This window comes from Staurois parvus, unplaced genomic scaffold (assembly GCF_062004578.1).
Source record: "Staurois parvus isolate SC_StPar_1 unplaced genomic scaffold, SC_StPar_1.0 ptg000217l, whole genome shotgun sequence".
Taxonomy (NCBI): domain Eukaryota; kingdom Metazoa; phylum Chordata; class Amphibia; order Anura; family Ranidae; genus Staurois; species Staurois parvus.
This window is the reverse complement of record NW_028318013.1, coordinates 9,932,211-10,220,568: the sequence shown is the minus strand read 5'-3', so window position 1 is coordinate 10,220,568 and position 288,358 is coordinate 9,932,211.

Sequence of the window (288,358 nt, the reverse complement as noted above, 5' to 3'; positions counted from 1 at the left end):
GTACCTTTTCAAGCTCTTCTTGTGGAGTTCCTAATGCTGTTTATAGAGTGGATGTGTTTTCACTCCCTGTTAACATTTCAATGAAGGCAGATATTTTTTTGCTTATTATGAAACATACAGTGCCACGCTTCTTAGCTCACTTAATAAAACCAAACAATGTGAATATAAATCAATACAAAATAATGAATATAAATAATAAAATCAAAAAGTCTTAAATAGTGATTTCTTCAACTTGAATGTTTTTGGTGGAGAATTAAATGACATGAAGAGATGAAATATGAAACACAAACACCAGCTGTGCCCTCACCTGGAGTTTTTGACCACACACCATCATGCATGCTGAAAAAATATAAAATACAATAGTGCTTTATCATTTTAAAAACTCTTATTTTAGTAAAACATAAAAAGTGGCCACTCACATAATAAAATCATTGCTAACCATTTATCTCCTCTCTTACCTGACTTAATTCACAAAGACCAGGTTGGCTTTGTTCCTGGAAGAAAAGAGAAGTGAAGGAAAACACCAATAAGACCCTGCACCTTATCTCTTATGCTCAAAGCCACAACATGTTTACTCGCATGTGATGCTAAAAAAGCATTCTACAGGTCAGATGGCCTTTTCTTCACCTCTCATTGGTCCAATTGGGCATAGGCCCTAAAATGCTCACCCATATAATGTCACTTTACTCCTTGCCCTCGGCTGCAGTTTTAGCAAATGGGACCCGATCTGATTTTCTATATCTGGTTTTCTATAGCCAATGGTACCAGACAGGGTTGCCACCTTTCTCCCCTTTTATTTGAAATAGTTATAGAAAATTTGGCTCACGCAATTCACAATAACGATTCTATAAAAGATCTCCACACACACTCCTCTCACTGTAAATTGTCATATGCTGACGATCTTCTACTTTGTGACTCAACCCCATACTAGCATTCCTTCTCTCTGGCATGAACTCCATAGATTCGGATCAATTAGCAACTTTGAATTGAATATTGCCAAAATAGAAGCTTTGAATATCTCCTTACCCCAGTCTGTCCTTTCTACTCTTAAAAGCAAATTTTCTTTCAATTGGCAAACCAAGTCTATTACATACCTAGGTACAGAGATTCCTGTGTTCACCCAGGATTTATATTCCCTTAATTACAGCCCTTTACTTACTAAAATTAGAAGATCCTTAGAATCTTGGCATCATTTAAGAACTTTCTGGCTTTGGACAAATAAGTGTGTTAAAAATGGACATATTACCGAAGTTATATCTATTCCAAACAATACCAATTGCACTTCAAGTAACTTTTTCCTGGACCCTGCACTCCCTTGCCATACAATTTATCTGGCAGCATCTTCCAAACTTTTATGCTATCATAACACAGGTCTGCAAAGAAAATTTTTTCATGAGCTGTTTTGGTTATTCCACATAATCTTTAATCTCCAAAGACATGCTGGTAGGTTAATTGGATCCTGTCTAAATTGGCCCTAATATGTGTATGTATGAATGTGAGTTAGGGACCTTAGATTGTACACCCCTTGAGGGTTAGGGACTGATGTGAACGTTCAATATATAGTATATATGTGTAAAGCGCTGCGTAAATTGACAGCGCTATATAAGTACCTGAAATAAATAAATAAATCTTTGTTTTTTGGTGCGCTCAATCCGAAAAGAACCTCCATTCTGTCATAGGACATCACGTTTCCTGACAATTTAGGTAATTATGTTAAATAAGGCAATACCTCAAAATAAATGGAAATAGACTTATAAAATTAAAGTTTTATTACACTTTTTTCATGAAAATCCTTTTTTTGAACTGAAATGAGCTTACCTACACACACTAAACTCGATTCTTCTTCCCTGTGAGGCTCCTCTTGGTGCATTTACGCTTGTGAGTAGCATCTGGAATGTCTCTCTGAAGCATCCAACAGTAGTCTGCCATCATTGTAATGCTCCATTTTCCCTGGTATCTCCTTTCCATCTCTTTAATGTCTTGGTGGAATCGTTCACCTTGTTCCTCACTCACAGCTCCCAAATTTTCAGGAAAGTAGTCAAGGTGGGACTGGAGGAAATGTACTTTCAAACTCATCAGGCAATCTAAAGCTTGAAATGCTGTCAGCATTCGTCCAATGATCTTTTTGTAGTGAGGATCTTTGTTATTGCCTAAAAATTTCTGTACGACTTTAAATGCAATCCACCCTTCTTTTTGAGGATCTGTCATGGTATTGACAAACTCTTGATCAACTATAAGCCTTCTAATGTCTGGTCCGACGAACACACCTTCCTTCAATTTTGCCTCCGACAGTCCTGGAAACTTGGTGACCAAATATTTGAAGCATTCTCCATCTCTTGGAAGTTATTTTACGAATTGCTTCATCAATCCCAATTTTATGTGGAGAGGTGGTAAAAGAACTTTATGGGAAGGTACCAAAGTTTCTCGGAGGACATTTTTTTCACCAACTGTTAGCACCCTCAGCTGCCAACTCTTCTTGGTCCAGTGATTTTGTCAGTCTTGACTATCCCATAGACACAGAAAAGAAGGATATTTGGTATCCCACCCACTGGATTCTTCAGGGAAGATTAACCCCTTCTACCATTAGAAGCACAGACTCAGGGCTGAGGCTTACACATACAGCATGCTGCTGAGTATCCCAGTAGTCAGACATGTCACTCAGAGCAGCACTTGTATTCACCCCCTTTGCAAGAGGGGAGGGGCAGAGATTGTTTACCTGCAAATAACAACAAAGGGCCAGAAGAGAACTAGGGAAATGAGGAAATAGAATTTTTCCCTAAAATTTGCTTAGCTTATGTATATATTGCTGACCATCAGATTTACAGTGCTATATTTTTTTTACATAACTCGGACAACCTCTTTAAGGTTTTTTTGGCATTTTTTTATCTTAAATGCACTTATGTGAATTAATTAATAGTAATTTGGACTTTAAATTCGTTTAAATAATATAAAAAAAACCCCAAAAATTAAACAAATTTGATAAATTTGAAGACAATTTTGCATTTTGTGGTAAATCATGACATCTAGGAGTTTTTTCAATATTGTATTTGTTTTCAGCACACCAAAATACATGGAAATTAGATGAAAATAATCAAACTGCTTTTTAGTCGCAGACCTGTGTAATCTGATGGAGGAGTGGGCCTTCCAGAATTTGAGATATATCACTCATCAGCTTTACTCTCCCGAATCTTAGAGTGGTTCCCACACCCTCTAATAAAACCCTCATCAAACAAGACATGTCCCCAGTTGATCTATGGATGTTATTATGGGGCTATAGCACCACATATCACAGCATGTCTTTACTTTCATCTTTTGATGTTAGCCTCACTTTCACTTTGGTACCGTCATTGAGACTCATACTCCCTATCAACTGACCCAAGTCCACTCACTCCTATATTTGACAATTTGGCCTTGCCAGAGAGCAGAGGAGTCTTGACCTATGGCTCTTATGATTAACTATCTTGGCCCACGGCACATTCTTTTTTACACCCTACACTAGGATCCTTTCGCTTACCTAATAACAGAGTCTCTGGATTATTAGACTGGTTGACGACTCTATGCATAGCTATGTATTGTAAAACTCTATATGATTCAAAAATACACAGGCCTTAGACAGACTTTGAAAATATCTGCCTTCATACCGAGCCACTTCGTCACAGCTATATAAAATAATTCTAAACCACACTTACCAGGTTTTACCCACTTACGCTCGACTCTAGTTGAGGGATCTGGAGGTTAAGATTTCCCCTGAAGACTGGCAAATGGCTTTCCTATTTACCCACAAATTCTCAGTTTCTGCCTATGCTCAAGAGAAAAACGTTAAATTGATCTCTAGGTGGTATTGGGGTCTGGTATCCATTCACAGAATCTTCCCCATCTCTACCTAAATTTGCTGGTGCTGTCACTGTGAGAGACGAACATATCTTTATATTTGGTGGGACTGTGATAGAATCTGCCCATTTTGGACTCAGGTATTTCAGGTTTATAACGAGATGTATGATGAGTTTCTTCCCTTTTCTCCTAACATAGCTCTACTGTCTATTCTACCGGGCTCTATCAAAGTTCAAAATTCCTGCCTGCTGAGATTTCTTCTGTCAGCTATGAGGCAGCTTATCTCCAAATTTTATAAGTCACGACCACCACGCCACTAACTTTATAGGTGGATGACATAAATGGTATCATGCTGATGGAGGAAATGCAGGATAGGGAAATAGACAATTGGAAAAAACATAATAATTTATGGTTTATATGGTTACACTATTTTTCCTCTGAAAAGCTCCACAATCGACATTCCCACTCATAAGACCTGAGCTGAATGTCATATATTTATAAGTTACTCCCTAGTCCACCCCATTCTCACCTTTTCATTTTGACCTAATCCGCAGCCCCTTTCATTTAGGAGGCTTTTTTTGTTGTTCGTCTGTATTATTACCCCTTACCCTTCCACCTAGGAGTCCTCATGTCCACCACTGTCCCTCTTACCTCACCCCCACGTCTTTTTTTTTTTTTTTCTTCTTTCTCCTCTTTTCCCAACTTTCCTTTCCTTCAAGTATCTTATTTTTATTTCACGGTTGTATTCTCTGCCCCCACCCGTGGTGCAGAGAATGTACTTGTCTTGTCTAAGCCTGGGTTCACACTGGTTTCTGTGGGATTTCCTCACCGCATTATAATTGCACCCCATTCACACAAACCATTGCGGGTGTGTTTTTTAAGTTAACACCCTGACAGAAACAATTGAGTACTGTCCGTGATATTTTTTTTATTTGCACTAACATACAATTTTGAGGACAAGCTTTCGGGGTATGTCCCCTTCTTCAAAGTCCAAGCAGTACTATTACAAATCACAAAGTTTAAGCAGAATGTTAGAAGGTATGACAAAAAAAAAAAAGGCTACAAACACACACCAAGGCACAGACTGCAGGTCTGGCCATCCCTTAAAAACACCACCTGCAATCAGCCCCAGGTGATGGCTAATTGCCGAAGTGAACCTCTGGTTGTTGAGAGCACCCGCTGGCCAGCCCTGGTACTGCAGCCCACAAGGCAGGTGAGTCCCACCACTATTGGCAAGTCCATTCCTGACAGTACCCCCCCCCCCCTCAAGGAGCGGCCTCAGGACGCTCCAAACAGTCCTAGCTGGGCAAAATGTTCCACCGCCCGGGTCCGGTGACTGGCGGGATATCAAAGACTGGCACATCGGGCTGGGCACCGGACGGAGGCACTTCGGGCTGGGCACCGGACGGAGGCACTTCGGGCTGGGCACCGGACGGAGGCACTTCGGGCTGGGCACCGGACGGAGGCACTTCGGGCTGGGCACCGGACGGAGGCACTTCGGGCTGGGCACCGGACGGAGGCACTTCGGGCTGGGCACCGGACGGAGGCACTTCGGGCTGGGCACCGGACGGAGGCACTTCGGGCTGGGCACCGGACGGAGGCACTTCGGGCTGGGCACCGGACGGAGGCACTTCGGGCTGGGCACCAGACGGAGGCACTTCGGGCTGGACACCGGACGGAGGCACTTCGGGCTGGACACCGGACGGAGGCACTTCGGGCTGGACACCGGACGGAGGCAATTCGGGCTGGGCACCGGACGGAGGCACATCAGGCTGGATGCCGGATCACCAGGCGGAGCAGCGGGCACCGGGCCACCAGGCGGAGCAGCGGGCACCGGGCCACCAGGCAGGGCAGCAGGCACCGGGCCACCAGGCGGAGCAGCAGGCACCGGGCCACCAGGCGGAGCAGCAGGCACCTGGCCACCAGGCGGAGCAGCAGGCACCGGGCCCCCAGGCGGAGTGGCAGGCACCTGGCCATCTGGCTCGACAGCGGGCATCGGGTCACCAGGTACAACAGCGGGTACCGGGTCATCAGACATTGGATCGTCTTGCTTGACCGCGGTCACCAGGTCATCTGGCTCACCAGGCATGACAGTGGGCACTGGATCATCAGGCATTGGATCGTCTGGCAAGACCGCGGGCACCGAGTCGTCTGGCAAGACTGCGGGCACCGAGTCATCTGGCAAGACCGCGGGCTCCGAGTCACCAGGCACAACAGCGGGCTCTGAGTCAACTGGCGGAACAGCGGGCATCGAGTCGTCTGGCAAGACTGCGGGCACCGAGTCGTCTGGCAAGACCGCGGGCACCGAGTCGTCTGGCAAGACCGCGGGCACCGAGTCGTCTGGCAAGACAGCGGGCACCGAGTCATCTGGCAAGACCGCGGGCTCCGAGTCATCTGGCAAGACAGCGGGCTCCGAGTCAACTGGCAAGACAGCGGGCACTGAGTCGCCTGGCAAGACAGCGGGCACCGAGTCGCCTGGCAAGACTGCGGGTACCGAGTCGTCTGGCAAGACTGTGGGCACCGAGTCATCTGGCAAGACTGCGGGCACCGAGTCGTCTGGCATAATAGGATCATCAGGCTGGATCAGTTCATCAGGCTGGGTAGAGACATCATGCTGGGTAAGGACATCAGGCTGGGTAGAGACATCAGGCTGGGTAGAGATATCAGGCTGAACCATGGAAGGTGGGTTCTCAGATGGCAGGCTGACCGGTTTGGATACTGGCAGGATGGTATTGGTTGGAAAGAATTTTCACCTTTTCCTGGTTTTAGTTACCGGAGCACTGTAAGTAAGCGCATGTTTATAAACGGATGGAGCAGCTGAAGACAGAGAAGAGCTGGAGGATGGAACAGAGGAGGGAGAAGTTGCTACAGAGGACTTCTTTACAGGGTTAAAGAAAGGATAGGTGCAGCGAGTGGGAGCAGAGGACTGATATGTGGTAGTTAGCAGAGTATACTGGGCCATCACTGGGGGTGCTGTCGGGGATGCAGGAAGAGTGCCTTGAGCAGAGGAATGACGTTGTAAGCTGACTGAGGCTGGGTGCAACAAGTCTGACCATGTCTGCAGTATGGGTTGAACAAAGTTCAGCTTACACAAAGCCTGTCTGGTCAAAGACTGCACTGCGTTTATACAATCCCTTAATACCCGTTGTGAACATGCAGCATAATGCTCCAAGAAGCAATCCACATCATCCTCTAATAACCATACCAGGGACTCTATCTGGTCTGCACTAAATGGTGGCAAAAAGTCATTCCTGCTTTCAGGGGTACCAGATGAAGCCAACTCTGCACAAACCTGAATCAAAGGTATCCTCTGTCATCAAAAACCAGCAGCGACAAATACACAACCTCATCAAGATCCATCCTTCCCAGCAACAAGACAAGATGGCTTCCCTGTGCAGCCACTTCTGGTCAGGATGGCCTTGGTGTAATGTCAGGGATGCGGGTGTGACCAGAAGTGTGTGGACTGACACAGGGAAACGCAAGCTTCAGATATGGTATAAATAAGACAATTTATTAAGACTAACAATACAAACATAAACGCAGTGCACCAAACCCCAAGCTAACACAAATACATACAACAAGGTGAAACAAACCCAAATCTAAACTGATATAGATACACAGGTACATACACATATAGAGCACAACGTAGTCAGGCAGGCCGGGTCGATAACTATCGGGCAGGTAGGTACAGGAGGAGCAGGCGGAGAGAATGGTCAGGGTCACAAGCCAGGGATCAAACAGGAGAAGTCAGCAGAGGTCAGGATCAGGCAGGGTCGGCAACAAGTCAGGCAGAAACAGGAACAGGAATACAGGTTACAAGATACAGGGGCCCATGGAAAAACACACACCAAGGCACAGACTGCAGGTCTGGCCATCCCTTAAACACACCACCTGCAATCAGCCCCAGGTGATGGCTAATTGCCGAAGTGAACCTCTGGTTGTTGAGAGCACCCGCTGGCCAGCCCTGGTACTGCAGCCCACAAGGCTGGTGAGTCCCACCACTATTGGCAAGTCCATTCCTGACAGTTGATGTTTGGGAAGGATGGGAAAAAGAGCAATGGGTGGGATTGCTTGCACAATTTCTGACAGGTGAACCCCAAAAGGCCTATTATGACCTGGAACCAGATGCTACCCAGGATTATGAGAAGCTGAAGACTGAGGTGCTTGTACACCTGGGCGTCACCATTGCAGTCAGGGCTCAAAAGGTGCATCAGTGATCATACAGTAAGCCACCCCACTCCCAGATGTTTGACTTAATACTTCTCACCAGGAAGTGGCTCCAGCCAGACATGTTGTCAGCCCCTTAGGTTGTGAAGCGTGTGGTCATGGACCAATATCTACAGGCGCTCCCAGGCACTTTGGAATTTGGTCAGCCATAGAGATCATAAGACTGAAAACCTGCTGGTGGACCTGGTGGAGAGATATACGGCCGCTGAGCTCCCCCTGCTGGGGAAACACCTGAACTAACTCCTGACCCTTTTGACATCAACGTTGAAGGAGAAACTGTTAGTGTGCCCAAGGAAGGGGTAGATCCTTTCCCTTCCTCTGCAATAGCTGGGGAGCAGGAGGAGCTGGATTCCAACCCAGAGGTTGAGGATACTGAACAAGAGATTATCTCTGGCTCTAATGAGAGTGGACAGAATGTGGTACCTGACCTAGAGGTCAGAAAAGAGGATTTTTGTACCGAACAACTGAAAGACCCCACACTTAATAGAGCCTGAGAAAACATTAAAATGATTGATGGGGAACAGTTGAAACTGATATAGCAGTGTTTTTTCCCTACATGGTTCTTAAATAGAGCTTGCTGTATCAAGTGGTAAAGCAAGGGAAGGAGGTGGTGGAGCAGCTAGTGGTCCCCAAACCCTTTTGCTGGATGGTACTAGATTTAGCCCATGGTCATATAATAGATGGACACCTGGGTATAGAGAAAAACAAAGGAGAGAATAACCCACAGATTCTTTTGGCCTGGTTTACATGCAGATGCCAAAGAATATTGTAAGTCATGCCCAGAGTGTCAGTATTCTGCACCTTCTCCCCATTTTTGTAGTCCACTGGTACATTTACCGATAATTGACGTGCCTTTTGAAAGAGTGGGCATGGATCTAATGAGACCAGTCGTAAAGTCTGCCCGGGGCCATCAGCACATACTGGTTATACTGGACTATGCCACACCGTATCTTGAAGCCATTCCCTTGCGTAATACCTCTGATGAGACTATTGCCAGAGAGTTTGTCCAGGTATTTGGTCATGTAGGTATTCAAAAAGAAGTATTAACCTCTCTGGCGGTCTAACGAATCAATATTTTTGAATGGCAAAGCGGTACATTGTTTTGCATGGAAATTTGTTGTTGTATATTGTATATTGTAGACATGTAATTCTTAGGAATAACTCACTTAAATCTGTCCAAACAAGAGTCTAGTAAACACCCAGGGTATGATAACGATCGAAACACAAAATCATAAATTATAATATAATAAATAATTATAAAAAATAATATAATTTAATTCAATAATGTAATCAAACCAAAAACACTGAAATTTGAAATAGAGCACAGAGTTTGCACATCACTGAGCTTAGTCGCAGAATCGTTTTAAGTGTTTGATGACGAATTTCCCCACAAATCACTATCGCTCAATTCTGAAAGTGACTCTAATTCCCTATTGCTGTTTTCTAGCTGGTCTAAAATTGCTTTTGACCTAAAGGGATGCTTTTTTGGATGCCATGGAAGTTCTCAAGTTTCCAGGAGGAAAGAATGGTAATAATGCAGGCAGGGCACTGGACAAAGCACTAGGAACAAAATGTAGGTGAAATGGTTTGATACAGTAATGTAATCTTAATAGATTACAATGTATTCTGTGTATGTCATATTTTTACTTTTTTGAATATACCACCGGTTCCGCCCCCCTGCGTACCGGCGCTCACATGGAAGGGAACACAGACGGATGCCAGCATCGGCCGGAGGACATGGATGGAAGACACAGTGGGAGGACATCGGGGGATCGCAAGACAAGGTAAGGACCGGGGGATCGCAGGACAAGCACTACAGTGTAATCCCGAGTGTGGCTTGTGGTTACCGCTTTTGGTACTGTAAATTGACCCCGAGCCACACTCAGGATTACTGCTAGGAAGGTTAATGGATCAGGGCACACCATTTATGTCCAGAGTCACAAAAGAATTGTGTAAGTTGTAATTTTCCATCTCCATACCTCGATCTACCACCCCCAAACCGATGGTCTTGTGGAGAGATTTAACAAGATGCTAGAGTATATTAAAACAGGTGGTGGACAAAGATGGGAGAAATTGGGATTTTTTTGTTACTGTACCACGTTTGCTATATGAGAAGTACCTCAGGCATCTACAGGGTACTCCCCTTTTGGACTACTGTATGGTAAACATCCCAGGGGGTTGCTAGATGTCGCAAAAGAAATGTGGGAGGGAGAGACCATACCCTATAGATGTGTCATCGAGCATATCTCACAGTTGAAGGATAGAATTGCAGCCATCATGCTGCTTGTACAGGAACATATGGAAGGAGCCCAGGAGGCCCAGAGAAGGGTTTATAATTGGGGTGCCAAGATCCGTACCTTCAACCCTGGAGATAGTTCCCAAAGTGGAGAGTAAATTCCTCACAAAGTGGCAAGGTTCCTTTTAAATTATGGAGAAAGTAGGTGAAGTAAACTATAACGTTTACCAGCCAGGGAAAAGGAAACCTATGAAAATATATCCTGTTAATCTCTTAAAACCTTGGAAGGACAGAGAGACTTTACTGCCAGTACCAAACCCCCAAAAGGACATAGTCCCCATGACACCTCAGGTACCTATAAACTGAAATCTTGTCAGTGTCCCAACAGAATGACATTAAGGAGTTTGTGAGAAAGAATGGAGATTTTTTTCTCTCAGCTACCCGGAATGACCACAGTAATACAGCATGACATAGTTACACAGTCGGGTATCCGTGTAAATCTAAAGCCCTATAGAATACCCAAGGCCAGGTGGAAAGCAGTGGCAAATGAAATAAAGAACATGTTAGAGTTGGGAGTGATCGAGTAATCTCACAGTGATTGGTCCAGTCGCACAGTGTAGGTCCCAAAGCCAGATGGAACCATCTGATTTTGTAAGGATTTCAGAAAATTGAACAGTGTGTCTAAGTTCGATGCTTACCCGATGCCTCGGGTGGATCAGCTCATTGACAGGTTGGGAACGGCCCGATACATAACTACCTTAGATCTGACTAAAGGCTATTGCACATACCCCTAATGGAATCTGCAAAAGAAAAGACAGCATTCTTTACCCCCGAGGGGTCCTTCCAATATAAGTGGATGCCGTTGGTTTGCATGGTGCTGCTGCCTCATTCCAAAGAATGATAGACAGAACGGTAAGATCACATCGCCAATATGCAGCTGCCTATTTGGACGATGTAGTCATTCACAGCCCAGATTGGGAGTCTCATTTGCCCGGGTGCAATCAGTAGTAAATTTGCTTAGGAAAGCAGGTCTTACCGCCAACCCCAAAAAGTGTGCCATAGGCTTGGAGGAGGCCAAATACCTTGGCTACATTATTGGTCGAGGACTGATTAGTCCTCAGATCAATAAAATTGAGGCAATTCAAAAGTGGCCCCAACCTATAAATAAAAAGCAAGGTCGGGCATTTCTTGTGATCACAGGCTACTATAGGCATTTTATACCCAATTTTGACACCCATTGCAGCCCCACTGACAGGTCTGACGAAAGGTAGAAGGTCAGTTATGATTGAGTGGAATCCTGAGGTGGAGACAGCATATTTCAAATGTTGAAACAAGCTCTCTGTGCACAACCTGTACTCAGGCCCCCAAATTTCACAAAAGACTTTGTGGTACCGGCAGATGTCTCTGATGTGAGACTCGGTTCTTTAGTGTCCCAAATCAGAGATGGGGAGGAGTACCCAGTGGTCTTCCTGAGCAGAAAGCTTATTAAACATGAGAAAAACTATGCAATTGTTGAGAAGGAATGTTTGGCTATCAAATGGGCCTTGGAGGCCCTGAAATATTACCTGTTGGGGAGACAATTCAAACTGGTTACTGATCATGCCCTTCTCAAGTGGATGTGCGATAACAAGGAGAAAAATAGTCGAGTGACAAGATGGTTTCTTGCGCTACAAGCATTTAAATTCACAGTGAAGCATAGAGCGGGGTAACTTCAGGATAATGTAGATGCCCTTTCTCGTGTCCATTGCTTGGTTGGAACAATTGCTCATCCGCAGTGGCTTGAGCAGAGGGGGAGATATGTGACATTTTGAAAGGCGAAGTGATTGATAGTCGCTATGGGGTTTATTTACTAAACCTGGTTGACTCAGAATCTTGGGCACCTGTGCATGGTAGCCAATCAGCTTCTAAACTTAGCATGTTCAGTTAAGCTTCAGCAATAAAACCTGGAAGCGGATTGGTTTTTATGCTGAAGCGGACAAGATTCTGAGTCAACCAGGTTTAGTAAATAAACCCCTATGTGTCACCCTGCATGCATTCATATCTGGAGTCCAGTCTGGGTTTTGCAGGCCACTTTGGAAGAGGTTGGTTCCGGACCGGATTTTGCGGTCCACTGATGACCACCAGCAGGTGGTATAAATAATGCGGGACTAGAGCAAGAGGGGGCTCTTGGCCTGGGACTCAGGAAGCCATACCTGAGGGAGCTGTGGATGAGAGTTTGCTTTGTTCAAGAAAGGAAAAGGTTTGTACACAGTTTTGGTTTTGTTGGTGATAGGGACAAGCACTTCACCTGTGAGATAGGAATCACTTCTTTTTAGTTACTGCCAGGATTTGTTTTCTGTTCTGTGTTGTTTATTACGTGTGCAATCTTTTAAATAAAACTGTCTACAAGTCAGAATTTTAAGAAAGACCTGCCGTCTGGACTATGTGGGCCCCAGCGGCCATCTTGGTATCTACAATCTGGTCAGTAGCTGTTTTTGTCTTATATTTCTCCTTGCTGGATACAATAAAATTCACAGAGCCATGAATAAGAAGGTTAGAGCGATGCCGGTCAGCTGAATGAGCAGAGAGCAGCAGCAGACCAGACTACATACCAGAGGGAATCCCGGTTAACCTTAAGAGGGGTATCTCTTACATGCGCATACTGTCTGCGCATCTGGTGAGTGTGCAGTCTTTTACCAATTTGGATACACTATCACCTTTTATCATATTACTGGGATCTTTGAGATCATTTATGCACCTAACCCACTGGGATATTGTGGTCGGTATACTCACACTCATCGTTGAATAGTCACGGCGCAGTGACACGGATATTATATGTGTGGACTATATGCTTTGCACTTCATTACTATATGCACTATTGTGTGTTATGTGTAGTCTCAGTGATTATTATTGAACACGCTGAGTCACATTACTGATTGGGGTATTAATTGAGCGCTTTACTATCAGAATTTTATTTATATATGTTTATATGCATTACTTCAGATATTCTTTCATATTTAGCGCTGCACCCATTGCTTATTTAGTTTTTGTCCTCTGTAATGACTTGAAAGTGAACTCAAGATCACTGTATCATCAGTATAAGGAACACCTATGTATTCATTAGCACTCGGTGGCCTGTAACAAACTCCAAAAATTAACTTTACAGTATGCACACCCATATGCAGTTCCACACATAATGCTACAGCTACAGCACCATTACCACTCTCCAACAAAGTCCTCTTTCACACTCACTTTGAGATCACTTCTCACATAGAGACAGAAACCACCACCTTTATGTTTTACCCTACCACTCCAAAAGAGAGCATAACCAGAAATATTAATTGCCCAGTCATGTGAAGAATGAGGCCAAGATTTAGCAATACCAATTAAATCATAGTTCTCTTTGCAGATTTCTGAGATTGGTGAACATACACTTTAATTCATTGCTGCATTTTGCAATTGTGTTTTCCATATTTTGTATAGTACAATAGTACTATAATTTCCAATTGTTGTTTGTAACATGGGAAACTTCTTATCACCTGCCATAGCCTCCCCCCATCTCCTCCCATTCCACTCACCATTAGGGTTTGACCCTTGACTGACTTCTCTGCCCTTCTATATTCTATTTCACCCTCTCCCCTCAGTTCAAGTTAACTCCTCCAGCCTTCCCATAAACCTCTTCCCCACAGCATACCCCATTCCATTTAAGTGCAAACCTTCTTTAGGATATAGGTTTACCCCAATGAAAAGTCAGCTCAGTGCTGCAGAATCCCAAATCCTTCCCTCTTAAACCAGGTTTTTAGCCAAGCATTCAGTTTTCTAATCTCTCCCGTTTTCTTGTTTTACACATGGCACAGGCAATATTCCAGAGAATATAAACTTGAAGGTCCTTCTCTTCAACTTGCAGCCTAGTTCTTTAAATAGATTTTTAAGGAGCCTTCATCTTCTATGTATTCTGTCATTGGTCGCAGCATGGACCAAGACAACTAGGTCATGCCCAGCCCCTCCCAGTAATGTATCAACCCGTTCCACCACATGCAGAACCCTGGCACCAGGGGCAATCCACCTTCAAGGATTACTAAGCTGCAAAATATTAAAATATAGTTTTTTGGATTTATATGTGCATTAAACCTTCATGAAGAGGGAAAAGGTTTGGTCCCCAAATTCACTGGTTTCCTTTGTACAATCTCCAACCTGATTAAGCATATATGGATTTATAAACTCAAGGTGTGGTGCTTACTAGTGCTTATTTATTATGTATCTTGTATACAGTATTTTGTATGCTGCATTTAGATTGGTGCCCCCTGGTGCCTTTCCCATATTCTACAGGTGAGACATCTACCAGACTTTGTGTGCATTACATGACAACATTCTGGTGCTGTGTTTGCATTATTTTTCGGTGTCAGCAACATGCTTACTGTCCCTGGGTGGCTACTCTTGTGCATGGGTGTAGCATGGTGCAGAGTCAGTAATTATGCAGAGTCCAGTTGCAAATAACGAGCCTGTGTTGAAGGAAAGACTCAAATTTACAAACAGCCCAGCAGGAGGAGCAGCATGCCAGGAAACACACAGCTGTGCAGCTAGGAGGTACAGCAGGTACTGATACACCTACAGTGTCTGTCTCAGAGGGTGGAATGTGACCTGGCCCATCCAGACCCAATGGGGAGGCTTCCAAAACAGGTGTCATATCCCTAGCTTGTCCATACATGTCTGAAACCTCTCCCTGATGCTATCCACTTTTGCTGTCAAACAGGTGCTCTTTTCCTACACTATTCACTTTGCAAATGGGTGCAAAAATATGGGGGCAGGTAATTTAAAAGGCCCTGTTGACCCAAGATGGCCGCCAAGGTTCACCTGGATGCAGCATAGCCAACCAGAACGTTGCCCCAAGGGCTCGGAAAACCATAGAGGAACAATGTTTCTCTGGATGTCTTCTCCAGCTGCAAAATATATATATTGTGGGGGTTGGCTCAAATGGGCATCACCTTCCTTGGTGAAAAAGGAAGTCCAAACAGTGGACTTTTCTTCAAATTCTGACTTGCAGGCAGTTTTTTTTAACAATTTCAGTACTGGTTCATGTCTTCTCACATATATGTAAAAAATCTAGATTTCTTTGGTAGAAAATTACTTAGAACCCCCAAACAATGTATATTTTTATATTCATACAGAATAAAATGGTAGGTGTTTCAATTTTTTATATCACAGGGTATTTGTGCAGCAATGTTTCACATACAATTTTTTTTTAAATACATTTTAATGTAGTTTATTGCACACAAACCCTATATAATACTGTAAAATATGAAAGATTATGTTACACCGAGTAAATAGATTAACATGTCATGCTTTAAAATTGCGTACATACCCATGGAACTGTGCCAAACTACAGTACCTAAAAATCTACATAGGCAATGCCTTAAACGCCTTTACAGGTTACCATTTCAGAGTTAAATAGATGGTCTGGATGCCACTAGAATCACTTCTGCTTAAAAGAGTATCACCATCTGTAAATTTTGGTATGAGGATGATGCCTGCAGGTGAAGGCATAATCCCGGTATAACCACTTCACGTTTAGGAAGTCCACCCTGGGGAAGTGGTTTAAACCGTTGCACACAAAGCAAACAAAATAGAAAAATAAATCCTTGCCATCCAAGGACTAACTAAACAGTACAGATTCTTCTCTCACAGGTGAAGGGCTTCTTCCAGTCCCCCCCCCCCCCCCAAAAGAAAAAAAAACAAGCATCATGCAAACCTTTTTGTTTCCACATGTAGGTCTATCTCAGGGTAGCTTCCTGAGTCAAAGGCTAGAGCAACCTCTTGCTCAAGTCCTTATATATTTACCCCACCTGCTTCTGGACACAAGTGGAAAGCAAAACCCAGTTCGGACCCCACACTGTCAAGGTGGCCTGGAATACCCAAAACAGATTTTATCTTAGTTACCCACATATGAAATCATGCAAGGTAACACATGGGGGTTTATTTACTAAAGATGCAGAGTGTAAAATCAAACTCATAGTCTGCATACAAACCAATCAGCTTGTTCAATTAAGCTTTGGCAATAAAACCTGGAAGCTGAAGTTGCTATGTAGAAGTGAGTCTGATTTTTCTCTCCCCAGCTTTAGTAAATAAACCCCATAGTGTCCCTAAATAACCTTTCGTTATATAACATATGCCCCCCACCTTTGCTCAAGCCACTGTGGCTGAGCAACTGCCCTGACAAGGTAATGGACATAAAAAAGGGCATCTTCGTTGTCCTGAAGTTTCCCCGCTCTATGCTCAACTGTAAATTTAAACACTCGTAGAGATAGGAACCACCTTGTCACTTGGTTGTTTTTCTCACATCCACTTGAGTGGAGTACGATCAGTGACTAGCTTGAATTGCAAACCCAATTTTTCATATACCCCTTTATATTAATTGTATATGATTATACAGTATATGGTCCTGACTTAATCTAAATTGGGACAGGTAATATACTTATATATCTCTTTTGGGTAGTATACATTTTTCATTTGGTTATTTTATAACCTCCTGTTTTGACCACAAGATGCTGTTGGTGCTGATCTTGTCTGTTGCTCGGCGAATCATTTCTGGTAAACCATCTTTGGAGGGAAATTCCTTCTGGGTGTAGATCATATACAGTATATAGTGTGTGCTGATGGTCAGATGGGAAGAACGTCACCAGCACTCCAGGGATCTCCAGGTTTGGGTCCAAAGTATTAATAAGCAATCACATAGTTAAAACAAGTGCAATGTTTCGGTGTTGTCCACACCACTAGAAGCTGGAGACACACCTCCATGTCTCCTAGTGTTAGAGCTTGGGATTGAACCCGGGCCTTCTGCAGTGAGAAGCAATGTTTCTTCTCACTGAGCTACCTGGGATGCTGGAATATATTCTGCCTAATCTATTGGATAATTCTGCCTTGTTTTGCTCTTGAATCTTGAACTCCTTGCTCCTCCCATGAAGTTCCTATAAAAGTCATGTCCATGCACTTCCTCCTTGCCAGATTATTGTGCCTTCCAACCAATATCCTGCTCATCTGTACTACTGCCGTCTATATCGTTTATGACCGACTTTTGGCTTGTAACTGACTTCGCTTTCATCTTATCCCTAAACTGTTTGATCTGCTCTTGGTTTCCAGCCTGCCCTTCCCCTGGTGGGGTGATCCTGAGACTGCGACCTGGTATTCACACACAGTCAAATCCATCTCCACCATTAGGAGCTCTGGGGAAGACCGGTGAATGCTTAGACCCCGCACCTCAGGTGAGCCTGCGTCATTCCCAGGGTGACCCGCTGGTGTACCAATCCTGCTGGTTTCAGGTAAGCCTTACAACTGCTGTAGCAACTGGTCTCTGAACCTGACCCAGACCATGACACCTAGCAACAAGAGGAAGCACTCCTGGCAGGTGCAGGAGGCCTGCCGGCTCTTGCTTATCATGCTTACCATCATTAGTTACTGATCTACATCCTAATGTTAAGAATACTAACACATATGTGACCACATAACAAAACTTACTATACTGCTACTTAATTTGACATGTGATATTTATTTCTGTTAACCCATTCAGTAAGGCACTCAATGATGGAACTGTTTACTTTTTTTACTGTATACAGTTGTGTCCAAAATTATTCAACCCCCAATGCTGTAAAGGGGTTTAGGGACTATAGTGTACATTTGGAATTGTATTCAGAATCAAATCCTACAAGGACGTTGTAACTACCCAAATGCAACTAAAATGACATCAATTGTTTATGTAATACAGTAGTAAATGGTTCTTATGTGGTTTCTTCATTGCCACAATTATTCAACCCCTTAAAGACTACCACTCTGAAGAACAGAGGTTCATACAGGTGCTTTCCATCAGGTATTGAAAACACCTGTGGATGTCACCGAGCAGCAATCAAGCATAATAAGCACCAATTAGGCAGCTTTAAAATGACTGTGATACTCAGCTCCTTCTAGACATTTACTGGTGTGGTTACAAACATGGTGAAGGCAAGAGAATGGTCCAGGAAGACAAGAGAAGAGGTGATTTCTCTTCACAGGAAGGGCAATGGCTATAAGAAGATTGCAAAGATGTTAAACATACCAAGAGACACCTTAGGAAGCATCATTCGCAAATTCAAGGCAAAGGGCACTGTTGAAACGCTACCTGGTCGTGGCAGAAAGAAGATGCTGACTTCGACTGCTGTGCGCTACCTGAAGCGTAGAGTGGAGAGAAGTCCCCGTGTGACTGCTGAGGAACTGAGAAAAGATTTGTCAGATGTGGGTACAGAAGTTTCAGCCCAGACAATAAGACGCACACTGCGTAATGAAGGCCTCCGTGCCAGAACTCCCAGGCGTACCCCCTTGCTGTCTCCAAAGAATAAGAAGAGTCGACTGCAGTATGCCAAAAGCCATGTGGACAAACCACAAAAGTTGTGGGATAGTGTTCTGTGGACTGATGAAACAAAATTAGAACTGTTTGGGCCCATGGATCAACGCTATGTTTGGAGGAGGAAGAACAAGGCCTATGATGAAAAGAACACCTTGCCTACTGTGAAGCATGGTGGAGGGTCAATCATGCTTTGGGGCTGTTTTGCTTCTGCAGGTACAGGGAAGCTTCAGCGTGTGCAAGGTACCATGAATTCTCTTCAGTACCAGGAGATATTGGATGGAAACGTGATGCAGTCCGTCACACACCTGAGGCTTGGGAGACGTTGGACCTTTCAACAGGACAATGATCCCAAGCATACCTCCAAGTCCACTAGAGCATGGTTGCAGAGGAAAGGCTGGAACATTTTGGAGTGGCCATCGCAGTCACCAGACTTAAATCCGATTGAGAACCTCTGGTGGGACTTAAAGAAAGCAGTTGCAGTGCGCAAGCCTAAGAATGTGACTGAACTGGAGGCCTTTGCCCATGAAGAATGGGCGAAGATACCCGTAGATCGCTGCAAGACACTTGTGTCAAGCTATGCTTCACGTTTAAAAGCTGTTATAACTGTAAAAGGATGCTGTACTAAGTACTAAGATTGAATGTCACTTGGGGGTTGAATAAAACTGATAATGCTGTGAGCACAGAAAAGACATTTGTGGTTATTTCATTATAACTGTTATGTTATATTTGTCTGACCTACAAGTGCCTCTTTAATGTAAATGTAAGCAAGATGACTGAATGATCAAAAGCAATGTCAAACTGGCCAAAACACTCAATTTCAGTGGGGGTTGAATAATTTTGGCCACAACTGTATCTATGGTGGGAATAGGATGTTTGGGGATGGGGCTTAGCTGTTCTACTGCACACTGATTGGTGGATGGTTCTTTAAATAGTTTGTTCTGTCACACATTGTTATGCCTGATGAAGGGGTCCTGTTGCACTTGCTGTGACTATGTGATTGCTTATTAAAACTTTGGACCCATAACTGGAGATCCCTGATGTGCTGGTGATGTTCTTTTCTGATGTCTTTTCTGTTCCAGCCGTTGGTCGTTTCAGCACCCACTTACTCATTGTCAGGGCAGGAGCTGAGGAACGGACAGGCAGGCCTAACAATGTAACGCACTGGCTGACGACAACCACCACCCACAGACCGAAGTCCCTCAGGGCGCGGAGTCTAAGTCCCAGGCTGCCCTTCACCAGGGCCCCTGATGGTGGGGATGGACTTGACGCAGCCAGGAACCAGGTCGCGGCCCCCGAGACACCTCAGTTGCGGTAATGGCCGCCGCCAATGGCGTGTAGCTGGTGGAAAAGACAAAAGAGTAGTCAGGCAGGCCGGGTCAACAACAACGGGACAAAACGGTACAGGACAGCAGACGAGAATAACAGGTCACGAGCCGGGTTCAGCAACAGAGGGTCAGATCAAAGGAGAACACAAAGAATAGTCGAGTCACAAGCCGAATCAGATTCCAGGAGAGTCACGAGAGTCAGAACAGAGTAATAGCAACACAAAGACACAAGACACAAGTGCAAAGAGCATGTGCGGACCACAGGCTTATATGTCATCAGACACACCCCTCTGGGGGATGGACCTCAGATGCCTGAAGGCATAAAGGATTCCCACCATGCTCAGCAGAAATCCAAGATGGACGCCAGCACATGGAGTAACATAACCTCAGGGAAAAGGTAGGACCTTGACAGTACCTCCTCCTCAAGGGCCCCTCCCCCTTCGCGGCTCAACAAAAGGTTTCTGAGGAAAGCGGGTATGAAAAGCGCGGAGGAGGGCAGGAGCATGGACATCCGTGGAAGGAACCCAGGAACGCTCCTCGGGACCATAACCGTGCCAATGAACCAGGAACTGTAATCGACCGCGCACCAATCGAGAGTCCAGGATCCGGCTCACCTCATACTCCTCATGACCGTCAACCCGGATGGGACGGGGCCGAGGCAGAGAGGTAGTGAAGCGATTGCAGATCAGAGGTTTCAACAGGGATACATGAAAGATATTGGAGATCCGCATCCCAGGCGGAAGGGCAAGGGCATAGGCCACTGGATTCACTTTGCAGAGAATGCGGAAAGGACCGACAAAACGGGGAGCTAGTTTGGGTGTGGGCACCCGAAGATTGAGGTTGCGAGTAGACAACCACACACGATTGCCGACCTGGTATGAAGGAGCAGGCAACCGTCTGCGATCAGCCTGGAACTTCTGGCGCTGAGCTGAGTCCCTCAAGGCTCCCTGGATCTGCCCCCATAGTCGAGTCACAAGCCGAGTCAGATTCCAGGAGAGTCACGAGAGTCAGAACAGAGTAATAGCAACACAAAGACACAAGTGCAAAGAGCATGTGCGGACCACAGGCTTATATGTCATCAGCCACACCCCTCTGGGGGATGGACCTCAGATACCTGAAGGCATAAAGGATTCCCACCATGCTCAGCAGAAATCCAAGATGGACGCCAGCACATGGAGTAACATAACCTCAGGGAAAAGGTAGGACCTTGACACTCATATATAACTAATTTTTTTTTAAAAAAGCAGAAACGTGTGCGTTGGGATTGTGTTATCTTGATTGTGATGATGGTCAGGCCATGTCCCTGATGATGTCAATCCTATGACGAAACAAGTTGGGTGGAGCCTGCTGTGGCGTCATCACACTGATCTGCCGTTGGTCGGAATTTGTTATGTATTGAGATTGCTGCAGCTCTGCAATGTTTTTTTATGTATTTTTTTTAATAAAGCTATATATTTTGGAACGTACTGCACTATTTATGTATTCTATATGCTGCTAATAATGGACAGTGAAGATACAGTGGAGCCATAGGTGTGGAATTTGGTGGAGGGGGAATTATGGTGTGGGGTTGGTTTCAGGGGTTGGGCTTGGCTCCTTAGTTCCAGTGAAGGGAACTCTTAAGGCGTCAGCATACCAAGACATTTTGGACAATTTCATGTTTGGATATGGCCTCTTTCTGTTCCAACATGACTGCTCACCAGTGCACAAAGTAAAGTCCATAAAGACATGGATGAGCAAGCTTGGGGTGGAGGAACTTGACTGACCTCAACCCAATGAAATACCTATGGGATGAATTATAGCAGAGATTGCGAGCCAGGCCTTCATGTCCAACATCAGTGCTTGATGTCACAAATGTGCTTCTGGAAGAATGGTCAAGCATTCCCATAGACACACTCCTAAAGCTTGTGGACAACCTTCCCAGAAGAGTTGAAGTTGTTATAGTTGCAAAGGGTGGGCAAACTCAATATTGAACCCTACAGACTAAGACTGGGATGCCATTAAAGTTAGGTCCATATATATTTGGACATAGGCACAATTTTACGTTTTTTCAGGTATTTACCAAAACATATTCAAACTATAGCTATATATAATGGATATGGGGTGAAAGTGTGTTGAGGGTATGTACATCCAAATTGGAGGAAGGGTTTAGGAATTACAGCTCTTAAGAGTAATCATCCCCCTTTTTCAAGGTACCAAAAGTAATTGGACAATTGAATCAAAAACTGTTCCATGGCCAGGTGTGGGCTACTCCTTCATCAATTAAGCAGGTAAAAGGTCTGGAGTTGATTCTAAGTGTGGTATTTGCATTTGGAATCTATTGCTGTGAACCTACATCATGCGTTCAAAGCAGCTGTCCATGCAAGTGAAACAGGCCATTGTAAGGCTTCAAAAACAAAACAAATATATCAAAGAGATAGCAGCCACATTAAGAGTGGCCAATCAACACTTTGTCACATTCTGAAGAAAAAAGAATGCACTAGGGAGCTCAGCAATATAAAAAGGCATAGACATCCACGGAAGACAACAGTGGGGGATGATCACAGGCTACCCTCTATGGTAAAGAAAAACCCATTCACAACATCCAGACAAGTGAAGGACATTCTCCAGGAGGTGGCCATATCTTTGTCAAAGTCTACAATCAAGAGAAGACTTTACGAGAGCAAATACAGAGGGTTCACCACAAGGTGCAAACCATTCATAAACCTGAAGAATAGAAAAGCCAGATTAGACTTTGCCAAAAAAACATGTTAAAAAGCCAGACCAGTTCTGGAAAAGCATTCTTTGGATGGATGAAACTAAAATTAATCTGTATCAGAATGACGGTAATAAAAAAGTGTGTACAAATCTTTGAACAGCTCCTGATCCAAAGCACACGTCGTCACCTGTAAAACATGGTGGACCTGTCATGTGTCCCAGAAGACGCCGGGCCATTCACAAAGGGCAGCGCTTCTCGTGTATGCGCAGTGGGCAGCCGGCTGTCACAGAAGTCTCTGGTCATCTCCTGTACTGCGTCCGCAGTCTCTGGTCATCTCCTGTACTGCGTCCGCAGTCTCTGGTCATCTCCTGTACTGCGTCCGCAGTCTCTGGTCATCTCCTGTACTGTGTCTGCAGTCCATTGGTTCAGAATATTTTTTGGCACAATCAGCAAGAAAACTAAAATAGCCCCCACATCTATGTAATGGTAAGCGGCAATAGTATAATAAATTTAGCAGTAGCTTAGCATTCGCTTCATTGATGCAGATGTTTACAGCTATAAAAGCAGTTACCTATTTATTTTATTTATTTATTTTTTTAAAGTATAATATAATTTTTTATTCTTTTACCATATCTAGTTCATTTTCCCTTTTTTGTGCTTTTTTTGTTAATAGCACAACTGAAAGTCCCAAAAACATTATTTTAATAAATCATCATACTGGTGAGTATGCCAAGTTTGGAGTTTAAGTTATACCCTTTATTTGAAAACTGAGGGTTATTAAAGATGCAAACTTTCAGAACCAGTTAGTTTTTTCTTTCCTCAGGCAATATACAACTCTGAAAATGTTCTGAAACTACATATTTATATGTATTTATATTTATATGTATTTTATACATTTTGTGTTTTATAGCAAATCATTGCAGGAATTCATTACAATTACTTGATTTTTGGGATGTTGGGATTACACCTAAATGGTCTTGTTTTTAGAATTAATTTACATTCGGGCAGTGCCTATTTCTGTAATGAAATCACGCATCCCAATAACCGGAAGTGGTCCATCTGAACGCTGAGACCAGCATTGTTGTACATAAGCTTTATGGATTTACACTATGTTCCTACTCCATTCTTTTTCATTTTTACCCTCATCAACTCTGCATGTGTTTCTGAACTTTTGAATTTATTTTATCCATTCAACATTTCTAAGAATGTCCATCCTGTCCTCTTATGAATGAAAGTTCTTCCATAAGGCAAATATATTCTACTCTCCTAAGTCAGTCTTTCATTAAAGGACACTCCAGCGAATTCTATTGCTTTGGAAGAAGCCCTTTTGCTGCTTTTAATAGATAGTAAATAAGTAATTTCTTATATTGCGTTATTGAGTATCCAGTACTGCGAAACAAATACACCCATGGATCTTTGGGAGGACCATCCCTGCTTATGTCCTGTATTGACTGTGCAACCCATTTCCAAACTTCCTGTATTTTCGAACACTCCCGCCAAATATGCATCATAGTTCACTGTGCATTATAATAGTGCTTTGGGGCCTATTGTGCACTGAACAATTTCTCAAAAGGGTGTAGCTTGTCCCCTGCCATAATCTATATACACTGCTCAAAAAAAATTAAAGGAACACATTTTAATCAGAGTATAGCATCAAGTCAATTAAACTCCTGGGATATTGATCTGGTCAGTTATGTAGCAGAGGGGATTGTTAATCAGTTTCAGCTGCTTTGGTGTTAATGAAATTTACAACAGGTGCACTAGATAGGCAACAATGAGACAACCCCCAATACAGGAATGGTTTTACAGGTGGAGGCCACTGACATTTTTTTTCCCTGCTCATCTTTTCTGACTGTTTTTCACTAGTTTTGCATTTGGCTAGGGTCAGTGTCATGACTGGTAGCATGAGATGATAACCTGGAACCTACAGAGGTTGCACAGACAGTCCAACTCCTCCAGGATGGCACATCAATATGTGCATTGCCAGACGGTTTTCTGTGTACACAGCTGGACAGGGTCGTAGAAGGTCCTCAACCCATGAGCAAGACCGGTATCTGCTCCTTTGTGCAAGGAGAAACAGGATGAGCACTGCCAGAGCCCTACAAAATGATTTCCATCAGGCCACTGTTGTGAATGTGTCTGACCAAACAATCAGAAACAGACTTTATGAGGGTGGCCTGTGGGCCCTGTGCTCACTGCCCAGCACCATAGAGCTCGATTGGCATTAGCCGTTGAACACCAGAATTGGCAGGTCCACCACTGGCGCCCTGTGCTTTTCACAGATGAGAGCAGGTTCACCCTGAGCACATGTGACAGACGTGAAAGGGTCTGGAGAAGTCATGGAGAATGCTATGCTGCTTGTAACATCATTCAGCATGATCTTTTTGGTGGTGGGTCAGTGATGATCTGGGGAGGTATATCCATAGAGGGACTCACAGACCTCTACAGGCTAGACAATGGCATCCTGACTGCCATTAGGTATCGGGATGAAATCCTTGGACCCATTATCAGATCCTACTCTGGTGCAGTGGGTCTTGGGTTCCTCCTGGTGCATGATAATGCCCGGCCTCATGAGTATGCAGGCAGTTCCTGGAGGATGAAGGAATTGATATCACTGAATGGCCCCCACGCTCACCAGAGCTACATCCAATAGAACACCTCTGGGATATCATGTTTCGGTCCATCCGATGCTGCCAGGTTGCATCTTAGACTGTCTAAGAGCTCAGTGATGCCCTGGTCCATATATGAGAGGAAATACCAAAGGACACCATCCATCATCTCATTAGGAGCATGCCCTGATGTTGTCAGGCATGCATACAAGTACCATTTTGAGTTGCTGCAATAAAATTTCAGCAAATTGGACTAACCTTTTTGTACTTTGATTTTTGGGGTGTCTTTGAATTCAGTTCTCTGTAGGTTGATAATTTTCACTTCCAACAAATGATGGGGCATCCTTACGTTCTTAACCCATTACCCAGTCCATATCAGTATAGATATCCAGCATGATATTTTTTCCCATTAACCACTTGCCTACCAGGCACTTATACCCCCTTAGTTACCAGGCCAATTTTCAGCTTTCAGCGCTGCCGCACTTTGATTGACAATTGCACGGTCATGCAACATTGTACCCATATGAAATGTTGATAATTTTTTTCTCACAAATAGAGCTTTCTTTTGGTGGTATTTAATCGCCGCTGGGCGCTTTACTTTTTGCGCTATAAATTAAAAAAGTGCAAAAAAAAAAAAAAATTTTTCTTTGTTTCTATTATAAAATTTTTCAAACGGGCATTTTTTCTCCTTCACTGATGTGCGTTGATGAGGCGGCACTGATGGGCACTGATAGGCAGCACTGATGGACACTGATAGGCAGCACTAAAGGGCACTGATAGGCAGTACTAGTGAGGTGGCACGGATAGGCGGCACTGATAGACAGCACTAATGAGGTGTCACAGATAGGCGGCACTAATATGCAGCACTGATAGGCGGCACTGATAGGTGACACTGATGATGGGTACTGATAGACGGCACTGACTGGCATCACTGCTGGGCACTGACTGGCGGCACTGACTGGCACAACCCCTGGGCACTGACTGGTGGCACTGACTGGCAGCACTGCTGGGCTGCACTGGTGGGTGGCACTGGTGGGCAGCACTGGTGGGTGGGCACAGGTGGGTGGCACTGGTGGGCACAGGTGGGTGGGCACAGGTGGGTGGCACTGCTGGGCACATGTAGGTGGCACTTCTGGGCACAGGTGTGTGACACTGCAGAGTGGCACAGGTGGGTGCACTGCTGGGCACAGGTGGGTGATCTGCTGGGCACAGGTGGGCGGAGCTAGTGGGCGCACTGCTGGGCACAGGTGGGCGGAACTTGCGGGTGGCACTGCTGGGCACTGATCATCAGTGCCCTGATGATCGGTGCCGATCCCCACTCTGACAACTGCCGGTTCTCGGCAGTACTTTCCTCACGATCTGACAGCGGGAGGAAAGTGCAGCCGAGAACCGGCACTTGCATTTCCCTCTGATCAGCGTGTCAATGGACACCGCTGATCACGTGGTAAAAGGCCGCTGTGATTGGCCTTTTACCACACATCCGTAGGACACAGCGATCACGGAGATCGCCGGGTGCGTGCCCCCTGGGCGCGTTCTGGTGGGACGTCATATGACGTCCACCCAGAACTGGCCGGCCGCAGTGCACACCTCCAAATACACACCTGTCTGGGCTGCACTGAAAGGGAGAGCAATGAACATGCAGCCTCCTACTCCTGAACCACATCAGGCAACATGCCTTTTAACAATGTAGGGGGACCTTACAAAGGGAGAGTGACAGTGATGTAGCTGCCCCCCCCCTTTCCCCCTTGCAAAAGCACATTGTGTAAATGTTGAGGGACAAGGGCCTCTTTCTCACATCCCAGGTCCCCAAGAAAATGTATGGGGGTTTTGGATGGACTTATAGGAATCTGGAAGCCCCCTTTAGAATAAGTGGGCCACCACATATCCATCCACCCAGATGAATTAGTAAAGTGAACATTAGTAGTCAATATTCCTTATTTTAAAAAATATCATAAGTAAATAAAGACACAGGCACAGTGAACAAAATCTTAAATAAAAATCCCATAAAATGTTAACAATGTAAATCCAGAATCAATCTTCTTCTTTTCCCAAGCATTGTGCAGCATAAGTTGATGTCACCAGTACTTTTTCAAGGTAATAACTAGTTTTCCTTAGACATTTGGTCCACACAAAATAATATTAATGTATGTCCTTTATGGCTGTTAAGAAATATATTTTGCTACGGACACAGCTGATCACGGAGATCGCCGGGTGCGCGCCCCCTGGGGAGCACAGGAGAGCGCGTTCTGGGGGGACGTCATATGACGTCCACTCAGAACTGGCCGGCCGCAGTGAAGCCGTCATTCGGCTATCTGCGGTCAGCAGGTAGTTAAGGCCTGAGTGTTCCTTTAATTTTTTTGAGCAGTGTATAAATTACTGCGCTCAAAACATGGGAAAATCAACATAAGTGGGGAAAAAAAGTCCAACATACGAGTATAAATAGTCTCCAAATGAAAATTGATTCTTACACAACTTCCTCTTGGATAGTGTAGTCAGCTTTATGAAGAGTGTATACCACATCATTGTGTAAAAATGAAAATGTGCAAAATAACCTCTTCCTGTCACTGCTACAGGGCATCACAGGTGCGCAAAAGCACGTCTCTATATGTGATTTTGCATTTCTGGGTAGGAGGCGAGCGTGCGCCCTACCAACGCCGCTGTTCGAGGCCTTGGCTATCAATCACCAGGTCCCGGCCAGTGATCACTTGCTGGCACCCAGTGACCAAGGAGGATTACCAATGGAGGGAGAGAACTGTAAGTAAACAATACAGTTGTCTCCCGTCAGCTTCTGCATACTGCTATGCGTGGCTTTGCAAAGCAGAGCCACGCATAGCAGTGTGCTTACAGTGAAGCACACATACAGCCCCCAGTAAAACCGCACACAGTTAACTCTTTGATCGATCCACATGTTAACCCCTTCCTGCCCAGTGCCATTACTACAGTGTCGGTGCTTTTTATCAGCACTGATCACTGTATTGGTGTCACTGGGGATGTCAGTGACACCAAGTCAGTTATCCCCAGTGTCAGAATTCCCGCCGCAGTCCTGCTATAAGTCTCTGATAGCTGCCATTATTAGTAAAAATAAAATAATCCCAGTATATATACCGCCATTTGTAAACACTATAACTTTCATGTAAACCAACTAATTTACCAGTATAGGGACTTTTTTGTAGCAGACATATAGCAGAATACATTTTGGCCTAAATTTATGACGAAATTTGATTTTATACATTTTTTTACTGGACATGTTTAATAGCAAAAAGTCAGAAATATTGTTTTTTTTTCTCAAAATTGTCGGCCTTTTTTTTTTTTTCTTTTATAGCACATAAAATTAAAAACACACAGGTGATCAAATACCAAGAAAGAAAGCTCTATTCCTGGGGAAAAAAGGACGTAAATTTTATTTGGGTACAGCAGTGCTTGATTGCGCAATTGTCAGTTAAAGTAACGCAGCGCCATAAACCAAAAAATGGCCTGGTCAGGAAGGGGGGTAAATCCTCTGGAGGGCAAGTGGAAAAACACACTTACCTGATTATTCTGACTTTGTTTTCAGGGAAGTAAAAACAAACTTGCATGAACAGAGAATTCCACTTGGTATATAATAACTTACCTCCTGTGTAGGTCTATTATCATTCCACATATTCAGACTCCACCAAAATTATAGAGAGAAAATCAGGGAAGTCACAAAGTGTGTACGCAATAGGCTGTTAATTAGAGTCCGAGAATAGAAGTGAGGTAATAATCCCAAATACTGTACGTTTAGAATAGGGGTTAGGGATTTTTTTCCCTTTTGGTGTGGGGGGAGGCAAAAATATTGTCTGGGTATGAGATGTAATGATTTATTTTTTTGTATGATGAAAAAAAAAATAAATAAATAAAAAGAATTCAGTTACATTTTCAGAACAAGCTTTTGGGGTATTCCCCCTTCTTTGGCGGTCCAAGCAGTACTGATACACAATTCAGGAAACCTTTGTCACGCATTAAAGGAAAAGTTCACCTTTCATAACATGTTACATGTTACACCCATATTCAGGTTTTAACATGTTATGAAAGGACTTGGCCCCACTACTCCCTGCTCCCTGCTCCCCCACTTTGACAGCTAGTGGAGGATCTTCTCCTCCCACTAGCTGTCAAAATTTTAAAGAAACGCAGTTGTGCAGGGCTCCGCCTACCTGGCCACATCACTATTTTACAGTATTGTGTGTATGAGAAAACTACAAGTTCTGATAGCCTTAATGGCTGTCAGCTTGTAGTCCTCAATGAACTACCATGGCGTTGTGAGTGCTGTGGTAGCTCATTGATCCTTTCTGTCAAAGTGTATCAGCTTGCTTGTACAGGATCTACAGGCAAGCAGATATACTGACAGGTCTGCAGGAGTCCTGCATGGCATCAGAAATCTGCTTAACAGGCCCCTGCAATAAAAAAATAATAAATGCATATCTTTTTACCTGCAAAAAAAATGTGCATTTATTATTTTTTTGTCAAAAGGTGAACTTACCCTTTAAACTTAGTGTAAACTGACTTTGCTAGTAACAGATATATAGACATAAACATTACCAGGTTTATAAGGCCTCTAATAGTTCATTTAATTATGTTCATGAGGTGAAAAAAAAATGTAAATCTTGTATATACAGACTTCACACAGATATAGGATTTTTTCTTTACTGATCATGTAACTCCTACTGGTGTACCATAGAACAATTTAGCTGTACATTTGACTCCCTATAGATTAAGTTTAAAATCTTCATTACATACATTGTCGTTCCCCTTCTATATACACAGTTGGAAAGCTAAAAGATTGTGGAGAATGCTGGTTAATGAGATTGAATTAATATACAAACATGTGGCGAGATTCAATGTCATTTTGAAAATGATGCCCCTTAGCAACACAAGTTAATATGCTTTGCATGCACATACTTAAGGAATGTGCATCCTAAAGTTTGCTTCCCATTACAGTGACTAGGCTTTTTACTAACCTACAAACTCTTACTACCTGCTAAGACTATAATACCCTGCATTTAAAATTTTTTTTTCTTCAGTAAATTAAACAAGTAAAGATGATAGCTTGTGCTTGAAAAATTAGTTGTAATGGTTTGCAATTTTTAGAGAAATAAAGATGACAGTAAAATGAGTACAAAATATACAGTATTTCTCAGATTTGTAATGTCCTCTACAGTCTTTGTCATGTAAGATTGCTTTATTATAATAAACTAATTTTTCAGCTCTTTTAGAGCTTCAGACTAAAATTTAGATTATACATATTAATACACTGGTAACCCTTCCGTGGCTCTCAAATTGCAGTAAAATGGTATTAAACCCAAGACCCAAAATGTAATATAATGCAGCTTACCAATCATCAGGATTTTTTTTTTTAAGGTTTAAAGAACCATTTTCCACAGATGCTAGTGAAGTCTTGTGGGCGTAACACAAAAGGTGTAGCTTAGGGCGAATAATTCATCACTCTAGGAAGTGTGATTTTGCAGAGAGCAAAATGAGCAGGGGATCTGCATTTATCCACGAAGAGAGACTGAATTACAATGGTTTAAAGTGTGCTTATTTCATACTGTACTGTGTGTGTATATGTATGTATATATATGTGTGTGTGTGTGTGTGTGTCTGTGTCTGTGTGTGTTTTTAATAATTTGTTTTTAATAAAAGTATAGCAGAAAACACTGACATTTCTTTACTAAAGCTGGTGCACAAGATTCTAAGTGAACCAGCTTTAGTAAATAAACCCCTATGACTAGTGGTGCCTGTGGTGGAAAAGAGAAGAATAGCGGAGGGCAGACATGACTAGGTGAAGAGGGGAAGGAAAGACAGGAATGAGTTTTAGAGAAAGGGGATGGTCGGCTTTTTGGGAAATGGTGGGGGGATCGGACGATCCAGTGCTGGAATTGCAGATGAAGATGAAACGTTGTGGCCCCCGTTTGTGCTTGAAGATGTCAGACCTGGACGGTTTGATGGCCTAGCTGCGGGAGGCAGCTGCTTCTAGGGGCACTGCTTGCCTGTAGGGTCAGGTCTCTGTGCTGCTGGGGGACCAGGGCTCGGGACTGGTAGAGGGGGGGAGGCAGTTCCCACGTGCTCGGAGGTCACGGCCTCTGGAGCATTATAGTCCGGAGCCCACCCCTGGAGTTTGTCACCAACATGGGAGTCCCATCAGGAACCCTTCGGGCCCATCAGCAGGGCACTCTCCTGCCTCTGCTGGTGGTATGTCTGGGAGGAATCCCCATCTATGGTGGAGCTCGGCAGATGGGGGACCTCATGGCATTAGTCCCTCCCCCAGCCCGCTCATCAGACTGCTCGTGATGGCTCAGACTCTTCCCTGACGAGGTGCCTGTCAGGGAGGAAGTCTGGCGTGGGAGATGATCAGCTGCGGCTGCTGGGCTGTCGCCTCCCGTGGTCGGCAGCCCCTCTGGTGCAGCGGGATCTTCGGTTGGGCTGTATGTGAAGAAGAGCAGCGCTGGCAGGAGAACGGCTGGATGCTCTACTAATCAACAGTCCGGAACTATGGTGGGCGGGTCTGGTGCTGAGAGGCAGAGTCGTGCACAGCACAGACCCATAGGATCCAGGGCTCCTGGGTCTGGGAGGCCTCCTGTGCTGCAAGGAGCTATGGACCAATCCATGGGCGACCTGTCAGAATCCGAGGTGGCAGCTGTGATCGGCCGCTCGGCGGCGGTGGATTCCAGATCTGCGGCTGATGTACCTCTCCTGGGCAGCCTGGTGAGTTTGCTGTTCCATGTTAGTTGTTATCTTTGTCTTCTACTTTGCGGGATCTGTTGGGGGGTGGGGCTTTTTAGTTTCTGCGGCGTCCGTTCCGGATGTGGGTATGGCCTCTGCCTCCCAGGGGGCGGACATTGCTACCACCGCATTAGGCACAGATGTTGGCTTGCATATTTTTCTTTCTGGCTTGCGGGACATGCTGAGGTGGTTTGAGTGGGACAGTGGGGACCATTCTGGCCCTGTTTCCTCATGGATCACTCCTAGTGGCGGGGATGCGGTTGGGGAGCCAGGATGTGGCCTCTCTGTGCCTAGAGGGTTGAGGGGGGTTTCTCCCTCGTGTGCTGGGTCGGGTTGGGTGTCTTCTCCTGTGGAGACTGGTGCTGCTGGGCCACCGGTGGGTTGCCAGTCCGCGATGTTAAGGGTTGGTGCTAGGCTTTTGGAGCCAGTCTGCCTGGCGGACTCTGCCAAGTGCGAGGTGTATTTTTGAGGGCCCGTTAGGTGCGTAATTGCAGCTGGATGTCTGTGAGAAGATTTGGAAAGGTGAGTATATAGAGATATTCACACTCCTGCCTCTAGAGAAATTCGACTTGGATGGGTCCAGGCTTGAGGATGGTGGGCGGGAGGACGCGGAGAAGCAGCATTTTCGGTTCGTCCCACGCACCTTATTGAACTGGTTGCAGGCGTTTGCGATTATGATAAGAAGGTTCAGCTGCACTCCGGAGGATAAATGAATATAGTGTGTATTTATTAATCTATAGGACACACAATGGTTATGATTAACCATTTCAATACCGGGCGATTTTATACCTTCCTGCCCAGGCCATTTTTCACGTTTCAGCGCTCTCACACTTTGAATGACAATTGCGCGGTCATACAATATTGTACCCAAACTAAAATTTTATCATTTTCTTCACACAACTAGAGCTTTCTTTTGGTGGTATTTAATCACCGCTAGGGTTTTATTTTTTGCTAAATTAACAAAAAAAGACTGAAAATTTTGAAAAAAAACACGTTTTTCTTTGTTTCTGTTATAAAAGTTTGTAAATAAATAAGTGTTCTTCATAAATTTAGGCCAAGATGTATTCTGCTACATGTCTTTGGTGAAAATAACCCAAATTAGGATGTATTATTTAGTTTGTAGGAAAGTTATAGAGTTCACAAACTATGGTATAGATTTGAAAATTGATCAATCCTGAAGTACTGACAGCCAATCTAATTTCTTGAGGTCCAAGAATGTCAGAACAGTACAGATATCCCCCAAATTACCCCTTTTTGAAAAGTAGACAGTCCAACATATTTCATGAGAGTCATGGCGCGTTTTTTGAAGTTGTATTTCTTTTGTCATAATTTTTCGGAAAATTAAAAAAATTATTTTCACTATTTTTTTTTTTTTTTACATACTGTCACCAGTGCAGTACAGAATCATCCTATAACTGGCATGGCGGTGAACAGGGACACTGACTGGTGACAGTATGAAAAAAAATATATATATTTTTTTTTATTTTTAATTTTTTATTACATTTTGTTTTATTTTTTTTAAGATTTTTTTTTCATATTTTACTATGACCAAAGTAGTACAATGTTACCATGATGTAACATCGTACTACTTTGGGGAAGTGATCCGTATTTTTTTTTTTACACAATTTGTTGATAGCAAAGAATTACTTTGCTATAAGCAAGCATTTACCAGAATTAAATCGATTCATTCAGGGGTTTTTTTTTTTTTTTTTGTGCTTAGCTGTGATTTGGCCACAGCTAATCACATGACATGTGCATGTGACCTGCTGTGACCATTCAATACAATGGATGGCATGAATGAAGCCATCCATTGTATACAACTGTCATGTGACCTACTGTGATTGGTCACAGCAGGTCACATGGTACCGGCAATGGGGGCCGGTACTCAGATCTGTCATCGGCCGTGTCTGAGGTCCACGGCCGGTGACAGATCGCGCCGCTGCTGAGGTGCACACCAAATGGCGTGCACCTATGAAGGTGAAGCATTTTTGCCGCCGCCAAACGGCTATAGGCCAGGCGGCTAATGGTTAAGCACGAGATCATGTGAAACGCGTTAACAGGTCCTGTATTCATGTCCTGGTGTATTGTGTGTCCTATTGATTAATAAATACACTCTATATTCATCTATCCTCCAGTGTGTGCGGCTGACCCTTCTACTTATTGCATCGTGTGTGGTGGCGAACCAGAGCCTGCACCTGTTGTGGATTGATCTGGATTGTTTGCCTGAGCGGTATACCTTTTTGTTCTTTCTTTGCGATTATGGCCAGTGTCATCGGTGAGAAGACTCCTTAGCATTGATCAGCGCTCTTAAGTTATCTTGACGCTATTAGTGAAGGGTATAGGGTTTACGGGGGCACTGCTTGGCTCCGTTATGATGAACAGTTCCGGCAGTGCAGGGCCGTGCGGCCATGCTTGCGGTCGGACCACAAGGACATTGGCCTTTGGATGAGGCTTATGACTCCAGCACGGGCTCCTAGTCCGTTTTTTCAGGGGGGTGGGGTGGTAGTTCATTTGCTCCATGGCAAAACGCAGAGGTTTTTGTTGGCAGTTCAATGAGGGTTCCTGTAAGTTCGGTGGGGCCTGCCTGTTTAAACAAAAATTTTCCAGTTGCGGCGGCTCCCATTTCTTGTCTCGTTGCTTCAAACACAGCAGGGGCAGTGCCGGAGAGCCTGCGGGTAAGAGTGATTACGCCGGTGAGGGTGGAAAGGATGCGGCTTTTCCTAAATAGATATCCCAATCAGGAGGCTGCTGCGCTGCTGGAGGTTGGTTTTTCTGAGGGTTTTCGCATCCCTTGTACATTGGCTTCAAGTGCGCCGTTGGCGTGGAATTTGTGGTCGGCATTGCAGCATCCTGGGGTAGTTTTGCATAAGTTGCGTAAGGAAGTGGCGTTGGGCCGCATGGGTGGTCCATTTCTGAATGCGCCTCTGCTGGGGCTGGTTGTCTCTCCCTTGGGGGTGGTGCCCAAAAAGGAGCCCAATGCGTTTTGGCTGATTCATCATCTTTCCTTCCCGAAAGGGGGATCTGCTAATAATGCCTTCGCTCCCGAGTCGTGTTCTGTGTCGTATACTTCTTTCAATGCAGCTGTTTTTTGAGTGCATTGTTATGGGCGGGGTGCTCTCATGGCAAATCTGACATTGAATCGGCTTTCCGGTTCCTGCTGGTTCATCTGGACAGTTTTTGCTTTGCTGGATTGTCGGTGGCAGACAGGTTTTATGTGGACTGGTGCCTACCCATGGGGTGTTCCATCTCTTGTGTGTTGTTTGAGATGTTCAACTCCTTTGTGGAGTGGATGGTGTGGAATGTTTTTGGAGCAAATTCCGTCATTCATTACTTGGATGATTTTCTGTGTGTGGGACCGCCCGCTTCAAACATTTGTGCCGTTATTATGGCCACTCTGCAACTCATTGCTGAGTGTTTCGGGATTATGCTGGCTATGGAGAAGACAAAGGGCCCAGCCTCAGTGATCACTTTCCTGGACATTGTGTTGAATTCTGGAGCTATGGAGTGTCATTTGCCTGAGGACAAGCTGTTGACACTCCAGGTTGAAATGAGTGGGGTCAGGGGGCGTGGCCGGCTACTGTAGGAGATGGCCGCATAGTGCAGGAGCTCCGGGATCCACCTGCACACATCGCGGATCAGTGACGAGGGACAGAGCTGAATGTCCCTTCCCTGCCTGGCACCTGCCTACCTAGTGTGGGATCCAAACGGCACTAAAGGGGAAACGCAGGATCAAAGAGGGACCCCGCAAATTAACGAAGTTCTTCACTCTGGCGAGCGGCCCCTCCTCCTCCCAAGATGGCACCAGTCCCAGCACCTCTCCCTCACTACAGCCATATATGGCAGAGGAGAGTCATCGCTCACGTCCACAGACTCCTAGCCCTGTACCATCTGCAGGAACTACACCTGCCAGCAGCCCTCAAAAGATGAAACAGCGCTGCTCCCCTGGATCCACAGCTGGCATAGACTGCCAATACCTTCCTTTCTCCCTGACCATGTCTCCAGGGACGTCATCGCTAGAATCCACTTTTACCATGCGAAGGAGTCATTGATGGCTTTTGCGAGAACGCACAATCCTTTACCGGCGCCGTATAATGGGATATCTCGGTTTGCTGACCTCTCCCAGTATACCATTCTTGCCTGTAAAAAATTAATCTCTTTTACAAAGTTACTCCGTAATAACAATATAAAATCCCAATGGGGCTTTCCCACTAAATTGCTGATAACAAAGGATAACCGTTTACTGACTGTCAACTCAGAAGAAGAAGGATTTCAGCTTGCAAAGAAATGGGGGATTGTACCAGCAGAAGGAGATCTGTTGACCGCTAAATCATCCCCTAGAAAAATTTCCTCTGACTGGGACAGAGTGGCGGATTGAGCCACTGATCGGCGGTTTTGCGTTTTGATAGGGCCAAGGGAGGGTTCCTCCTCTAGTCCAGCACCGCATTCAGTTGGCGGGCGTGCTTGCTAGCGGTTCCCGGAATTTACCCCCAACTTGTTGAAGTGATTTGGTTCACCAGTTCTTGCTTAATGTGTGTTATTTATATTGTTTGTTAGAAAAATCAGAAATAATAGAAAGAGGAAATTGGAAAACAAAGTATCGGCAACTGATTTATCTCAGGAATTCTCATGGGTCACTGAAATGTCTCTGCTGTTGGAGCTGTCTGTGCATCTGCTCCAGGGAGAGTTGGTAATTGTGAGTGGTTTTGTACATGCTAACATTGATGTGCTGCTAATATTTTTTGGGCCACTAGATGGCGACCATGTTTTATCTATTTTGTATGCTTTAACCACTAGCCTACAGGGCACTTATACCCCCTTCCTGCCCAGGCCAATTTCCAGCTTTCAGCGCTGTCACACTTTGAATGACAATTGCGCGGTCATGCAACACTGTACCCATATGAAATTTTTATCATTTTTTTGAAACAGAGCTTTCTTTTGGTGGTATTTAATCACCTCCTGGGATTTTTATTTTTTCTTAAACCAAAAACCACTGAAAATTTTGAAGAAAAAAAAAAAAACATTTTTCTTAGTTTTTGTTATACAATTTTGTAAATAAGTGATTTTTCTCCTTCACTGATGTGCGCTAATGAGGCTGCAGTGATGGGCACTGATAGGCTGCACTGATGAGGCACTGGTAGGTTGCACTGATGGGCATTGACAGGCATCACTGATGGGCACTGAAAGGCAGCACTGATACATGGCACTGATAGGTGGCACTGACTGGCACTGATAGGCGGCACTGACTGGCACTGATAGGTGGCACTGATTGGCAGCAATGATAGGTGGCACTGATTGGCATTGATAGGTGGCACTGATTGGCATTGATAGGTGGCACTGACTGGCACTGATGGGTGACATTGAAAGGCAGCTCAGATGGGCACTGATAGGTGGCATTGATGAGCACTTGTATGCACTGATATGTGGCATTGATGTGGCACTGGCACGTGGCACTGATGAGCACTGACAGGTGGCACTTCTGGGGCCACACTGACCATCAGTGCCCTGATGATCAGTGTACATGTCCCCTCCACGGAAAGCCGATTACCGGCTCTCCTCTCCTCTCGAGCTGTCAGCGTGACAGCTCGAGAGGAGAGAACTGCTGATAACCGGCATTTCCGTGTTTACATGTGATCAGCTGTGATTGTACACAGCTGATAACATGACTGAGCCGACTTCTTTGGCTCTTTCCGTGATCCGCTGTGTCCGAGGGACACAGCGCACCGGGGATCACCGCGCTGCGCGCTCCCTGAGCCACGCATGCGCAGTGAGAATGGTAGGACGTCATATGACGTCCTATCAGAACGAGAGAACCACCTTGTGCCCATCATTGTACTAATAGGGGTGGAAGGTGGTTAAAATGGTACTGAATGTTGTATCATTACTCATGGCCTTAAAAACCCGTTTAAACGTGGTGTGATGTGGAAGGAGGCAAAGAATCTAAATGGGGATATTATTTGTGTGCAAGAAACTCATTTCTCGGCACTTAAGGCCCCCCGCTGTTCTCATAAATTGTTTCCCCATGTGTTTACAGCTAATGCCCCTCAAAAAATGTGGGGTCCAAATTGCTATAAAACAGTCCGTAGCGTTCTCTCTTCTTTCCCTGGAGAGAGATAGGAAGGGTAGGTTCTTAATAATGGTGTGCGAACTTAATAACATTCTTTACACGATTGTGAACCTTTATGCCCCTAACACTAACCAAATTTCGTTTTTTAATTCATTAAGGAAAAAAGTTTCAAAAATTCAGAAAGGTTATTTACTTTATTGTGGCGATTTCAATGCTATTATCCATAGATCTTTGGATGTTTCGGGGCAGTCGCGGGGAGTGCGGTGTTCGATGGCATCGACCCTTCAGGAGTCCAATCTCTATGATCCTTGGAATTGTTTCCATGATTCAGAGAAAGACTTTATGTACTAATCGTCCCCGCATAAATCCTATTCAAGAATCGATTATTTCCTGACCGATTTACAACTTCAACCTATAACCAAAGCAACCATACTTCCTATGATGTGGTCAGACCATGCGCCAATATCCCTAGGTATAAAAGAGAATTTAAAGTTTTCACCGATATTCCTGTGGCGCACTGATTCTTCTATGTTCCTCAATTCTAGTAGCCACTCTCATATCTCCAAATCATTGCAGGAGTACTTCACTATGAATGCATCCTCAGAAATGGACGTATTTAACGTGTGGTGTGCACATAAGGTCGTTTGCCGAGGTGTGCTACTCCAGTTAGCTTGCAGGGAGAAGAAGCAGAGACAAGGTGCTATGTCTGAAGTTTTATCTAAGATTGCTAGTTGGGAATCCCAACATAAACAGAGTCTGTCTGCTACGGTGCTGCAAGAATTGCAGACTCATAGATTAGCCCTTAGGGAGCTTCTATTACTACAACATGCAAAATACCTTTTGAAGGGCCAAAGCTAATTACTACACCCAGGGTAATAAGGCTGGTAGGTTGTTGGCCTCTTTCATCAACACTAAACAGGCGAAAGCCAAAATCCCTTCTATGATAGACCCCATATCGCTGAAAAAAGTCTTCCATCCTAACAAAATGCAGAGGCAATTTGGGCCTACTATGCTCAATTGTATAATCTCAAAGATGATCCCAACACACATCAACCTACCCCTGCTCTTACTGAGAGCTTTTTTGAGGGTCTCTCTTTACCTAGACTTGATCAGTCTAGGTTGGAGATTCTGAACCAACCTATATCCGATAATGAGGTGAGAGCCGCTATTAAAACTTTGCCAAAGGGGAAATCACCTGGGGCGGACGGGTTCACTGCAGAATATTATAAGGAATTTCAAGATATCTTATTGCCCCTTCCTAAAAGTGTTCCTGGCGGCAGCCAGTACGGCGGCTTCTCCCCCTGTGATGTTTAAAGCAATTATACATACTTTACCCAAACCAGGCAAATCCCTGTTTCAGGCACTTTTAAGGGAGTTGGTAGCAAATTGGAAAAACAGAGCTCTCCTGGTTGGGTAGATTAGAGGCCTTTAAGATGTTGATCCTGCCTAAACGCTTATACTTTTTCAGAACGATTCCGATCATCATTCCCCATTCATACCTCAGTAAATAAGATATTGCATTGAAAAAATATATTTGGAATAGGAGGAAACCTAGAATTCCGTTCTCCGCTCTCATTAAACACAAATCTAAGGGGGGTGTAAGTCTCCCTGTAATATCAACCTATTACTATGCGGCATTATTGGATCAACTCCAACATTGGTTTCTTCCCTCGGATAAGTTATGGGTACAAATAGAGAGGAGTACAGTCCCGACTCAGGACCTCCAGGCATTATTATTTGCAAAAGTTATCTCTCCAAAGTTAATACGTACCTATCTTCCTTCGATCTCGGCAACCTTGGGTGCCTGGCTAATGGGTCTATCTAAATCTACTCTCGCTATCCCTAAAATAAGGCGAGACATACCACTGGCAACTTATGACCATATCATCCCCAATCTTAATACGAAGCCTATGAGAGATGCGGGTTTTTATACTATTTCGGATATCACTACTCTGCACTCCAGGGGAAGCCTTTATCCATACCTTCAGATCCAGGCTTATCTTGGTGCCACTCCCAATGCATGGGTGGAGGTGGACTCAAAGATCTGGCATGCTCTGACGAATCCGTTGGGACTGAAGAAGGGTATATCGTGGTTCTACAGATTTTTACAACATGATCCAGATCACTCCGTGTTAGCATGTGTGGAAAAATGGGAGAGGGATCTGAATAGATCTTTTACTCCAGAGGATTGGCAAGAGGCTTGGTCCTGAAATATAAGTCATTCAAAATGCACTAATTGTTGGGACAGCTCCCTAAAAATCCTACACTGCAGTTATCTTAGCCCATTTAAACTTTCAAAAATTTATCCTGATGCATCACCTTCATGTTGGAGGTATTGTGGTGGTATTGGCACTTTACTACATGTGCTGTGGGACTGTGGATGTATGCAGAATATCTGGAAAGATGTGTTTAGTTTGATTTCTCGAGTGTCCAGAGTATACACAAATCCCAATTCCCATTTTAATACTAGATGGCTACTCTGGAATGTTTTGTTCAGGCTCTCTGACCTTTATAACATTTGATTTTATACAATGTATATTGAACATACTGTATATGCACTCTGTTGTGTTTTTTTTCTTTATGGAGTTATAGCTTCCTTGCTACTCCATCTTTTCTCTTCTTTGTCCAAGTTCTTTTGGATTGTTTTCTCACTGTATTAACCGTACTTTTTGTTTTGTGTTTAATTTGTGTTTTTTTGGGCAACAAACCGTGCATTGTTATGTTTTTGGCATATTACCAGCATACTATTTTCTAACTTTTTGTATTAAGTTTGGAAATTTCATTGATGCAATTCATGGTTGATTATCTGTATATGTTGACTGCCGTGTCCAGTCGGCATAACTTTGACATGTTTGATAGTATTTCCACTAATGTCCCGGTTGTTTATTCTTTTGTTATTTTGGAAAAATTTTAATAAAAACGAATTGAAAGAAATTAGTGGGGTCATGGGTAAGTGCAAGATCCAGCTTAGAGCATTACAATATTTGTAGGGCAAGCTGAATTTTGCCTGTCGCATTATGCCGAAGGGTTGGGTGTTTTGCCGCTGGCAAAATATTGGTTGTCGGCAGCAATGTCAGGGGTCACCTCGCCTTCTCATTTAATTTGTCGGACTAGGGAGCATAGGGCGGACTTGCGTGTCTGGCAGTTTTTTAGATTCATTTAACGGCCGGTCCTTGTGGATGTCTGGCCCGGTGAGCAATTTTGATTTGAAATTGTTCTTTTCAAATCATTTTTTATTAGAGTTTTAGACACAAACATAAAAATAACAGTGCAGGTTCAGAATAGAGAATGAGTACATCTTTTTTCTTAGCACCATAACATACGTATATACGTGAAGTTGCAAGGAAGTAAAAAAAAAAAGAAACAGGAAAAGGTAGGACCTTGACAGATATCTGAAGATAATGCATTTTATTTCTTTTAATTGTGAACTATAACTGGTAGAAAAAACAGGAGGAGAAAAATTATTATGAGTCTGACTTCCCTTTTTATACTGTTTGCTATGTAGATGTTTTCTTAGGAGGTCCAGTATTGGAATTTTCGGTGCATTGATGCATTTTCTTTTGATCTCTGACTTGCTACATGCACATTCTAGGAACTTACATTCCATTTGAGCTGACTCTCTATCAAAGTCAGCCAAAATAGAGCAGTTGCATCTTGCTATAATAAACTGATCCTTGGGTGATAGCTTTAACCACATATGAAGGATGGCAACTTAATGCATGTAAAAGTGGATTTCTGGGGGTAGGATTCCTGTAAGCACATACAGTAGCTTCATGACTATGGGGCGATCCAGTCAGGGTTATATCTAGATAACTGATCTCATATTGTTGTTCCTCCCCTGTAAACTGCAAATTTAGGGGTTATCATTAAGATAACTTAAGAATACCACCAATGACAGATCGTTATTTACAACAAATATGAGGTCATTGATGTAACGGAAAAAACAATAATACCATCCCTATGTGGATTTTGTGCGCTGTAAATGTATTCTTCCTCCCACCAACCCATATATAAATCAGCATAAGTGCGTGAAAACCTTGCTCCCATAGATGCTCCACACTTTTGGATGTACCATTCACCATCAAATAGGAAGTAGTTCTGATGTAAAAGGAATAGAACTCCTTCAAAAACAAATCATTTTAATTCAGGGGAATAATCAGTATTCATATCCATATGATGTTTAACTGACCTAGTGTCTAGGCACTAGGACAAGGATTTGACATCACAGGTGAGCTATTCCCATTTGTCTGGTATCTTGTAACTGGGAGAGTATCCTTTCAACTAAAAGCTGGAGGAGAGTGTCTAACAGATTGCCTAATGGTTCACCCAAAGAGCCTATACTCACAACTATAGGTCTACCCCAAATAGGCGTGTCAGATTTGTGTATTTCTGGGAGATGGTAAAATATTGGTGCCACTGGGTGGGCTGAATCAATTGTTTAGCTTCAGTTGGATCAAGTATACCCACAGAGGACGCTTTTTGCCAAATGTGTTTCAACTTTTTTTAAATACCTGAGAAGGATCTGCCTGTAAGCAGCCATAAGTATCAGTACCAGAGAGTTGGCACTGTGCCACATTTCTATAATCATGAGAATTTAATACAACTACTGCCCCTCACTTATCAGCTTCTTTTATCACAAGTGTGTGATTTTCCTTGAGTGACTTTAAAGCAATTTTTTCTCTTTTAGTTAGGTTGTTGAAGCATCCATGGTTTTAGCAAGATTGACAAGATCCTGCTCAACCAACTTCTGGAAGAGCTCAAGCTGTTTACCCCTTTGTTGTATAGGATAGAAGTCAGATTTAAAATTGGACTGAGCACGAAGGATCTTGTCCTCTATACAAAAACCTAAATACTCTGGGATGTCCATGGTACTCATATTGTGAAAGAGGCAAACATCTTTAAAATCATCAGAGTAATCCAAGCCATCACAAGCAGAGTCCACAGTCAAAGATGTTAAAGAAGCAGTTTTCAGGTAAGAGGTCAAAATAGCAGGTAGGTGCAAAGTTGAGACCACACGAAACAGCCTTATAATCTTCAGGGGATAGAGTATAATCAGATTCACCACATTAGTAGTGTTGTATGGCCATCTGTCACAGGAATAATGTTTCCTGCCTCTTCTTAATCTTTTTGTTTTCTCTAGTGATTTTTGTTGTTCCCCCTTCCACTGGGGGATTTTTACTTTTTTGAGTGTTGGGAATCATTATCCGAAAAAGAATCTTATAGTTTCCATTTCCGATCATGGGTACTGGTGGATGACGTTGCGATAGAAAGAGCTGAAGTCTCACCTTCTGTGTCAGAAAAACTTAATCTTTTAGGATTATTAGTTGATGTAGATGGCATCCTCAAAATTGAGTGTCTTAGTCCTTCATGGCCAGTTCTTCTGTTCTGTCTACTAAATGTCTTCCACCTATAAACCAATCCTTTTAGTCCAATTTATCTCTCAGGAATGTTTTCCTTTTTGTCTGATTGACCTCCTCTTCAAGAGTATCCATGGTTTTGGTAGAGAGTTCTTCTGGCTTGTTGAACTCAGAATTATGTCAATATTTATTCAAATATTGCTGGAGCTGATCTCTTTTTTTTAGAGAGTCCAGGCACGTCAGGAGCTTCCTCAAACCTTTTGGATGCTTCTAAAATACCTGTTCACTAAGACCTGAATCCCTCATCCTCCACTTCATGTAAGGAAAATGTCCACCTTTTAAAGGGTAACTCTACTTTTATGGGGGAAAAAGTAGCAAATAAAAAAAAATTTATATAATTTTAAACAATTGCAACACAAGTCACATTGTAATTAAATGTTATTAAAAATTATCTTTCCTTTTCAATCTGCCATGCTGTAATTTTCTGTAAAATGCAATATGGCTATCTGGAGGTGTTTTGTACACAGTTGGTGTACAAAATGCCCTCCAGAAATGTCATTTTCTGCTTGTGTGATTGGTTTACTGATTTTCTCAGAAGTCTGCACCAAAATATAAGTCAGATTTTGAGCATCCCCTGCAACAAAAATATCCTTTTTGGTATGATACTCCCAAAGGGAAAACATGTCTAAAGGGGTGCAGACCCTTCGGTTTTCCTTATTAGAGCTCTGCAGGTGCAGCAAATGTTTGATAATTATGAAATCACCCTCATACAGATTCACTCTGGACATGGATACAGACAAATGCTATTTTTTCAGAATAACAAAAGGTAGGAATCTGCAACAACATTTGTTAAAATCCTTGCAGTGTACATAGATTTCCCACAGGGGAATGTGGTTTCTCAGTAAAAGTGAAGTTACTCCAAGTGTTCTTCCAAAGAGGCCACATCCCACCATAGGTGGGTTTCCATAGAAGATCATTTCTCCAGCTTGTGAAACAAATTGTCATAAATAATTTGATAATCAATATGATTAGCTGCAAAAAAATTATTTATTTCTATGAGCTCTCTCTGCCTCCTATCGTGGATCACACATCCATTCTCAATTAGTCTTTCAGACACACCAAGGCCTCTTGTCTAGTCTTGAGACACATCACATGCTCAGGTCCCAGTATATAATATACTTGATCCTGTGTGGAAAATATCTTGAACTAAAGGTCACAAAAGTTCATTCCTATCCCAGGCTCAGAGTTGAGTTTCTTTTGAGTAGATGATCGCATCAAATGTCCATGTGATTCCCCGACAGGACGTATGGTGTTGTTTTGACCAGGTTAGGGCAGTAAACAGCTGCTGGGGTACTGGTATTGAATGTGCTAATGATCTCATGTATTCATCTAATCCTGTTTATTGCAAGCTGGCTGTTCTATTTTCATCTGCCTTAAATCAAAGCCCTTTATGATTTGCTATATCTTAGTCCATGTCCAAGTTGTATTTACATCAATTTTTATCCAGTATTACACTTCTTGAGACCATTTCTATATTTATTCTCATTGAGGGCTTTGTTTTGTGTTTTTGTGGGGGGTTAGTACTTTCCAGGGATGTGCATAATCTTTCGATACAATTATTAATTATCAACATTGCAGTTCTTGCTCCTTGAACTGTGGTCAGGTGGCTTAGAATGGTCAATAATGGGTGCTTTATTAGATATCAGCCCCCTCACTATAAAAGTCAGCATTCCTGGCAGCCTTTATTCAGCATAGAGAGTAGGTAGGGATAACAGAGTATTTGCAGGGATAGTTGCTGCTAATAAACAAATTATACAAGATTTATATAGTACCAAAACGTTTTGCAGTTTGTTACAAAGTAAAGAGAGACTATACAGTTACAATACAATTCAATACAAGAAGGTTCAGAGGGCCTTGCTGGTGGGAGCTTACACTCTAAAATGAGGGAAAAGTGATACAAAAAGGTAATATCTATGAGAGATGAGTTGGTGGAAAAAGTAAAATTACAGTTTATTAGGACTGCATGTAAAGCTGTTCAGCATGTACTATACTTACTCAACAGTGTTATACACAGTTCTAAACACAGTGCTGTATTGTGCTACTTTGTACATACAAAGAATTGAAGTGTGGTGGGCTACATACACACTTCTTTACTTTCTGACAATGGGCATGTTATATGGTTGGAACACATAGAGGAGGTTTTGGAGTGGCTAATAAGTCCTTCCCCATTCTCCTCCTAACAGTCACAGAGCAGCACATTTTCCCCAGCAGTTGCAAAGGCACTCTGTTCTCTTCATCCTCTTACGCTACAGGCAATCCTGTTGTTGCACCACAAACTGGCATGGAAGATAATCACTTGAATTATTTAAGCATTTCATAAGTAACTTAATGCAGAAGAACAAGCAAAAATTCTTATTATCAGATGTTACAGAACATGCATGGGACATCAGACAATAGAGAGAGAAGCAATTGCCATGATATTCCTGCAGCTTACTACCAAGGGGGCTTAAAGTGTTACTAAACCCACAACCATAAAATCAGTCTGTATATGCAATAAAGCATGCTTGTTATACACACTGTGGAACCTAAGGAGTTAATACTCTGCATTGTGTAAAAACACTGTTTGATCCTGACTTCTCTGATCCTCCCCTTCCTGCAGTGTCCCCATCTCCTGATAAGACATATCGTGTGGCGTCACTGCACATGCTTAGTTTGGTGTGTATTGCATGTGATCAGCAAAGGCCAATCAGCACTGTCCAGGCAGAGGTCAGGGGTTCTGCATCCTCCTAGAGCAAAATGAACACTCCTCTTACAAGCTTTAACCAGTGCATGGCTGGATGTTGATAGAAGTCACAAGACTGTTCTAACTGCTGATGAGAAAAGGTATTTTACAGTTTACATTTACTAAAATAATTGCACTTCCATTTTTTGTGTACTGTGGGAAACCACATATAGTGAATACAGGGTCCTGCGTTTAGTAACACTTTAAGCGATAAGAAGGGTGGGAATAATGAGGTGACAGATTATACATGGGTGCTAGAGATTGTAGAGAAAAACAAAGAGGCACAACATCAATATGTGAGGATTTCATCCAGAGGCAGGGAAAATTTTCACAGGAGTAAAGAGAGAAGCCATTGTATTCCACTAGATGGCAGGGCCCTAAGTGTGCATACCCCTGCTATCTCAAGGGCCTTTCCATTTAGCTAAACAGTCTGAACCTTTTTCACACAGCTGCAGCTTATGGCATCGTAGTGAATTGCAGCCTCTGCATGCAGCATATCAAGTGTAGTAAATATATCAATCATTTAAATACCACATGCATGAGGGAACATATGATTCTTCACCATGAAACTCAGTGGTAGAAGCACATCAGTAATACTGGTCATCAGCAAAAGGCCCACACTCCTCCTCATTCCCTTTTCCCTCAATTCCACAAGATACTCTATCTGTATCTGCTGCAACATCTGCAACCTCAAGTGATGGGAAAGGAAATCTGACAAGGGCTTACCATATGGCACATCAAACAGGGTCAGCATAGGGCCACACACCTATGCCCAGTATTTAAATGCCACCTTGGCAAAACTGCTGGTTTTACAGCTGCTTCTATTCCAGCTGGTGGAGTTGGCCACCTTCAAAGAGTTTATGGCCTGTGCTGCAATACAGTGGCAGGTGCCCGGCTGTCCTGTTTTCTCTACAAAGGCTATAACTGCTCTCCACCAGCAATATGGGTATAAATGTCTGGATTACACTGTCAAAGGAAGGATTCATATGACCACAAATTCATGGTCCAGCAAGCATGGATAGAGATGACACATCTTTACTGCCAATTGTAAAAATTTGCTGACAGCTTGGAGGGATGCAGGACAGGGCATAATGCTGGAGCTGGTGGTGCTGCACTGCATCATGCACCTTGGTTATGTTGACAGCACAATTACTTCTACCCCTACTCCTTCAGTCAGTGGCCTCATTGAGTGTCTCCTCAGAACCACCAGCCCCCCCCCCCCCCCCCCCAAGCAACCAAGTGTCTATACAATGGTCCAGGCAAATGCTGCCAAACTGTTTTGTAGGTGGTATGCCTGGTGGAGAGGATATATACTGGGGTGGTGCTTTGGCAGCTCTTCAGGGGCAGAATGAGTGGTGGCTGACCTCACACCATCTTGTACCAGGCAAGGTCAAATATGACAATCGCACCAACTTGCTGTCCATCATTCAGCAAGGAAAGTTCATACACATGCCTTGCCTGGCACATGTCCTAAACCTGGAAGTGCAGCTCTTAGTTAGGTACCCTGGCTTCCATGTTGCCTGCAATCGGTCAAAAGAGTGTGCATACAATGTAGGCAATCATACCCAATTAATGTTCTTCTGGCCAAAATTCAGTGACAAAATACGTTGTCTGCCATTTTCTGGTTATGCAGTACACCCATGTGCTGAAACTTAATGTTGGCAATGCTACACCTACATCAGCCGGCCATCAACAAGGATTTTTGTGAGTATGGAATGAGGGCAGGCTCTGGGCATTTGGAGTTCTTTTCATCAAGTTAGTGACTCATATTTCATATCATTTTGTCACCATATGAAGAGATGACCAGAATGGCAAACTGCAATGTGGTGGAGATTAGTGACATTATCCCTATGTGTTGGAACACACATTGAATGGCACAGCAGAAGAAAGTAAGGGATAACAGAATCCTTTTGCCTACTACCTCCATCCCTGTGAGGTAGAAACAGCTGGAGGCAGAGGAGGAGTAAGAAGTTGAGGAGGGTTAGGTTTCTGGTGGTGAGGAGGAAATGGGACAGGCTTCTTGGGGAATGTTACACCCTTCTCAAACCCTGGGAGTTATACATGAGTGGGATGAGAACATTGAGGACACTGTTGTCCTCAGCAACACTAGGGATGCGGGGTCCTCTGCTGAAGGTGATTTAATGGGTTGCAGGACCCCAGGATTTGCACCATGATGAAGTGGAACCATTGCTGGATGGTCTCTTTTGAATTCCCAATATGACAGGAAAATGATAGATCTCATGATATCATCACAGAAGGAGCAAAACGTGCCACTTAAGAGATTCTGTGTGTTCAGCATCTCTTCTCATACCCAACATGGCTCTGATCTGTAGATTGCTGAAGGGAGGAGCAACAGTTACCTCAGGGATGCATTAAAGACCTTTTTCCAAAACACATTGGACAGGCCTGGCTTTTTGCAGTAGTCACAGGCTTCCTGAACCACATGATCTCAGACTATTTGGGCTTCAGTGTGGATGCTGACATTCTTTAAACAGAGACCTATTGGGTTTCCAGGATGGACCACTGGCTAAAGCTTGTACACTACACAATGATGCTTTTGACTTGCCCTGTTCCCGTGTTCTGTCTGAGGGCATTCAGTGCAATATGACAGTATGACAGAGCCGAATCTGCCTTTTCCCTGACACAGTTGATGTGCTCACTTTCATAAAAATGATCCAATCCTGGACCAGCAATTAATACAAAACCCCTGAGGCTGATGCTACCAACTACATATATCCTTGTAATCTGCTAACCTCCCCCCAAAAAATTAACCCCCCCCATCACCATTGCCAGCTCCTTTTACCACTGCTGACTTGCCACCTTTACCACCTTCTATCACCTCTCTTACCCTGCACCCATTACTAGCTCCTGCCACCTCTGCTGGCTAGCCATCATTACTCTCTCTTGCCACAGATGCTGACCTAACACTATTACCAACCCTTGCGACCACTACTGATCTGTCACTATTACCAGCTTCTGCCACCATTGCTGACCTGCCACTAATAAAAGCTCCTGCCACTTCTTCTGGTCTGCCACCATTACAACTTCTGCCACCTTTGAGGACATGCCACAAAACTAGCTTTTGCACCCTCATCTGCTCCCCACTTCTACCAGTTCCTGTGGCCTCTCCTGCCCTATTACAGCAGTCTGGCACTGTAATGAAGTCACACAAAATGATTCCACAGCTAGGCCTCAACTGAAAAATGTCTCATATTTGCTGCAAGGTAAATCCTGTGCCTTTTTTGTTTGAAGCCTATTCCACTGCCCAACAATCATAAATATTTACAGCTTTTATCACTCTGATATAGGTATTTCCTCCTTTAAATTGTGGCCTAGTAAAAAGGCTTACATACCATGTAGTGAGTCTGTACAATATTTCTGGCTGAAATAACATACTCAAATATTAATTTTTTTGAAAAAACCTGCCTAGTCTTTCTCTCTAAAACTGGAGCCTACTAAAGATACTGGTATAGTGAGTATCAAAATTGTACAATATTGCTGGCTTTTATCACTGAAATCATTTATTCTAATTTTTATTTTTATTTCATGATGAAAACAGCCAGTTCTCTCTCTCATAATCACTGTTGGGCTGCCCCCCCACTCTCAATGTACTGTGGATGGGCGGCAACTACAGGACCAGCCAACACAGGGGGGAGCTGCACGCACGAGTGGGTGTAAAAACCCTAACCCCCCCAACATCTGCTGTGTCAACTGGATTTAAAAAACAATTTTAGTCATTTTCAGAAGTTTGTGGCAAAGAATAAAATGTTCCATGGACTCACCATCCCTCTCAGCAAATTCCTTGGAGTGTCTACTTTCCAAAAAAGGGTGATTGGGGTTTTTTTTTACTGCCCTGGCATTTTAGCACCTCAAGAAATGTGATAGGCAGTCAATAAGTAAAAGCTATGTAAATTCCAATAAATATATATATATATACTAGTTTGTAAATGCTATAACTTTTACACAAACCACTTAATATACATGCATTTGGATTTTTTTTTACCAAAGACATGTATCAGAATACATTTTGGCCTACATTTATGACTAACTTTGAGTTTACTATATATTTTCTATAACAAAGTAAAAAATATTGTTTTTCTTTCTTTAATTTTCAGTCTTTCATTTATATCACAAAAAAAAATCCATTGGTAATCAAATCAAATACCACCAAAAGTAAGCTCTATTTGTGTGAAAAAAGGACATATGTTTAATTTGGGTACAGCATTGCATGACGGTGCAATTACCAGTTGAAATAGTGCAGTGCAGAATAGATAAAAATGTCCTTGTCATTAAGGGGGGGTAAATCTTGTGGTTAATCTGCAGGCAATTAAAGCTGCTTACATAGCATGTATCATGTCTGTGCATTTCTGGCTATTGTCTCTGAAATTGTTGTCACTTTAATTTGTAATGGTCTCTATCACTCTTAAGCTGCATTCTAGTAAAGCTGCTTACATACTCTCGAACAATTGTACCATATGTGTGACTATTGTTTATAAAATAGTGCACTCTCATTTTTATTTCAGAATAAAATCTATCTCTAGATTGGGGGTTTGTGGTTTTGAAGTGTTTTTGTGCACTCTGTTTTGACATTTTATTAAACTTTTAAGACAATAGAAGGTGGTACTATAAAAAAAAACGAATATCACTATCTATACTATGAAATTGACCATTGAAAAGTTGGTACAAAGTTTAGGGCTTTTGTGAATTTTCCTATAGCTTTTTGGTCTGGTGTGGCTACTTCCACATTCTCAATTTAGGCCTATTAACATTGAATGAAAATATCAGGTGTCGCAGCCAAAACCACTAAAAAAGCATTTTCTTAAAGTTGAAATTAATCAGCTTAGGGTGCTGCTGTATTTAGGCCAAGCAATAATGTGAAAGTAAAAAACAATATGTGATGTCAAAATACAATATTGCCGATGTTCAAGAGAATTATAATATTCCATAAAACCACATACAATTTAAATGAATAACCCAAACATGAAATGGAATGGATTTGTGTTTTTCCTATGTTGCTCTCAAAACCAATTAATAAGAACTCTAGCCCCACTGCACAGTATTTTTTTAATTTTTTTTTTTTTTTTGCATTGGTACATGTCCACCATACCAGTGTCCAGCCTCTCATACCTTTTTGTTTGACAATTCCTTGATTATTATGATTAAAAATGGCCAAAACTGATTTTCAATATTTACCCTCCAAAAACTTGAATATGGTCTGAATTAAAGTTTATAGTTTTTGCATTTACAATGGGTTCAACAAATGGCCTGTAAACCTCACCTGGACAGATTCACTCATTCCTAAATATAGTGAAGTAGTACTCAAAAGAAAAATTTAAGTGGCAAGACATGGCGCAGCTGCTGGAGCGATGGGAAGTCGGCAGGTGAGGTGAGGATGGGGACATGCTGGGCTCAGTGTGTCAGTGCGGTGAGCCTTCCCAGTGTACCGGCTGCCACCCAGGAAAAGGAGGAAGAAGGAAATCCAACGTACAGTCCTGCGGTTGCTGGAGTGGTGGGAGGTCAGAAGGTGAGCTGACGATGGGGAGAAACTAAACACAGAGACCAGGCTGGAAATGTACGACGATCACTGTCATACTCTGTCTTGTTTGTGTTCCTATCAGCCGGAATTTAGAAGTTCCAGGAACCATTGGGATCAATCTGGGGGGGGGGGGGGGGGGGTAAAATCGGTGTATATGGTATGGGGGAAGCTTTAGGGAGAATCAGTGTATATGGCTACAGTCTGTTGGGGGGAAATCAGTGTATATGGCTACAGTCTGTTGGGGGGGAGTTAGTGTAGTGTATATGGGGGTAGTCTGTGTTGGGGGGAATCAATGTATATGGGGGTAGTCTGTGTTTGGGGGGATCAGTGTATATGTGGGCAGTCTGTTGAATGGGGGTGGGGGGGCAGTGTATATGGGGTCAGTCTGTGAGGAGGGATTAGTGTATGTGGGTCAGTCTGTGGGGGGAATCAGTGTATATGGGGGCAGTGTGTTGGGGGGTCAATCAGTGTACAGTTGTGTTCAAAATAATAGCAGTCAGACATCACTAACCTGATCAATCACTGTTTTTGGTAGAAATTATATTTCTACATGGCAAATAATTTACTAGCAGGTGTAGTAGAGTGATAGAAATCCAGCAGACCCAACAGTCATGACATGCATGCTGCGGATTATGTGTAATTGAATCACTAAAGGAAAGGGGCATGTTCAAAATAATAGCAGTGTGGAGTGCTATTAGTGAGGTCATTCATTCTTTGAAAAACAGGTGGGAATTATTGCCCTTATTTAAGGAAGGAAGGCAGCAAATGTTGTACATGCTGGTTACAGTGCATTTCTCTCTGAAATTCTGAGGAAAATGGGTTGTTCCAGACATTGTTCAGAAGAACAGCGTACGTTGATTAAAAGGTTGATTGGAGAGGGGAAAACATATAAAGAAGTGCAGAAAATGATAGGCTGCTCAGCTAAAATGATCGCAAATGCTTTAAAATGGCAACCAAAACCTGAAAGACGTGGAAGAAAAACTACCATTCGAATGGATAGAAAAATAGCCAAAATGGCAAGGACTCAGCCAACAATCAGCTCCAGGCAGATCAAAGAAGGTCTAAAGTTACCTGTGAGTACTGTTCCAATTAGAAGATGCCTATGTGAAGCCAAGCTATCTGCAAGAAGCCCCCACAAAGTCCCGCTGTTGAAAAAAAGACATGTGCTGAAGAGGTTACAATTTGCCAAAGAGCACATTGACTGGCCGAAAGAGAAATGGCGCAACATTTTGTGGACTGATGAAAGTAAGATTGTTCTTTTTGGGTCTAGTGGCTGGAGACAGTTTGTCAGACGACCCCCAAACACTAAATTCAAGCAACAGTACACTGTGAAGACAGTGAAGCATGGTTGCGCAACCATCATGATATGGGGATGTTTCTCATACCATGGTGTTGGGCCTATTTATCGCATACCAGGGATCATGGATCAGTTTGAATATATCTGAATACTTGAAGAGGACATGCTGCCTTATGCTGAAGAGGAAATGCCCTTGAAATGGGTGTTGCAACAAGACAACGACCCCAAACACACCAGTAAACGTGCAACATCTTGGTTCCAGACCAACAAGATTGATGTTATGGAGTGGCCAGCCCAATCCCCGGATCTTATTCCAATAGAAAACTTGTGGGGTGACATCAAAAATACAGTTTCTGAGGCAAAACCAAGAAATAGAGAAGAACTGTGGAATGTAGTCCAATCATTCTGGTCTAGAATACCTGCGCACAGGTGCCAGAAGTTGGTTGACTCCATGCAACACAGATGTACAGAAGTTCTCAGAAACAGTGGTTACACAACTAAATATTAATTAAGTGATTCAAAGGAAAGCAAAATCTTCAAACATTTTTCAGTTTATATAGTGAATGTTTGAGTTTGTAAAGAAGAATACAAACACTGCTATTTTTTTGAACAGTCTAATATTCACTTTTCTTCAATTTCTTTTTTTAGAGGAGCAACACAAATTTGATATTTTTCTTCATGTTTTGATTTGGAATAGAATGTGTAGTGTTCCCAATGCATTTGTGTGTATGGAAATAAAAGCTATTAGAAGGATTTTAAGCTTTATTCACTTTTTTCAACACACTGCTATTATTTTGAACACAACTGTAAGTGGGAGCCAAATGGCTGCACAATCCAAGTAACACCACAACCGCAGGGCATCATTTATTTATGTAACAAGATGGGTTTCCTAAAGCCACTGAAAACCACACCCAATTTTTGCTGCAGTGCGCTGTGCACAACCTACTTTCTTTTCCTCTGGCAGGAGGACCATGTTATGGTACACAACATAATTTCTTGGTATTTATGAACTGGGGACTGTGTTGTGAAGAGGGGGGACTCTGTTGTGAATAGGAAAAGGAAGGGACTCTGTTGCAATGGGTGGGACAAACTCTGTTGTGATGGAGGGTTATGTTGAACATGAAGAAAGAAAGTGGCGGCACTCTAATTTACAGACTAATAATAAACGTCTTTAATATTCATTCCATAAGGATAAAAAGACAGCAATACACGGCTCTGCGGACATCAGTAGATGCATTTCACACTCCTTTAGTGCTTATTCATTATTGAAAGCTCCATAAACACTCACTCCTTTTGCTCCTACATCAACAGATGAAATTAATCAGCCCAGACAACCCCTCCCCCACATGGAATGAAGAGGCGTACTCCGTGGTAACAAAAATGTAAACTAGTAGGAGTATCCAAAAGAGCAGTGTTCATTTTATTATCATTGTTATTATACAGGATTTATATAGCACCAACAGTTTGCTCAGTGCTTTACAAAAAAAATGTTCATTTGTTTGTGTTAAAATAATATAACTCAAAATTGACATTTAAACACATCAATGTATTCTAATTAAAACATCCAAAGAAAAAACACAAAACAAGAAACACAAAACAAGAACCAACCACCAAAATTAATAAAACTCATCCAAGAAGAAAGAAAGAATGAAAGAAAAATAATGAACAAAAAATGTTAAAGAAAAAAATATAGATAGATATATAATTATAGAGATATACTGTAAATATATAACTATAAATCTATGAATAAACAATTGATTTAATAACCCAATTATCTAAGACACTTTCTTTGTGTGTTCAAGGTATATACTGAAATCTTAAATACAAAATACTACACACTGAAAAAATATGTGGGCCAATAAATACAGTAATAATGTCTTCCCCTTCAGCACTCAATCAACTACCCTAAGGGACTACTACGTCCACACTAACCTATGAAGGGTAAACCATAAAAGTTTGATGTGGTCATAAACAAAACTCCTTCTGGAAAGAGACAAAAACCACATAAAGGGAAATAAGGAAAAGTAAAGGAAATCCATGTGAACAAACATGAAATGTATTAAAGTCTCCCTCCAGAAGATGCATGCTATGGTAAAGCACAGGTAGATTGCGCCAAAAAACAGAGATATACTGTGCATCAGTTGTATGAATATACAGAAGAGAGGACAAACTGGTTATTCATAATAATGGGATGCATCCCATTCAAAATTTAAACCAAATGGAATTCCAGCATGCAAATGAAAGAGATCCTGTATAACCCTCTTCTGCATAACAACCTAAATACATCTCCTCCACTGACGGGAGCTCCGACCGTCTTTGTTATCTGGACTGATACTTCACTGATATCTCTATATAATATATACCAATAACTATATACCTATTTCCTGCCAAAGCTTTTCTATAGAAACATGTAGTGACTCTTCCACAGGTGGCCCTCATAACATCTAAAAATGAGATCTCACTGCCATTGGATAAACCAATAAAGGTCAAATTACAGGTGTTAGGGGTTAAATACAACATAAAGGGTTCAACAGTGGTCATCTATATACCGAAGGAACATTTGGATGTGGGACCTATAGGGGTTATTGTCTCCATACATGTGTGGCTGCTCCCACCAACCCATGAAAAGTTTAGTGAGTGAGGGTGAAAACTTTGCCCCCATCATGGCCCCATATCTCTGAAGGTAGAACACCTTATCAAATCTGAAATAATTATGTGTCAGCAAGTACTCCAGAACCTACAGAAGAAAAAAGTGATGTGCAAAGGATAAATCAGTGTAGCACTCCAAATAGAGAGAGCCCATCTCATATGCCAGATTATGTGGTATACTGGAGTACAAACTGGCAACATCACAGGTAAGCCAAGCATAATCCTGATGCCACACCACATCCTTCATACTTGTCAATAAATGGCTGGTATCCTTTAACCACTTGCCTACCAGGCACTTATACCCCCTTCCTTACCAAGCCAATTTTCAGCTTTCAGCGCTGCCGCACTTTGATTGACAATTGCGCGGTCATGCAACATTGTACCCATACGAAATTTTGATCATTTTTTTCTCACAAATAGAGATTTCTTTTGGTGGTATTTAATCGTCACTGGGCGCTTTACTTTTTGCGCTATAAATTAAAAAAGTGCAAAAAATTTGAAAAAAAAAAAAAGTTTGTTTCTTTTATAAAAATTTTCAAACAGGTATTTTTTCTCCTTCACTGATTTGCGTTGATGAGGCGGCACTGATGGGCACTGATAGGCGGCACTGATGGGCACTGATAGGCAGCACTAAAGGGCACTGATAGGCAGTACTAATGAGGTGGCACGGATAGGCGGCACTGATAGACAGCACTAATTAGGGGTCACGGATAGGCGGCACTGATAGGTGACACTGATGATGGGTACTGATAGACGACACTGACTGGCATCACTTCTGGGCACTGACTGGCGGCACTGACTGGCACAACCCCTGGGCACTGACTGGTGGCACTGACTGGCAGCACTGCTGGGCAGCACTGGTGGGTGGCACTGGTGGGCGGCACTGGTGGGTGGGCACAGGTGGGTGGCACTGGTGGGCACAGGTGGGTGGCACTGGTGGGCACAGGTGGGTGGGCACAGGTGGGTGGCACTGCTGGGCACATGTAGGTGGCACTTCTGGGCACAGGTAGGTGGCACTGCAGAGTGGAACAGGTGGGTGCACTGCTGGGCACAGGTGGGGGCACTGCTGGGCACAGGTGGGGGCACTGCTGGGAACGGGTGGGCGGGGCTAGTGGGCGCACTGCTGGGCGGAACTTGCGGGTGTCACTGCTGGGCACCGATCATCAGGGCACTGATCATCAGTGCCCTGATGATCGGTGCCGATCCCCGCTCTGACAACTGCCGGTTCTCGGCAGTACTTTCCTCACGATCTGACAGCGTGAGGAAAGTGCAGCCGAGAACCGGCACTTGCCTTTCCCTGTGATCAGCGTGTCATTGGACACTGCTGATCACGTGGTAAAAGGCCGGTGGGATCGGCCTTTCACCACATCACGTGATCAGCTGTGTCCGTAGGACACAGCGATCACGGAGATCGCCGGGTGCGCGCCCCCTGGGGCGCGCAGGAGAGCGCGTTCTGGGAGGACGTCATATGACGTCCACTCAGAACTGGCCGGCCATGGTGAAGCCGTCATTCGGCTATGCGCGGTCGGCAAGAGGTTAAATAGCTCAGTAAGGAGCACACTCATTCAATAACCCAATCCCAGTCACAACTGAACTGCCATGTAATGGATCTAGACCTTTATGAGTTTTAGGAAGATGATGGAAAGTTGGTAAAACTGGGTGTTCCAGGACAAGAGTAGTTACATCCTTGGGACTAAAAATACCTAAATATGCACCCTTTTGTAAAAGGTTCTGCAGGATACCCTTGTAGGTTTTTGTGGGATCACTTTTTAGTATATTATAGGTATTCCTGATAGTTGTCTGATTGCCTTCTCCTTGTAGCTAGAGCATCCATGACAACCACCAGACCACCCTTATCAGAATTGCATATGATGATGGATTGGTCTTGTTGTAAATCTCTCATGGCCCTCCTCTCTTGTGCAGTTAAAATATCAATACTGATATGTGAATTGTGAGAAGTCAGCCAACTTGACCAAATACCTTTCCACACACTTCTGAAACTTATCCATGTCAGGGACATGGGACTGCATTAGATAAAAGTCAGAATGACTATTAATTTGGACCCTCTGAGGATCCTCACTTACAATCCCTCTCAACTAGGGTACATGAGTGCCCTCCTCTGCGAAATCGGTTAAATTCTGGGAGATTGAAAAGAGAAAGGAATCAAATCCTCTGGACTGTTATTATCCATAGGGGAACTAACAGACCCAACATCCCTGTCTTCAGCTTTCAAATAGTGCTTTCTAATAGTGATGTTATGGATACAATTATTGATGTCCAATAAAGTGCCAAACAAATGAATATGCTGTGACGGCCAGAAATTAAGACCTTTAGACAAAAGAAACATTTAACACATTGACTATTTCTTGCGTGTCTGAGGTCTGAGAGAATATGGATTGTTTAAACCCCCTTCACCTCTTTCTGCCTCCTCTCCTGTTTTTTTCCTCCACCCTTGTGGTTCTTTTTTTGCCCCCGTTTGATCCTTTTTTTTAAGGGCAAGAGTGCTTGCTCCCTGATTTGCCTCTAGGACCAGATGATGATTCTGGTGAGTAGTCTGAGTCAGACACCGCCAGTGTCTCATCTAAATACTCGGTTTCATTATCAGAGAAGCTGATTATCTTCTTTAGGTGGGTAAGCCGCACAGTCCCCATGGGTGTCTCTTTTTCCATGTATACACATTATTGGATTCATAGTCCAGCCTATCCCTCATCATTTTTTTTCTTACCCATTATAATGTCCTATTCCAAATTATTAATTTTTTCATTCAAATTATTACCCAGTCCCACAAAATCTGTTAGATTATTAAATGGTAAAATATTCTTTTGTAATAAATGGATCTCCTGTTGTAATTTCTCAATCTCCGTAGTTTTGGAGGCAATGATCAAACACATTAAATCAAACGAGCAGGCAAATAACATATCAGTCCATTTCTCCTTTAAATCTTCGTCAAATAAATCAAATGTGAGATATTTCTTAATCCTCGGTCCCCACAGAATCTGCTCTAGGGACAAATGCTCAATGAGTGTAGTCTTGTCCCAATATGCTTTAATCTCCTTCATAATATTACATTCCAGCTTCCTAAAAAGAAGCCTCAGGGAACCTGCATCATCCTCGTTGTTGGTACACAAAACATCCCGTGCATTAATTCTCAGTGGGTTGTCATCGACTGTATGAAAGGTATGGCTGTTTTGTTCCTGAGAGCTGAGAGCTGTCATTTTATAATAAATGTTCAATCAACAACTCGATCTTCAAAAGCAGCCCAATATACTAATATTGATATGAAGCTGGACCTATATTTATATAAAAAAAAGAGCCAAAAACAAAATGTTTGTTGCCAAAAAGTCAGCCCCTCCATTCCATGTGGGGAGGGGTAGTCTGGGTTGATTAATTTCACCTGTTAATGTAGGATCAAAAGGAATGAGTGTTCATGGAGCTTGTAGTAATGAATAAATATAAATATAAAGTGCAGCGCTCTCCCTAAACTGATTACAATGAATTAAATTAAAAAAATAAAGTGCACACTTAGCTAAAATGCTCTACATAAAATACACACTGCTGAACATATGTATAAGAATAGTGCATATACAAATATGCACATAAACAAAGATAGTGCAAACCATGTGCTTCAAAGTGAGAATAAAGTGCAATTGGAGATAAAATAAAGTGCAATAAAATCACTCCAATCATCTATTATACATAATAATATGTGGGGTCTGGGCAAGGAGGTGAGGAGCCATCACGGCCAAAGTTTGGATTCACACAGTGTGGACACGTGTGACACATGCATGAAGATTGCTAGTTTTTGATGCATTTGGACACTTTATTTATTTGAGATTTATTATTATGTATAATAGATGATTGGAGTGATTTTATTGCACTTTATTTTATCTCCAATTGCACTTTATTCTCACTTTGAAGCACATGGTTTGCACTATCTTTGTTTATGTGCATATTTGTATATGCACTATTCTTATACATATGTTCAGCAGTGTGTATTTTATGTAGAGCATTTTAGCTAAGTGTGCACTTTATTTTTTTAATTTAATTCATTGTAATCAGTTTAGGGAGAGCGCTGCACTTTATATTTATATTTATTCACTTATTTTGGTAAAGGAGTTTTGTGTCAGCTGCTTGGTTAATAGGGCCCCATTCTTAGCGCAGGAAGTTCTCGCACTATTGATTTTTAGATTGTAGTAATGAATAAGCACTAAAAGGAGTGTGAAATGCATCTACTGATGTTCCCAGAGCCCCGTATTGCTGTCTTTTTATCCTTATTGAATGAATATTAAAGATTTCTGTTGTTTGTAAATTGGAGTGCAGCCAATTTTTGCGGACCGGGCACACACAGACACATCCAGCAGCATGAGATCTCTGGCAGGTCCGCTTTGAGCGGTGTGTACCCTGTTTGCTGACCCTATTGTTCTGATGATAGGACTGGGTGGGTTTTCATAATGGGGATGGACTCTGTTGTGATGGCAGGGACTCCAGTGGGAAGGAGGGGATTGTGGTAGGATGGGGCAACTCTGATTTGAAGGAGATGATATAATGGGAGGACTGTGATGTAAGGGTTGCTGACTCTGAAATGATGGGTGGGATCTGATGTGAAGGGGGGACTCCCCTATGTGGTACCAAGGAGTGGGTGACATCATCATCCTATACAAATGTCAGTGTCCTTCAGCCCAATAAATACAGTTCAGAACTAGGGTGTCTTGAGATTTTGCATACTTTTAAAGCGTGCCATGAATAATAAAAAAAAAAAGGTTTAGGAAACCTGGCCTAATACATGTGCTTTTCTCCACATGGAGAGGTAGGGAACCATGAGAGGAATTAATAAAGTGATAGTGTACCAACATTATGCCCCCCTGACTTTAATTACACCCCCAGACTAGAAAAGCTAGATCAGGCCTTGCTCTGGTTAGAATGCAGGCAAAGTTATATAATTTAAGGTTAGGAAGAGCTGCACACCAGCTGATTTAGGGATGGTTAATAAAGAGTTGCTTAGCTTTGGATGTTTCCCTTGCCAGATAAATTGGTTAATCATGAACTGGGCACATTTTTTCTGGAAGCTGGCAGTCTAATGGGGAAGGCTTGCATTAGGCATAAATTGTTCATTTTAATTATTGCCAAACCATGAGAAGACTGGAAGGTCCCATGTTTTAAGATAATAAGCAATACAGTTTAAAAGAGGTATAAAGTTGGCCTTTAATAAATCAGATAGTTGGATTGAAAAACAATTTGCATAAGGTATAAAGAATAAAGTTAAGTGTATTTTTTTATTTAAAAACAAAACAAAAAAAACTTGGGTATGGAAGCATTTGAATCCTTACCCTCTTTTTTCTTTTATGTGACATATCTAGTGCTTTCAGCTATGCCCAGTTTTCTCACCTCATGCTCTGTCCCCAAATTGACATTCAAATCTCTCTCGATTTCTTTCATTTACCAAGTACTTGACCAACCTGACTCCCTGCATAGTTGCCAGATGACTTTTATGTTAGTCCCAATAAATTTGTATGTTTTTCTGTCTTGGTTACTATTTAAAAAAATTTGACATATCAATCTATTTTATTTGTAATAAACGCTGAATATAATTTTCTGTTTTTGATCTTTATATATAAACAAGACAAAATACTGTTTCAAGTCCTTAGTATTCTGTGCATAATTTTCATTACCTGTTCTAATTATGTATGTATGGATTCTGCACGATTGCACTACTCTGGTTTTGATGGGTGTAATTTTATTACTTGTTATTCACTCTGTATGGACACTGTATGATATCACTTCTCTTGCATCTTGGAACTGATATCAGGTATCTGTTCTTATTTGCTAAGTGTACTCCAATGTTTTTGTGTGTGTTTTCTCAACATTTATTTTACTGTGTACATATCCAAGTCACCTTTTTTCCTGTGTATCCATAGTGTGTGCCTTCCTTATCCTCCATACTCTTATCCCAGACTGACATCTCTGTGCTTTGCAGCATAATGAGATATACGGCTTGACTCAAGGTCACCTAAACTCACAGTTTTGCTTTTCTCAGGGGCTTTTATAGGATCTTAGCTTAGATAGTCAACTAGAAAAAAAAGACAAGAAAATGTATTAAATAAATTAAAAACCTACATATACAGACCCCTAATCCCACAGCAGATCCAGAGAAAAGCGAAAAAACCCATACAAAGCATGTTCAATTTGCTCCAACAGGGCACAAAATTTCATCCTGATCCCTTAAGGCAATCAGTTATTCCTTTAATAAAAAATCCATGGTGCTGTTATTTATAAATATATGATAGCCTGTTATATTTTGTGCATTTGGAAATATATGCAGGTTTTTTTTTTTCTGAGCTGGCTAGAGCTAGCTGCCAAGGACGTTTACTCTACGTTTTCATAATTCTTACTATGAAGAAAAGAAATAAAAATGGCAATCACTCCAATGAATTTATAACTAACGTTTAATGTAAGGTGCACATGGAATGGTTTTGCACAGAACAAACATGAAACAAACATTTCTCAGCACACTTAACGTCTAGTCAGTTAAATATGCACTGTTTAACAAGTAAAAACTAAGAATTTTGTTCCATACCTTCAGCAAATACTATACATGTGAAAGCAACACTTCCCTCTGTTAGTGTGGCCCTTAATCCAAGATGGAGTCTTTGAGAGCCTCCATCTTGGATCATATACTGTATAACAATGAATAAATTGAGGGCTGGACACTTTCACTCCCTTTCTGCCCATGCCAATATTCAGCTTTCAGTGCTGTCACACTTTTAATGACAATTGCGAGGTCATGCAACACTGTACCTGCATCTGTATGTACACTGATTGGCACTGTTGGGGCTGCACTGATAATCAGTGTCCCGATTATCAGTGTAAACAAGGTGCTGACAGTCTTGCCAGTTATCGGCTCTCCTTTCCTTACACAAACACAATGGGATTCATTTACTAAAGGCAAATAGGCTTGCACAGTAAGTGTAGTTGCTTTAGATCTGAGGGGAAGCTCTGAAATGAGGCAAAGCTTTGCTGATTTCTTTCATCCATTCATGTGCAAGCAAATATGCTTTTTTTTATTCTCCTTGTATATTCCCCTCAGATCTAGTGCAACTGCACTTTCAGAGCACTTGAGGTGCACTCGAGGTGCACAGCCTATTTGCCTTTAGTAAATCAACCCCAGTGTGTAAGCAAAGGACTGCTAATAACCGGAAAGTCTGTTTACATATTATCAGCTGTATTTGGATACAGCTGTTCGCATGGTAAATGGCTGCTGTGAGTGTGACTCTTTACCCCAAACTGTGATCAGCTGTGTTCAAAGGACACAGCGGTCACAGAGCATGTCCGATGCGTGCCTCGGGGGCATGCAAGGGGCGGGGTTCTGGGAGAACTTCCATAGATGTCCTCCAAGAACTGGACGATTGCTCTGTAGCCATCTTTCAGCTATAGCATGGTCAGCAAGTGGTTAAAGGGTGTAATCACTATTTTTTATGTCACATTATATTGGCATAACTGTTTATCTAACATGCAAGTTCTTTTTAGTACATACAAACACAATATAATACCTGAATTATTTGGTAAAATACAGTATAAAGGATGAGATTGAGTAAACAGCTACCAAACCTGTTCAGCCTTAAAATTGTGACCACCCATAAAATGATGAAAAACTGCATCCAAAATTGACCACAGGTATACACTTTAATAGTTGTTACAACTCAACAGTTTAGCATCAGTGAATAATGGCCCTAAAGCTGATGTCACTCTGTCATGCATGGTGCAACGTGTTACTCAATTTATGTTTTTATGTGTGTACATGGGGTTGGGGGGGCGGTAATTGGAGATTTTTTATTTTTAACCATTTTCTTTTTTTACTTAACTATAGTGCCATCACAGAGGGTCTATGATAGCATACTGCAGGTGACTCTTTAAGGGAAGATTGTGGGGTTTATTTACTAAAGCTGGATAGTGCTAAATCAGGCTCACTTATGCATAGAAACCAATCAGCTTTCAGGTTTTATTGCCAAAGCTTAATTGAACAAGATGAGGTTAGAAGCTGATTGGTTTTTATTTAGAAGTGAGCCAAATGTTGCACTCTCCAACTTTAGTAAATAACCCCCCACACGTCTATGAGGCCTCTTACACACTGGAGGAGAAAAAAAACTCCATGTTTTTACTGATTTGAACGCAGATGCATTGTTGTCTATTGAACAATGCACAAGTTGTACAAAGATCAGTAGAAAAGTGATGAGTACAGAGAAATAAAATAAATTTAAAAATGTACATTTGACTGCAGTAATTTTTGTGCATATGTGTGTATATGTGCCTGTATTGCAACACTGGCAACTTGAAGAGGATGAAGAATAATTTTACTCATGTACATATGTCTTAGGTCTTTACAGAACATTTTCTCAGGATTTGTCTGTCAACAAGATCCTAAGTATAAATATCAGTAAATTATTACATCCATGTGCAAGAGGCCCTGGACTCCTATTGTCATCTCTGCACTCCAATGCAGCTAATCAAGGATAGTGATGAGCAAACCAAACAAGATTCAATACAATGGACATTTGACTGCATTCAGTGTTTGTTAACATCAAACATAACGCAGAACTTCTTTGAAGTCTATAGGAGTAATATTTTATGTATTTCCTAGCCTTTTTCAACATTAAGGTTCGTTTCACACTGCCACGACTTGGGATCCAACTTGTGAAACCCTAAGTCTCATGACATGTGCAATCCCATGTTAGTCAATGAGAGCTGTCCTAATTAGCACTAGTGAAGTCACTCCAACTCTAGAAAAAGTTCCTGTACTACTTCAAAGCAACTTCCATTTGACTTGTGCCCATAGACTTTAAAGGAAATTTTCTGCAAGTCATATATATTGTTGAGATTTGGATCAGACACCTTTTTTTTTTTTTTTTTCTTACCAATTGGAAAATATAATTTTTTTTTCAACAAATTTAATTTATTGAATTTCTAACGAAATCCTAATTTTTTGAAAAAATGGAATTTGGGTCTGGTATGGATTTTAAGGGGAATCTTACGCCAAAATTTAAAAAAAAAAAACAGGGTGGGTCCATACCAGACCCTTATCTGAGCATGTAGCCTGACAGTGAGTGTCCCCCCTCCTGAGCTGTACCAGTCCACATGCCCTCAACATGGGGGGTGCTCCCAGATCCCGGCCCCCCTATGTGAGGAGTATGGGGTACATAGCATCCCTACTCATTCACCAGTCAAGTGTAAAAAATGATTAAAAACACAATAGTTTTTGACAAGTTTATTAAAAAAAAAAGTCCCCCCGAAGTGGATCCTACTTCAATCACAATGAGAGCTGACAACCCATGATGTCACAAAGGGCAGGTGTCACCTGGTGATGTCATGGTGTGGTCCCTCTCCTTAGCTATTTAAGAACTGTCAGACGGAGGAGGTCTCAGATGGTGAGAGCAAGTGTTAGGAGCGGAGCTCTTGTTTTTTTTCTTTTTTTTCGGGTCGGGGACATTTTTTTTAATAAAGGTCAAAAACTGTCTGTTGTGTTTTTTATTTACTTTTTACACTTTTTTGGTGAATGAGTAGGGGGTACTATTTACCCTCTACTTATTCACATGGGGGTGGGATCTGGGGGCCCCCTTGTTAAAGGTGGCTTCCAGATTCTGATAAGTAACCCCCTGCAGACCCCTACAACCACAGCCCAGGGTTGTGAGGAAGTGGCCCTTGTCCCCATCAACATGGGTACAAGGTGCTTTGGGGGGGTAGCCCCCCTACCCCAAAGCACTGTCCATTTTGAGGGCATGTGACCTGGTATGGTACAGAAGGGAGGGCACTTGCTTGCCCCCCATTCCTAACCTGCCAGGAAAGGGCTCGCATAAGGGTCTGGTATGAACTTTGGGGGGGAACCAAACTTTTTTTTTTTTTTTTTACATTTTGGCATGGGGTTCCTCTTAGAATCCATATCAGACCAGAAGGGTCCTTGGATAGGGAGGATCCCAGAGGTTTTTTTTTTTTTTTTTTTTAATTGCCAGCTTTCTTTTATTTACATTTAGCTGTGAGCGGGAAACCTGCTGACAGCTGATGAGTCATAGGTTGTTAAAGATGTGGTGGTCGGCTTCTCAGCCCGCTCCTTAGCAACCAGCTGTTCTTTACACAGAATTCGGACCAGTTGATACATTTTTGACTGATTTGAATTCTATTTGTTCTGAAAATAAGGATAGAAATTCAATAAATGAAACAATGTATTAAAAAAATTGTATTTTCTAATGGGTCAAAGAAAAAAAAATAGCAACGTCACTTGACAAAGTCATGTATGAAGTTGCCAGCAAATCGCCAGGAAGTCACCTGGCGAAGTCACACTATAAGTTGCATGACTTTCAGGTCACAGTAGTGTGAACTGAGCCTAGAAGTCCGAGGGATAAAACATATTAGGAGAGTATCTGGACAGAAAGCAGAAATATAATATCAGGGGCGGATTGACAACTCATGGGGCCCCCGGGCAATAGGGGATCATGGGGCCCCTGTGTTCTCGCCCACACCCAAAAAAGCCTATGAAAAAGCCAATGGAAGGTACCAGGGGCATCACATGGGGCCCCCTACTGACCTCGGGCCCTCGAGCAGTGCCCGAATGCTCGAATGGTCAGTCCGCCCCTGCCTAATATGTACACTCATGAGGAAAAAATGAAAAGAGAGGACATGATTAAATTTTAAAAACATTAAGCATGTGAAAGAAGTTTTGGAAGACAGTATTTTCAATATGAAGCTAATATCAAGAATGTAGGGGACATGGCTTAAATTAGCAGGAGGAAATTCAAAAGTAACCTTAAGCTGGCCATAGATGGATCATTTATTTTGATCAGCCAGCTGGCTGATCAAAAAAAAGATAGAAATGGATTCCCCCATCCACACATAAAATGTGGATGAAGGAATCCTTTCTGTTGCACTATTGCATTCGGACAACAGGACTCCTGTGCTATCAAAATACACTGATCAGAGGTGCAGCCAATCAGCTGCATACACTAAACAAATAAAACATTTCCAACATTCCCATTTTAGAGAAGCAGATCGTTAGATCGACTTCTCTCTAGTGGGAACAGCCATAGATGGATCAAAATTCAGCCAATCTCATCTGAAAGAGGATCCATTAGCAATGATTGTTTTACTGAAAGATTAGTTGAGGCTTTAAATAGACTTTCAGCAGTAGTAAGTCATGCAACAGTAATGGAATTTAAACATGCTTTTGTCCTCATGCACACTTGACGTTTCCCTCACAATGCCGATAACAGCAGCATTAAAATCACTAGTTTTTTCAGCATTTTCCAGCATTTTTGCATAGCATTTATCCATGTTTTTTCACATTTTTCCACGTTTTTGTAGCATTTTTCAGTTGAAATATCTCACTTTGCTATTTGCTGCCTCCCACTTTCCCAGAATGCATCATCGCCACCATTTTGAGAGAAAAAGAGCATACAGAGAAGCTGTAATAGCCTTTTTTAGATCCATATATGGATCTTGTTTTACAAAAGTTGATGAGCTTACACTACTGCTTATGTTAAGGATGGTGAGGAGACAGACAGTGGGAAGAGAGAAGTAGACAGACGACGATTCTGGACCCATCCATTGATATCCCGTCTAATATCTTCTCGATATTTTACAAACATGTATGCTGGGCTGCGCGATTATCCAGAGAAGTTTTATAATTTTACACGCACGTCCATCACATCTTTTGACGACTTTCTGGGGAGCATGAAACCCAGATTAACAAGAATGGACATCTGGATGAGAATGAGCATTTCACCAGAGGAACGTCTCCTCGTGACAATTCGGTATGTCATGTCCTCTTATTTTGTTTTTTTTGGCAATTAAATTTTATTTTACATATGATTGCTGTAGCACTTGTTTTGTTCCAGTAGCCAGGTTTTTATGGTATACATTTTTTATTATATTTTATTCTAGGTTTCTTGTGACTGGACAAACGTTTGTATTGTTGCACCATTATTTTCTGATGGGTGTCTCCACCGTGTCTACAATTGTATGAGAAACATATTTGGCACTGTGGGAGGAACTTCATGGAGCCATGATGCCTGCGCCAACTGCAGAGTTGTGGGAAAATATTGCGGATGAGTTCTGGCAGAAGACACAGTTCCCAAATTGCATCAGAGCCCTTGATGGGAAGCACGTGAGGGTAAAAAAGCCTCTGCATTCTGGCTCTCTGTATTTTAATTATAAAAATACTTTTCTGTAGTTCTCCTGGCATTGTCTCATGCAAATGTATGCTTTATGTGTGTGAATGTTGGTGCATATGGTAGCCAAGAAGATGTACGCATCTTCAGATAGTCTTTCTTGGGACGTCACCTGCATGCAGGATGCCCCGACATTCCTGGAAGTAGGCCTCTACCAAGCACACTGGAGCCAAGTCTGCCAATGGTAATTGTTGCGGATGAGGCTTTTGGATTAGCTGAGAATTTAATGCGGCCATACAGTGGTTTTGGACTCAGTCACAATCAGAGAATATTTAATTATCGTCTCAGCCATGCTAGGTATGTGGTAGAATGTTCCTTTGGCATCCTTACAGCAAAGTGGAGAGTACTTCTCTCATGTATGCAGATGGACGTTGAGAATGCCATTAAAGTGGTACTTGCATGCTGTGTTCTTCACAATTTTCTTAGGGAATGGAGGCAAGCACTGGAGATCCAACACCAGCAAATTCAAGTCAGCGTGTACAGTCATTGGACTTATGAGCAAGTGGATGGGTCATGACCTGATGGTGAAGTGTAATGGTAGGATCAGCATATTTAGATATTTCTTTGGCTTGCACTTTTGCAACAGACTTTCCGATGTACTGTTTCCATTAAATAAAAATGTTATAACTTATCTTTTGTGACATTTTTCTTTCTCTCTCTACATTTTTTTTTTAAATATCAAGGGGTGAATTGTGATAGCAAACTCTAAAGGAAAATTGTTAACTTTGTATCTGCAGGTGGCTCAGACATGCAGTTGCCCATGACAACTGCATACCTTAGCAAAACGCAGGTGGCCTCATGTTCACTTTGCGTCTACATATAGCTCAGTTATGCAGTTAGCCTCTGAAAAATGGCCACATGTTCACTTAGCATCTGCATGTGGCCCAGTTATGCATTTGGCCATGCAAACTGTATAACAGAGCTACACGCAAGTGTCCACATGTTCACTTAGCATCTCCATGTGACTCAGTTAGGCATTTGGCCATGCAAACTGCATACTGGAGCCACACGCAGGTGGCCACATGTTCACTTTGCCTCTACATATAGCTCAGTTATGCAGTTGGCCTTTGACACATCCCATAATTCCTCATGTGCTTGTACAGCACATATGAGCTCAGTCTGGGAGACGTCGGTAGCCATCCTTCTCTGTCCATGAACTGAAAACAAAATGGAGATGAACCCAGCCTCTACAAACAAAGGACACTGTGTCACTTCCTGTTTTGCACACAGTGCTGTAATCTGAGACAATAGGACTGCAAAGGACAATGGAAATGACTCAGCAGGAGGGCACTGTGTCACTTCCTGTTTTGCACATAGTGCTGTAATCTGAGACAATAGAAATGCAAATGGCAATGGGAAATGACTCTGCAGAAGCATGTAGTATGTCAACAAAGCCAAACAAAGAGAACAAAGCCGAAAGAGCTGCAAATAAACTTTGATATGATCTGGTTACATGTAGGACATGTAGAAGCAAGAGCATCTCAAACATAATCGGAAAAGCGGTAATAATTTTCCTTTTCCAAAAAATCCAATTTTTTTTTTTAAATTGTCACTTGCTGGGGGGTTTACTGGCTGTAGATAAAAACTTCAAATGTCAAAAACAGCAGCTGTAAAAACATCAAGTGTGCATGAGGACTTATCACTCAAAATTATAGCTTACAAATTAGCTCCCCACAGTTATGAGTAGGGGTGAGCCTCAATGTTTCCTTTTAATTTTAACCACTTGCCTACGAGGCACTTATACCCCCTTATTTACCAGGCCAATTTTCAGCTTTCAGCACTTCCGCACTTTGATTGACAATTGCGCGGTGATGCAACATTGTACCCATATGAAATTTTGATCATTTTTTCCTCACAAATAGAGCTTTCTTTTGGTGGTATTTAATCGCCACTGGGCGCTTTACTTTTTGCGCTATAAATAAAAAAGTTGCAAAAAATTTGAAAAAAAAAAAGTTTTTGTTTCTATTATAAAATTTTTCAAACAGGTAATTTTTCTCCTTCACTGATGTGCGTTGATGAGGCAGCACTGATGAGCACTGATAGGTGGCACTGATGGGCACTGATAGGCAGCACTAAAGGGCACTGATAGGCAGTACTAATGAGGTGGCACGGATAGGCGGCACTGATAGACAGCACTAATGAGGTGTCACGGATAGGCGGCACTAATATGCAGCACTGATAGGCGGCACTGATAGGTGACACTGATGATGGGTACTGATAGACGGCACTGACTGGCAGCACTGCTGGGCTGCACTGGTGGGTGGCACTGGTGGGCGGCACTGGTGGGTACAGGTGGGTGGGCACAGGTGGGTGTGCACAGGTGGGCACAGGTAGTTTGCACTTCTGGGCACAGGTGTGTGACACTGCAGAGTGGCACAGGTGGGTGCACTGCTGGGCACAGGTGGGTGATCTGCTGGGCACAGGTGGGTGATCTGCTGGGCACAGGTGGGTGGAGTTAGTGGGCGCACTGCTGGGCACAGGTGGGCGGAACTTGCGGGTGGCACTGCTGGGCACCGATCATCAGGGCACTGATCATCAGATGATCGGTGCCGATCCCCGCTCTGACAACTGCCGGTTCTCGGCAGTACTTTCCTCACGATCTGACAGCGTGAGGAAAGTGCAGCCGAGAACCGGCACTTGCATTTCCCTCTGATCAGCGTGTCATTGGACACCGCTGATCAGGTGGTAAAAGGCCGCTGTGATTGGCCTTTTACCACATCACGTGATCAGCTGTGTCCGTAGGACACAGCAATCACGGAGATCGCCGGGTGCGTGCCCCCTGGGGCGCGCAGGAGAGCGCGTTCTGGTGGGACGTCATATGACGTCCACCCAGAACTGGCCGGCCGCAGTGCACACCTCCAAATACACACCTGTCTGGGCTGCACTGAAAGGGAGAGCAATGAACATGCAGCCTCCTACTCCTGAACCACATCAGGCAACATGCCTTTTAACAATGTAGGGGGACCTTACAAAGGGAGAGTGACAGTGATGTAGCTGCCCCCCCCCCTTCCCCCTTGCAAAAGCACATTGTGTAAATGTTGAGGGACAAGGGCCTCTTTCTCACATCCCAGGTCCCCAAGAAAATGTATGGGGGTTTTGGATGGACTTATAGGAATCTGGAAGCCCCCTTTAGAATAAGTGGGCCACCACATATCCATCCACCCAGATGAATTAGTAAAGTGAACATTAGTAGTCAATATTCCTTATTTTAAAAAATATCATAAGTAAATAAAGACACAGGCACAGTGAACAAAATCTTAAATAAAAATCCCATAAAATGTTAACAATGTAAATCCAGAATCAATCTTCTTCTTTTCCCAAGCATTGTGCAGCATAAGTTGATGTCACCACTACTTTTTCAAGGTAATAACTAGTTTTCCTTAGACATTTGGTCCACACAAAATAATATTAATGTATGTCCTTTATGGCTGTTAAGAAATATATTTTGCTAGAAACATATGTTATCAGATTTCAGCTTTAAAATGTTGATGGGGAAGAATTTAGAGCTGAACTTGAATCTTAGGCTTTGACTTATTAAAACTGGAGAGTGCAAAATCTGGTGCATGGTAGCCTACAGCTTCTAACTTCAGCTTGTTCGATTAAGTTTTGACAAAAAAACCTGGAAGCTGATTGGTTTCTATGCAGAGCTGCACCAGATTTTGCACGCTCCCGTTTTAGTAAATCAACCACATTGTGTCATTTGTGTATTTCTTCCTAATCTTCCTAAACCATCACCAGCCGCAACCTCTGCAACCTGCACCCGGCCCCCCTCCACTCGGCTGCCGACTGCTTACACGACAGCATCCTTCCACTGTCATGTCCTGACCTAGCCACCACCGCGTACAACGACTCACTATCAGCTACCCTAGACTCTCTGGCACCCCTAACCACACGCAACATCAAACCCAGACCGCTCCAACCATGGCAGAACGACCATACTAAATGCCTCAAACGTCGCAGTCGTGCACTGGAGAGACTATGGCGCAAAACCAGGTCCCCTCATGCATTCTCCCTCTACAAATCTGCCTTCCTCACCTACACCTCCTCCCTCCACGCCGCCAAGCAGGCCTACTTCGTTGACCTGATCAACACCCTCTCCACCTGCCCTCGCCGACTCTTCTCCACCTTCAACTCCCTGCTCTCCCCCCCCTCCTCCACTCAGTACCTCACTTACCGCCCACGAGATTGCCACTCATCTCCACAACAAGATTGACGCAATCCGCAAGGACATAGTCAACTTGCAATCTACCTCCCCATCTAGCCTCCCCCCTTCCATCACCCCCTCATCTCTCCCCTCCTCTGACCTCGCAACGGCACTGCCCCCCACCACACCCAAGGCCCTGCCTACCGTAACCCCCCCATCACTGCACTCCTTCAGCCCTACTACCACTGAGGAAGTCACCAGAGTCTTCTCAGAAGCCCACCTCACTACCTGCCCCCTGGACCCTATCCCCTCTCAACTCCTCCGGTCACCCCCCTCTTCCCTCATCCGCTCCCTTACCCACATCTTCAATCTCTCCCTCTCTACTGGCGTCTTCCCCTTCCCCCTAAAACATGCGCACATCACCCCCATACTCAAAAAGCCCTCCCTGGACCCCACTGACCTCAACAACCTCAGACCAATTTCCCTGCTGCCACTCACTTCCAAGCTCCTTGAGCGCTTGGTGTACGATCGCCTAAGCGCCCACCTAACTGACAGCAACGATCCTTGACCCACTACAGTCCGGCTTCCGTCCCCTACACTCCACCAAAACTGCCCTCCTCAAAATCACCAACGATCTACTAACCGCCAAAGCCAAAGGCGACTACTCTGTCCTCCTTCTCCTAGACCTCTCCGCGGCCTTTGACACAGTCGACCACCCCCTCCTCCTTAATAAACTACTCTCCCTTGGCATCAGAGACACCGCTCTCTCCTGGTTCTCGTCCTATCTATCCCAACGCTCCCTCAGCGTTTCCTACAATGGTGCCACCTCCTCTTCCCTCCCCCTCTCTGTTGGGGTCCCCCAGGGCTCTGTCCTTGGACCCCTTCTCTTCTCCATCTACACCTCCTCCCTTGGCAAACTCATACACTCCCACGGCTTCAACTACCACCTCTACGCTGATGATACTCAAATCTACCTATCCACCCCTCACCTCACCCCCACATTCTCCGCCCGCATCACTCACCTCCTAAACGACATCTCTGACTGGATGTCGCTCCATTTCCTCAAGCTCAACCTCTCCAAAACCGAGCTTCTCGTCTTTCCCCCTTCCCGCGCCCCCCCCATCCTTTCCATCACTACCAACAACACCACCATCAATCCCGCCCAGCAAGCCAAGATCCTTGGCGTCATTCTGGACTCAAACCTTTCCTTTCAACCTCATGTCAAATCACTTACAAACACATGCAGGCTCCACCTCCGGAACATTGCCAAGATACGCTCCTTCCTTACCCCAGACACCACTAAACTAGTCGTACACTCCCTAATTATCTCACGCCTTGACTACTGCAACTCCCTCCTCACCGGCCTACCCCAGTGCAAACTCTCCCCGCTTCAGACCATCCTGAACTCAGCTGCCAGACTCATCCACCTCACCAGCCGCTCCACCTCTGCCACCCCCCTCTGCCTCTCCCTCCACTGGCTCCCCATTGCCCAACGCATTAAATTCAAACTGCTCACTCTGATCTATAAGGCCACTCACAACACTGCCCCTAACTACCTCACCGACCTGATTCCCAGGTACCACCCTACCCGTACCCTTCGCTCTTCACAGGACCTCCTTCTATCTTGCTCCCTGGTCTCCTCCTCCCACGCACGACTGCAAGACTTCTCCAGGTCCTCCCCCATCCTCTGGAACTCACTACCCCAATCCATTAGACTGTCACTGTCCCTCCTCACCTTCAGGCGCTCCCTGAAAACCCACCTCTTCAGGGAAGCCTACCCCACCCTCACCTAACAGCCGCTGCCCTTCCCTCCTCCTACCACTCCATCCCCCACAGCCATTTCCTCCTGTACCTCTACCCCCTCCCTCCTAGATTGTAAGCTCGAATGAGTAGGGCCCTCTTACCCCTTGTGTGCTGTTTGATGTTACTGTACTGTTTCATGTATTGTCCCCCCCTCTATTGTACAGTGCTGAGCAAACCCTTTGGCGCTATATAAACTCGATAAATAAATAATCTGTGCAGTACTATCTGGACGTCCATAGACTTTTGATGCACAGAAAATATATTTTGACCTTTTGTAGCTATTCAAGAATATATTAACATAAACGTTTTTGTTCTCAGAGTTCAGCTTTAAATTATTGAATGGGAAGGGTTCAGAGCTGAAAAGAACCACACCATGCACAGTAACTACTAGTCTGCTCCCCTGAACTCACAGAAGAATAATACTTTTAAAAAGGTCTCCTACTGCAGATCCAAAATGTTTAAACTTTATTTAGAGCTTATTACTAATGTTTATACAAAAGAACATCTGGGTAGCAGTGACCATAACATGATTTCATTTATTGTTAGCTGAAAGCAACAAGCACATACGGGAAAAGCTCAACTTTAAGAGAGCTAATTTTCCAAGGCTGAGAGCTGCTCTCCAAGACTTAGATTGGGAGGGAATATTGGCATCAATGAACACAACACATAAATGGGAGTTCTTCAAAAAGACTGTGTGTGAACACACTGCAAAATATATTCCCATGGGCAACAAGTTTAAAAAGCTAAAAATCAAACCTAAGTGGCTTACGGCCAAAGTTAAAAAAGCTATAAATAATAAGAAAAGAGCTTTTATTAAAACGTAAAAATGAAGGAATGCTATCATCATTTAAACATTACAAATAAGATAATAGAATATGAAAAAAGGAAATAAAGGCCGCAAAAATTTAAATGAATGACAGATTGCAAAAGATAGCAGGACAAAGCCCCCAAAAATTCTTCAGATATATTAATAGTAAAGGTCAGGTCTGAGCATGTAGGCCCTTTACAAAATAATCTAGAGTGGGTGACTGGGGACCAAATTTATTACATATAAAAAAGAGTGTAAAAACTGTGTTGAATGCGTGAAAATGAAATCAAATATGTTTAAATACACACATAAATGAATAGCTACCACAGTGCTGCTACTTAAAATATCAAGCAAAACACATAAATAAACACTCAAAAAAAGTGATCCAGTAGTGCATAAATATATAAGTGAACAAATAGTGAACATAAAAAGTGAAAACTGAGTGTGTAGTTCAAACAAAGTCTGAAAGTTACTTCTTATCCGCCGAGGGATTCTTCCAAATCTTCAAACTAAATCACCCTGTGAAGACAGAAAATGCTGTTCCCCCTATCGGGTATACACTCACCAGCAAATGTTGCCCCCCACTCTCATGGTTGGCTAAAGAGGCTCAATCAATATCTGATGGGTATCTGGGCTGATGGATCAATCAGTGCCAGTATCAATCATCTCCTCCAAACGTTATAATCGCCTATCCCCAAAAGTTTGACAGTGATTCGTGAATAATGAGAATCTAAAAATAGTGGCACTTAGAGTGACAGAGCAGCCTCCCCCTTTTTTCAATACTCCACACTCGGACCAAATGACCGTGCCTCTGCTGACGCATTTCGTCATATCCAACTTACTCATAGGGGTGGCTGTGCGGTGCGGCGCACCCTATTTATACTCTCCTCAATTGAAATGCCGGAACTGGTGATAAGTCAGCATTGATGACATCTCACAACTGGAGGCCCCACCCAGTGTCAAGGTCCTACCTTTCCTCAGGGTTTGTGCGGCTCCTTGTGCTGGCATCCATCTTGGCTGTCTGCTAAGCATTGTGGGATCCTTTATGCTCTCAGTCCTCTGCAGCTCCTCCCAGGAGGGTGCGGCTTATCACATTTAAGTCTGTCGGTTGCAGCCGTTCTTTGCATTCGTGTCCTGTATGTTGCATTGCAGCAAGCTCTTGTTCAGCTCTCGTTGCTCTCCTGGAAACCGACTCGGCTTTGACAAAGACTCCTCTTGCTCGGACCCTTGGCCCATTCTGACCATTCTCTGCTTTATTTCATTACCTGACCTCCCGTTGCTGAACCCGGCCCGTGACCTGAGAATTCTTGCCTGCCGTCTTGTACTGTCTGTTCCGCTGTTATCGACCCGGCCTGTCTGACCATGCTATACGTCTTTCCATCTGGCCCCTACCCGCTATACACCATTGGCGGCAGCCGTACCGCAGCTGGGGTTATTCGGGGGTCACGACCTGGTTTCAGGCTGTGTCAAGTCCATCCCCACCATCAGGGGCCCTGGTGAAGGGCAGCCTGGGGCTTAGACTCCGCGCCCTGAGGGACTCTGGTCTGGGGGTCACCAGAGGCTGTCGCCAGTCAGTTCATGACCTTACCATAAGGCCTGCCTGACCATTCCACCGCTCCAGCCCTGACACTACACGAATGCTATGAATCCTGACGGCGCAGGTACACCTTCGCTTCCCATGTTAGTCAGCAGACTTGATCAACAGGATCTCTTGTTGGACCAGTTCGCTCAGGCGTTGCAGACTCTGCTTGCACGCACAGCGCACCTTGCTCCTTGTGCTATTAGGCCGGTTGTCACTCCGGTGGTCGCTTCCGCTGCTGCTCCGGTTGTTGCGCCTACCTCCGCATCTGTTGCTGCACCCGCGGTGCCCAGAGGTATGACTGGTTCAGTCCCACTTCCACAGCGCTTTGGGGGTGAGCCGAGTCAGTGTCGTGGTTTCCAAGTGGGCATTTATTTTGAGTTAATTCCCCACGCTTTCCCTACTGAGAGGTCAAAGGTGGGCTTCCTAATCTCGCTGCTCTCAGGCAAGGCCTTGGCAAATCCCTTCCGGGAAACGCTCGCACCTGAGATCCTGCCGGGGGCAGATCTTGGGTTGAGTTTCCTCGTTCCCGGTGTTTCGCAAAGATAAACCACTAATCACTGTTGTCCTCTCTTGTGCAGAGGGCTCGGTGACGGCCCAGGCGCTGGTAGACTCTGGTGCTGGCTGGTTGTTCATGGACAGCTCGTTTGCTGCTCAGTACTCCATTCCCCTGAAGTCTCGAGTTACCCCATTGGTTCTTGAGGTGATACATGGCAGGCCCCTGCAACCGCCGCAGGTTACCCATGAGACCCTGCCAGTTGAAGTAGCTATTGGGGCTGTTCACAGGGAGTTGGCCTGTTTCCAGGTAATTTCTTCTCCGCACTACTCTGTGGTTTTGGGGTATCCCTGGCTTCAGAAGCACAATCCGACCTTTAATTGGTGAACGGCCGAGATTCTCTCGTGGTCTCCACAGTGTGGGGCCGGTTGCATCCATGGGCCGGTTAAGGTGTTGTGTGCCTCCTCGGACTCTGTGTTGCCTACTGACTATGGGGAGTACCTGGACGTGTTTGACAAGGTGCGCACCGATGCACTGCCTCCCCATCGTCCATACGATTGCGCCATAGCCTTGCAACCCGGTGCCACTCCTCCTCGTGGCAGGGTGTATCCTCTTTCGGTTGCGGAGAATCAGGCCATGGCGGAGTATGTTGCGGATGCGCTTTCCCAGGGGCACATTCGCAAGTCTACTTCCCAAGAGTTCATCAATGATGTCTTTCGTGACTTGTTGCAGCAGTGCCTGGTTGTTTACTTGGATGACATCCTGGTTTACTCTGTCTCCATGGAATCTCATATCCAGGATGTTAAGCGGGTGCTGCAACGGTTACGTGAGAACAAACTTTTCTGTAAGCTCGAGAAGTGTGAATTTCAGCGATCCCAGGTTGCCTTTTTGGGCTACATCATTTCGGCGGTGGGATTTTCCATGGACCCTCAGAAGATTTCGGCGGTTCTGCAGTGGCCTTGTCCCAATGGTCTTCGGCCCATTTAGCGCTTTTTGGGTTTCGCCAACTATTATCCGAAGTTTATCAGGAACTTCTCCACGTTGGCCAAGCCTCTCTCAGATCTGACCAAGAAGGGCAATAATCCCCATGAGTGGTCATCCGAGGCCATCTTAGCTTTCAAGGCTCTGAAATCCGCCTTTGCTTTGGCTCCGATACTGTCTCATCCCAATCCTGGGTTGCCCTTTGTCCTCGAGGTTGATGCATCGGAGACGGGAGTAGGCGCCCTTCTGTCTCAGCGTCAGTCGCCCAATGGATCCCTACTTCCCTGTGGGTTCTACTCCAGGAAGCTTTTCTCTGCAGAATGCAACTACCAGATTGGAGACAGGGAGTTGTTATCCATTATTCAGGCTCTCAAGGAAAGGAGGCACCTGCTCGAGGGTTCTGCGGTTCCAGTCCGCATTCTCACCAACCACAAGAACCTGACTTATCTCTCAGAGGCTAAGAGATTGACGCCCTGTCAGGCTAGATGGGCTTTTTTCTTGTTGCATTTTAACTATGTGGTCTCCTATTTGCCTGGCTCCAAGAATGTCAGGGCTGATGCATTGCCGCAGCAATGCTCTGAGCTGTCCAGGGAGGGATCTGAGCCGACCTCGGTCATACCTCCGGATCAGATCCTGGCTGCCAATCGTACCAGCCTGATTTCTCCCCTTGGGGAGCAGATTTTGGCGGCTCAAACTGATGCTCCTCCCGAGAGATCGGATGGTAGATGTTTCGTACCTGAGGGATTGCGTACCCACTTGCTGCGTACCTACCATAATTCCAAGACTGCGGGTCATCCGGGGAGGAACCAGTTGTCCTGGGACGTCTCTCGGTTATTCTGGTGGACATTTCTCCGTTCCGACAGCGCATGATATGTAGCGGCATGTTCTGTCTGTGCCCAGAACAAATCTCCTCGGCATGTTCCACTGGGCCTTCTGCAACCCATTCCCAATGGGTCCCTGGTCACACCTGGGCATGGATTTTATTGTAGACCTCCCTGTGTCTCGAGGCCATACGGTCATTCTCATGGTTATTGATCGTTTTTCCAAGATGTGCCATTGTGTTCTGATCAGGAAATTGCCGACTGCACAAGAACTGGCCACGGTTTTTGCCAGGGAGATCTTTTGCTTGCATGGGTTGCCTAAGGTGATTGTCTCGGACCGTGAGAGTCAGTTTGTGTCCAGGCTCTGGCACGCCTTCTGCTCCCAGTTGGGTATCAAGCTCTCCTTCTCTTCGGCCTACCACCTGCAGTCCAATGGAGCTGCGGAGCGTTCCAACCAGGCCCTGGAACAATTCCTTCGCTGCTATATCTCAGACCATCAGGACAATTGGGCCAATCTTCTGCCATGGGCGGAGTTTGCCAGAAACTCGGCTGTCAACTCATCCTCCGGGATGTCTCCCTTCATGGCCAACTATGGGTTCCAACCTGCGGTATTGCCTGAGTTGTTCTCACAACAGGACATTCCGGCTGTGGACAATTATCTTGCTGCCCTGTGTTCTTCGTGGGGGCAGATCCAGAGGTCCTTGAAGGACTCAGCACAGCGCCAGAAGTTCCAGGCTGATCGTAGACGGTTGCCTTCTCCTTCATACCAGGTCGGAGATCGGGTGTGGTTGTCTACTCACAACCTCAATCTTCGGGTGCCCGCACCCAAACTGGCCCCCCGTTTTGTTGGTCCTTTCCGCATCCTCCGCAGGGTAAACCCGGTTGCCTATGCCCTTGCTCTTCTGCCTGGGATGTGCATCTCTAAAGTCTTCCATGTATCCCTGTTGAAGCCTCTAGTCTGTAATCGCTTTACTGCCTCTCTGCCTCGGCCCCATCCTATCCGGGTTGATGGGCATGAGGAGTATGAGGTGAGCCGCATCCTGGACTCTCGATTGGTCCGCGGTCGGGTGTAGTTCCTGGTCCATTGGCGCGGTTATGGTCTCGAGGAGCATTTCTGGGTTCCTTCCGTGGATGTTCATGCTCCGGCCCACCTCCACGCTTTTCACGCCCGCTTTCCCCAAAAGCCTTATTTTGAGCAGCGGAGGGGGAAGGGCCCTTGAGGAGGAGGTACTGTAAAGGTCCTACCTTTCCTCAGGGTTTGTGCGGCTCCATATGCTGGCATCCATCTTGGGTGTCTGCTAAGCATTGTGGGATCCTATATGCTCTCAGACCTCTGCAGCTCCTCCCAGGAGGGTGCGGCTTATCACATTTAAGTCTGTCGGTTGCAGCCGTTCTTTGCATTCGTGTCCTGTATGTTGCATTGCAGCAAGCTCTTGTTCAGCTCTCGTTGCTCTCCTGGAAACCGACTTGGCTTTGACAAAGACTCCTCTTGCTCGGACCCTTGGCCCATTCTGACCATTCTCTGCTTTATTTCATTACCTGACCTCCCGTTGCTGAACCCGGCCCGTGACCTGAGAATTCTTGCCTACTGTCTTGTACTGTCTGTTCCACTGTTATCGACCCGGCCTGCCCGACCATGCTATACGTCTTTCCATCTGGCCCCTACCCGCTATACGCCATTGGCGGCAGCCGTACCGCAGCTGGGGTTACTCGGGGGTCGCAACCTGGTTTCAGGCTGTGTCAAGTCCATCCCCACCATCAGGGGCCCTGGTGGAGTGCTGCCTGGGGCTTAGACTCCTCGCACTGAGGGACTCCGGTCTGGGGGTCACCAGAGGCTGTCGCCAGTCGGTGCGTGACCTTACCATAAGGCCTGCCTGACCACTCCACCGCTCCAGCCCTGACACCCAGCAACTGGAGGAAAGCTAACTCCATGGGTGACTACTGAAAGGGCAAATGGTATAAGAGCACTTATAAAAGTACCTATAAATCATCAGACCAGAAGGAGAAATGCCTCATGAATTAAAACCATTGGCAACTTTGTTGAGCACGATAAACACATATAAACATTACATAACCAAATATCAACATCACAATGACAAAATAGGACATTCATTAAAATAATGAATTAATTATATATTATCACAGCTAGATAACATATAAAATGAGTATGCCATTAATATAAAATTAATATATAAAAAATGGTATACAAAATGAAACTAAGAATAGAATTAAAATAAAAATAAAATTAAAATGAACCGTACCCACATCTCTAGCCTCTCATATATAAAAATAAATATAAACCATACCCACATCTCTAGTATCTCATATATTGCTGATAATACAATTAATATCCAGTTCTACATTGAGACCTCCAGGAATTAGAGATTTAAGCAAATAAATCCATTTTGTTTCCCTTTGTGAGAGGTCCCTCACTTTATTGGATCCCCTCCATGTTGGAGGGATCTAATTAACTCCCCAAAAACTCAGCTTGGAAGGATCTTTGTTGTGGTGATGGGCAAAATGTTCAGACACACTATGGTAACTGTATCCTTTCCTAATATTTTTAATATGTTCAGCAATCCTTATTTTCAAAGGGTGTTTAGTTCGACCTATGTAGATTAATCTACAAGGGCATTTTAAAGCATATACCACATGAGTAGTATCACATGTGACATACTCCGGAATGGCAAATTCACGGCCCGTTGTATCAGAAACAAAAGAACAATGCTTGGTTAGGTTACTGGTAGTGGTACGGCAGGCTTTGCATTTCTTACAAGCTACAAAACATTTCCTATGGGGGAACATAGAAATTTTGCCAAACGTCAAGTAAACCCACCCCACATCAAGGAGGGGATTAGCAGTTTGGAAAATAGGAAAGGTATTATAGTGAGGCCAGCTGATAAGGGGGGAGGGGTTGTCATTATGGACAAGACCTTCTATACCCAACAATTAGACCTCATGTTGTCTGATGAGACCACATATTGTCAATTAAAAAAGGACCCAACCCATAAATATAAAGCGGAATTAAAGAATTTGGTTAATTTTGGATATCTTATACCTAGTACGTTTAGGAAACCAGTCATTTACACAATTCCTAAAATTCACAAAGATTTAGCACGTCCACCTGGCCGGCCTATAGTAAATGGCATAGGTTCAGTGACTGCTAGATTGGGGGATTTGGACAAATTCCTTCAGATTAGTGTCCTACACACTAGGGCCCATCAGAGGGATACCAAAAATGTGCTCCAATTATTAGGTGAAGTAAATTTGGATGAGAGGAAGGAAGTCTTTTTAGTAACAGCAAACGTAGCATCGCTGTACACAATAATTCATGATGATGCATAATTGGCCCTTAATTGGGCTTTAAGCAGAAGAGAGGACCTCCCACATGCCAAGAAAGTTTTTTTGGGGAACGCATTAGAATTTTGCCTTAAGTGAAATTATTTTTAGTATAACAACACGTTTTTCAGCCAAAAGAGTGGTGTTACGATGGAAGAAAAGTTTGCTCCGACTCTTGCCAACATCTTTATGGCTGAGTGGGAGGATAGATAAATTTTTCAGCATCAAAGATCAGAAGTAACATTCTACAGAAGGTTCATTGACAATTTTAATATTCATTTGGGAAGGGCCTGAAGTTGATTTACAATATATGGCCACACTGAATAATAATAACAACCATATCAAATTAGATTATCAGTGGAGACACTGTTCCATCAATTTTTTGAATGTCACTATAGAAAGGTTGAATAATTCACTCACTACTAAAGTGTTCTTCAAACCAACAGACAGAAACAGCTATCTGTCCATTAGGAGTGGACATCATCCATCATGGTTGAGGAACATTCCTCGTGGACAGTTCATGCGCATTAGGAGGAACTGTTCTTATATAAGTGATTATGTCTCCCAATCTAATGTCATCAAGAAGAGATTTTTTGCAAAAGGGGTATGCTCAGGACTTTCTTGATAAAACTATGCAGGATGTCCTGATGATACCCAGAGAGACCTTTTTACTGAACAATGATAAAGTGAAGGATGATAAACAGGGATGGACTGACCATTCAAGCACTCGGGCACTGCCCGAGGGCCAAGGGTCAGAAAGGGCCCCATGAAATTCCCCTGGTACCTTTTTTTAAAGGCTTTTTTGGGTGTGCTTTGAGTGTGGACAAGGACACAGGGGCCCCATGATCCCCTATTGCCCGGGGCCCCATGAGTTGTCAGTCCGCCCCTGATGATAAACATCAGTGGAACTTCATCTCTGATTATCATTTTCAGTATAAGAAAGTTGCGTTATACAGCGACACTGGCATGTCATACTTATGAACAAAACTTTGGGATCAGACATACCCAAGTCACCCAGATTTATTTATAGAAGGGCATGTAACTTTGGAGAAAGGGTTGTTAAAAAGATTTTTGATACACCTGGCAAAATTGGAAAGGTTTTGTAGCTTGTAAGAAATGCAAAGCCTGCCATACCGCTACCAGTAACCTAACAAAGCATTGTTCTTTTGTTTCTGATATGGTGGGGTGTGAATTTACCATTCCAGAGTATGTCACGTGATACTACTCATGTGGTATACGCTTTACAATGCCCTTGTAGATTAATCTACATGGGTCGAACTAAACGCCCTTTGAAAATAAGAATTGCTGAACATATTAAAAATATTAGGAAAGGATACAGTTACCATAGTGTGTCTGAACATTTTGCCCATCACCATGACAAAGATCCTTCCAAGTTGAGCTTTTGGGGAGTTGATTGGATCCCTCCAGCATGGAGGGGATCCAATAGAGTGAGGGACCTCTCACAAAGGGAAACAAAATGGATTTATTTGCTCAAATCCCTAATTCCTGGAGGTCTCAATGTAGAACTGGATATTAATTGTTGTGTCAGCAATATATGAGATGCTAGAGATGTGGGTATTGCTTATATTTGTTTTTATATATGAGAGGCTAGAGATGTGGGTATGGTTCACTTTAATTTTATTTTTATTTTAATTCTATTCTTCGTTTCATTTAGTATACCATTTTTTTATATCAGGGGATCATCTGGCAAACCTCAGCAAGACAGGTAATACACAGCGTCACTCTCCAGGCTCCAGGAACAGGCATCCATCCAGCAGGGGGAACCACTCATGAAAGTAAGTCAGAAGAAACAGGATTTCACCTTGGGGGGGCTCGTAACAAACGAGCCAGAGAAGAATCCTCTAATTGTGCAGTAATTTTATTCAAAGAATGGATAAATACATATAGTATTTAGATTGTATCCTAGATTGTAAGCTCCAAGGAGCAGGGCCCTCGAACCCCTCGCGTATCGAATCGTATTGTTACTGTACTGTCTCCCAATGTACAGCGCTGAGCAAACTGTTGGCACTATATAAATCCTGTATAATAATAATAATATAGTATGCATGCACTCACATCTGGCATAGACTGACAGAATCCAAAATGGCCGCTGGCCTTCCATGGGGCCTGAGCGGCGTGCCGTCACCAGCTGGGCTCCTTTCTAACACATTTCGTGCCCGAGCACATTATCAAAGGGAGCATGCCTCTGTGTAAAGGTGACTTAAATACCGTAACGCGCGCATGCGCTATTTTACATAATGACACCATACTGGTCCGCTCGCGCATGCTTTCCAGAAGCTTATTTACAAGCAGCCTAGGATACGATGGGACATACAGATAGAATTTCTAAAGAGGCATAAACTCGAAATCCAGTTATATGGTAAAGATAGCTATGGGAATAACGATCAATTAAACCAGGGGAGCAATTATTATCTCACCCACGGAGGTATGTTAGACTTTGAACTGGACCAAACATACCTTCATTAAGTTGTAGTCCCAGATTCTGCAGACATAAATTAATATGACAGGCTCCATTAATACAAGCCTATCTGTGGGACTACAATCACAGTAAATAGTTTATATAAGTCGCACCTATGCTGCTTGGAAAATATAATACAATAAATACATTAATTTTCAAATAAGATCAACCTAAAAACATAAATACATGTGATCAGGGGAGGACTGACCATTTGGAAACTCAGGCACTGCCCAAGGGCTCGGGGTCAGTAGGGGGCCCCATGAGATGCCCCTGGTACCTTTTTCATAGGCTTTTTTGAGTTTGGGCAAGGACACAGGGGCCCCATGATCCCCTATTGCCCGGGGGCCCCATGAGATGTCAGTCCGCCCCTGCATGTGATATATAGCAACATAAACAAAAAATCCCTATCATTTTATTAAAGTGGGATATAGACCAAATAAAATGTTAAAAAAATAAAAACAGATGTGAAGATTAAGAATCACGTTGATACTGTAAATATATAATATATAGTATATAATATCCATAAAAAATTTAAAAAAACTTTCCATGAATATAATTAGAGATGAGCGAATTTTTCAAAAATTCGATTCGGCTGATTCGCCGAATTTGCGGCAGAAATTTAACTTATTTAAAGGGTTTCTAGGCTTCAGAGAGCCTTTATATTAGTGCAGAACACTGTACCTTTAATTTAAATGCCCTTGGAGTCTGCTGGGGAAGAGAAATAATACTGTCAGTCAGTATGACATGCAGATGAGTGCCGTCGATCTTAGAATCACCGCACACTTCACTCATTTGGGGGGAAGAAGAAAGAAGAAAGAAGAAAGAAGAAAGAAGAAGAAAGAAGAAGAGCACACCTGCTGCGCCCATTATGAGGGGTTCCCACCATCCCTGTGCTGAGGTTCCAGGTCTGCACACCTGCTGCGCCCATTATGAGAAGTTCCCACCATCCCTGTGCTGAGGTCCCAGGTCTGCACACCTGCTGCGCCCATTACTAGGGGTTCCCACCATCCCTGTGCTGAGGTTCTGGGTATGCACATCTGCTGTGCCCATTATGAGGGGTTCCCACCATCCCTGTGCTGAATTCCTGGGTCTGTATGTACACCTGCTGTGTCCAATGTGAGGGATTCCCACCATTCCTGCACTGAGTACCTGAGTCTGTACACCTGTCACGGTGTAAGGTCAGGTTCAGAGACCAGTTGCTATAGCAGTAAAAGGCTTACCTGGAACCAGCAGGATAGGTACACCAGCGGATCCCCCTGGGAATGACGCAGGCTCACCTGAGGTGCGGGGTCTAAGTATTAACCGGTATTCACCAGAGCTCCTAATGGTGGAGATGGATTGGGCTGCGTGTTAATACCAGGTCGCAGATCTCAGGATCACCCCACCAGGGAATGAGCAGACTGGGAACCAATAGCGGATCAACAGGTTAGGGATCAGACGAAAGCAGAGTCGGTCACAAGCCAAGGGTCGGTCACAAATGGTAGCAGATCAATCGTGGTCAGGAACAAGCCAAAGGTCAGTAGCGGAGGTGTAGACAGCAGCAGGAGCAGTAGCAGGATATTGGCTGGAAAGGCACAATAATCTGGCAAGGAGAAAGTCCAAGGACATGGCTTATATAGGAAGTTCATGGGAGGAGCAAGGAGTTCAAGGTTCAAGAGCAAACAAGGCAGGATTATCCAATAGATGAGGCAAAGTGTTGTCCAGCATCCTAGGTAGCTCAGTGAGTAGAGTTACTGCCTGACACAGTAGAAGTCCCAGGTTCAAGTCCAGGCCCTGACAGTACTCCCCTCCTCCCAGGACGTCCTCTGGACGTCTTAGGACTAGGCTTGTGTGGAAACCTCTGGTGGAATTCTCTTGTTAGTCTAGGAGCATGAACATTCTCCTCAGGCTCCCAAGAATTTTCTTCTGGTCCATATCCTTCCCATTGAACCAGATACTGTAACTTATTCCTAAAGATCCTGGAATCAAGGATATTCTCCACCACAAATTCTTCTTCACCCTGTACCTCAACAGGTGGAGGAGGTGGAAAAATTCTTCCAGGGAAAGGATTTTCCTGAAACGGTTTGAGTAGTGATATATGAAAAACAGGGTGAATCCTCATACTATCCAGAAGCTGTAAGCGAAAGGTGACTGGGTTGATTTGGGCAGAAATCTGAAAAGGACCCACAAACTTTTGACCCAACTTAGCAGATGGCACCTGGACCTTCAAATTCTTTGTTGATAACCAAACTTTTTCACCCACATGAAACGTAGGAGGAGTTCTCCGGTGTCTGTCTGCAGACTTTTTGTAATACTCCTGAGCTTCCCTCAAAGTCTCAACCAATTTCTCTTGAATCTCCTGCAATGTAGTTAGTCTATTGGTAACAGCAGGGATTGGAGTTGTGATAGGGAGATCAGGAATAAAAACTGGATGGTAACCGGCGTTTAAGTAAAAAGGACTTTGAGAGGTGGAACTATGTTTAGAATTGTTGTATGCAAACTCTGCAGTGGGAAGACAGTCCACCCAGTCATCCTGAAGATAAGTGACAAAGCATCGAAGATACTGTTCCATTGTTTGATTAGTTCTCTCAGTCTGACCATTAGACTGGGGATGAAAAGCAGAGGACAGATTAATTGTAACACCTAAGGCTGAGCAAAAACTTCTCCAGAATTTCAAAGTAAACTGCACACCTCTGTCAGACACCACATCATCAGGGATTCCATGCAGTTTAAAGATTTCTCGAACCATCAGTTCAGCAGTCTGTTCAGCAGTGGGCACCCCCTTAACTGGAACAAAATGGGCCATTTTAGTGAGACGGTCAACCACTACCAAAATGGTGGTCATTCCTTTTGAGGGAGGTAAATCCACCACAAAATCCATAGAAATAGACCCCCATGGTCTTGATGGAACAGGGAGTGGCTGAAGCAACCCCAAAGGGGAGGCTCGGGGAATCTTATTGCGTGCACAGGTCAAGCATGAGGTCACATAGTTCTTCGGTCTTAGCGACTCCAAAATGCCCAGCAAGTTTGGAATCATGAACCAACTTGAGAGCTTCCACCCGAACAGATTCAGGTACATAAAGATGATGTCCTTGAATCCAAAAGCCATTCTTATAAGTCAGGTTAATGTCCGTAGGTGGATGATTGAGAAGTGGGTCATTCTCATACCCCTCTTTAAGAAGATTCAAGAATGCCTTAGGACTTGTGGCCCCTAGAAAGTTCTTTTGAGGCAGGATTGTGCATTCAGAAGTGTTCTCCTGGAGAGGCCCAGACGACATTCGTGATAAGGCATCAGCCTTTCCGTTTCTTGATCCAGGTCGATATGAGATAATAAAATTGAACCTGGAAAAGAACAGTGACCAACGTGCTTGTCTAGAAGACAATCTCTTGGCAGAACGGATGAATTCTAGATTTTTATGATCCGTGAAGACAGTCACAGGATGCTTAGCCCCTTCCAACAGATGCCTCCATTCGGAAAAGGCTTCCCTAATTGCCAGCAACTCCTTATTCCCAATGTCATAATTCCTTTCAGCAGATGACATCAAACGAGAAAAATAAGCACAGGGATGAAGCTGCATTTTTTCTCCTCGTCGCTGAGAAATGATAGCTCCCACGGCGGAGTCTGAGGCATCCACTTCCACAATAAAAGGTAGCTCAGGATCAGGATGTACCAATATTGGTGCAGATGTGAAGAGAGTCTTTAGCTTACTAAAAGCAGTTTGTGCCTCAGTTGACCATGCAAAGGGCACTCCTTTCTTTGTCAGCTGTGTAATTGGTGCTATTACCTTAGAGAAGTTTCTTATGAATTTCCTATAAAAGTTTGCAAATCCAATAAATCGTTGTATTTCCTTAACGTTTCCAGGGGCAGTCCAATCCACCACTGCCTTGATCTTTTCAGGATCCATGCTCACTCCTTCTGAAGAAACGATATATCCCAAGAACTGGATCTGGGCTCGTTCAAACTCACACTTCTCCAGTTTGATGTAAAGTCGGTTCATCCTTAACCTTTTGAATACAGTGCAGACATGCTTGCGATGCTCCACCAGGTTGTCCGAAAAGATGAGGATATCGTCCAGATAAGCAATAACAAACTGGTCCAACAAATCTCGAAACACATCATTTATGAAGTGCTGAAAAGTCGCGGGAGCATTACATAGGCCAAAAGGCATAACTAGGGACTCAAAGGCCCTGATTCACTAAGATGTGAGTGTAATAGCAGAGACTGACCATTCAGGCAGACTCCGGTCAATCAATCAGTGGTCTGACCAGCGTCTAGCAAGCTCATTAACGAGCGTCTACTGACTACTTTGCCATTAGTGAATGAGGTATCCTGTCTGGCACATTTTTAGGTGCAATACCGGATATATTCGCTAGATGGCGCACAAGCGCGGGCTTTATTAACATTGGCGTCTTTCTGATAGAAAATTCTAATACAGCTGTACTATTACATTCTGAAAATTCTCTTTTGCTATTTTTTTTTGGCTGTTTCTCCAAAATGATCAGGAAAGTATTGCATTTACTAATGAATGTCATACATTTTATTTTCAAATTTTTCACACTTATATCTCAAATAATTTATATACTTCTAATTTCCCAATATAGTTATATATCTTCATTCTCTTTAATCACATAACTATTCTATGTTAAAGACAAGTGCAGCGCTATAAATGCATGTGATCAATAATGAACGCATGTAAAAACCAAAAAGTGCAAAGAATTGCAATAATGATGTAAACTGGTAAATCGTGCTAAAATAAGTTCATAGAATCATTCCTGAATAATGGAATGTCCTTCGTGTGAGAGTACCAACTCAGAGAGTGCCTATGAATGGCACGTGTGGTCTCTCCGTGACGGACAGTAGTGCATGAACTCGTGAAAGGTAAACCACCCTTGGGACTGGTCTACACTCACCAGAAAAAAAGTATTAATGTGCATGGGTTATACACATCGCACATCTGGGGGTGCAGCGGTATGCTGGCAGCTATGGGTTAGTCATCCAGCTCCATCCATCCATCCATCAGGGTGGGTGCCCAAATGGTCCTGGGGAGGAATTAGCTCAGCCACAGGAGCCAGAAAGGTGCTCAATAGTGTAGTACACTGTCACAGGGGTGGATGACCTTTCACGAGTTCATGCACTACTGTTCGTGGTTATATTTATCTTGTGTAATACCATTTTACTAGTCTATATCATTTGACCAGCGCTCGCTTTATCATTTTTAAACAATGTAACTATTCTACATTATAGCTCAAACTGTGTTTCCCACAGTGGTTTAGTGGTTAGAGCTCAGAACTTACAGCACTTGGGTCATGGGTTCTAATCCCAGTCTTGGCAACATCCCAAAAAAATGGAGATCAATTTTCTGGGTTGTGGCAGGAATATTGATCAATCAATTATGATTTTGCCTAGTGACTAGAAAGTGGATGAATGTTACTTGCGTACTGTTCTTCTGCCAATTAGGTCATGTGCAAGTTTCATGCCGTGTATATTTCATTGCAACTTTTTTCTCTTTTAAATCTGTCTCCTTATACAACTTGACCCCCTCCTCCACCCCATCATCACCTGTCCCATATGCAAATCTATGGATCACCGCCCCACTCTTTAACTATCTATTTACTGATCAAGTGCATGTGTCTCATTTTCTATCAGCTACAGTTCAGATCTCACATTATTATACAATTGCTGATTGTATCTCACCACTAGTCTGATTGAATTCACAATTCCTGGTCAGTCCTGTTCCCTGACCTCTAATAACCTTTAGGGCCAGTTCACACTACATGTGTTTCAGTTGCTTTTTCAGCATCACAAACGCACAGAAAGAAGGTTATATGGTTGTCAATGTCATAGTTCACATCAGCGCTGCATTGTTTCTGCACAGAACTGTACTGGAACACATTGAAACGTCCTTGAATGTACTAAAACGCACATGTCCCTAACTACATTGAATACAAAGAAAATAGAAAAAAATAAGTGGAAGGGATACAAAAATGCAATGTAAACATGTCCAAAACGCATCCAAAATGTACTGGAACACACTAAACATGCATGCCAAAAGGGCATGAAAAAAACCCATCAGGAACACATCTAGACTGTTTCTATAGTGTGAACCAGCCCTTAGGACTTGTTCACACCATTGGTGGTGCAGAAACGCATGCAAGAACACACATTTTCCAGCACAGCAAAGAAATGCAATGCCCTATGTAGATGTGCGCAGGTACCATGATGAAAACGTTGTTGCACCTACACACGTCTATTAAAAACAGCCCCATTCACAGCCACAAATACGCATGGCACCACACTACTGTGCGGTTAGGTGCGACACACTTGGAAAATAACATAAAAATAAGCCAACATGGCTAAAACATATCTTGAAAATATGGGGACTCTGATATCCGGCAACAGTCCGTTCACGAACGAGAAGCAATTCTGCACCCTAAAACCAACATAGAGGAAAGGGATGGTCAAATTGCTGTGCTGCTTCCAAACCACCTCTGGCATGCCAGGGTCATTATGCAGGTCCTCGATGCCAGTTCTTGCCTGCGGCCACAAAATATCCACTGGCCACAAGTGAAGGTGAGTGGAGGACGTGAAGGTGGATTTCTACCAGCTTCAACCGCAAGCAGTACCACTCCTGAAAAATGAGAGCAAATAATCATTGACACGTCATCATGACAGTCAATTCTCAGTGCAGGCTATCTAGAGTGTCTTTCCTTTTTAACCATTTCAAGAGTTTAAGGAAACATTCTTGGAGCATCTACTGTGTTTGGAAAGGCCAAAGGTCCCCCCCTCCCCCAGGCACACTAATGCTTATGCAGGCCATAGACGGGGAGAAAAACAGCCGATTTTTCTTTTAAAAAATGAAAAATCGGTTGTTCAAGCGGCCGACGTTACCAGCAATGGTAAAAAAAAAAAAAAAAAAAAAAAAAAAAAAAAAACAAAAAAATCGGCCGATTTTCATCCCGTCTACAGCCGGCAAAAAGTGTCCCTGCAGAGAGCTCCGCTATTTCTTTGACAGTTCTTTGACATTTATAGCGGTTGCAACAATGTATTTGTATCCATTTCGGATACAGATGTTTTTATTCGGAAACAAATAGATACAATGTTGCAACCGCTGTAAATGTCAAGGAACTGTCAAAGAAATAGCGGAGCTCTCTGCAGGGACACTTTTTGCCATACTGGAATTCCTCTCATTTTTCATCCTTCTTCTTCCTCTTCTTCTTCCTCTTCTTCTTCATCATCATCATCATCCTCTTCTTCCTCTTCATCATCTTCTTCTTCTTCTTCATCATCATCCTCTTCTTCATCATCTTCATCATCATCATCCTCTTCTTCTTTTTCTTTTTGTCTTCCTCTTGCAGGTCACTGCCCATGTGCAGATTTTTTATCAGTAAAAAAATCGGCCGATTTGCCCATCATTGCCGCGAAAATCGGCCGATCGGCAAATTCGGCCGTTTTTTTCCAACTTTACCGAAAAAAAAAATCCGCCAAAATACCGAAAAACGGCCGAACAAATAGCCCACTAACGATCCGAAAATCGGCCGATTTTATTTTCGGCCGAAAAATCGGCCGATTTTCGACCCATCTATGGCCTGCATAAGATATGGTGTGGCCCTAGGGTCAATGTGTGTTTAGAATACTTCCAAAATGCACATACAAAAACACTCCATCCAAATGCATGTTGCATTTCTATAGCATGTTAAACAGAAGAAAAATGCACTTACATAATGTTAACATGCGCAAGTAAAAATAGACAAAATCCACATCCTTTTATTCTGGCTTCACATACATGCATTGTGGTCTAACACCGCACTCCTGGGCAAATCACATGCAATTTGTGTGCGTTGCAATTAGAGACAAACATTTTGCACACCTCAAATTGCACCGCATCCGGGCCAAAAATGTGCAGGACCCTTTTTCAGGGTATGCACATGGGTGTGAATAGGCATGCCATCCAATTTGGCAAATCGCAATACGCTTTGTGTACCAATATTGGTGTGTTGGTAACTTCACCTAGAAAGCCGCAGCAGGTGGCATGAAGGGGTTGCGGTTGTGATGCGGTGCAGCGCTTGCACAGAAAACACTGCAAATTTCACATGGCATCTGTGTGACACCAGAATGTGCCAATATGTGGCTTGACAAAGCACAGTGGTCAGTGCAGATTATTTTCAATCCATGTTTTTTTACACTTTTCATTCACTGGTTTAACTCAGGTGATCGTTAATCACAATTATCTCCGGAGATCACATGCAGCCCCTCAACCATCTACACATATCTCTGGAAATCTATACAGATCTCCTTGAAAAAATGTCTCCTCTCCTCTTCGGAAAACAATTGTCCTCCACCTCATAAACAGGGGGACAGAGAAGACTTCTCCTTGATAACTAAAATCAGTTGAATTATCTGTGCTTAATAAACATACACCAATACTGCAAATGCATTGTACTGTCCAAGGCATTGCACACGAACGCATTGCACACTAGAAATGTCAAATGCGTTAGTGTGTACAGTGCATGAGTGTAAAATGCTTTAGTGCACACTGCAGTGTACAACGCATTGCACACTGTAATACTCTGTACAAAGTAATACCGTGTACACCCACACATTGTAGACTGTAATGCACTGTACTCTGTCATGCAGGATGGAGCAACGCATTGCACACTGTGATACCGTGTACACCCACACATTGTAGACTGTAATGCACTGTACACTGTCATGCAGGCTGGAGCTACGCATTGCACACTGTGATACGCTGTCCACTGTCATGCAGAATCCAGCAACGCATTGCACACTGTAATACCATGTACACCAACACATTGTAGAATGTAATGCATTATACGCAGTATACATGTCCAGATATTCAAAGATTAGCCATGAAGGCCTAGCTGGTTACCTATTTGGCGACCGCAGATAGCCGAATAACGCTACACTGCATCCAGGCAGCTCTGGGGGGGTGTCATATGACATCCTGGCAGAACGCGCTCTCCGTGATTGCTGTGTCCTAAGGACACAGCTGATCACGTGATGTGGTAAAGACCAATCACAGCGGCTTTTTACCATGTGATCAGCCATGTCCAATGACACGCTGATCACCGGGAAATGCATTTGCCGGGTCTTGGCTGCACTTTCATCACGCTGTCAGAATGTGTGGAAAGTACTGCCGAGAACCAGCAGTTATCAAAGCAGGGGTCGGCCCCGATGATCAGTGCCCACCAGTGCCACCCAACAGTTCCGCCCACCTGTGGCCAGCAGTGCCGCCTCATCAACGCACATCAGTGTTGCTAAATTACCAGTTTACCAAATGTTATAATATAAACAGCCTTTTATTCATTATGAGCTATTTTGTGGTTTATCGAGCAAAAAGTAAAACTCACAGCAGCAAGTCAATACCACCCAAAGAAAGCTCTATTTGTCTGAAAAAACTGATACAAATTTAAGATGGGTACAATGTGGCATGACCGCACAATTGTCATTCAAAGGGTAACAGTGCAGAAAGATGAAAATTGGCCAGGACAGGAAGGGGGTAGGAGTACCCAGTAGGCAAGTGGTTAATATAATTGACCCATCAATACCCAGGAGCTAATGTACAGATAAGTAGCATGTGCACCAAGTGAGATTCTGCTAGGCCCCACCCACAAAATTACAATTACTTGTCCCTCACATGTTATAAACATATTTGCAATGGCCACAGTTACTTTACATATAAGGATCATCTCCTCAGTTGAGAACTGTGCTCTCGCCATGTCCAAATGCCAATAAAGTTATCAAAATTTTTAACCAACACAAAACCTCCAACCACTTCTCATCCACTTACACTCCCCACAACCACTTCCGGGTGCGTGCGCTCCAGATGACGGACTTCCAGGAGGATAGCTGCTCGTGCGCCATGGGGGACACCTGTTTGGCGTTTATTTGTGCACGATCGCGCATATCTATGCACGATCGCTCATTTCTATGCACGGCTATGATAGCTTTCGCGAATGTGTGTTTTAGTGATTTTTTTTCTTTTTAAACCTTGGCTAATATATCTTTGTTGCCAAAGGCCAAAAATCAACATACAGTGGGGACTATTTTATTACTGTAAATCAAATTGTAGAAAACCTGGAGCTGGCTGCACAGTGAATGTGACATATTCATTAGTACATAATATTGTGGTGCAAGCAGGTTTTTTATTTTTTTTGTTTGGTTTTGAAAAAGCCAGTTTGCACCCACTTGCATATTCACGCTCTTACAAGCTACATTTGAGCAGATTATATAAGTATACAAAAGTAACTATTAAGGTTGTTCATATATTGAACATAAAATAAACACAAAAACATCGGTGAAACATTTATTGATCAAATATATCTTCATTTATTTGGTCAGCAGGAACAAGTAGGTACAGTCAATATCTTGGTGAGTCACAAAAATAGGATTGATGTGGCAAAAAGAAAACACTCCTGCTCATAAGAGCTTACAATCTAAAGATACTTCTAATGAACTGTGTGTGCTCAGGTTATAGCAGGAAACAAAGGGGAAGATGAATCAAGTAACATTTTCGTGCACATAAGGTTTACTTACACAATCATTTAGTATAAAGATCCATTCACAAAAAAAGTCTACACATCAAAATATAAAGAAAACAAGACATATGTGAAAAACCCCTCCCACCTCTACAAATCCCCTACACATACATTTGTCAGCAGGTTTGTAAGAAAAATGCATTTGAGTCTAAATAAGCAAGCAAAATTAAAACAAGAGCAGATTTTAAACAAAACGATTGACATGTGTGAGGCTTTCAATGCAAAGAGAAAAAACACAATCATTGTGCAATAACACACAAACACACTTTACAAGGCCAAAAATATGCAAACATTTCCAGCCCACTTCCAAACACAGCCTGAGTGGTGTCTGGGGCAATTCAGCACAAAATCTCTTCCTCCCCCAAACCACTACAAGCAAGGACTTAGTCACAAACCACCCGGCCTAGTAACAGGCCAAATCACTCCCTACTGCACATCTTTATATAAGCTAGGTTGTATTTGGAGCGTGCCAAACAAGGCCCCACACCCAATGAAGCCACACCCACCACTGACCTTAGTTTGGTCAGTGAAAGTGTTTTCACCTGATGAATCCGCTTCCTACCTGCATTAACCCTTGGTATACAGGCCCCACAAATCAGAAAGATATATACAGTGAAATGTACGTGTGCAGCATACAACAGAACATTGAGCAGGGATGTGAAAGGGAACCCCAACTGGAACCTTTATTGCTACTATGGTCACAATTCCCTCCAGATTCTCGCATGAGTTAAGACAGTCACATGACCACATCTTGTATGCAATACTGAAAATGACAAATCGATTTGACTAGTATGGTGAATTTCCCATCAATTGGTAAAACACTCCAGAAATCAAACATCACCAAACATTACACTCTGGGCAAAGCTGATTTACAAATCATGCAACTTACAGTAAAGTTGACCATTTCAATGCAATTTTCAAGACATCTGACACAGATCTCTATGCAAATTGCCACTAAAGTAGTACATGTACTACTATAGAAATCAGTGTTTGAAACGCACCCATGTGGTCACTCTAATAGCAGACAATAGGGTGCGACTTTGCAGACGATTTACAGCTTGCATGTTGTGCAAATCACATGCCAAGTCCCACTCAATGAGCACGCTATTGGAGCGTTCATATTGTTGTGGTTCAAACTTGGTAGGAGCCGCAAGTAATAATAGAGTAATGAATACACTACTTTTCATGCAATTTGCTGAGAGATCGATGTCGAATGTCTTGCAAATTGCACTTGAAATCACCATGTACCCCGACTTTGAAATCATGCAACTTCTATGCAAGTCACATGATGTGACTGTGGTGTCAATAACACCACTTAGAAATCTGCTTTAATGTGACCGGGTAGCCCCCAGTAACATTGTTTGCGATTGCCATGCAATTGGCATGACAGGCGACTTGCAAATCGTAGACCAAGTCGCATCCTATTGGCCACTGTAGGCTCTGTTCACATCCAATTGGATTGTGAACTCGTGCAACTTCACTGTAAGTTGGACAATTGCCGCATCGGATTAGATGTGACAGTGGTGTTGGCCCCCAGTAACATTGGGTGCAATTTGCCATGCAAAGAGCAAGCTGCTGGCCATGCCAATCACATGACAAGTCACATCCAGGGTGTGCATTTTCAGGTGCGATTTGTGCATTGACATCGTACCTGATATTGGATATAATGAATGTGAGTGTATTAACATACACCATTTGTTGCAGCGAGAGTTCAAAGGTATTTGAGAATTGTGGCCATTTATTAGCAATTTAACATCTAGACTCAAATAGAAATCGCAATGCTACACACAATTGAAAACACAACTAGTTAGTAATTCTCTAGAAAACACATTAAAATTGGCAACTTAAAGAGTAATTTTCAATTGCATATAGTGTGAGCGAAGCAGGAAAATCAACAAAGGAAATAAATCTTTGAAGGCGTGCGGTACCTGCCTGCTGGGATAAGGGTCTGCTATGCATTTGGGGGGAAAATGCACGCCAGGATTTGTGACAAGTTTGATGTGTGGATTCACCAACCAAGTCTTTTCTCTCTCTTTATCACTCTTCTGAATGTCTCTCTTTATCACTCTTCAGTATGTATCTCTTGCTCACTCTTCTTTGTCTCACTGGCTCGCTCTTCTCTCTCGCTCACTCTTCTGAATGTCTCTCTTTATCACTCTTCATATGTATCTCTCGCTCACTCTTCTTCGTCTCACTCTTCTCTCTCTCTGTCAGCTCTTTGCTTGCCAAATCCTTCACAAAAGTGGGTGGAGTGTAAACCATCATTATCAAATCTATTAGTGATTCAGGCCCTTATCTTATCCCATTGTATGACATTCACATAAGGTGCAGCTTTGAAGGTGTTTCAACAGACAAGGCCTCATTCTAATTCACATTTTAGGGATCATTTAGACAGAAAGCAAAGATGTTGCCAGAATATGTATGTGAAGACAGCCACACACGGAGATCATGCTACTACCTCGCCGGGGTTGGGATTCAAACCGACAACCCTAGAGTTATGAGGCAGTAGTGCTAACCACTAATCCACGGAGCTACATTGCTAACCCAGCCTGTATTTCTGTGCTGTGAATCAATCCTAGGTCCCTGGGCATGGTCAGTATAACTAGCCAGATATCTCCAATGTGACACAAATGTTGTGCTATGTTGCCAATTCAGATGTATGTTGGTTCTATGTATCCCAATACAAAGGATTGCAATACTAATACAGGCGTACCTCGGTTTACCAACGCCTCAGGGAACGTCATATTTGGGGTACAAATGTCAAGCCATTTCAGTTAATTGGTCTGTTTACAAATGTTTGAATAATTTGGTATGGGCATGTGGCCTGGTATGGTTCAGGAGGGGGGGAGGCACTCGCTCGTCGTCGTCGTCCCCTTTCCTGACCTGCCGGGCTGCATGCTCGGATAAGTATGTGTTATGGATTTAGGGGGGTACCCCATGCTGTTTTTTATTTAATTTCAGCGTGGAGTTACCCCTTAACATCCATACGAGACCCGAAGGGCTTAGTATGGATGGGAGGGGGGACCCCACGCCAGTTATTTAAAGAACTGTTTATAAATCACTGCAATACTTTGACATTCAACTGTCAGTGGGGAAATCCGCCGACAGCTGAAACATGAGCGCTGCATTGGTTTTCATTACTAAAATGCTGCATGAGTTGATAACATAACTCATGCGGGATTGTAGGAGCGACAGCCATGAGTTAATGTTTCATCTGTCAGCGGGGTTCCCCACTGACAGCTGAATGTAAAATAATTCCCTTTATTGCATAAATAATAATAAAAAAAAAAAAAAAGCGTGGGGTCCCCCCTCCCATCTGTACCAAGCCCTTCGGATCTGGTATGGATATTAAGGGGGAACTCCACGCTGGAATTAAAAAAAAAACCAGCGTGGGTCCCCCTCAATATCCATACCAGACCCTTATCCGAGCATGCAGCCCGGCAGGTCAGGAAAGGGGGGGGGACGAGCGAGCGCCCCCCCCCTCCTGAACCATACCAGGCCACATGCCCTCAACATGGGGGGGTGCTTTGGGGCAGGGGGGCTCCCCCCCCCAAAGCACCTTGTCCCCATGTTGATGAGGACAAGGGCCTCTTCCCCACAACCCTGGCCGGTGGTTGTGGGGGTCTGCGGGCGGGGGGCTTATCAGAATCTGGAAGCCCCCTTTAACAAGGGGGCCCCCAGATCCCGGTCCCACGCTGGTTTTTTTTTTTAAATTTCAGCATGGAGTTCCCCCTTAATATCCATACCAGACCTGAAGGGCTTGGTATGGATGAGAGGGGGGACCCACGCTGTTTTTTTTTTTTTTTTTTTTATTGCGGACCTTTATTTTTACATTCAGCTTTCAAAAAAAATAATATCTAGACCTTCAAAATAAGTAAAATCATAACAGAAATAATTATAAAGGATAAGAAACAAAAATATAATCACTAAAACGAAGGAAATCTAATTAGATTACATGAAGATATGCTTAATGCTGTTTATTAAACACAGTAGTCGCGACCGAGTGTCGGCTGTCAGAGGAATCCACAATCAGATTCACTATTAGTCAGTGGCTAAAAAGCAAACGCCCATGGCAGAGGACTAAAAGGTGTTCTGCACATGCTCAGTTCTATCTGCCAAAGACACTGCACGGGCATCTAGATTTTTACTGTGTCGATTTCCTTGAAAAAAACGATTTTTAACACATTCTTAATTTTTTTGGAAATAGCAGATATTGTTTAAAGTGAAGTCCTGATATTTGGCAAAGCAAATTTCTAAGTGAACATGTCTCTACAGTGATTTTTCATGGTGTTAGACGTGCTTCTTAGCAAGTCTGCTTTTGTGAGTCTGATTCCGGGCGTGTGTCTTTTTGTGAATTAGATTGGGCGTCTGCTTATGGGCTCTGCTCAATAGTGAATTAGGTTGCAGGGTAAAAAATGGACGGACGCCCATGAAAATTGGGCTTAAGCCCATAAATATGCGCCCACGCCCAGTAGTGAATCAGGGCCAAAGTGTCCATATCTGGTTCTAAAGGCAGTCTTCCATTCGTCGCCTTGACGCATGCGTACCAGGTTATATGCCCCCCGTAAGTCAAGTTTTGTGAAGACTTTGGCAGAGCGGAGTCTTTCCAACATCTCTGCGATTAAAGGGAGTGGGTAACGGTTTTTATTCAAGCCCCTAAAATCAATGCATGGACGCAAGGTGGAGTCCTTTTTCTCAACAAAGAACAGGGCTGCTCCTGCAGGAGATGTTGAGGGTCTGATAAAGCCCTTCTCCAAATTCTCATCAAGCCACTCCCTTAGCACCTTTAACTCAGGTTCTGATAAATTGAAAATGCGGCTGAATGGTATTTCTGCTCCTGGAAGCAGTTCAATGGGACAATCATATGGACGATGAGGAGGTAGTTGATCCGCATTTTTCTTATCACAGACGTCTCGAAACTCATGGTATTGTGGAGGCAGATTGTCATATGACTGTGTAGTTACCATATCAGCCTGTGATTTCCTGATTGGTAGACAACTTGTAGCACATGGTTTCCTACAATGTTCCTCACAATGGGGGGATGTAAAATTTATGGTCCATGCTCCCCAGTTGATGAAGGGATTATGGGTAGTAAACCAAGGGATGCCCAGGATGACAGGAAATTTAGGTGATGTAATCAGCTGAAAGCTGATGGTCTCAAAATGGTCAGCCTGAAATTGGAGTACTAGAGGAACTGTTTCATGAGTAACTGGTCCTGATGATAAAAGGTGAACCATCAACTGTCTCCATATCAATTGGGGCAGATTTGTTTCTCCTGAGAATATTATTATTGTGGGCAAACTATGTCCATAAAGTTTCCCCCAGCCCCAGAGTCCAGCATAGCAGAACAAGGAATTTCATGGCCCTCAGTAAAAAGTTTGATAGGGACAACAAAATGAGACTGTTTAGGACCAACTTTATTTTCTTCATCGATCAATGGGGAGATAGACTGGGTAATTGAATTTATGCGTTCAGGCAGGATAACATCAGTCGCAGCAATTGTTCTTTTGACTTTATTAGGACAATTGACTGCGTAATGCCCAGAGTCCCCACAGTATAAACATAAATTCTCCAAACGTCTTCTCTCCTTCTCTTGAGTAGAAATTGCTCTTTTAACAGTATCTACTTGCATAGGTTCAGGTGTGTTATAATCTGAAGAAATGTTTAAATCCTTCTGACTGAACTGATTAGCAGAAAAACGCATGCCACCATTACTTCCCAATCTCTCCTTTCTTCTTTCTGTCAGTCTCTGGTCAATCCGAATGCATAATTGGATGAACTCCTCAAGATCGTTAGGAGTCTCTACTCTGGCGAGCTCATCCTTCACCTGTTCAGAGAGCCCCTGCCGGAACTGACTCTTTTGCGCTGCTGGGTTCCAGGTGGTGTCTGAGATCCAGCGTCGAAATTCAGTTGTATACTCCGCAACAGGGCGTCTACCCTGCCTCAAACTATGCAGCTTTGCTTCAGCGGTAGCGCAGCGGTTGGGATCATCAAAGACCTGGTTCATTGCAGTCACAAAAGTCGCAAAACTGTTTAACATTGCATTGTTTTGCTCTATATAGGGAGAGGCCCAAGCTAGGGCTTCCTCAGTCAGGAGGTTTATAACAAACAATACCTTCTGCCTCTCAGTATTAAATACAGCAGGTTGCATCTGGAAATAAATGCGGCATTGGTTAAGGAAACCTCTGTAGTGGCGGCGGTCTCCATTGAACTTGAGTGGCAGAGGCATGCGTGTATTAGCAACATCGCGGGAGCACATGTCCAGCAATCGTGTCTGCAGAGCATGGATCTCTTCCTGTTGCCCCTCTACTACACTTTGCAGTTCAGCAAATTTCTTTTGGTAGGTAACACCAAACTCTTGTAGCTCTGAAATTTGCTGCCTGACAGGAGCCATGGCATTTGCTATAGCGGCCTCCATGTGTGGGCCAGATTATTCTGTCACGGTGTAAGGTCAGGTTCAGAGACCAGTTGCTATAGCAGTAAAAGGCTTACCTGGAACCAGCAGGATAGGTACACCAGCGGATCCCCCTGGGAATGACGCAGGCTCACCTGAGGTGCGGGGTCTAAGTATTAACCGGTATTCACCAGAGCTCCTAATGGTGGAGATGGATTGGGCTGCGTGTTAATACCAGGTCGCAGATCTCAGGATCACCCCACCAGGGAATGAGCAGACTGGGAACCAATAGCGGATCAACAGGTTAGGGATCAGACGAAAGCAGAGTCGGTCACAAGCCAAGGGTCGGTCACAAATGGTAGCAGATCAATCGTGGTCAGGAACAAGCCAAAGGTCAGTAGCGGAGGTGTAGACAGCAGCAGGAACAGTAGCAGGATATTGGCTGGAAAGGCACAATAATCTGGCAAGGAGAAAGTCCAAGGACATGGCTTATATAGGAAGTTCATGGGAGGAGCAAGGAGTTCAAGGTTCAAGAGCAAACAAGGCACAAGGCAGGATTATCCAATAGATGAGGCAAAGTGTTGTCCAGCATCCTAGGTAGCTCAGTGAGTAGAGTTACTGCCTGACACAGTAGAAGTCCCAGGTTCAAGTCCAGGCCCTGACAACACCTGCCAAAAGAAAGTTTCAGGATTTTGAAGGAGCAAAATACAGTAATACTGGAACAAAAATGAGCTGCGTGGTGGAGTTGCCAGAGGAAGAATGAAAAGAAGAAGAAGAATGAAAAAAAGAAGAAGAAGAAGAATGAAAAGAAGAGGTATTCCAGTACAGCAAAAAGTGTATCTGCAGAGAGCTCCGCTTTTCTGACAGTTCTCTGACAGTTCCTTCACATTTACAGCGGTTGAAACATTGTATCTATTTATTTCCGAATAAAAACATCTGTATCCTAAATGGAAACAAATAGATACAATGTTTCAACCGCTGTAAATGAACTGTCAGAACTGTCAGAAATAGCGGAGCTCTCTGCAGTGACACTTTTGCCGGCTGATCAGGAAAAATTTGATTCGTGCACCCGAAGTTGGCTAAAATTCGGATTCGATGCGAATCGAATTTTTCCCGATATTCGAAACGAATTCCACTTCGCCTGGTTCGATTCGCTCATCTCTAAATATAATGTACACAAAGATAAAAATGCATTGAATAAAAACATAAAAGACTATACGGATATTTAACCACTTGCCATCCAGAGGATTTACCCCCCTTCCTTACCAGGCCTCTTTTTGCTACTCGGCGCTGCACTAATTCAACTGATAATTACGCGGTCATGCAATGCTGCACCCAAACGAAATTTACATCCTTTTTTTCACACAAATAGAGCTTTCTTTCAGTGGTATTTGATCACCTGTGCGCTTTTTATTTTTCACGCTATAAACAAAAAAAGACCAAAAATTTTGAAAAAAAACAATATTTTTTACTTTCAGCTATAAAAAATATATAGTAAACTCAAAGTTAGTTATAAAATTAGGTCAAAATGTATTCTGCTACTTGTTTTTGGTAAAATAATCCCAATAAGTGTATATTGATTTCTTTGTGTGAAAGCTATAGCGTCTACAAACTATGGTATAGATTCTGAAATTTACGCCTTTTTTTGCTATACAGCGCTGCACTAGTTTAACGGACAATTGCACGGTCTTGAGATTTATGTCTTTTTTTTCACACAAATAGAGCTTTCTTTTGGTGGTATTTGATCACCTGTGCACTTTTTATTTTTGGCGCTATAAACAAAAACATTTTTGAAGAAAAAAAATTTTTTTGAAAAAAAAACAATATTTTCTCATTTCGGTCACAAAAAATATCCAAAAAAAACTAAAATTTCATCGTAAATTTAGGCCAAAATGTATTCTGCTACATGTTTTTGGTTAAATAATCCCAATAAGTGTATATTGATTGCTTTGTGTGAAAATTATAGCGTCTACAAACTATGGTATAGATAATGGAATTTACACAGCATTTACTTTCTGACTGCCCATCACATTTCATGAGGTGCTAAAATGCCAGGATAGTACAAACACCCTCAAATGACCCCTTTTTGTAAAGTAGACACCCTAAGGTATCTGCTGAAAGGCATATTGTGTTCATGGAAGATTTATTTTTTTCCACAAGTTTCTGGAAAATGACAAAAACGTTTTTTTTTAACACAAAGTTGTCATTTAAATGATTTATTTCTCACACAAGCCATGGGTATATGTGGAATTACACCCCAAAATACATTCTGCTACTTCTACTGAGTATGGGGATACCACATGTGTGAGACTTTTTGGGAGCCTAGCCACATACAGGAGCCTGAAATCCAATGACCACTTTGAAAGCCTGAAGGTGCGTAACTTCCTCATTACACTTCCTCAATACCTATCACAGTTTCGAAGGCCCAAACATGCCAGGATAGCACCAAACCCCCCAAATGACCCCTTTCTGAAAAGTGGACACCCCAAGGAATTGAAAAAGAGGCATGGTGAGTTATTTTGCAGATCTCATTTTTTCTCACAAGGTTTTGAAATATAAAAATAGAATAGAAAAAATATGTTTTTGGTTTTTTTTTTCTACATTTTCCAAAAACTTGTGGCAACAAATGAGATCTGCAAAATTCTTACCATCCTTCTTATCAAATTCCTTGGGGTGTCTACTTTCCAAAAAGGGGTCATTTGGGGGGGTTAGGTGCTACCCTGGCATTTAAGGGCCTCCGAAACTGTGATAGGTAGTCAGGAAGTGTAATGAGGAAATAAAGCCCTTTAAAAGCCTGAAGATGCTTATTGGATTTTAGGGTCCTGTACTTGGCTAGACTGCAAAAACGTTTCTCACATGTGGTACCCCCATACTTGGGAGAAGTAGCAAAATGTATTTTGTGGAGTAATTCCACATATACCCATGGCATGTGTGAGCAGTAAATCATTTAAGTGACAATTTTGTGTAAAAAAAAAATTTTTTGTTTGTCATTTTCCAAAAATTTGTGGTAAAAAAATAAATTCTATTGATTCAACATGCCTCTCAGCAAATAGTTTGGGGTGTCTAATTTCCAAAAAGGGGTCATTTTGGGGGTGGGGGTGTTTTATGCCCAGCATTAGAAGTTTATGCCACACATCACTCACTCTTCTAACCACCTGAAGACCAAGCCTTTTCTGACACTTTTTGTTCACATGAAAAAAAATCAGTCTTTTTTGCTAGGGAATTAATTTAAACCCCAAACATATATTTTTTTAAAGCAAACACCATAGTGAATAAAATGGTGGGTACTACAATTTTTTATGGCACATAGTACTCACGCAGCAATTTTTCAAATGCAATTTTTTTTTTAAAATACGCTTTTTTAACTTTTAATGCACAGAAACACAATATAATGGCCAATTATTTGGTAAAATATAAAAGATGATGGTATGCCAAGTAAATAGATACCAAACATGACATGCTTTAAAATTGCGCATATCCCGTGCAATGGTGACAAACTGCATACATTTTTAATATCCATAGGCAATGTTTAAAAGCCTTTACAAGCTACCATTTTAGATTTACAGAGGCGGTCTAGTGTTAGAATTACTGCCCTTGATCTGTTCGTGGTGATACCTCACATGCATAATGCAACTGCTGTTTCCATACTGGCACAGGGTCAACACTCATGAACGCAGGTGCGTGCATGCGCGGGGGGTGAGGATACTTTTTTTTTTTATTAAGTTATTTTGATTATTTTTTATTATTTTTACACTGTCCTTCTAATATTTTTTTTTTGTTGATCACTTTTAATGCTATCACAGGGAATGCAAATATCCCCTATAACTTCAATGGACATTGTCATATATTCTTTTTTGAGAAATCTGGGGTCTATCAGACTCTAGATCTCTCCTCTGCCCTTACATTATCTAAAAAAACCAAAATCGGTGTGATCAAATGCTTTCCCAATTTACAAATGGTGCTGTTTATATCCTGCGAAACTGAAGTGATGAAATGCTCGTAGCTGCCTAATTCTTAGGCTATAGAGATGATTGGCACCATTCTGGTCTCCAATCAGCTCTATGGTCAACTGGCAGAAACACCGGCTGCATTCTCAGTTCCCCCTATTGCTCGGGACTGCTCGAGAAGGCCGTGGAAGGCAGCGGGGGAGGGGGGGTATTGTCTCCCGCTGCTTGTAAAAGCAATCCTGCAGTTAATTAGCCATTAGGATTGCTTTTACATGAAAGCTGATCGCCAGCTGAAAAAAATGATACCAGGATGATTCCTGCAGCTGTAGGCATTATCCTGGTATAACCACTCAAATTCCAGTGATGTACCAGTGCGTTGCTGGTCCTTGTTGGGTATATATGCTACGTTCTTTTGGGTTTTTTAATTATTCAGCCTGTGGACTGAATGAAGAAAAGAGAAGAAATCTCTGCCAAAAAAAAGTGTGTGGTATGCCCACCATTAAAATATGCCGCCCTGCATCCACACACTTCTAATGGTGGACACACATTAGGTCACACTTTGCCACAAGCGCCAGTTCCAAGACTGTACAAATGTCTAAATAGTGGCATGCTTGAATAAAAATTGTCCATGTATAAGTGGTACCCCATATGGAAAAAGGATGACACCAAGTCCCAAACTATCTTGCCACTGCTCCCCATGTAGTCTGGGCATCTGGGGGGCTCCACGTGACTATCTTTTCCCTCGTAAAACCGAAACGTATAAGTATAGCCTGTTGCCCTCTCACAGGTCTTCTTCATCTTGACCCCATATCTGGTACGCTTGCTGGGGAGAGATTGTTTGAATGCAAGGCAGCCAGAAAAATTAATTAGGGACTCATCAATGCAGATTTTTTGCTGGGGAGTATAGACATCTGCAAATGTTTGGTTAAGGTGATTTGCGAGGGGCTGAATTTGGTGTAGCCGGTCAAATTCAGGGTTACCCCGAGGATGACAGAGTGTATTGTCGTTGAAATGCATAAAACACATTATACTCTCATATCTATGCCTGGCCATGACAGCAGAGAACACGGGATATGATGAATCGGGTCTGCGGACCAATACAACTGGAATTAATTTCTTTTAGTAATGCCCATGTTGAGGGTTAGGCCCCCAAAAAATGTAAATTCGGAAACCATAATGGGTTTCCAGGCGACTGGTCTGGCAAGGTTTGAATTTTGGTTGGCGGCGATAAATTGTTGTGCATATAAATTGCTTTCATCCACAATCAACGCATACAGATATTCCGTGAAAAACCGCTCCAAAAATCAAGGGGAGTAGTTACATTTTCTATTTCCACCTGAATTCCGGGTTGGTGTCAGGAAAGAACTCACCGCTGGTGGTGCTGGGGCTCACCTGCTGTGTGGGCTGCAGTATCCGTTCTCACCAGCAGGTGCTTTTCAGCAGCCAGGATCTTACCTCCTGCGGTCAAGCCATCACCTGAGGCTGATTGCAGGAGGTGTATTTAAGCAGTACGAGGCCTGCAATCAGTGACTTGGTATTTTCCCATGAGCCCTTGTTATCCTGAACCTGTATCCTGTCTTCTACCTGCTTGACTCTCCTGCTCGATTCTGACCACGACTGAACTCTGCCTGCACCGACCCGGCTCTCCTTTTGGACTGTCCATTTGCCTGCCCCTCTGTGCCATATCTGCCCGATTGTTCCTGACCCGGCCTTCCTGACCACTCCACCTCTCCAGCCCTGACTACGCCTGTGTTCCTATACATATTGATATTAGTTGAAGGTTTGGTTTTTGTTTACTGTGCGTTTTTGTATATTTGTGCAGCTCTTAATAAATTATATTATTATTACATCAATCCTGAAGCCTGCTGTTCCCTGTGTCAGTCCACACATCTCTGGTCATACCCGGATCCTTGACAGTTGGGTAGTGAACGGGGGGGAAGTACAAATGCTGCAAAATTTGTGGACTGCCAATCGGGATTTGCAACACATCCGGAAGGATATTAGGGGCTCTACGAGTCTGTGTGCGAATTCTTAGTGGCTGCGAGACAATACTTGTGCTCGCCACCGCACCAGCTTGTACTGCACTTATAGGACTCGCCACGTCACCAAGTCATACTGCAGTGCTGGTATTATTATTATTATACAGGATTTATATAGCGCCAACAGTTTGCTCAGCGCTACAATATAGCGGGAGACAATACAGCAACAATACAGTTCAATACAAGAGGGTTAGGAGGGCCTGATCCTGTGAGCTTACAATCTAAGAGGCTGCATATGAGAGTCATCAAAATTTACCGGCAAGTGCTAACAGAGATCAGGCCTGATTCTGCGAACACTGCGGTTTTGTGTGTAATATATCAAGTGACAGAGACCTACTGACACTGCACTTGCTGGGGGAGAAGGGGGGGGGGGGGGAAGTGTAGGGGCTAAGCGCAGGTGCTGGCAGGTGTCAGGACTGATCCCATTAACGCTGCATTTTTGAGGACGCTATACTAATGTGAATGCTGGTATAGTGCTGATCTGATCAAAGATATTGATCTGTTCAGACACTATACTAGCAATGGAGATTTATTGTGTATGAGCATGTTGCTGGCAATCAAGGGGTTAAATGTGATGACTGGTGTACTGACAGGCAATCTGACGCTATCTGGGAGGGGTGTGAAAACCACGGGAGCACAAATCACATATATACAGGTGAAACTCGAAAAATTTGAATATCGTGCAAAAGTTCATTTATTTCAGTAATGCAACTTAAAAGGTGAATATATGAGATAGACTCATTACATGCAAAGCAAGATAGATCAAGCCGTGATTTGTCATAATTGTGATGATTATGGCTTACAGCTCATGAAAACCCCAAATCCACAATCTCAGAAAATTAGAATATTGTGAAAAGGTGCAATATTCTAGGCTCAAAGTTTCCCACTCTAATCAGCTAATTAAGCCATAACACCTGCAAAGGGTTCCTGAGCCTTTAAACGGTCTCTCAGTCTGGTTCAGTAGGAATCACAATCATGGGAAAAACTGCTGACCTGACAGTTGTGCAGAAAACCATTGACACCCTCCATAAGGAGGGAAAGCCTCAAAAGGTAATAGCAAAAGAAGTTGGATGTTCCCAAAGTGCTGTATCAAAGCACATTAATAGAAAGTTATGTGGAAGGGAAAAGTGTGAAAGAAAAAGGTGCACAAGCAGCAGGGATGACCGCAGCCTGGAGAGGATTGTCAGGAAAAGGCCATTCAAAAGTGTTGGGGATTTTTCACAAGGAGTGGACTGAGGCTGGACATGGGCTTCAAATGTCGTATTCCTCTTGACAAGCTGCTCCTGAACATCAAACAGTGTCAGAAGCGTCTTACCTGGGCTAAAGAAAAACAGACCTGGTCTGTTGCTCAGTTGTCCAAAGTCCTCTTTTCTGATGAGAGCAACTTTTGCATCTCATTTGGAAACCAAGGACCCAGAGTATGGAGGAAGAATGGAGAGGCACACACTGCAAGATGCTTGAAGTCCACTGTGAAGTTTCCAGTCTGTGTTGATTTCGGGAGCCATGTCATCTGCTGGTGTTGGTCTACTGTGCTTCATTAAGTCCAGGGTCAACGCAGCCGTCTACCAGGAGATTTTGGAGCACTCATGCTTCCTTCTGCAGACGAGCTTTATGGGGATGCTGACTTCATTTTCCAGCAGGACTTGGCACCTGCCCACACTGCCAAAAGCACCAAAACCTGGTTCAATGACCGTGGGATTACTGTGCTTGACTGGCCAGCAAACTCGCCTGACCTGAACCCCATAGAGAATATATGGGGCATTGCAAGAGAAAGATGAGAAACATGAGACCGAACAATGCAGAAGAGCTGAAGGCCGCTATTGAAGCATCCTGGTCTTCCATAACACCTCAGCAGTGCCACAGGCTGATAGCTTCCATGCCATGCCGCATTGAGGCAGTAATTGCTGCAAAAGGGGACCAAACGAAGTACTGAGTACATATGCATGCTTATACTTTTCAGAGGTCCGATATTGTTCTATGTACAATCCTTGTTTTATTGATTGCATGTAGTATTCTAATTTTCTGAGATTGTGGATTTGGGGTTTTCATGAGCTTTTCATCACAATTATGACAAATCACGGCTTGAACTATCTTGCTTTGCAGGTAATGAGACTATCTCCTATATTAGTTTCACCTTTTAAGTTGCATTACTGAAATAAATGAACTTTTGCACGATATTCAAATTTTTCGAGTTTCACCTGTGTGTATGTGTATATATATATATATATATATATATGTGTGTATGTATGTATGTATGTATGTGTGTGTGATTTTGCGCACCTGTAGCAGTATTTCTGCTATGGGGCGGTCAGCAAGCGGTTACAGAAGTGGTTTGTGTTACGTCGCTGCGGTACTTTAACTGACAATTGCGCGGTCATGCAACACTGCACCCAAATTACATTTACGCCCTTTTTTTCCCACAAATTGAGCTTTATTTCGGTGGTATTTGATTGCCTGTGTATTTTTTATTTTTTGCGCTATAAAGAAAAAGGCTGAAAATTTTGAGAAAAAAAACTATATTTTGGACTTTTTGCTATAAAACATACCCAGTAAAGAAATTTAAAAATCACATTTTGTCATAAATTTCGGCCAAAATGTATTCTGCGACATGTCTTTGCTAAAAAAAAATCCTAATACATGTAAATTAATTGGTTTACATGAAGGTTCTAGAGTTTACAAATGGCGGAAAAGATACTGGGATTTTTTTTTTATAATAATTGCGGCAATCAGCAACTTATGGCGATGATCAGCAATTTATGACAGTGATTAGCGACTTATGGCGGGACTGCGGCGGACATTTTGACACTGGGGGGAACTGACTTGGGGTTACTGACATCCCCAGTGACACCAATACAGTGACCAGTGGGAAAAAAAAGAACACTGACACTGTACTAATGGCACTGGGGAGGAAGGGGTTAACTTTTTTATTGAATGAAAGGGTTAACTGTGTAAGGGGAGTGTTTTACTAGTGGGCGGGTGGTGTGTACTTCACAAGATTACACTGTCCCGGAAAGCTAATCTCTGCTCTCTGGGGACAGTGTGTTAGGAGCTGACAGGGAGCAGAGGTGCAGTGTAAACACTGCAGCCGTGCTCTCTGTCAGTGAGTGCCGCTAATCGCCGGCGGGTAATGACGCGCCGGGATCCGATGATGGACACCCGCTGCCACGATCGGCGGCACAGGTAGGGCGGGCACAAGCCTCGCGCGCGCCCCCTACGTGTTTTGCTAGATGCCGTTTTTTTACATGCTGTAGCACATCGGTGCCGCCCTGCCTCAGTATATACCCTGCGCAGGGAGGCAAGTGGTTAATGATCTATAATGACATCAAGATCTCAACTGTGGAAGATAGAATCAAGACTGATAATGCCATATCCACAGCCTCAACCAAAGCTTCCAAAAATCAATAAAAGTGAATATTAATATTACTGTAAACCGTAAATAATGAGTAAAAACAACAATACTGGGATACCAATATATATATATATATATATATATTGTGGGAACTCGCTTTAAATGGTAGAGCTCTTCTTGTTAAAGCACACAGCAACCCGCTTCTTTAAGGGCTTTTTTGCCCACTTTTATTTAACAGAAAAAAGTTCCATAAGGAAAAATGCTTCCCACGCAGGGGTATCCAACATCAAGCAAACTAACAGTATTCAGCCTCCTGGCTTGTACACAGTTCAATGTCTGTCTCCTGCAGACTCTTCCCAGATTATGGCCACTAGCACACAGCTAGTCTGGCTTCCACCTGACTCCAAGGCAGAGACCTCCCGTCTGCCGGGGTGGAGCCCTCCTTACTCCTGTCTGCCGGGGTGGAGCCCTCCTGACTCTGTTTGCCACTGTGGAGCCCAGAACCATGGTTAGGCCTCTACAAAAAGGCCTGCACACCTGTGCAATCAGTTTGCTGGGGGTTCTCAAAACACGGACCCCGGATTGGAGATTTCATGCCTCCCAGATCTCTTTGAAATCTCCAGGCTCCAGATCCCAAAACAGACTTAAGGAATAAATGAGGAAACCGAAAAGCCAGTTTCCTCTGCAATACATCACCTTTCTGGAGCCCCTCAACCTGCCTGGTTGAGAATCCAGGGTTTTCAGCTTGATTTTGGCTGTGGCAGGACACTGCACTGCCACATATCCCCCCCCTTTGTTTTGACCCCGTAGGGGGCGGAACACACAAACCTAAAACCGTTGCTTTATACCTTCTGTGCGGGCTATCACCTGTAAAGGTCCAATCCTGGCTGACTTCATTTTCATCAAAGGGAGACACTACTCCCTGCCCCAAGAGGTGACTTCCCCTGTCTCCCCTTACTTGGGCTCTACAACATCCCCGTGCCTTTTTACGAGTGCGCTTCCAAAAGCACGGTATTTCTAATTTCCTTAAGACTATGCTAGTCCTTTTACCACTAGGGGGTTTACACATCTCAGTACCCTTTGTAACTTGGGGTTGAAGCCTAAGCTTTAAGTGCCTGGTACCTGTAATATTAAAACGTGCTCCCTGAAATTCCTCTAGACCATCCCTTTTTGCTTTATTTAATTTTGATGGGGTTATATTTTTAGACCCTTGAGTAATAGAGGTGGGCTCTTTTATTGTGGCATCAAACTCTTTTAACATCCCCTTGTTAAGCTTTGGGCCAGTTCCCTTAGACCTTTCATTCTTATAACTTGGGCGTTTACTGGACCTTTGGAAAACGTTTCCAGAGCGACCTTCCTGAACATGTAGGGGGCCTATTACTATACTCTTAACCTTTCTTGTGTCTGTTAAGCACTCATTACCTTTTTCAGGATGACAAGCTACCATGTCAACTTGACCACCAGGTCTACCATTCTTTTTGTTATCATACATAGTAATCAGACAATCCAAATTCATCAACACATTTCCCTTTTTATCATTAGCCAAAAGACTCTTGTCAGAACTCATTTCACTAGTAATTGGCAAGGCAGTGTCTGGAGAGGAATCACACACAGCAGAGTGGGTGTCTCCTATGGAAACTTCACTACCCACTGACTTTGCTCTCACAAAAGACTCTGCCAGCAACTGTCCTGACACCAAACCATCCTTACATAATTCTGCATTTGGGTAGACAACCCCAACCACATCATATACACATGTGTCTTCCGGTACTTCTGCCCAAACCTCTGTCCTGTCCAACAGTACTCTGGAGTGCCTCTCATACAGATTACTGCTATGAAGCAACCCAGCAATGCACTGAAAGACAATTTTCACCATTACCAACAAAGATGGTATCACAGAATTCCTATATTGACCATCTTTGTTTTGTATAGCCTGCAATACCCAGCTCCGATTAGCGGGACTCCACTGTACCAGCTCTCCCGAACATGGAAGAGACAGCATGGTATACACCGGCTGTACACTCCAGAAGGCTAACATTTCCTTCAGCAGGTCTGTTATAAAAAGACAGCCTGATTCCACACATAAGACCTTCCTGGAGACATGGAGACACTCATTTACTGATGCCTCAGAGGTGTGCTTCTTAAAGAGGCTTCCTTTCTTATGGAGGTACCCAATACAATAACCTGGGGCTCTCCCAGAGCGTAACCAGGTGTGGGATTCACCCAAATACTCTGAGGCTCAGTGTCAATGAGCTCTTCCACGGCTTCTCTATGGATATCAGTTTGGTATACCACACCATTAACTCTTTTATGGGCTGTGGGCAAAACTTCTGCTGAGCGTTTATCCTCAATGGTGCCTCTTACCAGCGGTGAGTTAATTTTGGCAGCGACAGGTGCGCCCTGGACTAATAGCTGCTCCACAGTCACTCTATTCAGCACAGCAGAAGTTGTGTCCACTTCATTGTTGGCAACAGAGGTATCTTTTATTAATGCCAACAAGCTTGTTGCCCATCTGTCCCAGTCCATCGTCCCTGTGATCTCATCAGAGGTACTACGCAGTACCACTCCAACCGCTGAAGGAGACACAGAGGGACAGAGTGGCTCTGTATCAGACCCATTACCTATATCTTCATTATCCATATCACAATGGGAGACTCCTTTTCTAGGCACAGCAGGTTGCAATTTCATACTCTCACCACCGTGACCTAGTGGCGTGTCATTCACTACAAAAATGTTTGCATTAGTGGATTGCATTAACCCATCATCATTATGAATACATTCATACCTTTTAGATTCACCATTGCCACACTGAAATAAATTCTCATCACTCAATTCAGATACAGTCTGGTCCACCAGAGCAACACCACAGTTATCCTGGGTTACCTTAACCACCATTGCTAGGGGAGATAACACATCCTGCTTAGTGGTCACCCCTACTACATTTAATTCAGCATTCTGTTTATATGACATTGGTGCAACCCCAATATCAGTACTCTTCACATTGACATTTTTAACCGTTGCCTCCCCACCAAAAGCATTATACAGAGGCAAGTCTTTCTCACAATCACCAGCAGTGGGTTTCCCAACTGGGAGTATCCCAAATTTATAGCAGAGAGTCTCAAAGTCAGTCTCAATCAGTGCATTAGTATCTCTCACATTTCTCTCAAAAGTACCAGTCTTACCCACCACTTCAACAGGCTTCACCTTCTTCACTTGAGTGCGTGGGATCTGGATCCTTTCTGTCATCACCTCTGCTTGGCTTTGGCCAGCCAGTTCATCCATGCAGCTATAGGATGATACTGTGGCAGGCACTTCTGACTCCTTGGCACCCCCTGGAGGCACAACAGGTACTTCTTCACTGTTGCTAGGGGTGGCTGCCAACATTTTTAAACATGAATCTGGGCTTGCAGATGAAGACTTTTGCCCAGTAGCACCCTCATCAGTGGTATTCCATAATCTGGGGCAGGTAAAGATACCATGCCCAAACTGACCACATTCCAGGCAGGGTATGGTTCCACCGATAACCTTCTTGGGATACGGAACCACATCTCCCTTGTAGCCCCTTCTCCTGGTTGGCAGGCTCTCTCCTGTTGCTATGGAAGATGGCACTCTCCCAGCTGAACTTTGTGGGTTCCTCCAGATGTGCTGAACTCTCATCTCTGCGTTGCCACAATCCTCTGCAGACGACACTTCTCTCACAGGGTCCGCAGACCTGAAGTCACATGTGTTGCTATGGGCAACCACATTCTTCTGAAACTTTTGGGCAGCCTGCTGCTCCTTCCTGGAACTCCAAGCAGGCTTACCATTTGCATACCCAGACCTTTGTCTGGTTCTGTCACCTTGTACTGGAAGCTGGGATAAAGGGCACTTGGAGACAGTGTGCCCCCATTCACTGCACCACAAACAGCGCTCTTGCGGCAGTATCTTGGCCGAACTTTCAACACTGCAACCTCTTTCAGGCTTAGTACTCTGCACACAGAAAACTGGTTTCCCTTCACCAGCGTTGCCAGGGACAACAGCATGCACTTCCCACTGTGGAAAACTCTGTGCAGCCATGTAGGGGGCTTGTTCTGGTGGTAACAACCCCTCCAGCCACAGGGCTCTGTCTCTTATTTCAGAAAATCTTGCTTCTTTTTTGAGTTTTGACCGCCCCATCTTTGCAGTCACTCCACAACACTTTTGCACAGTCCTGGTACACAATGGAGCACTGTCTCTTTAAGGCAAGTTCCTTTTCTCTTGCAGGATCACCTCACCTGCACACACAGATAGTGCAGAGTCATGCACCAAACACAGTTCAACACATGAACTTACTTCCTTGCTGGGATCTCTAGTTCTGCCCACTGCATCCTCCACCATATGTGGGAACTCGCTTTAAATGGTAGAGCTCTTCTTGTTAAAGCACACAGCAACCCGCTTCTTTAAGGGCTTTTTTGCCCACTTTTATTTAACTGAAAAAATTTCCATAAAGAAAAATGCTTCCCACGCAGGGGTATCCAACATCAAGCAAACTAACAGTATTCAGCCTCCTGGCTTGTACACAGTTCAATGTCTGTCTCCTGCAGACTCTTCCCAGATTATGGCCACTAGCACACAGCTAGTCTGGCTTCCACCTGACTCCAAGGCAGAGACCTCCCGTCTGCCGGGGTGGAGCCCTCCTTACTCCTGTCTGCCGGGGTGGAGCCCTCCTGACTCCTATCTGCCGGGGTGGAGCCCTCCTGACTCTGTTTGCCACTGTGGAGCCCAGAACCATGGTTAGGCCTCTACAAAAAGGCCTGCACACACCTGTGCAATCAGTGTGCTGGGGGTTCTCAAAACACGGACCCCGGATTGGAGATTTCATCCCTCCCAGATCTCTTTGAAATGTCCAGGCTCCAGATCCCAAAACAGACTTAAGGAATAAATGAGGAAACCGAAAAGCCAGTTTCCTCTGCAATACATCAACTTTCTGGAGCCCCTCAACCTGCCTGGTTGAGAATCCAGGGTTTTTAGCTTGATTTTGGCTGTGGCAGGACACCGCACTGCCACTATATATATATATATATATATATATATATATATATATATATATATATATATAAAAACAGAATTGCCATATGTTAAAAGAATGGAACATATGCGTGGCGAATATGTAAAATCCAAACAGTTAAAAACACTGTTGGGTGGTATAAAAAGCATGTGATAAAACCAAAGCTAAGTGGTGTCCATAAAACAATTGATATCAAGATCAATGTTTAAACCTTGAGGGAAAAGTGTTCACAACTCGAAAGTCCACTTAGTCTCTAATATGGACACAGCTCAGCGTTTAAACACTCCCCTCCAATGTTTTTTGATAATATCAGTACCCGTGAATTTGAGGCAATGGGGGTTTCTATTATGAGATTCTCGAAAGCGCATAGAAAGGGAATGCTCTTTATATCCTTTCTTGATATTGTACAAGTGCTCTCTAAGACTATCTCTATGTCTTCTTGTAGCCCTTCCCATATATTGTTTACCACAAGAGCATTCCAAAAGATATACGACATGTGTGCTATTGCACATGATAACTGACTGAATGTTGTATGTTTTCCTTGTTGAGTTAGAGCAGAAAGTTTTTAAGGGTTTCTTATAAGTGTCATTGTCAACACATAACATGCATCTATTGCATGGATAGAAACCTTTAAGGCCAGAGCCGAAGGATAGTTGTCTCGGAGGGTTTACCACATTAGGGGCTAAAATGTGTCTCAATTTAGGTGCTTTGTGGTAGGTAATCTCAGGGTGGTCCGGTAAGGCCCCACCAAGCACCGGATCATTTTTGAGAATGGTCCAGTTTTTTTTGATGATTCTTGCTACCTCCTTATATTGGACGGAAAAGTTTTTTATAAATGGACAAAATCTATCTGACTTGGACTTATCTTTTGGAGTAAAAAGGTCATCTCTATTCAAGCTACCCACTTCTTCAATTTCTTTTTCCAAAATGGCAGCGTTATAACCTTTTTCTAAGAATCTATTTTTATGTATATTCGCTTGAGAGATAAAGTCTTCTATTCTATCACAATTTCTACGTAAACACAGAAATTGGCCCTTCGGAATATTATTAAGCCACCTTGGATGATGGCAACTGTCCAGTGGGATGTAGCTATTTCTATTAGTAGTTTTAAAAAAGGTTTTAGTAAAAATCCCAGTACCATTATTAAAAAGAGTGAGATCTAAATAATTGATTTCGTTATAGTCATACTGATTAGTTACTTTAATGTTCAAATTATTAAAATTTAAGGTAGTAAAAAAATTAATAAGTGAAAACTCATCTCCCTGCCAGAGTAAAAATATATTGTCAATATAGCGAAGGTAAAAGAGGAGATCAGGCCAATCTCTGGAGTAGATGAGGTCCTCCTCCCATCTAGCCATAAAGAGATTTGCTAGGCTAGGAGCAAATTTTGCACCCATAGCTACGCCAGTGGTTTGCAGGTAATATTTATTGCAGAACCAAAAATAATTATTATTCATGGCGAAATTAACTAGCTCCAATATAAAGCTCCTCTGTGGTATAGATATGTCTACGGCCGTGTTAAGATAAAACTCAGCAGCTGCCATTCCATCTGCATGTTTTATATTACTGTATAAGGCAGCCACATCTGCCGTAACAAGGTACGTGGGAGTATGGAGTTTAATCTCTTTAATATCTGTCAAAACTTGTTTGGTGTCTATAAGGAACGCTGGGGTTTTACATACCGAGGGCTGGAGAAAATAATCAATGTACTCCCACACTCGGGAAAAAAAGGGAGCCTATACCGCTTACTATAGGTCTACCCGGGGGATTGATGGGGTCTTTATGGACTTTAGGTAGGCAATACAGGATTAGTAATTTAGGGGTGATCGGGCAGAGGAAGTCTTTTTCTTTCTTACTTATGATACTGTAAGGGACCGCCCGGTGGTACCACTAGCACTCCACTGATCGGTCGTCCCCAGCATACGGAGTCTAAGCCCCAGAGTACTTGTTCACCAGAGCCCCTGATGGTGGGGATGGACTTGGAGTACCCCGGGACCAGGTCGAGACTACTGAGGACACCCGTCAGTGGTAGGGGTATTCGCCAGGGGCTCCCACGGGAGAGAGCCAGGTATGAGGAGGTCTGGAGACCCCATTGAGAGGGATGGATGGATGGATGGCTGAGCAAGTGCAAGGTCAGACAGGCCGGGTCAGTAACTATGGGGACGGTGCGGTACAGAGCAGCGGGCAAAGAATAGTCGGGTCACACGCCAGGTCAGCAACAGCAGGTCAGATCCAATAGGGGGCATTCAGGAGAGAGGTCAGGCAAGCAAGGGTCAAAACAGGAGAAAGCAGCAAGGTCAGGGCACAATCCGGGTCAGTAACTTACTATAAACAGGTTCACAGGTTCACAGGATACAAGGAGACCAGAAGGCACTGAATGAAAGCTCAGGGCCATTTAAATATCCCGCCCTGCGCTGTCATTGGTGCCAGGCGCGTGCCCGCGGTCTCTACTGCGCATGCGCGAACTTGATTGCCGCGGTCGGCCAGGTCCCAGCGCCCCTGCACAGGGCGGTGCACGGCGCCTGCGCCGAGCCCAGCGCCGCGGCGATCCCCGACATTGCCCCCCCCCTACGGGCAACCTCCGGATGCCCACCCGATCTCTCCACCACGGGTGTTCGCGAAGAAACTCCCGGACTAGTCTGGGTGCGTGGACATTATGAGCTGGTTCCCAGGAATTGTCCTCTGGACCATAGCCCTTCCACTTAATTAGGAATTGGGTCTGGCCCCCCCTTCTTCGGCACTTAAGGATTGTTTCCACCTCAAATTCCTCTTGTCCTTCGACAGTTATGGCCTCCGGAGGTCTGGATTCTCGTTCTGGGAAGGCATCTGGGATCACTGGTTTCAGCAAGGACACGTGGAAGACCGGATGAATTTTGAATGTGTCAGGAAGGGTAAGCTCATATGCTACCTCGTTGACCATCCGCTTTACCCGAAAAGGCCCCACAAATTTAGGTCCCAATTTTTTCGAGGGACATAGCATCTTCAAATTGGTTGTGGCCAACCACACCTTCTGCCCAGGCCGCAAGGCCAGATCCCCTCTTCATTTCTTGTTAAACGCATTCTTATTGTCCTCTTGGGCCCGAGCGATGGCTTCCTGGAGTACTTTGTTGTTAGCGGAGAAGAAGGTTAATGCACCCTGCGTTGCCGGAACTGGGCATTCAGAGACCAAATCAGGGAGAAAGACAGGGTGAAACCCATAATTAGAAAAGAATGGGGACTGCCCCGTTGCAGAATGGCTTGCGTTGTTATAAGCGAACTCCGCCAAGGGTAAGAGTGGCAACCAATCATCCTGCAGGAAAGACGTGTAGCAACGCAAGTATTGCTCCAGGGTCTGGTTAGTCCTCTTGGTCTGACCGTTAGTCTGAGGATGGAACGCAGAGGAGAGGGACAACTTGATGTCCAGGGCCTTGTACAGAGCCCTCCAAAATTTAGATGTAAATTGGACCCCTCGATCAGAGACAATGTCCTCAGGTACTCCATGTAGTCTAACGATCTCCCGGATAAATATTCGCGCCGTCTCAGCTGCTGACTGAGTCTTCCTTAGTGGTACGAAGTGAGCCATCTTGGATAAGCGATCAACGACCACAAGAATTGCTGTGTGGTCTCGTGACGGTGGGAGCTCGACTATGAAGTCCATCGCGATCCTCTGCCAAGGCCGTTCGGGAATCGGCAAAGGCCGCAACAGCCCCCAAGCTTTGCTCCTCAATGGTTTGCTCTTCTGGCAGATGGTACAGGATCTCACATAGCGCTTGCAATCCTTAGCCATGTTTGGCCACCAAAAAGAGCGCCGGAGAAGCTCCAGAGTCTTGACTGGGCCAAAGTGTCCTGCCAGCGGGTGATCATGGCAATGTCCCAAAACCAGGGTCCGGACTTCCTCAGGTACCATGATTAAATCTTCCTTCCATAGGAGTCCCCCCTTGTTCTGGAGGGACACCTGGGGTTGACATGGCCGTAGATGCTTCCTTTAGCTTGGAGCGAAGGTCCATCTGGAGCGCCAAGAAGTTCCCCGAAGACAGGATAGTGTCGGGTACCAGTTCTTCTTCGGAGTCCTCATACATACGGGATAACGCATCGGGCTTCGTATTTTTAGATCCGGGCCTGTACGTAATATGAAAGTTAAACCTGGAGAAGAACAAGGCCCATCTCGCCTGTCGTGGGCGTAAACACTTGGCGGTCCTCAGATACTCCAGATTCTTATGATCTACCTCCAAGATGTAGGGCAGGGCCGCGTCCGGGTGGCCCAGAATGGGTGCCGAAGTGGATAGCTTTTTCAGAGCTTCGAAGGCTTCCTGAGCCTCCGGTGTCCATTTGAACCGGGTTCCAAGTTTGGTTAATTGAGTAATGGGGGAGACCAGACCCGAGAAGTTCTTGATGAACTTTCGATAAAAATTTGCGAACCCAATAAACCGTTAGACACCTTTTTTGTCCGTGGGTTCAGGCCAATCTAAAATTGCAGAGACCTTCTGGGGGTCCATCGCGACCCCCGCGGTGGAGATAATCAGACCTAGAAACGTAATACTGGATTGCTCGAACCAACATTTATCCGCCTTGGCATATAACCCATGCTGTCGCAACCCCCCCAACACCTTTGCCACATGCATCCTATGATCCTCCAGGAGGGCGAGAAAATCAGTATGTCATCAAGATAGACGATAACAAAGATATACAAAAAATCCCTGAAGATGTCGTTCACGAAATTTTGGAAGGTGGCTGGTGCATTGCACAGCCCAAATGGCATGACCAAGTATTCAAAATGGCCAAACCGGGTAAGGAATGCCGTTTTCCACTCGTCCCCCTCTCTTATGCGTACCAGGTTATAGGCCCCTCTTAAATCAAGTTTTGTGAATATAACCGCATGTCAGGGCAGGAGCCGGGGAACGGACAGGCAGGCCTAACAATGTAACGCAGTGGCTGACGACAACCACCACCCACAGACCGAAGTCCCTCAGGGCGCGGAGTCTAAGTCCCAGGCTGCCCTTCACCAGGGCCCCTGATGGTGGGGATGGACTTGACGCAGCCAGGAACCAGGTCGCGGCCCCCGAGACACCTCAGCTGCAGTAATGTCCGCCGCCAATGGCGTGTAGCTGGTGGAAGAAACAAAAGAGTAGTCAGACAAGCCGGGGTCAACAACAACAGGACAAAACAGTACAGGACAGCAGACGAGAATCACAGGTCACAAGCCGGGTTCAGCAACAGAGGGTCAGATCAAAGGAGAATACAAAGAATAGTCAAGTCACAAGCCGAATCAGAATACCAGGAGAGTCACGAGAGTCAGAACAAAGTAATAGTAACACCAAGACACAAGACACAAGTGCAAAGAGCATGTGCGAGCCACAGGCTTATATGTCATCAGCCACGCCCCTCTGGGGGGTGGACCTCGGAGACCTGAAGGCATAAAAAGGATTCCCATCATGCACAGCAGAATCCAAGATGGACGCCAGCACATGGAGTAACATAACCTCAGGGAAAAGGTAGGACCTTGACACCGCAGCCTTTAGGCTCTGAAACAATTCTGGTACCAATGGCAACGGGTAACGATTTTTGATCGTGACCCTGTTCAGCTCCTGGTAGTCAATACATGGTCTCAGGGTTTTGTCCTTTTTTTCCACAAAGAAGATTCCTGCTCCTGCTGGAGAAGTGGAGGGGCGGATGAATCCCTTCTGGAGGCTGTCCTCAATATATTCTTTTAGGGCCCCCAATTCAAGCTCAGATAGGGGGAAAACTCGCCCAAAAGGAATCTCAGAGCCCGGTAACAGGTCGATTGGACAGTCATACGGGTGGTGGGGGGGCAGAGTATCGGCTCCCCGTTTACTGAATACATCCAGGAACCCATGATAGGCTGCGGGAATAACCTGTTTCAAATCAGAGTCTCCTTCGGAGCATAGGAGAACCCGGGGCCCCGCGGGGCCCGAAGTGCGACAATGTTCCCGACAGTATGGGGAAGGGAACGAGATTGACCCGGTTTCCCAGTCTATTTGGGGGTTATGGGCCCGTGACCATGGGAGCCCCAAAATGACTGGAAAAAGAGATGACGCAATAGCATCCAGGCGGAGGAATTCCTGGTGTTGGTTGGCAATGATAGTGGCAATGGGGGGAGTTTCCTGATTAACTACCCCCGATTTTATCTGGGAACCATCGGCCAAAAATATGTTGAAGCCCTTCTTTCTGTGTTGGAGGAGAATACCCTGCTGGTGAGCAAAATCTAAATCCAGGAAACAGCTGCATGCCCCCGAATCAACTATGGCTGTCACCTCCACGGTCTTTTCTGGAAACTGAAAGGAGAGGGGCACCACTAAGTATTCAGAAGGATAGGTATTGCTAATAGACAAAGAAGAAGAATAGGTGCACTTACTCATTTTCTGAGGGCAGGATCGCACCATATGACCAGCTTCACCGCAGTAAAGGCAGAGGTTCTGGGCTCGTCTGCGCTGGCGTTCCTCCGGTGGTAATTTAGGCCGCGCCAGGCCTAGCTGCATAGGTTCTGGAACATCTCCTGGTGGTAGATTCTGGATGCTTGGTCGAGTTGGTTGGCTGGGGCCTTGGAATGGACCCCAGCTATTTCCGCGACCCTGGCCGGACCTCTCAGGCCTGCGTTCCCGCAGTCTTCAGTCAATTTTGATTGTCAGGGAAATAAGGTCTTCTAGAGATTCGGGAACCTCCACCCGGGCCAGCTCATCTTTCAAGGGATCAGATAGCCCCATACGGAACTGGTGCAGCAGAGCAAACTCGTTCCAGCGTGTGTGTCCCATCCACCGCCTGAAATCAGAGGCGTATTACTCTGCCGCCCGCCGGCCTTGTCGGAGCGTATATAAGGTCGCTTCGGCAGAGGCTGCCCGCTGTGGGTCATCATACAAGATGGCCATCGCTTCAAAAAAACTACTGACCGATCCCAGATGAGGATCATTGTTTCCCCTTAACCGGTGGGCCCAATCCTGGGGTTCACCCTGCAATAGTGAAATGACGAATCCCACTTTCACATTTTCGGTCAGAAAGGTACGGGGTTGTAGCTCAAAGAACAGGAGACAGGAATCACGGAATGACCGGAAGCGTGTGCGGTCCCCGTGGAAACGCTCCGGTAAGGGTACTCGGGGTTCCGCCATAGGGAGCGGGGCGGAAGCCCCTGAGGCTGGCTCCTGAGCTACCATGGCCGGGGGTGCAGAAACCGGGGCCTGTGGAGCAGGGTCAGATATAGAGCAAGTCTGGAAGCGATTCTCCAGCTGCATACATCTGTCCTGCAGGGCCGTCACGGCCTGCGTCAAATTAGCTAGGTGCCTGCAAATTTCCTCTAGCGGGGAGGGCCCTCCTCTAGGCTCAGTCATGACCTTCTGGTACTGTAAGGGACCGCCCGGCGGTACCACTAGCACTCCACTAGCACTTGGTCGTCCCCAGCGTACGGAGTCTAAGCCCCAGAGTACTTGTTCACCAGAGCCCCTGATGGAGGGGATGGACTTGGAGTACCCCGGGACCAGGTCGTGACTACTGAGGACACCCGTCAGTGGTAGGGGTATTTGCCAGGGGCTCCCACGGGAGAGAGCCAGGTATGAGGAGGTCTGGAGACCCCGTTGAGAGGTATGGATGGATGGCTGAGCAAGTGCAAGGTCAGACAGACCGGGTCGGTAACTATGGGGACGGTGCGGTACAGAGCAGCGGGCAAAGAATAGTCGGGTCACACGCCAGGTCAGCAAGAGCAGGTCAGATCCAATAGGGGGCATTCAGGAGAGAGGTCAGGCAAGCAAGGGTCAAAACAGGAGAAAGCAGCAAGGTCAGGGCACAATCCGGGTCAGTAACTTACTATAAACAGGTTCACAGGTTCACAGGATACAAGGAGACCAGAAGGCACTGAATGACAGCTCAGGGCCATTTAAATATCCCGCCCTGCGCTGTCATTGGTGCCAGACGCGCGCCCGCGGTCTCTACTGCGCATGCGCAAACTCGATTGCCGCGGTCGGCCAGGTCCCAGCACCCGCGTCCCTGCACAGGGCGGTGCACTGCGCCTGTGCCGAGCCCAGCGCCGCGGCGATTCCCGACAGATACCTTCATCAAACCCTCTCTTGATAATTCCCTTTAGGGTTTATTTATATGGGATGAGAGGATTCCTCTGTAGTACAACATAGGCGTCCTTGTTGTCTAAAACGTTATAGACTTGTGTAAGGTAGTCTTTTTTGTCAAGAACAACTACTCCACCCCCTTTGTCCGCAGGGCGGATAACCAAATCCTTTCTCTCTAATAAATCCTTCATCGCATTGTTAACCTGTTTTTGGTTATTCTAATTCTTGACTCTCATGTTATCCAAGTCTTTTAGCACCAGGTTTTTGAAAATATTTATATGGGAATGGGCAGGAGGGTTAAAAAGGGATGCGTTTTTAAGATTAGAGGCTTTTACACCACCATTAACATGATTCACAGCTTCACGTGTGGGAGGGTTACTTAAAAAATACCTTTTTAAGGGATAGTTTCCTAGTGAACTTATGAATGTCTATGTAGGTATTAAATTTGTTGAGTTTGGCCTTCGGAGAAAATTTAAGACCCTTATTTAAAAGATTAAGTTCATCATCTGTCAATGTTTTTTTTACTTAAATTAAAGATACCCTCCGTATTCAGGTCTTTCTTCTTTTGTCTGTTATTCCTTTTTCCTCCTTGCCTTCCTCTAGTTTTATGCTTCTTTTTCTCGCAGGTCTCCTCCCTAAAAAATTATTTTGTTGTTGGTCAGAACCAAAATGGTGGTTTGGTCTGAAATTATTATCATTATTATCCTGGTTTCTATAATTAAGGTTCAAATTCCTATTATTAAAGTTAGAGGATTTATTACATTGTGAGTAACCCCTATTTAGGAAAGAACCTGCGTTTTGTGAATATCTGGGATTGTTGTTTCTATTCCTCGAGGGGGGTGCGATTGTATGTTCTAGTATAGTGATTATTATGACTACTCTCAAATTGGTGTTCAGGGTATTGGTCGAACTCATCAGAGTTTCTCCATGTATCATTCCTGGATCTTGATCTAGGTCTAAAACCAGATCTAAAAGTGTTAGAGTTATTGAACCCATTATTCCGTCCTCTCTTCTGGTAGGGTCTCTGTTCGTACATGGGGTATGTTCTCATATCTCTTCTTCCTATATTAGAGCTGCCTTTATTACCAAAAGCTTCAAACCTGTTATAGGTTGGAACATTATATTCCGTTTTCGATGTATCAAAAAATCGGCTATTATGTTTCAACTGTTGCATACTCTTAGGTGTGTTAGGAGGTCTAAAAGTGCCTCTCCAAGGTAAGTTGCCTCTGACATTAAAGTTATAAGATGGTTGTAGTGAGCAAGTTTCATTATTAACCGTTACAGAAAAATCCTTTCTAGAGACTTGCCACTTAAAAATCTCTTTTTCTTTGTAATCATTGAAATATCTAGCACGTTTCTTCCTCTTTTTTAAATTTTTTGTTCGTTCTCTGTTTTTTCCAAAAGAAGCTTGAGCTTGTCAGGCTCAAGTTTATATTCTTCTTTCTCCATATGGGGGACTAGTTTTTCTCTAGTTTTATTAATTTCATTATAATAGATAAATCAGTTTTTTCTTTTCCTTCGAATAAAGAATTTCAATAAATCTAATCCCATATTATTAAAAAAGAAGTACCATGCAGCTTCACTGTTTGTCATCTGTCTGTGGGGGTATATCCCACCTTAAAGATCTTGGCACCATACCTTCTTTTATATACTTTTCTAAAAATATGTCCCAGAGGGTCCGGATCTCTGAGGTGGTATGGTTGGACAGATGCAGAAATAAACCATGAAGGTTATCTAGTTCTTCCTCGTATGTGAAAACGTCTTCTGATATAACAGATCTTTTCGATCTTAATTCGAAAACATCCATGTCAGAAATAGGCAATAATAAATATAATGACTTATAAATAAAAAATATATAAAACACCTATATAAGAAATTATAAAAATTTAGATAAATATCTCCTATATAAAATAGTTACACATAAAATAAATGTAGTAATATATAATAGAAATACCTGCAGCTCAGTAAATAGAGGTAAAATTGTAATAAAATATTTATTGGCCTATTTATATCTATTGGTCTATGAGAAGGATTTTGAGGTTTCACCTTCATGTTTGCTGCTCATTACTCTTACCTAGCGCTCGTTTGATACGTTTTACTATTTTAACAGACAGCATGGATTCATGAAAGACAGAAGTTGTCAAACAAACTGATCTCTTTTTATGAGTATGCAAGCAAAACCTTGGATAGAGGGGTGGCTGTGGACGTGGTATACTTAGATTTTGCGAAAGGGTTTGACACAATTCCCCACACACGGCTAATGTGTAAGGTAAAGTCTACAGGCTTGGAAAATTAAGTATGTAAATGGATAGAAAACTAGCTAAAAGATTGTATTCAGAGAGTAGTGGTTAATGATTCATACTCTGAATGTTGTAGGGTTGCTAGTGGTGTATCCCAATGTTCAGTGTTGGGAATCTTACTTTTTAATACTGTATATTTATAAAACAATATAGGGTCTGGGATTAAAATGACTGTTTCAGTCTTTGCAGAAGACACCAAGCTTTGCAGTGGAATAACGTCCTTACAGGATGTCTCCAACTTACAAGCCATCCTCAATGCACTGTTTATTTGGGCAACTATGTGGCAAATGAGATTTAATGTTGATAAATGTAAGGTTATGCACTTGGGGCTAAGAATATGCATGCATCATACATACTAGGAGGAGTACAACTGGGGGAATCTATGGTGGAGAAGGATCTGGGAGTTCTGGTAGATCATAAGCTTATTAATGGCAAGCAAAATCTTCTCTTGTTTTAAAAGAGGTATAGACTCCAGAGAGAGATATATCATTTTACTCCTCTACAAATCATTAGTAACACCTCAGCTGGAATATGCAGCTCAGTTTTGGGCACCAATTCACAAAAAGAACATTGGGGAACTGGAGAAAGTGCAGAGAAGGGCAACCACATTTATAAGAGGCATGGAAGAGTTCAGTTATGAGGAAAGATTAGAGGAACGGAATTTATTCTCTCTTGAGAAAAGGAGATTAAGGAGGGATATGATCAACATTTATAAATACATTAGTGGTTCATATAGTGAACTCGGTGTAGAGTTATTCACCCTGAGGTCATCACAAAGGATAAGGGGCACTCTTTACATCTGGAGGAAAAGAGATTTAATCTCTAAATACGGAAAGGTTTCTTCACAGTAAGAGCTGTGAAAATGTGGAATAGACTTCCTCAAGAGTTAATTCTGGCCAGCTCAGTGGACTGCTTTAAAAAAGGCCTGGATTATTTCTTGGATACACAGAATATAACTGGATACTAACATTTATAGGTAAAGTTGATCCAGTGAATATCCGATTGCCTCTAAGGGGATCAGGAAGGATTTTTTTTCCTTGCTGCAGCAAATTGGATTGTGCTTTGCTGGGTTTTTTGCCTTCCTCTGGATCAGATGTGGGTATAGGATTATAACTTTTTTTTTGATGGTTGAACTGAATGGACTTTTGTCTTTTTTTCAGCCAGACTAACTATGTAACTTCCTAGCATTGTGTATAAAACAAAAAGCAGATGCAGGTAAATAGTTTTTTCGTTTATTTTTTGTGGCTGACTTTTCTCTTCTGTCTCCAAGTTCTTTTTTTTTTTTTTTTCTTTAAAAAGGCAGAACTTCAGACAATGGGGCTGATTTACTAAAAGCAAACAGACTGTTGACTTTGCAAGTCCAGACCTTAGTAAATGAGGTGAAACTTTACTTTGCAAAGAATACCCAATCACATAAAAGGAAAATTAAAAAAAAAAAACAGAATTTTAGCTTGCACATAATTGGATGATAAAAGTTAGCAGAGCGTCTCCTCATTTACCAAGCTTTGGAGCAAATTCCCTTGCAGAGTGCAGCTACACTTGCAAAATCAAAAGTCTATTTGCCTTTAGTAAATCAACCCCAATGATGATGTGAATACTGATTTGTTATGGGTTAATATGCTTTGCCTAATATTAAGCCCACTGGAGTATCTGCTTGAGGAAATCCATAGATATCTTTACAAAGGATGGGATTTAATTATATGATAATTCATACACATACTTAATAATTACATCCAGCAAAATGAACCATAATACTGCATGTGCCTGCTGGGCTAATATTTCTGATGTATATTATTTTTATTCATGTTTAATTGTTTTCACCATTTTTGCCTTCTGACGTGTTATTAATCATCTGATGGGAGGAAGAGGAACCATGGATAATTCTGAGAATGAAAGCATTTTGCCTAGTTATCTTCATAGTGACAACAGCCTATGCTTGAAAGTAGATATATTATCTTAAATTTCACACAATTATCCTTTTATTTGTGCAATGTGGGTGATTAGACTTTCTTTGGAAGTAAATTGTATGCCGAGAAATTCTATAAGAGTTGCTCTCACGTTCTATTGTGTAAGTGACACTGACATACCTTTTGTCTTCATTGAGCCTGAGACTTCTGAAAAAAATATTATAAATTATTATACTTTCCTGAAGAGCTGTGCAAAGCTTCACTGTGAAGCAGATGACAAGGCAGTCCATAGATGGAGTCTGATCATACTGCAGCATACTGACTGCAGCCAAGAATACTAGTGGGAAATGAATACCTGACTGTACCTTTTCTTTTTTAAACAGCCAGGAATGCTAGTGGAATGTGTGTCCATATTAAAGCCTTTATTTCATTTTCATTGTTGACATTAAAATAGGATGCTATTCTGGGGAGGTTATTCTATGTGTAGCACTACCCTCTTAGGAATCGCTGAGTTTTGGGTCCCCCTATAGTCCTGCACAGCCAGGCAACATGCATTCACTTCCAGCTTTGCATTGCAGAGATAATAAACAGGCCTTTTAACTTGGGTTTTTTGGGGATTTTATTAGGGGATTTGACCTCCCTGACAGTATTCCCGAGTGTAGCTCGGGGTAAAGTTTCAGTACCAAAAGCAGTAACCCCGAGCTACAGTCGGGCTTACCATGCGGCGCTGCTCCGGCATCTGTTCTTCACTTACCTTGTCCTGCGCTCCTGCGATGTCCCTCCTGCAGTGTCCCCGGCAATGTAATCCGGCGGATGACGGCATCTGTCATCTGGGTTCTGTCCTCTGTGAGCGTCGGGACGTACGGGGGATGGAAAGGCGGGAAATTTGAAAATGACAAAAAGTGACTTTCACTAAATACACTAAAATCACATAGTAAAGCATTACTGTATCAAAGTATTTCACATACATTTTGTCCCTAGTGCTTTGTCCTGTGCCTTGCCTACATTTTTACTGTTCTTATTGCCTGGAAACTGAGAAACGTCCATGGCGTCCAAAAAGTGTCCTTTTAGGTCAAAATCGGTTTTAGACCAGCTAGAGAACAGCGATAGTAAATTAGAACCACTTGAAGAATTGAGTGATAATGATTCGTGGGAAAATTCATCAGACACTGAAAACGATTTTGCGACTTTGCTCAGTGATGTGCGAACTTGGCGCTATATTTCAAAATTTCAGTGTTTTTGGTTTGATTATATTATTGAATTACATTTATTAATATTATATTTTTATTTTTTATGATTATTTATTAAATTATAATTTATGATTTCGTGTTTCAAATTTTATCATACCCAGGATGTTTACTAGACTCTTCGGTCAGATTTCAGTGAGTTATTCCTAAAAATTACAGGCCTACAATAAAAAAAAAACATCTTTCCATGCAAAAAAATGTACCGCTTTGAGCACAGAAATATGGACATAATCAGACCGCTAGGGAGGTTAAACTTAGATGGGGATGAGGGATACGTGGGATGCCCAAGGAACTGCTGAACTAAGGACGACTTCCTGGAACTATGTACAAGTGCTCAGAAGGGTTCTCTCTTCTTGCAGAGCTATTCAGCCTCTCCTGGTGTACCACTCTTAAGGGCTGTCCTGACCTCCTGCTTGGGGATTGGCCAGGATCCATTGGGAATGCAGACCAGCTCCTCCTCACCCCTGCCCACTGAATTCTAGAGGCTTCTCCAAGTCTCTAAATCAGGGGGAATTTTCAGAGAGATAATCTGCAGAGCTTCTCAGTCTCTTTTGAAATTATAAACAAGCTTTGTACTTGTAAACCGCTGTTCTATTTTCCTGGTACAGGAACATACATAGTCCTATGTGTGTTCCTGTAGTTGTAGGCATGCTCTACAAGATTACATTTCCAAAGAACCCCCTGGGTCCATGCACTTGATGGGCTTCACTGTGAGTAAGTTTGAGGGCAGGTGTACTAGTGGTGACAGACTCAGGGACAAGCAGAGGTGGGTAGAACTTCTCTGCTTCAGCAATGTTCATAGTTGAACAGCTAATTCTAAAGTGCCAACAATTTTATGTTTGTTCATATCTAAATAATAGTAAGCTTTATGTTGAATCTAATTTTATTGCATTTTTACACAAAATATAACAAAACATTCCTGTACAAGCCCTGACAGGAAAAGAAAAAGCATACAAAAATTGTACATCATTTACAAGAAAAAGACAAAAAGGTGACACATAACTGTATGTCAGGGCCTGGGCTTGAACCTAGTACCTCTACTGTGTCTGGCAGCTTCTCACTGAGCTATGTAGGATGCTAGACAACACCCTGCCTGATCTATTGGAAAATCCTGCCTTGTGCCTTGTTTTCTGCTAAACCTTGAACTCTTTGCTCCTCCCATGAACTTCCTGATTTAAGCCATGTCTCTGCACTTCCTTTTTGCCAGATTATTGTGCCTTCTCCAGCCAGTATCTCACTCTTGTCTCTCCTGCTGCCATCCATACTTTTGCTACCGAACTTTGGCTTTTTCCTTGACTACGATTCTGCTTCATCTCAACCTGCTACCACTTGTTACCGACCCTTGGCTTGTTTATTTACTACACTTCTGCTAGATCCCTACCTGCCATATCTGTTACTGGATCCTGGCTTGCTCACTTCCTGGTAAGGCGATCCTGAGAACTGCGACCTGGTACTAACACGCAGCAAAACCCATCTCCACCATCAGGAGCTCTGGTGAATACCGATTAGTGCTTAGACCCCGCACCTCAGGTGAGCCTGTGTCATCTCTCAGGGTGACCTGCTTGTTTGGGGAAAGAACAAAAAGAGGGCGCACAGGCCTAGTGCATTACCATAAAAAATGTTTAATAAAAAATAAAGTAGGTGTTGTACTCACAAACGACAATATAGTCAAGGCACATCATAGAAGAACAGCTGGATCAACACCGCGCTGAGTAACAGTCCACAATAGGGAGTTTAGACATCCAAAAGGCTGACGCGTTTCGAGGACTTGCCTCTTCCTCAGAGCCAACTGAGCCAAATGACCTGCTTGTTTACCTATCCTGTTGGTTGGTCTGCTGATATAGCTACTGGTCTCTGAGCCTGACCTCTGACCGTGACAGAATAATGTGGCCTAAACATGGAGGCCACTATAGCAAATGCTTTCAGGCAGCAAATTTCAGATCTGCAAAAGTTTGGTGTTACATACAGTACCAAGAAACATTTTCCGAACTGCAAAGTGTAGTAAACACAGGAAGAAATCTATGCTCTGCAGAGATGATTGCTGGACTTATGTTCCAGCGATGTTGCTAATACATGTATGCCTCTGTCATTCAAGTTCAATGGAGACCGCCACCATTACAGAGGTTTCCTTAACCAATGCCACATTTATTTCCAGATGCAACCTGCTGCATTTAATTCTGAGAAACAGAAGGTATTGTTTGGTATAAACCTCCTGACTGAGGAAGCCCTAGCTTGGGCCTCTCCTTATATAGAACAAAACAGCGCAACTTTAAACAATTTTGAGACTTTTGTGACTGCGATGAACCAGGTCTTTGATGATCCCAACCACTGCGCTACCACTGAAGCAAAGCTGCATAGTTTGCAGCAGGGTAGACGCTCTGTTGCTGAGTATACAGCTGAATTCCAATGATGGATTTCAGATGCCACCTGGAACCCAGCAGCTCAAGAGTCCGTTTTGGCAAGGGCTCTCTGAACAGGTGAAGGATGAGCTCGCCAGAGTAGAGACTCCTAACAATCTTGAGGCTTTCATCCAATTATGCATTTGGATTGACCAGAGACTTACAGAAAGGAGAAAGGAGAGATTGGGAATGTTTGGAAGTAATGGTGGCATGCGTTTCTCTGCTAATCAGTTCAGTCAGAAGGATCTAAAAATTTCTCCAGATTCTAACACACCTGCAGGTAGATGCTATTAAGAAATCCATTTCTACTCAAGAGAAAGAGAGAAGACGTTTGGAGAACTTATGTTTATATCGTGGGGACTCTGGGCATTATGCAGTTAATTGCCCCAACAAAGTTAAAAGAACAATTGCTGTGACTGATGTTATAGTGCCTGAACAAATAAACTCAATTACCCAGTCTATCTCCCCATTGATCCATGAAGAAAATAAAGTTGGTTCTAAACAGTCTCATTTTGTCGTCCCTATCAAACTTTTCACTGAGGGTCGCGAAATTCAATGTTCTGCTATGCTGGACTCTGGTGCTGGGGGGACTTTATGGACATAGAGTTTGCCCACAACAATAATATTCTCAGAAGAAACAAATCTGCCCCTATTAGTATGGAGACGGTTGATGGTTCACCTTTATCATCAGGACCGGTTACTCATGAAACGGTTCCTCTGGTACTCCAATTTGAGGCTGACCATTATAAGACCATCAGCTTTCAGCTGATTACATCACCTAAATTTCCTGTCATCCTGGGCATTCCTTGGTTTTCTACCCATAATCCCTCCATCAACTGGGGAGCATGGACTATAAATTTTACATCCCCCCATTGCGAGGAACATTGTAGGAAACCATGATATACAAGTTCTCTACCAATCAGGGAATCACAAGTTGATGTGGAAACTACGCAGTCATATGACAACCTGCCTCCACAATACCATGAGTTTCGAGACGTTTGTGATAAAAAGAATGACGATAAATTACCTCCTCATCATCCATACGATTGTCCCATTGAACTGCTTCCAGGAGCAGAAATGCCATTCAGCCACCTTTTCAATCTATCAGAACCTGAATTAAAGGTGCTCAGGGAGTGGCTTGATGAGAATTTAGAGAAGGGTTTTATCAGACCCTCAACATCTCCTGCAGGGGCAGCTCTGCTCTTTGTTGAGAAAAAGGACTCCACTTTGTGTCCTTGCATTGATTTCAGGGACTTGAATAAAATCACTATTAAAAACTGTTACCCACTCCCTTTAATTGCTGAAATGTTGAAAAGACTCCGCTCTGCCAAAGTCTTTACAAAACTAGACTTAAGGGGGCATATAACCTTGTACGCATTCATAAAGGAGGTCAATGGAAAACTGCCTTTAGAACCAGATATGGACACTTCGAGTCCCTAGTTATGCCTTTTGGCCTATGCAATGCTCCCGTGACTTTTCAGGACTTCATCAATGATGTTTTTCAAGATCTGTTGGACCAGTTTGTTATTGCATATCTGTATGATATTCTCATCTCTTTGGACAACCTGAAGGAGCATCGCCAGCATGTCTGCACTCTATTCAAAAGGTTAAGGATGAACCAACTTTACATCAAACTGGACAAATGTGAGTTTGAACAAACCCAGGTCCAGTCCTTGGGATATATTATTTCTTCAGAAGGAGTGAGCATGGATCCCGAAAAGATCAAGGCAGTGGTGGATTGGCCTGCCCCTGGAAACGTTAAGGAAATAAAACGATTTGTTGGATTTGCCAACTTTTATAGGAAATTCATAAGAAACTTCTCTAAGGTAATAGCACCAATCAACAGCTGATAAAGAAAGGAGTACCCTTTTGTATGGCCAACTGAGGTGCAAACTGCTTTTAGTAAGCTAAAGACTTTTTTCACATCTGCACCAATATTGGTACATCCAGATTCTGAACTACCTTTTTATTGTAGAAGTGAATGCCTCAAACTCTGCCGTGGGAGCTATCCTTTTCAGCGAAGAGGAGAAAAAATGCAGCTTCATTTCTGTGCATATTTTTCTCGCTTGATATCAGCTGAAAATAATTATGACATTGGGAATATGGAGTTGCTGGCAATTAAGGAAGCTTTTTCTGAATGGAGGCATCTGTTGGAAGGGGCAATGCATCCTGTAACTGTCGTCACTGATCATAAAAATCTAGAATTCATCTGCTCTGCCAAGAGATTATCTTCTAGACAAGCACGTTGGTCACTGTTCTTTTCCAGGTTTAATTTTATTATCTCGTATGGACCTGGGTCAAGAAATGGTAAGGCTGATACCTTATCATGGATGTTGTCTGGGCCTCTCCAGGAAAACAACTCTGAATGCACAATTCTGCCTCAAAAGAATTTTCTAGGGGCCACAAGTTCTAAGGCATTCTTGAGTCTTCTCAAAGAGGGGTATGAGAATGACCCACTTCTCAATCATCCACCTAAGAACATTAACCTGGCTTATTAGAATGGCTTTTGGATTCAAGGGCATCATCTCTACATACCTGAATCTGCTTGGGTTGAAGCTCTCAGGTTGGTTCATGATTCCAAACTTGCTGGGCATTTTGGGGTTTATAAACTGAAGAACTTTTATCATGTTCCTTTTGGTGGCCTGGTTAAAAGAAAGATGTCAAATGCTATGTGGTCTCATGCCTGACCTTTGCATGCAATAAGGCTCCCCGAGCTTCTCCTTTAGGATTTCTCCAGACACTCCCTGTTCCATCAAGACCATGGGGGTTTATTTCTATGGATTTTGTAATTGATTTACCTCCCCCAAAAGGAATGACCACTATCTTGGTAGTTTCCGAGCAGCTCACAAAGATGGCCCATTTTGTTCCAGTTAAGGGTGTGCCCATTGCTGAACAAAATGCAGAATTTATGGTTCGAGAAATCTTTAAACTACATGGAATCTCTGATGATGTGGTGTCTGACAGAGGAGTGCAGTTTACTTCAAAATTCTGGAAAAGCTTTTGTTCAGCATTAGGTGTTACAATCAATCTGTCCTCTGCTTTTCATCCCCAATCTAATGGTCAGACTGAGAGAACCAATCAAACAATGAAGCAGTATCTTCGATGCTTTGTCACTTATATTCAGGATGACTAGGTGGACTGTCTTCCCACAGCAGAGTTTGCATACAACAATTCTAAACATAGTTCCACTTCTCAAAGTCCCTTTTATGTAAACACCGGTTATCATCCAGTTTTTATTCCTGATCTCCCTATCACAACTCCAAATCCTGCTGTTACCAAAAGACTAACTACATTGCAGGAGATTCAGGAGAAATTGATTAAGACTTTGAGGGAAGCCAAGAATTTTCTTCTGGCCCATATCCTTCCTATTGAACCAAATATTGTAATTTGTTCCTAAAGATCCTGGAATCAAGAATTTTTTCTCCACCACAAATTCTTCTTCACCCTGTACCTCAATGGGTGGAGGAGGTGGAAGAATTCTTCCAGAGAAAGGATTTTCATGAAACGGTTTGACTGTCTGGAAGTTTTAAATGAACGATGACCAAGTTGATTTGAGCAGAAATCTTAAAAGGACCCACAACTTTTGACCTAAAATAGCAGATTGAACATGAACCTTCAAATTTTTTGTTGATAACCAAACTTTGTCACCCACATGAAAGGTAGGAAGTGATCTCCAATGTCTGTCAGCAGCCTTTATGTAACATTCCTGAGCTTCCCTCAAAGTCTCAATCAATTTCTCCTGAATCTCCTGCAATGTAGTTAGTCTTTTGGTAACAGCAGGAATTGGAGTTGTGATAAGGAGATCAGGAATAAAAACTGGATGATAACCAAATATTTTTTATACCATTTCCTACTACAGATGAAATTTGTTTACATTTTATTTCCATGCAGAGAATCCACAAAAAGGCAAATACAGGTAAATACTTTTGTGTCATTTATGTTTTTGTGGCTGACTTTCTTCTTCTGTCTTGAATTATATTTTAAAAAGGTAGCATGGCAAACAACAATGTGAATTCCAAATGGCTGCAAGTTAATATGCTTTGCTCTTTCCCTAATTACTATTTATGCCCACTAGAGCATATGGTTGAGGAATTCCAAGTTACTTTAAGAAAGGATGGAACTTCAATATATGATAAATCATACAAAGACTTACTAATTACATCCAGCAAAAGGAACCATAATGCTGCATGTACAATATCTGTGGAGCTAATAATTTAGAAGTATATTATTTTTTATTCATCTTTGATTGTTTTAACCATTTTCCGTTTCTGACGTGTTATTAATCATCTGAAGAAGAAGAGGAAGTATAAATAATTGTTAGAATTAAAAGCATTTTGCCTGGTTATATTCATAGTGGCAACAGCCTATGTTTAAAAGTGGATATATTATCTTAAATTTCATACAATTATCCTTTTATTTGTACTATGAGGAGCATGAGCTCTTTCTTTGAAAGTAAATTGTATGCTGAAGAATTCTATAAGAGCAGTTCTCATGTTCCATTGTGTGACACTGACATACCTTTTTGTCTTCACTGAGCCTGTGACCTATGAGAAATGTACAGTAAATTATTATACTTTTATAGAAGAGAAAGCCTCACTGTGAAGCAGGTGACAGGGCCGTCCATAGATGGATTCTGATCATACTGCGGTGCACTGACTGTACCTTTTCTTTTTTAAACAGCCAGGAATTCTAATGGGATGCGAGTCCATATTAAAGCCTTTGTTTCCTTTTCATTGCTGACATTAAAATAGAATGCTATTCTGGGGTGGTTATTCTCTGTTCTATGATTTATCCCACTTTTTTGCAGCCAAGAGTAAGAACAATGTCAGAGAGCTTAAAGGTACAGTTTAATCAAACCTGAAACTTCTGGCATTCATCTTCTACACCAAATTCCCTGGTAGCTAAGGCACAACTTCATATGTGAAAAATCTATACAATGTTGGTGAGTCTGAGACATTTTCCAAATCTATTACTGGAGATTGTCTATGATCAGCTCCCCACTGACTCCTATTTTGAGCTGCAAAAAACATCCCACCACTGTGTCTTAGTTTTCTGTGTATGGTTATACACAGAAGCAACATCATACAAGCATGTACAATGAATTGTGTATGATTAGTATCACATACAGCTTGTTGGTGTTTGGGCAGGTGGTTGCAGGGATCATAAGTGATGAAGTGTAATGCTGTTTGCATGAATTAAAATTAAATTGAAATATGCAGTTTGGGTTTAAAGTTGAACTCAAGGCAGCAGCCATTTTAGAAGGACATTTCCAACCCTGATCATGACCTTTTTAAATTTATAATTACTTTGTCTTATAAAATCACTGTGACATCACAGATTTCCTTTGTGTCCATGCAGTGTACTGGTATTGTTGTAGGCAGGTCTATGGTCAGATGTGCTGGTGGTGACAGGGGCAGAGGCAGACAGAGGAGGGTAGAAGTCCTCTGCTTCTGCATTAGAACAGCCAGCATAGGTATACAGAATTTTCGATGGTTAAACAGTAAAGCTGGTGTGCCAACATTGTTTTTGTTGATATCTCACAATTAAAATGTAGTACAGTTTAATATTAAAATCTCTCATTTGACAGAAATTATTTGTACCATGAATAAAGGAATTGGAGTTATCTACCATGACTACTCTGGTTGAGGGTAAGTTCTGTGTATCTTTTAATTTTTGTAGCTAGCTTTAGCTATCTACTTTTCGTACAGAAATCTCCTTCTTACAGAAATGGTGAAGCCTCGGTGTCTCTGCCCTTCTTCAGTAAGGCTTCTTCATACTCATGACATTCAATGCCTCACCTGCTGTTCCCCACTCTACTAATCAGCAAGCAGAACAGGTGAAACCTGCTCTGTAAATGAAGGCTTACAGCTGGAGGGGAGGCAAGGCAAGTTGGCACCTGAATATTGGAGTGGGGCTGTGGGAGGCAGAGTATGTCCTGCCTATTAATCTGGCAGAGACTTCCTAGTCCAGGCAGTGATGGAATTAAACTGAAAGTGACCCTGTCATCACTGTTTACTTAAGAGGTTCACATTTTTCTTTAATGATTGTGCAAGAAGTTTTGTAGCTTCCTTTCTGCTGCCAGTTTGGTTCATTTAGTGATTTTTATGTTCTATTTTCAGCCCCCTCAACACTTCCAACTTGACAGACTACACTGGAATGTGTGAGGTAGAGGACTGGGAAAGGGGAGGGGTGAATAGGAACAGGGTACATGCATTGCATGATTAGATGATATGTTTCATATTTATACGTCTAGAATAAATTTATATTGCTGAGTAGCCTTTGAGGTGCTATATCCTTCTTGGGGTTTCCTGTGTAGCATATTGGTTTTGGATGCACCTCCCCTTTTCAGGGTTAGGCACCGGCAGACATACCATTCCCAGGACTAGGTCTATGGCTGTGGGTTTTTTTTTCAAATGGTATATTACATGTCCAGGTAGAGTGGTATTGGATAATTCCATTATATTTTTCTTGATGCATGAGCCCGAGGGGGGGTTCCGGTTCCTTCCCCTCCTCTGCCCGCAGTCATCTCTCTGTGTACCCAGCCTTTTCCTCCCCTTGCATCTGCCTTTCCTCTCCCCCCTCCGGGTGTGTGTGTGGGGGGGGGCCTTGCTCTCTTTTTGTTTTGCAAGGTGATTGCCATTCCCCCCCCCGGCTCCCAGTTAGCATGGGCCACCTTTCTACATGGGGTGTGGAGGTTGCACGGCCATCATACACTCTTTAGGAAATAGGCTCCACGTGGGATTTCCCCCATAGATATCTTTTGATAGTTGGTGGTTTATTATAGGTATTAGTTCTACACATATTTTTGGTTTTTATACCTTTGGAAAGATGGCCTATCAACTCCAGCAAAACACCTACATAATAAACGGTTTCTAAAGAAAATGCAAGAAGAAGCTATTTCACATGGTATACATCTGATGAAGATGATAATTGAAGAAAAGAAGCTGCAATTAAAGGAAATAGAGGATCAGTTACAGGAGCGTATAAAAGAATTGGAAGCATATAAGGATTTGGATGAGTTTACCAAATTAAATGAAAAGTTAAAAAAGGAGGTGGCAGATTTTCAAAAGTAACAAAAATGGGGAAACATAAGAAATTTAAATGTGACTTGGTGGATTTTGAATCTGAACAGATATTGGATCTGCAGGGAAGAAGGGGTAGGAGTAGATCAAGGAGTAAGCATAGGCAATGGAACAAGGATAGGGGAGACTTAGACAAGGAAGTAGACAAAATGATGTCTTTTTTTGGAACCCCAGGGGAAAAAAGAGAAGAAGAAGAAAGAGGAGGAAGAGATGCACAGAATCGAGGGGGTCATATGGAACAACAGACACAAGTAGCCAACAGAACAGAGAAGAGCAGAATTACTCAGTGTCAAGAAACAAACACAAAGACAGGCCAAATAAAGTTAGTAAATAGAGGAGAATTGTGAAATGTAATTAATTCACTGAAAAGGAGCTCTCGTAAGATCATTTTTCCCTATTACAAAAGGGCCTGGGTTTTTCCCCCAGATGCCCTGGAGATCAGTTTGAAATCTATAAAGATATGTCTTTTTCTCAGACGAGTTAGTTTTAAACCTATGTATATACACAGAGAGGCACAGGAAGGTGCGGAGGTTATTAATATTGAACCTCAGGATGTTGACCTTAGGGATAATGATGAGCTTAAATACCTACAGGGTAATGCCTGGTTGGATTCAAACATGTTAGACCTACGACAACCATCTGGCTTGTCAAATAAGTCCAAGACTTTTCCAAGTATAACCAACAACAGATACCTCCAAACATTTTTGGAGGTAGTAACTAGAGATATTAGGGAAATGGACTGGGGCTATTCCTTCCCGGATGAAGGTAATTTATCGATTGGTGAACGTAGAGCCCTCGGGAACTTAGAAATCTTAGAGAGGTAGTGATTAAGCCAAGTGACAAGGGTGGGAATGTGGTGATTTGGAAAAAAAGTGACTATGTTGAAGAAGTTTATAGACAATTTATTAACAAATTGTGTTATGAAAGATGTGTCAACAATCCTTTTCCTGCACTTGTCGCTGAAATTAATTGCAAGCTTGAGAGAGCCTTTGAAGTGGGATTGATTGTGAAAAAAAGAACTGGACTACCTACATAGAGAGGAATATAATATTCTTATGTTTTATGCCACCCCAAAGGTCCATAAGAATATAACTCAACCACCCGGGAGACCTATTGTCTCAGGGGTAGGTGGACCCACCGAACACTTGGGACAATATGTGGATAGAAGAATTAGACATTTAGTTGAAGCACTACCCTCCTTTGTTCTGGACACAGGGCACCTTTTGAGTAAATTGATAGATCTGAAGGTACCAGCAGACTGTTTGGTACACGTCCATTCCCCACCAGATAGGAATCCAGACCATGCCAGAATGGTTGGAATTTAAGCACTTATTGTCTGGCCCAAATAATGAACTCCTGGTGGAATTATTGGATTTTATTTTCCATAATAACTTCTTTATGTTTAACTGTAAATTTTACCATCAGACTAGAGGAGTTGCGATGGGCACAGCATGCGCACCATCATATGCATGCTTGCACATAGGCTGGTGGGAGAAAACTGTAGTTTATGAGAATCCAAGATATTATAAAAACTTAGTTATGAGGGTTCGCTACATGGATGATGTGCTGGTGGCGGGGAGAGGGTCGTCGGAAGAATTCCAATTATTTATAGAAGAACAAAACTGTAATGACAAAAATATTTTTTAACATACAAAGTGGATCAATATGAAATGGATTACCTAGATCTGAAAATAAGAAAAGTAGGACAGAAAACAGAGACTGCCACGTTTCGTAAACCCACGGTGGGGAATATTCTTCTCCACACCACCAGCCATCATCCCTGATCACTGATTAGAGGGATCCCTTATGGACTATTCCTAAGAAGTAGGAGAAACTGCTCTAACATAGATGACTATCATGTTGTGAGCCAAAAGAGGTTCCAAGCATGAGGATACCCCAGTTCAGTTCTAGAGACTCATGCGGTGAGATCAATTCATTTTCACTATTACTGTGCTGGCACAAGATTCTAAACACATGCAGTGCTTAGGCCAGGACTTGAAATTTCCGCTCCCCCACTCACTAAACGTGAGGGGAAATCCCTTTGTGGCAAGCACAGATGGAGTGGGTGGCTTGCAATGGAGCGGGCGGCTTGCAATGCAATCCCCAGGCCCCGGGAATCGATTTGCTTTCCACTTGCACTCCAAGCCTCGCTGTGAAGCCAACTTCCGGTTTCTTCTTCGCATGTAGTCCATAAACATTGCTAGGATCAGTGGTATATGGAGCAGCTGACCTAGATCAGGTGAGAGACGTCAGTCAGTGACCGTGATGTCAGACAACTGGGTAGTGGGGCACAATTGTATACCCAGCCAACAGGCAAGAAAAGAGAACAGTTACAGACATGTGATTAAAGCAAAAGAGAAGTTCCAAAATCAGGCAATGTATGTGGAAGGTGGGATATATGTAGTGGTGTATGCAGTGTTGGTACAGCACCTAATCATGTGAGTGGTATTATTTTACCTTTTTTTATTAAATATTTGTATTTTGTCTTTTTGGCATTCCTGGGAAATATGGAGATATCTATGAAGATGGAGCAAAAAGTTATTTCTGATGTGTGTGTATGTATATGTATGTATGTATATATATATATATATATATATATATACTGTATATATATATATGTATATAATGCAAAATGTTTACTATTGTTTATTTTATGCAATGTTTTTTGGCCATCAAAGGAGGCACTTTTTTATTTTTTTCCTAATGCCACACTTCTCTAAGGTCTCTGCTGGAGATAAAAAACATGTTTACAGTAACTACTATTCCATGTTTTCTGTGATCAAAATAAGTACTTTTTCTTATGCTATACTTCTATAAACTAAACTTACATCTTTTAAAAGAGACTTTAGTTACTACAGTCTCTTTTTAAAGATGTAGGAGATAAACAAAAAAAATACAAAATGTTTACTACAGGTTTAAAGCTGTAAAACATGATATTTTGATTGCACCCTATTGCTATTAAGCTATTGCTGTTGTGTTTAAATTGACATAATAAAGCTATGTTATAATTGCAGTTTTTCATATTTTGAACTCTTTATTCTAAAGAAAAATGTAATTTCATAAGCTTTAAGGGGGTGGGGTTGGGGACAGGGTTGGGGGACGGTCCAGGGGTGGGGTTGGAGGCAGACCTAGGCAAGATTGGGTGGGGCAACTGAGGGAGAGTAAGGTTTGTGCCTAGCTTGTAGGTCTAGACTCAAAATTTTAAGCCCTGGCTTAGGCAATACAGTCGATACAATACAAAAGAGTCAATCAGCTACCTGCTATAGGTAGGCTGGACCTGGATAGCGCCTGTCAGGTTGCCAACTTGCATGGCTTTGGAGACGCTACTGAGGGTATAGAGCATAGCGGCATACTTATATCAGAAATGAGCTGAGTAATACATATCTGGAGGGATCAAGGTTGCCCCTTTTATTGCTCTTCCCTCTTGCTGTGGAGTGATACTCAGAGCATATGTATTGGGAGTTTACCTTACAGCTGGAATTAGATGTCCATATAGTTCTACACATCACTAGCACTGCTACAGAGGGACCTTCTGGGGAATATGCTCTATCCTCACGGAACAGGGGGACTTAGGGATCACAGACAGGGGTGGGAGGGTAGCCTCTGGTGCTCTGGAGTGGAGTGGGGGCTTATGGGGGTTGCCCTGGGGGGGAGAGGGAGGGATGTGTGGGATGGTATTGGGGGGGATCAGTGGGAGTGGGGTAGAGGACTGGGAAGAAGGAGGGGTGGATAGGAACAGGGTACATGCATTGTACGATTATATGATATGTGTTTCATATTTATACGTCTATAATACATTTATACTGCTCATTAACCTTTTGAGGTGCTATATCCTTTTTGGGGTTTTCTCTGTGTGAAATATAAACAATCCAATGATGTAAAACTTTCAGATGATCAGATTATTTACATTCACATTTTATTATCAGCTGTTAGTGGTTTTGTGTAGATTAGTTGCTTTTTTAGAATATGCAAGGCTTCCCAAGCAGCTAGTGGTTGCAGGTGCTTTAGTAGGGAAGAAAAACTTTACAACACTCCTAGAAGTGTAGGAGGTGGCTGTAAATAGCATAGCTTCATTTATAAAAGTGAAGAACCAACTGGCAAAAGAATTGGAGCAGCAATAACTGCCCAAGATCTACAATTATACAATGTTGTCCCCCTCGACATAACCCACAGGGACTTCGTCGCTGCTCAAACTCCCTCCAACCCCCTTCCCCCTCACTCAGCTACCCCCTCTACACCCCTCTCCCACGGCCCCACCACTGCTCTGACCTCCTCTCCCACCCCACCCTACATTCCTCATACTGAAGCTCCCCCAACACTCCGCACCTTTGACCTTACTACCATCGAAGAAGTCTCCAAGATCCTCTCTGATGCCCGCCTCACCACCTGCCCCCTTGACCCTATCCCCACACAACTCCTACAACCTCCCTCCCCCTCCATCCTACGCTCCCTCACCCACATCTTCAATCTCTCCCTCTCCTCCGGCACTTTCCCTTCCCCTCTGAAACATGCACACATCACCCCCATACTTAAAAAGCCCTCCCTGGACCCCAATGACCCGAACAACCTCAGACCCATCTCCCTGCTCCCATTTACATCTAAACTCCTCGAGCGCCTAGTCTACGCCCGCCTATGCTCTCACCTCAACGACAACAACCTCCTCGATCCCCTACAGTCCGGCTTCCGTCCCCTACACTCCACCGAAACTGCCTTACTCAAACTCTCCAACGACCTGCTAACCGCCAAAGCTAATGGCCACTATTCAGTGCTCCTACTCCTTGACCTCTCTGCGGCCTTTGACACAGTCGACCACCCCCTCCTCCTCAAAAAACTACACTCCCTCGGCCTCAGAGATTCTGCTCTCTCCTGGCTCTCATCCTACCTGTCACAACGCTCTTTCAGCGTTACCTATAATGCCACCACCTCCCTCTCACTCCCCCTCTCTGTTGGGGTCCCCCAAGGCTCTGTCCTCGGGCCCCTTCTCTTCTCCATCTACACCTCCTCCCTTGGCCAACTCATACACTCTCACGGCTTCAACTACCACCTCTATGCCGACGACACACAAATCTATCTCTCAACCCCCCACCTCACCCCCTCGGTCTCCGCCCGAATCACACACCTGTTGAGCGACATATCAGACTGGATGTCGCTCCACTTCCTTAAACTGAACCTCTCCAAAACCGAGTTTCTTGTCTTCCCTCCAGCCCGGACACCACCCCCCATTGACTTCTCCATCATGTCCAACAACGCCACCATCAAACCCGCCCCGCAGGCCAGAGTACTTGGTGTCATTTTGGACTCCAACCTATCCTTCCAGCCCCAAGTCCACTCTTTAACAAACTCATGCAGACTCCACCTCCGCAACATCGCCAAAATCCGCACGTTCCTAACTCCAGAAACCACTAAACAGCTCATCCACTCCCTCATCATATCGCGACTCGACTACTGCAACTCCCTCCTCACTGGCCTGCCTCGCCGCTGGCTATCCCCGCTTCAGTCCATCCTGAATACGGCTGCCAGACTCATTCACCTTTCCAACCGCTCCGTTTCCGCCACCCCCCTCTGCCAATCCCTCCACTGGCTTCCGATTGCGCAACGGATCAAATTCAAAATCCTAACACTGACGTACAAAGCTGTCCACCATACTGCCCCGAACTACATCACTGACCTAATATCCAAGTACCGCCCAGCACGCACACTCCGCTCCTCACAAGACCTCCTTCTCTCTAGTTCCCTGGTCTCCTCCTCCCATGCCCGCCTCCAGGACTTCTCCAGGGTGTCACCCATCCTCTGGAACTCCCTGCCCCAACCCATCAGATTATCACCTACTCTCCTCTCCTTTAGGCGCACCCTGAAAACCCATCTCTTCAGGGAAGCCTACCCCGCCCCCTGCTAACTTGCCGACCTCCTCCACTCTTCCTACCACTCCATCCCCCACAGCTATCTCCTCCTGTGCCACCATCCCCTCCCTCCTAGATTGTAAGCTTGAAAGAGCAGGGCCCTCGATCCCCTCATGTTTTGCATTGTATTGGTATTGTTCTGTCACATGTTCTGTCCCCCTTTGTAATGTACAGCGCTGAGCGAACTATTGGCGCTTTATAAATACTGAATAATAATAATAATAATAATGTTGTATGTTATGTCAAACCTACTATGCATTGATAATAGAGATTTGTAGAAAAAATCTCAAACAGCATGGCAGGGGCACCCAGATCTAATGGCTTTAATGTCTTACTGTAATTTTTAGTTTCATTAATAAAGGTTTTAGGGTCTTAAGTTCACAAGATAGCTTCTTTATTACATAACTGATAAAACAACAAATAATACATTTGTAGCAAATAGCCACTTCTTTAGATTAAGGTGAGCTACAACAACAATATACAACAAGATAAGATAATCAAATGTGTGGCAGCACATAGTTGTAAAGGATCATGGTCTTAAACAAATAGCACTATATATAAAACTCCTACAGGTAAAAAAGACAAACTATAGAAAATGAGAAGCTTTTTGCTTGCCAACGTGTAGTTTCTAAAGACTTTATGGTCCAGGAAATCTTTCAAGATGTTGTCCTACCAGAGTTCTTAATTTTTGTGTGGTTCTTCCTACATATTAAAGGCTACAGGGACACTCCAAGAAATAAATTGCAAGATCTGTCTAAAAAGAGATGAGTTAGAAAGGAAATTATTCTTATTGTACCAAAGGATGTAATGGTTTTTATCCTATTTGTGATTACGAAGCAGATAAGACATCTGGGGTGATGGTAACTATAACTATGTGTAGATCTTGGTTTAGATCATTTTGACTTTCCAGATAGTTTCACATTGATTTCACTTTGCAGAAACTACATAATGAATTGTTGATAAAATTTGTCTCATATGGGGATCATTGAATAAAATATGGCAGTTTTTATTTAGGATGTTTTTCTATATCTCGGTATGGTATTGTACCTGCTAATTAAATTTAGATTATGATTAAGTGATGGGTCTTTTAGATTTCAAGAGTAAGATTGTGTCAGGGATTGCCACAACGCTGGTCTCGGCGCAGGCACAGTGCACCGCCCTGTGCAGGGACACGGGCACTAGGACCGGGCCATCAGCGGCGATCGAGCTCGCGCATGCGCAGTAGAGGCCGCGGGCACGCGCCTGGCACCAATGACAGCGCAGGGCGGGATATTTAAATGGCCCTGAGCTGTCATTCAGTGCCTTCTGGTCTTATCTTGTATCCTGTATCTGCGAACCTGTTCTTGTAAGTTGCTGATCCGGATTGTACCTAACCCTGCTGTATTCTCCTGCCCAGACCCTTGCTTTGCCTGACCTCTCTCCTGGATGCCCCCTATTGGACCTGACCTGCTGTTGCTGACCTGGCGTGTGACTCGACTATTCTCTGCCCGCTGCTTTGTACCGCACTGTCCCCATAGTTACCGACCCGGCCTGCCTGACCCGGCCTGCCTGACTTTGCACTTGCTCAGCCATCCATCCATCCCTCTCAACGGGGTCTCCATACCTCCTCATATCAGGCTCTCTCCCGTGGGAGCCCCTGGCGAATACTCCTACCACTGACGGGTATCCTCAGTAGTCACGACCTGGTCCCAGAGTACTCCAAGTCCATCCCCACCATCAGGGGCCCTGGTGAACAAGTACTCTGGGACTTAGACTCCGTACGCTGGGGACGCCTGATCAGTGGAGTGCTAGTGGTGTCACCGGGCGGTCCCTTACAGTACCAGAAGGCCATGACTGAGCCTAGAGGAGGGCCCTTCCCACTGGAGGAAATTTGCAGGCATCTATCTAACCTGACGCAGGACGTAGCAGCCTTGCAGGACAAATGTATGCAGCTGGAGAATCATTTCCAGACCTGCTCCATATCTGACCCAACCCCACAGGCCCCGGTTTCCGCACCCCTGGCCGCTCTTGAGCCAGCGTCAGAGGCCTCTGCCCCACTGCCTATGGCGGAACCCCGAGTACACTTACTGGAGCGTTTCCACGGGGACCGCACACGCTTCAGATCATTCTGTGAGTCCTGCCTCCTATTTTTTGAACTTCAACCCCGTACCTTTCTGACTGAATCTGTGAAGGTAGGATTTATAATCTCACTACTGCAGGGTGAACCCCAAGATTGGGCCCAATGGTCTAAGGGGAAACAATGACCCTCACCTGGGAACGGTGATGATTTCTTTGAAGCGATGGCCATCCTGTATGATGACCCGCAGCGGGCAGCCTCTGCCGAAGCGACCTTATACTCGCTCCGACAGGGCCGTCGGGCGGCAGAGGAATACGCCTCGGAATTTAGGCGTTGGATGGGGGACACCCACTGGAACGAGTTTGCTTTGCTGCACCAGTTCCGCATGGGGCTGTCTGAACCCCTAAAGGATGAGCTGGCCTGGGTGGAGGTTCCCGAGTCATTAGAGGACCTAATTGCCCTGACGATAAAGATTGACCGAAGACTGCGGGAACGCAGGTTTGAGAGGTCCGGCCAGGGTCGCGGAAACATCTGGGGTCCATTCCAAGGCCCCAGCCAACCACCCAGACCAAGTGTCCAGAATCCACTTCCAGGAGACGTTCAAGAACCCATGCAACTAGGCCTGGCTCGGCCCAAATTATCGCCAGAAGAACGCCAGCGGAGACGCTCTCAGAACCTCTGCCTCTACTGTGGGGAAGCCGGTCATATGGTACGATCCTGCCCTCAGAAAATGAGTAAGTGTACCTCTTTTTCTTCTTTGTCTATTGGCAATGTCAGTCCTTCCCAATACTTAGTTGTGCCCATCTCCTTTCAGTTTTCAGAAAGGACCGTGGAAGTGACAGCCATAATTGATTCGGGGGCATGCAGTTGTTTCCTGGATTTAGACTTAGCTCGCCAGCAGAAAATTCCCCTCCAACCCAGAAAGAAGGGCTTTAACATATTTTTGGCCGATGGCTCCCAGATAAAATCAGGAGTGGTTAATCAGGAAACTCCCCTCATCGCCACTACCATTGCCAACCATCACCAGGAATTCCTCCGCCTGGATGCCATTGCGTCACCTCTTTTCCCAGTCATTTTGGGGCTCCCATGGTTACGGGCCCATAACCCCCAAATTGACTGGGAGACCGGGTCAATCTTGTTCCCTTCCCCATACTGTCAGGAACACTGTCACACTTCGGGCCCGGAAGGCCCCCGGGTCCTCCTATGCTCCGAAGGGGACTCGGATCTGAAACAGGTTATCCCCGCAGCATACCATGAATTCCTGGATGTATTCAGTAAATGGGGAGCAGATACTCTGCCTCTCCACCGCCCGTATGACTGTTACCCAGCTCCGAGATTCCTTTTGGGCGAATTTTTCCCCTATCTGAACTTGAATTGGGGGCCCTGAAGGAATATATAGAGGACAGTCTCCAGAAGGGGTTCATCCGTCCCTCCACTTCACCAGCAGGGGCGGGGATCTTCTTCGTGGAAAAAAAAAACAAGTCTCTGAGACCGTGTATCGACTACCGGGAGCTGAACAGGGTCACGATTAAAAATCGTTACCCATTACTGTTGGTACCAGAGTTATTTCAGAGCCTGAAGGCTGCGGTCATATTTACTAAACTTGATCTAAGGGGGGCCTACAACCTGGTTCGCATAAGGGAGGGGATGAGTGGAAGACGGCGTTCCGTACCCGGTTTGGCCATTTCGAATACCTGGTCATGCCATTTGGGCTGTGCAATGCACCAGCCACATTTCAACATTTTGTAAATTATATTTTTAGGGATTACCTGGACATTTTTGTTATCGTTTACCTGGACGATATACTGATCTTCTCATCCTCCCTGAGGGATCACAGGATTCATGTGGAAAAGGTGTTGGGGCGGTTGCGTCAGCATGGGTTATACACCAAGGCACATAAGTGTTGCTTTGAGCAATTTAGCATTACGTTCCTGGGTCTGATTATCTCCACCGCGGGGGTCGCGATGGACCCTCAGAAGGTCTCTGCGATTTTGGAGTGGCTTGTACCCACGGACAAAAAGGGCGTCCAGCGGTTTATCGGGTTTGCAAATTTTTATCGGAAGTTCATTAAGAACTTCTCGGGTCTGGTCTCCCCCATAACTCAGCTAACCAGACTTGGAACCCGGTTCAGATGGAAGCCGGAGGCTCAGGAAGCCTTTGAGGCCTTGAAGAAGCTCTTTACCTCGGCACCCATTCTGGGCCATCCGGATACTGCCCTGCCCTACATCTTGGAAGTAGACGCATCGGAGAATGCGGTGGGGTCCATCCTGTCCCAGCGAAAGGGCACCAAAGAATTACTCCATCCCGTAGCGTTCTTCTTGAGGAAACTTACCCCAGCCGAGAAGAATTACGATATCGGCGATCGGGAGTTGTTACCCATCAAAACAGCACTCGAAGAATGGAGGTACCTGCTAGAAGGTGCTTCACACCCCATCTTGATCTTCACAGATCACAAGAATCTTGAGTACCTGACGACCGCCAAACGTTTACGCCCACGAGATGGGCACTGTTCTTCTCCAGGTTCACTTTTCACATCACGTACAGGCCCGGATCTAAAAATAAGAAACCTGATGCACTATCACGCATGTTTGAGGACTCCATAGAAGAACCAGTACCTGATACTATTCTGTCTTCAGAAAATTTCTTGGCACTCCAGACGGACCTTCGGTCCAAGCTATTGGAGGCATCCACGGCCGCGTCAACCCCAGTTGGGGTGTCCCTCCAGAGCAAGGGGGGACTCCTATGTCATGGTTCCTGAAGAGGTCTGAACCCTTGTCTTGGGACATTGCCATGACCACCCGATGGAAGGACACTTTTGCCCAGCCAAGACCCTAGAGCTTCTCCAACGCTCTTTTTGGTGGCTGAGCATGGACAAGGATTGCAAGCTCTATGTAAGATTCTGTACCATCTGCCAGAAAACAAGCCATTGAGGAACAAGGCTTGGGGACTGCTGCGGCCTTTGCCAATTCCCGAACGGCCTTGGCAAAGGATCGCGATGGACTTTATAGTCGAGCTCCCACCGTCCCAAGAACACACCGCGATCTTTGTGGTCGTTGATCGATTATCGAAGATGGCTCACTTCGTACCATTGAGGAAGACTCCGTCAGCATCTGAGACGGCGCGAATATTCATCCAAGAAATTGTAAGACTACTCCGTACGCTGGGGACGCCTGATCAGTGGAGTGTTAGTGGTGTCACCGGGCGGTCCCTTACAGATTGATTGCCTGTGTATATTTCTAACCTATTCCCTTAAATTTTGATCAGTATCTTAAGGTAGTATTTCTACCTAAATATAAAATATCAAAAACTGTGCCATGCTCCACTTAAAGCTATAAATATATATGCAAATATACTAAAATACAAAAAGTCTTCCAACACAAATCTATCCAAGTGTTCGTATCGCATCCGTGATTCTCTGCAATCGATGGGATATAACAAATCAAGTGTTCCTCAGTTCACCTCCGGTGTTTAATGCCAAACCAACACTTGTGCGCCTTCACCAGTTGTGCTCTCACCTTATATACCATATTTTTCGCTCCATAAAACGCACTTTTTTCCCCCAAAAAATGGGGGGAAATGTCTGTGTGTCTTATGGAGCGAATATGGAGCAGCCAGCCCAGTATTCCCCCACGTCGCCGCCGTGTTAGAATACCGGGCCGTTAGCTCGGATCTTCTGTGCAGCAGAACCTGCTCCTCAGTCCTACCTGTTCCTCGGTCCAGCGGTGTCCTCATCCTCGCTGGTTTCACCAGCCGTCTTCTCTCCGTGACGCAGGCATCTTCAGTGTGGGCACCCAGCTTTGACAGCTTGCTGCTTAACAGCCGGGTGCCCACTGTGCGTGCACGAGAAGCATTGGGCTTTGCGAATGACCCCGTAGTCTTCTGGGACCTGTCACATGTCCCAGAAGACTACAGGGAGAGAGGGAGGACAACTTCCACTTCTGATCTCCTAGGCGATTGCAGCGGAGGTGGGAGCGGGTACCTGTCAAATCCGTGTACCCACTCCCCAAAGGTCTGCAGTCTCTGGTTATCTCCTGTACTATGTCTGCAGTTTCTGGTCATCTCCTGTACTATGTCCGCAGTCTCTGGTCATCTCCTGTGCTATATCCGCTTCCCTGCGCACTCTGCTGGCAGCGCACATGGTCTCCCAAGCTACCCTTCATGGGACAACTATCCAGCCACATTGCTGCTGACTCTGCACTTTCCCTACATCATTGGTGGATCGGTCTGCACCGCTGCATACTCTGCATTTGTCATTCACTTGTGGAAGGGTTTTTATATTATACCCTCCACCGGACATCCACCTGACCGCATTGCTGCAGCCTCTGCATGCCCCCTTACATCACAAGAGGACTGGTCTGCACTGCTGCACACTCTGCATTTGTCACTGGCATATGGAAGGTTTGGAAACATGACCCCATGTCTGCTTTAACTAACAAATACATGTTTTACTATTCTGGGACAGTCAGCAAGCAGCCAATTCCCTTCCCATTACATCCCTGGTTTACACATATGGGAAGGCAATTATACATGTGGGTATAAGGTGGTGAGACAAATTAGCTCCATACAAATGATTATATGGTCTGCTCATTGGCCATTAATTATATGTATTCACTATTATTGGAGCTCATCAGCTAAGTGTGTGTAACTTTTACATCAAGTTCATCAGTATACTGCAATCTTTGCCCTAATTGATCATTTTTACTCATAGTACATTCCCTATCTGGCTCTGCTATGGGGCGGACTGCCTTGATGTCAGAATTTCTACATTACATGTCCAAGGGGTGAATTCACGAGTTAATTAATTTCATCAATGGACAATTCTTGTAGCATAGTCTTTTCCAATACAAAACAAGCAATTTTTGTCCATCCAGGACTTATCATCATTATGGAACCATCTTGGACATACTGATCCATTTTTCAATGGCTAGCACTTTGATTCAAGTCATATGTGTATGAGATTATATGTTATTGATGTCTCAAATTTAGCATCATATATGCTCTAACCTCTTTTTTCTAATATTCTCACATGGTCCTTTTCATCTATTTAGTGCTTCACCCCCCACAGGCATAGTACTTCCTTTGAGGTGCCGGGTCTTCTCAGTGTGTGATGTCATCCTGGATGACCACGTCATCTCCATCCTTCATCTTTCTTTGTTGGTGGTGGTGAAGTCTTATGTTTGTAACTTAATGTTCATATCTGCTTATTTTATTCAGTAATAAATGGTTGAATTTTTTCATATAAGCCGCAGTCTGTCCTCATTGTGACACCTTGACCTTAGGGATCTCTTTCCCCTGGTCCATTTTTTCCTTCTTATGCATTGTTAGGTTCCGAGGACACCACATTATCATTTTTATGAGAGTCGGCTATATTGATTTTTGTAAATTTAGGGACTAGATGTACAGAGTCCCCTTGATTTTAATTTATTAACCAATTAGGGCTTCCCAGTTTTTTACCATTGTTAGCCCTTATAAAATATTGCCTCATAGAGACTGTGAGAGTCTGAAATAGTTAAGGTATAGTGTGTGGTCTAAAAATGTCTGATCTGTAAATAATGATAGAATTCAGTAGGTGGAATAGCTCTCAGTTGTTGGAGCTGCGAGAAGGAAATAAACGACAAGCCCTCTTGGAGATCTGACAAACTGATTATAGCATGAGCTCACCTCCAGTAAAAATCACCAGGTCTGAAGAAATCTCCTCCAAACCTCGGGTCTCCTAGAAATTTTAGAGGGTAAGGTATATTTGTCTTTATAAAGGTGCCAAAGTTTAAGGGATTGAGCCACCAGTAAGTTGTGCTTCATTAAACCCCGTACTGCAATATTATTGGACCACAAAAGTCCAGGTAAAAAATATGACATATTAGAGGAACCTTCAAATCTAAGCCATGGTACCTTAGAGTCAAGAATATTCCATTGAGCTAGTTGTGCTAGTCGAGAAGCCAGATAATAGAGCCAAACCTGTGGGACACCTAGGCCGTCCTGCTTACGATAGTAGTAAAGAATAAGTCTTAAGTATCTAGTAGGCTTATTTTGCCAGGTAAATTTGTTTGTCTGACTAAATTCTGGATAGATAGGTCTTAGTGAGTCTAATTGGAGTGGCTCCAAATAAATATAACAACTTTGGAAGAATGGTCATCTTTACTGCAGTCACCCGTATAAGAAATGAGATACGAAAGGACAACCATAATTTAAGCAATTGTTTGATTTTAGAGATAGAACCGGGGTAGTTGTATTGAAACAGTTGAAAAAATTATTGTTAACCCCCAAATAGGAGATAACAAATGGAGACTGAATAAATGGAAAGTTAGTACTCAAAGCTTCTATTCTGGAAAGAGGTAGGTTAATCGGAAGTGCCATAGCTTTGTTAAGATTGACAGAAAGACCTATTAGAGAAGCACATTTAGATAAGACTCCCACAGGATTAGGGAGAGATACAGCAGGCTGTGTAATAAAAGAAATACTTCATCAGCGTACATACATAATTTCTAGCTCTCAGAAACCTTCAAATATGAGTGATAATATTTTGTGCTACTCAGTGTTAGATTTAGTAATTAAGTCTCTAGATAACCTATAGCTAATATGGCATAGCTAAAAATGCAATCTAGAATAATCTGTTGTTTTTCAGACACCTGAGGATCTGTGAACAGGTAAGGTACTTAGTACACTACTTAAGGGACCAAGCTTTGTTATTATATATACCTGATATAATTGACCTGCTTGGGGTTGTATCGGATAAGTTACTGTCTCTGTTTTAAAGATAATATTGTTACTGTACGCTTGATTAATCAAAAATTCATATTCATTTGTGTTTTGATATGGGGCTATAGGATATCCTTTCATAGAAGAAGGTTTCATTCAAAATTTTATGTGTTCTTCTTGATTCAAGTAGTCATTTCTGTTTTGGATGACAATATCCCCTCCTTTGCATTTCTGATGAATATGTTAGGGTTTCTTTAGAGAGATATTCGTGCTTATTGTTCTTTGATAAGTAGCTTATGAGTAACATCTCACAAGTGATTTCAAGTTATAAAAAGGTTGTATTAGATGAGTAACTGTCTTTCTCTGTTTTAAAGATAATACTGTTTAAACAAAAGCTTGGTTAACCACTTGACATTCGAAAGGTTTTTCCCCCCTTCACGACTGGGGAATTTTTTGCTCTCCAGCACTGTGGTACTTTAACTGTCAAACGGCCAAACAACACTGTACACAAATGAAATTTGTATCATTTCTGTCACACACAAAGTGGTTTCTTTTGGTGATATTTAATCACCACTGTTTTTTTTTACTATATAAACAAAAAATTATTTGAAAAAAAACATGTTTCCATTTCAAAATTTTGCAAACAAATAATCTCCCTTCATAAATTTAGGCCAAAATGTATTCTGCTACATTTCTTTGGTAAAAATAACCCAATTAAGTGTGTATTATTCTGTGTAAATGTTATAGAGCCTACAAACAATGGTGTGTGTGTGTGTGTGTGTGTGTGTGTGTATATATATATATATATATAATTTGAAAATTGATTAATCCTGATGTACTGATGGCCTATCTAATTTCTTGAGGCCCTAAAATGGCAGGACAGTATAAATACCCCCCAAATTACCACTTTATGGAAAGTAGACAGTCCAAGGTATTTATTAAGAGGCATGATGAGTTTTTTGATGTTGTGATTTTTTTGTCACAATTATTTTCAAACTGAAGAAATTAAATTAAATTAGTTTTTTCTTCTCAATTTTTTTTACAAGCTGTCACCAGTGCTGTACAGTGTTATTATATGACTGGTGTAGCAGCTATCAGGGATACTGTCTTTATTTACATACTTTCATCAGAGTACTCTGTATTACTCTGGGGGGGGGTGATCAGGGATTTTTTTTACACTGTTATTGTTTATAACAGTAATGATCACTGTTATAAGCAATAGTTTTAGCTGTCATGAATGGCTTTCATTCATGACAGCTTACTTACTTGTGATCTGTGATTGGCTACAGCTATAACATGGTGCAAGGTTTTGTTTACATTGTTACCATGGGATTGCTATGATCAGTCATAGCAATCCACATAATACCCCGGCCACTCACAGTGGCCAGGTATGGAGCGCTGTGATCTGTTGTGTCCAACAGACACAGCGGTCCTTTGACCCCACCCCTGAATGCCCCAGGGGGTACAGTAGTGTGCATATGCTAGGTGACGTACGGGTATGTCGTCTAGCCTGTGCCACCTGCTGGCAGTAAATGTATTGTGGGTGGACTGCAAGCCATTGCTCAAAGATTTATACTCACTTTTTGTGTTCTTATATGGGACTAAATGATACCTTCTGATAGTAAATAATATAATTCAGAATTCTCTGTGAGCTTCTTTACAGTAGTCAGTTATTCAGACTTCAGAAGAAGGAGCCTATTGAGCATGCTCCGAAATGCATTACCGTCCCTTTCACCTGCTACATCTGACTCTGCTCTCCAAGCTTCATTTTTGATGCACAGGCACATCCTGGACTCTACTATTTGATCCTATAGGCATAGCTTGCTGCTGGACGGCTGGATGTCCCACCTGGATCCAATTACCACACGAGTCTTTTTAACCGTTTATCTTGCAAGTGCAAATTTTCCATTGTCTACTAATAACTTGTTAATACTGCACTTAGAGGCGCCTTCCTCTCTTTTTCTTGTTACTGCATTAGAGCCTTGCTTCCACTCTAAGAAGAGCTGCCTCAGTGTTACTGCTTCCATCCATCCATCCCTGATATCCATCTGGCACCTTTATCTTACAGCTACAGAGGTTGGGCTCTAACAAGAGCGCCCTATATAATATACATTGTCATTTGAGTGGTCTATATATGTAAAGATAAGACTCTGAGATTTTATTGTGCTTTGTTTCTTACCTAAATTGGATAAATAAATTATTGTGGTACCAATATATATCTTTTTATTTGTATACCTCTATCTTCATAGTAAATGTATTTAAATTATTCATAGCAATAATAAAATATTAATATATAATATTAATTATAATAAAAATCATTTGTATCAAAACGTATATGATGTGAGTAATATGATGTGAGTAAGGGTCACCTAAAGTCTTAGTTGTTATAATTGGCAAAGGTGCAGTACTTATCCTTGGACGTATTAATTACTATTAGAGATGAGCGAATCGAACCTGGCGAAGTGGAATTCGTTTCGAATTTTAGGAAAAATTCGATTCGCATCGAATCCGAATATTAGCAAACTTCGGATGCGCAAATCGAATTTTTCCCGATTTTCATCCCTTCTACAGCCGGCAAAAAGTGTCCCTGCAGAGAGCTCCGCTATTTCTGACAGTTCTCTGACAGTTCCTTCACATTTACAGCGGTTGAAACATTGTATCTATTTGTTTCCATTTAGGATACAGATGTTTTTATTCGGAAACAAATAGATACAATGTTTCAACCGCTGTAAATGTGAAGGAACTGTCAGAGAACTGTCAGAAATAGCGGAGCTCTCTGCAGATACACTTTTTGCTGGAATGGAATTCTTCTTCATCCTCATCCTACTTCTTCTTCTTCTTCATCCTCATCCTTCTTCTTCTTCTTCATCCTCATCCTTCTTCTTCTTCTTCTTCTTCATCCTCATCCTTCTTCTTCTTCATCCTCATCCTACTTCTTCTTCTTCTTCTTCATCCTCATCCTACTTCTTCTTCTTCTTCTTCATCCTCATCCTCTTCTTCTTCTTCTTCATCCTCATCCTACTTCTTCTTCTTCTTCTTCTTCTTCATCCTCATCCTACTTCTTCTTCTTCTTCTTCATCCTCATCCTACTTCTTCTTCTTCTTCTTCATCCTCATCCTACTTCTTCTTCTTCTTCTTTTCATTCTTCTTCTTCTTCTTTTCATTCTTCTTCTTCTTCTTTTCATTCTTCTTTTCATTCTTCTTCTTCTTTTCATTCTTCTTTTCATTCTTCTTCTTCTTTTCATTCTTCTTTTCATTCTTCTTCTTCTTGTCATTCTTCTTTTCATTCTTCTTCTTCTTCTTTTCATTCTTCTTCTTCTTCTTTTCATTCTTCTTCTTCTTCTTCTTTTCATTCTTCTTCTTCTTCTTCTTTTCATTCTTCTTCTTCTTCTTCTTCTTTTCATTCTTCTTTTCATTCTTCTTCTTCTTCTTTTCATTCTTCTTCTTCTTTTCATTCTTCTTCTTCTTCTTTTCATTCTTCTTTTCATTCTTCTTCTTCTTTTCATTCTTCTTTTCATTCTTCTTCTTCTTCTTTTCATTCTTCTTTTCATTCTTCTTCTTCTTTTCATTCTTCTTTTCATTCTTCTTCTTCTTTTCATTCTTCTTTTCATTCTTCTTCTTCTTTTCATTCTTCTTTTCATTCTTCTTCTTCTTTTCATTCTTCTTCTTCTTTTCATTCTTCTTTTCATTCTTCTTCTTCTTCTTTTCATTCTTCTTCTTCTTCTTTTCATTCTTCTTCTTCTTCTTCTTTTCATTCTTCTTTTCATTCTTCTTCTTCTTCTTCTTCTTTTCATTCTTCTTCTTCTTCTTCTTCTTTTCATTCTTCTTTTCATTCTTCTTCTTCTTCTTTTCATTCTTCTTCTTCTTTTCATTCTTCTTCTTCTTCTTTTCATTCTTCTTTTCATTCTTCTTCTTCTTTTCATTCTTCTTTTCATTCTTCTTCTTCTTCTTTTCATTCTTCTTTTCATTCTTCTTCTTCTTCTTTTCATTCTTCTTCTTCTTCTTCTTTTCATTCTTCTTTTCATTCTTCTTCTTCTTCTTTTCATTCTTCTTTTCATTCTTCTTCTTCTTCTTTTCATTCTTCTTCTTCTTCTTTTCATTCTTCTTTTCATTCTTCTTCTTTTCATTCTTCTTTTCATTCTTCTTCTTCTTCTTCTTCTTTTCATTCTTCTTTTCATTCTTCTTCTTCTTTTCATTCTTCTTCTTCTTCTTCTTTTCATTCTTCTTCTTCTTCTTTTCATTCTTCTTCTTCTTCTTTTCATTCTTCTTTTCATTCTTCTTCTTCTTCTTTTCATTCTTCTTCTTCTTCTTTTCATTCTTCTTTTCATTCTTCTTCTTCTTCTTTTCATTCTTCTTCTTCTTCTTCTTCTTTTCATTCTTCTTCTTCTTCTTTTCATTCTTCTTTTCATTCTTCTTCTTCTTTTCATTCTTCTTCTTCTTTTCATTCTTCTTCTTCTTCTTCTTCTTCTTTTCATTCTTCTTCTTCTTTTCATTCTTCTTCCTCTTCTTTTCATTCTTCTTCTTCTTTTCATTATTCTTTTCATTCTTCTTCTTCTTTTCATTCTTCTTCTTTTCATTCTTCTTTTCATTCTTCTTCTTCTTCTTTTCATTCTTCTTTTCATTCTTCTTTTCATTCTTCTTCTTCTCCTTTTCATTCTTCTTTTCATTCTTCTTCTTCTTCTTTTCATTCTTCTTCTTCTTCTTTTCATTCTTCTTTTCATTCTTCTTCTTCTTCTTTTCATTCTTCTTTTCATCCTTCTTCTTTTCATTCTTCTTCTTCTTCTTTTCATTCTTCTTTTCATTCTTCTTCTTTTCATTCTTCTTCTTTTCATTCTTCTTTTCATTCTTCTTTTCATTCTTCTTTTCATTCTTCTTCTTTTCATTCTTCTTTTCATTCTTCTTTTCATTCTTCTTCTTCTTCTTTTCATTCTTCTTCTTCTTCTTCTTTTCATTCTTCTTTTCATTCTTCTTCTTCTTCTTTTCATTCTTCTTCTTCTTCTTTTCATTCTTCTTTTCATTCTTCTTCTTTTCATTCTTCTTTTCATTCTTTTTCATTCTTCTTCTTCTTCTTCTTCTTCTTTTCATTCTTCTTTTCATTCTTCTTCTTCTTTTTCTTCTTTTCATTCTTCTTTTCATTCTTCTTCTTCTTTTCATTCTTCTTCTTCTTCTTCTTTTCATTCTTCTTCTTCTTCTTTTCATTCTTCTTCTTCTTCTTTTCATTCTTCTTTTCATTCTTCTTCTTCTTCTTTTCATTCTTCTTTTCATTCTTCTTCTTTTCATTCTTCTTCTTCTTCTTCTTCTTTTCATTCTTCTTCTTCTTCTTTTCATTCTTCTTTTCATTCTTCTTCTTCTTTTCATTCTTCTTCTTCTTTTCATTCTTCTTCTTCTTCTTCTTCTTCTTTTCATTCTTCTTCTTCTTTTCATTCTTCTTCTTCTTCTTCTTCTTCTTTTCATTCTTCTTCTTCTTTTCATTCTTCTTTTCATTCTTCTTTTCATTCTTCTTCTTCTTCTTTTCATTCTTCTTCTTTTCATTCTTCTTTTCATTCTTCTTCTTCTTCTTTTCATTCTTCTTTTCATTCTTCTTCTTCTCCTTTTCATTCTTCTTTTCATTCTTCTTTTCATTCTTCTTCTTCTTCTTTTCATTCTTCTTTTCATTCTTCTTCTTCTTCTTTTCATTCTTCTTTTCATCCTTCTTCTTTTCATTCTTCTTCTTCTTCTTTTCATTCTTCTTCTTTTCCTTCTTCTTTTCATTCTTCTTCTTTTCATTCTTCTTCTTTTCATTCTTCTTCTTTTCATTCTTCTTCTTCTTTTCATTCTTCTTCTTCTTCTTTTCATTCTTCTTTTCATTCTTCTTTTCATTCTTCTTCTTCTTCTTTTCATTCTTCTTTTCATTCTTCTTCTTCTTCTTTTCATTCTTCTTCTTCTTTTCATTCTTCTTTTCGTTCTTCTTCTTTTCGTTCTTCTTTTCATTCTTCTTTTCATTCTTCTTTTCATTCTTCTTCTTCTTCTTCTTTTCATTCTTCTTCTTCTTTTCATTCTTCTTCTTCTTTTCATTCTTCTTCTTCTTCTTCTTTTCATTCTTCTTCTTCTTTTCATTCTTCTTTTCATTCTTCTTCTTCTTTTTATTCTTCTTCTTCTTCTTCTTTTCATTCTTCTTCTTCTTTTCATTCTTCTTTTCATTCTTCTTTTCATTCTTCTTCTTCTTCTTCTTTTCATTCTTCTTTTCATTCTTCTTCTTCTTCTTCTTTTCATTCTTCTTCTTCTTCTTCTTTTCATTCTTCTTCTTCTTCTTCTCATTCTTCTTCTTCTTCTTCTTTTCATTCTTCTTCTTCTTCTTCTTTTCATTCTTCTTCTTCTTTTCATTCTTCTTCTTCTTTTCATTCTTCTTCTTCTTCTTTTCATTCTTCTTCTTCTTTTCATTCTTCTTCTTCTTCTTCTTTTCATTCTTCTTCTTCTTCTTCTTTTCATTCTTCTTCTTCTTTTCATTCTTCTTTTCATTCTTCTTCTTCTTTTTATTCTTCTTCTTCTTTTCATTCTTCTTCTTCTTTTCATTCTTCTTCTTCTTCTTCTTCTTCTTCTTTTCATTCTTCTTCTTCTTTTCATTCTTCTTCATCATCATCATCATCATCTTCTTCTTCATCTTCTTCGTCGTGCCGTTTCATTCTTCTTCTTCTTCTTTTCATTCTTCTTTTCATTCTTCTTCTTTTCATTCTTCTTCTTCTTCTTTTCATTCTTCTTCTTCTTTTCATTCTTCTTTTCATTCTTCTCATTCTTCTTTTCATTCTTTTCATTCTTCTTTTCATTCTTCTTCTTCTTCTTTTCATTCTTCTTCTTTTCATTCTTCTTCTTCTTCTTCTTTTCATTCTTCTTCTTCTTCTTCTTCTTTTCATTCTTCTTCTTCTTCTTCTTCTTTTCATTCTTCTTTTCATTCTTCTTCTTCTTTTCATTCTTCTTTTCATTCTTCTTCTTCTTCTTTTCATTCTTCTTCTTCTTCTTTTCATTCTTCTTTACATTCTTCTTCTTCTTTTCATTCTTCTTCTTTTCATTCTTCTTTTCATTCCTCTTCTTCTTCTTCTTTTCATTCTTCTTTTCATTCTTCTTTTTCTTCTTTTCATTCTTCTTCTTCTTCTTTTCATTCTTCTTCTTCTTTTCATTCTTCTTCTTCTTCTTTTCATTCTTCTTTTCATTCTTCTTCTTCTTCTTTTCATTCTTCTTTTCATTCTTCTTCTTCTTCTTTTCATTCTTCTTCTTCTTTTCATTCTTCTTTTCATTCTTCTTCTTCTTTTCGTTCTTCTTCTTCTTCTTCTTTTCATTCTTCTTCTTCTTCTTTTCATTCTTCTTCTTCATCTTCTTCTTCATCTTCTTCGTCGTGCCCCGTGACTGCCCAAATGAGTGAAGTGTGCGGTGATTCTAAGATCGACGGCACTCATCTGCATGTCATACTGACTGACAGTATTATTTCTCTTCCCCAGCAGACTCCAAGGGCATTTAAATTAAAGGTACAGTGTTCTGCACTAATATAAAGGCTCTCTGAAGCCTAGAAACCCTTTTAATAAGTTAAATTTGCGGCGAATAAATTTGCATCGAATTGAATTTCTGCCGCAAATTCGGCGAATCAGCCGAATCGAATTTTTGAATAATTCGCTCATCTCTAATTACTATCATCCTGCAGATGGGTCCCAGAGAAAGCCAGCCATTTCCAGGTGTGCTTGTCAAGCTACATATGTGTCTCAGTGAACAGGACTCTAAAGGTGGTCAATAAATAGTAAGTTAAATGCAGGCAGTTTAGCTGAGGGAAGTGCCTCTTTCAACAAACTGAGTTTGACTTATAATGGGGAAAGGAATGAAATTGTTCTGCATGTCATGTAGCATTACTCATCAGGATTGATGTGAATTTACATTGCTGCTTGATGTGATTGACAATTGGATTTACATCTGTAAACTTTTTTTTCTTGTTTAAATAAAGAACTTTTTCTATGGTGTGGATGTTTTTACTGTGTTTTTACAGTGATGTCATTGACCAGCATATTGTATACTGTAACCATACTTTGTCAATGACATCACCCAATACTCCTCAGCTATATTGTTTACAAACAGAAGCAGGCCAAAGAGTGGAGGCGGTGCATTGTACTGGTGTGAAACTTCACATGCAGGTTTTAAGCACCCCCAAAATATGATACTTTAATGATTTGTGTATTTTAAGGCTGGTCTTTAAACTGCATTAAAATAACAAGTTTGCATTAGTACATGTACCCTGTGGCATTTTACTTTTTCACTTGATTTGACTTTTTTAAGCTGCCCATAGATGGATAGGTATTTTGCTGTTTGAGAAGTGATCTGTTAAACAGGCTTGTTGGAAAATTTTTGTTGATCAGTGGCTTCAGCCAATAGGTTTCAGCCGCTGATAAGTGTATTTTGACAGGGGAGGAGAACTGTAGTCAGAATGCAATAGCACAATGAGGATGATTCCACCATCAACCCAGCTTGTGTGGATGGGGGGATTTGTTTTCTTTTTCAACCAGCCCGCTGGTTGACCAAAAAGAGATGAGTCATATATGGCCAGCCTTAGACTTTATCTAGGTTTGGCACTATGTTTGGCCAAACTCCTGTAAACCTATTTTGCCCTTACTGTATGTGTGCTGGACAGTATTACATAATGTGAGTTGTAAGAGGTGAAAAATGCTGAGTAAACCTTATAGTGCTATACTATATACTATTGTATACATCAGCTACACCTTCTTTTCTTCCACCAAAAATACAAATATTTTTGATGGGGTTCTCAATTAAAAGTGACAGAACTTTTTTTTTCTCATTAGTGTAAAATAATCCACTGTGGGTAATTAATCTGACAGAACTTTTTTTTATCAATACATGTATTTCTCATGGGTTTGTAATGACCAATTCAGAGGCAAATAAATCATGTTTGTCATTTCTCCAGCACATTACAGAAAAAAATAATTATTTTTAGTGTTACGTGATGAGTCATGAATGTGATTAATTACCTTCTGGAACACACAGTGTCTGGTTTAAAGGTCTTTAGGGTGGTAAAGTGTCAATGAACAATCTGTATGACACCATTAATCTGTTTATATTTCATTAAATGTAAATAATGACTGTCTTCTAAAGATTGCTGGCCAGACTTAGCACATTGTACATAATACAACACAGCTTATGTTTAGGTTTATATATAATTTGTGTATTACAGGTGTAGCATGTCCTATGCCCTGAGAACAGTTAGGGAGTGACACTCATTGGTCAGATGGCCTGACATTTCACCTCAGGGTAGAGTCCTTGACAAATAGTGGGTTTGTTGACAGATGGATGCCATCTTTAACCACTTACCCTCCTGAGGATTTACCCCCCCCCCCTCCTGACCAGGCCTCTTTTTGCTACTCGGCGCTGCACTAATTCAACTGAAAATTGCGCGGTCATGCAATGCTGCACCCAAACGAAATGTATATCTTTTTTTTCACACAAATAGAGATTTTTTTCGGTGGTATTTGATCACCTGTGCGCTTTTTATTTTTCACGCTATAAACAAAAAAAGACCAAACATTTTGAAGAAAAACGATATTTTTTACTTTCAGCTATAAAAAATATATAGTAAACTCAAAGTTAGTTATAAATTTAGGCCAAAATGTATTCTGCTACATGTTTTTGGTAAAAAAAATCCCAATAAGTGTATATTATTGCTTTGTGTGAAAGTTATAGCATCTACAAACTATGGTATAGATACTGCAATTTACGCCATTTTTTTGCTATACAGCGCTGCGCTAGATTAACGGACAATTGCGCAGTCATGCAATACGGTACATAAATTAAATTTACATCCTTTTTTTCCTACAAATTGAGCTTTCTTTCGGTGGTATTTGATCGCCTGTGCGTTTTTTAATTTTTTGCGCTATAAAAAAAAAAGGCTGACAGTTTTGAGAAAAAAACAATATTTTGGACTTTTTGCTATAAAACATGTCCAGTAAAAAAAAATTTAAAAATCAAATATAGTCATAAATTTCTGCCAAAATGTATTCTGCGACATGTCTTTGCTTAAAAAAAAATCCCAATACGTGTAAATTAATTGGTTTACGTAAAAGTTATAGCATCTACAAATGGCGGGAAAAACACTGGGATTTTTTTTTTATTATACTAATAATAGCGGCAATCAGCAACTTATGGCGGTGATCAGCAATTTATGACAGTGATCAGCGACTTATGGCGGGACTGCGGCGGACATTTTGACACTGGGGGGGAACTGACTTGGGGTCACTGACATCCCCAGTGACACCAATACAGTGATCAGTGCAAAAAAAAAAACACTGACACTGTACTAATGGCACTGGGGAGGAAGGGGTTAACTTTTATTAGGTAAAGAAAGGGTTAACTGTGTGAGGGGAGTGTTTTACTAGGGGGCGGGGGTGTGTACTTCACAGGAACACGCTGATCCCGAGAGATAAAGTCTTCTCTCAGGTTCAGCGTGCTCTGAACTGACAGATAGCACAGCTGCATTGTTTACATTGCAGCTCTGTTGTCTGTCAGTGATTACTTGTAATCGCTGGCACCCGGCGGGAAATGACCCGCCGGGAGCCAGTGACGGACACCCGCTGCCACGATCGGCGGGACGGGAAGGGCGGGCACGCGCCTCGCGTGCACCCCCTACCTGTTTTGCGCAGCGACGTTAAAAGACGGCGCTGTGCGCACAGGTACCGCCTTTCCGCAGTAAAAACACTGCGGAGGGTCGGCAAGCGGTTAAGATGCATAAAAAGTTTATCAACCACCTTAAACACTTGGGAGAGAGGGCACAGGGCATCATAAAAGACACGGTAATCTTCAAGGTAAATCATACTTAAAGCTTTCAGAGGTAAATACCCTTTAAGTCAGACTGGCATCTTTTCCTTCTGAAGCACGTGACTGTAGAGCAGATGTTGCACAAACTTTCTGAGATGGACACCAGATTCTCTGTAAGGTACAAGCTAAACTCCAGCTTTTCAGGTAACTCCAGTTGAATTTTCTCACCTGCAGCTGGGTAGTGTAAGCCTAGGCCCCAGACTCAGCCCTTGCCTCAAACACACATAGATGCACTCACTAGTCCGCAGGTCTAGAAAGATGATACATCCAGCACACACCCCTACCCTAGGCGGGAGCACAGGGGGTAAAGAGCTTAAACAGGTTCAAGCACAAATTTGTATCCTTTCTCAGTCTATACCACTGACAATAAACCTCCTAGTGTTTGGCCAGGGAGACATAAATAATTCTAGCATTATTGGAGTCTCTTAATCCAATGCAAGGGACACTCCCGAGCAGCAGGCAACAGACCAACAAAAACAATGAGCTTAGGGAAGACCAAGTGAATACAGAACTATCAGTGTCAGCTTAGGCTGATTCTAGCCAAGCAACATTAAATTTAATGAGTCACTGCTGCCTAGAGCAGGATGGCTAAAGTCACCTCCCTCCAAGGAAGACAACATCATGGAATCTGCAAAAAAAAAAATGCTCTCACACCTGAGGTCAAACGTAATGATAAACACATGGATGAAAAGGAGATAAAGACAGTAAACATTACAAACTTCTTAAGAAATTCATATGGACTACAGCCATAAAAAATGTCAATAATATTTCACATAATATACAAATATAAAGCAATTCATATGGACTACAAACCTAAAAAATGTCAATGACATTTCACATAATACAAAACTCAAATGCCACAATGCACAAACAACTAAATCAAGCAGATACAGTATACTGACAGGAAGCTTCAATGAACTACCACGGTGCTCCACAGTGCTGTAGTAGTTCATTGCCGCTAAGGGTGTCAGGAGTTGTAGGTACTCATTCACAGAATTCCATGAATGAGTGATGTGGCTGTTTGGCCGGAGCACCACATGGCTGTGCTGTTTTCAAATCTGACAGATAGTACGAGGAAACGTCTTGTACAATCTGTCAGAGGGAGGCGGGGCAGCGGGCGCAGCTGTAGCTATGGGAACATGTTACATGTTCCACCCTAAAAACGAGTGGAACATGTAACATGTTCCAAAGCTGAATTTATCCTTTAATTCTTAATACCCCAGCAGGCTTCCTGACCACCAACATCTTTCCTCCCAGGGTAGGGTGGTTCTCTGATTTTGACTCTGGTGGGGTGCATTTACCATGGCAGGAGAAGCTTGTCACATTGCTGGCACCTACTCCAGGGATGAATAATAGTAGCAAATCCCAATCATTTATTATAAGCAAACCCAATAGCCTTATGGCCATCTATGATGTAGAATGCCAAACTGCCAGGAAGGTGTGCTCCCAATAAAGTGATAATCTCTCTGATAACAGCTGGGCTGGTGTTAAATCCTAATGAGCTCTGTCCCTAGACATTTTCATTCAAAAAACTTTGGGGGTGAGAACATCTTGTTGCCCTTAAAGAAAGGGGTTATACTATTGGTAAATAAGTGTTCTGTGACATGGGCTAAGAAATGTTCTTTTTGCCCTGCTCAAGTCTTATGTTTTCAAAATAAACCAAAGTCTTGGTAAGTAGAACTGGAGTCCAAAACCATCTGAATCAAGAGATAAGACAATGTCATAATGAAGATGTGCCCCAACTAATACAAGTGGGGGAATCATTTAAAAAAACTACCAAACATTTGGACATAGGAAGTGACCTATGCTTTGGTTTGCAGCATAGTGTCTATTAGATACAGGCTGGAATTGCCAAACTTTGCTGCCACCACAGTTCATGACCTTGAACTTTTCTTTGCCTTCTTTCAAGTGGGGGAGTGGGGAACTTTCGTTCCCAGAGAGTAATAATCTCTATACCAGAGATACAGCAGAGATTCAGGGGGGTTTATTTCAACATACTGGAAGGCAAAAATCCTGTTTTGCTCATCACATTTAAATTCAAACAGGATTTGTCCATTAGCATACAATGTACAATGAGAGATTCCAATTGCAAACAAGATTTACTATCACAATTAAAAATTCAAGTAAAGTTCACCCATCAGCCTCTGCATTACACTTACAGTGAATATTCTGAAAATGATAGTCAAGAGCTGTAAAGATGAATTAACGTCTGACAGACTTGTGAAAATCACGCAGTGGGGTTTGTGACAATTGTTCGCATAGAGACATGGACACTGACGGCCATCTTGTTAGGTCTCAGCCATGTTCTCTCCTGTCCTCCCTCCCCCCTGTTGAATGGAATGTGAGTCTGTAAGTGAACTGAGTTCAAAAGTGCACATCCTCCTAAATGAGCACAGCTGGATGAACTCCATGGCTGTAAACCACTAATTAGTCTGGTTCCAGGAGGTCTGTTTGAAAACCACTTTCCACTGCCCGATCGTAAAACAATAACTCAGTCAGTCATGACCTGCTAGGCCATTAGGGTTAAAGCATGCCATAAAACGTACATTCCACATGAGTCATTTTTCATACAAATTCATAAACGTCAGCAGGAACTGAGCACATTAATATGAAGTATGTATTCGGATAGGTAATTTTAATATGAGTCACATGGCACCTTACATCCCTATGTAGCACCTATAAGAGGGTAGAAAGCAATTTCTTTTATCTGGAGTGGCAGCATATGCTAAAGTTTGGTATCTGTGCATTTGGAATATGATTCTAAATATTAATCTTCCAGTTGCTAGGATGCTACCTGTACCTATCGAAGGTTATTGACCTTAGTATCAACTTGGAAGGGATTTGATCATAACCTTGGTTACCGCCTAAACACCCCTCCCCAAATGGTTCTCAGGAGACACCCCTTTGACCCTTTGAGATAATAGAGAAAGACTGACAGCCTGGAGAAAAATAGACTTTCCTTTTAACATCAATCAGGAACATATAACAAACTTGAGAGCAAAGGCAACCTTTTTTTCGGACGATTGGACTCTGCTCAGACCAAGGACTTTTGCAAGTATTCTGCCTTCTGAAACTTCTTTCTTTTATTTCTCTGTTGTTTTATTGCTCTCTTTATATATTTGTTACATCTTTTCTGTAAATATTTTAATTGCACCATTTTGACCTTTTTTAGTAATTAATCGCTCTCAGGCTGCTGGACCATAGATTGTGGTCCCGCGAGCTGGAAAATCTTTGTGCAGGGCGCAGCTGAGAGTGGCATTGTTACGCAAGTGACAGGTGTGAGATCGACTGGTCCTTCGGTCACAAGTTGGTGAGAAGGGCTGGGGTCTGACATCGCGCACCGCCACAGGGTTGATTTACTAAAACTGGAGTTTACAAAATCTGGTCCACATCTGTATATGAACCAATCATATTCCATGTTTTATTGCCAAAGCCTAACTGAACAAGCTGAAGTTAAAAGATGACTGGTTACAATACACATCTGCACCAGATTCTCCAGTTTTAGTAAATCTCCCCCAGTGAATCCTTTGCAAATAGAAATGTGGACTTGTCTTCTATTTATTTACTGTATACTATAATCATGCAAAGAAAGGTGGCAAGCAACAGTTAGGCATTAAATATTTTAGCTGGGAAGGCCAAAAAAATTATCCCCCTTCTGATTTTATAAAGAATAAAGGATTAGAAATATTTTACCTTCTGCAATAGAAGAAATCAGGGTCCAAGGAGAGCTAAGAACTCTAGCTAGATCATGTCCTCAATACAGGCCCTAGGATATTTAAGTTGACACCAGATGATGTAATTCATAACCAAAAAACATCAGTTTGATGTGACTTTATCATTAAAGGGTTAGATACATAGCATCTGTTTCCTTGTTTCTTGTTATATGTACCCTGTATTTGTTATGGGGCTTTTTGTATTTTGGTCATGCACATCTACATCCCCTATATATATTTTTTCCATTATTTGTTTATCGTTTTTTTTTTCTTTTGGAGGTGGGCATACTGGGATATTATTCTGATTGACCAGCACCATTATCTCATCTCCTAAATGTCATAAACTGTTATTCATTATATTAACTGAACTGTTAAATTTCTATGACTTCATATAATTAATGTCTAAACTTAAACCTCAGTGGCACAGGCAGCAGAAGGGGTAAGTACTCAATTACTTCTCTGCAAGCATATCTGCTTTTAGGAAATTAACATTTTTGAGTTTATTTGAATAGAACTTCTCTTGAACTGAGCAGTTTTCTGGTAATGTGACATAATAATGATAGATATTCCCTCTCTTCTTTTTCTTTTTCCAGTAGAAATGTTTTTAGTTTTTATCGTTAATGCCTGTGCTACTATAATTCCCTTTTCTTGAATGAGCTAAAGTATCACTTGAACTGAGACACATTTTTCTAGACAAGACAGTGCACCAACTATACATAGCACCAGGGTTTTTTTCTGCTTGGAGTTCACCTTTTAAGATTTCAAAATTGGAATGCATGTACTGTATATTTAATGTATATTTCAAGGTCATTTTGCTTCATTGATTGTAATACATTTTGGTAGTTCCTGTTTAGCTACAGTACTGCACAATCTGTAGCCTAATAAATCAGTCATTTAATCACGGTGACACAATTGCTATAGTTTACAATCCCCTTTTTTCCTTTTCCGTCTTTGATTACAGTAATCTGCATTTCATCTGTGCCTTAACCATCGGCTTTCTTTAATATATGTCAGATGCCGAGAAAGCTGTCATTCCTGAGCTGAGAAGTAAATTGTTACTAGATGTTTTAAGCTTAAATGGGTGCTAAATAAATCTCTTTAAAAAGAAAGATAAATGTAATGGTTAGAGAGAGAGAGAGAGGGACCAAATTACAAGCAGTTAAACATACTTTCATCATTAAACAGTGCAAAGTGTGAGCACAATTTTAAGGCTTGAGCTACATAGGTTTTTTTTTTTTTTTATTGTTTTCTGATTTAAAGAGACTTTATCATGAAAAAAAAACTGCAGGTATAAAGCTCAGGGAGCCTGTACATGCCTGTGGCAACCTTCAAAGCCTGTCATTATATAAAATCCATGAGCAAAACCTTGGCATTACCAAATTTTCAGATAGCTGGTTTTGCACATTGTTTTTGGTCAGTGAAGTAATCCATCATAGTGATGGTCCAAAAGAAATATGAATGTGCGAGAGGTGTCAAGCTTTGACACTATCCTGTCAGAACAGCCTGGGAATTTTCTGTAAGCCAGGAAACACTCCATCCTGTGCATTATGTATGTGGGTTTCAGAGCACAACGATGCACATATGGCAACCATCTGTGTTGGCAGTCTATTAAAAATGAACTGATTGCCTTACTGTAACACACATCAACATACAATGTAATGCACAATACATTGCAATGCACTGCATATGTGTTGAGGGGGTCTTGCAGCAAAATCTTAGAGGCTGCAGGTGGGTACAAGCAACTTATGCCTGCAGCAAAAAAATTTTCATTACATGATCTTTTTAACCACTTCAATACTGAATACTTCCTTTTCCCCTTCCTGCCCAAGCTGATTTCCAACTTTCAGCGCTCTCACACTTTGAAAGAGAATAGCACAAACATGCAGTGCTGTACCCACACTACATTTTTATCATTTTGTTCACACAACTGGTGCTTTCTCTTGGTGGTATTTTATCACCACCAAGTTTTAAATTTTTTTGTTAAATTAACATAAAAAGACTGAAAATTAAATAAAACACGTTTGTTTTTGTTTTGTGATAAAAGTTTGCAAATAAATAATTGTTTTTCATAAATGTACACCAAGATGTATTCTGCTACAATTCTTTGGTGAAAATAACCAAAATCAGTATTTATTATTTAGTCTGTAGGAAAGTTATACAGTCGAAAAACTATGGTACATATCTGAAAATTGATCAGTCCTGAATTACTCATGTCCAATCTAATTTCTTGAGGCCCAAAAATGTCAAGACAGTACAGATATCCCCCAAATGACCCCTTTTTGCAAAGTAGACAGTCTGAGGTATTTAGTAAGAGGCATGGCGAATTTTTTGAAGTTGTAATTTTTTGTCATAACTTTTTGGAAAATAAAGAAATTAAAAAAAAATCACAATTTTCTTTTTACATCAAATCTGTCACCAGAGGAACCAGAAGTGACGTGTGCGGGTCAAGCCTCAATGCATTTCATGCTGGGTGCTTCTTCAGGAAGCTGCATTGACTCTTGAGCTGCAAAAGGCACTTGCAGTTCCTCTGATGTCACATCTGGTCATTGGAATGTACGCCGGCCATGGGAATAGTGGTGGTGTGGAGGGAGAGATCCCACTAGTGAGCTGTGAGTGAATTTTATTACTATTCTTTTTTTACACTTTTATTAAAATACTTGCTGCACTATGAATACCTTTTTGGGCACTTTTCTGAGATATTGGCTAAGAATAGAGGAGGTGGTTTAGTGTCACTTGAGTGGAAGAGGTCTGAAGAATTCTGCAGGACCAGGCATTGCACCTAATTCATACAGGATGTGTGCTTATATGCTTGCTGGATACTTTGTTGGCCAAGCTAATCTGGTGAGTTCTTATTTTGGCCATACACGGCTGTGGAACACAATTGGAGATGCAAGATTTCGTTACTAGTTGGACTGTCACAATGGATTGGTGTTTGGGACTTTTTTTCATTCATCTTTTTATGTAATAATTTTGGTTATATGATGTTTATTAATTTATGTATATAAATTCAATTCACATTTATGATAAGTTTTATTGCACTTAAATATTTATTGATTTCACTAAGCACTGTGCATTCTGATTTGGTTTGGTGCTGTTCCATTTTTCAATTAAAGCCGGTATGTGTTGTTGTATCCTGGGTGCTTTGACTTCTGTGTGCTCCAAAAGGCTCTCCCCTCTGCACCATTCACCATTCAGTTGCCTCAACTCAAAATAAGCAAAGATGCTTATTACCTAGCATTAGGGAAGAAGAAGAGGAATGCCACATAGTGAAAAGTACTGCTAATTTATTAAAGTCATAAAAGAAATGCACTTCTGCAGTACCAGGAAGTGCTTGCATTAAAACCACAGAAAATCCCACATTAAAGATGGCCTCCAAGTATTTCCAGTGCCGGAAATGACTTCAGACTGCAAGTTACTGCTCAACACATTTTATCATGAAAATGATGAAAACATTTTTTGTTTTGTAACTAAAAGACTAAAGGACGTAATAAAGGATACTATGTACTCATTGCTCATTTTTTTGCAAGGGGTAGATATCTAGAGGTCCCTTATTTTAAAGGTGACATCCAGAATCCAATAAGTCCATTCCCCCACAGACCCCCACATCCACCAGACTAGGGATGTAGGAATGAAACCCTTTTCTACATCAATAGGATCAGTTTAGTCAGGTTGAAAAAAAAACACGTTCATTTAGTTCAACCAATAGAGAAAAAATACATAGAATATATACTGTAAATTGAATACATCCATATAAAGAATCCTATGCCCACAGTTACACCATAGGAAGGCAAACCCCCCCCAGAAATAACATGATCCAAATTCCTTCCTGATCCCTCATTAGGCAATCAGATATTCCCTGGATCACCAATGTCAGGTGTTGTTTAAAAACAATACAAATGATTAGAAAATCCCTAGTGTTTTTAACTATAAATATTAATATCCAGTTATGTTTTGTTTGTTTAAGAATGCATCCAGCTCTTTTAAAACAATCTGCTGAGCTGGCCAGAGCTACTTCTTGTAGAAGCCAGTTCTCCATTCTCACAGCTCTTATTGTGAAGAAACTTTTCTGTATGTGGAGGTTAAATTTACTTTCTTCCAGATGTAAAGAGTGCCATTTGTCCTGTGTAAAGACTTTAAAGTTATGAACCCTACATCAACTTTTAATGTAAGGATATATTTTGCTTGCTTTAGAAACTGGAGCTTGCCATTCCAAGTCTATGATCTATCAGAACACACAAGTCCTTTTCTACTATTGACAGGTATTATTCTCCTAGAATGTATGATGTATGCATGTTTAAGCACCCAAGTGCATAACTTTACATTGATCAACATTAAACCTCATTTTCCACATAGTTGGCCATTTAAACAGTGCATTAAAGTGCTGTGTGTGTACTATTATCATCTGCCGTAAACCTGGAGCAGAGACAACTGGTGTGTGGCTTGTTTATCATTTCCTAACAGAGAAGGGAAGAAAAAAAGTAAGGGGTTGGGGGGCCTGGCCAGTTTGCCAACTCAAATCTCATTCCTAATCCTCAGCTGAAGTCTTTTGAAGCTCTCAGCTCAAAAGACTTCAGCTTCAATATCAACCTGCTTGTCACCACAGGACAGTGATAAAGTTGAGGTTGGCAAGGGGAACCAGTGAGCCATGAGATCATCTTTCCTGAAAGTGATAGTTTCTGCAGAAGACTTTAGAGGAGGAATTCTAAAGACTGGCGTGACATTTCATCTCAGAGACAGGTCCACTGTAAGAAAACAATTTAGGTTATGGTTTTTTTTTTTTGGAGGGGTTGCAAACAAGACTTCCTTTTTTAGAGAATGTTTTGAAAAAAATGTATTTTCTATATAATCTACAAACAAAAAAAAATCTGTTTTCTAATCTAACTAATGTCAGTTTTAAAACAACTAAAGTCCTACTTATAATGATGCTAAAAATGATTTCTGCTACAGATCAGGGCTAACTTATTTTCAAATAAAAGAAATTTTTTTTAAATATTTTGTGTATTTTTAATTTTTAGTGTTGCTAGGCATCAGTGCTACCCACCTTAGTGAAATATATAGTGGTACCATGATTCAAGAATTAAGATATAAGTAGATATTCTAAGAAAATATGAATTCGATATTAAAAATTATTTGTCATATAACAGAGGTATAACTGTCATGGATTTGAAGGGGAACCTCTTAACCAAAAAAAAGTGTGGCTTCCCCCCAAAATCACTAACACACCCTTACCTGAGCATACAGTCCTGCAGGTTAGAAAAGGGGGGTAGAAGAGCAATTCCCTACACACACACACACACACACACACACACACACACACACACACATACACACACACACACTTTTTATTTGTAATGTCAGCTCTTTTTTTGTCTACATTATGTGAAACTTTCTAAAATGTACCAGATTGCAAAAAACATATATTAACATGCAATTTTATTAGTTCAGGTACTTATATAGTGCAGTCAATTTACACAGCATTTTACATACATATTGTACGTTCACACCAGGCCCTGCCTTCAAGGAGCTTACAATCTAAAGTCCCTAACTCACATTCATATAATAGGGACAATTTAGACAGGAGCCAAAACAAATATCAGCAAGTGAAGAAATTCACACAGGCAGAATATGCGAACTCCTTGCCTTTAGTGCCATGGTTGGGATTTGGACAGGCAACCCTAGTGCTGCTAGGCAGAAGTGCTAACCACTAAGCCACAATTTTCTAATGTTAAATATATATCCAACCATTACAGTTATATCTCTGTTATATGACAAATAATTTTTAATGTCAAATTTGAATTTTCTTATAATATTTACATAAATGTATATATCTTAATTCAATGCTATCTAGCATATATAGTAGTGCCACAATTAAAGAATTAAGATACATACTTTTGCATAAATATTATAAAAAAATTCAAATATGACATTAAAAATTATTTGTCATATAACAGAGATATAACTGTAAAGGTTGGATATATATTTAACATTAGAAAATAGTATGCATTACTCTGTAACATTCATTAAAAAATACATTTAATTGCAGAACATAACGTAAAAAAACACAACAAAGCAAGAAAGAGAATTAATAATAGAATTAGCATTAAAAAAAGCAAACAACAAATCACACCTGCCAATTGTTTCTATAAAGAAATGGGAAATGGAATCTTGGCTCCTACGCCTTCTAGGGACCAAGTTTAGAATTGCCTATTTTGTATACACGACTATTCCAATTCAACATTTACTAATAGACATTTTCCTATGTGAAGACGTTTTTCTGGTGACCACGGCAAGGTCTTAATTGTTTCAATTAGGTGAAGTTTGGTGTCTAACTTCTATTGCTTCCCCTTATTCTAAGCAAATCAGCCCCTATGTGTAGGAGAGGTGTGCTGAAGGTACAGAGGGAAACATTAGGAAAACAACCAGAGTCACTAAGATTACATCTTGCTGGCCTTAGTACATTTATCTGCATTACAGAGAATACCAATGGGGCATATCTGATATTTGTCTGATTTTGTTATGTTTTGAAAGATTGAATGCAATACTGGAAAACAAAACATGCTTTCTTCAAGTGAAGTATAGAGTCACCTAAAATATTTTTACAAATCTAGATGCCTCTTACTTTGACAAATTGTTGAACTTAATGCCAGGAAATAGATAATGCAATTATTACCTGGGCTTTATGAAAAATGTACTGTACAGTATATATCAAAAAAATCAAATTAAAAAGTTTCAGCAAGAGGTGTGGGGAGTAAAATAAAAATGTATTTTGGATGTTTTTAAGTTAAAGATAAGATAGAGGTTCTAGTCTTGAGCAAGTAAAGTCTACCTACTCAAATGATACCAAAGAGAACAGAAAAGAGATATTTGTGAAGCGTATCTTTACTTAAAGATTAGTTATTTTTAATCAAAATAATTTAAAGTGTATCAATACCCAAAACATTACACAGTTTTGGATAGAATGGAGAAAGTTTAGAACCTCAGTCAGGTTTTGCTGCTATCTGGGGCTTTTTTAGGACTCATTTACACATGTGGCAAGGACTGCAGTACCTCTGAAAGTGATCTGCAGTTGTATCGCTTTTCACAGGTGTTTGATAGGCGGTGTTGCCTGCCACTTGTTTCAGTCAAAGCCACACCACCTTGCTACAACTGTGTGCATTAAATGCTGTTGCAAAGTTTTTGTCGCACGGCCCCATTCACTTGAACTGGTCATGTTTGGTGGGTGGAATTCCCTTCTGAATGCAACAGGGAGTTAATCCTTATACCACCCACCCGCAGCTTAACCCCTTCGCGCCAGCGCCTCCCATCCCTTTAAGGGTTTCAGAAGCGGGGTGGGGTTTAGGGTTATGTGACCGCCGTGACACACTGGCATGGTGGTCACATGATCGGAAAAGGTCCCGATCAAAAGAGGAGATCGGGACCTTTCCATGAGTACCAGACGTGTGCTGGGAGCGTGCAGGGCGCGCGCTCTCAGCACATATGTCTTTTTTTATTTTCAAATAGTTTTTATTGAAAATTTTTTGAGTCTTAAACAAACACGTTAATATCTAGATATAATCAAGTGCAAGGTTCACTTAAACGAGACAACAGAAAATGAAATGAGAATGAGGTAATAAACCCCCACCATCTGGCTGGGAGTTCGTTTATCATAATCATACTTATAAGAGAGGTATGCTCATTAGATTGTGAACCATCATAATGAGTACAAAAATGTGAGGGAATTAAACAGAGGGTGAAAACGGGTATAGTAAAGAGTGGGAGGGGGAAGAAGGGGCACCAATGTTCTGCGAATTTAGCATGTCATAAGGTTAAGGTTCGTAATCATGTAATTGAGCAATTGGGATGTGTTAGCCATCGAGACCAGTGTAGTGTGAATTTATGATAAGAAGAGTTTCGAAAGGCCGCTCTTCTTTCCATCTCACATTGTAAATTGAGGTCAGCAATGAGACGGGCTAGTAGAGGAGGTGACGTAGAGCGCCAAAGCCTCATAATGTTAGTCTTAGCTGCTGCTAGAATGTGTATGATAATGGTGCGTGAGCGTACAGGGAATTGTTCTATCGTTAGATGTAGAAGAGCTAATCCCGGGTTAAGAGTAGTAGATGAGTCTGTGACTGAGGAGATCAATTGGAACACTTTGTTCCAATATGATTTGAGGGACTTGCAGGACCATAGTACGTGAAAAAGCGAACCAGTTTCACCACAGTGTCTCCAGCAAGTTTTTGGTTGTTGCGGATAATAGATGGATAATTTGGCAGGGGTCAAGTAGCATTGGTGGAGAATTTTTAAATATGATTCCCAGTGGGAGCTACATTTCAAAGCTTTGTATGTAGTGGCAAAAGTCATTTGCCATGATTGTGGGGTCATTGGGGAGAGGAAGTTCTTCTCCCAATTAGTAAGGGATGATGAGTGGGTCATGAAATATGCTTCAGTAAGTAATGTATAAAAGGTAGAGATCCCTTTCTTTGGATAATTGGTCTTGTGAAGGAAGTGATGTGCAGTAGCTGGGAGGTCTATTTTAATAGGCATATTCGTTTTATGAAGCAAATGGAATATTCGCATAAAAGTGAAGTGTTCCGTATTGGGAAGATGGAATTTTTCCTGAAGTGTCTGGAATGACTCGGGTTCATGGTTATCATAAATATCTTGGATATGACAAATACCCAACTCTTTCCAGGATTTTAGATTCAAATGAGGGGATAGAAATTGCAGAGCGGAAATAGGAGTCGGGATTTGTAAGTTAGTTTTCTGTGATTGAGTGCATGTCAAGAGCTCATGCCAAGCTGTTAATGAGGCCTGAATACATGGATGTGTGTGAGTATGTCCAATCTGTGTTGTGCGAGGCACGAAAAGCAAATCTGTTAAGGCACCTTGTGGATATCTGGAGGGCTCCATAATAGTCCAGATTTTTTCGTGAGTAGGGTGCCACCAGTAGAAGAGCTGGTCTAGTAGGGCCGCCTGATAATAGGATTTTAAATGTGGGAGACCAGCTCCTCCTCTGGAAGGCGGGCGGATCAGAAGGTTTGTAGAGCATCTGGGCCGTTTAGAATTCCATAAAAATTTATTTAGAATTTTTTGCATTACAGAGAAAAAGGAGGAGGGTATAGGTACAGGTAATGTACGGAAGATATATAATATCTTTGGCAATATACACATTTTAATAGTAGCTACTCTGCCTAGTAGAGATGAGCGAATTATTCAAAAATTCGGTTCGGCTGATTCGCCGAATTCGCTGAAAAAATTCGATTCGATCCGAATATATTCGCCGCGAATTTAACTTATAAAAAGGGTGATTCTAGGCTACAGAGAGCCTTTATATTAGTGCAGAACACTGTACCTTTAATTTAAATGCCCTTGGAGTCTGCTGGGGAAGAGAAATAATACTGTCAGTCAGTATGACATGCAGATGAGTGCCGTCGATCTTAGAATCACCGCACACTTCACTCATTTGGGCAGTCACGGGGCCAAAACCAGAGTGTGGAGCCACAGTGTGGCGGTGGAGGCAGCAGGGTTGCGGTGGAGGCAGCAGCAATGGAAGGCCATACAGCACCCTATCACAAAATGGAACCCACCAACAGTGTAAGGAGACCTGAAAGTGGCACATGGCGCAGGGTGGCGGTGGAGGCAGCAGTATTCAGAAGACATACACAGGACTAGTTTAAAAAGCGGAAGCCGTCAGCATCGTGAGCAGACGACAGAGGCACATGGCGCAGGGTGGCGGTGGAGGCAGCAGTATTCGGAAGCCAAACACAGGCCTCGGTTAAAAAGCGGAAGCCGTCAGCAGCGTGAGCAGACGACAGAGGCACATGGCGCAGGGTGGCGGTGGAGGCAGCAGCAATGGAAGGCCATACAGCACCCTATCACAAAATGGAACCCACCAACAGTGTAAGGAGACCTGAAAGTGGCACATGGCAGAGTGTGGCGATGGAGACAGCAGCAATGGGAGGCCGTACAGGGACCCATGACACACTCTGGACCTGGCAGCAGCATGAGGAGGCGGTACAGGGGCCCATGACAGATTACGGGCCTGGCAGCAGCATGAGGAGTCGGTACGGGGGCCCATGGCAGATTACGGGCCTGGCAGCAGCATGAGGAGGCGGTACAGGGGCCCATGGCAGAGTGGCGGAGCGTAAGCAGCTAAAATTGAAGGCCATACAGAGGCCTATGTTAAAAAGTCCCCCCAGCAGCAGCGTGGGGAGACGACTAATAGTCTCTGCCATTGGACTCTTGATAGTCGACGACTACTCCTCACTGGCTGACTGCTACTTCCTCCGTGCACACCGGCACCACTACTGGCCGTGGTGGTAGGCTGCAGTGGAGCTGGTGCTCTCTATTCCGTGGCCGTTTGGCTCCACTGACACTGCTGCGACCCTGCTGCCTCCTGGGCAACCCACCGACTGTTTTGCTCGCTGGCAAGCTGGCACCCTCTTCTCCTGATGATGCGGAAGCAATAGCCTGATGACGACGAGGCTGCCAAGTGCGATCAGCCTTAGGGTCTCCGCGTCACTACTAGCCCCCTCGGCTGCGTGTGGGTCAGGAGACAGACCTGTCTCTAGACCGGCTACCGAGCCCCTCTCCTCGCCAGTACTTCTTCGCCTGGCTGCTGAAGAGGCGGATGTCTCCCCCCGTTCCTGACCGCCCTCTGTTAGCTCTTCCTCACTGTACAGTGGGGCTGAGCCCACAGCAAGCGATACTTCGCTTGGTGAGGGAACACCAAAGGACAGGGGCAGGTAGAGGACACGTGATTTCAGTGGGCTTGCTCCCGGGCCATGCCAACTAACGGTTGAGTCTGATGTACCCACCGACCGTTGGCTGTAGGTGTCAGAGGTGACCTGGGAAGAGGAAGACGACCGAGTCAACCAATCGATGACGGCAGGGTTGTCGGTGGAGACACGACCGCTGGATGACACCGGGAGCACTGGCCTCTGGCTGCGACTAGTGCTGCCTCGACCCCTTCCTCTGCTGCCACGTCTGCTCACTCCTGAAACATTGCCTCCTCTGCCACTCCTCTGCGTGTTGTCTGACATACTCTTTAATTCAATAAGCACCCCAAAAATAAAACCGGATTTAACTCTTTGAACGTACAATAGTGGTTGTGAAGCAGAAAGTCAGTTTATTGTACACAATCGGTCAATTGCAGCTTGCCGTTGGCTGGAAACTGTACGTTTCTGTCACTGGAATGCACTAATCACCCAAAAAATATTACCGCCACCCGGCGTGTATATGGATTTAACTCTTTGAATGTACAATAGTGGTTGTGAAGCAGAAAGTCAGTTTATTGTACACAATCGGTCAATTGCAGCTTGCCGTTGGCTGGAAACTGTACGTTTAGGTCACTGGAATGCACTAATCACCCAAAAAATATTACCGCCAGCCGGCGTGTAAATGGATTTAACTCTTTGAACGTACAATAGTGGTTGTGAAGCAGAAAGTCAGTTTATTTAGCACAATCGGTCAATTGCAGCTTGCCGTTGGCTGGAAACTGTACGTTTATGTCACTGGAATGCACTAATCACCCAAAAAAAATTACCGCCACCCGGCGTGTAAATGGATCTAACTCTTTGAACGTACAATAGTGGTTGTGAAGCAGAAAGTCAGTTTATTGTACACAATCGGTCAATTGCAGCTTGCCGTTGGCTGGAAACTGTACGTTTGTGTCACTGGAATGCACTAATCACCCAAAAAATATTACCGCCAGCCGGCGTGTATATGGATTTAACTCTTTGAACGTACAATAGTGGTTGTGAAGCAGAAAGTCAGTTTATTTTGCACAATCGGCAAACTGCAGCACCAACTGTGCATGACAGCCACCAAAAAAAAAAGGGTGTATGTCACTTTAAATTTTCGATTCTTTGATAGCTGTGGCCCTAAGTAACGATTCTGTGTCCCTGAGTAACGATTCTGTGTCCCTGAGTAACGATTCTGTGTCCCTGAGTAACGATTCTGTGGCCCTAAAGTTTCTGTGGCCCTAACTCTGTCCCTTCATACACACAGGTCTGTCTCTCTTGAATGACCGGAGGCTAATGGAGAATTCTAAGATGGCCGCGATTTATAGCTCCACCATTACACAGTGCTGGCTGGCTGGCTGCTGATTGGCTAATGCGATCACATGTCATGAATGAATGCATTATGGGTCAGCGCGCCTTGTCTGTGTGCCTTCCCAGAGATCCCCGCTCCGTCGCCACACATGTCACCGCCATTTTTTGGAAAATTAGATTCGTGCATCCGAAGTGTGCGAATCTTCGGATTCGCCGCGAATCGAATTTTTCCAAATCTTCGGAACGAATTCCACTTCGTCATGTTCGATTCGCTCATCTCTACTGCCTAGCATTGATAATGTGGTTGTACGCAAGCTCCTAAGTTCTTGTGGTATAATATCTATTAGGGGTTTAAAGTTTTCTGCATAGAGTTGATTGGTTGTGGAGGTAAGTTTAATCCCCAAGTATGGGATACTGTGTTTTTCCCATTTAAAGGGGAATTGTTTTTCAAGGAGAGCTTGGGTCGGTGCAGGAGTATGAAGGTTTAAAATTGAAGATTTGGTTTCATTTAGTTTGTAATAAGATACATCTGCATAGTTTTGTATGTGTGAGCGTATTGAGGTGAGAGATTTGCAGGGATTCGTGATCATTAGAATAATGTCGTCCGCAAAAAGGCTGATTTTGTGTTCTTGCTGAAAAAGTTTAATCCCTGAAAAATTGGGATCATTTCTAAGGTTGGATGCCAGTGGTTCGATGAGTAGGGCGAAAATTATGGGGGAGAGGGGACAGCCTTGTCTAGTACCATTAGATATTTGAAATGGTTGTGAAAGCGTGCCATTGGTGAGGACTCTGGCCGAAGGTTTGGAGTAGAGGGATAAAATCGCTGATAGCATCCAATCCGTAATTCCTATCTTTTGAAGAGTAAGTGTCATAAAACGCCAGTGAATGCGGTCGAACGCTTTTTCTGCGTCGAGTGATAGGAGAATTGAAGGTTGTTTGTTTGATTCAAGAAGGTGTAATAGTGATATAAGTCGACGAGTTGCATCAGGGGCCTGTCTACCTGGTACAAATCCCACCTGATCAGCTTTGATTAGCGTCGGAAGGTACGGGAGGAGTCGTTGAGCTATTATCTTGGCATATATTTTCAGATCCGTATTAAGTAGTGAAATTTGTCTATAGTTTTGGACTAATTGGGGGTTTTTACCCGGTTTCGGGATAGTAGAAATTATTGACTGTAGCATGTCAGAAGGAAATTCTCCTTTAGAAGCAACGTGGTTATAGAGGTCAGATAGGTGTGGCTTGAGATTAGTCGCAAACTTTTTATAAAATTCATTGGTAAAGCCATCGTTTTCCGGAGATTTGTTCATGGGAAGTTTATTTATGATTTTCTCGATCTCTGCAGGTGAAATCGGCACAGAGAGGGAGGCTAATTGAGTAGGTGTAAGATGGGGAAGTTCAGTTTGGCTTAGGAAATTCTCAATTGACAGGTTTGTTGGTTGAGTTGTGTCAGGGTCATCTTTTATGTTGTATAACGATTGATAGTAACACGCAAACGCATCAGCTATGTCTTGTGGGTTAGATAGAGGGATACTGGAAATAGGATGCTGAATCGTGGCTATTTTGTTTTTAATTCGTTTCTGTTTAATGGTTTTGGCAAGAAAAGAGTTAGTTTTATTACCAAGCGCATAGTATTGGGATTTTGTTCTTTGGAGGTTCGCATCATAAACGTGTAAAAGAGCAGTGCGGAGTTTGTCCCTATCTTGGTTTAAAGCCGCGGTTATGGTGGCGTTTGGATTCTGTTTATTGATCTCCTCGTTTCTACGTATAGAAGCAAGGAGTAGGTCTATTTGCTGAGATCGTTGTTTTTTAAAGCGAGAAGTCAATTGGATGAGGATACCTCTCATATAAGCCTTATATGTTAGCCAAAGTGTGGTAATAGAAATTTCCGGGGTAATGTTGGTTTCAAAAAATAAGTCATGTGCATCTAATATGGTTTTCTGGTGTATTCAAAATTGTAGAGTTGAGTCTCCAAATAGGTGGGATCGCCGACCGCTGGGTGTCTTCCAGGGATATGGTGACCGGTGCATGGTCAGACCAGGTTATAGTACCAATTTGGGAGGATGTCACATGTTGTAGAGTCCATTTGTCCGTAATGAACATATCAATTCTAGAATATGACAGATGTGGCGGTGAAAAGTAGGTGTAGTCTCTTTCCGCACCATGTTGGCATCTCCAGATGTCATATAAGTCATGGTCGTGCATAAAGCGGTTAAAGTTGAGGTTGCTGGGTTTTTTATTAGAAGAAGAGTCCAGGAGTGAGTCACTAAGAACATTAAAGTCTCTGCCAATAATAAGTCTGACTTTCTGATGTTGGGAGATAAGATTGTGGAGTTTCCGATAGAATTTCATTTGTTTACTATTAGGGCCATAAACGTTCACTAAGGTGTACGAAATCTCATTAATTTGGCATATCAAGATAATATAACGACCTTGCGGGTCAATTACAGTAGAGGTAGGTTTGAAAGAGAGGGCGTCATTAATAGCGATAATAACTCCATTCTTTTTTTTCCCGTTGGTTGCCATGAATAGTTGAGAGAAGCGAGGTATATACAGCTTAGGGGTTTTTTCCGTGGCAAAATGCGATTCCTGTACGAAGAGTAGGTCAGTGTGATACTTTCGGATTTCTCTTGCTAGCATCGATCTCTTACAAGGGGAGTTAAGGCCTCGCACATTAAAGGATTTGATGGTAATCATTTGTAGATAGGGTCTCGGTTTACAGGCATATTCGCGGTGTTTTTTATTCTGGTGGTAGTCATGGCCATAAGAAAGAAGTTGTGTGTCAGAAGTGAAAACTTGTTGGTGCCAGTGGAAGGGATAGAAGAGGATGGAAAAATAACGCTAAAAAAACACTTGTGCATAAAGCAAGTAAACGGTGTAGCTAGGTTTGCTACAGCAAAGGTGGGGGAATCAAACAGGATATGACCCCCGAGAGAGTCATATCTATACACAACTGTGAAATTACAGATCATATGGTTCAGGCCGATCGCCAGAAGTATGAGAATTCAGAGAACGCCTCCAGGGAAAGAGGAAAGGAAATATAACCACGGCTAGTGCCGCTCAGCCCTTCAGGTTGCTTCCATGTTTTGAACGGAACCAGGGTTGTTCTTCTGTGGGTCTGCCGGTAAAATGCTCCAGGCCTTAAGGAAGTCCAGACCGGCCTCTAGGTTTTTAATATTATAGATTCTGCCTTGATGGCGCACTATTAGTTTAGTGGGGAATCCCCATTGATAGGCCATATTGTGATTTCTAAGCGCTTTCGTGATTGGTATCATTTTTTTCCTGTTGGCAAGTGTGGCCTTGGATAAATCCGCATAAAGGCGCAAAGTCGCGTGTGAGGATGGTATTGGAGGAGGGTTCCTGGCCGCCATCATAATTCTCTCCTTAATATGGTAGAAGTGTATGCGGACGAGCACGTCTCTAGGAATGGTTGCGGACAAGAAAGAAGGCTTAGGTAGGCGATGTGCTCGATCGGTTATGGCCTCTACTTCAGTGAGTGTGGGGATTAGTAGCTTGAAGAAATGATGTAAATATGGAAGTAATGCCTCGTTAGAAACCGTTTCAGGAATTCCTCTAATTTTGATGTTATTACGGCGTGAGCGATCTTCCATATCGGCCAATTTGAGATTGATTTGTTCGATATCTGACGCGTGTTCCGCATGAGCATCAATCAAATCATTGTGCGCTTCTACTATATCCGCTATGTTGGTTTCAATATGGCGGATCCTGCGTTCCTGTCTTTGCACCAGAGTAGTGATTTGGGTCAATGGCGCGGAAATATCATTATGCAAATTTGGCGCAGTAATGTCAGCATATTCTTCATACAAATTTCAGTTAGCGGTTGGTCAGATACTGGGAATGCGTCTAAGTCAGGCAGGTTGGAAAGTGGTGGCTGAGGCGTAAAGTTTAGGGCCTGGCACGTATCCTCAGGGCCTCTGTCAAGCCGAGGCTTTGATTTTACAGGGCTGCAGGACGTGGGTGACAATGGGGGAGATAACTCACCCGGGTCCCCTGGATAGAGTTGGTGCCTCAGCCTGGGATCCACAGGCTGGGAGTTGTAGTCCCCCTCCTGGCTTCTGCCGTCTCCCTGCATATCCGCGTGGCGGCCGCCATCTTGGATTCCCGGCTGAACGGTCGGGAAGAAATTTGTTAATTTCCCTGATTGCCCCGGGCTTTTTTTCCTGCGGGGCATGTCTAGTGGGTTGCGGGCGCCCTCCGTGCTCTGCTGTGTGATGTTTGTTTTCCCTGGGGCCGTAGTGTGCCGCGTTAGTGCTGGCGGGTGGACGGAGCCGCGGCTACAGTGCGTCCATCTCCGAACTGGCCGCGCATGCGCCCCCATATGTCTTTTTTTAATAGCAATCAAATGTGCGGCCGCTCAGCGTCTAGGCCCAGACGCCGGGAGGCCGCACATTTGCATTCGGCCAGCGTGAAGAGGTTAAGGCCAAGGAGTTGGGGGCATTAAAAAAAAAACTAAAGTACATGTTTTTAATCCTCCCCCTATCACAAGTGTAAACAGACTCTTAGAGAGATTTACACTTGTTTTCTGTTCTGGGGACAGCATTTGAAAAGGCTGTCAGCATACTTCAACATATGAAAAAAATGCACTTATAGCACTAGCCTTGCAGTGAACTACATTTCCGGTGCTTTGGCAGCTACTACATGTGTGTTTTGGGGTGCCATTCTAAATTAATGGAACTTCAATTGAACCCGCATAGTATCATGAGAGCAGGCAGCGGGTGGAACAAGTAACATGTTCCAAAAGGTGAACTTATCCTTTAAAGAAGTTTATAGGCCATGTTTTCATTACTCTACTATTGGAATACTGTGTTTTTCACATGTAAATTTGAAGTATGGGAAAAATTAAAAAAAAAAAGTATATGATGCAGTCAGAGCAGGAGATACTTGGCAAAATTATATTTACTGAGCAAATATTTGAGAACATAAAGCTTGCCCTTTGCAATAAGGTACAGTTCTTGAAAAATTGAAAACATTAAGAACTTCCAGCAGAATAACTTGGCAAAATAATTGTCCAGCGCACTGGTTCTATCATGCCACTTGAACTGGCTGCTCATTGCTTTGAATCCACCCAATTTGACAGTATCCTACTTAATCCAATAGCACATATAATTCCAGGCCCACATGAATGTGAATAATCTCAGTGAAGTGGTTTCTTTGTTTCCAGTCTCTAATCTCATGTTGCATTGGCATAGCTGGGAATTTATTGGATCTGACCTGGAGATTCCAGATAATCAGCCAACTTTCAGGATCTTTGGATCCCCAGCTCTAAACTCTGGCTTACCATTAGCTGGCTGCGAGCTCAGTGCGAGTATCTCTGCTCTCAATCAGCACAGTAATAACAACAATGATGCTGGAAAAGGAAGGGGCTGAGGAGTGATGTCCCTTCCCTTTTGCTACAGAGCATGAGTGGAAGACAGAATGAGGAATCTGAATGAAGATGCAAGACAGTACTACAAAATTCGTACAGTGAGCTACCCAGGAAAGCTGTTCAGTGAGATAGTCAGTCTCCACCTTCCTCATGATATGTGGATTTATTGCTTGAACTCCTCCAACCCACCAGCACTTGGTCATTTAAATCTAAATGCCGTCATGTAAATCTAATACCCATCTCATCATATAGCAGTATAGATCCACTGTCAATCACAATGAGCGGTGCCCAACTACCTGCCAACATAATGTTCTGCTGCAATACCAATATCGCCATACCACACTTTCTTTGCTAATAGGCAGACTCCTGGCCCAGGAATCCTAGGTGACATGAATAACCAAACATTGCCAATGTTGTCATATTCAGGCTAAATACATCCTCCAAGCATGTTATTTGTTAGTTGTTGCCTAAATATTATTGCAAGTGCCCATTTGTTGTCATGACTATCTGTTTGTTGTTTATATATTTTCAGGCTCACAAATTTCCAAATGTTCCCAGCTATATCTGGTGTATGTAAAGCCCCTGCCAACAGCACAGCTAGCATCATACACATTGCATTTTTTCTGCATCATCCCTTCAGAACCATAAAATGACAGCTGAAACGAAGAGAAAGAAGGTTCACAAATAGTGCAGCAGCATTATAGTGACAGTTGCAACCAGATGTACCAGAGTTTATATTAGTGCATCTTTACATGCTGGACAGTACAGGTGGCAATTAAAATGAAAACATTAAATACATTTGCTTGTTTAAAGTAACATCACCCTATCTACTACTAGAAGATAAACTATTAGGGGCACATATACATCTTATACTACCATGCCTGCTGATAGGACGGCAATGCTGCCGTGCCATTTAACTGCAGAATGAACAGCATGGTCATCCTTTGTAGACATAGGATAATGTGAATATAATGGATCTTCTGGCAGGATTAGCAGGTAAAATGTTATTGCAGACTGTATCATATATGGCCATTGTTCCACTGTAACATTTACCTTTGAATAACCAATATTTCCATAAGGGATGGGATCATTTAAAGTCAGATGAAGTGCAAAAGCAAGTCAAAATTAGAAAAAGGTGTGCGTTGACACTGTATCTGTGCCCATCCCAGAATTTGTCTAAATACAAAAGAAAAACAACATAGGTTACAGGGGTTTTAAGGCCACCATATTAGACAATCATTTAAAAAAATATACCAAAACCTTATTGTTCCAAAGAATAAATATAAAATCCATTGACACAGAACAAAAATCACATACCCCACTTAAAAAATAGGACCAAATTTCAATTAAATCTACTGTATATATCTTACATAGAGCAGATAATTGTTGTAAACACATCCCCTAACCAAAAAGGGTCAATAGATATTTATTATATGGATAATATTGTGTCCAACTGCCCGACAAGTTTCAAGACTTGCTCTTTTTCAGGGATAATCCAATGGACCTTCATACTAAACATGGAGACATGAGAGCTACATAGTGTACATCCACAAATATTTTACCCACTTCATGATGTAGTAAATGTAATTTCTTACAAACTGAGGAGATGAGCAATAGACAACCACATATGAAAAAAAAGGCCTGCTTTGATTTGATGACATAGGAATAGGAGTTAAAAATGAAGTATCATCGGGGAAGGTAAAGCATAGGGAAGCTATACTTCTGTACAACCTGTTGGAAAATATTGGCTATAGCCAGTGGCGCTGATCAGTGTATTCTGACAGGGGGAAGTCTCCACACTGTCAAAATACAAGGGCTAAGCAGGGAGGATTCCCTTATCATCCTAAAATGTGTGGATGGGGGAATCAAGTTTTTACTCCAATAAATCCCCCCAATAAAAAAATATTTCTGATTTTCAGTTTCTTGTGCTATATGGATTGACTGTTTAGTGTTTATGTTCCTGTATGAAACACTGTCACTTCCAGTGCTCAGAGTTCCACCAGTGCAAGAGAGGGCCACAAATGATATATGATGGACCATGAACTCCGCCGGAAATGTGTAATTGATGCAGTCCTCCTCCGATGGGGAAATCTCGTAGCAACTGCAAAAAGGAATAAACAGGAGGGCTCAAACGCCTAGAACATTACCAATAGAGATGAGCGAAGTATTCAAAAATTCGATTCGGCTGATTCGGCGAATTCGCGGAATAAATTCGATTCGAGTCGAATATATTCGCTGCGAATTTAACTTATAAAAAGGGTGTTTCTAGGCTTCAGAGAGCCTTTATATTAGTGCAGAACACTGTACCTTTAATTTAAATGCCCTTGGAGTCTGCTGGGGAAGAGAAATAATACTGTCAGTCAGTATGACATGCAGATGAGTGCCGTCGATCTTAGAATCACCGCACACTTCACTCATTTGGGCAGTCACGGGGCCAAAATCAGAGTGTGGAGCCACAGTGTGGCGGTGGAGGCAGCAGCAATGGGAGGCCATACAGCACCCTATGACAAAATGGAACCCACCAGCAGTGTGAGGAGACCTGAAAGTGGCACATGGCAGAGTGTGGCGATGGAGACAGCAGCAATGGGAGGCCGTACAGGGACCCATGACAGATTACGGGCCTGGCAGCAGCATGAGGAGGCGGTACAGGGACCCATGGCAGATTACAGGCCTGGCAGCAGCAATGGGAGGCCCGTAATCTGCCAGCACCCTATGACAAAATGGAACCCACCAGCAGTGTGAGGAGACCTGAAAGTGGCACATAGCAGAGTGTGGAGATGGAGACAGCAGCAATGGGAGGCCGTACAGGGACCCATGACAGATTACGGGCCTGGCAGCAGCATGAGGAGGTGGTACAGGGGCCCATGGCAGATTAGGGGCCTGGCAGCAGCAATGGGAGGCCCGTAATCTGCCAGCACCCTATGACAAAATGGAACCCACCAGCAGTGTGAGGAGACCTGAAAGTGGCACATGGCAGAGTGTGGCGATGGAGACAGCAGCAATGGGAGGCCGTACAGGGGCCCATGACAGATTACGGGCCTGGCAGCAGCAATGGGAGGCCCGTAATCTGCCAGCACCCTATGACAAAATGGAACCCACCAGCAGTGTGAGGAGACCTGAAAGTGGCACATGGCAGAGTGTGGTGATGGAGACAGCAGCAATGGGAGGCCGTACAGGGACCCATGAGACACTCTGGACCTGGCAGCAGCATGAGGAGTCGGTACGGGGGCCCATGGCAGATTACGGGCCTGGCAGCAGCAATGGGAGGCCCGTAATCTGCCAGCACCCTATGACAAAATGGAACCCACCAGCAGTGTGAGGAGACCTGAAAGTGGCACATGGGAGAGTGTGGCGATGGAGACAGCAGCAATGGGAGGCCGTACAGGGACCCATGAGACACTCTGGACCTGGCAGCAGCAAGAGGAGGCGGTACAGGGGCCCATGGCAGAGTGGCGAAGCGTAAGCAGCTTAAATTGAAGGCCATACAGAGGCCTATGTTAAAAATAATAACATGTTTGGGGCATGATTCATGGCGGATTTAGTCAGTTGTGTCAGGAACTGGTGGTTTGAAATCCAAACTAATCCACGCCTGATTCATTTTTACAAACGTGAGTCTCTCCACACTTTGGGTGGACAGTCGTGTCCTCCGCGGAGTTACAATACCTCCTGCCGCACTAAGCACGCGCTCCGATGCCACACTACTGGCCGGGCATGACAGCCTTTCAAGGGCAAATTCAGCTAGTTGGGGCCAAAGGTCAAGTTTCGTTGCCCAGTAGTCAAGGGGATTGTCTACCTCGGTTTGCAGGGTGCTGTCCAAGTAGGCCCAAGCCTGTTGTTTGAGGTCCTGGTCCAGGTCCACCTGATGCTGCTGCTGCTGCGGCTGGTTAGTAGTTTCCTCACTGCGCTGGTGAAGAAAGCTACTCATCATCGACTGCAGACTGAGGCAGCCGCTGCTGGTGGAGCTGCCACTGCTCCTACCACCCCACCCCTCCCCTGCTGCCATGGCAGCGGAACGCGAGTGCACAGGGCCCACAGTGTCTGAGGATGGACGTTGGCGCAGAAAGGCAGAGACCAACTGACTACATAGGTGGTTTTTATAGTACATTATTTTGGCCTCCCTCTCAGCAGGTGTGAAAAAGGCCACCATTTTTGAACTGTAGCGAGGGTCCAACAAGGTGGACAGCCATAAGTCATCCCTCTGTCTGATGGTTATTATTCGGCTGTCGCTACGCAAGCAACCGAGCATGCTATGGGCCATTTGTGCCAAAGAATGCGAGGGACTCCCTGCCTCCATCTCCACAGCATACTGCAACGGTGCGTCTGGGTCCTCTGTCTCCTCCTCCTCCTCTACCAGATGCTCCTGCTCCTCCACTCCTGTCCGCTGAGTGGAAAAACCACCCATTTCACTCAATAATTCCTGAGCACCAATGTCCTCCTCTACCTCCTCCTCTTCTTCCTGTCCTGCCCCCACAGGGGTCATGTGGCGTTGAGATCTGTGCGCCACGTCTACCGCACCCTGACCAGCCATTGTTAACAGCATTTGTTCCAGGACGTGCAACAGAGGAATGACGTCGTTCATCCCATAGTCCTGCCGACTCACGAATAGCGTGGCCTCCTCAAAGGGCCTGAGCAAGCGGCAGGTGTCACGCATGAGCTGCCAATGGCTGACATCTAAGTTACACAGGGGAGTACCTTTATCCGCTTGTAACATCAGGAAATCGGTGATGGCCTTTCGCTGTTCGTAAAGGCGGTCTAACATATGTAGGGTTGAATTCCACCTTGTTGCAACGTCGCAGATCAGGCGATGCTGTGGAATTCAGTTCTGCTGCTGCAGCTCAAGGAGGGTGTGCTTTGCGGTGTAGGAATGGCTGAAATGCATGCAAAGTTTACGTGACATTTTAAGGATGTCTTGCAGTGGGATGGTGGATTTTAGGAACCGCTTGACAACCAGATTGAACACGTGAGCCATGCATGGCGCATGGCACAACCTTCCTTGACGCAGAGCAGACACCATGTTCTTTCCGTTGTTGGTCAACATGGTTCCGATTTTCAGTTTGCGCGGAGACAGCCATCTGTCGATTTCTCTGTTCATTACACTCAGAAGTTCCTCCCCTGTGTGACTACGTTCGCCAAGGCATACCAGGTGCAGCACAGCGTGACACCGTTGCGCCCTGCACATGTGATATGCCGATCGGGTAATGGGACTTGGCACGGGGGTGGCGGCTGAGGACACGGCGGAAGAAGAGGTGGTAGAAGCGGACATCTTTTCTGGACCAAGGACGTGCAAACGTGGAGGCAAAAGCGGCGTGACCTGTCCAAGTTGCTGGTGCGGCTGTGCCGGCACCACGTTCACCCAGTGGGCCGTAAATGACATGTACTGTCCCTGACCGTAGTTACAGCTCCACACGTCGGCGCTGCCGTGCACTTTGGCAGAGACCGACATGCTCAAAGACTGGCCCACCATCTCTTCTACATGTGAATGCAGGGCTGGCACTGCCTTTTTGGCGAAGAAATGCCGGCTTGGCACTCTCCACCGCGGCGCGGCACAAGCCATCATTTCTCGGAAAGGTGCTGAGTCCACCACTTGGAAAGGGAGGGACTGCAGCACCAGCAACTTGGACAGGAGGACGTTCAGCTTTTGCACCGTCGGGTGCGTGCTCGCAAACTGTTGTCTCTTGGAAACGGATTCCAAGAAAGACTGCTGACGGAATCCGTGAAGAAGAGTAGCAGGAGAAGGAGCATCTGAACGAGCGGAAGATGCCAACGAGCGACAACTCCCCTCAGCAGAGGTGTTGGAGCCTTGACTGGCTGATAGAGGGCGATTGACGTCGGGTGACGGAGCAAGTAACGGAGCGGGTGATGGAGCGGTGGCTGGGGCAGGCAGAACCGCCGTATCTTTATCACGGTTTTCCCAGGCCACCGAATGGCGACGCTGCATATGCTGACGCAACGCTGTAGTCCCAACATGGGCCCCCTGGCCACGCTTGACTTTCTGGCCACATAGTCGACATACGGCTACGTTTACTTCCTCGGACGGCTTGACGAAAAATTGCCACACCGCCGAGTAGGAAACTTTGCCCCCGCTACTCCTCACTGGCTGACTGCTACTTCCTCCGTGCACACCGGCACCACTACTGGCCGTGGTGGTAGGCTGTAGTGGAGCTGGTGCTCTACTCCATGGCCGTTTGCCTCCACTGACACTGCTGCGACCCTGCTGCCTCCTGGCAGCAGCAATGGGAGGCCGTACAGGGACCCATGACACACTCTGGACCTGGCAGCAGCATGAAGAGGCGGTACAGGGGCCCATGGCAGATTACGGGCCTGGCAGCAGCAATGGGAGGCCCGTAATCTGCCAGCACCCTATGACAAAAAATGGAACACACCAGCAGTGTGAGGAGACATGAAAGTGGCACATGGCAGAGTGTGGCGATGGAGACAGCAGCAATGGGAGGCCGTACAGGGACCCATGAGAGACTCTGGACCTGGCAGCAGCATGAGGAGGCAGTACAGGGGCCCATGGCAGATTAGGGGCCTGGCAGCAGCTATGGGAGGCCCGTAATCTGCCAGCACCCTATGACAAAAAATGGAACCCACCAGCAGTGTGAGGAGACCTGAAAATGGCACATGGCAGAGTGTCGCGATGGAGACAGCAGCAATGGGAGGCCGTACAGGGACCCAGGAGAGACTCTGGACCTGGCAGCAGCATGAGGAGGTGGTACAGGGGCCCATGGCAGATTAGGGGCCTGGCAGCAGCTATGGGAGGCCCGTAATCTGCCAGCACCCTATGACAAAAAATGGAACACACCAGCAGTGTGTGAGGAGACCTGAAAGTGGCACATGGCAGAGTGTCGCGATGGAGACAGCAGCAATGGGAGGCCGTACAGGGACCCATGAGACACTGTGGACCTGGCAGCAGCATGAGGAGGCGGTACAGGGGCCCATGGCAGATTAGGGGCCTGGCAGCAGCTATGGGAGGCCCGTAATCTGCCAGCACCCTATGACAAAAAATGGAACACACCAGCAGTGTGAGGAGACCTGAAAGTGGCACATGGCAGAGTGTCGCGATGGAGACAGCAGCAATGGGAGGCCGTACAGGGACCCAGGAGAGACTCTGGACCTGGCAGCAGCATGAGGAGGTGGTACAGGGGCCCATGGCAGATTAGGGGCCTGGCAGCAGCTATGGGAGGCCCGTAATCTGCCAGCACCCTATGACAAAAAATGGAACACACCAGCAGTGTGTGAGGAGACCTGAAAGTGGCACATGGCAGAGTGTCGCGATGGAGACAGCAGCAATGGGAGGCCGTACAGGGACCCATGAGACACTCTGGACCTGGCAGCAGCATGAGGAGGCGGTACAGGGGCCCATGGCAGATTAGGGGCCTGGCAGCAGCAATGGGAGGCCCGTAATCTGCCAGCACCCTATGACAAAAAATGTAACACACCAGCAGTGTGTGAGGAGACCTGAAAGTGGCACATGGCAGAGTGTGGCGATGGAGACAGCAGCAATGGGAGGCCGTACAGGGACCCATGAGAGACTCTGGACCTGGCAGCAGCATGAGGAGGCGGTATAGGGGCCCATGGCAGATTAGGGGCCTGGCAGCAGCTATGGGAGGCCCGTAATCTGCCAGCACCCTATGACAAAAAATGGAAAACACCAGCAGTGTGAGGAGACCTGAAAGTGGCACATAGCAGAGTGTCGCGATGGAGACAGCAGCAATGGGAGGCCGTACAGGGACCCAGGAGAGACTCTGGACCTGGCAGCAGCATGAGGAGGTGGTACAGGGGCCCATGGCAGATTAGGGGCCTGGCAGCAGCTATGGGAGGCCCGTAATCTGCCAGCACCCTATGACAAAAAATGGAACACACCAGCAGTGTGTGAGGAGACCTGAAAGTGGCACATGGCAGAGTGTCGCGATGGAGACAGCAGCAATGGGAGGCCGTACAGGGACCCATGAGACACTGTGGACCTGGCAGCAGCATGAGGAGGCGGTACAGGGGCCCATGGCAGATTAGGGGCCTGGCAGCAGCAATGGGAGGCCCATAATCTGCCAGCACCCTATGACAAAAAATGGAACACACCAGCAGTGTGAGGAGACCTGAAAGTGGCACATGGCATGACACACTGTGGACCTGGCAGCAGCATGAGGAGGCGGTACAGGGGCCCATGGCAGATTAGGGGCCTGGCAGCAGCTATGGGAGGCCCGTAATCTGCCAGCACCCTATGACAAAAAATGGAACACACCAGCAGTGTGAGGAGACCTGAAAGTGGCACATGGCAGAGTGTGGTGATGGAGACAGCAGCAATGGGAGGCCGTACAGGGACCCATGAGACACTGTGGACCTGGCAGCAGCATGAGGAGGCGGTACAGGGGCCCATGGCAGATTACGGGCCTGGCAGCAGCAATGGGAGGCCCGTAATCTGCCAGCACCCTATGACAAAAAATGGAACACACCAGCAGTGTGTGAGGAGACCTGAAAGTGGCACATGGCAGAGTGTGGCGATGGAGACAGCAGCAATGGGAGGCCGTACAGGGACCCATGAGACACTGTGGACCTGGCAGCAGCATGAGGAGGCGGTATAGGGGCCCATGGCAGATTAGGGGCCTGGCAGCAGCTATGGGAGGCCCGTAATCTGCCAGCACCCTATGACAAAAAATGGAACACACCAGCAGTGTGAGGAGACCTGAAAGTTGCACATGGCATGAGACACTGTGGACCTGGCAGTAGCATGAGGAGGTGGTACAGGGGCCCATGGCAGATTAGGGGCCTGGCAGCAGCTATGGGAGGCCCGTAATCTGCCAGCACCCTATGACCAAAAATATAACACACCAGCAGTGTGAGGAGACCTGAAAGTGGCACATGGCAGAGTGTGGCGATGGAGACAGCATCAATGGGAGGCCGTACAGGGACCCATGAGAGACTCTGGACCTGGCAGCAGCATGAGGAGGCGGTACAGGGGCCCATGGCAGATTAGGGGCCTGGCAGCAGCTATGGGAGGCCCGTAATCTGCCAGCACCCTATGACAAAAAATTGAACACACCAGCAGTGTGAGGAGACCTGAAAGTGGCACATGGCAGGGGCATGATTCATGGCGGATTTAGTCAGTTGTGTCAGGAACTGGTGGTTTGAAATCCAGACTAATCCACGCCTGATTCATTTTCACAAACGTGAGTCTCTCCACACTTTGGGTGGACAGTCGTGTCCTCCGCGGAGTTACAATACCTCCTGCCGCACTAAACACGCGCTCCGATGCCACGCTACTGGCCGGGCATGACAGCCTTTCAAGGGCAAATTCAGCTAGTTAGGGCCAAAGGTCAAGTTTCCTTGCCCAGTAGTCAAGGGGATTGTCTACCTCGGTTGGCAGGGTGCTGTCCAAGTAGGCCCAAGCCTGTTGTTTGAGGTCCTGCTCCAGGTCCACCTGATGCTGCTGCTGCTGCGGCTGGTTACTAGTTTCCTCACTGCGCTGGTGAAGAAAGCTACTCATCATCGACTGCAGACTGAGGCAGCCGCTGCTGGTGGAGCTGCCACTGCTCCTACCACCCCACCCCTCCTTTGCTGCCATGGCAGCGGAACGCGAGCGCACAGGGCCCACAGTGTCTGAGGATGGACGATGGCGCACAAAGGCAGAGACCAACTGACTACATAGGTGGTTTTTATAGTACGTTATTTTGGCCTCCCTCTCAGCAGGTGTGAAAAAGGCCACCATTTTTGAACAGTAGCGAGGGTCCAACAAGGTTGACAGCCAAAAGTCATCCCTCTGTCTGATGTTTATTATTCGGCTGTCGCTACGCAAGCAACCGAGCATGCTATGGGCCATTTGTGCCAAGGAATGCGAGGGACTCCCTGCCTCCATCTCCACAGCATACTGCCACGGTGCGTCTGGGTCCTCTGTCTCCTCCTCCTCCTCCTCTACCAGATGCTCCTGCTCCTCCACTTCTGTCCGCTGAGTGGAAAAACCACCCATTTCACTCAATAATTCCTGAGCACAAATGTCCTCCTCTACCTCCTCCTCTTCTTCCTGTCCTGCCCCCACAGGGGTCATGTGGCGTTGAGATCTGTGCGCCACGTCTACCGCACCCTGACCAGCCATTGTTAACAGCATTTGTTCCAGGACGTGCAACAGAGGAATGACGTCGTTCATCCCATAGTCCTGCCGACTCACGAATAGCGTGGCCTCCTCAAAGGGCCTGAGCAAGCGGCAGGTGTCACGCATGAGCTGCCAATGGCTGACATCGAAGTTACACAGGGGAGTACCTTTATCCGCTTGTAACATCAGGAAATCGGTGATGGCCTTTCGCTGTTCGTAAAGGCGGTCTACCATGTGTAGGGTTGAATTCCACCTTGTTGCAACGTCGCAGATCAGGCGATGCTGTGGAATTCCGTTCTGCCGCTGCAGCTCAAGGAGGGTGTGCTTTGCGGTGTAGGAATGGCTGAAATGCATGCAAGGTTTACGTGACATTTTAAGGATGTCTTGCAGTGGGATGGTGGATTTTAGGAACCGCTTGACAACCAGATTGAACACGTGAGCCATGCATGGCGCATGGCACAACCTTCCTTGACGCAGAGCAGACACCATGTTCTTTCCGTTGTCGGTCAACATGGTTCCGATTTTCAGTTTGCGCGGAGACAGCCATCTGTCAATTTCTCTGTTCATTACACTCAGAAGTTCCTCCCCTGTGTGACTACGTTCGCCTGGACCTGGCAGCAGCATGAGGAGGCGGTACAGGGGCCCATGGCAGATTAGGGGCCTGGCAGCAGCTATGGGAGGCCCGTATTCTGCCAGCACCCTATGACAAAAAATGGAACACACCAGCAGTGTGTGAGGAGACCTGAAAGTGGCACATGGCAGAGTGTGGCGATGGAGACAGCAGCAATGGGAGGCCGTAAAGGGACCCATGAGAGACTCTGGACCTGGCAGCAGCATGAGGAGGCGGTATAGGGGCCCATGGCAGATTAGGGGCCTGGCAGCAGCTATGGGAGGCCCGTAATCTGCCAGCACCCTATGACAAAAAATGGAACACACCAGCAGTGTGAGGAGACCTGAAAGTGGCACATGGCATGAGACACTGTGGACCTGGCAGCAGCATGAGGAGGCGGTACAGGGGCCCATGGCAGATTAGGGGCCTGGCAGCAGCTATGGGAGGCCCGTAATCTGCCAGCACCCTATGACAAAAAATGGAACACACCAGCAGTGTGAGGAGACCTGAAAGTGGCACATGGCAGAGTGTGCCGATGGAGACAGCAGCAATGGGAGGCCGTACAGGGACCCATGAGAGACTCTGGACCTGGCAGCAGCATGAGGAGGCGGTATAGGGGCCCATGGCAGATTAGGGGCCTGGCAGCAGCTATGGGAGGCCCGTTATCTGCCAGCACCCTATGTCAAAAAATTGAACACACCAGCAGTGTGTGAGGAGACCTGAAAGTGGCACATGGCAGAGTGTGGCGATGGAGACAGCAGCAATGGGAGGCCGTACAGGGACCCATGAGAGACTCTGGACTTCGCAGCAGCATGAGGAGGCGGTATAGGGGCCCATGGCAGATTAGGGGCCTGGCAGCAGCTATGGGAGGCCCGTAATCTGCCAGCACCCTATGACAAAAAATTGAACACACCAGCAGTGTGAGGAGACCTGAAAGTGGCACATGGCATGAGACACTGTGGACCTGGCAGCAGCATGAGGAGGCGGTACAGGGGCCCATGGCAGATTAGGGGCCTGGCAGCAGCTATGGGAGGCCCGTAATCTGCCAGCACCCTATGACAAAAAATGGAACACACCAGCAGTGTGTGAGGAGACCTGAAAGTGGCACATGGCAGAGTGTGGCGATGGAGACAACCCACCGACTGTTTTGCTCGCTGCCAAGCTGCCACCCTCTTCTCCTGATGATGCGGAAGCAATTGCCTGATGACGACGAGGCTGCCAAGTGCGATCAGCCTCATCATCATCAATTAGGGTCTCCGCCTCACTACTAGCCCCCTCGGCTGCGTGTGGGTCAGGAGACAGACCTGTCTCTAGACCGGCTACTGAGCCACTCTCCTCGCCACTACTTCTTCGCCTGGCTGCTGAAGAGGCGGATGTCTCCCCCCGTTCCTGACCGCCCTCTGTTAGCTCTTCCTCACTGTACTGGATGACACCGGGAGCACTGGCCTCTGGCTGTGAATAGTGCTGCCTCGACCCCTTCCTCTGCTGCCACGTCTGCTCGCTCCTAAAACATTGCCTCCTCTGCCACTCCTCTGCATGTTGTCTGACATACTCTTTAATTCAACGATTCTGTGTCCCTGAGTAACAATTCTGTGTCTGTCCCTGAGTAACAATTCTGTGTCCCTGAGTAACATTTCTGTGGCCCTAAGTAACAGTTCTGTGGCCCTCAGTAACAATTCTGTGTCCCTCAGTAAAAATTCTGTGTCCCTCAGTAACAATTCTGTGTCTGTCCCTGAGTAACAATTCTGTGTCTGTCCCTGAGTAACAATTCTGTGTCCCTGAGTAACGTTTCTGTGGCCCTAAGTAACAGTTCTGTGGCCCTCAGTAACAATTCTGTGTCTGTCCCTGAGTAACAATTCTGTGTCTGTCCTTGAGTAACAATTCTGTGTCCCTCAGTAACAATTCTGTGTCCCTCAGTAACAATTCTGTGTCCCTCAGTAACAATTCTGTGTCCCTCAGTAACAATTCTGTGTCCCTCAGTAACAATTCTGTGTCCCTCAGTAACAATTCTGTGTCTGTCCCTGAGTAAGAATTCTGTGTCTGTCCCTGAGTAACAATTCTGTGTCCCTAAGTAACGTTTCTGTGGCCCTAAGTAACGATTCTGTGGCCCTCAGTAACAATTCTGTGTCCCTCAGTAACAATTCTGTGTCTGTCCCTGAGTAAGAATTCTGTGTCTGTCCCTGATTAACAATTCTGTGTCCCTGAGTAACGTTTCTGTGGCCCTAAGTAACAGTTCTGTGGCCCTCAGTAACAATTCTGTGTCCCTCAGTAACAATTCTGTGTCCCTCAGTAACAATTCTGTGTCTGTCTCTGAGTAACAATTCTGTGTCTGTCCCTGAGTAACAATTCTGTGTCCCTGATTAACGTTTCTGTGGCCCTAAGTAACAGTTCTGTGGCCCTCAGTAACATTTCTGTATCCCTCAGTAACAATTCTGTGTCCCTCAGTAACAATTCTGTGTCCCTGAGTAACAATTCTGTGTCTGTCCCTGAGTAACAATTCTGTGTCCCTCAGTAACAATTCTGTGTCCCTGAGTAACAATTATGTGTCCCTGAGTAACAATTATGTGTCTGTCCCTGAGTAACAATTCTGTGTCTGTCCCTGAGTAACAATTCTGTTTCTGTCCCTGAGTAACAATTCTGTGTCTGTCCCTGAGTAACAATTCTGTGCCCCTAAGTAACGTTTCTGTGGCCCTAAGTAACGATTCTGTGGCCCTAAGTATCTTTTCTGTGGCCCTAAGTAACGTTTCTGTGGCCCTAAGTAACGTTTCTGTGGCCCTAAGTAACGGTTCTGTGTCCCTCAGTAACAATTCTGTATCCCTCAGTAACAATTCTGTGTCTGTCCCTAAGTAACAATTCTGTGGCCCTAAGTAAAGTTTCTGTGGCCCTAAGTAACGTTTCTGTGTCCCTAAGTAACGATTCTGAGGCCCTAAGTAACGATTCAGTGGCCCTAAGTAACGTTTCTGTAGCCCTAAGTAACGTTTCTGTGGCCCTAAGTAACGGTTCTGTGGCCCTAAGTAACGGTTCTGTGGCCCTAAGTAACGGTTCTGTGGCCCTAAGTAATGGTTCTGTGGCCCTAAGTAACGGTTCTGTGGCCCTCAGTAACAATTCTGTGTCCCTCAGTAACAATTCTGTGTCTGTCCCTGAGTAAGAATTCTGTGTCTGTCCCTGAGTAACAATTCTGTGTCCCTAAGTAACGTTTCTGTGGCCCTAAGTAACGATTCTGTGGCCCTCAGTAACAATTCTGTGTCCCTCAGTAACAATTCTGTGTCTGTCCCTGAGTAAGAATTCTGTGTCTGTCCCTGATTAACAATTCTGTGTCCCTGAGTAACGTTTCTGTGGCCCTAAGTAACAGTTCTGTGGCCCTCAGTAACAATTCTGTGTCCCTCAGTAACAATTCTGTGTCCCTCAGTAACAATTCTGTGTCTGTCTCTGAGTAACAATTCTGTGTCTGTCCCTGAGTAACAATTCTGTGTCCCTGATTAACGTTTCTGTGGCCCTAAGTAACAGTTCTGTGGCCCTCAGTAACATTTCTGTGTCCCTCAGTAACAATTCTGTGTCCCTCAGTAACAATTCTGTGTCCCTGAGTAACAATTCTGTGTCTGTCCCTGAGTAACAATTCTGTGTCCCTCAGTAACAATTCTGTGTCCCTGAGTAACAATTATGTGTCCCTGAGTAACAATTATGTGTCTGTCCCTGAGTAACAATTCTGTGTCTGTCCCTGAGTAACAATTCTGTTTCTGTCCCTGAGTAACAATTCTGTGTCTGTCCCTGAGTAACAATTCTGTGCCCCTAAGTAACGTTTCTGTGGCCCTAAGCAACGATTCTGTGGCCCTAAGTATCTTTTCTGTGGCCCTAAGTAACGTTTCTGTGGCCCTAAGTAACGTTTCTGTGGCCCTAAGTAACGGTTCTGTGTCCCTCAGTAACAATTCTGTATCCCTCAGTAACAATTCTGTGTCTGTCCTAAGTAACAATTCTGTGGCCCTAAGTAAAGTTTCTGTGGCCCTAAGTAACGTTTCTGTGTCCCTAAGTAACGATTCTGTGGCCCTAAGTAACGATTCAGTGGCCCTAAGTAACGTTTCTGTAGCCCTAAGTAACGTTTCTGTAGCCCTAAGTAACGGTTCTGTGGCCCTAAGTAACGGTTCTGTGGCCCTAAGTAACGGTTCTGTGGCCCTAAGTAACGGTTCTGTGGCCCTAAGTAACGGTTCTGTGGCCCTCAGTAACAATTCTGTGGCCCTCAGTAACAATTCTGTGTCTGTCCCTAAGTAACAATTCTGTGGCCCTAAGTAACGTTTCTGTGGCCCTAAGTAATGTTTCTGTGGCCCTAAGTAACGATTCTGTGGCCCTAAGTAACGTTTCTGTGGCCCTAAGTAACGTGTCTGTGGCCCTAAGTAACGTGTCTGTGGCCCTCAGTAACAAATCTGTGTCCCTCAGTAACAATTCTGTGTCTGTCCCTAAGTAACAATTCTGTGGCCCTAAGTAACGTTTCTGTGGCCCTAAGTAACGTGTCTGTGGCCCTAAGTAACGGTTCTGTGGCCCTCAGTAACAATTCTGTGTCCCTCAATAACAATTCTGTGTCTGTCCCTAAGTAACAATTCTGTGGCCCTAAGTAACGTTTCTGTGGCCCTCAGTAACGATTCTGTGGCCCTAAGTAACGTTTCTGTGGCCCTAAGTAACGATTCTGTGGCCCTAAGTAACGATTCTGTGGCCCTAAGTAACGATTCTGTGGCCCTAAGTAACGGTTCTGTGGCCCTAAGTAACGGTTCTGTGGCCCTAAGTAACGTTTCTGTGGCCCTAAGTAACGGTTCTGTGGCCCTCAGTAACAATTCTGTGGCCCTCAGTAACAATTCTGTGGCCCTCAGTAACAATTATGTGTCTGTCCCTAAGTAACAATTCTGTGGCCCTAAGTAACGTTTCTGTGGCCCTAAGTAACGTTTCTGTGGCCCTAAGTAACGATTCTGTGGCCCTAAGTAACGTTTCTGTGGCCCTAAGTAACGTTTCTGTGGCCCTCAGTAACAATTCTGTGTCTGTCCCTAAGTAACAATTCTGTGTCTGTCCCTAAGTAACAATTCTGTGGCCCTAAGTAACGTTTCTGTGGCCCTAAGTAACATTTCTGTGGCCCTAAGTAACGTTTCTGTGGCCCTCAGTAACAAATCTGTGTCCCTCAGTAACAATTCTGTGTCTGTCCCTAAGTAACAATTCTGTGGCCCTAAGTAACGTTTCTGTGGCCCTAAGTAACGATTCTGTGGCCCTAAGTAACGATTCTGTGGCCCTCAGTAACGATTCTGTGTCCCTCAGTAACAAATCTGTGTCCCTCAGTAACAATTCTGTGTCTGTCCCTAAGTAACAATTCTGTGGCCCTAAGTAACGGTTCTGTAGCCCTCAGTAACAATTCTGTGTCCCTCAATAACAATTCTGTGTCTGTCCCTAAGTAACAATTCTGTGGCCCTAAGTAACGTTTCTGTGGCCCTAAGTAACGATTCTGTGGCCCTAAGTAACGATTCTGTGGCCCTAAGTAACGATTCTGTTGCCCCAAGTAACGTTTCTGTGGCCCTAAGTAACGTTTCTGTGGCCCTAAGTAACGATTCTGTGGCCCTAAGTAACGTTTCTGTGGCCCTAAGTAACGGTTCTGTAGCCCTCAGTAACAATTCTGTGGCCCTAAGTAACATTTCTGTGGCCCTAAGTAACGTTTCTGTGGCCCTAAGTAACGATTCTGTGGCCCTAAGTAACGATTCTGTGGCCCTAAGTAACGTTTCTGTGGCCCTCAGTAACAAATCTGTGTCCCTCAGTAACAATTCTGTGTCTGTCCCTAAGTAACAATTCTGTGGCCCTAAGTAACGTTTCTGTGGCCCTAAGTAACGGTTCTGTGGCCCTCAGTAACAATTCTGTGTCCCTCAATAACAATTCTGTGTCTGTCCCTAAGTAACAATTCTGTGGCCCTAAGTAACGTTTCTGTGGCCCTAAGTAACGATTCTGTGGCCCTAAGTAACGTTTCTGTGGCCCTCAGTAACAAATCTGTGTCCCTCAGTAACAAATCTGTGTCCCTCAGTAACAATTCTGTGTCTGTCCCTAAGTAACAATTCTGTGGCCCTAAGTAACGTTTCTGTGGCCCTAAGTAAGGATTCTGTGGCCCTAAGTAACGTTTCTGTGGCCCTCAGTAACAAATCTGTGTCCCTCAGTAACAATTCTATGTCTGTCCCTAAGTAACAATTCTGTGGCCCTAAGTAACGTTTCTGTGGCCCTAAGTAACGGTTCTGTGGCCCTCAGTAACAATTCTGTGACCCTCAATAACAATTCTGTGTCTGTCCCTAAGTAACAATTCTGTGTCCCTAAGTAACGTTTCTGTGGCCCTAAGTAACGTTTCTGTTGCCCTAAGTAACGATTCTGTGGCCCTCAGTAACAATTCTGTATCCCTCAGTAACATTTCTGTGTCTGTCCCTGAGTAACAATTCTGTGTCCCTAAGTAACGTTTCTGTGGCCCTAACTAACGATTCTGTGGCCCTAACTAACGATTCTGTGGCCCTAAGTAACGTTTCTGTGGCCCTAAGTAACGTTTCTGTGGCCCTCAGTAACAAATCTGTGTCCCTCAGTAACAATTCTGTGTCTGTCCCTAAGTAACAATTCTGTGGCCCTAAGTAACGTTTCTGTGGCCCTAAGTAACGGTTCTGTGGCCCTCACTAACAATTCTGTGTCCCTCAATAACAATTCTGTGTCTGTCCCTAAGTAACAATTCTGTGGCCCTAAGTAACGTTTCTGTGGCCCTAAGTAACGATTCTGTGGCCCTCAGTAACAAATCTGTGTCCCTCAGTAACAAATCTGTGTCTGTCCCTAAGTAACAATTCTGTGGCCCTAAGTAACGTTTCTGTGGCCCTAAGTAACGTTTCTATGGCCTTCAGTAACAATTCTGTATCCCTCAGTAACAATTCTGTCTGTCCCTGAGTAACAATTCTGTGTCCCTAATTAACGTTTCTGTGGCCCTAACTAACGATTCTGTGGCCCTAAGTAACATTTCTGTGGCCCTAAGTAACGTTTCTGTGGCCCTAAGTAACGATTCTGTGGCCCTAACTAACGTTTCTGTGGCCCTAACTAACGTTTCTCTGTCCCTAACTCTCTCCCTGAATACAGCCAGGTCTGCCTCTGTTGAATGACTGGAGGCAAATGGAGAATTCTAAAATGGCCGCCATTTATAGCTCGACCATTACACTGTGCTTGCTGGCTGGCTGCTGATTGGCTAATGCGATCACATGTCATGAATGAATGCATTATGGGTCAGCGCGCCTTGTCTGCGCGCCTTCCCAGACATCCCCGCTCCGTCGCCGCACATGTCGCCGCCATTTTAGGAAAAATTCAAGATTCGCGCATCCGAAGTCTGCTTATTTTCGGATTCGACGCGAATCGAAATTTTCCTAATATTCGAAACGAATTCCACTTCGCCTACTTCGATTCGCTCATCTCTACTTGTGAGTACTGGAAGGATCTTGGTAGGTGGGTGCAGAGCTCCCCGTTTAATGGCGATTAGTAGAGATTTCATATCTCCTACTGGCAGAGTGGATGATTCTACGTTTGTGTTCTGGGAGAGTCCACCAGTGTTTAAGCTGATCTAGAACACATGCTTTGTAATAATTAAGTAAGTTGGGTAGACCCATACCTCCATTTTTCTTGTGTCTCATCATAGTACTGGATTAGCATCTGGGGGGTTTATGTTTCCATACAAACTGATTAAAGGTCTTTTGAAGTTGACTTAGGAATTAGATTGAAAGTGGAATGATGAGAGTGCAAAACAAATATAATAATTTTGGAAAGATTATAATTTTTAGGGCCGCTATTTTACCAAAAGTAGATAAAGCTTGCGTGCTGAGATTGTCCAAGAGTTTGGGAAGCGAGGATAAAAAGGGTTGATAAATTGTAGTGGAATAGTTGAGTTGGAGATTCTGTTAATTGTATCTCTAAAAAAGTGATAGAGGAGGATGCCCATATAAAAGAGAACTGTGTAGATAAGGTGGATTTTAGATAATGAGGGACATTAATCCATAGGATTTGGGATTTATTTGCGTTTACTTCATAATAGGACACCTCGCTAAATTGGTCTAAAGTACGTTGTGTTTCCAGGATCGATGTCTCGGGATTGGAGAGTAGTGGCATGACATCATCTGCAAATAGACTCCCATGACAGTGGCATGACATCATCTGCAAAAAGACTCCCATGACAGTGGCATGACATCATCTGCAAAAAGACAAACATCTGGTGTTGTTTGCCAGCCAAATGGAGTCCCGTGATGTCGGGGTTAGTTCTTATTTTTTGTGTGAAGGGCTCCATAATTAAAGTGAATATGATCGGCGAGAGGGGGCATCCCTGTCTACTGCCATTAGATATAGTTATGGGGTTAGATAATAATCCTGAAATGAGAACACTTGATGATGGATTGGAGTAAAGGGACATAATGGCGGAGTGCATTCAGCCCGTAATACCGAATTTGGAGAGTACTTGTTGGAGGAAGCCCCAGTGGATCGAACACCTTCTCCGCATCCAAAGAGACAAAACTCATTGTCTCCAGGAGATTTGTGGTTAGGGAGATGTTTTATAATGTCAAGAATTTCTGAGGATGTAAATGGTTTCGAGATAGACAATAATTGGTCTTGGGTAAGTGAAGGTAAATTTATGGATTGAAGGAAAGTAGTAATGAGAGCTGGTATTGGTTGTGGGGTAGTAGTGTCATTGCGTAGGTCACAGAGTGACTGATAATAGTCTCTAAATGCGTTAGCAATGTCTTTGAGATTCAAAAATTTACAGTTGGAGTGAGGGTGTGTGATAGAGGAAATTTGTTGTTTGGTTTGTTGAGCTTTGACTTGTATAGCTAGTTTAGCGCCAGCTTTATTGCTTAAACCATACAAATTAGCTTTTAGAAAAAATTTTTTGTATTTGTGAAGAAGAAGCGAACGTAAAGATTGTCTATCGCTAAATATGGCTTGAGAGATTTGGGGATCTGGGTTAATCTTATTAGTTTGTTGTTGGGAAGATATGGTGTGAGATGGGGAAACAGCTCTCATTATTTGAACACTGTTTGTGTGGAAGTAAATGAATGTTTTGACTGACATTTTGCGGTTTAGCCACAAGATGTCACTGTTTTTCTAACACAGCCTCAGACTGCATAGATATTTGTATATTCATGAAGAGGTGGGGTTTTGCACACACAGTTGGAGAGAACAGGAAGGAGAGAGAGAAGCCATGTTTTGGAGCATGGTGAATAAGGGCCATGTGAGCTGAGAATCTGATGACATCCAGGTGTGAAAGCTTCCCTCAGTAACCAGAGATTGCTGCCAGGAATTCTGATGAGATTGCTGCCAGGAATGCTGATGAGATTGCTGCCAGGAAGGCTGATGAGAGCAGAGGAACTAAGCAACACATACGGCAAGACCGCATGCTTGTTGGAGAGACATTTGTTCTGTTCAGAGCCACCAGCGGATTCAAAGCAGACCCGGGTCAGTAAGATCGTGCACGCACCGCATTTCAGTGTTGGCGCCTTGAGACTGAGTCCAGGCCTATAGTTAGTTAGTTAGGGTCTGTGTTTGTGTCAGGCCACAAGTGTTGTTACTGATTATTGGAAGGACTCCACAACTTAAAGTGACATTTCACATTGGAGAGCTGACAAAATCCTACAAACTCAAACCAGACTGGCGGTTTGCTCAGAAGGAATACTCAGATACGTGCTACAGAACCAGTTATGGGAGGGGGAATACTGTAGATTTGTGTAAGATTGTAAGCTCTTGTGCTGCACCACAGGCTAGCCCATACCATACACCCATACACTGATTCCTGCTCTTTTAGGGTAATAACAGGTAACGTGTGGCAGCTTATTTGTGCTCGCCAGTAGGTAAATTACTTCACTTTCTACCTTCATCCATCAGAAGGCGCCATGCTGTGCAGCACAAGGGTCTCAGCGTTTGGGCTGGGTGTATGTAAATTTATTGTATGTTTCCAGCATTTGTGGTTGTGCTTATTTGCCACATCTAAGTAAAATTCTGTTGTGGCAAATGCTGGTGTTGGGGTTGCTTTCCTCGTTCGTGACTTCACTGTATCCTGGGGAGCCCACACCGGTACACGGCAATGGAGTAATTCTTCAATCTGCCTCATTCTCTGTCTCTTAACCAAGGCTGCTAATTTGATCAGAATGCCTCTGATATAAACTTTATAGGTTTTCCAAAGTGTAAATCGATTAGTTTCAGGTCTGTCGGGGTAGCAGAAGGAGGAGAAAAGGTTACAATAAGGATACAATAAGAAAACACCTGTATCAAAAGACAGGGGAAATGGGCAGTTGAGCTGCTTGTAACTAGGAGCAAAAAAGTGTAGTATCTAGGATACCATTCTGTAAGAGGAATGGATCGTATGAGCTCCATGCTTCTCACTAGAAATGTTATTTAGCTGTAGTGGGGAGATTCCTGTGTCCTTAAAGGGGACATCTATGCTCCTAGGACTATTCTGTGTCCAATATTTCTGGCGGAGTAGGAGTATCGAGTTGAGCACCAGCGGGGAGTAAGCGCCATTGCTTGAGCAGTTGAAAACCTTTTTCCACACTGTATATTGCCATTTTCTTAATATTCCATGTGATGATTAGTTTCATGGGGAATCCCCATCTATAGGGAATATTATAGTTCCGTAAGGCTTTGGTTAATGGTGCAAGTTTCTTTCGATTGGTCGCAGTTTGTTGTGATATGTCTGTGTATAGAGAGATCCTGGCAAACTCGTCTGGGGTTACTGGGTTTTGTTTGGCGACCACCATGACTATCTTTGACATGGAAATAATGGATCCTCACCAATGTATCTCTAGGTGCTGTATCCAGAAGGAATTTAGGCTTAGGGATACAATGCGTTCTGTCAATACATAGCTCAATGTCGCTCAGAGAAGGGATTAAGCCTTTCATAAGGCATGGATATATGTGGTTAACTCAATTGGTGTAACTGATTCTGGAATACCTCTAAACTTTTATGTTGTTGTGCCTTGAGCGATCTTCCAAATCAGCGATCTTGTTATTTAATTGTTGAATCTCAGTTTCTTGGTCAGTGTATGCATCCACTAAGTTGTTATGGGCCGAATAGAGCCGCCATTTTAGATTCCATATGATTTATCTTGTCTTCATGGGATTGTACAGTGTCATTTAGAGAGGCAAACATATCTAAAAAATCTGCTAAAAGAGATCTTTTCATAGAGAGTAACATATTTTTCATTGTATATTCTGATATAGGCTGATCATTAGCAGGAAATGCTTCAATAGGGTGCTCATCCATAATGTTCTTTGAGGATTCTGAGGGGAGAACAGGCCGCTGCTTGATAGTGATAGGGTCATCCTCCCTGCGCTGTTTAGATTTAGCTGGGCTACGGGTGGTAGGTGTATCAAGAGGGGAACACTTACCCAGGTCCTGTGTGGCTCCAGTCCCTGCTAACTCCTCTGTGAGGTCGCATGGTGCTGTGGCAGTGCACTGGGATTAGGGCCGGCACCATCTTGCTTCCCTCTGTATCCCGCTGCACAGTAGAAGTCAGTGAAGCGTTGAGGCTGTCTAGACTGTTTCCTCCACTTAGTGCAGGTGCTGTCTGGAGAAGCAGAGGGTGAAGAAATGGGTGAGAGAAATTTCCCCTGGTCGCTGCAATAGCTCAGGGCTCCCTGTTGGAGACCTCTCCTAGTGGGGCTGACGGAAGGTCTCATTGAGGGGTCAGAGGACCCAGCCAGAAGCCAAGAGACAGAGGTTTCAGTTCCAAGAGTGAGGTCGGCTCCTATCGGGGTGTCAGGAGAACCCATCCATAGGCCCAGGCATTACAGCAGGGCGCTGTGTCTAAAGGCTAGAGAGCCAGGTATACAGGGGTGGTACTGCAACTGAAGCAGAGTGAGCTTACAAGCTAGGTGGCATGGCATTTTCCAATGTATGGATTTTTGTTGAAGTTCGAGAAGATTCCCTGTGTGGGAAATCATTTGTTTGGGAACTTTCATTTTCTTTTAAATTAAAGTGTGCTACCAAGCCCTTAAAAATAGTTCCTGTCTGCCATGGACTCACTAAAATAATGCTTCTAACATGAGAACTAACTACCCCATGCCTATATATATATATATATACATATACATATACACACACACACACACACACACACACACAATATTGCCAAAAGTATTGGGATGCCTGCCCTTTTACGCACTGTGGTGGTTTATGTAAGGATTTATTCTACTTATAAAGGGCGGTGTCCCTTTCCCTTAAATAAAATATTACAGTGCCTCCAGCTGTCAAATACGGCAAATATTTAATGAACTAATAATTTGGACACCTTGATAATTTGATCACCACTTATTATTATACCTTGAATCCTTTTAGCCAGTATGATTTCGTACCATACACACAAAATTTGCCTTATAATAGATAAATATAAAAATGTATTTATGTACAAAAATTATATATATATTAACACAAAACGCAAAAGATTGGTGATGAATGAATACTGGTACACACGATCAAAGATATACTATACCAAGTATTATACACAATACAATATGTTTAGATAATGGTAATCAAGATTACAATATTTCTAATGATGATAAAGATTAAAAATTAAATTTAGTAATAACTGATAATTTAGAGTATCTCAGAGGTCATTTTCTCTCATAACGTGGCCATAGGAATGGGAGAAAATATTCCCTGATAAATTATACTCTAACTAATAAAAATTAATAATTTATGAAATATGTAAAGTTGCAATATGACACCAAACAATATCTAGCAGTAATACATGGATCTCTCTCTATATATATTGTGGGAACTCGCTTCAAGTGGTAGAGCTCTTCTTCAAAACACACAGCAACTCGCATCTGTTTAAAGGGCATTTTTGCCCAATTTTATTTACAAGAAAGTTCAAGAAACACAAATGCTTCCCACGCAGGGGTATCCAACATCAAGCAAATCATATTCAGCCTCCTGGCTTGTACACAGTTTTAAGCCTGCCTCCTGCAGACTCTTCCCAAAATATGGCACTAGCACACAGCTAGTCTGGCTTCCACCTGACTCCAAGGCAGAGACCTCCCGTCTGCCGGGGTGGAGCCCTCCTGACTCCGTTTGCCGGGGTGGAGCCCAGAACCATGGTTAGGCCTCTACAAAAAGGCCTGCACACACCTGTGCAATCAGTGTGCTGGGGGTTCTCAAAACACGGACCCCGGATTGGAGATTTCATCCCTCCCAGATCTCTTTGAAATCTCCAGGCTCCAGATCCCAAAACAAACTTAATGAACAAATGAGGAAACTGAAAAGCCAGTTGCCTCTGCAATAAATCAACTCTCTGGAGCCCCTCAACCTGCCTGGTTGAGAATCCAAGGTTCTCAGCTTTATTTTGACCGTGGCAGGACACCGCACTGCCACATATCCCCCCCCCCTTTGTTTTGACCCCGTAGGGGGCGGAACACACAAACCTAAAACCCTTGCTTTAAACCTTCTGTGCGGGCTATCACCTGTAAAGGTCCAATCCTGGCTGACTTCATTTTCATCAAAGGGAGACGCTACTCCCTGCCACAAGACATGACTTCTCCTGTCTCCTCTTGCTACCCTTACTTGGGCTCTATGACATCCCCGTGCCTTTTTACGAGTGCGCTTCCAAAAGTGCTGTCTTCCTAATTTCCTTGAGACTATACTAGTCCTTTTACCAGTGGGGGTTTTACAAGTCTCAGTACCCTTTGTAACCTGAGGTTGACGCCTAAGCTTTACGTGCCAGGTACCTGTAACGTTACAATGTGTTCCCTCAATTTCCATTAGACCAGCCCTTTTTGCTTCATTTAATTTTACAGGGGATATATTTTTAGACCCTTTAGTATTAGAGGTGGGCCCTTTTATTTGGGAATCAAACACTTTTAACATCCTCTTGTTAAGCTTTGGGCCAGTTCCCTTAGACCTTTCATTCTTACAACTTGGGCGTTTACTGGACCTTTGGAAATCTTTCCCAAAATTACCTTCCCGATCCTGTAGGGGGCCTAGTGCTAGACTCTTAACCTCTCTTGTGTCTGTTAAGCACTCATTACCTTTTTCAGGATGACCAGCTACCATGTCAACTTGACCACCAGGTCTACCATTCTTTTTGTTATCACACATAGTAATCAGACAATCCAAATTCATCAACACATTTCCCTTTTTATCATTAGTCAAAAAACTCTTGTCAGAACTCAGTTCACAAGTAGTTGGCAGGGCAGTTTCTGGAGAGGAATTACACACAGCGGAGTGGGTGTCTCCCATGGAAACATCACTACCCATTGACTTCGCTGTCACAAAAGACTCTGCCAGTAACTGTCCTGATGCCAAACCATCCTTACATAATTCTGCATTTGGGTAGACAACCCCAACCACATCCCATATACATGTGTCTTCTGGCACTTCTGCCCAAACCTCTGTCCTGTCCAACAGTACTCTGGTGTGCCTCTCACACCGATTACTGCTATGAAGCAACCCAGCGATGCACTGAAAGACAATTTTCACCATTACCAACAAGGATGGTATCACAGAATTCCTATATTGACCATCTTTGTCTTGTATAGCCTGTAATACCCAGCTCCAATTAGTGGTACTCCGCTGTACCAGCTCCCCCGAACATGGAAGAGACAGCAAGGTATACACCGGCTGTACACTCCAGAAGGCTAACATTTCCATCAGCAGGTCTGTTATAAAAAGACAGCCTGATTCCACACATAAGACCTTCCTGGAGACATGGAGACACTCATTTACTGATGCCTCAGAGGTGGTGCTTCTTAAAGAGGCTTCCTCTCGGCTCAAGGTACCCAACACAATAACCTGGGGCTCTCCCAGAGCGTAACCAGGTGTGGGATTCACCCAAATACTCTGAGGCTCAGTGTCAATGAGCTCTTCCACGGCTTCTCTATGGATATCAGTTTGGTATACCACACCATTAACTCCTTTATGGGCTGTGAGCAAAACTTCTGCTGAGTGTTTATCCTCAATGGTGCCTTTTACCAGCAGTGAGTTAATTTTGGCAGCGACAGGAGCGCCCTGGACTAATAGCTGCTCCACAGTCACTCTATTCAGCACAGCAGAAGTTGTGTCCACTTCATTGTTGGCAACAGAGGTATCTTTTATTAACGCCAACAAGCTCGTTGCCCATCTGTCCCAGTCCATCGTCCCTGTGATCCCATCAGAGGTACTACGCAGTACCACTCCAACCGCTGAAGGAGACACAGAGGGACAGAGTGGCTCTGTATCAGACCCATTACCTATATCTTCATAATCCATATCACACTGAGAGACTCCTTTTCTAGGCACAGCAGGTTGCAATTTCACACTCTCACCACCGTGACCTAGTGGCGTGTCATTCACTACAAAAACTTTTGCATTAGTGGATTGCATTGACCCATCATCATTATGAATACGTTCATACCTTTTAGATTCACCATTGCCACACTGAAATAACAAATTCTCATCACTCAATTCAGATACGCTCTGGTCCACCAGAGCAACAGCATAGTTATCCTGGGTTACCTTAACCACCGTTGCTAGGGGAGATAACACATCCTGCTTAGTGGTCACCCCTACTACATTTAATTTAGCATTCTGTTTATAGGACATTGGTGCAACCCCAATATCAGTACTCTTCACATTTTTAACTGTTGCCTCCCCACTAAAAGCATTATACAGAGGCAAGTCTCTCTCACAATCACCAGCAGTGGGTTTCCCAACTGGGAGTATCCCAAATTTATAGCAGAGAGTCTCAAAGTCAGTCTCAATCATTGCATTAGTATCTCTCACATTTTTCTCAAAAGTACCAGTCTTACCCATCACTTCAACAGGCTTCACCTTCTTCACTTGAGTGCGTGGGATCTGGATCCTTTCTGTCATCTCCTCTCTTTGGCCAGCCAGTTCATCCATGCAGCTATAGGATGATACTGTGGCAGGCACTTCTGATTCCTTGGCACCCTCTGCAGGCACAACAGGTACTTCCTCACTGTTGCTAGAGGTGGCTGCCAACATTTTTAAACATGAATCTGGGCTTGCAGATGAAGACTTTTGCCCAGTAGCACCCTCAACAGTGGTATTCCATAATCTGGGGCAGGTAAAGATACCATGCCCAAACTGACCACATTCCAGGCAGGGTATGGTTCCACAGATGACCTTCTTCGGATAGGGAACCACATCTCCCTTGTAGCCCCTTCTCCTGGTTGGCAGGCTTTCTCCTGTTGCTATGGGAGATGGCACTCTCCCAGCTGAAATTTGTGGGTTCCTCCAGATGCGCTGAACTCTCATCTCTGCGTTGCCACAATCCTCTGTAGATGACACTTCTCTCACAGGGTCCGCAGGCCTGAAGTCACATGTGTTGCTATGGGCAACCACATTCTTCTGAAACTTTTGGGCAGCCTGCTGCTCCTTCCTGGAACTCCAAGCAGGCTTCCCATTTGCATACCCAGACCTTTGTCTGGTTGTGTCACCTTGTACTGGAAGCTGGGATAATGGGCACTTGGAGACAGTGTGCCCCCATTCACTGCACCGCAAACAGCGCTCTTGCGGCAGTATCTTGGCCGAACTTCCAACACTGCATCCTCTTTCAGGCTTAGTACTCTGCACACAGAAAACGGGTTTCCTTTCACCAGCGTTGCTAGGGGCAACAGCATGCACTTCCCACTGTGGCAAACTCTGTGCAGCCATGTATGGGGCTTGTTCTGGTGATAACAACCCCTCCAGCCACAGGGCTCTGTCTCTCATTTCAGAAAATCTTGCTTCTTTTTTGAGTTTTGACCGCCCCATCTTTGCAGTCACTCCACAACAATTTTGCACAGTCCAGCAACACAATGGAGCACTGTCTCTTTAAGGAAAGTTCCTTTTCTCTGCAGGATCTCCTCACCTGCACACACTGATGGTGCAGAGTCATGCACCAAACACAGTTCAACACATGAACTTACTTCCTTGCTGGGATCTCTAGTTCTGCCCACTGCATCCTCCACCATATGTGGGAACTCACTTCAAGTGGTAGAGCTCTTCTTCAAAACACACAGCAACTCGCATCTGTTTAAGGGCCTTTTTGCCCAATTTTATTTACAAGAAAGTTCAAGAAACACAAATGCTTCCCACGCAGGGGTATCCAACATCAAGCAAATCATATTCAGCCTCCTGGCTTGTACACAGTTTTAAGCCTGCCTCCTGCAGACTCTTCCCAAAATATGGCACTAGCACACAGCTAGTCTGGCTTCCACCTGACTCCAGGGCAGAGACCTCCCGTCTGCCGGGGTGGAGCCCTCCTGACTCCGTTTGCCGGGGTGGAGCCCAGAACCATGGTTAGGCCTCTACAAAAAGGCCTGCACACACCTGTGCAATCAGTGTGCTGGGGGTTCTCAAAACACGGACCCCGGATTGGAGATTTCATCCCTCCCAGATCTCTTTGAAATCTCCAGGCTCCAGATCCCAAAACAAACTTAATGAACAAATGAGGAAACTGAAAAGCCAGTTTCCTCTGCAATAAATCAACTCTCTGGAGCCCCTCAACCTGCCTGGTTGAGAATCCAAGGTTCTCAGCTTTATTTTGACCGTGGCAGGAAACCGCACTGCCACAATATGAACACCCAATGCAGTTGTTATCACTCTAAGCACATAGGAAATATGCAATACGATATCAGATTTAAACAGTCTCACCACACCCAGAACTTGGACTATGACACCTTCCCAGTGGATTCAGCTGGCAATGGAAACGCCTTCAGAATAATGGCCACAGGGCAAGTGATAGATAGGTAGTGTAGGAAAATGTAGGATAGTAGAAATTCAGAGAGTGTAGAAGTTTAGTAAAAAGTTTTTTAAAAAGTTTGAAAAGATTAAGCAGTAGATCTTCAGATGGATTTCAGCCTCGTCAGATTTCTTCAGCTTGTTGGTTTCTTTCAGTGAGGTTTTTTTTTTTCCAGTCAGTCTTTTTTTCTCCAGTGAGCTTTTTTTTCAGTGAGTGTTTTTTTTCTTAAATGAGGTGCATGGCTTTTTATACCATCTAAACTATTGTTCTAAAAGACCCTCCCAACAGGCTTTTTGATTGGCCGGTCGAGAAGTGTATGTACCTAAACTATCTCTCACCTGTCCACTAGGTGGCAGTCAGGGCTCACAAAACAATTTGAGTATTTATGATGACTCATACCTCGGGTGGAATCCAAGGTGATTTCAGGTATTAAATATACGTCTCATCCAGATATATATATTTGATTATACCTATAATGTCCTGGATAGGAACTATAGAAGATATATGTGTATTCAGTTATTCATTTCCCTGAGATACAAACTTGTGTGAAAGCATTTGTTTTCTGATAAAACATACAACTGATACTAATTCACAATATATGTTACTTTTCATCATTTCATACTCAATTTAGTGATATACAATCCCCAACTCTGCTGAATATATTTTTGTTTGAGAAAGCGTGTGAATATTGTGTCTTTCTTTTAATGTCTCTGTGGGTAAAAATATAAGTTCTAAGCTTTAACTTTTAGTCTTAAGAATGACACAGGAACTGATGTTTACGTCCATTGTAAAGATAATAGGGCAACAACCAATTGTCCTTGTAGTTTGAAAAGACTGTTTGAAAAGACTGTTGGCTCATCATTCTCTTCAATGGCTTTGTTTAACCTTCTCAGACTTACAAGTATGGTTTCATGTATCGTTAACTTGTCGGTGTGGTGACTCAATGTTTAGAGGTCCAATGTCGTATTTGACTGTCTAATTAACTTTTGTAGGTGTACTCTCCTCAACCCCAATATACAAACAGTATTTGTTGACATATATACACGTTAGCTAGTCTCATAGTCGCCAACTTAAGCTTCCCAGGATTGTCGATCTTAGGCCACCTGTAGATAGTCAAACAGTCTATTGTCTCTGGAAAGAGCTCCTTCCACCCATTGTTTGCATGTAACTTCACTAGAGGGTCCTTTGAATTCCAACCAAGAAAAGTTAACCCTTAACAGATGGCTAGGCTGGTTGGCTGTTAAAATAAAGTTATGTTTTTGATAAATAATCTCAAAAGGCACTACAGCACATGAACTTTAATGGCATCCCAGTCTTAGTCCATAGGGTTCAGTAATGAGTTGGCCCACCCTTTGTAGCTGTAACAGCTTCAACTCTTCTGGAAAGGCTGTCCACAAGGTTTCGGATTGTGTCTATGGTAATGTTTGGCCATTCTTCCAGAAGTGCATTTGTGAGGTCAGGCAGTGATGTCAAGCGAGAAAGCTTGGCTTGCAGTCACCACTCTAATTCATCCCAAAGGTGCTTTGTCGGGTTGAGGTCAGGACTTTGTGCAGGCCAGTCAAGTTCCTCTACCCCAAACTCGCTCATCCATGTCTTTATGGACCTTGCTTTGTGCACAGGTGCACAGTCATGTTGGAACAGGATGGGGCCATCCCCAAACTGTTCCCACAAAGTTGGGAGCATGAAATTGTCCAAAATGTCTTGGTATGCTGTTGCCTTAAGTGTTCTCTTTACTGGAACTAAAGGGCCAAGCCCAATCCTTGTACAAGAAAAAAAAATCCACACCATAATCCCCCCTCGCAGTCATGCAAGTATCGTTCTCCTGGCAACCGCCAAACCCAGAAATGTTCATCATATTGCCAGACAGAGAAGCGTGATTTGTCACTCCAGAGAACATGTCTCCGCTGCTCTAGAGTCTAATTGTGACGTGCTTTACACCACTGCATCTGATTCTTTGCATTTCACTTGGTGATGTAAGGTTTGGATGTAGCTGCTCGCCCAGGAAGTAGACTCTGCAGACAGTTGGCAGCTTCTGCGCACTGTGTGTTAACCCCGCTCTGTTATTTTATGTGGCCTACCACTTTGTGGCTGAATTGCTGTTCCCAGTTGTTTCCACTTTGTTATAATACCACTAACAGTTGACTGTAGAATATTTATTAGCAAGGAAATTTCATGGATGGACTTATTGCACAGGTGGCAACCTATCACGGTACCATGCTTGAATTCACTGAGCTCCTGAGAGCGACCCATTCTTTTACACGTTTGTAGAAGCGGTCTGCATGCCTAGATGCTTAATTTTATGTACTTGTGGCCATGGAAGTGATGGAAACACTTGAATCCAATTATTTGGAGGGATGCCTCAATGCTTTTGGCAATATAGTGTATATATTTATATACGTACATATGAGTTTGTATGTTTATTTTTTTCATACCCACTACTTATTTGCATACTTTATCGATGCATATCTTGGATGAAAGTGTATCTACTGTGTCTAATAATATTGATGCTTATAAAATTTCAATTAGTATTGTGATACAATAACATTGATGTCTTCAGGGTAGTAATACAAAACAATTGTTTTTATCAACTAAAAAAAAGTTAGTATCTCAATTCATGTCAGTTTGTTTTATGAGGAAAATTGTAGAGAAAAGTATTTTTTTTCTTGATCTTATTTCTGCTTCCAATTTCTTTTGTTTTAACTCCAACTGCAAAATGTATTTTTCAGGTTATTTTGTTCTCTTGTCAGTCCCTGGTGTTTTGAGCAGTCACAAGGTATAACACTGATGATACTTTTGAAATAACATAATAGAGTGCAAAAATGTACTGTGTGAATTGTTATTGATTTAAGGTTCCAATTCATTTAAAGTTTGTTGGTAGACATAGTTTGTGTTTGCAGAGAATGACAAAATATTGTACTCCATTGAAGCCCCTGATGATAAGAAATGTAAATTTTTTTTTTTATATATAGCATAGCAACAATATCAGATTGTACCACCAGTTCCTATCAATCCAGTCAAGTTGTCCATCCGGATTAAACTGGACAACGCAACTAAAGATGTAAAAATCTTTGTGTTACTAAGCAATCAATACAGATAACCATGTATAAAGATGGTTTAAGAATGTATTAAGGTGAAAAACAGGCTTTAGAATCACTTTACCATTGAAAATTTGGTGTCCCTTTTATATGGGCCAATTACATGGCCTCATAGTCCCTCACTCATGTGCCCTTCATGTTTAAGATGCTTTTATGGGAAATGTGTAACAGTGATTTATTTGGGTAAAGGTCATTGAACTTTACTCAAACCTATAGTTGTTTTCTCCTTCTGTCATTATACCTTAGCTGATGATTTCCTGTTCATTAGACTGTCTTTTTCCAATCACTTGTTAATTTATCAGACTGATTTACCCCTTATGCAACACTAATATGGGCCTATCCTTAAAAAAATGAATTGAATCAAATCAAAGCAGCAACTGAAACTGCCAGGTGACTTTTTAAAGATGCAATCATAAAACAAATTGGAGGTTGCAAATTGGATTATTATAAATCACATATTCACCTTAACACATGTCTTTTATTTTTACAGATCTCAGGTTGAACATCAGTATATTAGGACTCATGTGTTTTAGGATAAATATGTATGGGTTGCAAGAGAGTGCACAGCCCTTAAGTCTAAGCATTTTCATGCATGTTAGCTTGGCAAGCATAGTGTAAAATTGAATGACTTACATATGACTTTGGCTTGGCTATTCCAAATTTTGAAAACTTGCCATATTATGAGAAACAGTACCAGCAATAGAAAAACCTTAGACGCTATTTATTAAATTAAATTTAACCTATTTAATTTTAATCTACTCTCACTGGCATCAATTTAGCTTTTTCAGAAATTGTGCCTTGTTTACTTTGATTACACCTACTTTTTAGTATTTGGAAAAACTAAGAAAATGAATTAATAGGTCAACTGCAAATTATTTAGGCTGGTTATTATTAATATCTCTTTCAGACATACTATCCAGCATAGAACTGGCCATGGGGCAGATGGGGTGCACGTTTTATTGTTAATGAGCCTTGGCACTTAATATTGCTTCAACTGGTTAACTGGAGCCTAAGTAGTCAAGTATTTTTTTATTGATACCACTTACTATAACGTTTAATGAATATGTTATTTTTTAACAGTTTTGTTTATTGAAGACAAGTTATTTTATTTCTTTAAGATAAGAATAATAAAGGACAGAAGCCCATGTTATTTCACATTGGTGTGCAGTTGTATTTATTTTATGTATACTGTTATTTAGTTCTGTCTACAGTCCCATAAAAAGTGGGAAGCACAAGCAAAAGTTGGTGTCCGCACCCCTGAATATGGGGCAGAATCAGAAGTATTTTAGTCCTACTTGTCTCTTGTTGTAATTGTTTATTTACCTGATGTATATCAGTCTGAATCTTTTGAATGCTTATTAGTAATGGGCCTCAGTTTTCAATATACTGTAGGTCAGGCCTTGAAATTTCCACTCGCCTGCTCGCATTTGGCGAGTGGAAATAATGTGGGGGCGAGTGTGTGCTGACACTCTGCACAAGACAGGAGACAGGCAGCGGCACGCTGGGTTGTATATTATTCCACAGCGAGGAAGGATCGGGCTGGGCCTTGAGCTCCACTGACTCTCTGACCAATTCTAGAGCAGTGGGTGGTTTCCACTCTGGTGTACGGGGACAAGATGGGTGTGAATTGGCATGCAGTGGCCATTCTGATCCCGAGAATCGGATGCCGGGACCCCGACATTTTACCCCACATGGCACTGCTGTTCCTGCAGCTGAAGGAGGGATGAGGAGCCCAGGTACACAGGGAGAGGATGGAGGACACTCCACTTGGATGGATGACAGCCACTGACAACACAAGTAAGAACCTCTCCAGGGCCCCGAACTGTAGATATTTGTACCGGGACACACCATCATTGTGTGGGGACTCCGCTTTTGTATCAGTGGTTGAATTGTACCCTATCATTGGTATCAGTAAAAGGGACAATGCCCCATGCTTGGTGTCAATGGGAGGAATGGTGCCCCATCATTGGTGTCAGTGGGAGGAATGGTGTCACGTTATTGGTGTCAGTGGGAGGAATGATGCCATGTCATTGACGTCAGTGGGAAAAATAGTGTCCTACTGTTGGTGTCAGTGGGAGAAATAGTTCCCCATCGTTGGTGTCAGTGTTAGGAATAGTGCCCCATCATTGGCGTCAGTGGAAAGAATAGTGCCCCATTGTTGGTGTCAGTGGGAGGAATAGTGCCCCATCGTTGGTGTCAATGGGAGGAATAGTGCCTCAGCTTTGGTATCACTAGGAGAATTAGTGCTTCAGCGTTGGTGTCCCTATTGATGTAAAGCACTTATTTTCCTTTCATGTGTACATTGTTGTTGTTACTATTTATTGTTGTAACTTCTGAATAAAACGTTTAATAGTGTAATTTAAACGCTTTCCCACCATCCTATAGCAGAAATCCTGCTACAGGGCAGCAGTGTCAAGGTCCTACCTTTTCCCTGAGGTTATGTTACTCCATGTGCTGGCGTCCATCTTGGATTTCTGCTGAGCATGGTGGGAATCCTTTTATGCCTTCAGGTCTCTGAGGTCCATCCCCCAGAGGGGTGTGGCTGATGACATATAAGCCTGTGGTCCGCACATGCTCTTTGCACTTGTGTCTTTGTGTTGCTATTACTCTGTTCTGACTCTCGTGACGCTCCTGGGTTCTGACTCGGCTTGTGACTCAACTATTCTTTGCGTTCTCCTTTGATCTGACCCTCTGTTGCTGAACCTAGCTCGTGACCTGTGATTCTCGTCTGCTGTCCTGTACCGTTTTGTCCCGTTGTTGTTGACCCGGCCTGTCTGACTACTCTTTTGTCTTTTCCACCAGCTACACGCCATTGGCGGCGGCCATTACCACAGCTGAGGTGTCTCGGGGGCCGCGACCTGGTTCCTGGCTGCGTCAAGTCCATCCCCACCATCAGGGGCCCTGGTGAAGGGCAGCCTGGGACTTAGACTCCGCGCCCTGAGGGACTTCGGTCTGTGGGTGGTGGTTGTCGTCAGCCAGTGCTTTACATTGTTAGGCCTGCCTGTCCGTTCCTCGGCCCCTGCCCTGACAAGCAGGAGTGTGAAAAATCACGTATATATACGTGATTTTGCATTTCTGGGTAGGGGGCATGCACGGGCCACATGCGCACCCTACCTGCGGCACCATTCACTGTCAATCACCGGGTCCCGGCCGGTGATTACTCGCCGGCACATGGTGATTGCCAAGTATTACAGACAGAGGAGAGAACTGTATGTAAACCACACAGATCTCTCCCCCCTCAGCATAACAGAGCCATACAAAGCAGTGTGCTTACAGTGGAAAGCACACACACAGCCCCATAACAAAACACACACAGCACACAGTTAACCCTTTGATTGCCCCAGATGTTAACCCCTTCCTGCCCAGTGCCATTAGTACAGTGTCAGTGCTTTTTATTAGCACTGATCATGGTATTGGTGTCATTGTGGATGTCAGTGCACCAAGTCAGTTCCCCCCTAGTGTCAGAATGCCCGCCGCAGTCCCGCTATAGGTCGCTGATCGCTGCCATTACTAGTAAAAATAAAATTAAAATAAATAAATTCCAGTATCTATACCGCCATTTGCAAACGCTATGTTTAAATTGACATAATAAAGCTATGTTATAATTGCAGTTTTTTATATTTTGGACTCTTTATTCTAAAGAAAAATGTAATTTCATAAGCTTTAAGGGGGCGTGGTTGGGAGCAGGGCTGGGAGCGGGGTTGGGGGACGGGCCCAGGTGGGAATGGAGGCGAACCTGGGCAAGGTTGGGTGGGGCAACTGGTGGAGAGTAAGGTTTGTGCCTGGCTAGTAGGTCTAGACTCGAAATTTTAAGCCCTGCTGTAGGTTATAAAAGAACTGCATCAGTTGACAGCTGGCAAGAACAACCAAAACAAGCTCATACAATATTGTTTCGATTGGTTATATCCATATGTTTTTATGGATATAACTAGTAGGAACTTTTAATTGATATAAACCATGTTTTATTGGCTTTGGTTTTGGGGTTTAAATTATATAATCTCTTATTTAAAAATAAAATACTAAAAATCTTCAACCTATTTTATTTCTTTTTCAAAGAGCTTTATTGAAGATTAAGCAAAGATAAACAAACATTCGGAACATAGATTCAATGACCAACAAATATAGATTGTACTGGGTGAGGGGAAGCTAGTTCAAGGAATGCTTTGATAAAGGCATAAGCTAAAAGGTTTACATAGGTGCCCTGTAGGAAAGGATGGGGGAAGGGGTTGGAAGGGAACGATTAGCAAACCTTTGTGGGTCAATGGTAATGTATACTCTAAAGGGGAGTTTTGCTACATCGACATTATAGAAAACGGGAGAGGCACGAGGAGAGGCCTCTCTAAAGAATGATACATGTTCAAAACCTAGGGTTTATAAAGAAATCTAGATTGCATAGATAGTATTGCAGATGTAGTGCATAAAACAGTAAGCACAATCCGTAAAATATGTTTAAGGACAGATAGGACAGGAGATTAGGAGAAGACAAACAGTGGAGAAACACGGACAAAAAAAAAAAAACCCAAAAAGGGGGGGGGGGGGCTCCAAGGCGAACACAGCAGAATCCATCCTCATATCGACAGAAGGGACTGGTCGAATTCAACCTATTTTATTTCATAATGTTGTGCAGTTTGCATTTATTTATGTATAGTTTTATTTACTTCTACCTACAATCCCATTAGGTATGTGTGTTCACACTACTAAGTTAACTATTGGAATGTGTTATAGGCTTATACATGATGTAGAGATTCAGCTCTTTGGACTGATAGAAAGGGTTATACAGGCTGGGGTAGTGGCAATAATATAATGACACTACCAGAACAATAAGAGCAGAGGTTTCTTAACTTATTATTGAATAACTTTATGGGACAATTTATAGAAGCCCTAACTAAAGGAAATTCACTGCTGGACCTGTTAAAGGATAGCTGATCCCAAGAACAAATTTTCAGTATATTGAAGCTTAACAGTCCTTAGATGTGCTGACTGAATTAATTTTCTTTTCTTTCAGAGTAAGAACATTTTTCATTAGGTACAGAAAATATTACCAGCATACTACACCCCAAAAATATTAATACAATGTGCAATATCGCTGGAAACTCCAATTCAATATACCTAAAATATGCAACACAATATATCAATAAAAAAGGCACTGTGAACACAAGAAATGCATTATATGAAATAAACACCACTGTGAAAGTCCATGTGACAAAGTTTATGACAAATAAAAATGAGTCCATCTTGCAACAGTCCTAAATAAACTCTTCTCAAGAAAATTCAGTCTCTCCACCATGAATAAAAAGTGATCCAGTGCACAAACAAGATCCTCTCCCCAGCAGACTAGGACTCACCAGACAACAATGCCTCTCTTTTTACATATTGACATATCACGCTTATACAGATGACTTCCATCTGGCTTCCGGTCCTGTCTCTCCTCTCTTGTGGAACTCCCATATGGTAAATAGGAAAGATGCACCAATGCGCTTTATTAGTATTAAAAATACTCACAAGAAGAGTGCGCATGCGCGGCCGCCGGGGTTGGATGTCCCGACACTAGCTCCGCACATCCCCGGCACTGACAGCAGCCCATATAAGGGCTTAGTGCTGCTTCACCCCCGGGTCCCCCCCTACCTCGATCCGGACCTCGGGCGCCTGTCACCATGCCCGGAAAAACGGCGGTGAAGAGCCGTGGTGGCTCCCAGAGGCAACTCCCTGCAGGGACTGGAGGACTCAAGATGGCGGCCGGATCGGCGCCCGCGGCTCCTGGTGCCTCCTCTGCCTCTCTCCCGGCAGCACCTCTCCCTCGGAGGGAGAGGATGGGCTCCTCCTCCCACGCTGGTCCAGGGAAGGCTGCAGCAGCATCAACTCCTGACCCTCCTCTATACTCTGGTGATGTGACTTTGATAGCTTGGTTCGCAGATTTGCTGCAACGCGAATTAGACAGAGCTACCTCAAAACTGGCGGCTGATCTTAAGCAAGATTTTCAGGCCTTGGGTCACAGGCTGGACAGTATTGAGGCTAAAGTTGATGCGACAGTCCAAAGTATCTCCCAAAATTGTACCATGATCACCGACTTGCAAGATCGCCTGGAGGAGGCGTATTCTAAAATTGATGATCTGGAGAATCGGGCCAGGCGATACAATTTTCGCATTCGAGGTCTTCCTGAATCGGTTAAGGAGCTTACTAGTTGCGCACACATCCTCATGCGGTCCGCTATGCCTGATATTGATGACCTTCATCTTGAGATTGATCGCATTCACCGGGCACTGATCCCCCCCGGCAAGGGGGGCCTCCTAGAGATATCATTGTCAAGCCTCATTTCTTCCAGGTTAAGGAAGCGGTCATGCGGTATGGCAGGGAGAATCCGGATATAGAGCTCGCAGGGCACAAGGTACAAATCTTTGCTGATGTCTCGTCGGCCACTATCCAGAGGCGGCGATCCCTCAAGCCACTTCTCTCTCACTTGATTCAAACGGGCATTAGGTATCGTTGGGCCTACCCTTTTCGTCTACAGTTCACTCTCACTGGAAAGTCCTATGGGTTTGCTACATTCCAGGATGGCGAGGAGTTGCTGCTTCAGCTGGGTATTATATCTCGCAGTCCGACGTCCCATTCCCCTACAGGATTGGCTCCTCGGCCTCCGCTGCTCCAGCCATTGTGGACTACTCCATCATCTCAGAAGAGGGGGTCCCGGAATCCACCTGGGAGGATTTCTTGAACTTCTGTGTCCTTTTGGGGACTTTTCACTGGGATTTGTTAGTTTATGGCGGCCTCTCTGTGGCTCTTAGGAGCGTTGGCCGCTGCTGCTATGTTGGCGAGGGGGGATGGGCTGGGGGTGGGACTTGGGGTGTTGCTTATATCTGTGTGCTGAATACCATTTCCTGTGGTTTTTATTGTTTTGTTTTTATGTTCAATACACTGTGCTTTTGATCTATTGTTGATGGGTTATAATTGCTGTCGGTGCCGGAGAGTGTCTTTGCTTTCTCCCTGATTGGAAGACTCTTCCCCGGGATTGTCTCTCTGGGCAGATCCATTCCACCACAGGGCAATTGCTCTGTATTTCCTGGTACATTTTTTTTATTCATTTTATAGTACTGTTTAGTGTACCGCGGTTACTTGACATTTGGTCATTTGTGTTCCGAATGTTCTCTTTTCTTTTTTCTTTATTTCTCCGATTTTTTCCTCTCTGTTTTTCTCTGATTTTTTGGGGGGTCAGCTGGCGTCACTTAATGACTTCTAGGGATCTTCCTACTCTTACGGACTGGGGGGTCTTTATCATGCTTAGTTTCATAATTATTTACTATGTCTTCCTTGCGGTCGTCTAGCGGAGAGGTTCGCTTAATTTCTCACAATGTTCAGGGGCTCAATTCCCCATCCAAACGCATACAGGCCTTTAGCTCATACCACTCCCTTGGGGCGGATATAGTTGCCTTGCAGGAGACTCATTTTCCCCCCTCCTTCTCTCCACGTTATATCCATAAAAATTACCCTCTTTGCTTTTTTGCTAATGCTACAGAGAAGAAGCGGGGGGTGGCCCTATGTTTTTCTCGCCGATTGTCCTTTACCGAATCTAAAATTATCCGGGATAAGGAGGGACGATATCTTTTGGTGAAAGGCCACTTGGGAGGAAACCTTATCTCTTTTCTAATTTATTATTCCCCCATTATCAATCAGGAGGAATTTTTCCAATCTTTGCTCAGTACTCTGGCCGGAGAATTTGAGGGTGACGTTATTCTAGCTGGTGATTCTAACCTAGCATTGGACCAGACTTTGGATCGTTCCCAAACCGCCACGCTTCAGCCTCCTTCTAGACGGAGCCATAAATTGGCTCAACTTCTCTATCGCTATGACTTCATTGATGCATGGAGGGAGGCTAATCCTACTTCTCGAGACTACTCCCACTACTCCAGGGCTCATAATAGTTATTCTCGCATTGATCATATTTTTCTTTATACACATTCACTTCCCAAACTGGTTACTGCTAAAATCTTTTCCACGCCCTGGTCTGACCACGACCCAGTTTCTATCACCTTGTCGTCTGGGACTCCTGGTAAGACGGCCTTTCATTGGCATCTTAATGACTCTATTCTGGGTAATCCCTCTCATTGCCGGGAAATCTCCTCACACCTACACCTCCGACTGGAACTTAACTTGTGTCTTACTACCATTGCGGATAAACAACTTCGTTGGTCTAATCATAAATTTTTTACTTGGAGGGATAGGCCTGGCACCCTGTTAGCACGTAAGCTGACGCCTAGACATTCCCAGACGGCCCTCCCCAAGCTTAGACTGGACAATGGTTCGTTATCCCAGGACCCTGGTAAGATCCTCCACAAATTTCATTCTTTCTACTCTCAAATTTATAGCTTGCCCAAAGGGGGTTGTTCTTCTTCCTCTCTGGATGCTTTTTTGGAGTCTATTTCACTTCCCCCCCTCCAGGAGGCCCATAGGGAGCAGATGGAACGACCTATTTCCTGTGAAGAAGTTGGGAATGCGGTGAAATCCCTTGCCTCTCATAAGGCCCCGGGATCGGATGGTCTTCCCAATAATTATTATAAAGCTTTTCCTGACATTCTGATACCCCATATGGCCCTGTATTTTAATTATTTGCGGGAGGGGGGGTGGTACCCCCTGATGAAAATAAGGCATTCATTAGTGTCATTCCCAAACCTTTCAAGGATGCAGCTATGGTCTCTAATTACCGGCCTATTTCTCTGATTAATTGTGATTTAAAGATTCTTACTAAAATCCTAGCCCTACGGCTCCATAACTTTTTGGCCTTATACATCCATGATGACCAATCAGGATTCATAAGTGGTCGACAAAATTCGGACTATAGCTTTGCTGTCTGCTGTCCAGTCCAATTGGGATGGATCGTCGCAGAGGGAAATTCTACTACTGTCACTGAATATTCAGAAGGCATTCGACAGTCTATCTTGGGACTATTTGTTTAGAACGTTGGACAGGTATGGGTTTGGCCCTTATTTTATGACGCTGTTGCGGGCCCTCTATTCTACTCCGTCAGCTCAAGGTTCCATTCGTGGACATAAATCAGTCCCTTTTTCGATAGCACGAGGAACTAGACAGGGATGTCCTCTTTCTCCGTTGCTTTTTGCGTTGGCGATGGAACCTCTTGCGATTGCTATTCGCGCTGATTCCACTATCTCGGGTGTTACCTGTGGTCAACGGGTTCATAAATGCGCCCTATTTGCCGACAATGTTCTTATGTACATATCTCCTCCTCGAGCGTCTCTACCTGGCCTCTTTCATCTGTTTCATCGGTTTTCGGAGGCCTCCGGTCTTACGCTTAACTCATCTAAAACCGTGGCTTTAAATATCTCATTACCTGATTCAGAGGTTCGCTTCTGCCGGGAAAATTTTGATATTAAGTGGGCCTCTGGTTCTCTCCCCTATTTAGGGATTCTTCTCACAAATCTCACAAATCTTTATCGACATTATACAAGGTCAACTATCTCCCGCTTTTCAAACGACTTAAAAATGACTTACTAGGCTGGCAGGATCTTTCACTTTCCTGGTTCGGTAGAATTAATTCTATTAAAATGACTTTCCTACCAAGATTATTGTACTATTTCAGGACGTTACCAATTATGATCCCCAAACGCGAACTGGTCTTACTACAGGCAGCAGTCTCCAGATTTGTGTGGAGAAAAGGGAAAGCGCCCTAGGCTGAACAAATCTACTTTATTTTCTTTGAAGGGGCATGGTGGTTTGGGACTCCCTAATCTTTTTGCATATTTTCAGGTGGCCCAAATAGCACAGCTTTCTTGTACTACGGCCAGGGGATATGTTCCCCAATGGGTTGGGATTGAGGCTCTTTCGTGCCGTCCATATGCTATTGGTACTCTCATGTGGCTTCCCAGGAGATTGCGCCCTCCTATTTTGTGCCCTACTCTATCCTATTCATTGTCAGTGTGGGATAGATGGCGAGCTCGTAAACCTTTATTCTCTCCGCATACCCCGTTGGCCCCGGTATTTGGCAATCCTGAGTTTGCTCCAGGTCTCTCTTTTGCGAGGTTCCAATGGTGGATTAATAAGGGGTTGTTACGTATTGGGGATTATTTGGATGGGGTTCGCCCTCGGTCTCCTCAGTATTTTGTGACTTTTTATAAGATGCCTCGCGGGGAAATATTCCGTTATAATCAACTTCGCTCTTTTATTGATAGCAAGCTTAGACTACTCACAGAACCTTGTGCGCTTACTCCTCTTGAGGTCTCCTGTGGGGCAAGTGGGATGATGCGAGGTCGCTTGTCCATTGTTTATGCTTTGTTGGTTGATCCCATCACTAAATTATCTTACATGACTCTCTGGGAACGGGATCTAAATAGCTCATTAGATTTAGATACCTGGCGGGCTGCGGCCCATGCCCTGTCGAAGATTTCGATTAACACTGATCTTGAATCTAACTACAAAAGCTACTTCGCTGGTATTTGGTTCCTGCTCGCCTAGCCATAATGTATCCTTCCGTTTCATCTGGCTGTTTCCGACGCTGTGGTCAAGAGGGTACCATGTTCCACATCTGGTGGAAGTGTCCAGTTGTAAGTAGATTCTGGATTCGCATATTTAATTTTCTTTTCTCAGTGACAGGAATCAATATCCGTAGATCGCCGGAAGTGGCCTTGTTCAATATACTACCCTCTGATATTCCCAAAAAAATCGATTAAATTAATTTTATATATAATACTGGCGGCTCGCATCACCATAGCTAGAAGTTGGAAACAATCCTTGATCCCGTTGGAAAGAGTGAAACAAAAACTAAACTGGATAATGGTTAATGATAAACTGACAAGTATTGTCACTGACGATGTGTCCAGATTTGAGAGGACCTGGGAGCCTTGGATTGATTATATCACTGTATCGTGAGTGTCTGGCAGCTGACCCCCCCATAACACTTAACGGTATATGCAGGACATACTAGTTTCATAAATCAATAAACAATAATTAAACCAAAATGAACCAGAAATGACAGAGAGAAAAAAGAAACAAGAAATTTTGCAACGAATAGAGTAAGAAGAAAAGAGGAAGAGAGAGACGAAAAGTGAGAGAAAAAAAAAAAAAAAAAGAAACAAGAGGGGGGCTCTTGTTTCTTTTTTTTTAATTTCTCTCACTTTCCCTCACAACTCCTACGACCTCCCTCCCCCTCCATCCTACGCTCCCTCACCCACATCTTTAATCTCTCCCTCTCCTCCAGCACTTTCCCTTCCCCTCTGAAACATGCACACATCACCCCCATACTTAAAAAGCCCTCCCTGGACCTCAATGACCTGAACAACCTCAGACCCATCTCCCTGCTCCCATTTACATCTAAACTCCTCAAGCGCCTAGTCTACACCCGCCTAAGCTCTCACCTCAACGACAACAACCTCCTCGATCCCCTACAGTTCGGCTTCCATTCCCTACACTCCACCGAAACTGCCTTACTCAAACTCTCCAACGATCTGCTAACCGCCAAAGCTAATGGCCACTATTCAGTGCTCCTACTCCTTGACCTCTCTGCGGCCTTCGACACAGTCGACCACCCCCTCCTCCTCAAAAAACTACACTCCCTCGGCCTCAGAGATTCTGCTCTCTCCTGGCTCACATCCTACCTGTCACAACACTCTTTCAGCGTTACCTATAATGCTACCACCTCCCCCTCACTCCCCCTCTCTGTTGGGGTCCCTCAAGGCTCTGTCCTCGGGCCCCTTCTCTTCTCCATCTACACCTCCTCCCTTAGCCAACTCATACACTCTCACGGTTTCAACTACCATCTCTATGCCGACGACACACAAATCTATCTCTCAACCCCCCACCTCACCCCCTCGGTCTCCGCCCGAATCACACACCTACTGAGCGACATATCAGACTGGATGTCGCTCCACTTCCTTAAACTGAACCTCTCCAAAACCGAGTTTCTTGTCTTCCCCAGCCCGGACACCACCCCCCTGTGGTGGTTTATGTAAGGATATATTTTACTTATAAAGGGCGTGTCCCTTTCCCTTAGATGAAATATTACAGTGCCTCCAGCCGTTAAAATACGGCAAATATTTAGTGAACCAATAATTTGGACACCTTGATAATTTGATCACCACTTATTATTATACCTTGAATTCTTTTAGCCAATATGATTTCGTACCATACACACAAAATTTGCCTTATAATAGATAAATATAAAAATTTATTTATGTACAAAAATTATATATATATTAACACAAAACGCAAAAGACTGGTGATAAATGAATATTGGTACACACAATCAAAGATATACCCTACCAATGTAAGACACAATAATAATGTTTCCAAATAATTAAATCAATATCACAATTTCTAAATGATCTGATTATTAATTAAATTTATTAATAATTAATAATTTCGAGTATCTCAAAGGTTATATTCTCACAAGCCGTGGCCATAGGATTGCAAGAAGCTATTCCTTGATAAATTATACTCTGATTATTAATATTTAATAAATTATGAAATATGAACAATTTTTATAATATGACACCACACAATTTCTAACAGTAAAACAGGATCTCTTTACATATATATAACTACCCAATATTGTTGTGATACACTAAGGTAATTCTATGATTCCACACAACAGAGAAAATAGGTAATGCAAAATCAAATAAACAGTCTCACCACACCCGGTATTCAGACTAGGAAACTCTCCCGTGGATTTAGCTGGCAATGGAACGCCTTCAGAATGATGACCACAGGGGAAAGTGAGATAGAGTTCAATAGTGTGGGAGAATGTAGGAAGTTAGAAGGACAGAGGTTTAGCAATTTAGTAAAGTTTGGAAGTTTGAAAGTATGGAAGAGGGGTTATAGAGAGGTCTCTTCAGATGTCTTTCTTGATGCTTCTCATGAGGTCTTTCTTCAGTCAGGGTTTTCTTTTGATGAGGTTTTTCTTTTGATGAGTTTTTTTTTTCTTAAAGGTGCATGGGCTTTTATATCCACTAATCCATTGTTCTAAGATACCTTCCCACCAGGCTTCTTGATTGGCTAGTTGAGAAATGTGTGTACATAAGCTATTTCTCACCTGCCCGCCAGATGGCAGTCATGTATCATAGAACAATTTGAGTATTTGAGATGACTCATACCTCGGGTGGAATTTTAAGGTAATTTCAGGGATTAAATATACGTCTTTTTCCATATAGAGAAGTGATCATACCTATAATATTCTAAATAGGGACCATGGAATATAGGTGTATATTCAGTTATTCCTTCTTGAAATACCATCCTGTCTGTTTCCTGATAAGACATATAACTAATGCTAGTTTATAATACATCTTACTTTCCATCATCTCAATACTCAAGTTAGTGATATATAGTTCCCATTGCTGAATATTTGGTGGTGTGTGAAACCTATTCTTTATAACATCTCTAGATACTATGCCTTTGTAGTATATCTTTGTAGTTAGATACATTCAATTTTTTTTAGCTTTAAATGTCCTGAATTTAACTTATGTTTCAGAACCACATTTTCTATGGGTAGGGAAAAACTCTCTGTTTGCCTGGCTCTTGTATTGGAGTCACAGTAAACAACTATTAATACTTTCACCCTTGGTGGACAATAGTATATTGTGATAGTTTGAGAGTTCTGTTGGTTTATCACACTCTGCAAGGTTTGGGTAAGCTCTCAGACAATCAGTTTGGTTCCTCTATTGTCCTGTCCAGACCTTGTATATGTTTACCTGCTATAGAAGTCTGAATAATGGTGTTTGACCACCTGTAGAACTTCAAATAGTATATTTGTCTCTAGGAGGAAAAAAAAATCCCTTCACCCATCGTTGATATTTCTCTAGCTAGATGGTCATTCGACTTTCCAACCAAGACAAATTAACCCTTAACATCCGGCTATGCTGACTTGATGTTATATAGGATTATGTCTTGATAAATCATGTTTTTGAGACATAATTTCAAAAGGTCCACAACACCCCATTGACTTCTCCGTCACATCCAACAACGCCACCATCAAACCCGCCCTGCAGGCCAGAGTACTTGGTGTCATTCTGGACTCCAACCTATCCTTCCAGCCCCAAGTACAATCTTTAACAAACTCGTGCAGACTCCACCTCCGCAACATCGCCAAAATTCGCATGTTCCTAACCCCAGAAACCACTAAACAGCACATCCACTCCCTCATCATATCACGACTCGACTACTGCAACTCCCTCCTCACTGGCCTGCCTCGCCACTGGCTATCCCCGCTTCAGAAGATCCTGAATACGGCTGCCAGACTCATTCACCTTTCCAACCGCTCCATTTCCGCCACCCCCCCTGCCAATCCCTCCAATGGCTTCTGATTGCACAACGGATCAAATTCAAAATCCTAACACTGACGTACAAAGCTGTCCACCATACTGCCCCGTATTACATCACTGACCTAATATCCAAATACCGCCCAGCACGCACACTCCGCTCCTCACAAGACCTCCTTCTCTCTAGTTCCCTGGTCTCCTCCTCCCATGCCCGCCTCCAGGACTTCTCCAGGGTGTCTCCCATCCTCTGGAACTCCCTGCCCAAACCCCCCAGAATATTACCTACTCTCCTCTCCTTTAGGCGCACCCTGAAAACCCATCTCTTCAGGGAAGCCTACCCCACCCCCTGCTAACTTGCCGACCTCCTCCACACTTCCTACCACTCCATCCCCCACAGCTATCTCCTCCTGTGCCACCATCCCCTCCCTCCTAGACTGTAAGCTCGAAAGAGCAGGGCCCTCGATCCCCTCATGTTTTGCATTGTATTGGTGTTGTTCTGTCACATGTTCTGTCCCCCTTTGTAATGTACAGCGCTGAGCGAACCATTGGAGCTTTATAAATACTGTATAATACTAATAATAATATTTTAATAAAGTCCCTACAAGACTTACCAGGTGACCTGAATACACGGTTTAGTCAACCACATTGCAAAAGAAATTTAATTTTGATAAATGAAAAGTTATATATTGAAGACTAGCAACATAAACATATAACAAATCTAGTGCGAGTAGAATTGAGTAATGATGGATAGAAATCTGGGTTTCACAGTTACTTGATTTTTCACTACAGCAGCAGGGTAATAGAACTATATCTGGAAAAAAGCACACTGATAAACTTATCTCTGTCACTCTACTATCTCCTCCTATCAGCATTCTTTGTTTGCTCATCAGCATTCCAGCACAATTGTTTGGTGCTTTGTGCTACTTCTCCTTTCCTTGGATCAAAAATGTCTGGTGTTGTTGCCTATAAATGGTAATATCCAAATATATTTTGTACCTTTAGGAATGCATACAGCTCTTTTTTAATACAATCTACTGAGCTGGCCATAACTAGCTCCTGAATGAGTTCCTCTATTGCACATTTTCACAGCTCTTACTGTGAAGAAGACTTTCTGTATGTGAAAGTTAAATCACTTTTTCTCCAGTTGTAAAGCATACCCCCTAATCCTTTGTAATGAACTTAAGTGAATAACTACACCAAGTTCATTATAAAAACAAATTATGTATTTATATACAGTATGATAACATCTCCCCTTTAGTTGCCTCTTATCAAGAAAAAATGAATTCAGTTCAACTTTTGCTTAAAGGTTCTTAACAACAAGAGGTGTAAAAATGTGGTATAGACTATTATAGCAACTGGTTCTAGTCACCTCAGTAGATTGCAATGATTTGCTTAAAGTGTCTGAAAATGTTTCTAAATACACAAAATGTTAATGGTTATTAAAATGAATAAGAAATAACATTACAGAATGTCAGGGAGTATTTATTTGCCTTTGGAGGTCAGGTAGGAATGTTTTCCTTTCTCAGAAGGTTTTTTTTGCCATCCTTTGGGTCAAATGAGGGTTTAGTTTCCTGAGACTGCAAGGTGTGTTATTTGATATTTTGTTTGTTTAAACTTGATTTTGTTTAATAATCATCAATATTACAATGTAGCATACTGCAATCCCTCGAACACAATGATAGGGTTACTATTTACTTAATTTGTATTTAAAGACAGTTATTACCATAAGTGGTTTACACATTGCAAGCTTCCCCCTCATCTCCTGTTCCTGTACTAACTGTAAGCCCAGCTGAATCTGCTTCTTCCATTGGGAAGATCGCACTTGACAGGAAACGACTGCTCTTCATGTTCATAGGTATTGCCATCAAGCTAAGATTTTGGTTACTCCATCTGCTGCAAATGCACTGAAAAACTTTTTTTGCCCAGGAGTTTATATCTTAAGGCTTCCACCAGGTAATTTGGGGATGCAAAAATATAGTCTGCAGTGAGATGTGGCAAGTTCCTTTGCTCCCAATCATAATGGGGTTTTCCTTCAAATATAACAAGCAGCTCCATGTTACTCCTTGGCATCCTGTTATTTGAATCATTACTGCAACTCTGGATCAGTCACTGAAATGATTTTAGGGCCTGAAAGCCCACCTAAACTCCAAGATGTTGTAAATGTCACCCCCAAAGGAATCTGACACTGGCCATGGACAAGAAATTTGTTGAGGTGAGCACTCCAACTGAGTAAAGAAGCATCAAATGTAATCACTACTATCAGTCCTGATGCAATATTACAAGAAATATTGGGGGTGTGGTTTTATTCCAGCCTAAGATGGCCACATAGCCCCTTAGCTCCTGCAACCGGAGGTCCTTAATCAGGTTCTAGGGAGCTCATTCTCAACATAAGGATGGGGAAAACTGGAACGAGTATGTTTGTATCCCAAACCTCACGGAACCTTAACACATGGATGGCCATACAACCTCACAGGCATCTGCTCCATGCTCTCCTATCTGTAAATCTAATCACACAGTGGAAGGAGAAGAGAACATCTATATCCTGTCAAATCAGCTTCTGAGCCTATCAGACCTCCAGACAGTGGCCTTGAATATCAAGAACACATAATCTGAGGCAATTTCTGATCTCCGCACAGATACATCACAGCAGGTGCAGCGATCTCAACACCCAACTGTCTCACCTCCTGGTGATACACAGACATCTGAAAGATTTAGACAGCTGAGGGCGCAGGCATAATATACTAATCAGAGGAATCTCTGAGTCTGTTGAACTAACATCTCTGGAGCAAACGGTCATCTCTATTAGAGATGAGCGAAGTATTCAAAAAATCGATTCGGCTGATTCGGCGAATTCGCGGAATAAATTCGATTCGAGTCGAATATATTCGCTGCGAATTTAACTTATAAAAAGGGTGTTTCTAGGCTTCAGAGAGCCTTTATATTAGTGCAGAACACTGTACCTTTAATTTAAATGCCCTTGGAGTCTGCTGGGGAAGAGAAATAATACTGTCAGTCAGTATGACATGCAGATGAGTGCCGTCGATCTTAGAATCACCGCACACTTCACTCATTTGGGCAGTCACGGGGCCAAAACCAGAGTGTGGAGCCACAGTGTGGCGGTGGAGGCAGCAGCAATGGGAGGCCATACAGCACCCTATGACAAAATGGAACCCACCAGCAGTGTGAGGAGACCTGAAAGTGGCACATGGCAGAGTGTGGCGATGGAGACAGCAGCAATGGGAGGCCGTACAGGGACCCATGACATACTCTGGACCTGGCAGCAGCATAAGGAGGCGGTACGGGGGCCCATGGCAGATTACGGGCCTGGCAGCAGCAATGGGAGGCCCGTAATCTGCCAGCACTCTATGACAAAATGGAACCCACCAGCAGTGTGAGGAGACCTGAAAGTGGCACATGGCAGAGTGTGGCGATGGAGACAGCAGCAATGGGAGGCCGTACAGGGACCCATGACACACTCTGGACCTGGCAGCAGCATGAGGAGGCGGTACGGGGGCCCATGGCAGATTACGGGCCTGGCAGCAGCAATGGGAGGCCCGTAATCTGCCAGCACCCTATGACAAAATGGAACCCACCAGCAGTGTGAGGAGACCTGAAAGTGGCACATGGCAGAGTGTGGCGATGGAGACAGCAGCAATGGGAGGCCGTACAGGGACCCATGAGACACTCTGGACCTGGCAGCAGCATGAGGAGGCGGTACGGGGGCCCATGGCAGATTACGGGCCTGGCAGCAGCAATGGGAGGCCCGTAATCTGCCAGCACCCTATGACAAAATGGAACCCACCAGCAGTGTGAGGAGACCTGAAAGTGGCACATGGCAGAGTGTGGCGATGGAGACAGCAGCAATGGGAGGCCGTACAGGGACCCATGAGACACTCTGGACCTGGCAGCAGCATGAGGAGGCGGTACAGGGGCCCATGACAGATTACGGGCCTGGCAGCAGCATGAGGAGTCGGTACGGGGGCCCATGGCAGATTACGGGCCTGGCAGCAGCAATGGGAAGCCCGTAATCTGCCAGCACCCTATGACAAAATGGAACCCACCAGCAGTGTAAGGAGACCTGAAAGTGGCACATGGCAGAATGTGGCGATGGAGACAGCAGCAATGGGAGGCCGTACAGGGACCCATGAGACACTCTGGACCTGGCAGCAGCATGAGGAGGCGGTACAGGGGCCCATGACAGATTACGGGCCTGGCAGCAGCATGAGGAGTCGGTACGGGGGCCCATGGCAGATTACGGGCCTGGCAGCAGCAATGGGAGGCCCGTAATCTGCCAGCACCCTATGACAAAATGGAACCCACCAGCAGTGTGAGGAGACCTGAAAGTGGCACATGGCAGAGTGTGGCGATGGAGACAGCAGCAATGGGAGGCCGTACAGGGACCCATAAGACACTCTGGACCTGGCAGCAGCATGAGGAGGCGGTACGGGGGCCCATGGCAGATTACGGGCCTGGCAGCAGCAATGGGAGGCCCGTAATCTGCCAGCACCCTATGACAAAATGGAACCCACCAGCAGTGTGAGGAGACCTGAAAGTGGCACATGGCAGAGTGTGGCGATGGAGACAGCAGCAATGGGAGGCCGTACAGGGACCTATGAGACACTCTGGACCTGGCAGCAGCAAGAGGAGGCGGTACAGGGGCCCATGGCAGAGTGGCGAAGCGTAAGCAGCTTAAATTGAAGGCCATACAGAGGCCTATGTTAAAAATAATAACATATTTGGGGCATGATTCATGGCGGATTTAGTCAGTTGTGTCAGGAACTGGTGGTTTGAAATCCAGACTAATCCACGCCTGATTCATTTTCACAAACGTGAGTCTCTCCACACTTTGGGTGGACAGTTGTGTCCTCCGCGGAGTTACAATACCTCCTGCCGCACTAAACACGCGCTCCGATGCCACGCTACTGGCTGGGCATGACAGCCTTTCAAGGGCAAATTCAGCTAGTTGGGGCCAAAGGTCAAGTTTCGTTGCCCAGTAGTCAAGGGGATTGTCTACCTCGGTTGGCAGGGTGCTGTTCAAGTAGGCCCAAGCCTGTTGTTTGAGGTCCTGCTCCAGGTCCACCTGATGCTGCTGCTGCTGCGGCTGGTTAGTAGTTTCCTCACTGCGCTGGTGAAGAAAGCTACTCATCATCGACTGCAGACTGAGGCAGCCGCTGCTGGTGGAGCTGCCACTGCTCCTACCACCCCACCCCTCCCCTGCTGCCATGGCAGCGGAACGCGAGCGCACAGGGCCCACAGTGTCTGAGGATGGACGTTGGCGCAGAAAGGCAGAGACCAACTGACTACATAGGTGGTTTTTATAGTACGTTATTTTGGCCTCCCTCTCAGCAGGTGTGACAAAGGCCACCATTTTTGAAAGGTAGCGAGGGTCCAACAAGGTGGACAGCCAAAAGTCATCCCTCTGTCTGATGGTTATTATTCGGCTGTCGCTACGCAAGCAACCGAGCATGCTATGGGCCATTTGTGCCAAGGAATGCGAGGGACTCCCTGCCTCCATCTCCACAGCATACTGCCACGGTGCATCTGGGTCCTCTGTCTCCTCCTCCTCCTCTACCAGATGCTCCTGCTCCTCCTCTCCTGTCCGCTGAGTGGAAAAACCACCCATTTCACTCAATAATTCCTGAGCACCAATGTCCTCCTCTACCTCCTCCTCTTCTTCCTGTCCTGCCCCCACAGGGGTCATGTGGCGTTGAGATCTGTGCGCCACTTCTACCGCACCCTGACCAGCCATTGTTAACAGCATTTGTTCCAGGACGTGCAACAGAGGAATGACGTCGTTCATCCCATAGTCCTGCCGACTCACGAATAGCGTGGCCTCCTCAAAGGGCCTGAGCAAGCGGCAGGTGTCACGCATGAGCTGCCAATGGCTGACATCTAAGTTACACAGGGGAGTACCTTTATCCGCTTGTAACATCAGGAAATCGGTGATGGCCTTTCGCTGTTCGTAAAGGCGGTCTAACATATGTAGGGTTGAATTCCACCTTGTTGCAACGTCACAGCATGAGGAGTCGGTACGGGGGCCCATGGCAGATTACGGGCCTGGCAGCAGCAATGGGAGGCCCGTAATCTGCCAGCACCCTATGACAAAATGGAACCCACCAGCAGTGTGAGGAGACCTGAAAGTGGCACATGGCAGAGTGTGGCGATGGAGACAGCAGCAATGGGAGGCCATACAGGGACCCATGACAGATTACGGGCCTGGCAGCAGCATGAGGAGGCGGTACAGGGGCCCATGACAGATTACGGGCCTGGCAGCAGCAATGGGAGGCCCGTAATCTGCCAGCACCCTATGACAAAATGGAACCCACCAGCAGTGTGAGGAGACCTGAAAGTGGCACATGGCAGAGTGTGGCGATGGAGACAGCAGCAATGGGAGGCCGTACAGGGACCTATGAGACACTCTGGACCTGGCAGCAGCAAGAGGAGGCGGTACAGGGGCCCATGGCAGAGTGGCGAAGCGTAAGCAGCTTAAATTGAAGGCCATACAGAGGCCTATGTTAAAAATAATAACATGTTTGGGGCATGATTCATGGCGGATTTAGTCAGTTGTGTCAGGAACTGGTGGTTTGAAATCCAGACTAATCCACGCCTGATTCATTTTCACAAACGTGAGTCTCTCCACACTTTGGGTGGACAGTCGTGTCCTCCGCGGAGTTACAATACCTCCTGCCGCACTAAACACGCGCTCCGATGCCACGCTACTGGCTGGGCATGACAGCCTTTCAAGGGCAAATTCAGCTAGTTGGGGCCAAAGGTCAAGTTTTGTTGCCCAGTAGTCAAGGGGATTGTCTACCTCGGTTGGCAGGGTGCTGTCCAAGTAGGCCCAAGCCTGTTGTTTGGGGTCCTGCTCCAGGTCCACCTGATGCTGCTGCTGCTGCGACTGGTTAGTAGTTTCCTCACTGCGCTGGTGAAGAAAGCTACTCATCATCGACTGCAGACTGAGGCAGCTGCTGCTGGTGGAGCTGCCACTGCTCCTACCACCCCACCCCTCCCCTGCTGCCATGGCAGCGGAACGCGAGCGCACAGGGCCCACAGTGTCTGAGGATGGACGTTGGCGCAGAAAGGCAGAGACCAACTGACTACATAGGTGGTTTTTATAGTACGTTATTTTGGCCTCCCTCTCAGCAGGTGTGAAAAAGGCCACCATTTTTGAACGGTAGCGAGGGTCCAACAAGGTGGACAGCCAAATGTCATCCCTCTGTCTGATGGTTATTATTCGGCTGTCGCTACGCAAGCAACCGAGCATGCTATGGGCCATTTGTGCCAAAGAATGCGAGGGACTCCCTGCCTCCATCTCCACAGCATACTGCCACGGTGCGTCTGGGTCCTCTGTCTCCTCCTCCTCCTCTACCAGATGCTCCTGCTCCTCCACTCCTGTCCGCTGAGTGGAAAAACCACCCATTTCACTCAATAATTCCTGAGCACCAATGTCCTCCTCTACCTCCTCCTCTTCTTCCTGTCCTGCCCCCACAGGGGTCATGTGGCGTTGAGATCTGTGCGCCACGTCTACCGCACCCTGACCAGCCATTGTTAACAGCATTTGTTCCAGGACGTGCAACAGAGGAATGACGTCGTTCATCCCATAGTCTTGCCGACTCACGAATAGCGTGGCCTCCTCAAAGGGCCTGAGCAAGCGGCAGGTGTCACGCATGAGCTGCCAATGGCTGACATCTAAGTTACACAGGGGAGTACCTTTATCCGCTTGTAACATCAGGAAATCGGTGATGGCCTTTCGCTGTTCGTAAAGGCGGCCTAACATATGTAGGGTTTAATTCCACCTTGTTGCAACGTCGCAGATCAGGCGATGCTGTGGAATTCCGTTCTGCCGCTGCAGCTCAAGAAGGGTGTGCTTTGCGGTGTAGGAATGGCTGAAATGCATGCAAAGTTTACGTGACATTTTAAGGATGTCTTGCAGTGGGATGGTGGATTTTAGGAACCGCTTGACAACCAGATTGAACACGTGAGCCATGCATGGCGCATGGCACAACCTTCCTTGACGCAGAGCAGACACCATGTTCTTTCCGTTGTCGGTCAACATGGTTCCGATTTTCAGTTTGCGCGGAGACAGCCATCTGTCGATTTCTCTGTTCATTACACTCAGAAGTTCCTCCCCTGTGTGACTACGTTCGCCAAGGCATACCAGGTGCAGCACAGCGTGACACCGTTGCGCCCTGCACATGTGATATGCCGGTCGGGTAATGGGACTTGGCACGGGGGTGGCGGCTGAGGACACGGCGGAAGAAGAGGTGGTAGAGGCGGACATCTTTTCTGGACCAAGGACGTGCGAACGTGGAGGCAAAAGCGGCGTGACCTGTCCAATTTGCTGGTGCGGCTGTGCCGGCACCACGTTCACCCAGTGGGCCGTAAATGACATGTACTGTCCCTGACCGTAGTTACAGCTCCACACGTCGGCGCTGCCGTGCACTTTGGCAGAGACCGACATGCTCAAAGACTGGCCCACCATCTCTTCTACATGTGAATGCAGGGCTGGCACTGCCTTTTTGGCGAAGAAATGCCGGCTTGGCACTCTCCACCGCGGCGCGGCACAAGCCATCATTTCTCGGAAAGGTGCTGAGTCCACCACTTGGAAAGGGAGGGACTGCAGCACCAGCAACTTGGACAGGAGGACGTTCAGCTTTTGCACCGTCGGGTGCGTGCTCGCAAACTGTTGTCTCTTGGAAACGGATTCCAAGAAAGACTGCTGACGGAATCCGTGAAGAGGAGTAGCAGGAGAAGGAGCATCTGAACGAGCGGAAGATGCCAACGAGCAACAACTCCCCTCAGCAGAGGTGTTGGAGCCTTGACTGGCTGATAGAGGGCGATTGACGTCGGGTGACGGAGCAAGTAACGGAGCGGGAGATGGAGCGGGGGCTGGGGCAGGCAGAACCGCCGTATCTTTATCACGGTTTTCCCAGGCCACCAAATGGCGATGCTGCATATGCTGATGCAACGCTGTAGTCCCAACATGGGCCCCCTGGCCACGCTTGACTTTCTGGCCACATAGTCGACATACGGCTACGTTTACTTCCTCGGGCGGCTTGACGAAAAATTGCCACACCGCCGAGTAGGAAACTTTGCCCCCGCTACTCCTCACTGGCTGACTGCTACTTCCTCCGTGCACACCGGCACCACTACTGGCCGTGGTGGTAGGCTGCAGTGGAGCTGGTGCTGTACTCCGTGGCCGTTTGCCTCCACTGACACTGCTGCGACCCTGCTGCCTCCTGGGCAACCCACCGACTGTTTTGCTCGCTGCCAAGCTGGCACCCTCTTCTCCTGATGATGCGGAAGCAATAGCCTGATGACGACGAGGCTGCCAAGTGCGATCAGCCTCATCATCATCAATTAGGGTCTCCGCCTCACTACTAGCCCCCTCGGCTGCGTGTGGGTCAGGAGACAGACCTGTCTCTAGACCGGCTACCGAGCCACTCTCCTTGCCAGTACTTCTTCGCCTGGCTGCTGAAGAGGCGGATGTCTCCCCCCATTCCTGACCGCCCTCTGTTAGCTCTTCCTCACTGTGCAGTGGGGCTGAGCCCACAGCATGCGATACTTCGCTTGGTGAGGGAACACCAAAGGACAGGGGCAGGTAGAGGACACGTGATTTCAGTGGGCTTGCTCCCGGGCCATGCCAACTAACGGTTGTGTCTGACGTACCCACCGACCGTTGGCTGTAGGTGTCAGAGGTGACCTGGGAAGAGGAAGACGACCGAGCCAACCAATCGATGACGGCAGGGTTGTCGGTGGAGACACGACCGCTGGATGACACCGGGAGCACTGGCCTCTGGCTGCGACTAGTGCTGCCTTGACCCCTTCCTCTGCTGCCACGTCTGCTCGCTCCTGAAACATTGCCTCCTCTGCCACTCCTCTGCGTGTTGTCTGACATACTCTTTAATTCAACGATTCTGTGTCCCTGAGTAACGGTTTTGTGTCCCTGAGTAACAATTCTGTGTCTGTCCCTGAGTAACAATTCTGTGTCCCTCAGTAACAATTCTGTGTCCCTCAGTAACAATTCTGTGTCTGTCCCTGAGTAACAATTCTGTGTCCCTCAGTAACAATTCTGTGTCCCTGAGTAACAGTTCTGTGTCCCTGAGTAACAATTCTGTGTCCCTGAGTAACAGTTCTGTGTCCCTGAGTAACAATTCTGTGTCCCTGAGTAACAATTCTGTGTCCCTCAGTAACAATTCTGTGTCCCTCAGTAACAATTCTGTGTCTGTCCCTGAGTAACAATTCTGTGTCCCTCAGTAACAATTCTGTGTCCCTCAGTAACAATTCTGTGTCTGTCCCTGAGTAACAATTCTGTGTCCCTGAGTAACAGTTCTGTGTCCCTGAGTAACAATTCTGTGTCCCTGAGTAACAGTTCTGTGTCCCTGAGTAACAATTCTGTGTCCTTAGTAACAATTCTGTGTCCCTCAGTAACAATTCTGTGTCCCTCAGTAACAATTCTGTGTCTGTCCCTGAGTAACAATTCTGTGTCCCTGAGTAACAATTCTGTGTCCCTCAGTAACAATTCTGTGTCTGTCCCTGAGTAACAGTTCTGTGTCCCTGAGTAACAGTTCTGTGTCCCTGAGTAACAATTCTGTGTCCCTGAGTAACAATTCTGTGTCCCTCAGTAACAATTCTGTGTCCCTCAGTAACAATTCTGTGTCCCTCAGTAACAATTCTGTGTCTGTCCCTGAGTAACAATTCTGTGTCCCTCAGTAACAATTCTGTGTCCCTCAGTAACAATTCTGTGTCTTTCCCTGAGTAACAATTCTGTGTCCCTCAGTAACAATTCTGTGTCCCTCAGTAACAATTCTGTGTCCCTCAGTAACAATTCTGTGTCCCTGAGTAACAATTCTGTGTCCCTGAGTAACAATTCTGTGTCCCTGAGTAACAATTCTGTGTCCCTCAGTAACAATTCTGTGTCCCTCAGTAACAATTCTGTGTCTGTCCCTGAGTAACAATTCTGTGTCCCTCAGTAACAATTCTGTGTCCCTCAGTAACAATTCTGTGTCCCTCAGTAACAATTCTGTGTCTGTCCCTGAGTAACAATTCTGTGTCCTTGAGTAACAGTTCTGTGTCCCTGAGTAACAATTCTGTGTCCCTGAGTAACAGTTCTGTGTCCCTGAGCAACAATTCTGTGTCCCTGAGTAACAATTCTGTGTCCCTCAGTAACAATTCTGTGTCCCTCAGTAACAATTCTGTGTCTGTCCCTGAGTAACAATTCTGTGTCCCTCAGTAACAGTTCTGTGTCCCTCAGTAACAATTCTGTGTCTTTCAGTAACAATTCTGTGTCTGTCCCTGAGTAACAATTCTATGTCCCTCAGTAACAATTCTGTGTCCCTCAGTAACAATTCTGTGTCTATCCCTGAGTAACAATTCTGTGTCCCTGAGTAACAGTTCTGTGTCCCTGAGTAACAGTTCTGTGTCCCTGAGTAACATTTCTTTGTCCCTGAGTAACAATTCTGTGTCCCTCAGTAACAATTCTGTGTCCCTCAGTAACAATTCTGTGTCTGTCCCTGAGTAACAATTCTGTGTCCCTGAGTAACAATTCTGTGTCCCTCAGTAACAATTCTGTGTCCCTCAGTAACAATTCTGTGTCCCTCAGTAACAATTCTGTGTCTGTCCCTGAGTAACAATTCTGTGTCCCTGAGTAACAGTTCTGTGTCCCTGAGTAACAATTCTGTGTCCCTGAGTAACAGTTCTGTGTCCCTGAGTAACAATTCTGTGTCCCTGAGTAACAATTCTGTGTCCCTCAGTAACAATTCTGTGTCCCTCAGTAACAATTCTGTGTCCCTGAGTAACAATTCTGTGTCCCTCAGTAACAATTCTGTGTCTGTCCCTGAGTAACAATTCTGTGTCCCTCAGTAACAATTCTGTGTCCCTCAGTAACAATTCTGTGTCCCTCAGTACCAATTCTGTGTCTGTCCCTGAGTAACAATTCTGTGTCCCTGAGTAACAGTTCTGTGTCCCTGAGTAACAGTTCTGTGTCCCTGAGTAACAATTCTGTGTCCCTGAGTAACAATTCTGTGTCCCTCAGTAACAATTCTGTGTCCCTCAGTAACAGTTCTGTGTCTGTCCCTGAGTAACAATTCTGTGTCCCTGAGTAACAATTCTGTTTCCCTCAGTAACAATTCTGTGTCCCTCAGTAACAATTCTGTGTCTGTCCCTGAGTAACAATTCTGTGTCCCTGAGTAACAGTTCTGTGTCCCTGAGTAACAATTCTGTGTCCCTGAGTAACAGTTCTGTGTCCCTGAGTAACAATTCTGTGTCCCTGAGTAACAATTCTGTGTCCCTCAGTAACAATTCTGTGTCTGTCCCTGAGTAACAATTCTGTGTCCCTCAGTAACAATTCTGTGTCCCTCAGTAACAATTCTGTGTCCCTCAGTAACAATTCTGTGTCTGTCCCTCAGTAACAATTCTGTGTCCCTCAGTAACAATTCTGTGTCTGTCCCTCAGTAACAATTCTGTGTCTGTCCCTGAGTAACAATTCTGTGTCCCTCAGTAACAATTCTGTGTCCCTCAGTAACAATTCTGTGTCCCTCAGTAACAATTCTGTGTCTGTCCCTGAGTAACAATTCTGTGTCCCTGAGTAACAATTCTGTGTCCCTCAGTAACAATTCTGTGTCCCTCAGTAACAATTCTGTGTCCCTCAGTAACAATTCTGTGTCTGTCCCTAAGTAACAATTCTGTGTCCCTCAGTAACAATTCTGTGTCCCTGAGTAACAATTCTGTGTCCCTCAGTAACAATTCTGTGTCCCTCAGTAACAATTCTGTGTCCCTGAGTAACAATTCTGTGTCTGTCCCTGAGTAACAATTCTGTGTCCCTCAGTAACAATTCTGTGTCTGTCCCTGAGTAACAATTCTGTGTCCCTGAGTAACAGTTCTGTGTCCCTGAGTAACAATTCTGTGTCCCTGAGTAACAGTTCTGTGTCCCTGAGTAACAATTCTGTGTCCCTGAGTAACAATTCTGTGTCCCTCAGTAACAATTCTGTGTCCCTCAGTAACAATTCTGTGTCTGTCCCTGAGTAACAATTCTGTGTCCCTGAGTAACAGTTCTGTGTCCCTGAGTAACAATTCTGAGTCCCTGAGTAACAATTCTGTGTCCCTAAGTAACGATTCTGTGGCCCTAAAGTCTCTTTGGCCCTAACTCTGTCCCTAATACAGAGAGGTCTGTCTCTCTTGAATGACCGGAGGCTAATGGAGAATTCTAAGATGGCCGCAATTTATAGCTCGACCATTACACAGTGCTGGCTGGCTGGCTGCTGATTGGCTAATGCGATCACATGTCATGAATGAATGCATTATGGGTCAGCGCGCCTTGTCTGCTTGCCTTCCCAGAGATCCCCGCTCCGTCTCCACACATGTCGCCGCCATTTTTGGAAAATTTTGATTCGCGCATCCGAAATCTGCTAATTTTCGGATTCGGCGCGAATCGAATTTTTCCTAATCTTCGAAACGAATTCCACTTCGCCAAGTTCGATTCGCTCATCTCTAATCTCTATCTTTAACAATCTGCTAGATTGGCCTCTGGAATCTCCAATAGGGATGGAGAGAATACACAGGGCCCTGAGACCTAGACGCAGGGACACATATCCACCACGAGATGTCATATGATGCCTAGTGAATTCTTCCCTGAAGGTGGTAATTCTCTGCAAGGTTCATAGGGCACTTTATGATACTACTGATGGGGTACATCCCTCACGGTTTTTTCAGAATGCTGGACCAAAATATTCATCAGATCATTCAACAATGGGGACTAATATCTTTCGGTATTTCTTTATGTGGGTCTATTGTCCAAATGTGTCTGTATCCATTCTTGGACTGGACCTACACCATCATGATCTTCATGTGTCCATTAAAGCAGAACTATAGGCAAAACTTTTTTTCTCATTTTGGATAGAGCAAGGGACCCCTAAGGGTTTTTGTTCACAGTAACAGATAAGCTAGCTAGTCTATTCACACCTCTAGATTTGCTATCCCTTTTTTTCTTTATTTTTGTATCCCCCCTCCTTTTTCGGGGGGAGGGCCTGCGCTCTCTTATGCTTCCCCTCTTGGCATGATGACGACAGTTTCTCACAGGGTTGTATTCTTTCAGAAAACACATTTTATAACAGGCGCCATTCTGAAGTTTACTAATGAGATCTTTGCTACAGTGTACCATGTCACAAATGATGTGCCCAAAACCTGAAATGTTTCCATTTGTTTCTCCAAACACACCACAATTCATCTTCTAGACATGATGACTGACCTTCCTTTTTCCTAAAGGTACCTTGGGGGCCAGTTCAGTTACATTAGCCAATACATATTGACCCAATGTCAAACAGGTACTATTTTTTAAACAAAGCTTTTGTCAGCATTTCAGTCTGGCATATTATTATTAGACTCCTCGTCAGGTACCTCAGTCTTGTCATATAGAGTTCTGCACCAAATTAACCACTTCAAGTCTGAACACATCAACCCCCTTCCAGTTCAGGCCATGTTTCCGTTTGCAGCCCTTTGAATGACACAATGACACTGTACTACTCTTTGGGGGGGTGATCACGATTGTTTTTATGTTGTTACACTGTGATTGTATTTACAGCCATGATGGCTGTAAAAGTGATAATTTTTCACTCTCTCCAGCTGCATTCCTGCAGCCATTGAGAAGTACTGTGATAGCTGTGATTGGCCACAGCTATCACATGGTACAGAGCTGCTTGTGAATGGCCTATTACCATATGATCTCCTTGACCAATCATAGAGATCACACAGTAGTGAATAATGATGTCAGGAAATGAAATATTACTTAACACTGTCCATGTGATTGCTGATTGGCTACAGATACCACATGATATTAGGGATGTTGATAACAGCCTGGTACAGCAATCAGTGTTCCACTGTATCCAGTGGACATAGTGGGCACAGATCACTCCATTGCGTGCTCCCAGGGACAGAGCACAAGTGACAAACGTGTGGTGACATACAGGTATATACAGGTATGTATGTACATAAACATCAGGATGGGAAGAAGTTAAGGTTCAATTACATAACCTGACGCTCCATAACACATGGTGCACTCTTCACCCCAATGATAAATATTACACCTTCTTTTTGCTTCCGCATAACCTTTGACAGCACTTGGAACCCTTTGAGGTCTATAAGAAGGTTGAGTAGTGTAATGTGGGGTTCTAAGAGAAAAAGAAGGATGTCATTCACAAAAGTAGACAGTTTATATTTCCAATATACCTCCATCCCGGAGCTGAGTACCCTTCTCTTCATTTTTAGTTAAAGGAAATGCGACTCGCCTTCTTGTCAGACCCCTTATGAACTGATCCCAGTCTTGACCCCCTGGGGTTGTTGCCTAGGCCCCCCCTTTTTTTTCTTTATTTCTTTTCCTTTTCTCTTTTCTTCTTTGCTCTTTCTCCTCCCCCTTCCCTCTTACTCCTCCTCCCTTCCCTTCTCCCATCCCTCCCCCAACCCTCCCCCCTCTTTCTGCCCCTACCCCTCTCCTAGTCTCCTCCTACATGGGAACCTTCCCCCCTCCCCCCCTCCTTCCTTTTCCTCTACTATTTTCTACCCTCTTTCCTCTTCCACAAGTCTCTCCAATACACACTCTCCTAAGTTGCCACAGATTGGTACTGATAGATAGACATACCCTTTGACTTGCTAAATAGCTACTAGACATTCTGACCCACAACCCCCTCCAACGTAGACTTATGTGGTTTTGTTCCACGCTCCATCTCCTATTGATCCTCCGAGGACTTCAGGTTATTATGTTCCCAGACCAGCCAGACATCTTTGTCCCATGAACAGCCCTCCACCGAAACTGCGGTTTGGAACAACCCTTCCTCTATTCTGGATGTATCCCCTCGCAGATAACAGAAAGAAGTTTAGGTAAATAAGCACTTGCCCACAAAGATGCCTGGGGTTAAGCAGTTTCAAGTCTGATGAGCTTAAAAGGGATTTCTGGTCTCAACTGCTAGTTTCGTTGGTTCATCGCAGGAGACTTGGCTTTCTCTCAGTCTGCTAGATGTTAAAACGCAGACGGTCCTCACTTCTCTGTCTACACACAAAGCATAAAAGCTTCTTTTTCTACACAAAATCAACTGGTATCTTCCTACAACGGACAAGCCCATTACCTTATTTGGCAAGAGGATTGTATAGACAGTCCCTTAGCAAGGTACGCTGAATGCATTCCTGAGGGAGGGGGAATGAGGGGATAACATTAAGACTTCTTAACACAGTGAGAGCCGTGCCTGGCTCTTGTATGCACGATTGTTGCAAACACCAATAATTTTCAGTCCTAAGCATTAGCACAACACACACTGGCTAAAGATCTCACCTGCTGGACACCTGAAAGGAACACGACTCAGCAACATTTAAAAGAATTCAGTCCATTCCCCTGTAATTTATATTGCAAGCACCCATCATAGATGTTTAAATAAATTGGAGCAGGAAAAGGAGGAGGAAGTCACATGTGTAAACCAGCAACAAGACTCTGCTGCATTCTTGTGTCCTAGCAATATAGACACCACCACATCAATACACCCAGCATCCGATACCTTTAGGCTACTCCAAAGATCACCTGATAATGTTGTCCAGTAAGAGAGAGAGAAATCTGCCACTGTCATGACCAGGAAGTAATTCAGAAGTCAGTCAAGGGTCCTGAATATGACACCATGTTTAAGGACGCAATGCAAGACTACCCTTCCAGAGACCAGACTCATGTACACCAATTTACCCATATTAGGGGATTTCCCTCTTAAGATTAATTTAGCAGTCTGAACAGAGACATTCACAAGAGAAGTATGAACTTTTGCAGCAGGGTGGATGAGTCTAGCAAGCTTAGGGTAAAATACAAATTTCCTTGTAGCAACAGCCTTACTGATGGGGTTTCATTTATAGTATAGCTGGTTCTTTAATTGGGTGCTCTACCTATGTGTATTCTGACATGCATGTGTCATGAAAAGCCTTTTGCTAGCAATGACACAAGCAACTAGTGGATAGTGTGACAGTTAAAGGCCTTGTCACTGTGAAAACATAGGAGAAAGTGACACAGGGTTTGCACATACTATATGTAGAGTGTTGGACTCCAGAATCTTAGTTCTGAGTGTAGAAAAGTGTTTTTTCATCTTTTTCCGGTTTGTGATGTCCAAAACAGGGTCTGGAGCTTGGAGACTTTGAAATGCTTTGGGTGGGAATGAGTCCCCAACCCAGTATCTAGGCCTTGCCAGGCACCAGCAGGCTGAGTGCGTAGGTGTTTAAAGCCTTTATAATCTAGCACCTGACAACAGTTCAGGCTTCCATCTAAGAGACAGTAGGTCTCTATGTAGGGGTCAGTCCTTCCACAGAAGTCAGAGAGGCTGGGCGAGCATCCAAGGCATATACTGTATGTTTGCACAGTGTAGGAACAGAGAAACAAGGAGCAGGAAGAGAGACAAAGTAAGTACAGGAGCACTGAGGTGCTGTTTTTGATGATTTGGAGGGCCAAGGCAACAGGCCTGAGCAGTGACGCTGCTAGAAAGCACCATGAGGCTGAAGTCATTTATGTTTGTGTTGATGGTGGAAACTCTTGTGTGGGAACTGATTTTCTGTAGGAACCTTTTCTGTTTTATTAATAAATGTGGGCCAGCACATCCTTAAACAGCACTTTGGGGGTGGACTGAACTCACTGAAAAACACTACATTCTCATGGACTTTTTTACTGATTTTGGATGAAAGTGTGGAAAGAGTGAAAACCCCCAAACTAACACAATATGGTGCTCGCATGCAAGCATAATGGTGGAGCACCAGATCCTGGCATAGTGCTACCCTCTTGAGGGCTGCTGGATTTTTAGGTCCCCCTAAGCTCTCCACAGCCAGGCAACTTGCATTTTCCACACTTTCACCCAAAGTCAGTAAAACAGTCCTTGAGCTTGCTTTTGTTGATTTTATTAGGGGTTGATGGGGTCTAGGAGTATATAGGATGCCCAAGGAACTGTAAAACCTTGAGAAAAACCTCTGAACCTCTGTACAAAAAATGTGGACCAAAATCAGCAACAGTCTCCTTAAGTCCCCTTTGGTCTACCTCCTCCAATCTCAGATGAAACTCTCCTCATCCGCCCGGCTTTCTTAAGGGAATCCCTGGGCAAAGGCTTCCAGAATCCACTCTGAAGCAGTCTGAGATAAGAACTAGTTAGGTGTTGCACCTGACCGCCCTCTCCCTTCTGTGGCTCAAGGGGTGTAAGAATACTCACACTGTCCTGTCCTGTAGCTTAGTGAGTTGCAGCTGTTTTCAGGCCTTAAGCTGGGCTGGCTCCTTCCCTGCTGACAGGCTGTCCTCCCAAGGAGATTGTAGGGCAGTGGACATCCTCCTGTCTGCTTCAGCCTGTAGGTAGGCTCCCCTCCCTTGGACCCCCTCCCAGGCTTAACGCTCCAGCACCTTCTTTACTCCATCTTCCACCCGAACACCAGCACTACTCTGCTGAACATTTAAGGGTTGCTCTTAGCCACCATGCCCAGCCTCCTGCCTGGGGATTAGCCAACTTCCCTTAAACATGCAAATCTAGGCCTCCTCCCCTCCTCCACCCCTCTACCAGAAAGTCCCTCCAGTTTCTAGAAGAGTGGGAGGGCTCCAGAAGCCCTGACCCGCAGAGCCTCTCAGCCTGCCTGAGGTAACCTCACTTCCTCACTCCCAGGCTGACTCATCCCAGGCTTCTAACAAGCCTCTGACTGACACACAAAAACCCTATCTACCTAGAGGGGGCTACACTTGCATGCCAGAACAGTGAGCTTTACCAGAAACTGTTTGTGCTCTGCAATGTGTTCCTGCAAAAAGAATCTACATTGTGTGCTGCAGCCCTTAAAGAGACAGTACTCCCCAAATTTGTTTGCTAAGGAACTGTGCAAAAAAATTCTGTCTGTGCATGACTGCAAAGATGGGTGCTAATGTCTATGGCAATGCAGGTGCACACTGTGCTGCTGACTTCATCCTGCCTATGCAGCCTATGGATAATGTTAAGAATCTTCTGGTCAAGTTTGAGAGAGTTGTTGCATGGCAGGTCTGGTCTAGAAACCACTGGTCAGAGCTGTTGTAAACTGTGCTGCTGATGAAGTTCGGGGTGACTTACTGTTTCATAGGCTGGGATGATTATGGCAAATACAAGGTGGAGATTGTGCTTGGAAAAGAGTTGGAACATGAATGGAAATGTCATTAAGTCTCAGTTGAAGATAAGTACCACATGAAGAGCACTGATAAGGCATTGTGGCAAGTGTGGTCATTACATTGCTGTGAATGGGGCATGCTGTTGCCGAGTGTCCCTGATTTTGGAATGTTGCACCTGGTAATCCAGCAGAGCAGAGGTCTAAGCTTACCTGTATAAATGTTTGTGAAAATGGGTGTGCTGTCGCTCTTGGCAACAGAAAACCTGTTGTGCCTGTAGGGGATGCCAGAAAACCCAGGAAGCTTGTTGTATCACGGTGTGGCTACTTGAATGAAGTGGCCAGCTGTAGTGAAGTGAAGCAACGTAAGCCAAAGAAGATGATGAGACCGCCTAGGCAAGTAGGTGAGAGCCTCTGTGAGGCAGCAGATGCTAAGTCTGACTGTGAAACTGTCCATTCTGATGTTGGAATGACTTCAGTTGGGAGACCTGCTGAATGCCATCTTGAAAGAAATTTGCCTCTGTACAATGTTTTTAATGGGGAGGCAAGAGCTAAAGACACTGTAAACATTATATGGGATACTGAAAATAAAAAAAGCATGATGATAATGGGTTAATAAAGCTTGCAAAGGCTGAAAATGTTAAGTATTTTATGGTGAATGAAGCGCCACCATTGCACAGTTGTGTGAATGTGGTATTGAAACTGGTTATGTCTAAAAATGTGGTATGGGAATATGATGCTAACATTGACAGGTGCAATGTGTCTGATGCTCTGGAGCCCCTTTGTTCATCTGTGCCTCCTTGGGCAAGATGGTGTGGCTGGAGAACAATGGATTTGGATAGTTGGTCCAAGAGGCTAATAGCAGTGCTGAACAAGGCTTCTGTAGGTAATATTGAGGTGGACACTATTACTGCTGTGCCAAATGGAGGGTTGACAGCCAGCAGTTGACGGCGTGCTGGCTGCTGCAGAGGTTAACCCTCTCAAGTCATAATGATTAAATGAGGACAAATGCACATTAGGAGTTTTGCCCATGATCCATAAAAAACTTAATGGTGTGGTATACCAAACTGATATTGTCCCTAGAGAAGACCTAGAAAAGATTATTTTCACTGAGCCTGAGAGGTTTATAATGAATCCCACACTCTGGTAGAGCATCAAGGTATTTTATCAGGTACCTCTACTGGGGTGGAAGCCCTTTAAGAAACATAACCTTTAGGGCAGGGCTTAAAATTTCAAGTCCTGAGCTACTAGCCAGGCCTTAGAGTTACTCGCCAACAACAAACACACACAAACAGAGACACCTGTACATACACATGCAGACATGTATATACCCATGTACACACACACACGTACAGACACATGTATACACACACAGGCACGTACAGACACGCATACACACAGACACATGTACATACATACACAGACACATGTACGTACATACACACATGTACATGCACACACACAAACACATGTACACACACACACAGACACATGTACACACACACATATATGTACATACACGCAGACACATGTACAGATACACACATGTACATACACACAGGCACATGTACAATTGTACATGCATACACAGACACACACAAACACACACACATGTACATGTACACACACACACACCACCCCCCCATAAAAAGTTGCAGTACTTCGTTTTTCACTCACAGATCCGGGTACTGCACTCTAGGGGGAGGCAGAGAGCACAGCACACACTCCTTGCTTTGCTTTCACTGCGCTCAGCTATTGAGCAATCTGACGGCTCCCAGTGCCAATGACAGATCTGGCCTGAGCTCCATGCCTGCTCAGCAAGACGGCCCTGGGGGACACACCCCACCATAATTTCCACTAGCCATTGGCGTGCAGGCGAGTGGAAATTTCAAGCCCTGCTCTAGGGCATCAATAAATGAGTCTCCCCATGTTCCCAATAACATGAAAGACCCCAGGAATGTCTTATGTGTGTAATCAGGGTGCCTTTTTATGACAGACATGCTGAAAGAACCATTAGAATTCTGGAATGTACAACCAGTATAAATCTTGCTGTCTCCTCCTCCGTCAGGAGAGCTGGTACTGTGGAGTACCAGTAATTAGATTGAAAACTGTTGAAATGTTGAAAACTGTCTCACAGTGCATTGCTGGATTGCTTCTTAGTAGTGATGGGCATGAGAAGCACTCCAAAGCACTGTTTGACGGTCAAAGGTATTGGTCCCAGGAGACAGAGAAGTAGTTAAAGACATTGAAGTCCTCAATCTGGAAATAATTTGTGTTGAAAAATATCACTTGGTAGGACAGTTGCTTGCAGAGTGTTGGATGACCGGCAACGTGAAATTTTGTGAAGGTTGTGTGGGGACTAACCGTTTGCCTGTGTTTGGTCCCTCCTGAGACACTGTCCTAACAAACACTAGGAAAAGAGGCGCTGATGACATTGACTATAATGAGCTGTGTAATCTATTTTGTTAAATTGCTGTTAATGATAAACAGAACAGTTAATTGCTATTGGTTTAGGTGCCAAGGGTAACCAGGAAGGTGTGGGCAACCTAAAAGACAGATTGCTGAGAATTGTACCAAAAATATAAGGGATGGTCCCTATACAGATACCAAAGAGAGCACTGGAGGTAGGCCTTTTTCTGTACTATTGGGGGTCCCCTTTAGCCACACAGTGATGAATGGCAAGTCTAACATGCTTTGCTTTCCAGAGGATTTACCCAGGTTCTACAAAGTCCTACACATCTGCATTCCTCAGCTGCCAGGAAGGTCACGTATACTGATAGTTTTTAATCACCAGGATAATTGGTCCACGGTCTCACTGCATAAATGCCTGCGTGCCACCCACTTGACTATGGCAACAAGTGATGCCAGGCTTCATGCTAGCTACTTTCCTACAACTGCAAAAGACACCAGACATCCTTAAGACATGGGGAGTTATCAATTTTGCTTACAGATCGGCCTATGTCTTCATCTAAGGAGTTACAACTGTTCAGAACTAATAACAGTGTTGTCTTCTTTGCAACTAAGTTTGTTATCTAAAGGGTTCTCAATGTTCATTTTCATTGATGGTTGGATAGTCTCCTCTCTCACATATTGTAAGCGTAGTGGCCCAATTGTCTACTAACACATGCACTCACTAGCCCAAAACTTATATTGTTCATTTCTACATCCTCCTCTTCAATTTGCCTCTGTTGTTTGCACAATAGGTTTCTAAACCCTCTATGCCTTACCATGGCTTTGAAAAGCCATCTGCAACCAAAGGTTGTTTATAATGCTCCGCATTTTGTTGTATTGTTCAGTGACACTTGTTCCTTATTAACCATTTTGTCTTCTAGTTTCCTCTTCTTCCAGTGTGTCTGGCCATGAGAAATTAAAGACTTCCTCTAATGTCCTACTAGTCTTTCACCCCAACGTCAGTCAAGACTACCCATAAAACTTCTTTCCAATGTGTTGCCTCTTGGGTGCAGTGAGTACAGCATCTCCCCTGTTTCTGCTGCCACCATGCCTAAAATAATAATGTTAAATGTGAAGGGACTGAACTCCAACCTGAAATGCAAACTACAGTTTAATTGTTTACAAGCTGGCATTATTTTTATACAGGAAACCCATATTGACAAAAATGGTACACGTGACTTTTTCTGCAGAAGTTTACCATGCAAATAACTACTGTAGCTTCAAATTATAGAAAATCTGCAGGTGTAACAATTAAAATTTCTCCTGGGGTTTAGTTCCATCTGCTTAAACATAATGTGGATGATAAGGGCAGATATCTTATACTACAAGGGCATCTTAGTTCAACCGAAGTTATCTTATATAATGTCTATGCTTTCTATACTGATACAACTTCATTCATTAGGATGATCTTGCATCAACAGGCTTGACTTAACACTAATTCATTACTTCTCATTGGACAATATTTTATTCTATCACTCTACCGTACAATAAGTAAGGCTTCCTCCACATACCCCACCCTCTACCCTCCACAGTACATTTCTTACACCAGTTATGCCAATTAATTAGATGGTATGCAGTTTATAATATTTGATGAGTTAAATATTTCAGTGATTCGTACCTTACCCTTCTTCTTCACAAGACCCACACTAGAATTGGCTATTTCCTAGTAAACACCTCTACCCTTAGGAATGCACTATCCTCATCCATTCTTCATATTAGCCAATCAAATCATGCTCCAGTATCTCTGACTATTCACTGCAGTCCAACTAATTTAAGTAACTGCCACTGGCAGATTTTCACTTAAAACATGAGTCCACCAAGTTCTTGTTGTTCACTCACTTACAGGACTACTTTATTTGCAACATGAAGTTGATTTTAGAAGCCCATAAATCTGTATTTCCTTTGCATTCAAGATGAGAAAATATGCTAATTTCCTCAAAATTCAGTCCATGTTCTCTAAGCTAGAGCCCAAACTGTCATATCAGCCCCTAAATATACCCACTATTCATCAATTCAATGAGTTGACAGTGGATAGGGCTGAAAATGTGCTCCTTAGAATTATCAGACTTCTGATATTAAAGTGTAACTAAAGGCAAAACTTTTTCTTTTTAGTTTTGGACAGAGTGTAGAGGTACTGGAACACCTATTCATTTTTTTTTCTCTCTGTGCCCCTGTTAGGGAAATTCAGCCTCTCTATTTGTCCTATTTACCATTAGCATCAAAAGTGAAAGTAAAAGAAAATCTCACATTTTGGGTTGTTCCCAGAAAAATACTAGGCGGGGAAATTTTCCCATGGGGACACAAGTTCTGGTGACTTGGAGGTCCCCAAGGAATTCCCTTAATTTACAGGAATTTCTTCTCACTTCCTGTTTTGGCTATAGGACAGGAAGTGAAGGCAAATCTCTTCAATAGGACAGAAATGGCAAAAAATAAACTTCCAGGGGTTATAACCCTTCCTTACTCCAAAATGAAAAAACGTTTTGCTTATAAATCTACTTTAACACTCTTCCTGCTTGCATAAACACCTACCTATCCTTCTGTGTACCATCTAAAATCTCCAAAGACAGCACAAGAGCTCTTAATTCATATATTTCCCTGCCTTGGAAGATGTACAGGACCAGTACCACAAAAACTAAGCTCTCCCATTATATAGTTCCCTTTTTGAAATACAAAAATTTCAGCACCACTACCCTTACACACGGTGACTCAGATTTTGTAAGTATCTTGGTATATATATATATATATATATATATATATATATATACTGCATGTTGAAATGCATTGTTGTATATTACAAGATATATGAAAAATATTTTAAAAAATATATTTTTTTAAATATATTCTTCAGATTTTGTTTACATATAAGCTTGAGGTGATGTTAGTGCAAATAAAAAAAGTATCATGTACAGTACTCAATTGTTCCTTTTTACATATAAAAAAGTCATTTTAACATATATTTTTAAATATATTTGTAAATATATTCAAAAAATTTAGTTTTGGATTTTTAAAGACATACGGTATATTTGAAATGTGTTTTTAAAAATATTTTTCATATATTCTGTAACAAAAATGCATGTCAACATGCAGTATATATATATATATATATATATATATATATATATTTAAATATATTTTGAAATATATTGAACATGGCCAAAATTGTAGCATTTCAAATATATGTCAATATATTTGGGAAGAATATTTTTAAAATATATTTGGCAAGCATATTTTTAAAATATATTTCAAATATATTTTTCTTTCATATGGGTATGGTCACCGTTTTTCACAACAGCAATACCAGATAGCTTTACACAGCAAATGGTTCAGTCTTGGAGCACACACTACCTATTTAAAGCTTAAATTTACCTAAAACAAAAAAAATAAATAAAATTCAGCACAAACAATATTACATACCTTCAGTGAGATGTAGTCATTGAGCTGCTGTGTCCTTCAAAATCTTTCTTATTCATTCCCCCCTTCTCAACCCTGCCACCAAAATATTCCAATGTGGCAGAGCCTAATAGAACTAAGGGGCTGTGCCAGACACTCATTAAGAGTGTCCGACAACACCCATCCTTTCTGCTCAGCCCCTCCATTCATAGGAACTATTACTAGAGTTTCTATGACTGAAACATGATCTAGGAATGGAGGGGGTGTACCTATCAATCATCCACTCATCCGCCACTCATAGATCCTGTTTTATGCATATAAGCTATAGTAACGGCTTCTATGACCATGGCAGCTGGGTGGAAAGTGCAGGCATAGTAGGGCACACTCTCAATGAGTTCCTGTCACAGCCCCTCGGTTCTAATAACCCCCATCAGTGTAATCCTCCAGTGCTGGAAACTGGAAAATTATGGTGGCAAAGGTGGGGAGATGGGCTCATTGGTAGAGAAAAATTCAGCAAAAGAAGGACACAGCAGCACAGGCGATACATCATACTGAAAGTCAATACATGTTAATGAAGGTAATATCATCTATGAATAAACTTTCTTCCCATGTACTAACAGCCATTCGGTGTCTGATAGCATGCTAATGAAAACAGTCTACCTTTCATCCAAGTTAGAACTTCTTAATCATGTTAATGAAGTGATAACTATGAAGCTTTTACTAGCTAGAATACTTGATAACCCAGAGAAGCACACAAAAATATTGGACCCATGGGCCCAAATTTATGGAGATGCTACAATAATTTCTCCCCCCCTGGTCGGACACATGCCCCCTTCGATGTCCATTACAATCTTTGTTTCTACTTTTCCTTTCCCTTTTACTCTTTTGCGTTCTACCTGAAGCATATCTTGCCATGAATTAAGGTAAATTCTTACTGTCTTTGCAATTTAGCACGATTTAGCTTTGCAGAATAAACATAATAAAATAATATTGGATCTCACTGGTTGCCTTTGAGGCCTACGCACAATTATCTATGTTCATTGCCTAGGCCACATTGTGTATGACTTGATTATTTTTATCTGTTTGTCTTGAATGCAGTGTTATGCTTTCTAAACATAGTAATGAACATTTATTTAGACTGCTATCATTGTATGTTCCAAATTTGTATGTTTAAAGCAGAACTTATTAGAAATATTATAAAAAGACAAGCACAGTAAATGTGCTATTGCCTAGAATAAATAGAGAAAGCAGATTAGCCACCTCTGATTTTTAGTAATGTGTCAAATAGAAGCAGCAGGGGAAGTTTTGTAGGTCTGCTTGGTACTTTTAAACAAAACCGTAACTTTATAAAGTGTTTCAACATTTCATTAAAAAGTGAGTTCCCCAACTGTTAGCAATATCAGTCCAATGTGCACAGTGCTTTACTCTGCAAGAAGGTGTCAGGTAAAATGTAACTAAAAATACTGTATTACACATGTGCATAATTTATATAAGGTTATGACCCTCTGTGACAATATTTATCACAATAAAATAGATGCTGAACCATATGTTTTACTATAAAGCCTATAAAAACAACATTGTTAAAGAAAACTGCTATAGGATCTGTCCATAAGTTGAATTGCATGCTTTATGAAGCAATTAGTTGCCCCTGATGTCTTCTCTGATGCCATTAACTCCAAAATCTAGTGAAGAATAGCACTAACCGCTGCCCATTGGCACCTGTACTGTGTTTACTTCCCAGTGTGAGATAGTGAGAACAGTTTATTGGATATACTGTAATTAAGTCCTCCATTTACCAGATGTACGTCTAAATTAGGAAACCGGGTCAATTTTGAAAATTACATCACAGAAAAAGAACATGCTGTGAATTACTGACAGGGTAACACAACTTATTTTCTGACAGCTTTAAAGAGCATAATTACCCTTTATAAAACAGAGAAGAGGAAAATACCCTACACAAACATAATGCCTTCATTGAGATTATTTCTTTGCCAAGTGCAAGTATTATATGAGGACCTCTGTCATATAAAAATATATTTACCTTAATGTAGGGTTATCTTTGTATTCTTTTTTAAAGAGAGAGATACAATGTTGTACAAAGAAGATGATTGCTAGAGAGGTTGAAAATCTTAACTAAAAAAATGTGTGAATTTTCACTTCATTTATCCAATCATGAAAAAAGCAATAGTCACGTGCACATGCTTTTTACATGACCAGATACTTGAAGTGAATATCCACACTATTCTCAGCTTCAGTCTCAAAGTCCCTCTATTCCTATAAAATAATTTCAACATTTGCTCAAAACCAAGCAAGAGGGTCTGATATCAAATTCCATCATGTTTCTTATAGATAACAACAAGTTAGCATGCAGGCTCCTAATCCTAGGATAAAATATATTTTCTGAAAATTAAAAATGTTTTGTTAGCCATGGAAAATATGACATCATATAAAACCATACTACATATATATGCTATTTAAAAAGGTGTAGGATGGGTCCAAGTGGGGAGCATGCTCTCTCTGCTCCTCCAGCACCGCCGCCTTTCTTCACCAATCCTGTCGGCACAGCAGATGGGAGACCAGCAGTTTTGATGCCTCCAGACTCCTACAAACCTTCTTCGGCAGATGGGATGGTTAAACTTGAACAACACATGCACAAACAACTTGGGGATCAACCTTCAGCTGGGTCCCCCCAAAGCTTTCAAGATGGCGGCAGTGCGGAAACACTTGTCCCCCAGCCACAGAGGGAGAAGTCTAAGAAGCCGACGACAGCTCCTTTCCCTGGGACTGGTATGAAATTCTCCTCTGGCAGCTCCTCTGCTAAGCAGAAATCCCCCACCACTATTAAGGAACATTTTAAGGATCCTTTGTCCCCCCTTAAAGCTGCTGCCCATATGTTTCCTAAGCCTGCTATGGCGGAACCCTGTGGGGGGGGGGGAGTGGGGAGTAGTGGAGGAGGGCGACCATGCTGCTGCTTGTTCCTTCAGCTGAGACTGATTTAACTCTGAAACATTTTATGGATGTCATTCAAACTTGTCAGGCTGCCTTAACTACACAAATAGACTCAGTCAAAATGGATCTCTCTTTTTTAATACATGATATGCAGAAGATCTGTACTCGCATGAACACTGCAGAACAGAGGATCAGTGAGTTGGAAGATGTAATTGATCCTTTAAATGCTGCAGTTCTCTCTGCTCAACAACACCTTGCTGATCAATCTGCAAAATTAACCGACCTAGAGGATTGCCTCAGACTCAATAACTTGCAACTCATTGCCTTCCCTGAGGGAGTGGAGAGTAAGAAACCAGAATGATTTATTGAAAACTGGCTCAAGTCCATTCTGCTGCCAGACACGCTTTCATCTTTGTTTGCTATTGAGCCTGCTCATAGGGTCTCATTGTGCCCTTCGCCCTCTGGAGCACTGCCCCCTAGCTATCCTCCTGAAGCTTCTGTACTACTTGGATAAAGAGGCCATACTTCGCTCTACTCACTCTTTTGGTGAGATAACCTACAATGGCAGCTGTATCTCTATATTCCCAGATTTCTTGGCAGCCACACAGAAGCAAAGAGTGGCATTTGCGGCTGTCAAACGTAGACTCCGGGGCAAAAACCTACCATAGAGCATGTTGTGTTCTGCAAAACTCAGTGTTGTTGCCAAAGGTAAGGTTCAATTCTTCCCCTCTTACAGAAGCTTCAGATTGGCTGGATGGCATGAAGTGAATTTAAGCACACTGCTTCTCACATCACTAAATGCTTATTTTGTTCTTGTGCCTTTTTTCATGCCACTGTTGGACATACTAGATTTCTACTTTCTCTTGTTGTGTGCTGTGCCCTATTATTCTGTCTACATATGCTGCTGGTGGACCTTCTGCAAGTTTTTATCCCCTGCATACTTTTTGGCTTTCTTTTGGGGACTATTACAAACATTCCCCTTAAGGGTTAATGTTTTTGTTGGTTATGGGTTAAAGCCCACTGAGTGTTTATTGGTCGGGCCGGGTGGAGGGTTGGGGTTTATTGTTCTTTCTACTTTGTTATAACCAGAGTATGGTTTACCTGTATGCTTATCAAAATGCTATGTTTATTGCCCTCACTTGATACGTCCTTTCCCAAGGCACATAGCTCTCCCATCCTCCAATTATTGCATGACACAAGTTATGACGCTTAACTCCTGTCTTGGAATGTCCAAGGCCTTAATTCTAAAATCAAAAGGTCCTTAGTGTTTGGTCATATTAAAAAAGTCAAGGACCGTATTATCTTCCTACAAGAGATACATATCACAGGCTCACGAGTTATGGCATTGAAGTGTCCCACTGTTGCCCATGCTTTTCATGCTACCTACTCTACCTACTCAAGGGGGGTCTCCATTCTAATCTCTAAGGCTCTGTCAGTGCAGATTGAAGTGGTGGTATATGACCCTGGTTGTTGTTATCTTATAGTAGTGCTTAAATACCTGGATATCCACTATACTTTAGTAAATGTATATCTCCCTCCCCCATTTGACTTGTCTTGTCTGCTCACCTGCACATACTCATTGCTGGAGACTTTATTGCCACCTTGTCTCCATCACTTGACAGGTTGGGGGATGTGCATGTATCCCACACTGCACTACATGACTGGATGGAGAGCTATGGTTGGGTGGAAACATGGCATTGGAATCATCCTGAGCGTAAAGAATTCTCCTGTCATTCAACCTTTTACAATGCATTATCTAGATTAGATATGATTTTCACGCAACCAGAGACTTTAAACAAGGTTGCATCCATAGAATACTTACCGAGAGCTATCTCTGATCAGTCTCCCTTGGCATTGTATCTACAGGTCTCCTGCCCCTCTGGCCTGCATATCTGGTGTATGAGCCCTTTTTGGCTCTCTGACCCAATGGTTTTGTCTAAATGTAGAGACGACATGAGACAACTTTGGCTTGAAAACGATCAGGGCGTTTCTGTAGGGGTCTGCTGGGATGCATTTAAAGCTGTTATATGAGGTTCCGATATGAAGGGTGTCAGCAAGCTAAAAATAACCCATGATTCCAAGCTCACTGAATTGTCTTTCAGAGTTTCCGATTCAGAATCCTCTTATATAGCTGATCCCACACCGGCCAAGTATCAACAATGGAAGCATGATAAAAGGGCATATGCTGTAGCCCTCACAGATAAGACACAGAAAAAACTCTTATACCCAGCCATTCACATTTTTGAACATGGGGATACAAATGGTAAGCTGTTGGCTTTTCTGGCTAAACAGCCCATGCACCCTTTACTATTGCTAGGATATTAGCTAGTGATATAAGCGTACAAGAATCCACTGAATCTATTATGGATGCCTTCATCCATTCTTATACTGTTCTATATACCTCTAAACCAGGCCTTGAAATTTCCACTCGCCTGCTCGCCAATGGCGAGTGGAGATTATGGTGGGGGCGAGTGTGTCCCCCAGGGGCGTATTTGCTGCAAGGCAAAAAAGGTGTTTGCCCTGGGGAGGCACTTTTTAGGGGGGCGGCGCAGTGGCAACGTCACCCCCCCTCTTTCCCACAGAAGGGACACTTAGTACAGGGACGGGCTGCTGTGTATTACCTAGGTCCGCGACTCCGTGTCCCCGTCCCACGTCGATCCGGTCCACGAGGCGCTGCTGGAGGAGGGGTAAGGAGGTTGTCAGCGGGTCAGGTGTCTTCATTTCCCTGGATTGCAATGTGTGGGATGACATGCCGTTCCTGTCATCTTGCCACACCCCCAGGATCACTCAACAGCCTATGGCAGCTTGTCCCTCCCTCTGCAAGCTCCGCCTCCTCGCCGATGATTGGCCACCGGAACTGTAGCTCAGGAAAGGCACACACGAGGCCAAGCATCAGCGAGGAAGCGAAACTTGGAGATGAGGAGTCGAGCAGCAGCGTGAAGATCAAAGAAGTGAGGGAGCAGCCGGCGCAAGTGAAGAGGAGAGCGGCCGGAGAAGGAAGACAGCTGACCGGTAAGTGTCTGTGCCGTGCAGATGGTGCTGCTGCTGCAGCCAGGTATGCTGGCTGTGGATGGGAGAGGGAGGGAGCGAGGCCAGGCTGGAGCAGGGGTCAGCAAGGTAAGTATCATTGGTGTCAGTGGGAGGAATAATGTCCCATTATTGGTGTCACTGATACCAATGATGGGGCACTATTCCTCCCACTAACACCAATGATGGGGCACTATTTCCCTCCCACTGACACCAACGATGGGGCACTATTCCTCCCCCCACTGACACCAACGATGGGACACTATTCCTCCCCCCACTGACACCAACAATGGGAAAGTATTCCTCCCTCCACTGACACCAATGATGGGACACTATTCCCCCCCCCACTGACACCATGATGGGGCACTATCCGCTCCCCCCCACTGACACCAATGACGGGTCACTATTCACCCCCCCACTGACACCAATGATGGGGCACTATTCCCCCCCCCACTGACACCAATGATGGGACACTATTCCCCCCCCCACACTGACACCAATGATGTACATGTGTCTGTGTATGTATATACATGTGTCTGTGTGTGTACATGTGTCTGTGCGTGTGTATTTCTGTGTATGTACATGTATCTGTGTGTATATGTGTCTGTATGTGCATGTGTGTGTATACATGTGTCTGTATGTGTGTGTGTACATGTGTCTCTGTGTGAGTATGTGTGTATGTACATGTCTGGGTGGGTACAGGTGTCTCTGTGTGTGTTTGTTGGTGGTGAGTAACTCTTAAGGCCTGGCTCAGGACTTTAAATTTTAAGCCCTGCTCTAAACTACTGTACACTGCTGATGAGTTCTTGAGATACTTACAGTCGGTACGTCGCTCCTCCCTTAATTTAGAGAACAGGGATTACCTAGATAACCCCATTCAGGATGATGAATTGTAACGAACGTTGGGTACATTTGCCAAACATAAAACACCAGGTTTGGACGGTCTGTCCATTGAATGGTACTTGGCTCATAAAGAGGTTGTACTTTCTCGACTACTCTCCCTGTATAAACATATTTTGGAAGAGAGTAAACTTCCAGAATCTATGAGAGAAGCCCTTATTGTGTGAATTCCCAATCCCAATAAAGATCCTAGATACTGCGAGACCTATCGCACCATATCCCTGATCAATACAGATCTTAAAATTATTTCAAAAATACTTACCAACCGTCTATATACTGTAATTGCGTGGCTGATCAAGTCTGATCAATCTGGCTTTATCCCCGGCTGCTCCACGTACATCAACCTGCGACGGCTGTTTACCAATCTACAAGTCCCCAATGACTCTGATACCCATAGTGTGCCTTATTTGCTACAGGTGTTAGAGAAATATGGCTTTGGAGATACTTTTATGTGGATCAGGATCCTTTACCATGTGCCCATATACGAGTCAATGGCATGTATCCTATCCCTTCTCTATTCAGCGGGTACGAGACAGGGGTGCCCCCCATCCCCTCTTTTGTTTACCCTTGCAATTAAACCCTTAGTGGAGTTACTCAGAGTTTCCCCTCAGCTTACAGAACTTCAGAATGGCCTGCTCGAGGAGAGGGTATCTTCATATGCCGATGATATGTTATTATATATCTCATACCCAATGTAAAGTATACAGGCTGCTTTAGAGCTCATTCAGGAGTTTAGACACTATTCTGGGCTTAGGGTTAATTAGATAAAATCCTGTATTTTTCCCATTGATAATAAATCCCCCCTACCATTACCTCCAGGTTGCCCACTACAGGTTACACATAAATTTAGATATTTGGGAATCAATATTCAGCTCCCACTGGCAAAATATTTCAATATTAATGTTTCACCATGTATTTAATCTTTTCGCACCAAATTACTCCAGTGGCTAAAGCTGCCTCTCGCACTGATGGGGAGCATAAACCTTTTAAAGATGGTCTTCTTACCAAAATTCCTCTATCTCTTAGCTAATTCCTCCATTTATATTCAAAAATGTAATTTTCAAGAAATAGAGTCTCATTTTTGTGGCACCCTGGGATTCCCAGGCTCTCCCTGGCGACAATTTCTGGTCTCTAGGGAAGGTCTGGTGCTCCCTAACCTATGCCCTTATTATTTTGCTGACCAGTTAGTGTATATCCATTGGTGGCTTTTTCCACAGATGGGAAATGTGACCACTGCTGCTGAAGCTGCTGTCATCTCCTCCTATGAAGTTTTGGGTAACCTCATTTATAGACGCACAATTAACACTACGCAGGATATGGTAACTCTGAAGACCTCCTTGAACATTTTTAATCATTGTTTGAATATACTTAATGAAGCCACTCACATATGTTCCCCCAATCAGCCTTTGTGGTTTAATCCTCGTTTAGTCATTTTTTATACCTTACCTGATAGCTTACAGTGGGTAGGATGTGGTATAAAGTATCTTCACCAGTAATATAATCATGGTGTATTCAAAACTTTTTTGCAATTACAGAGGGAGTATCAAGTGCCTTTGGAGTGGCACCTTCGTTGGGGTTAAGGGAAGTACAGCTATGTTATTCTAAGCTTGAACGCATGCTTCTTTCTCACACCCACACCAAGCTTGACTCTACTTACTACTGCTTGTTGATAGATAAACCATCACCCCAACTTGAGAGGGCCCGGGACAAATGGGTAAGAGATATACCTAACCTTACCCTCAATGACTGGAAGACAGTGTGTTCTTTGTATCCTGACACAGTAATCTCCACCAGAGATAAATTAATTCAGTTGAGGTATCTACATTGAATGTATTATACCCCTAAAAGGCTATTTTTTAATGCATAAACATGCCAACCCTGCTTGTCATAAGTGTGAAATAGAACGTGGAGATTTCCTTCATATGGTTTGGTCTTGTAACAAGGTCAGACCATGCTGGTCAGCAGTCACTGCATTCATCTCAGAAATCGCCCCAATATATGTAATCTTAAATGGTGTCTTTTGGGAGTGTTTGATGATGTTGAGCTTCCCTCTAAGACTAAATTGTTTTGAAGGGGGGGAGGGGCCTGAACATGGCGGCATGGGAGAGTGTGGAGTAAGCACTCCCCTTTAGCCTTCCCCGCTAATCTTCCCTATGGGGTCCCAACAATCTAACTAGCTGTGCTGGAGGGCGGTCGGAGATTCACCTGGCTGGCGTGGCGGCTTGCCTGTAGTGAGGCGACGGGGCTCCTGTTCTCCTGAGGTCCTCTCACGGTAACTCCAGAGGAAAGGCAAGGTTGCCAGGCGACGAAAGAAGCGGCGTGACCGCGTGGACAGCCGCAGAGGAGTGCTGGGAGAAGGGGAGGCCGGCCGGCATCCTAGGGAGCCGGTGGAACGCCGGCTTCTCATTTCCAACCTGTCCCCAGGGAACTCAGAGAGTCTGAAGGACAAGCAAAAGGGACCGAATAGGAATCCCCTAAAGAGAGTACACAGATAAAGGGGGCCAGATAAGAAGGACTGCAAGCTGATGCCGCTCTATGGTGGAGGGTGAGTGAGAATTGCTGGTCTCCTTAGGTACTGGATATTCTTTTGACTGTACCAGAATATATTGAACTTGACACTTAATTCAGATAAGGAAATAGGGGATTCCTAGAGAGGGTCTGAAGGGTCTGAAGGTGTGGAAGAAGAAGAGTCTTAAAAATATCCCAAAAGTAACATGAAAGGCAAAAATATTAAAGGGAGTGAGCCCAAGAATTCCCAAACTGGTACGATAAAGAAGTATACATCGCAGGGGAATTTGACTCCAGAAAGATTTCAGGGAGCAAGTGAAAAGAGTGAACTGGAAATAAGTTTGGATAATAGCCCGAGATTATCCCTGGGAACGGTTAATAATAGACAACAATCAATGGAAGGAATGGAGGCGAGAGAAACTGAAAAAGACCTACAAATACCAAATAAAAAGGAAATGGCGGAGATTAGAGATGAGCGAAGTATTCAAAAATTTGATTCGGCTGATTCGGCGAATTCGAGGAATAAATTTGATTCGATGCGAATATATTCGCTGCGAATTTAAATTATAAAAAGGTGTTTCTAGGCTTCAGAGAGCCTTTATATTAGTGCAGAACACTGTACCTTTAATTTAAATGCCCTTGGAGTCTGCTGGGGAAGAGAAATAATACTGTCAGTCAGTATGACATGCAGATGAGTGCCGTCGATCTTAGAATCACCGCACACTTCACTCATTTGGGCAGTCACGGGGCCAAAACCAGAGTGTGGAGCCACAGTGTGGCGGTGGAGGCAGCAGCAATGGGAGGCCATACAGCACCCTATGACAAAATAGAACCCACCAGCAGTGTGAGGAGACCTGAAAGTGGCACATGGCAGAGTGTGGCGATGGAGACAGCAGCAATGAGAGGCCGTACAGGGACCCATGAGACACTCTGGACCTGGCAGCAGCATGAGGAGGCGGTACGGGGGCCCATGGCAGATTACGGGCCTGGCAGCAGCAATGGGAGGCCCATAATCTGCCAGCACCCTATGACAAAATGGAACACACCAGCAGTGTGAGGAGACCTGAAAGTGGCACATGGCAGAGTGTGGCGATGGAGACAGCAGCAATGGGAGGCCGTACAGGGACCCATGAGAGACTCTGGACCTGGCAGCAGCATGAGGAGGTGGTACAGGGGCCCATGGCACATTACGGGCCTGGCAGCAGCAATGGGAGGCCCGTAATCTGCCAGCACCCTATGACAAAATGGAACACACCAGCAGTGTGAGGAGACCTGAAAGTGGCACATGGCAGAGTGTGGCGATGGAGACAGCAGCAATGGGAGGCCGTACAGGGACCCATGAGAGACTCTGGACCTGGCAGCAGCATGAGGAGGCAGTACAGGGGCCCATGGCACATTACGGGCCTGGCAGCAGCAATGGGAGGCCCGTAATCTGCCAGCACCCTATGACAAAATGGAACACACCAGCAGTGTGAGGAGACCTGAAAGTGGCACATGGCAGAGTGTGGCGATGGAGACAGCAGCAATGGGAGGCCGTACAGGGACCCATGAGACACTCTGGACCTGGCAGCAGCATGAGGAGGCAGTACAAGGGCCCATGGCAGATTACGGGCCTGGCAGCAGCAATGGGAGGCCCGTAATCTGCCAGCACCCTATGACAAAATGGAACCCACCAGCAGTGTGAGGAGACCTGAAAGTGGCACATGGCAGAGTGTGGCGATGGAGACAGCAGCAATGGGAGGCCGTACAGGGACCCATGACACACTCTGGACCTGGCAGCAGCATGAGGAGGCGGTACAGGGGCCCATGGCAGATTACGGGCCTGGCAGCAGCAATGGGAGGCCGTACAGGGACCCATGACACACTCTGGACCTGGCAGCAGCATGAGGAGGCGGTACGGGGGCCCATGGCAGATTACGGGCCTGGCAGCAGCAATGGGAGGCCCATAATCTGCCAGCACCCTATGACAAAATGGAACACACCAGCAGTGTGAAGAGACCTGAAAGTGGCACATGGCAGAGTGTGGCGATGGAGACAGCAGCAATGGGAGGCCGTACAGGGACCCATGAGAGACTCTGGACCTGGCAGCAGCATGAGGAGGCGGTACAGGGGCCCATGGCACATTACGGGCCTGGCAGCAGCAATGGGAGGCCCGTAATCTGCCAGCACCCTATGACAAAATGGAACACACCAGCAGTGTGAGGAGACCTGAAAGTGGCACATGGCAGAGTGTGGCGATGGAGACAGCAGCAATGGGAGGCCGTACAGGGACCCATGAGACACTCTGGACCTGGCAGCAGCATGAGGAGGCGGTACAAGGGCCCATGGCAGATTACGGGCCTGGCAGCAGCAATGGGAGGCCCGTAATCTGCCAGCACCCTATGACAAAATGGAACCCACCAGCAGTGTGAGGAGACCTGAAAGTGGCACATGGCAGAGTGTGGCGATGGAGACAGCAGCAATGGGAGGCCGTACAGGGACCCATGACACACTCTGGACCTGGCAGCAGCATGAGGAGGCGGTACAGGGGCCCATGGCAGATTACGGGCCTGGCAGCAGCAATGGGAGGCCCGTAATCTGCCAGCACCCTATGACAAAATGGAACCCACCAACAGTGTAAGGAGACCTGAAAGTGGCACATGGCAGAGTGTGGCGATGGAGACAGCAGCAATGGGAGGCCGTACAGGGACCCATGACACACTCTGGACCTGGCAGCAGCATGAGGAGGCGGTACAGGGGCCCATGGCAGATTACGGGCCTGGCAGCAGCAATGGGAGGCCCGTAATCTGCCAGCACCCTATGACAAAATGGAACCCACCAACAGTGTAAGGAGACCTGAAAGTGGCACATGGCAGAGTGTGGCGATGAAGTCAGCAGCAATGGGAGGCCGTACAGGGACCCATGACACACTCTGGACCTGGCAGCAGCAAGAGGAGGCGGTACAGGGGCCCATGGCAGAGTGGCGAAGCGTAAGCAGCCTAAATTGAAGGCCATACAGAGGCCTATGTTAAAAATAATAACATGTTTGGGGCATGATTCATGGCGGATTTAGTCAGTTGTGTCAGGAACTGGTGGTTTGAAATCCAGACTAATCCACGCCTGATTCATTTTCACAAACGTGAGTCTCTCCACACTTTGGGTGGACAGTCGTGTCCTCCGCGGAGTTACAATACCTCCTGCCGCACTAAACACGCGCTCCGATGCCACGCTACTGGCCGGGCATGACAGCCTTTCAAGGGCAAATTCAGCTAGTTGGGGCCAAAGGTCAAGTTTCGTTGCCCAGTAGTCAAGGGGATTGTCTACCTCGGTTGGCAGGGTGCTGTCCAAGTAGGCCCGAGCCTGTTGTTTGAGGTCCTGCTCCAGGTCCACCTGATGCTGCTGCTGCTGCGGCTGGTTAGTAGTTTCCTCACTGCGCTGGTGAAGAAAGCTACTCATCATCGACTGCAGACTGAGGCAGCTGCTGCTGGTGGAGCTGCCACTGCTCCTACCACCCCACCCCTCCCCTGCTGCCATGGCAGCGGAACGCGAGTGCACAGGGCCCACAGTGTCTGAGGATGGACGTTGGCGCAGAAAGGCAGAGACCAACTGACTACATAGGTGGTTTTTATAGTACGTTATTTTGGGCTCCCTCTCAGCAGGTGTGAAAAAGGCCACCATTTTTGAACGGTAGCGAGGGTCCAACAAGGTGGACAGCCAAAAGTCATCCCTCTGTCTGATGGTTATTATTCGGCTGTCGCTACGCAAGCAACCGAGCATGCTATGGGCCATTTGTGCCAAGGAATGCGAGGGACTCCCTGCCTCCATCTCCACAGCATACTGCCACGGTGCGTCTGGGTCCTCTGTCTCCTCCTCCTCCTCCTCTACCAGATGCTCCTGCTCCTCCACTCCTGTCCGCTGAGTGGAAAAACCACCCATTTCACTCAATAATTCCTGAGCACCAATGTCCTCCTCTACCCCCTCCTCTTCTTCCTGTCCTGCCCCCACAGGGGTCATGTGGCGTTGAGATCTGTGCGCCACGTCTACCGCACCCTGACCAGCCATTGTTAACAGCATTTTTTCCAGGACGTGCAACAGAGGAATGACATCGTTCATCCCATAGTCCTGCCGACTCATGAATAGCATGGCCTCCTCAAAGGGCCTGAGCAAGCGACAGGTGTCACGCATGATCTGCCAATGGCTGACATCTAAGTTACACAGGGGAGTACCTTTATCCGCTTGTAACATCAGGAAATCGGTGATGGCCTTTCGCTGTTCGTAAAGGCGGTTAACATATGTAGTGTTGAATTCCACCTTGTTGCAACGTCGCAGATCAGGCGATGCTGTGGAATTCCGTTCTGCCGCTGCAGCTCAAGGAGGGTGTGCTTTGCGGTGTAGGAATGGCTGAAATGCATGCAAAGTTTACGTGACATTTTAAGGATGTCTTGCACTGGGATGGTGGATTTTAGGAACCGCTTGACAACCAGATTGAACACGTGAGCCATGCATGGCGCATGGCACAACCTTCCTTGACGCAGAGCAGACACCATGTTCTTTCCGTTGTCGGTCAACATGGTTCCGATTTTCAGTTTGCGCGGAGACAGGCATCTGTCGATTTCTCTGTTCATTACACTCAGAAGTTCTTCCCCTGTGTGACTACGTTCGCCAAGGCATACCAGGTGCAGCACAGCGTGACACCGTTGCGCCCTGCACATGTGATATGCCGGTCGGGTAATGGGACTTGGCACGGGGGTGGCGACTGAGGACACGGCGGAAGAAGAGGTGGTAGAGGCGGACATCTTTGCTGGACCAAGGATGTGCAAACGTGGAGGCAAAAGCGGCGTGACCTGTCCAAGTTGCTGGTGCGGCTGTGACGGCACCACGTTCACCCAGTGGGCCGTAAATGACATGTACTGTCCCTGACCGTAGTTACAGCTCCACACGTCGGCGCTGCCGTGCACTTTTGCAGAGACCGACATGCTCAAAGACTGGCCCACCATCTCTTCTACATGTGAATGCAGGGCTGGCACTGCCTTTTTGGCGAAGAAATGCCGGCTTGGCACTCTCCACCGCGGCGCGGCACAAGCCATCATTTCTCGGAAAGGTGCTGAGTCCACCACTTGGAAAGGGAGGGACTGCAGCACCAGCAACTTGGACAGGAGGACGTTCAGCTTTTGCACCGTCGGGTGCGTGCTCGCAAACTGTTGTCTCTTGGAAACGGATTCCAAGAAAGACTGCTGACGGAATACGTGAAGAGGAGTAGCAGGAGAAGGAGCATCTGAACGAGCGGAAGATGTCAACGAGCGACAACTCCCCTCAGCAGAGGTGTTGGAGCCTTGACTGGCTGATAGAGGGCGATTGACGTAGGGTGACGGAGCAAGTAACGGAGCGGGTGATGGAGCGGGGGCTGGGGCTGGGGCAGGCAGAACCGCCGTATCTTTATCACGGTTTTCCCAGGCCACCGAATGGCGACGCTGCATATGCTGACGCAATGCTGTAGTCCCAACATGGGCCCCCTGGCCACGCTTGACTTTCTGCCCACATAGTCGACATACGGCTACGTTTACTTCCTCGGGCGGCTTGACGAAAAATTGCCACACCGCCGAGTAGGAAACTTTGCCCCCGCTACTCCTCACTGGCTGACTGCTACTTCCTCCGTGCACACCAGCACCACTACTGGCCGTGGTGGTAGGCTGCAGTGGAGCTGGTGCTCTACTCCGTGGCCGTTTGCCTCCACTGACACTGCTGCGACCCTGCTGCCTCTTGGGCAACCCACCGACTGTTTTGCTCGCTGCCAAGCTGGCACCCTCTTCTCCTGATGATGCGGAAGAAATAGCCTGATGACGACGAGGCTGCCAAGTGCGATCAGCCTCATCATCATCAATTAGGGTCTCCTCCTCACTACTAGCCCCCTCGGCTGCGTGTGGGTCAGGAGACAGACCTGTCTCTAGACCGGCTACCGAGCCACTCTCCTCGCCAGTACTTCTTCGCCTGGCTGCTGAAGAGGCGGATGTCTCCCCCCGTTCCTGACCGCCCTCTGTTAGCTCTTCCTCACTGTACAGTGGGGCTGAGCCCACAGCATGCGATACTTCGCTTGGTGAGGGAACACCAAAGGACAGGGGCAGGTAGAGGACACGTGATTTCAGTGGGCTTGCTCCCGGGCCATGCCAACTAACGGTTGTGTCTGACGTACCCACCGACCGTTGGCTGTAGGTGTCAGAGGTGACCTGGGAAGAGGAAGACGACCGAGCCAACCAATCGATGACGGCAGGGTTGTCGGTGGAGACCCGACCGCTGGATGACACCGGGAGCACTGGCCTCTGGCTGCGACTAGTGCTGCCTCGACCCCTTCCTCTGCTGCCACGTCTGCTCGCTCCTAAAACATGGCCTCCTCTGACACTCCTCTGCGTGTTGTCTGACATACTCTTTAATTCAACGATTCTGTGTCCCTCAGTAACAATTCTGTGTCTGTCCCTGAGTAACAATTCTGTGTCCCTCAGTAACAATTCTGTGTCCCTCAGTAACAATTCTGTGTCCCTGAGTAACAATTCTGTGTCCCTCAGTAACAATTCTGTGTCCCTCAGTAACAATTCTGTGTCTGTCCCTGAGTAACAATTCTGTGTCCCTGAGTAACAATTCTGTGTCCCTAAGTAACAATTCTGTGTCCCTCAGTAACAATTCTGTGTCTGTCCCTCAGTAACAATTCTGTGTCCCTCAGTAACAATTCTGTGTCCCTCAGTAACAATTCTGTGTCCCTCAGTAACAATTCTGTGTCTGTCCCTGATTAACAATTCTGTGTCCCTCAGTAACAATACTGTGTCCCTCAGTAACAATTCTGTGTCTGTCCCTGAGTAACAATTCTGTGTCCCTCAGTAACAATTCTGTGTCCCTCAGTAACAATTCTGTGTCTGTCCCTGAGTAACAATTCTGTGTCCCTGAGTAACAATTCTGTGTCCCCGAGTAATAATTCTGTGTCCCTCAGTAACAATTCTGTGTCTGTCCCTCAGTAACAATTCTGTGTCCCTCAGTAACAATTCTGTGTCTTTCCCTGAGTAACAATTCTGTGTCCCTGAGTAACAATTCTGTGTCCCTCAGTAACAATTCTGTGTCCCTCAGTAACAATTCTGTGTCCCTGAGTAACAATTCTGTGTCTGTCCCTGAGTAACAATTCTGTGTCCCTGAGTAACAATTCTGTGTCCCTCAGTAACAATTCTGTGTCCCTCAGTAACAATTCTGTGTCCCTCAGTAACAATTCTGTGTCTGTCCCTGAGTAACAATTCTGTGTCCCTGAGTAACAATTCTGTGTCCCTCAGTAACAATTCTGTGTCCCTCAGTAACAATTCTGTGTCTGTCCCTCAGTAACAATTCTGTGTCCCTCAGTAACAATTCTGTGTCTGTCCCTCAGTAACAATTCTGTGTCCCTGAGTAACAATTCTGTGTCCCTCAGTAACAATTCTGTGTCCCTCAGTAACAATTCTGTGTCTTTCCCTGAGTAACAATTCTGTGTCTTTCCCTGAGTAACAATTCTGTGTCCCTCAGTAACAATTCTGTGTCCCTCAGTAACAATTCTGTGTCCCTGAGTAACAATTCTGTGTCCCTGAGTAACAATTCTGTGTCCCTCAGTAACAATTCTGTGTCCCTCAGTAACAATTCTGTGTCCCTGAGTAACAATTCTGTGTCCCTCAGTAACAATTCTGTGTCCCTCAGTAACAATTCTGTGTCCCCGAGTAATAATTCTGTGTCCCTCAGTAACAATTCTGTGTCTGTCCCTCAGTAACAATTCTGTGTCTATCCCTGAGTAACAATTCTGTGTCCCTCAGTAACAATTCTGTGTCACTCAGTAACAATTCTGTGTCCCTCAGTAACAATTCTGTGTCCCTCAGTAACAATTCTGTGTCTGTCCCTGAGTAACAATTCTGTGTCCCTCAGGGACAGACACAGAATTGTTACTGAGGGACACAGAATTGTTACTGAGGGACACAGAATTGTTACTCAGGGACAGACACAGAATTGTTACTGAGGGACACAGAATTGTTACTGAGTAACAATTCTGTGTCCCTCAGTAACAATTCTGTGTCCCTCAGTAACAATTCTGTGTCCCTCAGTAACAATTCTGTGTCTGTCCCTGAGTAACAATTCTGTGTCTGTCCCTGAGTAACAATTCTGTGTCTGTCCCTGAGTAACAATTCTGTGTCCCTAAGTAACGGTTCTGTGTCCCTAAGTAACGGTTCTGTGTCCCTAAGTAACGATTGTGTGTCCCTAAGTAACGGTTCTGTGTCCCTAAGTAACAGTTCTGTGTCCCTAAGTAACGGTTCTGTGTCCCTAAGTAACGATTCTGTGGCCCTAACTCTGTCCCTCAATACAGACAGGTGGACTGTCTCTCTTGAATGACTGGAGGCTAATGGAGAATTCTAAAATGGCCGCAATTTATAGCTCGACCATTACACAGTGCTGGCTGGCTGGCTGCTGATTGGCTAATGCGATCACATGTCATGAATGAATGCATTATGGGTCAGCGCGCCTTGTCTGCGCGCCTTCCCACAGATCCCCGCTCCGTCGCCGCACATGTTGCCGCCATTTTTGGAAAAATTTCGATTCGCGCATTTCCTAATATTCAAAACGAATTCCACTTCGCCAAGTTCGATTCGCTCATCTCTAGCGGAGATGTTTAAAAATTTGGAAAAATCAATAAAGCAAGAGATGGGGAAATTCGGAAAGAAATGGGGCAGTTGTTGACTAGAGTGGAAGAAACGGAGGAAAAGGTTAAAAATCATGCCCAAATAATTCCAAAATTAGAGAAATGGATAATAGATACCAGGAAAGAACAAAAAAGATTGCTTTATATGATGGAGGATCAAGAAAATAGGGAAAGGAGAAATAATCTTAGAATAAGAGGAGTCCCAGAGCTGTTACAGGGGGAAGATTTAAAGGAGATAACTGGCAAAATTTTGAACTCCATAATGGATGGATCTGGGGAAGAGACATTTAAACTGGATGGAGTGTTTAGGATAGGGAAGTCTCAACAAGAAAAAGGCTTTGAAAAATCAAGAGACATAATTGTTAAATTCCATAATTATGGAGACAAAGATGGGATATGGAAAAAGATTAAAGGAAGAACAAACATCTCATATGGAGGGAAAAATATCCTCATTTTTGCAGATTTAGCAGCTGGGACTTTGAGAAGAAAAAGGTCATTAAAACCTTTATTGGACGTGCTGAAAAAACATAATGTGCAATACAGATGGGGTCGTGCATCATGTTTAATCGGATGGGGGGACGGAGTCACAGCATTTTTAAGATTTCCTGAAGACATGAAAGATTTCTGCGATAAATTTGGATTGCAGAGACTGGAGTTACCGGGATGGGAAGTGGAGGAGGGAGAGTCATGTACTTTTGGGAAGGAGGAGTGGCAGATAGTTAGAAGGGAAAATAGAGAGTTAGTAGATAGAGGAACACCGGGGAGGAGGGGGGAAGGTGAGCGGTACATGGGCAGAGCTGAACCCCAAGGCTGGGATCAAAGGTGGGATTTGTTCCACAAATGATTCAGAGGCAAAAAGGAGTCCTGGGGGGGAGGGGGGAAGGAGGGAGGGGAGTTGGATATGGGAGGGGGGGTGGTGGGAGGGAGGTATTAGGGGTAACACTCTGCGGGATAAGAGGGGATGGAAGAGGAGGGTAGAAGAAAGAAGGAGTAAAGAGGAGTAGGGCAGCATGGAAGAAGTTCAGTTTATAACTTATAATGTAAAGGGGCTGTGCTGTCCTGGGAAGAGATTTAGGTTATTTAAAGAATTACAACACAGAACATCTTCGGTGTTTTTTTTTGCAGGAGACACACTTAGAGATGGAGTCAAAGGTTAGGCTGAAGACTAGATATTTCCCGACATGGTATTATGCAGACTCACCAATTAAAAGAGCAAAAGGGGTGGCTATAGGCTTCGCAAAGAATATAAGGTTTGAGGTGGATAAGAGAATAACGGATCCAGAGGGAAGGTTCTTGTTCCTGAGGGGTAAATTGCAGGAAATCGAATGTATAATAGCCGGTATATATTGCCCAAATAAGAAACCGGAGATATTCTTGAGGAGAGTACTGAAGAGGCTGATGGACTTTAAAAGGGGTTGACTGATAGTGGCCAGAGACTTTAATGTCTGTATGGATCCGCGGATGGATACAACTTCTCTTTGGAGTAGGGAGGAGAGCAGGTCCTTGAGTTCACTAAAGAAACTAATGCATGAGTACCAATTAGTGGATATATGGAGAATTAGGCATATGAAAGATAGAGACTATACTTTTTTCTCACACGCACATGAGACTTATTCTAGACTGGATTACATATTGGTAGAACATCGATTTATAGAGTACGTAGTAGAAGTAAAAATTGGAGGGAGTTCTTTATCAGATCATGCCCCGGTTGCAATGAAGTCAAGATGGGGCAGAGAGGAGAGAGGGGGTTTAGTTTGGCGGATGAATGAGGCACTTCTTCTGGATCAAGAGACCAATCGAAAGATCGAGATGGAAATTAAACGATTTTTTGAGGAGAATGATACAGAGAATGTGTCAGTTGCAATGGTGTGGGAGGCCCATAAAGCCTATATTAGAGGACTATTCATTGCAATAGGAGCAAAAAAGAAAAAAGAAAGGAGGGAAAAGATTAATGGTCTTCTAAGTGAAATATTTGATCTTGAACAGGCCCATAAAAGGAAAATATCTAAGGCGATAATGCAGAAAATAGTAAAAAAGAAAGAAGAATTAGAGAATGTGATGGAGGAGGAAAAAAGAAGAGTCTTTAATAAAGTAATAAGTGAAAGGTATAGATGGGGAGATAGGCCGGGAAAATATTTAATGAGAATTTTAAGGAAAAAGAAAAATAGGAATTATATAAAAAAATAAGAAATTCCAAGGGAGAATTGGTTCACTCAACTAAAGACATCGCTAGAGTATTCAAGGAATATTATAGTAAGCTGTATAATATCATCCCCCAGGATACTTTAAATAAAGCTTAAACATTAAATAGAGAAAAAAGAACATACTTAAAAAATGCAGGTTTATCAAAATTAAGTGAAATACGATTGAACTCCCTGGAATCAGAAATTACGGTAGAGGAAATTAAAACATCATTAAAAAGTACCACGGTGGGGAAAAGTCCGGGCCCAGATGGGTACACTGTAAAATACTATAAAAAATATGAAGAGTTGTTAATACCCAAATTGAAGATATATATGAACGCTTTGGGAGGTGAGATGGAAATAAGGGGAGAATCTTTACAGGCTAATATAGTTTTAATTCATAAGGAAGATAAGGACCCCTCGCAGTGTGCAAGCTATAGACCAATTGCGCTGTTGAATGTAGATACTAAGTTGTACGCAAAAGTATTGGCAAATAGACTGAAGGATTTGATGCCGGAGTGGATACATGGGGACCAGGTGGGGTTTGTCCCAGGGAGAGAGGGTAGAGATAACGGTTTGAGATCATTATTGCTCATTCAGGAAGGAAAAAAAAGGGAAAACCCCGGTGGTACTGTTGTCAATTGACGCCGAGAAAGCATTTGATAGAGTGACTTGGGGATTTATGATGGACACCTTGGAGATGTTGGGGCTGGGAAATAGAATGAGAAAGTGGATTGGAAGGTTATATAGGGGGCCTACAGCCGCTATCATGGTTAATGGAGGAAGATCGGAGCTTTTTGGGATGTCAAATGGAACAAGACAGGGATGCCCACTATCTCCACTGTTGTATGTTTTATCGCTGGAGTCATTGCTATCTACGATAAGGAAGAACATAAATATAAAGGGAATATGGATAGGAGATAGAGAACATAAGGTGGCGGCCTATGCGGATGATCTGATGTTCTATGTTGGAAATCCCAGGATATCACTTCCAAACTTAATGAGGGCATTGAAGGAATATGGGGAATTATCAAATTTAAAAATTAACCCGACAAAATCTGAAATCTTAAATATAAACCTTACAAATAGTGAAAAAGAAAAAATACAAGAAGAATTCCCTTTTGTATGGAGAGAAAAAGAATTAAAGTACCTAGGGATAAAACTGTCAGCCTCAACTAAAAATTTGTATAAAGTTAATTATATTTCACTATTAAACGAGCTTAAGGAGGAGGTGAAGAGATTGGGAAGTGGAAATCCGTCTTGGATAGGTCGCATAAATCTAATAAAAATGGTAATTGTGCCCAAAGTTTTATATAAATTCCAAATGATACCAATCAAACTCCCAGAGGCATATTTTAAAGAACTTAAAAAAATAATAAAGAGATATATATGGAGGAATAAAAAACCTAGAATATGTTATGAAATGTTGATTAGACCTAAAGAGAGAGGGGGTTTGGGTTTACCAGATTTTAAGAGATATTATAAAGCTGTAATAATTGCGAGAATTTTTGACTGGACTCATAATCCAGGGAAAAGCTGGGTCGAAATTGAAAACACACTGAGTGGAACAAATTTAAGTAGGATTATATGGGTACCTGCACAATATAGGGGATTAGATGTTTTTTTTTTTGTTTTGTTTTTTTAAATGTTTATTGATTTTCAAAATATTAGGAAACTTAAAATCCACAATATAAATTCTCTACATTCATATAACAATATCTAATTTAAACATTCATTTCCCATATTTTCCTTATTTCTCCCAACCCCCCCACTAGCAAATCCAAAGTCACCCCCCCCCTAACCTCCCACCCCACCCTACATCTACCGCTCTTTGGCAAGAGAAAAAGAGGCTCTAAATCGTGCTCTCACCATAAGGGGGCAGGAAAAAGAGAGGCCTTATTCTCGTCCATTCACCCTTGATCTAAACTCTTCCCATTTTTTCCATTTCGCCTGATATATCCGCATACCATCTTCCTGGGTATAAAACAGTTTCTCTAATCTTACAATATAGTCCATTCTAACTATCCAGTCTTGTTTTTTTGGAGCTTCTACTTGACGCCAAAATTTTGGAATCAATCCCTTGGCTGCATTTAGAAAATACCATGTTCCTGATTCTTTATATTTATTTACTGTTATTTCTGTATTATGTAAAAGGCAGGTTCTAGGGTCCAGACTAATATCAATTTCCGTAATCTTTCTAATTTGGTGTACCACTTCTCTTCAGAATATTTGTATCTTTGGACATTCCCACCATATGTGATAAAACGTGCCTATCTCTCCACACCCCCGCCAACAAAAAGGTGACTTCTCCCCACTCATCTTATGTTCTATACTCGGTGTGACATATCCTCTTGTCAAACATTTAAAATTCATTTCCACCTCCCGTGAGCTTATATTCTCGTGAACCAACCTAAATATTCTTTTTTGTTTAACCTTATCTATCTCCACACCCAAATCTCTTTCCCATTTTTCTATATACATTAGTTTTTTTCCACCTATATCTAACTCAGTGAGAATTTTATATATCCTTGCCGTACCGTGTTTCCCATCACCTTGTGATCCCAACAACTTCTCAAACAAGTTCCAATCTATACTCGCTCTCAAAGGCTTAGCAATTTCCCCACAAAACATTTTAATTGATTATATCTCCAACCATCTATCCTAGTGAAAATCTTTCCCTCTTCCTTTTTCAAATCTTTAAGTGTTCTCAGTTCTACCCCTTTCATTATATCTCTCAATTGGGCACTCTCATTCGTGATCCATTTTCCTGAAACCTCCTCCCTACCTGGTGGGAAGAACCCTGAATTTCTCAATGGCATCAGTAATGAGTTAAATTCCCACTTTAACTGTCTGTGCATTTTATCCCACACTCTTAACACATTTAAAGTATACACACTCGTACTTTCTTTTAATCCTCTATACTCTGTAGGCACCCATATACTCCTACTTAAATCATTACCACTAAGTGAATTTTCCACTGTGACCCAACTTTTCCCTTTTGCATTATATGTCCAATCAAATATTCTAGACAAAATAACTGCTATATAATATCTCTTAAAGTCAGGGACTCCCAATCCGCCATTCTCTTTATTTCTAGTTATCACTTCATAAGATACTCTAGGTTTTTTATTTCTCCAAATGAATCTTGTCATCATCTTTTTCAGTATCTTAAAATATACCTCAGGAAGCTTAATAGGGACCATTTGAAATTTATATAGAATTTTGGGAACTACAACCATTTTTATCAAATTTATACGTCCAACCAGGACCGATTTCCTCCCCCTAATCTCTTTAATTACTCTCTAATTTTGTTTAACATTACTATATAATTTGCTTTATACAAGTTTTTATAGGCCGAAGTGAGTTTTACCCCTAAATACTTCAATTCTCTCTCTCTCCACACAAAGGGAAACTCCCCTTGTATCCCCCTTTTTTCTTTATTTGGAAGGTTTATATTTAATATCTCTGTTTTAGACGAGTTAATTTTTAAGTTTGACATCTCTCCATATTCCTTCAAAGCCCTCATTAAGTTAGGGAGCATTATCCCAGGATTTCCTACATAAAACAATAAATCACCTGCAAATGCGGCAACCTTGTGTTCTATATTTCCCACCCGTATTCCTTTTATGTCTACATTTTTCCCTATTGTTGCTAGTAATGATTCCAAGGACAGAACATATAACAATGGGGACAGTGGGCAGCCCTGTCTTGTTCCGTTTGTCATCTCAAAAGATTCCGATAGCTCCCCATTTACCATTACCACTGTAGAGGGGTTCTTATATAACTTTCCTATCCACATTCTCATTCTATCACCCACTCCTAAGATCTCCAATGTATCCATCATATATCCCCAACTGACTTTATCAAATGCCTTCTCTGCATCCACTGAAAGAGCCACCGCTGGCGACCTTCCCTTTCTACTTTTCTGGATAAGCAACAATGATCTCAACCCTGAACAAAACCCACCTGATCCTCATGTATCCATTCGGGCATTAAATCTTTCAACCCATTTGCTAAAATCTTTGCATAAATCTTCGTATCTATATTTAATAAAGATATTGGTCTATAGCTTGACCATTTGATGGGATCTTTTCCTTCCTTGTATATGAGGACCGCCTGAGCCTGCAGTGATTCTCGTCTCATATCCATCTCTTCTCCCAAGGTGTTAAAATAGGACTTCAATTTAGGTATTAACAGTTCACAATATTTTTTATAATATCTAACAGTATATCCATCTGGCCCTGGGATTTTACCTATCATAGATTTTTTTAATGCTATCTTTATTTCTTCATAAGTAATTTCAGATTCTAAGGAATTCAAAAGATCTTCATTTAATTTCGGTAGTCCTGCATTTTTTAAACATATTCTTCTTTTTTCTACGTTTATTATTCCATCTTTACATATTGAATCTTGAGGGGCAATATTATAAAGTTTGCTATAATAATCCCTAAACACCTTCGCAATATCTTTAGTTGAGTGCACCAGTTCTCCCTTAGGGTTCTTTATTTTCTCTATATAATTCCTATTTTTCTTTTTCCTCAAAGCTCTCATCAAAAACTTTCCTGATTTATCCCCCCATCTATATCTTTCGCATAATACTTTGTTAAAGACTCTCTTCTTCTCTTCCTCCATCATAATCTCTAATTCCTCTTTCTTTTCCTTTACCTTCTGCATTATCTCTTTCGTTATATTCTTTTTATGCAATTGTTCAACATCTTTTAGGAGCCTACTGATCTTCTCTCTCCTTTCCCTTTTCTTTCTAGCCCCAATTGCAATAAGAATTCCCCTAATGTAAACCTTATGGGCCTCCCACACTGTAGCCTCAGATATCTCTCCCGTTTCATTTTCCTCAAAATATCTCTTAATTTCCTCTCCAACCTTTCGCTCAGTCTCTGGATCCATTAGGAGAAACTCATTCAACCGCCACATCAAACCACCTGGAGGCTTTCTTCCCCATCCTATTTTCATTACAACCGGGGCATGGTCTGAGAGTGACCTTACCTCTATTGTCACTCTAACCAAAGACTCTATTAATCGGTGATCTATAAGTATGTAGTCCAGTCTAGAATACATCTCATGGGCCCTTGAGAAGAAGGAATAGTCTCTATCGTTCATGTGCATAATTCTCCAACCGTCCACTAGCTGATACTCCCTTATCTCTTTCTTTAGTACTCTTAGGGACTTACTACCCTCTCTTTGTATAGATGAAGTAGTATCTATTTGTCGGTCCATACATAAAGTCCCCAGCTACTATCAAATACCCCTTTCTAAAATCCATCAATCTTTTTAAAATTCTTTTCAGGAATATCTCCGGCTTCTTATTAGGGCAATAAATATTAGCAACTGTACATTCAATGTCTTGTATTTTACCTCTTAGAAATAAAAACCTCCCCTCCGGGTCTGTCCCTCTCTCTCTTCCAACTCGAACCTTATATCTTTTGCAAATCCTGTAGCTACCCCCTTTGCTCTCTTAACCGGGGAATCTGCATAGTACCATAACGGGTAATATCTAGAATTCAACTTTAAATTTGACTTCAGTTCAAAATGCGTTTCCTGTAGGAAAGCCATTGATGCTGCTCTATGTTGTAGTTCCTTATATAATTTAAATCTTTTCCCTGGACAACACAACCCGTTTACATTATAGGTTATAAATCTTAGATCTTCCATTTCCTTTATATCTTTTCCCTTCTCTCTATCTTATCCTCTCTCTCTCTACACCTATTACTCTTCTCTTCCTCCACACTCTCTTATACAACCTCTTATCTTTCCTCCATCCCTCCCTTATCCCTCCACCCCCCTGTCCACCTCTCCCCTCCCTCCCACCCCTCCCATCCTTTAGGCTTACGTTTTGCCTATATATCTTTTGCGGGACCAAACCCAACATATATTACCTCCTTGGGGTTGAACTCCAACCATGGACAGATCCCCACACCTCCCACCACCTCAGATACCCCAAAACTATTTCCATCGTCAATTCAATATGTTCCACCTTTCTTAAGGTCCCAAAGGAGAAAAGAGAGAGAGAGGGTGGCGTCAAGCGAGATGAGAGAAAACAAGAAATTTCTCTTTTTTTTTCTTTCCCACCCAGCGCCCTCCCTCAATTCTCTATCTCCCCCTTCTCGCAAACTGCCGCTCCTCTCTCTCTCCACCTGCCAAACCACCTTCTTCCACCACCCAACCAGGGACCTCCTTCATTTGTAATTCAAGTCTATCACAGAAGTCTCTTAAGTCCTCAGGAAATCTCAACTGGGCTGTAACTCCGTTCTTCCATCCAATTAGGCACTCCAGCATACCGCATCTATAGTGCACCTTTTGCTTTATCATCTGCTCTAACAGGGGTTTTAGAGTTCTTCTCCTCCATAGGGTCTCTGGTGTTAAATCTGCAAAAATCTGTATATTCATTTCTCCATAATTAATACTTGATCTTCCCTTAATCTTTCTCCATACTTCTTTATCAGCCCATTTCTGAAAATGGACTATTATATCTCTTGGTTTCTCTTTTCCACTTCCTTGTTGATTTTTTCCTATTCTGAAAACACCTTCCAGGTTATTCTTTTCTGTTTCTGATCTATTCATAATGGAGTTTAATATTTTACAGATAAGGCCTCGTGTTTCTTCTCCCTTTACCAATTCCGGAACTCGTCTCACCCTAATGTTGTTTCTCCTTTCCCTGTTTTCTTGTACGTCCATTCTGTGTAACAGCTTTTTTTGATCTTTCTTAATTTCCATTGTCCTTTTCTCCAGATCAGAAATATATTGAGCATGGCTTTTAACTCTTTCCTCCGTCTCCTCCACCCTCGATAGCATCCAGTTCTCTACTTAGTGCTCCTTCCAGGCTGCTTTAATTTCCTCCTTTCTATCCGTCAGACCCCCCAGGGAAACCCCCTCTCACAACTCCTCTTTTTCCCTTTAGACAACAGAAATAGTCATTTATGCATCAAAATAATCCATCCAGGCTGCTCTCACTCCACAGCTGCAGCACTATCAAGTTCCTCTGTTGTCACATTCCATAGCTCTCTTCAGGGGGGGGGGGTTTCCTCCGGGTCCCTTCGTTTTCACTCCCCTGTAACAAAGTCACCTCCATTCAGGGGGGAGGGGAGGCATCTTGCTGCACACTTCTCCCATATGAGTGTCTCATGTACTGGGAGGGGAGCGAACTGGCGTCTTCCTCTCTCCTCTCACCTCTAAACGCCGTCCGGCTTTTCCCCTACCCAGTGCTTCTCTGCGGCTGACACGTGGTCAAGCCGAGCCTCTTCGTTTCCTCGGCAACCCTGCTCTCTGCTCTCTCTCCCTTAGGACGGGTCTCCAGCCTGTCTTCAATCCGACGGCACCGTTCACCTCCTCCTCACAGCACCCGGAGCAACGGCTTCAACACGGGACCCACCATACTCCGGTAGGTCCCCCCGCTCCCTGCTCTTCAGTATCTGTATCTGAGGTGGTGGGGAAGGACGGAGAGCTCCCACACCACGCTCTCCTACACCGCCATAGTTAGGCTCCTCCCCATGAGTGGTTAGCATTTCTGAGGGGGGGGATTAGATGTTAATACAAGTTTGTACACTTTTAATGTTTTAAGAGTTTGGGAAACATTACACAGACAAAAGCGATGGGTTTTTAATTCACAGTTAATGTCACTAAGGAATACAGAATATTTTGCCCCAGGTAAAGAAGATGTTACAGGGAAATGGATTATAAAAATGGATGCGCAATTGAGAGATATAATGGTGGGTTAGGAATTGGGATCATATAGAGAGTTGGAGAAGAAAAAGGGAGAAGTTTTTAATAGAATAGATGGGCTTCGATATTACCAACTGAAACACTTCTTCGGGAGTCTCCCGAAACCTTTGAGAACTAGGAAAGAGTGGAACCCATTTGAAAGATTGTTAGAAACACAGGGTGATGGGAAACATGGAATTGCTAAAATATATAAGATATTCACTGAGTTAGATAATAGCACAAAACCAATATACATAGAGAAATGGGAAAGAGATATGGGAAGGGAAATGGATGAGGAGGAGCAAAGGAAAATACTTAGATTAATTCATGAAAATATTAGTATACGGGAAGTAGAATTAAATTATAAGTGTTTGGAAAGATGGCACATCACACCGAAAGTGGAGCACAGAATGAACGCAGAGATTTCACCATTGTGTTGGAGAGGATGTGGAGAGGTGGGCACGTTGTATCATATATGGTGGGAGTGTTCAAGAATACAGGTGTTTTGGCAGAGAATAGTTTATTTAGTAGGGAAGATTACTGAAATTAATATTAGATTAGATCCTGAGTTAGGTCTTCTTCATAATACAGAGCTTCCAGTGAAAATATATAAGGATTTGGGGATGTGGTATCTTTTTTTAGTGCAGCAAGAAGTCTGATACCTAGGTTTTGGAAAAAAAAGGATGTGCCGACAGAAACGTATTGGATGGTTAAAGTGAATCAGATCTGTGGGACGGAAAGATTGTACTATATACATATAGATAAGATGGAGACGTATTATATAAAATGGAAAAAATGGGAAGAGTATAGAGGAAAGTGAAATACATGAAGATGTAATACCCCTTGAAATTAAATTCAGAAATAATGTGGGAGGAAGTGGAGAAGAGGGAAAACGCAGAGTGGTGGGGGGGAGGGCTGGGAGAGGGAGGAGGGGGAGAGGAAGAAGGATGGGAAGTGGGATTTAGATAATATCTTAGTGGGAAGATTTTTGTATGGATATATTTTTTATTGAAGAAGGTGATTGTTATTTGTATTTGGTTGAAAATTAATAAATATTTATAAAAAAAAAAAAAAAGACTAAATTGTTTTTACGATTATTGCTTTACTATGCTAGAAAAACAATTGTATTATATTGGATACTGTCTGAACTATTACATATTGGTCTATGACATCGCCTTATAAACCAAAATCTTCCATTATATAAGTTTACATTTGAGGCTAGAGGGTGCCCAGCCAAATTTATTAAGATGTGGGGATCAAATGCAGGATACGAGCGACTCTTTTCTGCATTTGATCTCAAATCCTCCTTTATAGTTGACACCTCCCATGGTCCTGCTCCTGTTTTGTGAGCTGCCCTTTAATCCCCTTTTTTGAAAGTGAAGTTGAAATTTTGTGATGTAAATTTTGGGGGCGACCAATATAGCGATGTCCCTATGGTTCCAGGGGTATAATGAGCATTTTAGGTTTATGGAACTGTTCTCCCTGCATGCTAAGCAGGGTGTAGTGTATATTACTGCTTTGGTTTGTTTAAAGTTTAGGTACTTAAGAGTAAAATGATTTCATCAGGTTGAATTTCTAGATATTCATCATTATTTTTGCAAGCCAATCAATATGCCCAAGTGTTGTAAAAATTAGTTAATGTGTTATACTCATTGTGGGTAGGTCCTCATTCATGTAGTAATGGTCTACACTGTATGTTCCTGTTGCTATTTTGATATGGTAAAAAATTGTGCTCAATAGAGTTTAAAAATAGGGTGGAACCATCATTTATGACTGAAGGTACTGGGTTGTCTGCAGCCCCCTCAGCACTTCAGACCTGATCTGGTGCAAGTGCATAGGCATCCTTTACCAACTTTTAGTTACCTATTTTATTTAGGTCTTTATAGGGGAGATTAGAATTAATGCTATTTAGTGATGAAATGCTCTAACCAGATTCAATTTGAAGGAACATTAGTTAAACTTACTGTAAAATAAACAAATTGTGGACTTTAATGTGAACCTCGATAAAGTCAATCAGAAGAAAATCAGTTTTGTCAAAGCTAATAATCAAGCGATTGAAAAATAAAGGGCACAGGTAGCTGGGCACTGACAGGGGAGACATGTACCAATGCGTCTTCAAGGGTGACACTGGAAAAACATAAATTCTTCAATTGACATGCTTCAGAGATGCCCTTAAACTATTTGTGGGGCTACAGTATGATCCTCCAGGAGAGCATTCACAACACTGTAATCTGACATCACATAAACTGTATGTGTGTAATGCAATTTTAATTTTCTTTTATTCCCAGACTTGCATAAAGGATCAGCACACCTATCTGAATAATTGTAACTGGATAAAATATCTTTTTAAGTAGTTTTGCACAAAACAAATACGATTCAGGGGACACTTAAAAACTGTACTACAAGTAATGGAGATACGGAGTCTCATACTGGCTGTAAAGCTGTATTATAAGTCCAATAACAAGGATGAACCTGTCTTACCTTTCAAGTTGCTGGTCTGTAGATGGATTCTGGCTTCACCCTGTCGTAGTAGGTGTGCAAGACCTTATTGGGACAGGGGCTTTTCGAGGGGAATGCAGGCTAGCCTCTTGCCTATTGACCATGTCCCTGGCATCCGAGGGTGCTCTATTCTTTAATGTGTGCTTCGGGGAGCTTTGGAGTAGTTTACTTGGGATTCAAGTCCATGTCTCCCCAAAACACACAGACACTGAGAACTGGAGTACCAACATACAGATTTGGGGTCTCTCTGCCCAAACTAGCATTGACTGCTTCAATCCCCTCTTTCCCAGATTCAGAGACTCTATGAAGATGTTGATGTAATTAGCAAAATGACCTGATGTGAGGACTTTTGCTCTAATGTGTTTATTAAGGTGTTATGTGTTTATTATCTTATCCCATTGTGTGCCTCCTAGGTGTGCATTCCCATTGTTAATTGAAATACCTATGGGTCTGTTGGCAAGTCCTCTTGGAGGCTCCTACATGATGAGATTAGACTGATGTCTGTTTTACCTCATTATCTAATCAGTGTGGGATGTAAGATTCGTTTTATTGTTCCTGTGGGGCCACTGCCCCTATTTCTGGAGTGTATAAAAACCTGTGTTTTCTCTTCAATAAAGAGTTCCAGTTTGCATCCAGCTAGTGTCGCTAGTCTTGGGTGCGATACCCGGTTATAATACCTTGGTCCTGAGTCCCAGTGCTGAGGAAGCAGTTCTCTGATGGAAGGCAAGTTGAGTGCAAGGAATTTCGTCACAGTATGGATACCCTTGGAGAGGCCCTTAGGGTCTGGGAACCATAATAACACATCATAGTTCAAAAAGTTTGGGCACTAGTCAACAGCAGCAACAGCAGGATGTCTGTGTGAATTAATTGCCCCAACAGCCACACAGGAGTGCAAAGAAAACATGGTACAAAATCTAGATTATAGGCTCTTGGTGGGTACTCTTATAAATTGCAATGTCAAAATTAAATAAATTAATTGTGTAACTGATAAAGTTATGCTCTCATAACGCAGTTACTCCTTTAAAACCACATAATACTTTTATTGTAAACTTGTATGGTCTCCTCGTACAATGCCATATCTGAAAAATGAGTAACATCCAAAATGGACTGCTTACTTGTCAAGAGGTTGTAATAGCATGCAGATGATGAGGTGGCCAGTACCTGGAGGTGGATTGGGTTGTTGTTATGATGACGCATTTTGGGTGTGGCCTTTTGTCAAGTTATGTGACTACAACAGCAAATAAAAAATTCTATTCTCACCACGCTGAGCTCAGTGAATTCAAACATAGTATTGTGATAGGTTTCCACCTGTGCAAGAAGTCCATCTGTGAAATTTCCTTGCTACTAAATATTCCATGGTCAACTGTTAGTGGTATTGTAACAAAGTGGAAGCAACTGGGAGCAACAGCAACTGAAGCTGAAGTGCACAGTGCGCAGACGTCCCCAACTGTCTGCAGAGTCAATACTGTAGCTAAAACCTCCTTCATGTGGCCTTCAGATTAGAACAACAACAGTGCATAGAGAGCTTCTTGGAATGGGTTTCCATGGCCGAGCAGCTGCATCTAAGCCTTACATCACCAAGTGCAATGCAAAGTGTTGAATGCAGTGATGTAAAGCTCACCGCACTGGACTCTAGAGTAGTGGAGATGTGTTTTCTGGAGTGACAAATCATGCTTCTCTTTCTGTCTGGCAATCTGATGGACGTATCTGGGTTTCCAGGAGAATGGTACTTGCTTGACTGCACTGTGCCAAGTTGGTGGAGGGGGGATTATGGTTTGGGGTTGTTTTTCAGGGTTTGGGCTTGGCCCCTTAGCTCCAATGAAGAGAACTCTTAAGGCATCAACATACCAAGACATTTTGGATATTTTCATGCTCCCAACTTTGTGGGAACAGTTTGGGGATGGCC